Source organism: Electrophorus electricus, chromosome 20 (assembly GCF_041902795.1).
Source record: "Electrophorus electricus isolate QZ-2024a chromosome 20, ASM4190279v1, whole genome shotgun sequence".
Classification (NCBI taxonomy): Eukaryota; Metazoa; Chordata; class Actinopteri; order Gymnotiformes; family Gymnotidae; genus Electrophorus; species Electrophorus electricus.
The window spans coordinates 970,249-1,232,709 of NC_137516.1; the positions used below are offsets into that span (position 1 = coordinate 970,249).

The following is a 262,461-nucleotide window of genomic DNA, read 5'->3' on the forward strand; positions in this document are numbered from 1 at the left end:
CACTACACTAACACACATGAATGCTACACTAACACACTAACACTAAACTAACACACTAACAAACACTAACACACTAACACTAAACTAACGCTACATTAACACACACTAACACTACATTAACACACTAACACACATGAACACATTAACAGTACACTAACACACACTAACACACTAACACTACACTAACATTACACTAACACTAAACTAACACTAACACACACTAACGCTACAATAGCACACACTAACACACTAACACTACACTAGCACATAACTGACACTACGCCAACACACACTAACACACTGACACACACTAACACACACTAATGCTACACTAACACACTAAGACTAAACTAACACACTAACACACACTAACGCTACACCAACACACTAACACTACACCAACACATATTAACACTAAACTAACACTACATTAACGCACACTAACACACATGAACACATTAACACTACACTAACACACACTAACACTACACTAACACTACACCAACATTACACTAACACTAAACTAACACACTAGCACTAACGATACACTAGCACACACTAACACTACACTAACACTAAACTAACATTACACTAACACACAAACACACATTAACACACTAACACACACTAATACACTAACACTACACCAACACACTAACACTACACTAACACCGCACTAACATTTCACTAACATTACACTAACACCACACCAACACATACTAACACATAATTGACACCACACTAACACTACACTAACACTACACTAAACTAAACTAACACCACACTAACACATACTAATACAACATTAACAGTACACTAACACCCCATAGCACTAAACTCACATACACTAACAACACACTAACACAGCAGCACTACAATAACACATACTAACACACCATTAACACTACACCATTAACTACAGTACACTTTTATGTCATTATATACAGTGTGGAAAATCAGTACCAAGAAAATTGGAGCCCCTCTGTGTTGGCAGACTATTGCTGGACACTGAAGAGGGACGTTCCTGAGGACAAATATAAGCAAAACTCATACACTGTAGAAGTATGTTTGTACACATTTAAGTGTAATAATAACTACATTTCAAGCACCTTGTTCCTTAATACAAAAAAAATCTAAAAACACATTGAAATTCATCATAAAACTACACGGGCGACCGGTTTCATATTTGGAAGCTAAAAAAAAATATTTATTATTGGTTAGGAACGGATTTCTCCGGTCAACAGGATGCACTGGCTAGAGGTGTCCAGTAGAGGGGGCTATACAAACAGCTAAGGCAACGTGAGTATATTGTACATATGCGTTTACGTCCTCATTTCAGCATAAGGCTAAACCTGTTTTGCTTTCTTAGGAAAGACAGAAGTTACAGGGACCATGAACCAGGTTACAAAAAACAAGTGGAAACAGATTTCATTCACACAGATCAACAATAAAGACGACAAGGAGAAAACAGGGACTGTAGATCCTACACTTGATGTTGAACACAGCCTCAGCCAGCTCTTTAACCAGGTTTAGTAAAGCATTTGGATTTAAAGAAAATCTTTGATTCATTTATCTATTTGAAACATGTTATCTGGGGTGTGTTGATATGAGCTGGACTCTGATATAGGTCACTTTTACATGCCATCATGCCGTATCCGCTTCAGGGTGTTGCTTTGCTTCTCTGATTGGAAAAGACTAGAACTGAAGGCTCTTTTGATCTCAGTGGGAAATTCCAACAATCAACAACTACACAAGTCATATTGCTCATAGCTAAAAAAAAGATGAGAGCACATGAGGGCATGTTCCATTTACACCATTTCCTGTTTTTTAATCAATCACAAACTGGAATTGTTTGTCCATGGAACCAAAAGACTATAATGTCAACAGCTATGCAGTGCTATGAATTAAATCATTAGTCAAACAATTTAATAAATATTTATTCTAGAAATTAGTCATATACATTTATTCATGAGTAAGACTATTATGCAAAGTAGATTAAAGTAAAACAAATCAGAATTTAAGATTAAAGTGAAAAATGACTTCAATAGAATTTGTGATGTTAATGAAAACCCATACAGCATGTGTGCACTTACAGTGACCACCCACAGAGAGCAATGTGTATATCTGTAATTTAATCACTCATTCAAGTTGATGCAGATATTAAATGTATTTAAGAACGTAATTCTCTTGTTTGGAGATCAGAACAGTAAGTTGATCTGTTTGTTCATGTGAAGTTTGACTGACAAAATCACTACAGAGGAACCCACCGACTAAATACACTTTACATACACCTTAAACTGAACACCATTTAGGTAAACATGATTCAGTTTTAAACAACCCTCAATTCAGAATGGAGAATTCCTTGCAGTTGCCAATGCATTTTGCAGTTCCCATTTCAAATACAGTCTTACAAAGGTTCATTTGAAAATGGGAACTGAAAACAGTTAGTGAGTGCTGCTGAATATGTTCACACTAAACCCACACAGCTTTAGACTGCTAGTCAAGCAGTGTGAACATCCTCATTTTAACTAGTATAGTTGTGGCATACAAGTCATGGGAAGAATCTCACTCAGCTTGAAGATACTCCTCACTGCAAAGTCTTTTGTTCAGCTAGCATTCCCTTCACATTTTACACACCATTGTTTAACAGAAACCAAGCAGAGACAGCAGTGTTGGCAACACATTTTATTTAAGAAAGCAGGATTATTTTTGAGAAGAACCAAGAACAGTTTCAGCATCATTTTGCTGAACAGCATTAGCCTGAGTCCTAGTGCTTGACCATCCTACTGAACTGGGTAGGAAGCAATTGGGGTTTACTGTGATGGTAGTAGGAGTGACCAGGCAAGTCCTGAGTGAAGCTGTAGCTGGTTGAGCCACTGGACACACTTGATGGGCAACCAGTGTAGGATAAGTGCACGTCAGAGGATTGCTGGTCCACATTAAAACCCACAGCAAATGCTGGTTGGCTTACACCTGCCTGCATCACAGCATTCTGTCCCCAGCCACTAGAGCAAGTGCCAAGATGCCCTTTGGACAACCCATACATGCTGGATGGGGTCTGACTTGCTGGGTTGTATTGGTTGAAGGTTACAATGTGGGATCCAGTTTGGGGAGGATTTGGGACCCCTTTCTGGGACTGGTCAATGTGCAGTGCAGTCCGGTGGCTCAATGTCTAGCCTGTGTGCCCAACCTTTGAAGGAGAGGTCCCACAAGAGTTGCTGCTGCTGCTGCTTTGAGCAGCATCATTAGATGACTGCTGGCTGGTGGAGGTCGTGGCAGAACCTGTACCGGAACCCTGCAACTGGGCAGACTGGTGGCTTCCTGTCTGCCATGTACTCCCAATCTGAGAATGAGGGGACCCATGGGGGCTGCCTTGTTGTGCAACATCAATGGCAGACTGTTGGCTAGTAAAGACATTCGAACTCACACCGGAGCTGCCATGTTGCGCTGAATCCTTGACAGGCTGTTGGCTAGTAGAGGTCACACAAGACCTCAACCTGGAACCCTCCAGCTGAGTCTGGGCAGTCTGTACTGAAGGCTGGTCATGGCTAGATGTCTGCCAAGCACTTCCAACCCGAGGAGGAAGGGCCCCATAAGAGCCACTGCTTTGTGCAGTATTCCTGGAAGACTGTTGGCTAGTAGAGGTCAAGCCAGAACCCACACTGGAGCCCTGCATTCGGAATTGACAGGTTGCATTGCAGACTGCCAGCCAGTGGTCTGCCCTGTGCCCATACCCTGGGCTGGCAGAGGACCATAGTAGCTGCTTTTTTGTGGAACATCACCGCCAGGCTGTTGGCTTGTAGAGGCAATAGAAGAACCAGGACTGGAGCCCTGCATCTGCGACTGGCCAGTCTGCAGTCTCCATGTCTGCCATCCATTTGCAAACTCTGAAGGAGCAGCCCCATGAGAGCTGCCATGTTGTTCCGTATCCTTGACAGGCTGTCGGCTAATAGAGGTTACACCAGAACTCCAACTGGCGCTTTGGCTAGCTAAGAGTCTGGACGTCAGCTGTGTGTAGCTTTGAGATTGAGGGAAGGGAACATGAGAAGGTTGGAGCTTCTTTGAAGGATGGTATGTTGAGTGGCCTGAGGATGGAGCCCTGTAATCTCCCTGATGGGTAGGAGCAGATTGAACAGACACAGTGTGCATCATGGAACCAGTATACTGAACTGGGAACCCTTGAGTACTAGATACAGAGTCCAAGCTGCCAGAAGATGCCAGACACCTTGTTGAAGTCTGGGGGGTGCCAAGGATACGGTTAGCACTCTACCCCTGAAGCTGAGTTTCACCACTACCAGAAGAATCCTGCAGTTGGGGTTGGGTTACAAGTCCAGGAAATTGCTGGCCACCTTGGAACACAGACTGGTAATACTCAGCAGAGCCGCTTGCAGTCTGTGCACCTGAATCCATTTGACTTCTGGAAGCACTCCTTGACCATCCAAGTCTGACTGGGTTCCAGGCCTTGCTGAGGGAACACAGAGCTAATTTGCTTTGATGCAACACTGGAAGGCGAGCCCTCCATCTTGGTCAGATAAGGTAGGTAGTCTACTTCTTGTGGCTGAGCCACAGAAGCTGATATTGCTACACCATACCAGTGTGGTGCTGAAACTGAAAACAGTTTGTGTGTGGAACATTTTTATTCCATCAAATATTTATTTTCCACATATTTTTTAATTTTATTTTTGAGAATATGATCCACTGAATTAGATCCACTGATATTTCTTTTGTACATCTAGTTTTGATAAAGTTTAGATGTAGGCTGAAGTTGTGGGGAATACAAAATTATCTTTCAGACACAGAATTATGATTAAAACAATATGGAGGATGATTCTCAAAACCTCCTAATATCCTTTTCAGATAAAACTTTTGTCTCACGCTGACCTTATCAATGTATTACACTGACCTTATCAATGTCAGATGGACAGGTCTACTCACTTTAAACAGAGATAAGCATGTAGAAGTGCTCTGTATATTTTAAAGGACCAGGGACCTGATAGAGATCTGGTGGGGGGGGGGCATACCATACAGTTCTGGGTTTGTGGTGGTTCCGCTGAATTATGAACCTTTATAAATCTGTTAACCCTTCATATATCCCTATGATGTACAGTCTACATGGGATTTTTCGCTAGCAGCACACACTATGCCATGTCCCTTTAAAAAGCTGAACAAAGATGGCAGACATCATTGCTGTCACCAAACCGTCTCCCCACTGACTGTGTACATGACACTTCTTATCACACTCTGTGTACATTCCTGTTATTGACACCATTACCCATATACCCCACTGCAAAACCAAATCCAGCGTATGAGAAATGGCACTGTAGAGATGGATGGATGGATGGATGGATGGATGGATAGATAGATAGATAGATAGATAGATAGATAGATAGATAGATAGATAGATAGATAGATGTGGTGTGGTTTACACATTAGATCAGTAGTAAACAATGGTGTAAAAGTAGAAAACGTGAATGCAACATAAACAAAATAAACAATTAGTAATCATAGTTTATAAAATAAATATAAAATAGAATAATTATGCAAATTATGCACAGAATCATATGAAAATGAAGAATGTGAGTAATTGTGCAGTGTGGTGTTCTGTCATCGACCACAGAATAATCTTAGGACTCAAAGTCAGAGCGTTTATTTATTTTGTCATCAGTGTGTAGAGAAAGGGTTAGCAAAATTTTAACTTGACATAAAATTTTAAATCACTTGTTTTTTAAATTTTTCAAAAACTTTTGTTTCTGTATAACTAAGGAAGGAAAATGGCATGTAAACTCTCTGAGACATTAAAGAGGAAATATCAGTACTACAGGACCTGATGTCTCATGTAGCATTGTTGAGCTAATCCAGGCTCTATAAATGCTAAACTAATGCTGTGAACAGCCAAACTCAGGAGTTTCAGAGTTTCTTCAGCACATCCCACCAAACAAAACAAAGTTAATGGCATAAAGTTTAGTCAGCCGTTGTTCCAGGATATTTACAGTCACATTGGTGGGCATCTGGTTGCTGTTGGGGGCAAGATAGCCTCCAGAACTGATGCTCTGGTTGTTGTTGTCAAGGCAACAGTAAGCGCTCCAGAAGTGGCTGGGTACGTTCACTCTGTTCTTAACGAGGATCTTTGTGTTGCCAGTGCTTGGTACCACACCAGTGACCACATAGGCTCTATTCTGAGAGCACTTGGATCTGAAGATTTCCACTACATCACTCTCCATCTTTCTCCACTGGCCCCGGTTAAAAGGGGGGTTTTGGGGGGCGGCGTTGGTGAGGGTGAAGGTGGAGTCAGCACAGCTCTGTTTGTTTGTGTGGAAGACCGGGTACAGATGACCCTTATCATAGCCACTGTTCACGTAATCTTCATTCAGGGCTTGGTTGTTTCCTCTAGGAGGTTTGGGGAGTGTGCTGCTGGTGTCAGATTGCATGTCAGGACCCTTGTTCTGATCGTCAAGCTGGGGGAACAAAGAGAAAATGAAAAATGACAAAGAAAGAAAGAAACAAAGAAGGAAGGATGGAAGGATGGAACCTTGGGTTGATATTTTGGGGTGTTTTATGTGATCTGTTCCCTTGTTATAATTAAACACCTTTTCTTAGTTATTACAAAGAGAAAGGAAACCACATTATGTTTGAAACATTATTGCGTAAATGTAATTGCATTTCCATGTGTTTATTACCTATGTTACAAAGAAAACATCACATAAGTAACACCTAATTATTAAAACACATACTGTGTACATATCTTAACACATGAATTTTAGGCAAACTTACCTGAGGTTCAATGTACCACACATCCATTCTGTTACATGGAGCACGACCTACGTACTCATACGCCGAGTACACTGGAATTCTGTTCGCTGTGTCATAAAGTGTTGCAAATTCAGACATCTTCTGATTAGCTTGTCTCTGACAAATCTGCCTGTACTGATTCCCTGGAAATACAGTCGGAGGAGAAACTTGTCCATTTGGCTTGGCAAAAAACTGTGGGCAGTCTTTGGAAAAATCCAGCACAACCTCACCTACAACTACTGAACTGTCTACAAAAAGCAACAGCACTAGACCGATTTTCATGATTAAAAATCAACCAAGACAGAAGTGAGAAACGCTGTTTGTGGTTGTGAGCCCACCAGTCTGTCACTCCTGACTGAGTGGACTTGGATGGTATTTATTTACATCTGCAGAAGGGGAAGTGTGCTGTGGGAGGGGCTTGATGGACTATCCAGACATACATAGAAATAGTTGGTGATATTAAGCATAACTAATGTTGCTGAAGTCCCAGAGACTACATTAATTGTACAGGCCTTAATGTTCATTTCTGGTTTGTTTGTTTCCTTCTCACATGGATGGAATTGAGTTTGGCTGTTTGTCAAACATTCAAATCCAGCAAATATCCATTTCACACTTTATTTTTGTTTGGAGCCATTGCTATTCCTTTTATACATGTAGTCTTGAAGTTTAGATGTAGGCTAGAGTTGTGAGGAATACAAAAGCATCTTTCAGACTCAATTATGATTAAAATTCTAACATGGAGGTTGATTCTCAAAATGTCCTGACATCCTTTTCAGATAAAATTGTATTTTGCCTTTCCATGAAAATGTATTACACTGACCTTATCAATGTCAAATGAACATGTTTACTCCCTTTAAACAGACACAGCGTGGACGCGTCTCCTCACTTTAAAGAGAGATAAACACGTAGAAGTGCACTGTGTATTTTACAGGACCTGATAGAGATCTGGTGGGGGGGGGGGGGGATGATGTACTGTACAGTTCCGAGTTTGTGGTGGTCCATGCAGAATCCAACAATGTTAGTTGGATATGATGGTGAACATTGTTTTGATATTTAGTTACATTAGAAATCCCACATGAAGTCTAATGCGTCAGTCAGTCATTGTAGTGATGCATGTGAACATGTAGAGTAGCAGCAGGTTTAATTTATTGTATATTCATATATCCTGTGTAGCTGTACCTGTATGATAAATGGCTTTAGTGTCAACTAAACCACTGAGAAGGAGATTAGTAGATGGAACAGGACAGAAGTGGAGGTCCTTGATGCACACCCAAGTGTACCTGGTCACAATATCTGGACTCGTCTTCTTACAAATCCATAGATTTCTGAGCATTAGTATACTTTGTCCCTCAATTCTCTCCTCATGAGAGAGTGAATTCCCTGTGACCCTCCCCACCAATGTTCAATTTATGACTAGTCTTGCTCTGAATGGCAAGTTATGCTGAGCAGTGATCCAGTAACAAGAGCGCTCAGGCAGATGAGGGAACACTGGTGAAGACCACAAAAACCCCCCACCAAGGCATTTGTACACTGCACAAGAGAATTTATTTCAATACAACCGAGTAATTACACAACAGTCACCCAGTAGCATTAGAGCCGATTTACACTTCAGGTAAAGGGACAGATTCTCCTGGTACAATGCAGTACAACATGGCCAACATTAGTGCAGGCAGCAGGGCACGTGGTCTACCGTTCGTTACATGGAGACGTGTATTGTGTAACGGCCACATCACCTACAGGAGAGAAAGGAAAACCGGTTCTTATTCATACTACACAGGCGGACATTCGAATTCAGTTCATATGATCCTTGTCCTTAATTGCATATTGGTCATTTCTATCCAACCCTCTCCCTCATCTTCCATGACGGTTTCGGAAGATAACAGGACTGGTTCTTACTGGGCTGGTAGTAGTCGTAGATCTTCACCACAGCTGGCTTCAGGTTCTGCACTGCTATGTTCTGCTGGATAACCAGAGTGTAGGTCTTGGTCTCTCCCTTCTTCAGCTGGGGAAAAGGGAGACCGATGCAGTCACCATACAAAATGATGGGACAAACACCATGGTAACGGTGGCCTCCGACACACACTGTTCATCTTACAAGCAAGTTGATCTGGCGAAAGCCTGTTCTTACCCCGTTCAGGTAGATGACTACGTTTCTCTCCGTTGGATCCACGCGTTTTACAGTGCCTTTCACCTGTAGACACAGGTTCTTTGTGAGCAGACCAGCTAATGCATGATGGGTATTTTCAGTGAGGTCAAAGTTACCTCTGTAGAGCCAGCTACTGGCATCAGTGACCCCTCAACCAGACTGAAGCCAGACAGCAGCTTGACCTCGATGACCACCATGTCCGTCTCAGTCCTGTTACCGTTATACCTGAAAGGTGAATTAAAGCAAAGTCACAGGGTTACATGGACAGACTTTATACATCCAAAGCCATCCTTTCCTCTTGTGCTCTAGTAGAGCTCACCTGACAGTCACAGTGACCCCCACAGACAGGTTTGGGGCACTGCAGTTTGAGCTTGTGTTGACCGCGATACTGAAGGAGGAGAAGTCATTGGGAGGCGGGATGTTGTAGTGCTGGGTGAACTGGAGGAGAAATACAAGTACCCCAGAGTCATTTTTACACCCAAGAAGCTCTTCAAGCATCTCTACACCAAGGGGCACCAGACTGACCTGCACAAACACACAGCCTTGGCCTGATGCCCTGACGTTGTACACCCCAGTCACTTCCTGCAGCTGGATCTGCTGGTACAGCAGTCTGTTGCTCTGGTTCACCGTGAACTGGGTCTTCGAGCCGAGGGGTGACGTCACAGTCACCGCAATGGTGCCTGTTGTACTGTAGGTGGCAGTGCTGTATTTTGCCAGAGCCTGAAGAGCCACTACAGTGTCCTGGGCAGAGAAAAGGGATTCAAAACAGGAGGCATTTCTTCTAGGGTATGGTTTTACACTGATGTCATCCAACAAACAAGAAGGACTAGAGTTCAAGCCCTTTTGTACTGCTAGGCATCAGCATTGACCCCAGTATTCGCGTTCATTGGTATCTTGCTCCAACCTACTGTACTGGCTAGGATGCATCCCATGAGGAAATGAAAGCACATTTAGCCAATTACAAGTCAAGTACCTTACACACGTGCTCAGGGCAGCGGTGGCTATGGCGCTCTGGATAAGAGCATCCGCAAGAATTAAAAGGTGGCTGTTGAGGTGTAAACATCTCGAGAAACTGAATCAAGCGAGCCAACTATTAGCAGAGCCAAAGATCATACTCACGCCGGGCTACAAAGTGACAATATTTGAGCTGGCGGTGCGAAGGGGGGGCACTACCTGCGTAGACGCGAAACCGCCAAAGGCGTTCTGCTGCTGGCCCAGCCAGCGGACGATGCTGGCACTGTAGCCCAGCTCAAACTGGGGCAGCAGGGGTCCAGAGAGCACAGCCAAGAGCACGTAGGAGGTCGTCTCCACGTCCAGAGAGTCCGTCACCGTCCCAACACGTCCACTGCCCCAGTGCCGCCCATCCACTGAAGGAGACAGAAAAGCACCGAGCCCACTCGGCCAAGATTCTCCGGTAAATACCAGCCAACCATCACCATAATTGCTCTGTATTTATGGACACATGCAGCCTCCAAAACACGCCAGTTCTCAGCCAGATACCAACATCCAGTGAAGGTCAAATTGGGCAAGTCTGACCTGTCACTACGGCTCGCTGGTTCAGGCGGGAGAGCAGGGTTCCTCTCATCACCTGGTCTCCAGCTAGTGTGAAGGTGTAGGAGAGGAGGGCGATGGCATAGGTGGAGTTCACCTGTGCAGAGATGTTCCTCAGGCAGTCCAAACCCTTGGAAACCATGGGGTCCTACCATGGCAAACACAGTAAGGCATGTTCACACAGACTACTAGAGGGAACCGTTTGAGGAAGGGGAGCACTCACTGTCCTCTGGGTGCCCAACTCCAGTAGAGCAGCTGTGACGTACGCCGAGAGGGTCACCTCATCGTTCACTCCACCCTGGGTAAGAGCGCAAAGTCAGCCAGCCGGCTCACAGGAGTGCTGCACCACACATCTGCTGCACTGCAGAGTCCTGACCTGCATGTCCACATGGATGAGGTTGCCCACTGAGGCAAAACAGCCGTTTAGCTGCTGCTTGTTGCCCAGCCAAGTCTTGGCCTGATCGATGACCGTCTGATCGATAAAGATGTATTGCTTTGCGCTTTCGAAAGACTTCATCACGAACGCAGTGAGCCTGAGTACACAGACACCAGGGAGCTTCTGATTTTTATATTCATTCATTTCAATAAGAGCCATCCATAACACGGCCAGGGGTCTGGTGTCATTTGAGAGCTGTACAGGAACCATCTGGTTTGTGCGAGACTGACCAGGTGTTGCCCGAGTTGTCGGAGGTCCCAAAGGCACTGTACGATCCATCCTCATGCTTGTAGGTCAGCTCTCTCTGGTAGCCTGCATCAGTCATGGGGAGAAACAGGCTGCTCGGCTCATGCTGCCAAAAGGTCCAGAATAAACTGCAGAAAATCAAACCACCCCCCCAGGTATCCTGCACACAGTCTGGGAGCCACTGGTGTGTGCCCTCACCACTCAGCAGGAAGGAGGTGGCTTTGCTCCTGATGGCGGGCGTCAGCTGGCCGCTGCTCTCCAAGTACCCCAGGATGAAGATGTCGGGGGCAAAGAGCAGCATGTTCTGTTCACCGCAGCCGTACGGCATGGCCAGCAGGTTGTCCAGGTTCTGCAGCGCATGGCCCATCAGATCTCCTGCAGAGAGAGTCACCAGAATTGTGCGTGTCCATACGCAAGACCTTGTTCAATTCCAAATGAATGGGTGTGTAGCTGCAAGTGTCCTCACCCAGCACAGAGACAAAGGCAGTGGGGGAACCCTGCACAATCACTTTAGGCAACTTCAGTGTAACATTTCTCTCCACAACACCTAGAGGATGGGAAAAGGGCCATCAGAGAGACATCATCTCACTCACCAACCCAAGTGAGAACATTGTTGGACTACAGACCTGCAGGACAGAGGAGCTCATTGTAAGCGTTGGATTGTTTGGTGCCCTCTGCCTGTCAGAGGAAGAAGTAGTATGCAGTCAGAACCACCAGAACAAAACCCTTTAGTCTGCTCAGTATCCTTCTGTCAAGTTAACAGTGAACAACCCCACCCATCACAGTACAGACTACCTGGAACCACACAAAAAAAAGGGGGGTTTGGTGTGCAAGATATATACACACACACACCCATCCGACTGAGGAGAATAGCCACCCAACCAAGTTTGGTATTCATATCGTTCCAGCAGTGTTCAAATGCTCAGAAGCGTACAGCTACTGGCAGACTCCAGTAAGGGGAGTTGTGGTTACTGGGGCTCTTCAGGGTGGAGGAGACCCCAATGGAACTCACCTCCACCAGCAGGGTCTGAACCACCGTGTCCATACGTCCTTTCTCCGGCACACCGGTCACCCGATTCCCACACAGTGCAGATGTCTGTACTGCTTCTGCAGTCACTGTGAAGACCACCTCACCTACAATACACCCCCCCAAATTGGGCATTGGAAACGTCAAGAAACTTAATGAAATGCATAATTGTACATCCAGAAAGAGCAGTAACGCTACTCAACACATTTTTGCAAGTTGGAATGTGCCTTCTGAGAAGGCTGCAATAGTGGAACACAAATGAAGAGCATTACTGCTAGACAGCTGTTGCCGCCAACCTCAGCAATTCCACATTCCAATCCGCTTCTTAAATATGTGGATAAAAATACATGTCCAGTCTTCCAATTTCAGCTGACGTCAGACTTACCCAACACGGAGGGCGTGACGACCCACGTGAAGGTCCAGCCGTCGTCAGCACAGAGGCAGTGTGTGTAAATGCAGCTCTTGCAGGGTTGGACTGAGAACTGATTTGAGGATGCCAGCATCACTTGTACCTTTAAACACACATGCAGTGCGTCAGAGCCCAGCACTGTACAACTGCCCCTGCATTCCATGTGGCTCACAGGTACTTCCAGCACAAAACCTCCACACACGAGCCATAAGTGGGGACTCACTGCTCAGTGAACAGTCAAGTAGGAATTACCGTGGGGATAATCAGCTCCTCTGTCCCATAGGGGGATGGAGACACTGGGACCACTTACCATGATGCAGGAGGGGAGGTAGTTGAAGACTGTGGCCTTGAGCGTGAACACCTCTCCACGGACGATGGAGTAGGGCAGGGTCAGGCTCACGAAGAAAGGCTGGAAGGCCGTGAGGTCGACTTTTGGGGCCACGCCAAACCCGACCGGAGATGTACAAAATGCGCCTCCCTCCCACGTGGTGATGGTGTCTGGGACGGTCTCGTTGACCCTAGTAAACCCAGACGTCCTGGTGAGGAGAAGGAAAACTGGTCAGACGAGGCCACTGCATTTGGTGGCAACAGGTTTGAGCCACAGCCCAGGTGTACCCACCCCACATAAACAAGGTCCCAGATCCAAGTCTCTGGGAAGTATCTGCGGACCGTGGCGGCTGGTGGGTTTTGGTCTGAGGGAGTCTCACCAGAGCCTACAGGAAGTTCTTTGGCAAAGGCTACGTTTTCAACTGTTGAGAGAATATTTCTTCAATATCGGATACAATATGCATTTCTTCACTCAAAAGGACTTCATGCCACTTACAGCCAAATTTCCACAAAGTCCTGCAGTCAAAGGGCTTTCTTAGGTCAACATTGGTAATGGTCTTGATTCCAGCATCCTGAGAAAAGGGAACAGTGTTTCAAACAACAGCATATATCAACTACAAACCCTGGGTGCCAAAACTATTTCTTACTTTGAAGACATGGTACACATCAACGTTCCCATTGTATGGACCAGGGAAGGCGAGTCTTGCATTTAATAGAGGCTTTGGCAGGCGAGGTGGCATCTCAGAGCAAGGGTAGAAGTCTTCAGTGCCATCTGGGTATCCAGACAACTTGTAGACAGGGAGCAGCTTAAAGACCTAGGATGACATGAGATGCGAGAGTCAGCCATAGGACTCGATGAGCGTTTAACAGCTGCACAACTGTGCAAAATATGAGCCGAGCAAGAGAAAGCATTTGATCCAAGTATTGGTGGGCTGCTGCTGAATTGGAGTTCAACCCTGATCAGGTTAATGCGGGTTCTGGAGAACATCTGCACAAGTGTTGGATCAGAGCTCTGCAGGTGGGTGGCTCAGCTGGAACAGACCTGAGCACCCTGGAGCTTTAGGGCTTCGGTATGAACGTACAGATTCAACGCTGAGCTCCTTGTCCGGGCTGAGCAGCAACAGGCTCCGATCGATGGCCCTCACGGAGCACAGCGAGCCTGGGCGAGCCTTCAGCATCAACTCCACAGAACTCCCGGGCAGCTCCACAGGAGAAGAGAAATTCAGAGACACCTGGGAGACCATGAGAGACTAGTGAGAACCTCAAGCTACACTGTAAATGGATACAGCTTCTTATGAAGTGGAGACCAGCCACGGCAACATTTTACTTCACAAGACCACTAGAACATTGTGACATTCTGACCTCGTTAGCCAGACACAGCTCAACGGGGAAGTCCATGCTGTCGGCTACCACCTCCCCTCTCGGGAGCATGGCGTACACCACTACCTGGACGAGCGGAGACAGAGCACGCACATCCTGGAGGGGCACCACCACTCCTCCTCGGTTCTCTGTTACACACACACAGGACAGTTAGAACACAGCACCTAGAGCAGAAAGGGCATCAGTCCTGGAGCTTCAGAGCCCTCCAGAGTTTCCCAGGCCCAACTTGAGCCCTTTTGTTTCGTCATCTTTCAAATCAAAACGGAAGAATCAGGTGTGCACATCCAACAGTTACAATTGAGCTCTACATCCATTTCAACAGGATGAGGCCGTGTTGTGGCTACAGTGCAAGTGTGCATGGACCTCTCTCTGGTTGTACAGCCACAGAGATGCTTCCTGTCTGCACCATCCTGCCCCGGGACATCACCTGCACACCCAACGGAGATTGTGTTCACAAACGCCTTCCAAAACAGCATGTCCAACAGGACAAGAAATTGGGGGGCGGGAGTCCAAGTTAAAATCAGATTTCTGGAGACCAATATGCTGCAAGTTTGCAAATGGTGACCTGACAGTAGATCGTACCATGTAGAAGAAATCTAGGGAGAGTTGGGTTGGTTCCAGTGCATTGCCCTGTATGATGTACTGAACCAGTGCTGTAGCATGTCCATTACACCTGAACACCTCCAGCGGGCGCTGCAGTGCCAGGAAACTTCTGCTTTGGGAGTAGAAGGGCTGAACCAACAGGTAAGCAAAGAGGTAGTTTGGTGTTCTCATGTTGGCCATATTTCCAAGTGGTTTCTTTTCCTCAAGATATTGGGCCTATTATGAGGAGAAAGAAAAGGGACACATTTAGAAGGGTCAGACAAGGCAAGACATTGATTATGCTTGTAACACTTACAAGAACCCTTTCCAACAAAAGGCGGACTTCACAGACCTCAAGAGAGACGGATTGTGAACCCCATGAACGCGTGTCTAAGGAGAAGGGGGCGACACCGTTGCCATCGGTAACCAACTTCCAGCTTGCGTTTTTGTTCCCAGCATAATTCACAACCAGATACACCGATTCATTCTTCATAGGAGCGGAGTCTGGACCAGTGGCTTTAATCTAAGACGGATTTAAAAAACACCCCCCACCAAACCAACCGTCTGAAACTTGTGCTACATGTTGACCCCTAAACAGCACACAGTTCACGCCAGGTATTGCAAACCATTAAAAAAAAGGACCAGTAATTACCTTTCCTTTGTAGGTCAACCCAAGCCTGAACGTGTCCGGAGCGTCCACAAAGGTGAGAGTGACGATGTCACTTGTAACAGTAGAGCTTCCAGACCCCGACAGGACCACTCCTGTGGTTGAAACACACACCTCTTTCAAACAAATGTCTGCATTCACTTGGACCATTTTGCAAGTAAAGAAAACCTTTTCAAATATTCAGTCACTTATTTTTAAAGCCATTAAGGGGTCAGAGAGTGGGAAAACCTCACCTGTCCCATATTCCTCCAGTTCAGCATCAACATTAATAATGTCTTCATATCGTGTATCATTCAGTGCAAAGTCACTCAGGTCAACGATGTAGGACCCGCAGCCTGTCCTGTCAGTCTAGAGTAAATATGGACCAGACAGAGTTCAGAAACACTGTAGAACAATTACTGCCCAAGAAAATACCCAAACAGATCGTTCAGGTACCTTTTCCCTCATATGAAATTTCGCCAATGATTCTTCACATTATACCTAGAAGTCTCAGCTTCTGTACTAAACCCATTTTAACACATGGCCACCTCCATGGGGCATAAACTGCTTCACTTGAGGACTACAAAGCAATCTGAGGAAGTCTCAATACTTATGAAGGGAGCTTTCCTTTCTTTTGTACGATTTGCTACTTTTTGGTGGCAAAAGTCTCTTTAAAAACAATGAAGGTTAAATGACTAGACGTTTCTTAGAAGCTTCTCAATACCATCTGCAGGAACAGGTGACCAAGTGGACCAACCTTCATGGTAAAAGTTCTACAGATGTCTGGGAGCTGTGCAGGGCCTGGCGCAAACCACCAGTATCCGTAACTTCTGCGGCAGACCACGGCAGTCGCAGACCCCATCACTGGTTTCCCATAAGTATACCTACAGCCAGGGTGGAGGTTGTGGAGTAAGGAATACATAATGTTGCGCCAGGTGGTTCAGTCTCAAGGTTTAAATGGCTCTTACTTTGCACACACTTTGAGCGTGACCTTAGTGTCCAGAACGGTTATGACCGGAGGAAGCTCTATGGTTACTTCAAACTTTGGCAGCACTATGGGGGAGGGGTTTCAAAATATTAAACCCACATCAAACCTTTGCCTTACTTCATTAAAGAATTCTTAAGATGAGCCCCTCAAGACAAGTTAAACATACTGTCCCAAACACTGATCATTAAATCCCAACTGAAAACCGTGCTGCGCCTGACCATATTTCTTGATTTCAAAGTCTTGCGTGATTGGTTCATTCCCCTCATTCCAGGCAGTGATGACATAGAATCCCTCTGCAGCCTCGGGGCTTACGGGATACGACAGATCCAGGAAGCCGCTGGATGTGGACATGTTCAGCCACTGACCAATACGGTTGGAGTTGGGGTCCTACAGACAGCAGCAGCATGCAATGATCCTCAAATATACTATGAGCAAAGAACTTCCATAGCAACCAGGACACAGTTCCAGAATCAGTAAATACATACAGAGTGATGATGCATATTGCACACTTCATACCTGCAGCTCCACTGTTGAGAACTGAGAGAGAGAGAGAGACACACACTTCACATCAGTGGCATACACTGCTGCAACAGTCCTTTTATTTTATGGAACAACTTGAAAAACTGCACATTTCACTCCCTTACCATCCCATTGTAGGTGAGGAAGTTGGAATCCAGAGACACTATCCGGATTTTCACTGTAGAGAGAAAGACAGCATCAATACTGCTGACCCTCCAAACACTCAGAAAGAGACCGGTTTAGATCCATGGCTGTCGAGTTCCCCCTGCACCTCCTTTAGGAAACCCCAGTCCAAAACCACCAACAATACCTGTCTGTCCTGGTTTGTACAAGGGTTTGTCTGTTGCAATGATGGTCAGCTGAGCAGGAGGTTTTATGAGGATCTTTGTTGTCCCATTTAGGAATGTAGTTTTCCCTTTTACCTCAAAGACAATGGATGCTTCTGTATCTATGCTTACAGCAGGAACCTGTTTAATGAAGAAAGAAACTAGCAAAGTGAACCCAGAAAACCTCTTCTAATCTGATGTGCAGATACAGAGGGTCTCTGATATTCCTCAATCACCCACATGTGTGCTTGTACAAGCAACTTACACAGAGAACATGTTCAAAAAACAGACCAAAACTACAAAAGGAATGAGAGATGTAAACTGGGATAAAATTGGGACACAAGCCAAGTCAAAAGACCTTTCTAGTAAAGGCTCCATTTTCACATGGGGCTCTGCTTGATTAAAAACCAGTTTCTTTGTGGCTTTAATATGTTGTAGACAGTGAGGGTACGGACCTTAAAGGAAACACACTGGTAGTGGTCTTGGCTTACAACAGTCTGGCTCAGAAGAGTCTTGCTGGTTTGCCCGTGTTCCAGAGTCACATGTAACAATAAGCTTTTTTGGGCGGTGTGGACATGGACACACAGTGTCTCAGTACTGCCCCCTACAGGCTGGGAATTGGCAGTCAACAGGTAAATCCTGAAGGGGAACAGAGATAAAACCAGTTGACATACGGTTGATTAGAAAGACCTAAATCCACACTGCCCATCCATGGAAACCATTAAATAGGCCTCCAATTTTTGTATAGCAACTTGCATAATATCTGTATTATTGTCATCATCCAATTACTCATGAAACCTGGCACAAGTGAAAAATACAGCAAAACTGAGAATTGGGGGGGTTTTTTGTTTTGTTTTTGTGGCATGCATTTTAATCCATCATGTTGGCCCAAAGTAAACAAATAGGCAATCCTATAAATAATACAGACAAATTTAGAGACCTACAGCTTACTTTAAACCAACAAATACTACCACAAATGTAACAAACACAGATATGAGAGAAAGAATAAACACTCATACGTGTCATTAGAGAAAAAGGCAACAGCCCTGTGGAGGAGCAGAAGCACAGTGGCAAACACCACGGAGAGCTGCATCCTGACCGCAACTCCACCACCACCAGACAATCAGACCGCCTGGGAGCTCATGCTATAAATAATAAGCCCCTCCCCTTCACGGGGGAAAAGTCTTTGAGCCCTGCCCTAGCTACTGCGCCACTTATCAAATAACCTATCAGTTCGGTCAAAGTTTGAGTTAATTGGGTTGGAGCATTTAGCGTCACTCTCACAGCCTATCCACGACTGAATTTCTCCTCAATGTTGTCATTCAATGACAAAAAACCCAAATCTACTCAACGAGGTACTGATTAGGCTATCTACTAAACCAAATCTATTTAATGAGGTACTGATGAGGCGATCTCCTAAACCAAATCGGTTTAACGAGCAATGTGCGAGACGGGTGGAGCGCATACTAATATGCACGGAGGCTTCGATGAAACGAGTCGTTTCACCACATGTTGATTTCTGAACTATTTCTGAGTCAAAACAGTAGTATTGTGTTTTTTAAAAATGAATGAATTTGTTTTAGTCAAGGTCTGAAAACATTATCTTTTTTTGTTCTTTTGTTATAAATGTTCTATGTGATAATGTTTGATAGCAGTAGCTCAGTGGTCGAGGTTACTTGTAAATGGAACATTGCTGGTTCACTGCCAAATTGCCTCTGTTGGGCCCCTGAGCAAGGCCCTTAACTCGCCATTGCTCAAGCTGTACTCAGTCATAATTGTAAGTTGCTTTGGATAAAAGTGTCAGCTAAATGTATCTGTTGGCCGTTAGAATTGTTCTTTTTACTCAAACACATACAAAACTAGAGAAAGTGATTATTTTGCAGATTGTTTTGTCAGTTTGTGTGTGTTGTTCTTTTGTTATCCTTTTCAGTTCTTCACTTGTGTTAATAAGAATAACTAGGTAAGGCTCTCTCAGTAAGTGTTTAGAGAATATGGACTAATACAAAGTCGGTTGCTTTGTCATGTCGCTCCTGCGCTGTTACGATTCATTTGTCGAACTTGTTCGGAGTCATGTTTTAATGGTTATGTATTCATACTTAAAAACTCAGAGTAAATTGTTGGCTGATTATAGAAAGGAAATCTTATTCCTTTTTCAACATATTGCATTTCGAACAATTAGTTTGGGCTTTTTAATCCAAGATTGATGTCTAATTACTGTCCATGAGTCCCAGCGGTTCATATTTTAATTTTAAAATGGCCAAATTTTAGCGCTTTAGGACATTTTGTGTTATTCGCATATAAGCTATATCTAATTATTTTTATATATATATATATATATATATATATATATATATATATATTATAAATACACACACACACACACACACTAATATTTCATTGGACCATCTTTAGCTTTGATTACGGCACGCATTCGCTGTGGCATCATTTCCACAAGCTGCTGCAAAGTCACAATATTTATTTCTGTCCAAAGTTGCATTAATTTTTCCCCAAGATCTTGTATTGATGATGGGAGATTTGGAGCATTGCGCCAAGTCATCTTGGAATATGCCCGTGCCATCAGGGAAGAAAAAAAATGCATTGATGGAATAACCTGGTCATTCAGTATATTCGGGTAGTCAGCTGACCTCATTCTTTGGGCCCATAACGTTGATGAACCTAGACCTGACCAACTGCAGCAACCCCAGATCATAGCACTGCCCCCACAGGCTTGTACGGTAGGCACTAGGAGTGATGGGTGCATCACTTCAGCCGCCTCTCTTCTCACCGTGATGCTCCCATCACTCTGGAACAGGGTAAATCTGGACTCATCAGACCACATGACTTTCTTCCATTGCTCCAGGGTCCAATCTTTATGTTCCCTAGCAAACTGAAGCCGTTTTTGCCGGTCAGAATCACGGACAAGTGGTTTTCTTAAGGCTACGCAGCTGTTTAGTCCCAATGCCTTGAGTTCCCTTTGCATTGTGCATGTGGAAATGCTCTTACTTTCACTATTAAACATGTTTTGCTACGATTTGATTTCACCACACGTTTAAGTGATCGCCGATCACGATCATTCGAGATTTTATTCCGACCGCATTCCTTCATCGAAGATGATGTTTCCCCACTGTCCTTCCACTTTTTAACAATGCGTTGGACAGCTCTTAACCCGATTTGCTTAGTTTCAGCAATCTCCTTAGAGGTTTTCTCTGCTTGATGCATGCCATGAATTTGACCCTTCTGAAACAGATTAGCATCTTTTCCACGACCACAGGATGTGTCTTTTGACATGGTTGTTTAACAAATGAGAAGCTACTCACTGCATCAGTTAGGGTTAAATAGCTTGCTGCCAGCTGAAACATACTCACCCATGTAGTAATTATCCAATGGGAGACTCTTACCTATTTGGCCAGGCAGTGTGGGTGTGGGTGGGTGTATTGCACAATTTTGGTAAATATAGAATATGATGTAAGGTGACATGATGTTTTAATATTTGTTGATCTCCTTAATTTTAGTTGTGATGTGGGATAATATGTTTGTATTTTGTGGAGTCACGTTTTGTTCCCGCCATGAGAGTTTCCTGTTTCTATGAAATTGTGATGTAGAATTTTATGGCAGGGTTTAACTAGGTGTGGAAATTGTAGTTTATCACGAATTGTACTGCTGAAGTGGTTTATGCACATATGTGATGGTGTCCACGTTAAATGTCTGTGAAGCCCTTTGTGCTTGAAACTCACAACCAGACTTTCTGCTCATTATATTTAATCTTATGGTTCTTAAATTGTATTAATAAACCTGTAGTTTGTCCTGGCACTGGTGGTGTTGCTTTTTTAAAAGGCCTAAAGTGGTACCTGTTAAATGTATAAATAACCATACATCTCTGTGCTTTGCTCTAAAAACATTTCTGCTTTTGGTAAGTTGTCCTAATGTTGCCTCATTTCGTCCCTCCACAGCCGCTTTCTCTGCCAGTATTTCAGACCACTGTGCACAAGGACTTGCTAGCATTCATAAGCAAGATTCAAAATATGATGCAGTAAGTCTGACGCAGCTATCTACATACATGTCAATATTTCCAAACGTATCTGCAGACCTTTGGAAGGAATTTACCCGCAGTGTTAGTGTAGACCAACAGACCATATGCAAATCATTTCTGAAGTATTTTTAGGCTCCATTTCCACTGCAAGTGTTGGACAGACTGCTCTTAAAGGTACACGTCATTATGGAGCGACGACACACTACGTCAGAGATCTGCGGCGACAGGTTCAGAAGAGACGTCGCAGCGCGTGTATCCAGTGACGTCCTTGTTCTCCACGTGCTGTGTGGGACGTAAGCTGATTCCTTACTGTTTATTCTAGTGAAGAGTACATGTTAAGACATTGGCAAGGTTTGGTTCACTTATTACTGAGAACTGACTGTTGTAAACCCGTTACGGGAGCCTACTGAGTTGCTAATTCTACACTGTTATTATTCTGCACTAATCACGTCACTTCTCACTAGCAATGTTGTAAAGCCATACTAGTGTGGAGTGAAGTGCTAGTTGGGATGTGCGCGATATATATGACGTGTTAGTTGGCGTAGAAGTGTTCAGCTCTACGTCCAGCTCGTTCTAGAACCTCGCATGTAATAATAGAGGAGCACTAGTGCTTCCCCCCTAGAGAGCGCTGTTGGACCACCTCAGTACGGTATATTCATATTGTACAGGAAATGAACTGAATGTATTACTGTAGACGAGTGCCTAGTATTCATAAAGAGGCAATGATTATTGGAATGTTTTTCTGTTCCAGACCATACGTCACTCTTCATTCTCCATACCTCAAATGCACAGCTAGCTGCCTGTAATGTACAAGCCTGAGTCCGTATATTAATGTACCAGTGAAAATGCTGGTGTGTGAATGAGCCTGATGTGTTGCATTGTTCAATATCACCACTAACATTCCAGTGGTCTGACGGACACTTCAAAGGAGGACAAATCACGCCTTAGGACCTGCCTTGCTCTACAGTCCACTTACCTCTATTGAACAGTAAGGAAAGCCTATTTTAGTTTAGTGATTTGTACTCAAAACTAGCAGAGAACACAACATTAATGATAGTACACACACACACACACATGAATCTGAAGAAATATCAGATCAGGTTTGAGAGTTTTAATGACCACAGAACAGACAAAAGGTGAGGTCCGTCCCCCCCCCCCCCCCCCATAGGGAACAAGACTCTTGGGAGGAGAATTTGAAAACACAAAGGTGAACAGCTGATAGCAATTCCAGCCCCCTGCTACCACCAGTCTGTGCTGAACATTGGGAATAAGTGAGACCGTCGAGTCTAGGGGATCTGTAGACCAGAGTTGCAAGACAATAGATTGTGAACATGTGATGAACCAGTCTCAGTATAGAGGAGAAACAAACACACAAAGAACAACAAAAGCCTTCTACAGGTGTTGCCAACCACTACAGCGTTGTCCTAGTTCAACAAGTGCCACAACCACCACCTAAATGTATACATAGAGCAAAGGCCAAACGCACTGCAGAGTCTGTTTGGCTAGTGTTCCCTTCACATTTTACACACCATTGTTGAACAGAAACCAAGCAGAGACAGCAGTGTTGGCAACACATTTTATTTAAGAAAGCAGGATTATTTTGAAAAGAACCAAGAACAGGTTCAGCATCATTTTTGCTGAACAGCATTAGCCTGAGCCCTAGTGCTTGACCATCCCACTGAACTGGGTAGGAAGCAATTGGGGTTTACTGTGATGGTAGTAGGAGTGACCAGGCAAGTCCTGAGTGAAGCTGTAGCTGGTTGAACCACTGGACACACTTGATGGGGAACCAGTGTAGGATAAGTGCACGTCAGAGGATTGCTGGTCCACATTAAAATCCACAGCAGATGCTGGTTGCCTTACACCTGCCTGCATCACAGCATTCTGTCCCCAGCCACTAGAGCAAGTGCCAAGATGCCCTTTGGACAACCCATACATGCTGGATGGGGTCTGACTTGCTGGGTTGTATTGGTTGAAGGTTACAATGTGGGATCCAGTTTGGGGAGGATTTGGGACCCCCTTCTGGGACTGATCAGTGTGCAATGCAGTCTGCTGGCTCAATGTCTGCCCTGTGCTCCCAACCGGACAATGGGGGGGGGACCCATGGGGGCTGCCTTGTTGTGCAGCACCACTGGCAGACTGTTGGCTAGTAAAGACATTCGAACTCACACTGGAGCCTTGCATCTGGGACTGGCCAGTCTGGGATGCAAATTGTTGGCTTGATGTCTGCCATCTACTTGCAACCCGAGAAGGAACAGTCCCATGAGAGCTTCCGTGTGCTTCATCTTTGACTGGCTGTCCGCTAGTTGAGGTCACACAAGAACTCACACTCGAACCCTCCAGCTGGGTCTGGGCAGTCTGTACTGAAGGCTGGTCAGGGCTAGATGGCTGCCATGTGCCTGCACCCATGGAATACAAAAGGTCCATAGTAGGTGCTCGTTTGTGGAGCATGTCTGCCAGACTGCTGGCTAGAGGACTGCCACATGCTTGCACCCTGCACAGGCCCAAGTCCATAATAACTGCTGCTTTTTTGTGTAGCATAACCAGCTCCCTGTTGGCTGGTGGAGCCCAAGCCAGAACTTGCACTCTGGGCTGGCAGAAACGCATAGTAACTGCTTTTTTGTGGAACATCACTGCCAGTCTGCCGTCTCCACGTCTGCCATCTACTCGAAACCCGAGAAGGAACGGCCCCACGTTGTTGCGCATCCTTGACCGGCTGTCGGCCAGTAGTGGTTACACCTGAACTCCCGCTGGCGCTGTGGCTAGCCAAAGAAAAGTGTCTGGATTTCAGCTGTGTGTAGCTTTGAGATTGAGGGAAGGGAACATGAGGAGGTTGGAGCTTCTTCGAAGGATGGTATGTTGGGTGGCCTGAGGATGGGGCCCTGTAGTCTCCCTGATGGGTGGGAGCAGATTGAACAGACACAGCGTGCGTCCTTGAACCAGTATACTGACTCGGGAAACCTTGAGCACTGGATACAGAGTCCAAGCTGCCAGCAGACCCCTGATGCCAGACACCTTGTTGAAAAAGGCTACTGGAAGTCTGGGGGGTGCCAAGGGCACGATTAGCACTCTGCCCCTGAAACTGAGTTTCACCACTACCAGAAGAGTCCTGCAGTTGGGGTTGGGTTACAAGTCTAGGAAGTTGCTGGCCACCTTGGAACACAGACTGGTAATACCCAGCAGAGCCACTTGCAGTCTGAGCACTTGAATCCATTTGACTTCTGGAAGCACTCCTTGACCATCCACCCGGAGTCTGACCGGGTTCCGGGCCTTGCCGAGGAAACACAGAGCTACTTTGCTTGGATGCAACACTGGAAGGAGAGCCCTCCATCTTGGTCAGATAAGGTAGGTAGTCGACTTCTTGGGGCTGAGCCACAGAAGCTGATGTCGCTACACCATACCAGTGTGGTGCAGATCTTTTGTTCCACACTTCAAGGGGATGAACAGAGCAGAGAGATTGCTTAAATTCCTGAACATGGACACAAAGCATCACTAGCTGTAGCTTGATCTGAACACTTTCTTACCACCAAGCCCCTCTGCATCTCTCAGCAGAAATACAACAGGGAGGAGTAACCAAAGCCTACAAGACAAAAGGAAATTTAAACACGAAAATAATCTGCAGTCTTAAACATGCACAAGGTAACACCACACGACTACCTTCTGCGCCACCACATTGTGCCACTAGACAGGGGACACCCCAATACCCAGCTTCATACACCAACCCTTCTCCCTGAGAGAAGCAGACAGACACAAGCTCCCTTCCTGTCTGCATTCCTTTTAAGCCTCTCATTAAAGTTAGCTGATAAGAATCACCAGTTCAAACTCTTTACAGCTGTTACCTAACCAATTAAAGGAACCTACGAGCGAGTAACAAGAGCTAGAAATACTTGGAGATATAGTAAGCATATCAGTAATATTGCTGTAGTCCCAGAGGCTGCATTAATTGTACAGGCCTTAATGTTCATTTCTGGTTTGTTTGTTTCCTTCTCACATGGATGGAATTGAGTTTGGCTGTTTGTTTGTCAAACATTCAAATCCAGCAAATATCCATTTCACACTTTATTTTTGTTTGGAGCCATTGCTATTCCTTTTATACATGTAGTCTTGAAGTTTAGATGTAGGCTGGAGTTGTGAGGAATACAAAAGCATCTTTCAGACTCAATTAGGATTAAAATTCTAACATGGAGGTTGATTCTCAAAATGTCCTGACATCCTTTTCAGATAAAATTGTATTTTGCCTTTCCATGAAAATGTATTACACTGACCTTATCAATGTCAAATGAACATGTTTACTCCCTTTAAACAGACACAGCGTGGACGCGTCTCCTCACTTTAAAGAGAGATAAACACGTAGAAGTGCACTGTGTATTTTACAGGACCTGATAGAGATCTGGTGGGGGGGGGGGGGATGATGTACTGTACAGTTCCGAGTTTGTGGTGGTCCATGCAGAATCCAACAATGTTAGTTGGATATGATGGTGAACATTGTTTTGATATTTAGTTACATTAGAAATCCCACATGAAGTCTAATGCGTCAGTCAGTCATTGTAGTGATGCATGTGAACATGTAGAGTAGCAGCAGGTTTAATTTATTGTATATTCATATATCCTGTGTAGCTGTACCTGTATGATAAATGGCTTTAGTGTCAACTAAACCACTGAGAAGGAGATTAGTAGATGGAACAGGACAGAAGTGGAGGTCCTTGATGCACACCCAAGTGTACCTGGTCACAATATCTGGACTCGTCTTCTTACAAATCCATAGATTTCTGAGCATTAGTATACTTTGTCCCTCAATTCTCTCCTCATGAGAGAGTGAATTCCCTGTGACCCTCCCCACCAATGTTCAATTTATGACTAGTCTTGCTCTGAATGGCAAGTTATGCTGAGCAGTGATCCAGTAACAAGAGCGCTCAGGCAGATGAGGGAACACTGGTGAAGACCACAAAAACCCCCCACCAAGGCATTTGTACACTGCACAAGAGAATTTATTTCAATACAACCGAGTAATTACACAACAGTCACCCAGTAGCATTAGAGCCGATTTACACTTCAGGTAAAGGGACAGATTCTCCTGGTACAATGCAGTACAACATGGCCAACATTAGTGCAGGCAGCAGGGCACGTGGTCTACCGTTCGTTACATGGAGACGTGTATTGTGTAACGGCCACATCACCTACAGGAGAGAAAGGAAAACCGGTTCTTATTCATACTACACAGGCGGACATTCGAATTCAGTTCATATGATCCTTGTCCTTAATTGCATATTGGTCATTTCTATCCAACCCTCTCCCTCATCTTCCATGACGGTTTCGGAAGATAACAGGACTGGTTCTTACTGGGCTGGTAGTAGTCGTAGATCTTCACCACAGCTGGCTTCAGGTTCTGCACTGCTATGTTCTGCTGGATAACCAGAGTGTAGGTCTTGGTCTCTCCCTTCTTCAGCTGGGGAAAAGGGAGACCGATGCAGTCACCATACAAAATGATGGGACAAACACCATGGTAACGGTGGCCTCCGACACACACTGTTCATCTTACAAGCAAGTTGATCTGGCGAAAGCCTGTTCTTACCCCGTTCAGGTAGATGACTACGTTTCTCTCCGTTGGATCCACGCGTTTTACAGTGCCTTTCACCTGTAGACACAGGTTCTTTGTGAGCAGACCAGCTAATGCATGATGGGTATTTTCAGTGAGGTCAAAGTTACCTCTGTAGAGCCAGCTACTGGCATCAGTGACCCCTCAACCAGACTGAAGCCAGACAGCAGCTTGACCTCGATGACCACCATGTCCGTCTCAGTCCTGTTACCGTTATACCTGAAAGGTGAATTAAAGCAAAGTCACAGGGTTACATGGACAGACTTTATACATCCAAAGCCATCCTTTCCTCTTGTGCTCTAGTAGAGCTCACCTGACAGTCACAGTGACCCCCACAGACAGGTTTGGGGCACTGCAGTTTGAGCTTGTGTTGACCGCGATACTGAAGGAGGAGAAGTCATTGGGAGGCGGGATGTTGTAGTGCTGGGTGAACTGGAGGAGAAATACAAGTACCCCAGAGTCATTTTTACACCCAAGAAGCTCTTCAAGCATCTCTACACCAAGGGGCACCAGACTGACCTGCACAAACACACAGCCTTGGCCTGATGCCCTGACGTTGTACACCCCAGTCACTTCCTGCAGCTGGATCTGCTGGTACAGCAGTCTGTTGCTCTGGTTCACCGTGAACTGGGTCTTCGAGCCGAGGGGTGACGTCACAGTCACCGCAATGGTGCCTGTTGTACTGTAGGTGGCAGTGCTGTATTTTGCCAGAGCCTGAAGAGCCACTACAGTGTCCTGGGCAGAGAAAAGGGATTCAAAACAGGAGGCATTTCTTCTAGGGTATGGTTTTACACTGATGTCATCCAACAAACAAGAAGGACTAGAGTTCAAGCCCTTTTGTACTGCTAGGCATCAGCATTGACCCCAGTATTCGCGTTCATTGGTATCTTGCTCCAACCTACTGTACTGGCTAGGATGCATCCCATGAGGAAATGAAAGCACATTTAGCCAATTACAAGTCAAGTACCTTACACACGTGCTCAGGGCAGCGGTGGCTATGGCGCTCTGGATAAGAGCATCCGCAAGAATTAAAAGGTGGCTGTTGAGGTGTAAACATCTCGAGAAACTGAATCAAGCGAGCCAACTATTAGCAGAGCCAAAGATCATACTCACGCCGGGCTACAAAGTGACAATATTTGAGCTGGCGGTGCGAAGGGGGGGCACTACCTGCGTAGACGCGAAACCGCCAAAGGCGTTCTGCTGCTGGCCCAGCCAGCGGACGATGCTGGCACTGTAGCCCAGCTCAAACTGGGGCAGCAGGGGTCCAGAGAGCACAGCCAAGAGCACGTAGGAGGTCGTCTCCACGTCCAGAGAGTCCGTCACCGTCCCAACACGTCCACTGCCCCAGTGCCGCCCATCCACTGAAGGAGACAGAAAAGCACCGAGCCCACTCGGCCAAGATTCTCCGGTAAATACCAGCCAACCATCACCATAATTGCTCTGTATTTATGGACACATGCAGCCTCCAAAACACGCCAGTTCTCAGCCAGATACCAACATCCAGTGAAGGTCAAATTGGGCAAGTCTGACCTGTCACTACGGCTCGCTGGTTCAGGCGGGAGAGCAGGGTTCCTCTCATCACCTGGTCTCCAGCTAGTGTGAAGGTGTAGGAGAGGAGGGCGATGGCATAGGTGGAGTTCACCTGTGCAGAGATGTTCCTCAGGCAGTCCAAACCCTTGGAAACCATGGGGTCCTACCATGGCAAACACAGTAAGGCATGTTCACACAGACTACTAGAGGGAACCGTTTGAGGAAGGGGAGCACTCACTGTCCTCTGGGTGCCCAACTCCAGTAGAGCAGCTGTGACGTACGCCGAGAGGGTCACCTCATCGTTCACTCCACCCTGGGTAAGAGCGCAAAGTCAGCCAGCCGGCTCACAGGAGTGCTGCACCACACATCTGCTGCACTGCAGAGTCCTGACCTGCATGTCCACATGGATGAGGTTGCCCACTGAGGCAAAACAGCCGTTTAGCTGCTGCTTGTTGCCCAGCCAAGTCTTGGCCTGATCGATGACCGTCTGATCGATAAAGATGTATTGCTTTGCGCTTTCGAAAGACTTCATCACGAACGCAGTGAGCCTGAGTACACAGACACCAGGGAGCTTCTGATTTTTATATTCATTCATTTCAATAAGAGCCATCCATAACACGGCCAGGGGTCTGGTGTCATTTGAGAGCTGTACAGGAACCATCTGGTTTGTGCGAGACTGACCAGGTGTTGCCCGAGTTGTCGGAGGTCCCAAAGGCACTGTACGATCCATCCTCATGCTTGTAGGTCAGCTCTCTCTGGTAGCCTGCATCAGTCATGGGGAGAAACAGGCTGCTCGGCTCATGCTGCCAAAAGGTCCAGAATAAACTGCAGAAAATCAAACCACCCCCCCAGGTATCCTGCACACAGTCTGGGAGCCACTGGTGTGTGCCCTCACCACTCAGCAGGAAGGAGGTGGCTTTGCTCCTGATGGCGGGCGTCAGCTGGCCGCTGCTCTCCAAGTACCCCAGGATGAAGATGTCGGGGGCAAAGAGCAGCATGTTCTGTTCACCGCAGCCGTACGGCATGGCCAGCAGGTTGTCCAGGTTCTGCAGCGCATGGCCCATCAGATCTCCTGCAGAGAGAGTCACCAGAATTGTGCGTGTCCATACGCAAGACCTTGTTCAATTCCAAATGAATGGGTGTGTAGCTGCAAGTGTCCTCACCCAGCACAGAGACAAAGGCAGTGGGGGAACCCTGCACAATCACTTTAGGCAACTTCAGTGTAACATTTCTCTCCACAACACCTAGAGGATGGGAAAAGGGCCATCAGAGAGACATCATCTCACTCACCAACCCAAGTGAGAACATTGTTGGACTACAGACCTGCAGGACAGAGGAGCTCATTGTAAGCGTTGGATTGTTTGGTGCCCTCTGCCTGTCAGAGGAAGAAGTAGTATGCAGTCAGAACCACCAGAACAAAACCCTTTAGTCTGCTCAGTATCCTTCTGTCAAGTTAACAGTGAACAACCCCACCCATCACAGTACAGACTACCTGGAACCACACAAAAAAAAGGGGGGTTTGGTGTGCAAGATATATACACACACACACACACACCCATCCGACTGAGGAGAATAGCCACCCAACCAAGTTTGGTATTCATATCGTTCCAGCAGTGTTCAAATGCTCAGAAGCGTACAGCTACTGGCAGACTCCAGTAAGGGGAGTTGTGGTTACTGGGGCTCTTCAGGGTGGAGGAGACCCCAATGGAACTCACCTCCACCAGCAGGGTCTGAACCACCGTGTCCATACGTCCTTTCTCCGGCACACCGGTCACCCGATTCCCACACAGTGCAGATGTCTGTACTGCTTCTGCAGTCACTGTGAAGACCACCTCACCTACAATACACCCCCCCAAATTGGGCATTGGAAACGTCAAGCTACTTAATGAAATGCATAATTGTACATCCAGAAAGAGCAGTAACGCTACTCAACACATTTTTGCAAGTTGGAATGTGCCTTCTGAGAAGGCTGCAATAGTGGAACACAAATGAAGAGCATTACTGCTAGACAGCTGTTGCCGCCAACCTCAGCAATTCCACATTCCAATCCGCTTCTTAAATATGTGGATAAAAATACATGTCCAGTCTTCCAATTTCAGCTGACGTCAGACTTACCCAACACGGAGGGCGTGACGACCCACGTGAAGGTCCAGCCGTCGTCAGCACAGAGGCAGTGTGTGTAAATGCAGCTCTTGCAGGGTTGGACTGAGAACTGATTTGAGGATGCCAGCATCACTTGTACCTTTAAACACGCATGCAGTGCGTCAGAGCCCAGCACTGTACAACTGCCCCTGCATTCCATGTGGCTCACAGGTACTTCCAGCACAAAACCTCCACACACGAGCCATAAGTGGGGACTCACTGCTCAGTGAACAGTCAAGTAGGAATTACCGTGGGGATAATCAGCTCCTCTGTCCCATAGGGGGATGGAGACACTGGGACCACTTACCATGATGCAGGAGGGGAGGTAGTTGAAGACTGTGGCCTTGAGCGTGAACACCTCTCCACGGACGATGGAGTAGGGCAGGGTCAGGCTCACGAAGAAAGGCTGGAAGGCCGTGAGGTCGACTTTTGGGGCCACGCCAAACCCGACCGGAGATGTACAAAATGCGCCTCCCTCCCACGTGGTGATGGTGTCTGGGACGGTCTCGTTGACCCTAGTAAACCCAGACGTCCTGGTGAGGAGAAGGAAAACTGGTCAGACGAGGCCACTGCATTTGGTGGCAACAGGTTTGAGCCACAGCCCAGGTGTACCCACCCCACATAAACAAGGTCCCAGATCCAAGTCTCTGGGAAGTATCTGCGGACCGTGGCGGCTGGTGGGTTTTGGTCTGAGGGAGTCTCACCAGAGCCTACAGGAAGTTCTTTGGCAAAGGCTACGTTTTCAACTGTTGAGAGAATATTTCTTCAATATCGGATACAATATGCATTTCTTCACTCAAAAGGACTTCATGCCACTTACAGCCAAATTGCCACAAAGTCCTGCAGTCAAAGGGCTTTCTTAGGTCAACATTGGTAATGGTCTTGATTCCAGCATCCTGAGAAAAGGGAACAGTGTTTCAAACAACAGCATATATCAACTACAAACCCTGGGTGCCAAAACTATTTCTTACTTTGAAGACATGGTACACATCAACGTTCCCATTGTATGGACCAGGGAAGGCGAGTCTTGCATTTAATAGAGGCTTTGGCAGGCGAGGTGGCATCTCAGAGCAAGGGTAGAAGTCTTCAGTGCCATCTGGGTATCCAGACAACTTGTAGACAGGGAGCAGCTTAAAGACCTAGGATGACATGAGATGCGAGAGTCAGCCATAGGACTCGATGAGCGTTTAACAGCTGCACAACTGTGCAAAATATGAGCCGAGCAAGAGAAAGCATTTGATCCAAGTATTGGTGGGCTGCTGCTGAATTGGAGTTCAACCCTGATCAGGTTAATGCGGGTTCTGGAGAACATCTGCACAAGTGTTGGATCAGAGCTCTGCAGGTGGGTGGCTCAGCTGGAACAGACCTGAGCACCCTGGAGCTTTAGGGCTTCGGTATGAACGTACAGATTCAACGCTGAGCTCCTTGTCCGGGCTGAGCAGCAACAGGCTCCGATCGATGGCCCTCACGGAGCACAGCGAGCCTGGGCGAGCCTTCAGCATCAACTCCACAGAACTCCCGGGCAGCTCCACAGGAGAAGAGAAATTCAGAGACACCTGGGAGACCATGAGAGACTAGTGAGAACCTCAAGCTACACTGTAAATGGATACAGCTTCTTATGAAGTGGAGACCAGCCACGGCAACATTTTACTTCACAAGACCACTAGAACATTGTGACATTCTGACCTCGTTAGCCAGACACAGCTCAACGGGGAAGTCCATGCTGTCGGCTACCACCTCCCCTCTCGGGAGCATGGCGTACACCACTACCTGGACGAGCGGAGACAGAGCACGCACATCCTGGAGGGGCACCACCACTCCTCCTCGGTTCTCTGTTACACACACACAGGACAGTTAGAACACAGCACCTAGAGCAGAAAGGGCATCAGTCCTGGAGCTTCAGAGCCCTCCAGAGTTTCCCAGGCCCAACTTGAGCCCTTTTGTTTCGTCATCTTTCAAATCAAAACGGAAGAATCAGGTGTGCACATCCAACAGTTACAATTGAGCTCTACATCCATTTCAACAGGATGAGGCCGTGTTGTGGCTACAGTGCAAGTGTGCATGGACCTCTCTCTGGTTGTACAGCCACAGAGATGCTTCCTGTCTGCACCATCCTGCCCCGGGACATCACCTGCACACCCAACGGAGATTGTGTTCACAAACGCCTTCCAAAACAGCATGTCCAACAGGACAAGAAATTGGGGGGGCGGGAGTCCAAGTTAAAATCAGATTTCTGGAGACCAATATGCTGCAAGTTTGCAAATGGTGACCTGACAGTAGATCGTACCATGTAGAAGAAATCTAGGGAGAGTTGGGTTGGTTCCAGTGCATTGCCCTGTATGATGTACTGAACCAGTGCTGTAGCATGTCCATTACACCTGAACACCTCCAGCGGGCGCTGCAGTGCCAGGAAACTTCTGCTTTGGGAGTAGAAGGGCTGAACCAACAGGTAAGCAAAGAGGTAGTTTGGTGTTCTCATGTTGGCCATATTTCCAAGTGGTTTCTTTTCCTCAAGATATTGGGCCTATTATGAGGAGAAAGAAAAGGGACACATTTAGAAGGGTCAGACAAGGCAAGACATTGATTATGCTTGTAACACTTACAAGAACCCTTTCCAACAAAAGGCGGACTTCACAGACCTCAAGAGAGACGGATTGTGAACCCCATGAACGCGTGTCTAAGGAGAAGGGGGCGACACCGTTGCCATCGGTAACCAACTTCCAGCTTGCGTTTTTGTTCCCAGCATAATTCACAACCAGATACACCGATTCATTCTTCATAGGAGCGGAGTCTGGACCAGTGGCTTTAATCTAAGACGGATTTAAAAAACACCCCCCACCAAACCAACCGTCTGAAACTTGTGCTACATGTTGACCCCTAAACAGCACACAGTTCACGCCAGGTATTGCAAACCATTAAAAAAAAGGACCAGTAATTACCTTTCCTTTGTAGGTCAACCCAAGCCTGAACGTGTCCGGAGCGTCCACAAAGGTGAGAGTGACGATGTCACTTGTAACAGTAGAGCTTCCAGACCCCGACAGGACCACTCCTGTGGTTGAAACACACACCTCTTTCAAACAAATGTCTGCATTCACTTGGACCATTTTGCAAGTAAAGAAAACCTTTTCAAATATTCAGTCACTTATTTTTAAAGCCATTAAGGGGTCAGAGAGTGGGAAAACCTCACCTGTCCCATATTCCTCCAGTTCAGCATCAACATTAATAATGTCTTCATATCGTGTATCATTCAGTGCAAAGTCACTCAGGTCAACGATGTAGGACCCGCAGCCTGTCCTGTCAGTCTAGAGTAAATATGGACCAGACAGAGTTCAGAAACACTGTAGAACAATTACTGCCCAAGAAAATACCCAAACAGATCGTTCAGGTACCTTTTCCCTCATATGAAATTTCGCCAATGATTCTTCACATTATACCTAGAAGTCTCAGCTTCTGTACTAAACCCATTTTAACACATGGCCACCTCCATGGGGCATAAACTGCTTCACTTGAGGACTACAAAGCAATCTGAGGAAGTCTCAATACTTATGAAGGGAGCTTTCCTTTCTTTTGTACGATTTGCTACTTTTTGGTGGCAAAAGTCTCTTTAAAAACAATGAAGGTTAAATGACTAGACGTTTCTTAGAAGCTTCTCAATACCATCTGCAGGAACAGGTGACCAAGTGGACCAACCTTCATGGTAAAAGTTCTACAGATGTCTGGGAGCTGTGCAGGGCCTGGCGCAAACCACCAGTATCCGTAACTTCTGCGGCAGACCACGGCAGTCGCAGACCCCATCACTGGTTTCCCATAAGTATACCTACAGCCAGGGTGGAGGTTGTGGAGTAAGGAATACATAATGTTGCGCCAGGTGGTTCAGTCTCAAGGTTTAAATGGCTCTTACTTTGCACACACTTTGAGCGTGACCTTAGTGTCCAGAACGGTTATGACCGGAGGAAGCTCTATGGTTACTTCAAACTTTGGCAGCACTATGGGGGAGGGGTTTCAAAATATTAAACCCACATCAAACCTTTGCCTTACTTCATTAAAGAATTCTTAAGATGAGCCCCTCAAGACAAGTTAAACATACTGTCCCAAACACTGATCATTAAATCCCAACTGAAAACCGTGCTGCGCCTGACCATATTTCTTGATTTCAAAGTCTTGCGTGATTGGTTCATTCCCCTCATTCCAGGCAGTGATGACATAGAATCCCTCTGCAGCCTCGGGGCTTACGGGATACGACAGATCCAGGAAGCCGCTGGATGTGGACATGTTCAGCCACTGACCAATACGGTTGGAGTTGGGGTCCTACAGACAGCAGCAGCATGCAATGATCCTCAAATATACTATGAGCAAAGAACTTCCATAGCAACCAGGACACAGTTCCAGAATCAGTAAATACATACAGAGTGATGATGCATATTGCACACTTCATACCTGCAGCTCCACTGTTGAGAACTGAGAGAGAGAGAGAGACACACACTTCACATCAGTGGCATACACTGCTGCAACAGTCCTTTTATTTTATGGAACAACTTGAAAAACTGCACATTTCACTCCCTTACCATCCCATTGTAGGTGAGGAAGTTGGAATCCAGAGACACTATCCGGATTTTCACTGTAGAGAGAAAGACAGCATCAATACTGCTGACCCTCCAAACACTCAGAAAGAGACCGGTTTAGATCCATGGCTGTCGAGTTCCCCCTGCACCTCCTTTAGGAAACCCCAGTCCAAAACCACCAACAATACCTGTCTGTCCTGGTTTGTACAAGGGTTTGTCTGTTGCAATGATGGTCAGCTGAGCAGGAGGTTTTATGAGGATCTTTGTTGTCCCATTTAGGAATGTAGTTTTCCCTTTTACCTCAAAGACAATGGATGCTTCTGTATCTATGCTTACAGCAGGAACCTGTTTAATGAAGAAAGAAACTAGCAAAGTGAACCCAGAAAACCTCTTCTAATCTGATGTGCAGATACAGAGGGTCTCTGATATTCCTCAATCACCCACATGTGTGCTTGTACAAGCAACTTACACAGAGAACATGTTCAAAAAACAGACCAAAACTACAAAAGGAATGAGAGATGTAAACTGGGATAAAATTGGGACACAAGCCAAGTCAAAAGACCTTTCTAGTAAAGGCTCCATTTTCACATGGGGCTCTGCTTGATTAAAAACCAGTTTCTTTGTGGCTTTAATATGTTGTAGACAGTGAGGGTACGGACCTTAAAGGAAACACACTGGTAGTGGTCTTGGCTTACAACAGTCTGGCTCAGAAGAGTCTTGCTGGTTTGCCCGTGTTCCAGAGTCACATGTAACAATAAGCTTTTTTGGGCGGTGTGGACATGGACACACAGTGTCTCAGTACTGCCCCCTACAGGCTGGGAATTGGCAGTCAACAGGTAAATCCTGAAGGGGAACAGAGATAAAACCAGTTGACATACGGTTGATTAGAAAGACCTAAATCCACACTGCCCATCCATGGAAACCATTAAATAGGCCTCCAATTTTTGTATAGCAACTTGCATAATATCTGTATTATTGTCATCATCCAATTACTCATGAAACCTGGCACAAGTGAAAAATACAGCAAAACTGAGAATTGGGGGGGTTTTTTGTTTTGTTTTTGTGGCATGCATTTTAATCCATCATGTTGGCCCAAAGTAAACAAATAGGCAATCCTATAAATAATACAGACAAATTTAGAGACCTACAGCTTACTTTAAACCAACAAATACTACCACAAATGTAACAAACACAGATATGGGAGAAAGAATAAACACTCATACGTGTCATTAGAGAAAAAGGCAACAGCCCTGTGGAGGAGCAGAAGCACAGTGGCAAACACCACGGAGCGCTGCATCCTGACCGCAACTCCACCACCACCAGACAATCAGACCGCCTGGGAGCTCATGCTATAAATAATAAGCCCCTCCCCTTCACGGGGGAAAAGTCTTTGAGCCCTGCCCTAGCTACTGCGCCACTTATCAAATAACCTATCAGTTCGGTCAAAGTTTGAGTTAATTGGGTTGGAGCATTTAGCGTCACTCTCACAGCCTATCCACGACTGAATTTCTCCTCAATGTTGTCATTCAATGACAAAAAACCCAAATCTACTCAACGAGGTACTGATTAGGCTATCTACTAAACCAAATCTATTTAATGAGGTACTGATGAGGCGATCTCCTAAACCAAATCGGTTTAACGAGCAATGTGCGAGACGGGTGGAGCGCATACTAATATGCACGAAGGCTTCGATGAAACGAGTCGTTTCACCACATGTTGATTTCTGAACTATTTCTGAGTCAAAACAGTAGTATTGTGTTTTTTAAAAATGAATGAATTTGTTTTAGTCAAGGTCTGAAAACATTATCTTTTTTTGTTCTTTTGTTATAAATGTTCTATGTGATAATGTTTGATAGCAGTAGCTCAGTGGTCGAGGTTACTTGTAAATGGAACATTGCTGGTTCACTGCCAAATTGCCTCTGTTGGGCCCCTGAGCAAGGCCCTTAACTCGCCATTGCTCAAGCTGTACTCAGTCATAATTGTAAGTTGCTTTGGATAAAAGTGTCAGCTAAATGTATCTGTTGGCCGTTAGAATTGTTCTTTTTACTCAAACACATACAAAACTAGAGAAAGTGATTATTTTGCAGATTGTTTTGTCAGTTTGTGTGTGTTGTTCTTTTGTTATCCTTTTCAGTTCTTCACTTGTGTTAATAAGAATAACTAGGTAAGGCTCTCTCAGTAAGTGTTTAGAGAATATGGACTAATACAAAGTCGGTTGCTTTGTCATGTCGCTCCTGCGCTGTTACGATTCATTTGTCGAACTTGTTCGGAGTCATGTTTTAATGGTTATGTATTCATACTTAAAAACTCAGAGTAAATTGTTGGCTGATTATAGAAAGGAAATCTTATTCCTTTTTCAACATATTGCATTTCGAACAATTAGTTTGGGCTTTTTAATCCAAGATTGATGTCTAATTACTGTCCATGAGTCCCAGCGGTTCATATTTTAATTTTAAAATGGCCAAATTTTAGCGCTTTAGGACATTTTGTGTTATTCGCATATAAGCTATATCTAATTATTTATATATATATATATATATATATATATATATATATATATATTATAAATACACACACACACACACACACACACACACACTAATATTTCATTGGACCATCTTTAGCTTTGATTACGGCACGCATTCGCTGTGGCATCATTTCCACAAGCTGCTGCAAAGTCACAATATTTATTTCTGTCCAAAGTTGCATTAATTTTTCCCCAAGATCTTGTATTGATGATGGGAGATTTGGAGCATTGCGCCAAGTCATCTTGGAATATGCCCGTGCCATCAGGGAAGAAAAAAAATGCATTGATGGAATAACCTGGTCATTCAGTATATTCGGGTAGTCAGCTGACCTCATTCTTTGGGCCCATAACGTTGATGAACCTAGACCTGACCAACTGCAGCAACCCCAGATCATAGCACTGCCCCCACAGGCTTGTACGGTAGGCACTAGGAGTGATGGTGCATCACTTCAGCCGCCTCTCTTCTCACCGTGATGCTCCCATCACTCTGGAACAGGGTAAATCTGGACTCATCAGACCACATGACTTTCTTCCATTGCTCCAGGGTCCAATCTTTATGTTCCCTAGCAAACTGAAGCCGTTTTTGCCGGTCAGAATCACGGACAAGTGGTTTTCTTAAGGCTACGCAGCTGTTTAGTCCCAATGCCTTGAGTTCCCTTTGCATTGTGCATGTGGAAATGCTCTTACTTTCACTATTAAACATGTTGTTTTGCTACGATTTGATTTCACCACACGTTTAAGTGATCGCCGATCACGATCATTCGAGATTTTATTTCGACCGCATTCCTTCCTCGAAGATAATGTTTCCCCACTGTCCTTCCACTTTTTAACAATGCGTTGGACAGCTCTTAACCCGATTTGCTTAGTTTCAGCAATCTCCTTAGAGGTTTTCTCTGCTTGATGCATGCCATGAATTTGACCCTTCTGAAACAGATTAGCATCTTTTCCACGACCACAGGATGTGTCTTTTGACATGGTTGTTTAACAAATGAGAAGCTACTCACTGCATCAGTTAGGGTTAAATAGCTTGCTGCCAGCTGAAACATACTCACCCATGTAGTAATTATCCAATGGGAGACTCTTACCTATTTGGCCAGGCAGTGTGGGTGTGGGTGGGTGTATTGCACAATTTTGGTAAATATAGAATATGATGTAAGGTGACATGATGTTTTAATATTTGTTGATCTCCTTAATTTTAGTTGTGATGTGGGATAATATGTTTGTATTTTGTGGAGTCACGTTTTGTTCCCGCCATGAGAGTTTCCTGTTTCTATGAAATTGTGATGTAGAATTTTATGGCAGGGTTTAACTAGGTGTGGAAATTGTAGTTTATCACGAATTGTACTGCTGAAGTGGTTTATGCACATATGTGATGGTGTCCACGTTAAATGTCTGTGAAGCCCTTTGTGCTTGAAACTCACAACCAGACTTTCTGCTCATTATATTTAATCTTATGGTTCTTAAATTGTATTAATAAACCTGTAGTTTGTCCTGGCACTGGTGGTGTTGCTTTTTTAAAAGGCCTAAAGTGGTACCTGTTAAATGTATAAATAACCATACATCTCTGTGCTTTGCTCTAAAAACATTTCTGCTTTTGGTAAGTTGTCCTAATGTTGCCTCATTTCGTCCCTCCACAGCCGCTTTCTCTGCCAGTATTTCAGACCACTGTGCACAAGGACTTGCTAGCATTCATAAGCAAGATTCAAAATATGATGCAGTAAGTCTGACGCAGCTATCTACATACATGTCAATATTTCCAAACGTATCTGCAGACCTTTGGAAGGAATTTACCCGCAGTGTTAGTGTAGACCAACAGACCATATGCAAATCATTTCTGAAGTATTTTTAGGCTCCATTTCCACTGCAAGTGTTGGACAGACTGCTCTTAAAGGTACACGTCATTATGGAGCGACGACACACTACGTCAGAGATCTGCGGCGACAGGTTCAGAAGAGACGTCGCAGCGCGTGTATCCAGTGACGTCCTTGTTCTCCACGTGCTGTGTGGGACGTAAGCTGATTCCTTACTGTTTATTCTAGTGAAGAGTACATGTTAAGACATTGGCAAGGTTTGGTTCACTTATTACTGAGAACTGACTGTTGTAAACCCGTTACGGGAGCCTACTGAGTTGCTAATTCTACACTGTTATTATTCTGCACTAATCACGTCACTTCTCACTAGCAATGTTGTAAAGCCATACTAGTGTGGAGTGAAGTGCTAGTTGGGATGTGCGCGATATATATGACGTGTTAGTTGGCGTAGAAGTGTTCAGCTCTACGTCCAGCTCGTTCTAGAACCTCGCATGTAATAATAGAGGAGCACTAGTGCTTCCCCCCTAGAGAGCGCTGTTGGACCACCTCAGTACGGTATATTCATATTGTACAGGAAATGAACTGAATGTATTACTGTAGACGAGTGCCTAGTATTCATAAAGAGGCAATGATTATTGGAATGTTTTTCTGTTCCAGACCATACGTCACTCTTCATTCTCCATACCTCAAATGCACAGCCAGCTGCCTGTAATGTACAAGCCTGAGTCCGTATATTAATGTACCAGTGAACATGCTGGTGTGTGAATGAGCCTGATGTGTTGCATTGTTCAATATCACCACTAACATTCCAGTGGTCTGACGGACACTTCAAAGGAGGACAAATCACGCCTTAGGACCTGCCTTGCTCTACAGTCCACTTACCTCTATTGAACAGTAAGGAAAGCCTATTTTAGTTTAGTGATTTGTACTCAAAACTAGCAGAGAACACAACATTAATGATAGTACACACACACACACACACACATGAATCTGAAGAAATATCAGATCAGGTTTGAGAGTTTTAATGACCACAGAACAGACAAAAGGTGAGGTACGTCCCCCCCCCCCCCCCCCCATAGGGAACAAGGCTCTTGGGAGGAGAATTTGAAAACACAAAGGTGAACAGCTGATAGCAATTCCAGCCCCCTGCTACCACCAGTCTGTGCTGAACATTGGGAATAAGTGAGACCGTCGAGTCTAGGGGATCTGTAGACCAGAGTTGCAAGACAATAGATTGTGAACATGTGATGAACCAGTCTCAGTATAGAGGAGAAACAAACACACAAAGAACAACAAAAGCCTTCTACAGGTGTTGCCAACCACTACAGCGTTGTCCTAGTTCAACAAGTGCCACAACCACCACCTAAATGTATACATAGAGCAAAGGCCAAACGCACTGCAGAGTCTGTTTGGCTAGTGTTCCCTTCACATTTTACACACCATTGTTGAACAGAAACCAAGCAGAGACAGCAGTGTTGGCAACACATTTTATTTAAGAAAGCAGGATTATTTTGAAAAGAACCAAGAACAGGTTCAGCATCATTTTTGCTGAACAGCATTAGCCTGAGCCCTAGTGCTTGACCATCCCACTGAACTGGGTAGGAAGCAATTGGGGTTTACTGTGATGGTAGTAGGAGTGACCAGGCAAGTCCTGAGTGAAGCTGTAGCTGGTTGAACCACTGGACACACTTGATGGGGAACCAGTGTAGGATAAGTGCACGTCAGAGGATTGCTGGTCCACATTAAAATCCACAGCAGATGCTGGTTGCCTTACACCTGCCTGCATCACAGCATTCTGTCCCCAGCCACTAGAGCAAGTGCCAAGATGCCCTTTGGACAACCCATACATGCTGGATGGGGTCTGACTTGCTGGGTTGTATTGGTTGAAGGTTACAATGTGGGATCCAGTTTGGGGAGGATTTGGGACCCCCTTCTGGGACTGATCAGTGTGCAATGCAGTCTGCTGGCTCAATGTCTGCCCTGTGCTCCCAACCGGACAATGGGGGGGGACCCATGGGGGCTGCCTTGTTGTGCAGCACCACTGGCAGACTGTTGGCTAGTAAAGACATTCGAACTCACACTGGAGCCTTGCATCTGGGACTGGCCAGTCTGGGATGCAAATTGTTGGCTTGATGTCTGCCATCTACTTGCAACCCGAGAAGGAACAGTCCCATGAGAGCTTCCGTGTGCTTCATCTTTGACTGGCTGTCCGCTAGTTGAGGTCACACAAGAACTCACACTCGAACCCTCCAGCTGGGTCTGGGCAGTCTGTACTGAAGGCTGGTCAGGGCTAGATGGCTGCCATGTGCCTGCACCCATGGAATACAAAAGGTCCATAGTAGGTGCTCGTTTGTGGAGCATGTCTGCCAGACTGCTGGCTAGAGGACTGCCACATGCTTGCACCCTGCACAGGCCCAAGTCCATAATAACTGCTGCTTTTTTGTGTAGCATAACCAGCTCCCTGTTGGCTGGTGGAGCCCAAGCCAGAACTTGCACTCTGGGCTGGCAGAAACGCATAGTAACTGCTTTTTTGTGGAACATCACTGCCAGTCTGCCGTCTCCACGTCTGCCATCTACTCGAAACCCGAGAAGGAACGGCCCCACGTTGTTGCGCATCCTTGACCGGCTGTCGGCCAGTAGTGGTTACACCTGAACTCCCGCTGGCGCTGTGGCTAGCCAAAGAAAAGAGTCTGGATTTCAGCTGTGTGTAGCTTTGAGATTGAGGGAAGGGAACATGAGGAGGTTGGAGCTTCTTCGAAGGATGGTATGTTGGGTGGCCTGAGGATGGGGCCCTGTAGTCTCCCTGATGGGTGGGAGCAGATTGAACAGACACAGCGTGCGTCCTTGAACCAGTATACTGACTCGGGAAACCTTGAGCACTGGATACAGAGTCCAAGCTGCCAGCAGACCCCTGATGCCAGACACCTTGTTGAAAAAGGCTACTGGAAGTCTGGGGGGTGCCAAGGGCACGATTAGCACTCTGCCCCTGAAACTGAGTTTCACCACTACCAGAAGAGTCCTGCAGTTGGGGTTGGGTTACAAGTCTAGGAAGTTGCTGGCCACCTTGGAACACAGACTGGTAATACCCAGCAGAGCCACTTGCAGTCTGAGCACTTGAATCCATTTGACTTCTGGAAGCACTCCTTGACCATCCACCCGGAGTCTGACCGGGTTCCGGGCCTTGCCGAGGAAACACAGAGCTACTTTGCTTGGATGCAACACTGGAAGGAGAGCCCTCCATCTTGGTCAGATAAGGTAGGTAGTCGACTTCTTGGGGCTGAGCCACAGAAGCTGATGTCGCTACACCATACCAGTGTGGTGCAGATCTTTTGTTCCACACTTCAAGGGGATGAACAGAGCAGAGAGATTGCTTAAATTCCTGAACATGGACACAAAGCATCACTAGCTGTAGCTTGATCTGAACACTTTCTTACCACCAAGCCCCTCTGCATCTCTCAGCAGAAATACAACAGGGAGGAGTAACCAAAGCCTACAAGACAAAAGGAAATTTAAACACGAAAATAATCTGCAGTCTTAAACATGCACAAGGTAACACCACACGACTACCTTCTGCGCCACCACATTGTGCCACTAGACAGGGGACACCCCAATACCCAGCTTCATACACCAACCCTTCTCCCTGAGAGAAGCAGACAGACACAAGCTCCCTTCCTGTCTGCATTCCTTTTAAGCCTCTCATTAAAGTTAGCTGATAAGAATCACCAGTTCAAACTCTTTACAGCTGTTACCTAACCAATTAAAGGAACCTACGAGCGAGTAACAAGAGCTAGAAATACTTGGAGATATAGTAAGCATATCAGTAATATTGCTGTAGTCCCAGAGGCTGCATTAATTGTACAGGCCTTAATGTTCATTTCTGGTTTGTTTGTTTCCTTCTCACATGGATGGAATTGAGTTTGGCTGTTTGTTTGTCAAACATTCAAATCCAGCAAATATCCATTTCACACTTTATTTTTGTTTGGAGCCATTGCTATTCCTTTTATACATGTAGTCTTGAAGTTTAGATGTAGGCTGGAGTTGTGAGGAATACAAAAGCATCTTTCAGACTCAATTATGATTAAAATTCTAACATGGAGGTTGATTCTCAAAATGTCCTGACATCCTTTTCAGATAAAATTGTATTTTGCCTTTCCATGAAAATGTATTACACTGACCTTATCAATGTCAAATGAACATGTTTACTCCCTTTAAACAGACACAGCGTGGACGCGTCTCCTCACTTTAAAGAGAGATAAACACGTAGAAGTGCACTGTGTATTTTACAGGACCTGATAGAGATCTGGTGGGGGGGGGGGATGATGTACTGTACAGTTCCGAGTTTGTGGTGGTCCATGCAGAATCCAACAATGTTAGTTGGATATGATGGTGAACATTGTTTTGATATTTAGTTACATTAGAAATCCCACATGAAGTCTAATGCGTCAGTCAGTCATTGTAGTGATGCATGTGAACATGTAGAGTAGCAGCAGGTTTAATTTATTGTATATTCATATATCCTGTGTAGCTGTACCTGTATGATAAATGGCTTTAGTGTCAACTAAACCACTGAGAAGGAGATTAGTAGATGGAACAGGACAGAAGTGGAGGTCCTTGATGCACACCCAAGTGTACCTGGTCACAATATCTGGACTCGTCTTCTTACAAATCCATAGATTTCTGAGCATTAGTATACTTTGTCCCTCAATTCTCTCCTCATGAGAGAGTGAATTCCCTGTGACCCTCCCCACCAATGTTCAATTTATGACTAGTCTTGCTCTGAATGGCAAGTTATGCTGAGCAGTGATCCAGTAACAAGAGCGCTCAGGCAGATGAGGGAACACTGGTGAAGACCACAAAAACCCCCCACCAAGGCATTTGTACACTGCACAAGAGAATTTATTTCAATACAACCGAGTAATTACACAACAGTCACCCAGTAGCATTAGAGCCGATTTACACTTCAGGTAAAGGGACAGATTCTCCTGGTACAATGCAGTACAACATGGCCAACATTAGTGCAGGCAGCAGGGCACGTGGTCTACCGTTCGTTACATGGAGACGTGTATTGTGTAACGGCCACATCACCTACAGGAGAGAAAGGAAAACCGGTTCTTATTCATACTACACAGGCGGACATTCGAATTCAGTTCATATGATCCTTGTCCTTAATTGCATATTGGTCATTTCTATCCAACCCTCTCCCTCATCTTCCATGACGGTTTCGGAAGATAACAGGACTGGTTCTTACTGGGCTGGTAGTAGTCGTAGATCTTCACCACAGCTGGCTTCAGGTTCTGCACTGCTATGTCCTGCTGGATAACCAGAGTGTAGGTCTTGGTCTCTCCCTTCTTCAGCTGGGGAAAAGGGAGACCGATGCAGTCACCATACAAAATGATGGGACAAACACCATGGTAACGGTGGCCTCCGACACACACTGTTCATCTTACAAGCAAGTTGATCTGGCGAAAGCCTGTTCTTACCCCGTTCAGGTAGATGACTACGTTTCTCTCCGTTGGATCCACGCGTTTTACAGTGCCTTTCACCTGTAGACACAGGTTCTTTGTGAGCAGACCAGCTAATGCATGATGGGTATTTTCAGTGAGGTCAAAGTTACCTCTGTAGAGCCAGCTACTGGCATCAGTGACCCCTCAACCAGACTGAAGCCAGACAGCAGCTTGACCTCGATGACCACCATGTCCGTCTCAGTCCTGTTACCGTTATACCTGAAAGGTGAATTAAAGCAAAGTCACAGGGTTACATGGACAGACTTTATACATCCAAAGCCATCCTTTCCTCTTGTGCTCTAGTAGAGCTCACCTGACAGTCACAGTGACCCCCACAGACAGGTTTGGGGCACTGCAGTTTGAGCTTGTGTTGACCGCGATACTGAAGGAGGAGAAGTCATTGGGAGGCGGGATGTTGTAGTGCTGGGTGAACTGGAGGAGAAATACAAGTACCCCAGAGTCATTTTTACACCCAAGAAGCTCTTCAAGCATCTCTACACCAAGGGGCACCAGACTGACCTGCACAAACACACAGCCTTGGCCTGATGCCCTGACGTTGTACACCCCAGTCACTTCCTGCAGCTGGATCTGCTGGTACAGCAGTCTGTTGCTCTGGTTCACCGTGAACTGGGTCTTCGAGCCGAGGGGTGACGTCACAGTCACCGCAATGGTGCCTGTTGTACTGTAGGTGGCAGTGCTGTATTTTGCCAGAGCCTGAAGAGCCACTACAGTGTCCTGGGCAGAGAAAAGGGATTCAAAACAGGAGGCATTTCTTCTAGGGTATGGTTTTACACTGATGTCATCCAACAAACAAGAAGGACTAGAGTTCAAGCCCTTTTGTACTGCTAGGCATCAGCATTGACCCCAGTATTCGCGTTCATTGGTATCTTGCTCCAACCTACTGTACTGGCTAGGATGCATCCCATGAGGAAATGAAAGCACATTTAGCCAATTACAAGTCAAGTACCTTACACACGTGCTCAGGGCAGCGGTGGCTATGGCGCTCTGGATAAGAGCATCCGCAAGAATTAAAAGGTGGCTGTTGAGGTGTAAACATCTCGAGAAACTGAATCAAGCGAGCCAACTATTAGCAGAGCCAAAGATCATACTCACGCCGGGCTACAAAGTGACAATATTTGAGCTGGCGGTGCGAAGGGGGGGCACTACCTGCGTAGACGCGAAACCGCCAAAGGCGTTCTGCTGCTGGCCCAGCCAGCGGACGATGCTGGCACTGTAGCCCAGCTCAAACTGGGGCAGCAGGGGTCCAGAGAGCACAGCCAAGAGCACGTAGGAGGTCGTCTCCACGTCCAGAGAGTCCGTCACCGTCCCAACACGTCCACTGCCCCAGTGCCGCCCATCCACTGAAGGAGACAGAAAAGCACCGAGCCCACTCGGCCAAGATTCTCCGGTAAATACCAGCCAACCATCACCATAATTGCTCTGTATTTATGGACACATGCAGCCTCCAAAACACGCCAGTTCTCAGCCAGATACCAACATCCAGTGAAGGTCAAATTGGGCAAGTCTGACCTGTCACTACGGCTCGCTGGTTCAGGCGGGAGAGCAGGGTTCCTCTCATCACCTGGTCTCCAGCTAGTGTGAAGGTGTAGGAGAGGAGGGCGATGGCATAGGTGGAGTTCACCTGTGCAGAGATGTTCCTCAGGCAGTCCAAACCCTTGGAAACCATGGGGTCCTACCATGGCAAACACAGTAAGGCATGTTCACACAGACTACTAGAGGGAACCGTTTGAGGAAGGGGAGCACTCACTGTCCTCTGGGTGCCCAACTCCAGTAGAGCAGCTGTGACGTACGCCGAGAGGGTCACCTCATCGTTCACTCCACCCTGGGTAAGAGCGCAAAGTCAGCCAGCCGGCTCACAGGAGTGCTGCACCACACATCTGCTGCACTGCAGAGTCCTGACCTGCATGTCCACATGGATGAGGTTGCCCACTGAGGCAAAACAGCCGTTTAGCTGCTGCTTGTTGCCCAGCCAAGTCTTGGCCTGATCGATGACCGTCTGATCGATAAAGATGTATTGCTTTGCGCTTTCGAAAGACTTCATCACGAACGCAGTGAGCCTGAGTACACAGACACCAGGGAGCTTCTGATTTTTATATTCATTCATTTCAATAAGAGCCATCCATAACACGGCCAGGGGTCTGGTGTCATTTGAGAGCTGTACAGGAACCATCTGGTTTGTGCGAGACTGACCAGGTGTTGCCCGAGTTGTCGGAGGTCCCAAAGGCACTGTACGATCCATCCTCATGCTTGTAGGTCAGCTCTCTCTGGTAGCCTGCATCAGTCATGGGGAGAAACAGGCTGCTCGGCTCATGCTGCCAAAAGGTCCAGAATAAACTGCAGAAAATCAAACCACCCCCCCAGGTATCCTGCACACAGTCTGGGAGCCACTGGTGTGTGCCCTCACCACTCAGCAGGAAGGAGGTGGCTTTGCTCCTGATGGCGGGCGTCAGCTGGCCGCTGCTCTCCAAGTACCCCAGGATGAAGATGTCGGGGGCAAAGAGCAGCATGTTCTGTTCACCGCAGCCGTACGGCATGGCCAGCAGGTTGTCCAGGTTCTGCAGCGCATGGCCCATCAGATCTCCTGCAGAGAGAGTCACCAGAATTGTGCGTGTCCATACGCAAGACCTTGTTCAATTCCAAATGAATGGGTGTGTAGCTGCAAGTGTCCTCACCCAGCACAGAGACAAAGGCAGTGGGGGAACCCTGCACAATCACTTTAGGCAACTTCAGTGTAACATTTCTCTCCACAACACCTAGAGGATGGGAAAAGGGCCATCAGAGAGACATCATCTCACTCACCAACCCAAGTGAGAACATTGTTGGACTACAGACCTGCAGGACAGAGGAGCTCATTGTAAGCGTTGGATTGTTTGGTGCCCTCTGCCTGTCAGAGGAAGAAGTAGTATGCAGTCAGAACCACCAGAACAAAACCCTTTAGTCTGCTCAGTATCCTTCTGTCAAGTTAACAGTGAACAACCCCACCCATCACAGTACAGACTACCTGGAACCACACAAAAAAAAAAAGGGGGGTTTGGTGTGCAAGATATACACACACACACACACCCATCCGACTGAGGAGAATAGCCACCCAACCAAGTTTGGTATTCATATCGTTCCAGCAGTGTTCAAATGCTCAGAAGCGTACAGCTACTGGCAGACTCCAGTAAGGGGAGTTGTGGTTACTGGGGCTCTTCAGGGTGGAGGAGACCCCAATGGAACTCACCTCCACCAGCAGGGTCTGAACCACCGTGTCCATACGTCCTTTCTCCGGCACACCGGTCACCCGATTCCCACACAGTGCAGATGTCTGTACTGCTTCTGCAGTCACTGTGAAGACCACCTCACCTACAATACACCCCCCCAAATTGGGCATTGGAAACGTCAAGCTACTTAATGAAATGCATAATTGTACATCCAGAAAGAGCAGTAACGCTACTCAACACATTTTTGCAAGTTGGAATGTGCCTTCTGAGAAGGCTGCAATAGTGGAACACAAATGAAGAGCATTACTGCTAGACAGCTGTTGCCGCCAACCTCAGCAATTCCACATTCCAATCCGCTTCTTAAATATGTGGATAAAAATACATGTCCAGTCTTCCAATTTCAGCTGACGTCAGACTTACCCAACACGGAGGGCGTGACGACCCACGTGAAGGTCCAGCCGTCGTCAGCACAGAGGCAGTGTGTGTAAATGCAGCTCTTGCAGGGTTGGACTGAGAACTGATTTGAGGATGCCAGCATCACTTGTACCTTTAAACACACATGCAGTGCGTCAGAGCCCAGCACTGTACAACTGCCCCTGCATTCCATGTGGCTCACAGGTACTTCCAGCACAAAACCTCCACACACGAGCCATAAGTGGGGACTCACTGCTCAGTGAACAGTCAAGTAGGAATTACCGTGGGGATAATCAGCTCCTCTGTCCCATAGGGGGATGGAGACACTGGGACCACTTACCATGATGCAGGAGGGGAGGTAGTTGAAGACTGTGGCCTTGAGCGTGAACACCTCTCCACGGACGATGGAGTAGGGCAGGGTCAGGCTCACGAAGAAAGGCTGGAAGGCCGTGAGGTCGACTTTTGGGGCCACGCCAAACCCGACCGGAGATGTACAAAATGCGCCTCCCTCCCACGTGGTGATGGTGTCTGGGACGGTCTCGTTGACCCTAGTAAACCCAGACGTCCTGGTGAGGAGAAGGAAAACTGGTCAGACGAGGCCACTGCATTTGGTGGCAACAGGTTTGAGCCACAGCCCAGGTGTACCCACCCCACATAAACAAGGTCCCAGATCCAAGTCTCTGGGAAGTATCTGCGGACCGTGGCGGCTGGTGGGTTTTGGTCTGAGGGAGTCTCACCAGAGCCTACAGGAAGTTCTTTGGCAAAGGCTACGTTTTCAACTGTTGAGAGAATATTTCTTCAATATCGGATACAATATGCATTTCTTCACTCAAAAGGACTTCATGCCACTTACAGCCAAATTGCCACAAAGTCCTGCAGTCAAAGGGCTTTCTTAGGTCAACATTGGTAATGGTCTTGATTCCAGCATCCTGAGAAAAGGGAACAGTGTTTCAAACAACAGCATATATCAACTACAAACCCTGGGTGCCAAAACTATTTCTTACTTTGAAGACATGGTACACATCAACGTTCCCATTGTATGGACCAGGGAAGGCGAGTCTTGCATTTAATAGAGGCTTTGGCAGGCGAGGTGGCATCTCAGAGCAAGGGTAGAAGTCTTCAGTGCCATCTGGGTATCCAGACAACTTGTAGACAGGGAGCAGCTTAAAGACCTAGGATGACATGAGATGCGAGAGTCAGCCATAGGACTCGATGAGCGTTTAACAGCTGCACAACTGTGCAAAATATGAGCCGAGCAAGAGAAAGCATTTGATCCAAGTATTGGTGGGCTGCTGCTGAATTGGAGTTCAACCCTGATCAGGTTAATGCGGGTTCTGGAGAACATCTGCACAAGTGTTGGATCAGAGCTCTGCAGGTGGGTGGCTCAGCTGGAACAGACCTGAGCACCCTGGAGCTTTAGGGCTTCGGTATGAACGTACAGATTCAACGCTGAGCTCCTTGTCCGGGCTGAGCAGCAACAGGCTCCGATCGATGGCCCTCACGGAGCACAGCGAGCCTGGGCGAGCCTTCAGCATCAACTCCACAGAACTCCCGGGCAGCTCCACAGGAGAAGAGAAATTCAGAGACACCTGGGAGACCATGAGAGACTAGTGAGAACCTCAAGCTACACTGTAAATGGATACAGCTTCTTATGAAGTGGAGACCAGCCACGGCAACATTTTACTTCACAAGACCACTAGAACATTGTGACATTCTGACCTCGTTAGCCAGACACAGCTCAACGGGGAAGTCCATGCTGTCGGCTACCACCTCCCCTCTCGGGAGCATGGCGTACACCACTACCTGGACGAGCGGAGACAGAGCACGCACATCCTGGAGGGGCACCACCACTCCTCCTCGGTTCTCTGTTACACACACACAGGACAGTTAGAACACAGCACCTAGAGCAGAAAGGGCATCAGTCCTGGAGCTTCAGAGCCCTCCAGAGTTTCCCAGGCCCAACTTGAGCCCTTTTGTTTCGTCATCTTTCAAATCAAAACGGAAGAATCAGGTGTGCACATCCAACAGTTACAATTGAGCTCTACATCCATTTCAACAGGATGAGGCCGTGTTGTGGCTACAGTGCAAGTGTGCATGGACCTCTCTCTGGTTGTACAGCCACAGAGATGCTTCCTGTCTGCACCATCCTGCCCCGGGACATCACCTGCACACCCAACGGAGATTGTGTTCACAAACGCCTTCCAAAACAGCATGTCCAACAGGACAAGAAATTGGGGGGGCGGGAGTCCAAGTTAAAATCAGATTTCTGGAGACCAATATGCTGCAAGTTTGCAAATGGTGACCTGACAGTAGATCGTACCATGTAGAAGAAATCTAGGGAGAGTTGGGTTGGTTCCAGTGCATTGCCCTGTATGATGTACTGAACCAGTGCTGTAGCATGTCCATTACACCTGAACACCTCCAGCGGGCGCTGCAGTGCCAGGAAACTTCTGCTTTGGGAGTAGAAGGGCTGAACCAACAGGTAAGCAAAGAGGTAGTTTGGTGTTCTCATGTTGGCCATATTTCCAAGTGGTTTCTTTTCCTCAAGATATTGGGCCTATTATGAGGAGAAAGAAAAGGGACACATTTAGAAGGGTCAGACAAGGCAAGACATTGATTATGCTTGTAACACTTACAAGAACCCTTTCCAACAAAAGGCGGACTTCACAGACCTCAAGAGAGACGGATTGTGAACCCCATGAACGCGTGTCTAAGGAGAAGGGGGCGACACCGTTGCCATCGGTAACCAACTTCCAGCTTGCGTTTTTGTTCCCAGCATAATTCACAACCAGATACACCGATTCATTCTTCATAGGAGCGGAGTCTGGACCAGTGGCTTTAATCTAAGACGGATTTAAAAAACACCCCCCACCAAACCAACCGTCTGAAACTTGTGCTACATGTTGACCCCTAAACAGCACACAGTTCACGCCAGGTATTGCAAACCATTAAAAAAAAGGACCAGTAATTACCTTTCCTTTGTAGGTCAACCCAAGCCTGAACGTGTCCGGAGCGTCCACAAAGGTGAGAGTGACGATGTCACTTGTAACAGTAGAGCTTCCAGACCCCGACAGGACCACTCCTGTGGTTGAAACACACACCTCTTTCAAACAAATGTCTGCATTCACTTGGACCATTTTGCAAGTAAAGAAAACCTTTTCAAATATTCAGTCACTTATTTTTAAAGCCATTAAGGGGTCAGAGAGTGGGAAAACCTCACCTGTCCCATATTCCTCCAGTTCAGCATCAACATTAATAATGTCTTCATATCGTGTATCATTCAGTGCAAAGTCACTCAGGTCAACGATGTAGGACCCGCAGCCTGTCCTGTCAGTCTAGAGTAAATATGGACCAGACAGAGTTCAGAAACACTGTAGAACAATTACTGCCCAAGAAAATACCCAAACAGATCGTTCAGGTACCTTTTCCCTCATATGAAATTTCACCAATGATTCTTCACATTATACCTAGAAGTCTCAGCTTCTGTACTAAACCCATTTTAACACATGGCCACCTCCATGGGGCATAAACTGCTTCACTTGAGGACTACAAAGCAATCTGAGGAAGTCTCAATACTTATGAAGGGAGCTTTCCTTTCTTTTGTACGATTTGCTACTTTTTGGTGGCAAAAGTCTCTTTAAAAACAATGAAGGTTAAATGACTAGACGTTTCTTAGAAGCTTCTCAATACCATCTGCAGGAACAGGTGACCAAGTGGACCAACCTTCATGGTAAAAGTTCTACAGATGTCTGGGAGCTGTGCAGGGCCTGGCGCAAACCACCAGTATCCGTAACTTCTGCGGCAGACCACGGCAGTCGCAGACCCCATCACTGGTTTCCCATAAGTATACCTACAGCCAGGGTGGAGGTTGTGGAGTAAGGAATACATAATGTTGCGCCAGGTGGTTCAGTCTCAAGGTTTAAATGGCTCTTACTTTGCACACACTTTGAGCGTGACCTTAGTGTCCAGAACGGTTATGACCGGAGGAAGCTCTATGGTTACTTCAAACTTTGGCAGCACTATGGGGGAGGGGTTTCAAAATATTAAACCCACATCAAACCTTTGCCTTACTTCATTAAAGAATTCTTAAGATGAGCCCCTCAAGACAAGTTAAACATACTGTCCCAAACACTGATCATTAAATCCCAACTGAAAACCGTGCTGCGCCTGACCATATTTCTTGATTTCAAAGTCTTGCGTGATTGGTTCATTCCCCTCATTCCAGGCAGTGATGACATAGAATCCCTCTGCAGCCTCGGGGCTTACGGGATACGACAGATCCAGGAAGCCGCTGGATGTGGACATGTTCAGCCACTGACCAATACGGTTGGAGTTGGGGTCCTACAGACAGCAGCAGCATGCAATGATCCTCAAATATACTATGAGCAAAGAATTTCCATAGCAACCAGGACACAGTTCCAGAATCAGTAAATACATACAGAGTGATGATGCATATTGCACACTTCATACCTGCAGCTCCACTGTTGAGAACTGAGAGAGAGAGAGAGACACACACACACTTCACATCAGTGGCATACACTGCTGCAACAGTCCTTTTATTTTATGGAACAACTTGAAAAACTGCACATTTCACTCCCTTACCATCCCATTGTAGGTGAGGAAGTTGGAATCCAGAGACACTATCCGGATTTTCACTGTAGAGAGAAAGACAGCATCAATACTGCTGACCCTCCAAACACTCAGAAAGAGACCGGTTTAGATCCATGGCTGTCGAGTTCCCCCTGCACCTCCTTTAGGAAACCCCAGTCCAAAACCACCAACAATACCTGTCTGTCCTGGTTTGTACAAGGGTTTGTCTGTTGCAATGATGGTCAGCTGAGCAGGAGGTTTTATGAGGATCTTTGTTGTCCCATTTAGGAATGTAGTTTTCCCTTTTACCTCAAAGACAATGGATGCTTCTGTATCTATGCTTACAGCAGGAACCTGTTTAATGAAGAAAGAAACTAGCAAAGTGAACCCAGAAAACCTCTTCTAATCTGATGTGCAGATACAGAGGGTCTCTGATATTCCTCAATCACCCACATGTGTGCTTGTACAAGCAACTTACACAGAGAACATGTTCAAAAAACAGACCAAAACTACAAAAGGAATGAGAGATGTAAACTGGGATAAAATTGGGACACAAGCCAAGTCAAAAGACCTTTCTAGTAAAGGCTCCATTTTCACATGGGGCTCTGCTTGATTAAAAACCAGTTTCTTTGTGGCTTTAATATGTTGTAGACAGTGAGGGTACGGACCTTAAAGGAAACACACTGGTAGTGGTCTTGGCTTACAACAGTCTGGCTCAGAAGAGTCTTGCTGGTTTGCCCGTGTTCCAGAGTCACATGTAACAATAAGCTTTTTTGGGCGGTGTGGACATGGACACACAGTGTCTCAGTACTGCCCCCTACAGGCTGGGAATTGGCAGTCAACAGGTAAATCCTGAAGGGGAACAGAGATAAAACCAGTTGACATACGGTTGATTAGAAAGACCTAAATCCACACTGCCCATCCATGGAAACCATTAAATAGGCCTCCAATTTTTGTATAGCAACTTGCATAATATCTGTATTATTGTCATCATCCAATTACTCATGAAACCTGGCACAAGTGAAAAATACAGCAAAACTGAGAATTGGGGGGGTTTTTTGTTTTGTTTTTGTGGCATGCATTTTAATCCATCATGTTGGCCCAAAGTAAACAAATAGGCAATCCTATAAATAATACAGACAAATTTAGAGACCTACAGCTTACTTTAAACCAACAAATACTACCACAAATGTAACAAACACAGATATGAGAGAAAGAATAAACACTCATACGTGTCATTAGAGAAAAAGGCAACAGCCCTGTGGAGGAGCAGAAGCACAGTGGCAAACACCACGGAGAGCTGCATCCTGACCGCAACTCCACCACCACCAGACAATCAGACCGCCTGGGAGCTCATGCTATAAATAATAAGCCCCTCCCCTTCACAGGGGAAAAGTCTTTGAGCCCTGCCCTAGCTACTGCGCCACTTATCAAATAACCTATCAGTTCGGTCAAAGTTTGAGTTAATTGGGTTGGAGCATTTAGCGTCACTCTCACAGCCTATCCACGACTGAATTTCTCCTCAATGTTGTCATTCAATGACAAAAAACCCAAATCTACTCAACGAGGTACTGATTAGGCTATCTACTAAACCAAATCTATTTAATGAGGTACTGATGAGGCGATCTCCTAAACCAAATCGGTTTAACGAGCAATGTGCGAGACGGGTGGAGCGCATACTAATATGCACGAAGGCTTCGATGAAACGAGTCGTTTCACCACATGTTGATTTCTGAACTATTTCTGAGTCAAAACAGTAGTATTGTGTTTTTTAAAAATGAATTTGTTTTAGTCAAGGTCTGAAAACATTATCTTTTTTTGTTCTTTTGTTATAAATGTTCTATGTGATAATGTTTGATAGCAGTAGCTCAGTGGTCGAGGTTACTTGTAAATGGAACATTGCTGGTTCACTGCCAAATTGCCTCTGTTGGGCCCCTGAGCAAGGCCCTTAACTCGCCATTGCTCAAGCTGTACTCAGTCATAATTGTAAGTTGCTTTGGATAAAAGTGTCAGCTAAATGTATCTGTTGGCCGTTAGAATTGTTCTTTTTACTCAAACACATACAAAACTAGAGAAAGTGATTATTTTGCAGATTGTTTTGTCAGTTTGTGTGTGTTGTTCTTTTGTTATCCTTTTCAGTTCTTCACTTGTGTTAATAAGAATAACTAGGTAAGGCTCTCTCAGTAAGTGTTTAGAGAATATGGACTAATACAAAGTCGGTTGCTTTGTCATGTCGCTCCTGCGCTGTTACGATTCATTTGTCGAACTTGTTCGGAGTCATATTTTAATGGTTATGTATTCATACTTAAAAACTCAGAGTAAATTGTTGGCTGATTATAGAAAGGAAATCTTATTCCTTTTTCAACATATTGCATTTCGAACAATTAGTTTGGGCTTTTTAATCCAAGATTGATGTCTAATTACTGTCCATGAGTCCCAGCAGTTCATATTTTAATTTTAAAATGGCCAAATTTTAGCGCTTTAGGACATTTTGTGTTATTCGCATATAAGCTATATCTAATTATTTATATATATATATATATATATATATTATAAATACACACACACACACACACACACTAATATTTCATTGGACCATCTTTAGCTTTGATTACGGCACGCATTCGCTGTGGCATCATTTCCACAAGCTGCTGCAAAGTCACCATATTTATTTCTGTCCAAAGTTGCATTAATTTTTCCCCAAGATCTTGTATTGATGATGGGAGATTTGGAGCATTGCGCCAAGTCATCTTGGAATATGCCCGTGCCATCAGGGAAGAAAAAAAATGCATTGATGGAATAACCTGGTCATTCAGTATATTCGGGTAGTCAGCTGACCTCATTCTTTGGGCCCATAACGTTGATGAACCTAGACCTGACCAACTGCAGCAACCCCAGATCATAGCACTGCCCCCACAGGCTTGTACGGTAGGCACTAGGAGTGATGGGTGCATCACTTCAGCCGCCTCTCTTCTCACCGTGATGCTCCCATCACTCTGGAACAGGGTAAATCTGGACTCATCAGACCACATGACTTTCTTCCATTGCTCCAGGGTCCAATCTTTATGTTCCCTAGCAAACTGAAGCCGTTTTTGCCGGTCAGAATCACGGACAAGTGGTTTTCTTAAGGCTACGCAGCTGTTTAGTCCCAATGCCTTGAGTTCCCTTTGCATTGTGCATGTGGAAATGCTCTTACTTTCACTATTAAACATGTTTTGCTACGATTTGATTTCACCACACGTTTAAGTGATCGCCGATCACGATCATTCGAGATTTTATTCCGACCGCATTCCTTCATCGAAGATGATGTTTCCCCACTGTCCTTCCACTTTTTAACAATGCGTTGGACAGCTCTTAACCCGATTTGCTTAGTTTCAGCAATCTCCTTAGAGGTTTTCTCTGCTTGATGCATGCCATGAATTTGACCCTTCTGAAACAGATTAGCATCTTTTCCACGACCACAGGATGTGTCTTTTGACATGGTTGTTTAACAAATGAGAAGCTACTCACTGCATCAGTTAGGGTTAAATAGCTTGCTGCCAGCTGAAACATACTCACCCATGTAGTAATTATCCAATGGGAGACTCTTACCTATTTGGCCAGGCAGTGTGGGTGTGGGTGGGTGTATTGCACAATTTTGGTAAATATAGAATATGATGTAAGGTGACATGATGTTTTAATATTTGTTGATCTCCTTAATTTTAGTTGTGATGTGGGATAATATGTTTGTATTTTGTGGAGTCACGTTTTGTTCCCGCCATGAGAGTTTCCTGTTTCTATGAAATTGTGATGTAGAATTTTATGGCAGGGTTTAACTAGGTGTGGAAATTGTAGTTTATCACGAATTGTACTGCTGAAGTGGTTTATGCACATATGTGATGGTGTCCACGTTAAATGTCTGTGAAGCCCTTTGTGCTTGAAACTCACAACCAGACTTTCTGCTCATTATATTTAATCTTATGGTTCTTAAATTGTATTAATAAACCTGTAGTTTGTCCTGGCACTGGTGGTGTTGCTTTTTTAAAAGGCCTAAAGTGGTACCTGTTAAATGTATAAATAACCATACATCTCTGTGCTTTGCTCTAAAAACATTTCTGCTTTTGGTAAGTTGTCCTAATGTTGCCTCATTTCGTCCCTCCACAGCCGCTTTCTCTGCCAGTATTTCAGACCACTGTGCACAAGGACTTGCTAGCATTCATAAGCAAGATTCAAAATATGATGCAGTAAGTCTGACGCAGCTATCTACATACATGTCAATATTTCCAAACGTATCTGCAGACCTTTGGAAGGAATTTACCCGCAGTGTTAGTGTAGACCAACAGACCATATGCAAATCATTTCTGAAGTATTTTTAGGCTCCATTTCCACTGCAAGTGTTGGACAGACTGCTCTTAAAGGTACACGTCATTATGGAGCGACGACACACTACGTCAGAGATCTGCGGCGACAGGTTCAGAAGAGACGTCGCAGCGCGTGTATCCAGTGACGTCCTTGTTCTCCACGTGCTGTGTGGGACGTAAGCTGATTCCTTACTGTTTATTCTAGTGAAGAGTACATGTTAAGACATTGGCAAGGTTTGGTTCACTTATTACTGAGAACTGACTGTTGTAAACCCGTTACGGGAGCCTACTGAGTTGCTAATTCTACACTGTTATTATTCTGCACTAATCACGTCACTTCTCACTAGCAATGTTGTAAAGCCATACTAGTGTGGAGTGAAGTGCTAGTTGGGATGTGCGCGATATATATGACGTGTTAGTTGGCGTAGAAGTGTTCAGCTCTACGTCCAGCTCGTTCTAGAACCTCGCATGTAATAATAGAGGAGCACTAGTGCTTCCCCCCTAGAGAGCGCTGTTGGACCACCTCAGTACGGTATATTCATATTGTACAGGAAATGAACTGAATGTATTACTGTAGACGAGTGCCTAGTATTCATAAAGAGGCAATGATTATTGGAATGTTTTTCTGTTCCAGACCATACGTCACTCTTCATTCTCCATACCTCAAATGCACAGCTAGCTGCCTGTAATGTACAAGCCTGAGTCCGTATATTAATGTACCAGTGAAAATGCTGGTGTGTGAATGAGCCTGATGTGTTGCATTGTTCAATATCACCACTAACATTCCAGTGGTCTGACGGACACTTCAAAGGAGGACAAATCACGCCTTAGGACCTGCCTTGCTCTACAGTCCACTTACCTCTATTGAACAGTAAGGAAAGCCTATTTTAGTTTAGTGATTTGTACTCAAAACTAGCAGAGAACACAACATTAATGATAGTACACACACACACACACACATGAATCTGAAGAAATATCAGATCAGGTTTGAGAGTTTTAATGACCACAGAACAGACAAAAGGTGAGGTCCGTCCCCCCCCCCCCCCCCATAGGGAACAAGACTCTTGGGAGGAGAATTTGAAAACACAAAGGTGAACAGCTGATAGCAATTCCAGCCCCCTGCTACCACCAGTCTGTGCTGAACATTGGGAATAAGTGAGACCGTCGAGTCTAGGGGATCTGTAGACCAGAGTTGCAAGACAATAGATTGTGAACATGTGATGAACCAGTCTCAGTATAGAGGAGAAACAAACACACAAAGAACAACAAAAGCCTTCTACAGGTGTTGCCAGCCACTACAGCGTTGTCCTAGTTCAACAAGTGCCACAACCACCACCTAAATGTATACATAGAGCAAAGGCCAAACGCACTGCAGAGTCTGTTTGGCTAGTGTTCCCTTCACATTTTACACACCATTGTTGAACAGAAACCAAGCAGAGACAGCAGTGTTGGCAACACATTTTATTTAAGAAAGCAGGATTATTTTGAAAAGAACCAAGAACAGGTTCAGCATCATTTTTGCTGAACAGCATTAGCCTGAGCCCTAGTGCTTGACCATCCCACTGAACTGGGTAGGAAGCAATTGGGGTTTACTGTGATGGTAGTAGGAGTGACCAGGCAAGTCCTGAGTGAAGCTGTAGCTGGTTGAACCACTGGACACACTTGATGGGGAACCAGTGTAGGATAAGTGCACGTCAGAGGATTGCTGGTCCACATTAAAATCCACAGCAGATGCTGGTTGGCTTACACCTGCCTGCATCACAGCATTCTGTCCCCAGCCACTAGAGCAAGTGCCAAGATGCCCTTTGGACAACCCATACATGCTGGATGGGGTCTGACTTGCTGGGTTGTATTGGTTGAAGGTTACAATGTGGGATCCAGTTTGGGGAGGATTTGGGACCCCCTTCTGGGACTGATCAGTGTGCAATGCAGTCTGCTGGCTCAATGTCTGCCCTGTGCTCCCAACCGGAGAATGGGGGGGGACCCATGGGGGCTGCCTTGTTGTGCAGCACCACTGGCAGACTGTTGGCTAGTAAAGACATTCGAACTCACACTGGAGCCTTGCATCTGGGACTGGCCAGTCTGGGATGCAAATTGTTGGCTTGATGTCTGCCATCTACTTGCAACCCGAGAAGGAACAGTCCCATGAGAGCTTCCGTGTGCTTCATCTTTGACTGGCTGTCCGCTAGTTGAGGTCACACAAGAACTCACACTCGAACCCTCCAGCTGGGTCTGGGCAGTCTGTACTGAAGGCTGGTCAGGGCTAGATGGCTGCCATGTGCCTGCACCCATGGAATACAAAAGGTCCATAGTAGGTGCTCGTTTGTGGAGCATGTCTGCCAGACTGCTGGCTAGAGGACTGCCACATGCTTGCACCCTGCACAGGCCCAAGTCCATAATAACTGCTGCTTTTTTGTGTAGCATAACCAGCTCCCTGTTGGCTGGTGGAGCCCAAGCCAGAACTTGCACTCTGGGCTGGCAGAAACGCATAGTAACTGCTTTTTTGTGGAACATCACTGCCAGTCTGCCGTCTCCACGTCTGCCATCTACTCGAAACCCGAGAAGGAACGGCCCCACGTTGTTGCGCATCCTTGACCGGCTGTCGGCCAGTAGTGGTTACACCTGAACTCCCGCTGGCGCTGTGGCTAGCCAAAGAAAAGTGTCTGGATTTCAGCTGTGTGTAGCTTTGAGATTGAGGGAAGGGAACATGAGGAGGTTGGAGCTTCTTCGAAGGATGGTATGTTGGGTGGCCTGAGGATGGGGCCCTGTAGTCTCCCTGATGGGTGGGAGCAGATTGAACAGACACAGCGTGCGTCCTTGAACCAGTATACTGACTCGGGAAACCTTGAGCACTGGATACAGAGTCCAAGCTGCCAGCAGACCCCTGATGCCAGACACCTTGTTGAAAAAGGCTACTGGAAGTCTGGGGGGTGCCAAGGGCACGATTAGCACTCTGCCCCTGAAACTGAGTTTCACCACTACCAGAAGAGTCCTGCAGTTGGGGTTGGGTTACAAGTCTAGGAAGTTGCTGGCCACCTTGGAACACAGACTGGTAATACCCAGCAGAGCCACTTGCAGTCTGAGCACTTGAATCCATTTGACTTCTGGAAGCACTCCTTGACCATCCACCCGGAGTCTGACCGGGTTCCGGGCCTTGCCGAGGAAACACAGAGCTACTTTGCTTGGATGCAACACTGGAAGGAGAGCCCTCCATCTTGGTCAGATAAGGTAGGTAGTCGACTTCTTGGGGCTGAGCCACAGAAGCTGATGTCGCTACACCATACCAGTGTGGTGCAGATCTTTTGTTCCACACTTCAAGGGGATGAACAGAGCAGAGAGATTGCTTAAATTCCTGAACATGGACACAAAGCATCACTAGCTGTAGCTTGATCTGAACACTTTCTTACCACCAAGCCCCTCTGCATCTCTCAGCAGAAATACAACAGGGAGGAGTAACCAAAGCCTACAAGACAAAAGGAAATTTAAACACGAAAATAATCTGCAGTCTTAAACATGCACAAGGTAACACCACACGACTACCTTCTGCGCCACCACATTGTGCCACTAGACAGGGGACACCCCAATACCCAGCTTCATACACCAACCCTTCTCCCTGAGAGAAGCAGACAGACACAAGCTCCCTTCCTGTCTGCATTCCTTTTAAGCCTCTCATTAAAGTTAGCTGATAAGAATCACCAGTTCAAACTCTTTACAGCTGTTACCTAACCAATTAAAGGAACCTACGAGCGAGTAACAAGAGCTAGAAATACTTGGAGATATAGTAAGCATATCAGTAATATTGCTGTAGTCCCAGAGGCTGCATTAATTGTACAGGCCTTAATGTTCATTTCTGGTTTGTTTGTTTCCTTCTCACATGGATGGAATTGAGTTTGGCTGTTTGTTTGTCAAACATTCAAATCCAGCAAATATCCATTTCACACTTTATTTTTGTTTGGAGCCATTGCTATTCCTTTTATACATGTAGTCTTGAAGTTTAGATGTAGGCTGGAGTTGTGAGGAATACAAAAGCATCTTTCAGACTCAATTATGATTAAAATTCTAACATGGAGGTTGATTCTCAAAATGTCCTGACATCCTTTTCAGATAAAATTGTATTTTGCCTTTCCATGAAAATGTATTACACTGACCTTATCAATGTCAAATGAACATGTTTACTCCCTTTAAACAGACACAGCGTGGACGCGTCTCCTCACTTTAAAGAGAGATAAACACGTAGAAGTGCACTGTGTATTTTACAGGACCTGATAGAGATCTGGTGGGGGGGGGGGGGATGATGTACTGTACAGTTCCGAGTTTGTGGTGGTCCATGCAGAATCCAACAATGTTAGTTGGATATGATGGTGAACATTGTTTTGATATTTAGTTACATTAGAAATCCCACATGAAGTCTAATGCGTCAGTCAGTCATTGTAGTGATGCATGTGAACATGTAGAGTAGCAGCAGGTTTAATTTATTGTATATTCATATATCCTGTGTAGCTGTACCTGTATGATAAATGGCTTTAGTGTCAACTAAACCACTGAGAAGGAGATTAGTAGATGGAACAGGACAGAAGTGGAGGTCCTTGATGCACACCCAAGTGTACCTGGTCACAATATCTGGACTCGTCTTCTTACAAATCCATAGATTTCTGAGCATTAGTATACTTTGTCCCTCAATTCTCTCCTCATGAGAGAGTGAATTCCCTGTGACCCTCCCCACCAATGTTCAATTTATGACTAGTCTTGCTCTGAATGGCAAGTTATGCTGAGCAGTGATCCAGTAACAAGAGCGCTCAGGCAGATGAGGGAACACTGGTGAAGACCACAAAAACCCCCCACCAAGGCATTTGTACACTGCACAAGAGAATTTATTTCAATACAACCGAGTAATTACACAACAGTCACCCAGTAGCATTAGAGCCGATTTACACTTCAGGTAAAGGGACAGATTCTCCTGGTACAATGCAGTACAACATGGCCAACATTAGTGCAGGCAGCAGGGCACGTGGTCTACCGTTCGTTACATGGAGACGTGTATTGTGTAACGGCCACATCACCTACAGGAGAGAAAGGAAAACCGGTTCTTATTCATACTACACAGGCGGACATTCGAATTCAGTTCATATGATCCTTGTCCTTAATTGCATATTGGTCATTTCTATCCAACCCTCTCCCTCATCTTCCATGACGGTTTCGGAAGATAACAGGACTGGTTCTTACTGGGCTGGTAGTAGTCGTAGATCTTCACCACAGCTGGCTTCAGGTTCTGCACTGCTATGTCCTGCTGGATAACCAGAGTGTAGGTCTTGGTCTCTCCCTTCTTCAGCTGGGGAAAAGGGAGACCGATGCAGTCACCATACAAAATGATGGGACAAACACCATGGTAACGGTGGCCTCCGACACACACTGTTCATCTTACAAGCAAGTTGATCTGGCGAAAGCCTGTTCTTACCCCGTTCAGGTAGATGACTACGTTTCTCTCCGTTGGATCCACGCGTTTTACAGTGCCTTTCACCTGTAGACACAGGTTCTTTGTGAGCAGACCAGCTAATGCATGATGGGTATTTTCAGTGAGGTCAAAGTTACCTCTGTAGAGCCAGCTACTGGCATCAGTGACCCCTCAACCAGACTGAAGCCAGACAGCAGCTTGACCTCGATGACCACCATGTCCGTCTCAGTCCTGTTACCGTTATACCTGAAAGGTGAATTAAAGCAAAGTCACAGGGTTACATGGACAGACTTTATACATCCAAAGCCATCCTTTCCTCTTGTGCTCTAGTAGAGCTCACCTGACAGTCACAGTGACCCCCACAGACAGGTTTGGGGCACTGCAGTTTGAGCTTGTGTTGACCGCGATACTGAAGGAGGAGAAGTCATTGGGAGGCGGGATGTTGTAGTGCTGGGTGAACTGGAGGAGAAATACAAGTACCCCAGAGTCATTTTTACACCCAAGAAGCTCTTCAAGCATCTCTACACCAAGGGGCACCAGACTGACCTGCACAAACACACAGCCTTGGCCTGATGCCCTGACGTTGTACACCCCAGTCACTTCCTGCAGCTGGATCTGCTGGTACAGCAGTCTGTTGCTCTGGTTCACCGTGAACTGGGTCTTCGAGCCGAGGGGTGACGTCACAGTCACCGCAATGGTGCCTGTTGTACTGTAGGTGGCAGTGCTGTATTTTGCCAGAGCCTGAAGAGCCACTACAGTGTCCTGGGCAGAGAAAAGGGATTCAAAACAGGAGGCATTTCTTCTAGGGTATGGTTTTACACTGATGTCATCCAACAAACAAGAAGGACTAGAGTATTCGCGTTCATTGGTATCTTGCTCCAACCTACTGTACTGGCTAGGATGCATCCCATGAGGAAATGAAAGCACATTTAGCCAATTACAAGTCAAGTACCTTACACACGTGCTCAGGGCAGCGGTGGCTATGGCGCTCTGGATAAGAGCATCCGCAAGAATTAAAAGGTGGCTGTTGAGGTGTAAACATCTCGAGAAACTGAATCAAGCGAGCCAACTATTAGCAGAGCCAAAGATCATACTCACGCCGGGCTACAAAGTGACAATATTTGAGCTGGCGGTGCGAAGGGGGGGCACTACCTGCGTAGACGCGAAACCGCCAAAGGCGTTCTGCTGCTGGCCCAGCCAGCGGACGATGCTGGCACTGTAGCCCAGCTCAAACTGGGGCAGCAGGGGTCCAGAGAGCACAGCCAAGAGCACGTAGGAGGTCGTCTCCACGTCCAGAGAGTCCGTCACCGTCCCAACACGTCCACTGCCCCAGTGCCGCCCATCCACTGAAGGAGACAGAAAAGCACCGAGCCCACTCGGCCAAGATTCTCCGGTAAATACCAGCCAACCATCACCATAATTGCTCTGTATTTATGGACACATGCAGCCTCCAAAACACGCCAGTTCTCAGCCAGATACCAACATCCAGTGAAGGTCAAATTGGGCAAGTCTGACCTGTCACTACGGCTCGCTGGTTCAGGCGGGAGAGCAGGGTTCCTCTCATCACCTGGTCTCCAGCTAGTGTGAAGGTGTAGGAGAGGAGGGCGATGGCATAGGTGGAGTTCACCTGTGCAGAGATGTTCCTCAGGCAGTCCAAACCCTTGGAAACCATGGGGTCCTACCATGGCAAACACAGTAAGGCATGTTCACACAGACTACTAGAGGGAACCGTTTGAGGAAGGGGAGCACTCACTGTCCTCTGGGTGCCCAACTCCAGTAGAGCAGCTGTGACGTACGCCGAGAGGGTCACCTCATCGTTCACTCCACCCTGGGTAAGAGCGCAAAGTCAGCCAGCCGGCTCACAGGAGTGCTGCACCACACATCTGCTGCACTGCAGAGTCCTGACCTGCATGTCCACATGGATGAGGTTGCCCACTGAGGCAAAACAGCCGTTTAGCTGCTGCTTGTTGCCCAGCCAAGTCTTGGCCTGATCGATGACCGTCTGATCGATAAAGATGTATTGCTTTGCGCTTTCGAAAGACTTCATCACGAACGCAGTGAGCCTGAGTACACAGACACCAGGGAGCTTCTGATTTTTATATTCATTCATTTCAATAAGAGCCATCCATAACACGGCCAGGGGTCTGGTGTCATTTGAGAGCTGTACAGGAACCATCTGGTTTGTGCGAGACTGACCAGGTGTTGCCCGAGTTGTCGGAGGTCCCAAAGGCACTGTACGATCCATCCTCATGCTTGTAGGTCAGCTCTCTCTGGTAGCCTGCATCAGTCATGGGGAGAAACAGGCTGCTCGGCTCATGCTGCCAAAAGGTCCAGAATAAACTGCAGAAAATCAAACCACCCCCCCAGGTATCCTGCACACAGTCTGGGAGCCACTGGTGTGTGCCCTCACCACTCAGCAGGAAGGAGGTGGCTTTGCTCCTGATGGCGGGCGTCAGCTGGCCGCTGCTCTCCAAGTACCCCAGGATGAAGATGTCGGGGGCAAAGAGCAGCATGTTCTGTTCACCGCAGCCGTACGGCATGGCCAGCAGGTTGTCCAGGTTCTGCAGCGCATGGCCCATCAGATCTCCTGCAGAGAGAGTCACCAGAATTGTGCGTGTCCATACGCAAGACCTTGTTCAATTCCAAATGAATGGGTGTGTAGCTGCAAGTGTCCTCACCCAGCACAGAGACAAAGGCAGTGGGGGAACCCTGCACAATCACTTTAGGCAACTTCAGTGTAACATTTCTCTCCACAACACCTAGAGGATGGGAAAAGGGCCATCAGAGAGACATCATCTCACTCACCAACCCAAGTGAGAACATTGTTGGACTACAGACCTGCAGGACAGAGGAGCTCATTGTAAGCGTTGGATTGTTTGGTGCCCTCTGCCTGTCAGAGGAAGAAGTAGTATGCAGTCAGAACCACCAGAACAAAACCCTTTAGTCTGCTCAGTATCCTTCTGTCAAGTTAACAGTGAACAACCCCACCCATCACAGTACAGACTACCTGGAACCACACAAAAAAAAAAAGGGGGGTTTGGTGTGCAAGATATACACACACACACACACACACACCCATCCGACTGAGGAGAATAGCCACCCAACCAAGTTTGGTATTCATATCGTTCCAGCAGTGTTCAAATGCTCAGAAGCGTACAGCTACTGGCAGACTCCAGTAAGGGGAGTTGTGGTTACTGGGGCTCTTCAGGGTGGAGGAGACCCCAATGGAACTCACCTCCACCAGCAGGGTCTGAACCACCGTGTCCATACGTCCTTTCTCCGGCACACCGGTCACCCGATTCCCACACAGTGCAGATGTCTGTACTGCTTCTGCAGTCACTGTGAAGACCACCTCACCTACAATACACCCCCCCAAATTGGGCATTGGAAACGTCAAGCTACTTAATGAAATGCATAATTGTACATCCAGAAAGAGCAGTAACGCTACTCAACACATTTTTGCAAGTTGGAATGTGCCTTCTGAGAAGGCTGCAATAGTGGAACACAAATGAAGAGCATTACTGCTAGACAGCTGTTGCCGCCAACCTCAGCAATTCCACATTCCAATCCGCTTCTTAAATATGTGGATAAAAATACATGTCCAGTCTTCCAATTTCAGCTGACGTCAGACTTACCCAACACGGAGGGCGTGACGACCCACGTGAAGGTCCAGCCGTCGTCAGCACAGAGGCAGTGTGTGTAAATGCAGCTCTTGCAGGGTTGGACTGAGAACTGATTTGAGGATGCCAGCATCACTTGTACCTTTAAACACACATGCAGTGCGTCAGAGCCCAGCACTGTACAACTGCCCCTGCATTCCATGTGGCTCACAGGTACTTCCAGCACAAAACCTCCACACACGAGCCATAAGTGGGGACTCACTGCTCAGTGAACAGTCAAGTAGGAATTACCGTGGGGATAATCAGCTCCTCTGTCCCATAGGGGGATGGAGACACTGGGACCACTTACCATGATGCAGGAGGGGAGGTAGTTGAAGACTGTGGCCTTGAGCGTGAACACCTCTCCACGGACGATGGAGTAGGGCAGGGTCAGGCTCACGAAGAAAGGCTGGAAGGCCGTGAGGTCGACTTTTGGGGCCACGCCAAACCCGACCGGAGATGTACAAAATGCGCCTCCCTCCCACGTGGTGATGGTGTCTGGGACGGTCTCGTTGACCCTAGTAAACCCAGACGTCCTGGTGAGGAGAAGGAAAACTGGTCAGACGAGGCCACTGCATTTGGTGGCAACAGGTTTGAGCCACAGCCCAGGTGTACCCACCCCACATAAACAAGGTCCCAGATCCAAGTCTCTGGGAAGTATCTGCGGACCGTGGCGGCTGGTGGGTTTTGGTCTGAGGGAGTCTCACCAGAGCCTACAGGAAGTTCTTTGGCAAAGGCTACGTTTTCAACTGTTGAGAGAATATTTCTTCAATATCGGATACAATATGCATTTCTTCACTCAAAAGGACTTCATGCCACTTACAGCCAAATTGCCACAAAGTCCTGCAGTCAAAGGGCTTTCTTAGGTCAACATTGGTAATGGTCTTGATTCCAGCATCCTGAGAAAAGGGAACAGTGTTTCAAACAACAGCATATATCAACTACAAACCCTGGGTGCCAAAACTATTTCTTACTTTGAAGACATGGTACACATCAACGTTCCCATTGTATGGACCAGGGAAGGCGAGTCTTGCATTTAATAGAGGCTTTGGCAGGCGAGGTGGCATCTCAGAGCAAGGGTAGAAGTCTTCAGTGCCATCTGGGTATCCAGACAACTTGTAGACAGGGAGCAGCTTAAAGACCTAGGATGACATGAGATGCGAGAGTCAGCCATAGGACTCGATGAGCGTTTAACAGCTGCACAACTGTGCAAAATATGAGCCGAGCAAGAGAAAGCATTTGATCCAAGTATTGGTGGGCTGCTGCTGAATTGGAGTTCAACCCTGATCAGGTTAATGCGGGTTCTGGAGAACATCTGCACAAGTGTTGGATCAGAGCTCTGCAGGTGGGTGGCTCAGCTGGAACAGACCTGAGCACCCTGGAGCTTTAGGGCTTCGGTATGAACGTACAGATTCAACGCTGAGCTCCTTGTCCGGGCTGAGCAGCAACAGGCTCCGATCGATGGCCCTCACGGAGCACAGCGAGCCTGGGCGAGCCTTCAGCATCAACTCCACAGAACTCCCGGGCAGCTCCACAGGAGAAGAGAAATTCAGAGACACCTGGGAGACCATGAGAGACTAGTGAGAACCTCAAGCTACACTGTAAATGGATACAGCTTCTTATGAAGTGGAGACCAGCCACGGCAACATTTTACTTCACAAGACCACTAGAACATTGTGACATTCTGACCTCGTTAGCCAGACACAGCTCAACGGGGAAGTCCATGCTGTCGGCTACCACCTCCCCTCTCGGGAGCATGGCGTACACCACTACCTGGACGAGCGGAGACAGAGCACGCACATCCTGGAGGGGCACCACCACTCCTCCTCGGTTCTCTGTTACACACACACAGGACAGTTAGAACACAGCACCTAGAGCAGAAAGGGCATCAGTCCTGGAGCTTCAGAGCCCTCCAGAGTTTCCCAGGCCCAACTTGAGCCCTTTTGTTTCGTCATCTTTCAAATCAAAACGGAAGAATCAGGTGTGCACATCCAACAGTTACAATTGAGCTCTACATCCATTTCAACAGGATGAGGCCGTGTTGTGGCTACAGTGCAAGTGTGCATGGACCTCTCTCTGGTTGTACAGCCACAGAGATGCTTCCTGTCTGCACCATCCTGCCCCGGGACATCACCTGCACACCCAACGGAGATTGTGTTCACAAACGCCTTCCAAAACAGCATGTCCAACAGGACAAGAAATTGGGGGGGCGGGAGTCCAAGTTAAAATCAGATTTCTGGAGACCAATATGCTGCAAGTTTGCAAATGGTGACCTGACAGTAGATCGTACCATGTAGAAGAAATCTAGGGAGAGTTGGGTTGGTTCCAGTGCATTGCCCTGTATGATGTACTGAACCAGTGCTGTAGCATGTCCATTACACCTGAACACCTCCAGCGGGCGCTGCAGTGCCAGGAAACTTCTGCTTTGGGAGTAGAAGGGCTGAACCAACAGGTAAGCAAAGAGGTAGTTTGGTGTTCTCATGTTGGCCATATTTCCAAGTGGTTTCTTTTCCTCAAGATATTGGGCCTATTATGAGGAGAAAGAAAAGGGACACATTTAGAAGGGTCAGACAAGGCAAGACATTGATTATGCTTGTAACACTTACAAGAACCCTTTCCAACAAAAGGCGGACTTCACAGACCTCAAGAGAGACGGATTGTGAACCCCATGAACGCGTGTCTAAGGAGAAGGGGGCGACACCGTTGCCATCGGTAACCAACTTCCAGCTTGCGTTTTTGTTCCCAGCATAATTCACAACCAGATACACCGATTCATTCTTCATAGGAGCGGAGTCTGGACCAGTGGCTTTAATCTAAGACGGATTTAAAAAACACCCCCCACCAAACCAACCGTCTGAAACTTGTGCTACATGTTGACCCCTAAACAGCACACAGTTCACGCCAGGTATTGCAAACCATTAAAAAAAAGGACCAGTAATTACCTTTCCTTTGTAGGTCAACCCAAGCCTGAACGTGTCCGGAGCGTCCACAAAGGTGAGTGACGATGTCACTTGTAACAGTAGAGCTTCCAGACCCCGACAGGACCACTCCTGTGGTTGAAACACACACCTCTTTCAAACAAATGTCTGCATTCACTTGGACCATTTTGCAAGTAAAGAAAACCTTTTCAAATATTCAGTCACTTATTTTTAAAGCCATTAAGGGGTCAGAGAGTGGGAAAACCTCACCTGTCCCATATTCCTCCAGTTCAGCATCAACATTAATAATGTCTTCATATCGTGTATCATTCAGTGCAAAGTCACTCAGGTCAACGATGTAGGACCCGCAGCCTGTCCTGTCAGTCTAGAGTAAATATGGACCAGACAGAGTTCAGAAACACTGTAGAACAATTACTGCCCAAGAAAATACCCAAACAGATCGTTCAGGTACCTTTTCCCTCATATGAAATTTCGCCAATGATTCTTCACATTATACCTAGAAGTCTCAGCTTCTGTACTAAACCCATTTTAACACATGGCCACCTCCATGGGGCATAAACTGCTTCACTTGAGGACTACAAAGCAATCTGAGGAAGTCTCAATACTTATGAAGGGAGCTTTCCTTTCTTTTGTACGATTTGCTACTTTTTGGTGGCAAAAGTCTCTTTAAAAACAATGAAGGTTAAATGACTAGACGTTTCTTAGAAGCTTCTCAATACCATCTGCAGGAACAGGTGACCAAGTGGACCAACCTTCATGGTAAAAGTTCTACAGATGTCTGGGAGCTGTGCAGGGCCTGGCGCAAACCACCAGTATCCGTAACTTCTGCGGCAGACCACGGCAGTCGCAGACCCCATCACTGGTTTCCCATAAGTATACCTACAGCCAGGGTGGAGGTTGTGGAGTAAGGAATACATAATGTTGCGCCAGGTGGTTCAGTCTCAAGGTTTAAATGGCTCTTACTTTGCACACACTTTGAGCGTGACCTTAGTGTCCAGAACGGTTATGACTGGAGGAAGCTCTATGGTTACTTCAAACTTTGGCAGCACTATGGGGGAGGGGTTTCAAAATATTAAACCCACATCAAACCTTTGCCTTACTTCATTAAAGAATTCTTAAGATGAGCCCCTCAAGACAAGTTAAACATACTGTCCCAAACACTGATCATTAAATCCCAACTGAAAACCGTGCTGCGCCTGACCATATTTCTTGATTTCAAAGTCTTGCGTGATTGGTTCATTCCCCTCATTCCAGGCAGTGATGACATAGAATCCCTCTGCAGCCTCGGGGCTTACGGGATACGACAGATCCAGGAAGCCGCTGGATGTGGACATGTTCAGCCACTGACCAATACGGTTGGAGTTGGGGTCCTACAGACAGCAGCAGCATGCAATGATCCTCAAATATACTATGAGCAAAGAATTTCCATAGCAACCAGGACACAGTTCCAGAATCAGTAAATACATACAGAGTGATGATGCATATTGCACACTTCATACCTGCAGCTCCACTGTTGAGAACTGAGAGAGAGAGAGAGAGAGAGAAAGAGAGAGATAGACACACACTTCACATCAGTGGCATACACTGCTGCAACAGTCCTTTTATTTTATGGAACAACTTGAAAAACTGCACATTTCACTCCCTTACCATCCCATTGTAGGTGAGGAAGTTGGAATCCAGAGACACTATCCGGATTTTCACTGTAGAGAGAAAGACAGCATCAATACTGCTGACCCTCCAAACACTCAGAAAGAGACCGGTTTAGATCCATGGCTGTCGAGTTCCCCCTGCACCTCCTTTAGGAAACCCCAGTCCAAAACCACCAACAATACCTGTCTGTCCTGGTTTGTACAAGGGTTTGTCTGTTGCAATGATGGTCAGCTGAGCAGGAGGTTTTATGAGGATCTTTGTTGTCCCATTTAGGAATGTAGTTTTCCCTTTTACCTCAAAGACAATGGATGCTTCTGTATCTATGCTTACAGCAGGAACCTGTTTAATGAAGAAAGAAACTAGCAAAGTGAACCCAGAAAACCTCTTCTAATCTGATGTGCAGATACAGAGGGTCTCTGATATTCCTCAATCACCCACATGTGTGCTTGTACAAGCAACTTACACAGAGAACATGTTCAAAAAACAGACCAAAACTACAAAAGGAATGAGAGATGTAAACTGGGATAAAATTGGGACACAAGCCAAGTCAAAAGACCTTTCTAGTAAAGGCTCCATTTTCACATGGGGCTCTGCTTGATAAAAACCAGTTTCTTTGTGGCTTTAATATGTTGTAGACAGTGAGGGTACGGACCTTAAAGGAAACACACTGGTAGTGGTCTTGGCTTACAACAGTCTGGCTCAGAAGAGTCTTGCTGGTTTGCCCGTGTTCCAGAGTCACATGTAACAATAAGCTTTTTTGGGCGGTGTGGACATGGACACACAGTGTCTCAGTACTGCCCCCTACAGGCTGGGAATTGGCAGTCAACAGGTAAATCCTGAAGGGGAACAGAGATAAAACCAGTTGACATACGGTTGATTAGAAAGACCTAAATCCACACTGCCCGTCCATGGAAACCATTAAATAGGCCTCCAATTTTTGTATAGCAACTTGCATAATATCTGTATTATTGTCATCATCCAATTACTCATGAAACCTGGCACAAGTGAAAAATACAGCAAAACTGAGAATTGGGGGGGGTTTTTGTTTTGTTTTTGTGGCATGCATTTTAATCCATCATGTTGGCCCAAAGTAAACAAATAGGCAATCCTATAAATAATACAGACAAATTTAGAGACCTACAGCTTACTTTAAACCAACAAATACTACCACAAATGTAACAAACACAGATATGAGAGAAAGAATAAACACTCATACGTGTCATTAGAGAAAAAGGCAACAGCCCTGTGGAGGAGCAGAAGCACAGTGGCAAACACCACAGAGAGCTGCATCCTGACCGCAACTCCACCACCACCAGACAATCAGACCGCCTGGGAGCTCATGCTATAAATAATAAGCCCCTCCCCTTCACGGGGGAAAAGTCTTTGAGCCCTGCCCTAGCTACTGCGCCACTTATCAAATAACCTATCAGTTCGGTCAAAGTTTGAGTTAATTGGGTTGGAGCATTTAGCGTCACTCTCACAGCCTATCCACGACTGAATTTCTCCTCAATGTTGTCATTCAATGACAAAAAACCCAAATCTACTCAACGAGGTACTGATTAGGCTATCTACTAAACCAAATCTATTTAATGAGGTACTGATGAGGCGATCTCCTAAACCAAATCGGTTTAACGAGCAATGTGCGAGACGGGTGGAGCGCATACTAATATGCACGAAGGCTTCGATGAAACGAGTCGTTTCACCACATGTTGATTTCTGAACTATTTCTGAGTCAAAACAGTAGTATTGTGTTTTTTAAAAATGAATGAATTTGTTTTAGTCAAGGTCTGAAAACATTATCTTTTTTTGTTCTTTTGTTATAAATGTTCTATGTGATAATGTTTGATAGCAGTAGCTCAGTGGTCGAGGTTACTTGTAAATGGAACATTGCTGGTTCACTGCCAAATTGCCTCTGTTGGGCCCCTGAGCAAGGCCCTTAACTCGCCATTGCTCAAGCTGTACTCAGTCATAATTGTAAGTTGCTTTGGATAAAAGTGTCAGCTAAATGTATCTGTTGGCCGTTAGAATTGTTCTTTTTACTCAAACACATACAAAACTAGAGAAAGTGATTATTTTGCAGATTGTTTTGTCAGTTTGTGTGTGTTGTTCTTTTGTTATCCTTTTCAGTTCTTCACTTGTGTTAATAAGAATAACTAGGTAAGGCTCTCTCAGTAAGTGTTTAGAGAATATGGACTAATACAAAGTCGGTTGCTTTGTCATGTCGCTCCTGCGCTGTTACGATTCATTTGTCGAACTTGTTCGGAGTCATGTTTTAATGGTTATGTATTCATACTTAAAAACTCAGAGTAAATTGTTGGCTGATTATAGAAAGGAACTCTTATTCCTTTTTCAACATATTGCATTTCGAACAATTAGTTTGGGCTTTTTAATCCAAGATTGATGTCTAATTACTGTCCATGAGTCCCAGCGGTTCATATTTTAATTTTAAAATGGCCAAATTTTAGCGCTTTAGGACATTTTGTGTTATTCGCATATAAGCTATATCGAATTATTTATATATATATTATAAATACATACACACACACACACACACTAATATTTCATTGGACCATCTTTAGCTTTGATTACGGCACGCATTCGCTGTGGCATCATTTCCACAAGCTGCTGCAAAGTCACAATATTTATTTCTGTCCAAAGTTGCATTAATTTTTCCCCAAGATCTTGTATTGATGATGGGAGATTTGGAGCATTGCGCCAAGTCATCTTGGAATATGCCCGTGCCATCAGGGAAGAAAAAAAATGCATTGATGGAATAACCTGGTCATTCAGTATATTCGGGTAGTCAGCTGACCTCATTCTTTGGGCCCATAACGTTGCTGAACCTAGACCTGACCAACTGCAGCAACCCCAGATCATAGCACTGCCCCCACAGGCTTGTACGGTAGGCACTAGGAGTGATGGGTGCATCACTTCAGCCGCCTCTCTTCTCACCGTGATGCTCCCATCACTCTGGAACAGGGTAAATCTGGACTCATCAGACCACATGACTTTCTTCCATTGCTCCAGGGTCCAATCTTTATGTTCCCTAGCAAACTGAAGCCGTTTTTGCCGGTCAGAATCACGGACAAGTGGTTTTCTTAAGGCTACGCAGCTGTTTAGTCCCAATGCCTTGAGTTCCCTTTGCATTGTGCATGTGGAAATGCTCTTACTTTCACTATTAAACATGTTGTTTTGCTACGATTTGATTTCACCACACATTTAAGTGATCGCCGATCACGATCATTCGAGATTTTATTTCGACCGCATTCCTTCCTCGAAGATGATGTTTCCCCACTGTCCTTCCACTTTTTAACAATGCGTTGGACAGCTCTTAACCCGATTTGCTTAGTTTCAGCAATCTCCTTAGAGGTTTTCTCTGCTTGATGCATGCCATGAATTTGACCCTTCTGAAACAGATTAGCATCTTTTCCACGACCACAGGATGTGTCTTTTGACATGGTTGTTTAACAAATGAGAAGCTACTCACTGCATCAGTTAGGGTTAAATAGCTTGCTGCCAGCTGAAACATACTCACCCATGTAGTAATTATCCAATGGGAGACTCTTACCTATTTGGCCAGGCAGTGTGGGTGTGGGTGGGTGTATTGCACAATTTTGGTAAATATAGAATATGATGTAAGGTGACATGATGTTTTAATATTTGTTGATCTCCTTAATTTTAGTTGTGATGTGTGATAATATGTTTGTATTTTGTGGAGTCACGTTTTGTTCCCGCCATGAGAGTTTCCTGTTTCTATGAAATTGTGATGTAGAATTTTATGGCAGGGTTTAACTAGGTGTGGAAATTGTAGTTTATCACGAATTGTACTGCTGAAGTGGTTTATGCACATATGTGATGGTGTCCACGTTAAATGTCTGTGAAGCCCTTTGTGCTTGAAACTCACAACCAGACTTTCTGCTCATTATATTTAATCTTATGGTTCTTAAATTGTATTAATAAACCTGTAGTTTGTCCTGGCACTGGTGGTGTTGCTTTTTTAAAAGGCCTAAAGTGGTACCTGTTAAATGTATAAATAACCATACATCTCTGTGCTTTGCTCTAAAAACATTTCTGCTTTTGGTAAGTTGTCCTAATGTTGCCTCATTTCGTCCCTCCACAGCCGCTTTCTCTGCCAGTATTTCAGACCACTGTGCACAAGGACTTGCTAGCATTCATAAGCAAGATTCAAAATATGATGCAGTAAGTCTGACGCAGCTATCTACATACATGTCAATATTTCCAAACGTATCTGCAGACCTTTGGAAGGAATTTACCCGCAGTGTTAGTGTAGACCAACAGACCATATGCAAATCATTTCTGAAGTATTTTTAGGCTCCATTTCCACTGCAAGTGTTGGACAGACTGCTCTTAAAGGTACACGTCATTATGGAGCGACGACACACTACGTCAGAGATCTGCGGCGACAGGTTCAGAAGAGACGTCGCAGCGCGTGTATCCAGTGACGTCCTTGTTCTCCACGTGCTGTGTGGGACGTAAGCTGATTCCTTACTGTTTATTCTAGTGAAGAGTACATGTTAAGACATTGGCAAGGTTTGGTTCACTTATTACTGAGAACTGACTGTTGTAAACCCGTTACGGGAGCCTACTGAGTTGCTAATTCTACACTGTTATTATTCTGCACTAATCACGTCACTTCTCACTAGCAATGTTGTAAAGCCATACTAGTGTGGAGTGAAGTGCTAGTTGGGATGTGCGCGATATATATGACGTGTTAGTTGGCGTAGAAGTGTTCAGCTCTACGTCCAGCTCGTTCTAGAACCTCGCATGTAATAATAGAGGAGCACTAGTGCTTCCCCCCTAGAGAGCGCTGTTGGACCACCTCAGTACGGTATATTCATATTGTACAGGAAATGAACTGAATGTATTACTGTAGACGAGTGCCTAGTATTCATAAAGAGGCAATGATTATTGGAATGTTTTTCTGTTCCAGACCATACGTCACTCTTCATTCTCCATACCTCAAATGCACAGCCAGCTGCCTGTAATGTACAAGCCTGAGTCCGTATATTAATGTACCAGTGAAAATGCTGGTGTGTGAATGAGCCTGATGTGTTGCATTGTTCAATATCACCACTAACATTCCAGTGGTCTGACGGACACTTCAAAGGAGGACAAATCACGCCTTAGGACCTGCCTTGCTCTACAGTCCACTTACCTCTATTGAACAGTAAGGAAAGCCTATTTTAGTTTAGTGATTTGTACTCAAAACTAGCAGAGAACACAACATTAATGATAGTACACACACACACACACACAAATGAATCTGAAGAAATATCAGATCAGGTTTGAGAGTTTTAATGACCACAGAACAGACAAAAGGTGAGGTCCGTCCCCCCCCCCCCATAGGGAACAAGGCTCTTGGGAGGAGAATTTGAAAACACAAAGGTGAACAGCTGATAGCAATTCCAGCCCCCTGCTACCACCAGTCTGTGCTGAACATTGGGAATAAGTGAGACCGTCGAGTCTAGGGGATCTGTAGACCAGAGTTGCAAGACAATAGATTGTGAACATGTGATGAACCAGTCTCAGTATAGAGGAGAAACAAACACACAAAGAACAACAAAAGCCTTCTACAGGTGTTGCCAACCACTACAGCGTTGTCCTAGTTCAACAAGTGCCACAACCACCACCTAAATGTATACATAGAGCAAAGGCCAAACGCACTGCAGAGTCTGTTTGGCTAGTGTTCCCTTCACATTTTACACACCATTGTTGAACAGAAACCAAGCAGAGACAGCAGTGTTGGCAACACATTTTATTTAAGAAAGCAGGATTATTTTGAAAAGAACCAAGAACAGGTTCAGCATCATTTTTGCTGAACAGCATTAGCCTGAGCCCTAGTGCTTGACCATCCCACTGAACTGGGTAGGAAGCAATTGGGGTTTACTGTGATGGTAGTAGGAGTGACCAGGCAAGTCCTGAGTGAAGCTGTAGCTGGTTGAACCACTGGACACACTTGATGGGGAACCAGTGTAGGATACAGAGGATTGCTGGTCCACATTAAAATCCACAGCAGATGCTGGTTGGCTTACACCTGCCTGCATCACAGCATTCTGTCCCCAGCCACTAGAGCAAGTGCCAAGATGCCCTTTGGACAACCCATACATGCTGGATGGGGTCTGACTTGCTGGGTTGTACTGGTTGAAGGTTACAATGTGGGATCCAGTTTGGGGAGGATTTGGGACCCCCTTCTGGGACTGATCAGTGTGCAATGCAGTCTGCTGGCTCAATGTCTGCCCTGTGCTCCCAACCGGAGAATGGGGGGGGACCCATGGGGGCTGCCTTGTTGTGCAGCACCACTGGCAGACTGTTGGCTAGTAAAGACATTCGAACTCACACTGGAGCCTTGCATCTGGGACTGGCCAGTCTGGGATGCAAATTGTTGGCTTGATGTCTGCCATCTACTTGCAACCCGAGAAGGAACAGTCCCATGAGAGCTTCCGTGTGCTTCATCTTTGACTGGCTGTCCGCTAGTTGAGGTCACACAAGAACTCACACTCGAACCCTCCAGCTGGGTCTGGGCAGTCTGTACTGAAGGCTGGTCAGGGCTAGATGGCTGCCATGTGCCTGCACCCATGGAATACAAAAGGTCCATAGTAGGTGCTCGTTTGTGGAGCATGTCTGCCAGACTGCTGGCTAGAGGACTGCCACATGCTTGCACCCTGCACAGGCCCAAGTCCATAATAACTGCTGCTTTTTTGTGTAGCATAACCAGCTCCCTGTTGGCTGGTGGAGCCCAAGCCAGAACTTGCACTCTGGGCTGGCAGAAACGCATAGTAACTGCTTTTTTGTGGAACATCACTGCCAGTCTGCCGTCTCCACGTCTGCCATCTACTCGAAACCCGAGAAGGAACGGCCCCACGTTGTTGCGCATCCTTGACCGGCTGTCGGCCAGTAGTGGTTACACCTGAACTCCCGCTGGCGCTGTGGCTAGCCAAAGAAAAGAGTCTGGATTTCAGCTGTGTGTAGCTTTGAGATTGAGGGAAGGGAACATGAGGAGGTTGGAGCTTCTTCGAAGGATGGTATGTTGGGTGGCCTGAGGATGGGGCCCTGTAGTCTCCCTGATGGGTGGGAGCAGATTGAACAGACACAGCGTGCGTCCTTGAACCAGTATACTGACTCGGGAAACCTTGAGCACTGGATACAGAGTCCAAGCTGCCAGCAGACCCCTGATGCCAGACACCTTGTTGAAAAAGGCTACTGGAAGTCTGGGGGGTGCCAAGGGCACGATTAGCACTCTGCCCCTGAAACTGAGTTTCACCACTACCAGAAGAGTCCTGCAGTTGGGGTTGGGTTACAAGTCTAGGAAGTTGCTGGCCACCTTGGAACACAGACTGGTAATACCCAGCAGAGCCACTTGCAGTCTGAGCACTTGAATCCATTTGACTTCTGGAAGCACTCCTTGACCATCCACCCGGAGTCTGACCGGGTTCCGGGCCTTGCCGAGGAAACACAGAGCTACTTTGCTTGGATGCAACACTGGAAGGAGAGCCCTCCATCTTGGTCAGATAAGGTAGGTAGTCGACTTCTTGGGGCTGAGCCACAGAAGCTGATGTCGCTACACCATACCAGTGTGGTGCAGATCTTTTGTTCCACACTTCAAGGGGATGAACAGAGCAGAGAGATTGCTTAAATTCCTGAACATGGACACAAAGCATCACTAGCTGTAGCTTGATCTGAACACTTTCTTACCACCAAGCCCCTCTGCATCTCTCAGCAGAAATACAACAGGGAGGAGTAACCAAAGCCTACAAGACAAAAGGAAATTTAAACACGAAAATAATCTGCAGTCTTAAACATGCACAAGGTAACACCACACGACTACCTTCTGCGCCACCACATTGTGCCACTAGACAGGGGACACCCCAATACCCAGCTTCATACACCAACCCTTCTCCCTGAGAGAAGCAGACAGACACAAGCTCCCTTCCTGTCTGCATTCCTTTTAAGCCTCTCATTAAAGTTAGCTGATAAGAATCACCAGTTCAAACTCTTTACAGCTGTTACCTAACCAATTAAAGGAACCTACGAGCGAGTAACAAGAGCTAGAAATACTTGGAGATATAGTAAGCATATCAGTAATATTGCTGTAGTCCCAGAGGCTGCATTAATTGTACAGGCCTTAATGTTCATTTCTGGTTTGTTTGTTTCCTTCTCACATGGATGGAATTGAGTTTGGCTGTTTGTTTGTCAAACATTCAAATCCAGCAAATATCCATTTCACACTTTATTTTTGTTTGGAGCCATTGCTATTCCTTTTATACATGTAGTCTTGAAGTTTAGATGTAGGCTGGAGTTGTGAGGAATACAAAAGCATCTTTCAGACTCAATTAGGATTAAAATTCTAACATGGAGGTTGATTCTCAAAATGTCCTGACATCCTTTTCAGATAAAATTGTATTTTGCCTTTCCATGAAAATGTATTACACTGACCTTATCAATGTCAAATGAACATGTTTACTCCCTTTAAACAGACACAGCGTGGACGCGTCTCCTCACTTTAAAGAGAGATAAACACGTAGAAGTGCACTGTGTATTTTACAGGACCTGATAGAGATCTGGTGGGGGGGGGGGATGATGTACTGTACAGTTCCGAGTTTGTGGTGGTCCATGCAGAATCCAACAATGTTAGTTGGATATGATGGTGAACATTGTTTTGATATTTAGTTACATTAGAAATCCCACATGAAGTCTAATGCGTCAGTCAGTCATTGTAGTGATGCATGTGAACATGTAGAGTAGCAGCAGGTTTAATTTATTGTATATTCATATATCCTGTGTAGCTGTACCTGTATGATAAATGGCTTTAGTGTCAACTAAACCACTGAGAAGGAGATTAGTAGATGGAACAGGACAGAAGTGGAGGTCCTTGATGCACACCCAAGTGTACCTGGTCACAATATCTGGACTCGTCTTCTTACAAATCCATAGATTTCTGAGCATTAGTATACTTTGTCCCTCAATTCTCTCCTCATGAGAGAGTGAATTCCCTGTGACCCTCCCCACCAATGTTCAATTTATGACTAGTCTTGCTCTGAATGGCAAGTTATGCTGAGCAGTGATCCAGTAACAAGAGCGCTCAGGCAGATGAGGGAACACTGGTGAAGACCACAAAAACCCCCCACCAAGGCATTTGTACACTGCACAAGAGAATTTATTTCAATACAACCGAGTAATTACACAACAGTCACCCAGTAGCATTAGAGCCGATTTACACTTCAGGTAAAGGGACAGATTCTCCTGGTACAATGCAGTACAACATGGCCAACATTAGTGCAGGCAGCAGGGCACGTGGTCTACCGTTCGTTACATGGAGACGTGTATTGTGTAACGGCCACATCACCTACAGGAGAGAAAGGAAAACCGGTTCTTATTCATACTACACAGGCGGACATTCGAATTCAGTTCATATGATCCTTGTCCTTAATTGCATATTGGTCATTTCTATCCAACCCTCTCCCTCATCTTCCATGACGGTTTCGGAAGATAACAGGACTGGTTCTTACTGGGCTGGTAGTAGTCGTAGATCTTCACCACAGCTGGCTTCAGGTTCTGCACTGCTATGTCCTGCTGGATAACCAGAGTGTAGGTCTTGGTCTCTCCCTTCTTCAGCTGGGGAAAAGGGAGACCGATGCAGTCACCATACAAAATGATGGGACAAACACCATGGTAACGGTGGCCTCCGACACACACTGTTCATCTTACAAGCAAGTTGATCTGGCGAAAGCCTGTTCTTACCCCGTTCAGGTAGATGACTACGTTTCTCTCCGTTGGATCCACGCGTTTTACAGTGCCTTTCACCTGTAGACACAGGTTCTTTGTGAGCAGACCAGCTAATGCATGATGGGTATTTTCAGTGAGGTCAAAGTTACCTCTGTAGAGCCAGCTACTGGCATCAGTGACCCCTCAACCAGACTGAAGCCAGACAGCAGCTTGACCTCGATGACCACCATGTCCGTCTCAGTCCTGTTACCGTTATACCTGAAAGGTGAATTAAAGCAAAGTCACAGGGTTACATGGACAGACTTTATACATCCAAAGCCATCCTTTCCTCTTGTGCTCTAGTAGAGCTCACCTGACAGTCACAGTGACCCCCACAGACAGGTTTGGGGCACTGCAGTTTGAGCTTGTGTTGACCGCGATACTGAAGGAGGAGAAGTCATTGGGAGGCGGGATGTTGTAGTGCTGGGTGAACTGGAGGAGAAATACAAGTACCCCAGAGTCATTTTTACACCCAAGAAGCTCTTCAAGCATCTCTACACCAAGGGGCACCAGACTGACCTGCACAAACACACAGCCTTGGCCTGATGCCCTGACGTTGTACACCCCAGTCACTTCCTGCAGCTGGATCTGCTGGTACAGCAGTCTGTTGCTCTGGTTCACCGTGAACTGGGTCTTCGAGCCGAGGGGTGACGTCACAGTCACCGCAATGGTGCCTGTTGTACTGTAGGTGGCAGTGCTGTATTTTGCCAGAGCCTGAAGAGCCACTACAGTGTCCTGGGCAGAGAAAAGGGATTCAAAACAGGAGGCATTTCTTCTAGGGTATGGTTTTACACTGATGTCATCCAACAAACAAGAAGGACTAGAGTTCAAGCCCTTTTGTACTGCTAGGCATCAGCATTGACCCCAGTATTCGCGTTCATTGGTATCTTGCTCCAACCTACTGTACTGGCTAGGATGCATCCCATGAGGAAATGAAAGCACATTTAGCCAATTACAAGTCAAGTACCTTACACACGTGCTCAGGGCAGCGGTGGCTATGGCGCTCTGGATAAGAGCATCCGCAAGAATTAAAAGGTGGCTGTTGAGGTGTAAACATCTCGAGAAACTGAATCAAGCGAGCCAACTATTAGCAGAGCCAAAGATCATACTCACGCCGGGCTACAAAGTGACAATATTTGAGCTGGCGGTGCGAAGGGGGGGCACTACCTGCGTAGACGCGAAACCGCCAAAGGCGTTCTGCTGCTGGCCCAGCCAGCGGACGATGCTGGCACTGTAGCCCAGCTCAAACTGGGGCAGCAGGGGTCCAGAGAGCACAGCCAAGAGCACGTAGGAGGTCGTCTCCACGTCCAGAGAGTCCGTCACCGTCCCAACACGTCCACTGCCCCAGTGCCGCCCATCCACTGAAGGAGACAGAAAAGCACCGAGCCCACTCGGCCAAGATTCTCCGGTAAATACCAGCCAACCATCACCATAATTGCTCTGTATTTATGGACACATGCAGCCTCCAAAACACGCCAGTTCTCAGCCAGATACCAACATCCAGTGAAGGTCAAATTGGGCAAGTCTGACCTGTCACTACGGCTCGCTGGTTCAGGCGGGAGAGCAGGGTTCCTCTCATCACCTGGTCTCCAGCTAGTGTGAAGGTGTAGGAGAGGAGGGCGATGGCATAGGTGGAGTTCACCTGTGCAGAGATGTTCCTCAGGCAGTCCAAACCCTTGGAAACCATGGGGTCCTACCATGGCAAACACAGTAAGGCATGTTCACACAGACTACTAGAGGGAACCGTTTGAGGAAGGGGAGCACTCACTGTCCTCTGGGTGCCCAACTCCAGTAGAGCAGCTGTGACGTACGCCGAGAGGGTCACCTCATCGTTCACTCCACCCTGGGTAAGAGCGCAAAGTCAGCCAGCCGGCTCACAGGAGTGCTGCACCACACATCTGCTGCACTGCAGAGTCCTGACCTGCATGTCCACATGGATGAGGTTGCCCACTGAGGCAAAACAGCCGTTTAGCTGCTGCTTGTTGCCCAGCCAAGTCTTGGCCTGATCGATGACCGTCTGATCGATAAAGATGTATTGCTTTGCGCTTTCGAAAGACTTCATCACGAACGCAGTGAGCCTGAGTACACAGACACCAGGGAGCTTCTGATTTTTATATTCATTCATTTCAATAAGAGCCATCCATAACACGGCCAGGGGTCTGGTGTCATTTGAGAGCTGTACAGGAACCATCTGGTTTGTGCGAGACTGACCAGGTGTTGCCCGAGTTGTCGGAGGTCCCAAAGGCACTGTACGATCCATCCTCATGCTTGTAGGTCAGCTCTCTCTGGTAGCCTGCATCAGTCATGGGGAGAAACAGGCTGCTCGGCTCATGCTGCCAAAAGGTCCAGAATAAACTGCAGAAAATCAAACCACCCCAGCAGGTATCCTGCACACAGTCTGGGAGCCACTGGTGTGTGCCCTCACCACTCAGCAGGAAGGAGGTGGCTTTGCTCCTGATGGCGGGCGTCAGCTGGCCGCTGCTCTCCAAGTACCCCAGGATGAAGATGTCGGGGGCAAAGAGCAGCATGTTCTGTTCACCGCAGCCGTACGGCATGGCCAGCAGGTTGTCCAGGTTCTGCAGCGCATGGCCCATCAGATCTCCTGCAGAGAGAGTCACCAGAATTGTGCGTGTCCATACGCAAGACCTTGTTCAATTCCAAATGAATGGGTGTGTAGCTGCAAGTGTCCTCACCCAGCACAGAGACAAAGGCAGTGGGGGAACCCTGCACAATCACTTTAGGCAACTTCAGTGTAACATTTCTCTCCACAACACCTAGAGGATGGGAAAAGGGCCATCAGAGAGACATCATCTCACTCACCAACCCAAGTGAGAACATTGTTGGACTACAGACCTGCAGGACAGAGGAGCTCATTGTAAGCGTTGGATTGTTTGGTGCCCTCTGCCTGTCAGAGGAAGAAGTAGTATGCAGTCAGAACCACCAGAACAAAAACCCTTTAGTCTGCTCAGTATCCTTCTGTCAAGTTAACAGTGAACAACCCCACCCATCACAGTACAGACTACCTGGAACCACACAAAAAAAAGGGGGGTTTGGTGTGCAAGATATATACACACACACACACCCATCCGACTGAGGAGAATAGCCACCCAACCAAGTTTGGTATTCATATCGTTCCAGCAGTGTTCAAATGCTCAGAAGCGTACAGCTACTGGCAGACTCCAGTAAGGGGAGTTGTGGTTACTGGGGCTCTTCAGGGTGGAGGAGACCCCAATGGAACTCACCTCCACCAGCAGGGTCTGAACCACCGTGTCCATACGTCCTTTCTCCGGCACACCGGTCACCCGATTCCCACACAGTGCAGATGTCTGTACTGCTTCTGCAGTCACTGTGAAGACCACCTCACCTACAATACACCCCCCCAAATTGGGCATTGGAAACGTCAAGCTACTTAATGAAATGCATAATTGTACATCCAGAAAGAGCAGTAACGCTACTCAACACATTTTTGCAAGTTGGAATGTGCCTTCTGAGAAGGCTGCAATAGTGGAACACAAATGAAGAGCATTACTGCTAGACAGCTGTTGCCGCCAACCTCAGCAATTCCACATTCCAATCCGCTTCTTAAATATGTGGATAAAAATACATGTCCAGTCTTCCAATTTCAGCTGACGTCAGACTTACCCAACACGGAGGGCGTGACGACCCACGTGAAGGTCCAGCCGTCGTCAGCACAGAGGCAGTGTGTGTAAATGCAGCTCTTGCAGGGTTGGACTGAGAACTGATTTGAGGATGCCAGCATCACTTGTACCTTTAAACACACATGCAGTGCGTCAGAGCCCAGCACTGTACAACTGCCCCTGCATTCCATGTGGCTCACAGGTACTTCCAGCACAAAACCTCCACACACGAGCCATAAGTGGGGACTCACTGCTCAGTGAACAGTCAAGTAGGAATTACCGTGGGGATAATCAGCTCCTCTGTCCCATAGGGGGATGGAGACACTGGGACCACTTACCATGATGCAGGAGGGGAGGTAGTTGAAGACTGTGGCCTTGAGCGTGAACACCTCTCCACGGACGATGGAGTAGGGCAGGGTCAGGCTCACGAAGAAAGGCTGGAAGGCCGTGAGGTCGACTTTTGGGGCCACGCCAAACCCGACCGGAGATGTACAAAATGCGCCTCCCTCCCACGTGGTGATGGTGTCTGGGACGGTCTCGTTGACCCTAGTAAACCCAGACGTCCTGGTGAGGAGAAGGAAAACTGGTCAGACGAGGCCACTGCATTTGGTGGCAACAGGTTTGAGCCACAGCCCAGGTGTACCCACCCCACATAAACAAGGTCCCAGATCCAAGTCTCTGGGAAGTATCTGCGGACCGTGGCGGCTGGTGGGTTTTGGTCTGAGGGAGTCTCACCAGAGCCTACAGGAAGTTCTTTGGCAAAGGCTACGTTTTCAACTGTTGAGAGAATATTTCTTCAATATCGGATACAATATGCATTTCTTCACTCAAAAGGACTTCATGCCACTTACAGCCAAATTTCCACAAAGTCCTGCAGTCAAAGGGCTTTCTTAGGTCAACATTGGTAATGGTCTTGATTCCAGCATCCTGAGAAAAGGGAACAGTGTTTCAAACAACAGCATATATCAACTACAAACCCTGGGTGCCAAAACTATTTCTTACTTTGAAGACATGGTACACATCAACGTTCCCATTGTATGGACCAGGGAAGGCGAGTCTTGCATTTAATAGAGGCTTTGGCAGGCGAGGTGGCATCTCAGAGCAAGGGTAGAAGTCTTCAGTGCCATCTGGGTATCCAGACAACTTGTAGACAGGGAGCAGCTTAAAGACCTAGGATGACATGAGATGCGAGAGTCAGCCATAGGACTCGATGAGCGTTTAACAGCTGCACAACTGTGCAAAATATGAGCCGAGCAAGAGAAAGCATTTGATCCAAGTATTGGTGGGCTGCTGCTGAATTGGAGTTCAACCCTGATCAGGTTAATGCGGGTTCTGGAGAACATCTGCACAAGTGTTGGATCAGAGCTCTGCAGGTGGGTGGCTCAGCTGGAACAGACCTGAGCACCCTGGAGCTTTAGGGCTTCGGTATGAACGTACAGATTCAACGCTGAGCTCCTTGTCCGGGCTGAGCAGCAACAGGCTCCGATCGATGGCCCTCACGGAGCACAGCGAGCCTGGGCGAGCCTTCAGCATCAACTCCACAGAACTCCCGGGCAGCTCCACAGGAGAAGAGAAATTCAGAGACACCTGGGAGACCATGAGAGACTAGTGAGAACCTCAAGCTACACTGTAAATGGATACAGCTTCTTATGAAGTGGAGACCAGCCACGGCAACATTTTACTTCACAAGACCACTAGAACATTGTGACATTCTGACCTCGTTAGCCAGACACAGCTCAACGGGGAAGTCCATGCTGTCGGCTACCACCTCCCCTCTCGGGAGCATGGCGTACACCACTACCTGGACGAGCGGAGACAGAGCACGCACATCCTGGAGGGGCACCACCACTCCTCCTCGGTTCTCTGTTACACACACACAGGACAGTTAGAACACAGCACCTAGAGCAGAAAGGGCATCAGTCCTGGAGCTTCAGAGCCCTCCAGAGTTTCCCAGGCCCAACTTGAGCCCTTTTGTTTCGTCATCTTTCAAATCAAAACGGAAGAATCAGGTGTGCACATCCAACAGTTACAATTGAGCTCTACATCCATTTCAACAGGATGAGGCCGTGTTGTGGCTACAGTGCAAGTGTGCATGGACCTCTCTCTGGTTGTACAGCCACAGAGATGCTTCCTGTCTGCACCATCCTGCCCCGGGACATCACCTGCACACCCAACGGAGATTGTGTTCACAAACGCCTTCCAAAACAGCATGTCCAACAGGACAAGAAATTGGGGGGCGGGAGTCCAAGTTAAAATCAGATTTCTGGAGACCAATATGCTGCAAGTTTGCAAATGGTGACCTGACAGTAGATCGTACCATGTAGAAGAAATCTAGGGAGAGTTGGGTTGGTTCCAGTGCATTGCCCTGTATGATGTACTGAACCAGTGCTGTAGCATGTCCATTACACCTGAACACCTCCAGCGGGCGCTGCAGTGCCAGGAAACTTCTGCTTTGGGAGTAGAAGGGCTGAACCAACAGGTAAGCAAAGAGGTAGTTTGGTGTTCTCATGTTGGCCATATTTCCAAGTGGTTTCTTTTCCTCAAGATATTGGGCCTATTATGAGGAGAAAGAAAAGGGACACATTTAGAAGGGTCAGACAAGGCAAGACATTGATTATGCTTGTAACACTTACAAGAACCCTTTCCAACAAAAGGCGGACTTCACAGACCTCAAGAGAGACGGATTGTGAACCCCATGAACGCGTGTCTAAGGAGAAGGGGGCGACACCGTTGCCATCGGTAACCAACTTCCAGCTTGCGTTTTTGTTCCCAGCATAATTCACAACCAGATACACCGATTCATTCTTCATAGGAGCGGAGTCTGGACCAGTGGCTTTAATCTAAGACGGATTTAAAAAACACCCCCCACCAAACCAACCGTCTGAAACTTGTGCTACATGTTGACCCCTAAACAGCACACAGTTCACGCCAGGTATTGCAAACCATTAAAAAAAAGGACCAGTAATTACCTTTCCTTTGTAGGTCAACCCAAGCCTGAACGTGTCCGGAGCGTCCACAAAGGTGAGAGTGACGATGTCACTTGTAACAGTAGAGCTTCCAGACCCCGACAGGACCACTCCTGTGGTTGAAACACACACCTCTTTCAAACAAATGTCTGCATTCACTTGGACCATTTTGCAAGTAAAGAAAACCTTTTCAAATATTCAGTCACTTATTTTTAAAGCCATTAAGGGGTCAGAGAGTGGGAAAACCTCACCTGTCCCATATTCCTCCAGTTCAGCATCAACATTAATAATGTCTTCATATCGTGTATCATTCAGTGCAAAGTCACTCAGGTCAACGATGTAGGACCCGCAGCCTGTCCTGTCAGTCTAGAGTAAATATGGACCAGACAGAGTTCAGAAACACTGTAGAACAATTACTGCCCAAGAAAATACCCAAACAGATCGTTCAGGTACCTTTTCCCTCATATGAAATTTCGCCAATGATTCTTCACATTATACCTAGAAGTCTCAGCTTCTGTACTAAACCCATTTTAACACATGGCCACCTCCATGGGGCATAAACTGCTTCACTTGAGGACTACAAAGCAATCTGAGGAAGTCTCAATACTTATGAAGGGAGCTTTCCTTTCTTTTGTACGATTTGCTACTTTTTGGTGGCAAAAGTCTCTTTAAAAACAATGAAGGTTAAATGACTAGACGTTTCTTAGAAGCTTCTCAATACCATCTGCAGGAACAGGTGACCAAGTGGACCAACCTTCATGGTAAAAGTTCTACAGATGTCTGGGAGCTGTGCAGGGCCTGGCGCAAACCACCAGTATCCGTAACTTCTGCGGCAGACCACGGCAGTCGCAGACCCCATCACTGGTTTCCCATAAGTATACCTACAGCCAGGGTGGAGGTTGTGGAGTAAGGAATACATAATGTTGCGCCAGGTGGTTCAGTCTCAAGGTTTAAATGGCTCTTACTTTGCACACACTTTGAGCGTGACCTTAGTGTCCAGAACGGTTATGACCGGAGGAAGCTCTATGGTTACTTCAAACTTTGGCAGCACTATGGGGGAGGGGTTTCAAAATATTAAACCCACATCAAACCTTTGCCTTACTTCATTAAAGAATTCTTAAGATGAGCCCCTCAAGACAAGTTAAACATACTGTCCCAAACACTGATCATTAAATCCCAACTGAAAACCGTGCTGCGCCTGACCATATTTCTTGATTTCAAAGTCTTGCGTGATTGGTTCATTCCCCTCATTCCAGGCAGTGATGACATAGAATCCCTCTGCAGCCTCGGGGCTTACGGGATACGACAGATCCAGGAAGCCGCTGGATGTGGACATGTTCAGCCACTGACCAATACGGTTGGAGTTGGGGTCCTACAGACAGCAGCAGCATGCAATGATCCTCAAATATACTATGAGCAAAGAACTTCCATAGCAACCAGGACACAGTTCCAGAATCAGTAAATACATACAGAGTGATGATGCATATTGCACACTTCATACCTGCAGCTCCACTGTTGAGAACTGAGAGAGAGAGAGAGACACACACACTTCACATCAGTGGCATACACTGCTGCAACAGTCCTTTTATTTTATGGAACAACTTGAAAAACTGCACATTTCACTCCCTTACCATCCCATTGTAGGTGAGGAAGTTGGAATCCAGAGACACTATCCGGATTTTCACTGTAGAGAGAAAGACAGCATCAATACTGCTGACCCTCCAAACACTCAGAAAGAGACCGGTTTAGATCCATGGCTGTCGAGTTCCCCCTGCACCTCCTTTAGGAAACCCCAGTCCAAAACCACCAACAATACCTGTCTGTCCTGGTTTGTACAAGGGTTTGTCTGTTGCAATGATGGTCAGCTGAGCAGGAGGTTTTATGAGGATCTTTGTTGTCCCATTTAGGAATGTAGTTTTCCCTTTTACCTCAAAGACAATGGATGCTTCTGTATCTATGCTTACAGCAGGAACCTGTTTAATGAAGAAAGAAACTAGCAAAGTGAACCCAGAAAACCTCTTCTAATCTGATGTGCAGATACAGAGGGTCTCTGATATTCCTCAATCACCCACATGTGTGCTTGTACAAGCAACTTACACAGAGAACATGTTCAAAAAACAGACCAAAACTACAAAAGGAATGAGAGATGTAAACTGGGATAAAATTGGGACACAAGCCAAGTCAAAAGACCTTTCTAGTAAAGGCTCCATTTTCACATGGGGCTCTGCTTGATTAAAAACCAGTTTCTTTGTGGCTTTAATATGTTGTAGACAGTGAGGGTACGGACCTTAAAGGAAACACACTGGTAGTGGTCTTGGCTTACAACAGTCTGGCTCAGAAGAGTCTTGCTGGTTTGCCCGTGTTCCAGAGTCACATGTAACAATAAGCTTTTTTGGGCGGTGTGGACATGGACACACAGTGTCTCAGTACTGCCCCCTACAGGCTGGGAATTGGCAGTCAACAGGTAAATCCTGAAGGGGAACAGAGATAAAACCAGTTGACATACGGTTGATTAGAAAGACCTAAATCCACACTGCCCATCCATGGAAACCATTAAATAGGCCTCCAATTTTTGTATAGCAACTTGCATAATATCTGTATTATTGTCATCATCCAATTACTCATGAAACCTGGCACAAGTGAAAAATACAGCAAAACTGAGAATTGGGGGGGTTTTTTGTTTTGTTTTTGTGGCATGCATTTTAATCCATCATGTTGGCCCAAAGTAAACAAATAGGCAATCCTATAAATAATACAGACAAATTTAGAGACCTACAGCTTACTTTAAACCAACAAATACTACCACAAATGTAACAAACACAGATATGAGAGAAAGAATAAACACTCATACGTGTCATTAGAGAAAAAGGCAACAGCCCTGTGGAGGAGCAGAAGCACAGTGGCAAACACCACGGAGAGCTGCATCCTGACCGCAACTCCACCACCACCAGACAATCAGACCGCCTGGGAGCTCATGCTATAAATAATAAGCCCCTCCCCTTCACGGGGGAAAAGTCTTTGAGCCCTGCCCTAGCTACTGCGCCACTTATCAAATAACCTATCAGTTCGGTCAAAGTTTGAGTTAATTGGGTTGGAGCATTTAGCGTCACTCTCACAGCCTATCCACGACTGAATTTCTCCTCAATGTTGTCATTCAATGACAAAAAACCCAAATCTACTCAACGAGGTACTGATTAGGCTATCTACTAAACCAAATCTATTTAATGAGGTACTGATGAGGCGATCTCCTAAACCAAATCGGTTTAACGAGCAATGTGCGAGACGGGTGGAGCGCATACTAATATGCACGGAGGCTTCGATGAAACGAGTCGTTTCACCACATGTTGATTTCTGAACTATTTCTGAGTCAAAACAGTAGTATTGTGTTTTTTAAAAATGAATGAATTTGTTTTAGTCAAGGTCTGAAAACATTATCTTTTTTTGTTCTTTTGTTATAAATGTTCTATGTGATAATGTTTGATAGCAGTAGCTCAGTGGTCGAGGTTACTTGTAAATGGAACATTGCTGGTTCACTGCCAAATTGCCTCTGTTGGGCCCCTGAGCAAGGCCCTTAACTCGCCATTGCTCAAGCTGTACTCAGTCATAATTGTAAGTTGCTTTGGATAAAAGTGTCAGCTAAATGTATCTGTTGGCCGTTAGAATTGTTCTTTTTACTCAAACACATACAAAACTAGAGAAAGTGATTATTTTGCAGATTGTTTTGTCAGTTTGTGTGTGTTGTTCTTTTGTTATCCTTTTCAGTTCTTCACTTGTGTTAATAAGAATAACTAGGTAAGGCTCTCTCAGTAAGTGTTTAGAGAATATGGACTAATACAAAGTCGGTTGCTTTGTCATGTCGCTCCTGCACTGTTACGATTCATTTGTCGAACTTGTTCGGAGTCATGTTTTAATGGTTATGTATTCATACTTAAAAACTCAGAGTAAATTGTTGGCTGATTATAGAAAGGAAATCTTATTCCTTTTTCAACATATTGCATTTCGAACAATTAGTTTGGGCTTTTTAATCCAAGATTGATGTCTAATTACTGTCCATGAGTCCCAGCGGTTCATATTTTAATTTTAAAATGGCCAAATTTTAGCGCTTTAGGACATTTTGTGTTATTCGCATATAAGCTATATCTAATTATTTTTATATATATATATATATATATATATATATATATTATAAATACACACACACACACACACACTAATATTTCATTGGACCATCTTTAGCTTTGATTACGGCACGCATTCGCTGTGGCATCATTTCCACAAGCTGCTGCAAAGTCACAATATTTATTTCTGTCCAAAGTTGCATTAATTTTTCCCCAAGATCTTGTATTGATGATGGGAGATTTGGAGCATTGCGCCAAGTCATCTTGGAATATGCCCGTGCCATCAGGGAAGAAAAAAAATGCATTGATGGAATAACCTGGTCATTCAGTATATTTGGGTAGTCAGCTGACCTCATTCTTTGGGCCCATAACGTTGATGAACCTAGACCTGACCAACTGCAGCAACCCCAGATCATAGCACTGCCCCCACAGGCTTGTACGGTAGGCACTAGGAGTGATGGGTGCATCACTTCAGCCGCCTCTCTTCTCACCGTGATGCTCCCATCACTCTGGAACAGGGTAAATCTGGACTCATCAGACCACATGACTTTCTTCCATTGCTCCAGGGTCCAATCTTTATGTTCCCTAGCAAACTGAAGCCGTTTTTGCCGGTCAGAATCACGGACAAGTGGTTTTCTTAAGGCTACGCAGCTGTTTAGTCCCAATGCCTTGAGTTCCCTTTGCATTGTGCATGTGGAAATGCTCTTACTTTCACTATTAAACATGTTGTTTTGCTACGATTTGATTTCACCACACGTTTAAGTGATCGCCGATCACGATCATTCGAGATTTTATTTCGACCGCATTCCTTCCTCGAAGATGATGTTTCCCCACTGTCCTTCCACTTTTTAACAATGCGTTGGACAGCTCTTAACCCGATTTGCTTAGTTTCAGCAATCTCCTTAGAGGTTTTCTCTGCTTGATGCATGCCATGAATTTGACCCTTCTGAAACAGATTAGCATCTTTTCCACGACCACAGGATGTGTCTTTTGACATGGTTGTTTAACAAATGAGAAGCTACTCACTGCATCAGTTAGGGTTAAATAGCTTGCTGCCAGCTGAAACATACTCACCCATGTAGTAATTATCCAATGGGAGACTCTTACCTATTTGGCCAGGCAGTGTGGGTGTGGGTGGGTGTATTGCACAATTTTGGTAAATATAGAATATGATGTAAGGTGACATGATGTTTTAATATTTGTTGATCTCCTTAATTTTAGTTGTGATGTGTGATAATATGTTTGTATTTTGTGGAGTCACGTTTTGTTCCCGCCATGAGAGTTTCCTGTTTCTATGAAATTGTGATGTAGAATTTTATGGCAGGGTTTAACTAGGTGTGGAAATTGTAGTTTATCACGAATTGTACTGCTGAAGTGGTTTATGCACATATGTGATGGTGTCCACGTTAAATGTCTGTGAAGCCCTTTGTGCTTGAAACTCACAACCAGACTTTCTGCTCATTATATTTAATCTTATGGTTCTTAAATTGTATTAATAAACCTGTAGTTTGTCCTGGCACTGGTGGTGTTGCTTTTTTAAAAGGCCTAAAGTGGTACCTGTTAAATGTATAAATAACCATACATCTCTGTGCTTTGCTCTAAAAACATTTCTGCTTTTGGTAAGTTGTCCTAATGTTGCCTCATTTCGTCCCTCCACAGCCGCTTTCTCTGCCAGTATTTCAGACCACTGTGCACAAGGACTTGCTAGCATTCATAAGCAAGATTCAAAATATGATGCAGTAAGTCTGACGCAGCTATCTACATACATGTCAATATTTCCAAACGTATCTGCAGACCTTTGGAAGGAATTTACCCGCAGTGTTAGTGTAGACCAACAGACCATATGCAAATCATTTCTGAAGTATTTTTAGGCTCCATTTCCACTGCAAGTGTTGGACAGACTGCTCTTAAAGGTACACGTCATTATGGAGCGACGACACACTACGTCAGAGATCTGCGGCGACAGGTTCAGAAGAGACGTCGCAGCGCGTGTATCCAGTGACGTCCTTGTTCTCCACGTGCTGTGTGGGATGTAAGCTGATTCCTTACTGTTTATTCTAGTGAAGAGTACATGTTAAGACATTGGCAAGGTTTGGTTCACTTATTACTGAGAACTGACTGTTGTAAACCCGTTACGGGAGCCTACTGAGTTGCTAATTCTACACTGTTATTATTCTGCACTAATCACGTCACTTCTCACTAGCAATGTTGTAAAGCCATACTAGTGTGGAGTGAAGTGCTAGTTGGGATGTGCGCGATATATATGACGTGTTAGTTGGCGTAGAAGTGTTCAGCTCTACGTCCAGCTCGTTCTAGAACCTCGCATGTAATAATAGAGGAGCACTAGTGCTTCCCCCCTAGAGAGCGCTGTTGGACCACCTCAGTACGGTATATTCATATTGTACAGGAAATGAACTGAATGTATTACTGTAGACGAGTGCCTAGTATTCATAAAGAGGCAATGATTATTGGAATGTTTTTCTGTTCCAGACCATACGTCACTCTTCATTCTCCATACCTCAAATGCACAGCCAGCTGCCTGTAATGTACAAGCCTGAGTCCGTATATTAATGTACCAGTGAAAATGCTGGTGTGTGAATGAGCCTGATGTGTTGCATTGTTCAATATCACCACTAACATTCCAGTGGTCTGACGGACACTTCAAAGGAGGACAAATCACGCCTTAGGACCTGCCTTGCTCTACAGTCCACTTACCTCTATTGAACAGTAAGGAAAGCCTATTTTAGTTTAGTGATTTGTACTCAAAACTAGCAGAGAACACAACATTAATGATAGTACACACACACACGCACACACATGAATCTGAAGAAATATCAGATCAGGTTTGAGAGTTTTAATGACCACAGAACAGACAAAAGGTGAGGTCCGTCCCCCCCCCCCCCCATAGGGAACAAGGCTCTTGGGAGGAGAATTTGAAAACACAAAGGTGAACAGCTGATAGCAATTCCAGCCCCCTGCTACCACCAGTCTGTGCTGAACATTGGGAATAAGTGAGACCGTCGAGTCTAGGGGATCTGTAGACCAGAGTTGCAAGACAATAGATTGTGAACATGTGATGAACCAGTCTCAGTATAGAGGAGAAACAAACACACAAAGAACAACAAAAGCCTTCTACAGGTGTTGCCAACCACTACAGCGTTGTCCTAGTTCAACAAGTGCCACAACCACCACCTAAATGTATACATAGAGCAAAGGCCAAACGCACTGCAGAGTCTGTTTGGCTAGTGTTCCCTTCACATTTTACACACCATTGTTGAACAGAAACCAAGCAGAGACAGCAGTGTTGGCAACACATTTTATTTAAGAAAGCAGGATTATTTTGAAAAGAACCAAGAACAGGTTCAGCATCATTTTTGCTGAACAGCATTAGCCTGAGCCCTAGTGCTTGACCATCCCACTGAACTGGGTAGGAAGCAATTGGGGTTTACTGTGATGGTAGTAGGAGTGACCAGGCAAGTCCTGAGTGAAGCTGTAGCTGGTTGAACCACTGGACACACTTGATGGGGAACCAGTGTAGGATAAGTGCACGTCAGAGGATTGCTGGTCCACATTAAAATCCACAGCAGATGCTGGTTGGCTTACACCTGCCTGCATCACAGCATTCTGTCCCCAGCCACTAGAGCAAGTGCCAAGATGCCCTTTGGACAACCCATACATGCTGGATGGGGTCTGACTTGCTGGGTTGTATTGGTTGAAGGTTACAATGTGGGATCCAGTTTGGGGAGGATTTGGGACCCCCTTCTGGGACTGATCAGTGTGCAATGCAGTCTGCTGGCTCAATGTCTGCCCTGTGCTCCCAACCGGACAATGGGGGGGGGACCCATGGGGGCTGCCTTGTTGTGCAGCACCACTGGCAGACTGTTGGCTAGTAAAGACATTCGAACTCACACTGGAGCCTTGCATCTGGGACTGGCCAGTCTGGGATGCAAATTGTTGGCTTGATGTCTGCCATCTACTTGCAACCCGAGAAGGAACAGTCCCATGAGAGCTTCCGTGTGCTTCATCTTTGACTGGCTGTCCGCTAGTTGAGGTCACACAAGAACTCACACTCGAACCCTCCAGCTGGGTCTGGGCAGTCTGTACTGAAGGCTGGTCAGGGCTAGATGGCTGCCATGTGCCTGCACCCATGGAATACAAAAGGTCCATAGTAGGTGCTCGTTTGTGGAGCATGTCTGCCAGACTGCTGGCTAGAGGACTGCCACATGCTTGCACCCTGCACAGGCCCAAGTCCATAATAACTGCTGCTTTTTTGTGTAGCATAACCAGCTCCCTGTTGGCTGGTGGAGCCCAAGCCAGAACTTGCACTCTGGGCTGGCAGAAACGCATAGTAACTGCTTTTTTGTGGAACATCACTGCCAGTCTGCCGTCTCCACGTCTGCCATCTACTCGAAACCCGAGAAGGAACGGCCCCACGTTGTTGCGCATCCTTGACCGGCTGTCGGCCAGTAGTGGTTACACCTGAACTCCCGCTGGCGCTGTGGCTAGCCAAAGAAAAGAGTCTGGATTTCAGCTGTGTGTAGCTTTGAGATTGAGGGAAGGGAACATGAGGAGGTTGGAGCTTCTTCGAAGGATGGCATGTTGGGTGGCCTGAGGATGGGGCCCTGTAGTCTCCCTGATGGGTGGGAGCAGATTGAACAGACACAGCGTGCGTCCTTGAACCAGTATACTGACTCGGGAAACCTTGAGCACTGGATACAGAGTCCAAGCTGCCAGCAGACCCCTGATGCCAGACACCTTGTTGAAAAAGGCTACTGGAAGTCTGGGGGGTGCCAAGGGCACGATTAGCACTCTGCCCCTGAAACTGAGTTTCACCACTACCAGAAGAGTCCTGCAGTTGGGGTTGGGTTACAAGTCTAGGAAGTTGCTGGCCACCTTGGAACACAGACTGGTAATACCCAGCAGAGCCACTTGCAGTCTGAGCACTTGAATCCATTTGACTTCTGGAAGCACTCCTTGACCATCCACCCGGAGTCTGACCGGGTTCCGGGCCTTGCCGAGGAAACACAGAGCTACTTTGCTTGGATGCAACACTGGAAGGAGAGCCCTCCATCTTGGTCAGATAAGGTAGGTAGTCGACTTCTTGGGGCTGAGCCACAGAAGCTGATGTCGCTACACCATACCAGTGTGGTGCAGATCTTTTGTTCCACACTTCAAGGGGATGAACAGAGCAGAGAGATTGCTTAAATTCCTGAACATGGACACAAAGCATCACTAGCTGTAGCTTGATCTGAACACTTTCTTACCACCAAGCCCCTCTGCATCTCTCAGCAGAAATACAACAGGGAGGAGTAACCAAAGCCTACAAGACAAAAGGAAATTTAAACACGAAAATAATCTGCAGTCTTAAACATGCACAAGGTAACACCACACGACTACCTTCTGCGCCACCACATTGTGCCACTAGACAGGGGACACCCCAATACCCAGCTTCATACACCAACCCTTCTCCCTGAGAGAAGCAGACAGACACAAGCTCCCTTCCTGTCTGCATTCCTTTTAAGCCTCTCATTAAAGTTAGCTGATAAGAATCACCAGTTCAAACTCTTTACAGCTGTTACCTAACCAATTAAAGGAACCTACGAGCGAGTAACAAGAGCTAGAAATACTTGGAGATATAGTAAGCATATCAGTAATATTGCTGTAGTCCCAGAGGCTGCATTAATTGTACAGGCCTTAATGTTCATTTCTGGTTTGTTTGTTTCCTTCTCACATGGATGGAATTGAGTTTGGCTGTTTGTTTGTCAAACATTCAAATCCAGCAAATATCCATTTCACACTTTATTTTTGTTTGGAGCCATTGCTATTCCTTTTATACCTTGAAGTTTAGATGTAGGCTGGAGTTGTGAGGAATACAAAAGCATCTTTCAGACTCAATTAGGATTAAAATTCTAACATGGAGGTTGATTCTCAAAATGTCCTGACATCCTTTTCAGATAAAATTGTATTTTGCCTTTCCATGAAAATGTATTACACTGACCTTATCAATGTCAAATGAACATGTTTACTCCCTTTAAACAGACACAGCGTGGACGCGTCTCCTCACTTTAAAGAGAGATAAACACGTAGAAGTGCACTGTGTATTTTACAGGACCTGATAGAGATCTGGTGGGGGGGGGGGGGGGGGATGATGTACTGTACAGTTCCGAGTTTGTGGTGGTCCATGCAGAATCCAACAATGTTAGTTGGATATGATGGTGAACATTGTTTTGATATTTAGTTACATTAGAAATCCCACATGAAGTCTAATGCGTCAGTCAGTCATTGTAGTGATGCATGTGAACATGTAGAGTAGCAGCAGGTTTAATTTATTGTATATTCATATATCCTGTGTAGCTGTACCTGTATGATAAATGGCTTTAGTGTCAACTAAACCACTGAGAAGGAGATTAGTAGATGGAACAGGACAGAAGTGGAGGTCCTTGATGCACACCCAAGTGTACCTGGTCACAATATCTGGACTCGTCTTCTTACAAATCCATAGATTTCTGAGCATTAGTATACTTTGTCCCTCAATTCTCTCCTCATGAGAGAGTGAATTCCCTGTGACCCTCCCCACCAATGTTCAATTTATGACTAGTCTTGCTCTGAATGGCAAGTTATGCTGAGCAGTGATCCAGTAACAAGAGCGCTCAGGCAGATGAGGGAACACTGGTGAAGACCACAAAAACCCCCCACCAAGGCATTTGTACACTGCACAAGAGAATTTATTTCAATACAACCGAGTAATTACACAACAGTCACCCAGTAGCATTAGAGCCGATTTACACTTCAGGTAAAGGGACAGATTCTCCTGGTACAATGCAGTACAACATGGCCAACATTAGTGCAGGCAGCAGGGCACGTGGTCTACCGTTCGTTACATGGAGACGTGTATTGTGTAACGGCCACATCACCTACAGGAGAGAAAGGAAAACCGGTTCTTATTCATACTACACAGGCGGACATTCGAATTCAGTTCATATGATCCTTGTCCTTAATTGCATATTGGTCATTTCTATCCAACCCTCTCCCTCATCTTCCATGACGGTTTCGGAAGATAACAGGACTGGTTCTTACTGGGCTGGTAGTAGTCGTAGATCTTCACCACAGCTGGCTTCAGGTTCTGCACTGCTATGTCCTGCTGGATAACCAGAGTGTAGGTCTTGGTCTCTCCCTTCTTCAGCTGGGGAAAAGGGAGACCGATGCAGTCACCATACAAAATGATGGGACAAACACCATGGTAACAGTGGCCTCCGACACACACTGTTCATCTTACAAGCAAGTTGATCTGGCGAAAGCCTGTTCTTACCCCGTTCAGGTAGATGACTACGTTTCTCTCCGTTGGATCCACGCGTTTTACAGTGCCTTTCACCTGTAGACACAGGTTCTTTGTGAGCAGACCAGCTAATGCATGATGGGTATTTTCAGTGAGGTCAAAGTTACCTCTGTAGAGCCAGCTACTGGCATCAGTGACCCCTCAACCAGACTGAAGCCAGACAGCAGCTTGACCTCGATGACCACCATGTCCGTCTCAGTCCTGTTACCGTTATACCTGAAAGGTGAATTAAAGCAAAGTCACAGGGTTACATGGACAGACTTTATACATCCAAAGCCATCCTTTCCTCTTGTGCTCTAGTAGAGCTCACCTGACAGTCACAGTGACCCCCACAGACAGGTTTGGGGCACTGCAGTTTGAGCTTGTGTTGACCGCGATACTGAAGGAGGAGAAGTCATTGGGAGGCGGGATGTTGTAGTGCTGGGTGAACTGGAGGAGAAATACAAGTACCCCAGAGTCATTTTTACACCCAAGAAGCTCTTCAAGCATCTCTACACCAAGGGGCACCAGACTGACCTGCACAAACACACAGCCTTGGCCTGATGCCCTGACGTTGTACACCCCAGTCACTTCCTGCAGCTGGATCTGCTGGTACAGCAGTCTGTTGCTCTGGTTCACCGTGAACTGGGTCTTCGAGCCGAGGGGTGACGTCACAGTCACCGCAATGGTGCCTGTTGTACTGTAGGTGGCAGTGCTGTATTTTGCCAGAGCCTGAAGAGCCACTACAGTGTCCTGGGCAGAGAAAAGGGATTCAAAACAGGAGGCATTTCTTCTAGGGTATGGTTTTACACTGATGTCATCCAACAAACAAGAAGGACTAGAGTATTCGCGTTCATTGGTATCTTGCTCCAACCTACTGTACTGGCTAGGATGCATCCCATGAGGAAATGAAAGCACATTTAGCCAATTACAAGTCAAGTACCTTACACACGTGCTCAGGGCAGCGGTGGCTATGGCGCTCTGGATAAGAGCATCCGCAAGAATTAAAAGGTGGCTGTTGAGGTGTAAACATCTCGAGAAACTGAATCAAGCGAGCCAACTATTAGCAGAGCCAAAGATCATACTCACGCCGGGCTACAAAGTGACAATATTTGAGCTGGCGGTGCGAAGGGGGGGCACTACCTGCGTAGACGCGAAACCGCCAAAGGCGTTCTGCTGCTGGCCCAGCCAGCGGACGATGCTGGCACTGTAGCCCAGCTCAAACTGGGGCAGCAGGGGTCCAGAGAGCACAGCCAAGAGCACGTAGGAGGTCGTCTCCACGTCCAGAGAGTCCGTCACCGTCCCAACACGTCCACTGCCCCAGTGCCGCCCATCCACTGAAGGAGACAGAAAAGCACCGAGCCCACTCGGCCAAGATTCTCCGGTAAATACCAGCCAACCATCACCATAATTGCTCTGTATTTATGGACACATGCAGCCTCCAAAACACGCCAGTTCTCAGCCAGATACCAACATCCAGTGAAGGTCAAATTGGGCAAGTCTGACCTGTCACTACGGCTCGCTGGTTCAGGCGGGAGAGCAGGGTTCCTCTCATCACCTGGTCTCCAGCTAGTGTGAAGGTGTAGGAGAGGAGGGCGATGGCATAGGTGGAGTTCACCTGTGCAGAGATGTTCCTCAGGCAGTCCAAACCCTTGGAAACCATGGGGTCCTACCATGGCAAACACAGTAAGGCATGTTCACACAGACTACTAGAGGGAACCGTTTGAGGAAGGGGAGCACTCACTGTCCTCTGGGTGCCCAACTCCAGTAGAGCAGCTGTGACGTACGCCGAGAGGGTCACCTCATCGTTCACTCCACCCTGGGTAAGAGCGCAAAGTCAGCCAGCCGGCTCACAGGAGTGCTGCACCACACATCTGCTGCACTGCAGAGTCCTGACCTGCATGTCCACATGGATGAGGTTGCCCACTGAGGCAAAACAGCCGTTTAGCTGCTGCTTGTTGCCCAGCCAAGTCTTGGCCTGATCGATGACCGTCTGATCGATAAAGATGTATTGCTTTGCGCTTTCGAAAGACTTCATCACGAACGCAGTGAGCCTGAGTACACAGACACCAGGGAGCTTCTGATTTTTATATTCATTCATTTCAATAAGAGCCATCCATAACACGGCCAGGGGTCTGGTGTCATTTGAGAGCTGTACAGGAACCATCTGGTTTGTGCGAGACTGACCAGGTGTTGCCCGAGTTGTCGGAGGTCCCAAAGGCACTGTACGATCCATCCTCATGCTTGTAGGTCAGCTCTCTCTGGTAGCCTGCATCAGTCATGGGGAGAAACAGGCTGCTCGGCTCATGCTGCCAAAAGGTCCAGAATAAACTGCAGAAAATCAAACCACCCCCCCAGGTATCCTGCACACAGTCTGGGAGCCACTGGTGTGTGCCCTCACCACTCAGCAGGAAGGAGGTGGCTTTGCTCCTGATGGCGGGCGTCAGCTGGCCGCTGCTCTCCAAGTACCCCAGGATGAAGATGTCGGGGGCAAAGAGCAGCATGTTCTGTTCACCGCAGCCGTACGGCATGGCCAGCAGGTTGTCCAGGTTCTGCAGCGCATGGCCCATCAGATCTCCTGCAGAGAGAGTCACCAGAATTGTGCGTGTCCATACGCAAGACCTTGTTCAATTCCAAATGAATGGGTGTGTAGCTGCAAGTGTCCTCACCCAGCACAGAGACAAAGGCAGTGGGGGAACCCTGCACAATCACTTTAGGCAACTTCAGTGTAACATTTCTCTCCACAACACCTAGAGGATGGGAAAAGGGCCATCAGAGAGACATCATCTCACTCACCAACCCAAGTGAGAACATTGTTGGACTACAGACCTGCAGGACAGAGGAGCTCATTGTAAGCGTTGGATTGTTTGGTGCCCTCTGCCTGTCAGAGGAAGAAGTAGTATGCAGTCAGAACCACCAGAACAAAACCCTTTAGTCTGCTCAGTATCCTTCTGTCAAGTTAACAGTGAACAACCCCACCCATCACAGTACAGACTACCTGGAACCACACAAAAAAAAAAAGGGGGGTTTGGTGTGCAAGATATACACACACACACACACACACACCCATCCGACTGAGGAGAATAGCCACCCAACCAAGTTTGGTATTCATATCGTTCCAGCAGTGTTCAAATGCTCAGAAGCGTACAGCTACTGGCAGACTCCAGTAAGGGGAGTTGTGGTTACTGGGGCTCTTCAGGGTGGAGGAGACCCCAATGGAACTCACCTCCACCAGCAGGGTCTGAACCACCGTGTCCATACGTCCTTTCTCCGGCACACCGGTCACCCGATTCCCACACAGTGCAGATGTCTGTACTGCTTCTGCAGTCACTGTGAAGACCACCTCACCTACAATACACCCCCCCAAATTGGGCATTGGAAACGTCAAGCTACTTAATGAAATGCATAATTGTACATCCAGAAAGAGCAGTAACGCTACTCAACACATTTTTGCAAGTTGGAATGTGCCTTCTGAGAAGGCTGCAATAGTGGAACACAAATGAAGAGCATTACTGCTAGACAGCTGTTGCCGCCAACCTCAGCAATTCCACATTCCAATCCGCTTCTTAAATATGTGGATAAAAATACATGTCCAGTCTTCCAATTTCAGCTGACGTCAGACTTACCCAACACGGAGGGCGTGACGACCCACGTGAAGGTCCAGCCGTCGTCAGCACAGAGGCAGTGTGTGTAAATGCAGCTCTTGCAGGGTTGGACTGAGAACTGATTTGAGGATGCCAGCATCACTTGTACCTTTAAACACACATGCAGTGCGTCAGAGCCCAGCACTGTACAACTGCCCCTGCATTCCATGTGGCTCACAGGTACTTCCAGCACAAAACCTCCACACACGAGCCATAAGTGGGGACTCACTGCTCAGTGAACAGTCAAGTAGGAATTACCGTGGGGATAATCAGCTCCTCTGTCCCATAGGGGGATGGAGACACTGGGACCACTTACCATGATGCAGGAGGGGAGGTAGTTGAAGACTGTGGCCTTGAGCGTGAACACCTCTCCACGGACGATGGAGTAGGGCAGGGTCAGGCTCACGAAGAAAGGCTGGAAGGCCGTGAGGTCGACTTTTGGGGCCACGCCAAACCCGACCGGAGATGTACAAAATGCGCCTCCCTCCCACGTGGTGATGGTGTCTGGGACGGTCTCGTTGACCCTAGTAAACCCAGACGTCCTGGTGAGGAGAAGGAAAACTGGTCAGACGAGGCCACTGCATTTGGTGGCAACAGGTTTGAGCCACAGCCCAGTGTACCCACCCCACATAAACAAGGTCCCAGATCCAAGTCTCTGGGAAGTATCTGCGGACCGTGGCGGCTGGTGGGTTTTGGTCTGAGGGAGTCTCACCAGAGCCTACAGGAAGTTCTTTGGCAAAGGCTACGTTTTCAACTGTTGAGAGAATATTTCTTCAATATCGGATACAATATGCATTTCTTCACTCAAAAGGACTTCATGCCACTTACAGCCAAATTTCCACAAAGTCCTGCAGTCAAAGGGCTTTCTTAGGTCAACATTGGTAATGGTCTTGATTCCAGCATCCTGAGAAAAGGGAACAGTGTTTCAAACAACAGCATATATCAACTACAAACCCTGGGTGCCAAAACTATTTCTTACTTTGAAGACATGGTACACATCAACGTTCCCATTGTATGGACCAGGGAAGGCGAGTCTTGCATTTAATAGAGGCTTTGGCAGGCGAGGTGGCATCTCAGAGCAAGGGTAGAAGTCTTCAGTGCCATCTGGGTATCCAGACAACTTGTAGACAGGGAGCAGCTTAAAGACCTAGGATGACATGAGATGCGAGAGTCAGCCATAGGACTCGATGAGCGTTTAACAGCTGCACAACTGTGCAAAATATGAGCCGAGCAAGAGAAAGCATTTGATCCAAGTATTGGTGGGCTGCTGCTGAATTGGAGTTCAACCCTGATCAGGTTAATGCGGGTTCTGGAGAACATCTGCACAAGTGTTGGATCAGAGCTCTGCAGGTGGGTGGCTCAGCTGGAACAGACCTGAGCACCCTGGAGCTTTAGGGCTTCGGTATGAACGTACAGATTCAACGCTGAGCTCCTTGTCCGGGCTGAGCAGCGACAGGCTCCGATCGATGGCCCTCACGGAGCACAGCGAGCCTGGGCGAGCCTTCAGCATCAACTCCACAGAACTCCCGGGCAGCTCCACAGGAGAAGAGAAATTCAGAGACACCTGGGAGACCATGAGAGACTAGTGAGAACCTCAAGCTACACTGTAAATGGATACAGCTTCTTATGAAGTGGAGACCAGCCACGGCAACATTTTACTTCACAAGACCACTAGAACATTGTGACATTCTGACCTCGTTAGCCAGACACAGTTCAACGGGGAAGTCCATGCTGTCGGCTACCACCTCCCCTCTCGGGAGCATGGCGTACACCACTACCTGGACGAGCGGAGACAGAGCACGCACATCCTGGAGGGGCACCACCACTCCTCCTCGGTTCTCTGTTACACACACACAGGACAGTTAGAACACAGCACCTAGAGCAGAAAGGGCATCAGTCCTGGAGCTTCAGAGCCCTCCAGAGTTTCCCAGGCCCAACTTGAGCCCTTTTGTTTCGTCATCTTTCAAATCAAAACGGAAGAATCAGGTGTGCACATCCAACAGTTACAATTGAGCTCTACATCCATTTCAACAGGATGAGGCCGTGTTGTGGCTACAGTGCAAGTGTGCATGGACCTCTCTCTGGTTGTACAGCCACAGAGATGCTTCCTGTCTGCACCATCCTGCCCCGGGACATCACCTGCACACCCAACGGAGATTGTGTTCACAAACGCCTTCCAAAACAGCATGTCCAACAGGACAAGAAATTGGGGGGCGGGAGTCCAAGTTAAAATCAGATTTCTGGAGACCAATATGCTGCAAGTTTGCAAATGGTGACCTGACAGTAGATCGTACCATGTAGAAGAAATCTAGGGAGAGTTGGGTTGGTTCCAGTGCATTGCCCTGTATGATGTACTGAACCAGTGCTGTAGCATGTCCATTACACCTGAACACCTCCAGCGGGCGCTGCAGTGCCAGGAAACTTCTGCTTTGGGAGTAGAAGGGCTGAACCAACAGGTAAGCAAAGAGGTAGTTTGGTGTTCTCATGTTGGCCATATTTCCAAGTGGTTTCTTTTCCTCAAGATATTGGGCCTATTATGAGGAGAAAGAAAAGGGACACATTTAGAAGGGTCAGACAAGGCAAGACATTGATTATGCTTGTAACACTTACAAGAACCCTTTCCAACAAAAGGCGGACTTCACAGACCTCAAGAGAGACGGATTGTGAACCCCATGAACGCGTGTCTAAGGAGAAGGGGGCGACACCGTTGCCATCGGTAACCAACTTCCAGCTTGCGTTTTTGTTCCCAGCATAATTCACAACCAGATACACCGATTCATTCTTCATAGGAGCGGAGTCTGGACCAGTGGCTTTAATCTAAGACGGATTTAAAAAACACCCCCCACCAAACCAACTGTCTGAAACTTGTGCTACATGTTGACCCCTAAACAGCACACAGTTCACGCCAGGTATTGCAAACCATTAAAAAAAAGGACCAGTAATTACCTTTCCTTTGTAGGTCAACCCAAGCCTGAACGTGTCCGGAGCGTCCACAAAGGTGAGAGTGACGATGTCACTTGTAACAGTAGAGCTTCCAGACCCCGACAGGACCACTCCTGTGGTTGAAACACACACCTCTTTCAAACAAATGTCTGCATTCACTTGGACCATTTTGCAAGTAAAGAAAACCTTTTCAAATATTCAGTCACTTATTTTTAAAGCCATTAAGGGGTCAGAGAGTGGGAAAACCTCACCTGTCCCATATTCCTCCAGTTCAGCATCAACATTAATAATGTCTTCATATCGTGTATCATTCAGTGCAAAGTCACTCAGGTCAACGATGTAGGACCCGCAGCCTGTCCTGTCAGTCTAGAGTAAATATGGACCAGACAGAGTTCAGAAACACTGTAGAACAATTACTGCCCAAGAAAATACCCAAACAGATCGTTCAGGTACCTTTTCCCTCATATGAAATTTCGCCAATGATTCTTCACATTATACCTAGAAGTCTCAGCTTCTGTACTAAACCCATTTTAACACATGGCCACCTCCATGGGGCATAAACTGCTTCACTTGAGGACTACAAAGCAATCTGAGGAAGTCTCAATACTTATGAAGGGAGCTTTCCTTTCTTTTGTACGATTTGCTACTTTTTGGTGGCAAAAGTCTCTTTAAAAACAATGAAGGTTAAATGACTAGACGTTTCTTAGAAGCTTCTCAATACCATCTGCAGGAACAGGTGACCAAGTGGACCAACCTTCATGGTAAAAGTTCTACAGATGTCTGGGAGCTGTGCAGGGCCTGGCGCAAACCACCAGTATCCGTAACTTCTGCGGCAGACCACGGCAGTCGCAGACCCCATCACTGGTTTCCCATAAGTATACCTACAGCCAGGGTGGAGGTTGTGGAGTAAGGAATACATAATGTTGCGCCAGGTGGTTCAGTCTCAAGGTTTAAATGGCTCTTACTTTGCACACACTTTGAGCGTGACCTTAGTGTCCAGAACGGTTATGACTGGAGGAAGCTCTATGGTTACTTCAAACTTTGGCAGCACTATGGGGGAGGGGTTTCAAAATATTAAACCCACATCAAACCTTTGCCTTACTTCATTAAAGAATTCTTAAGATGAGCCCCTCAAGACAAGTTAAACATACTGTCCCAAACACTGATCATTAAATCCCAACTGAAAACCGTGCTGCGCCTGACCATATTTCTTGATTTCAAAGTCTTGCGTGATTGGTTCATTCCCCTCATTCCAGGCAGTGATGACATAGAATCCCTCTGCAGCCTCGGGGCTTACGGGATACGACAGATCCAGGAAGCCGCTGGATGTGGACATGTTCAGCCACTGACCAATACGGTTGGAGTTGGGGTCCTACAGACAGCAGCAGCATGCAATGATCCTCAAATATACTATGAGCAAAGAATTTCCATAGCAACCAGGACACAGTTCCAGAATCAGTAAATACATACAGAGTGATGATGCATATTGCACACTTCATACCTGCAGCTCCACTGTTGAGAACTGAGAGAGAGAGAGAGAGAGAGAAAGAGAGAGATAGACACACACTTCACATCAGTGGCATACACTGCTGCAACAGTCCTTTTATTTTATGGAACAACTTGAAAAACTGCACATTTCACTCCCTTACCATCCCATTGTAGGTGAGGAAGTTGGAATCCAGAGACACTATCCGGATTTTCACTGTAGAGAGAAAGACAGCATCAATACTGCTGACCCTCCAAACACTCAGAAAGAGACCGGTTTAGATCCATGGCTGTCGAGTTCCCCCTGCACCTCCTTTAGGAAACCCCAGTCCAAAACCACCAACAATACCTGTCTGTCCTGGTTTGTACAAGGGTTTGTCTGTTGCAATGATGGTCAGCTGAGCAGGAGGTTTTATGAGGATCTTTGTTGTCCCATTTAGGAATGTAGTTTTCCCTTTTACCTCAAAGACAATGGATGCTTCTGTATCTATGCTTACAGCAGGAACCTGTTTAATGAAGAAAGAAACTAGCAAAGTGAACCCAGAAAACCTCTTCTAATCTGATGTGCAGATACAGAGGGTCTCTGATATTCCTCAATCACCCACATGTGTGCTTGTACAAGCAACTTACACAGAGAACATGTTCAAAAAACAGACCAAAACTACAAAAGGAATGAGAGATGTAAACTGGGATAAAATTGGGACACAAGCCAAGTCAAAAGACCTTTCTAGTAAAGGCTCCATTTTCACATGGGGCTCTGCTTGATAAAAACCAGTTTCTTTGTGGCTTTAATATGTTGTAGACAGTGAGGGTACGGACCTTAAAGGAAACACACTGGTAGTGGTCTTGGCTTACAACAGTCTGGCTCAGAAGAGTCTTGCTGGTTTGCCCGTGTTCCAGAGTCACATGTAACAATAAGCTTTTTTGGGCGGTGTGGACATGGACACACAGTGTCTCAGTACTGCCCCCTACAGGCTGGGAATTGGCAGTCAACAGGTAAATCCTGAAGGGGAACAGAGATAAAACCAGTTGACATACGGTTGATTAGAAAGACCTAAATCCACACTGCCCGTCCATGGAAACCATTAAATAGGCCTCCAATTTTTGTATAGCAACTTGCATAATATCTGTATTATTGTCATCATCCAATTACTCATGAAACCTGGCACAAGTGAAAAATACAGCAAAACTGAGAATTGGGGGGGGTTTTTGTTTTGTTTTTGTGGCATGCATTTTAATCCATCATGTTGGCCCAAAGTAAACAAATAGGCAATCCTATAAATAATACAGACAAATTTAGAGACCTACAGCTTACTTTAAACCAACAAATACTACCACAAATGTAACAAACACAGATATGAGAGAAAGAATAAACACTCATACGTGTCATTAGAGAAAAAGGCAACAGCCCTGTGGAGGAGCAGAAGCACAGTGGCAAACACCACAGAGAGCTGCATCCTGACCGCAACTCCACCACCACCAGACAATCAGACCGCCTGGGAGCTCATGCTATAAATAATAAGCCCCTCCCCTTCACGGGGGAAAAGTCTTTGAGCCCTGCCCTAGCTACTGCGCCACTTATCAAATAACCTATCAGTTCGGTCAAAGTTTGAGTTAATTGGGTTGGAGCATTTAGCGTCACTCTCACAGCCTATCCACGACTGAATTTCTCCTCAATGTTGTCATTCAATGACAAAAAACCCAAATCTACTCAACGAGGTACTGATTAGGCTATCTACTAAACCAAATCTATTTAATGAGGTACTGATGAGGCGATCTCCTAAACCAAATCGGTTTAACGAGCAATGTGCGAGACGGGTGGAGCGCATACTAATATGCACGAAGGCTTCGATGAAACGAGTCGTTTCACCACATGTTGATTTCTGAACTATTTCTGAGTCAAAACAGTAGTATTGTGTTTTTTAAAAATGAATGAATTTGTTTTAGTCAAGGTCTGAAAACATTATCTTTTTTTGTTCTTTTGTTATAAATGTTCTATGTGATAATGTTTGATAGCAGTAGCTCAGTGGTCGAGGTTACTTGTAAATGGAACATTGCTGGTTCACTGCCAAATTGCCTCTGTTGGGCCCCTGAGCAAGGCCCTTAACTCGCCATTGCTCAAGCTGTACTCAGTCATAATTGTAAGTTGCTTTGGATAAAAGTGTCAGCTAAATGTATCTGTTGGCCGTTAGAATTGTTCTTTTTACTCAAACACATACAAAACTAGAGAAAGTGATTATTTTGCAGATTGTTTTGTCAGTTTGTGTGTGTTGTTCTTTTGTTATCCTTTTCAGTTCTTCACTTGTGTTAATAAGAATAACTAGGTAAGGCTCTCTCAGTAAGTGTTTAGAGAATATGGACTAATACAAAGTCGGTTGCTTTGTCATGTCGCTCCTGCGCTGTTACGATTCATTTGTCGAACTTGTTCGGAGTCATGTTTTAATGGTTATGTATTCATACTTAAAAACTCAGAGTAAATTGTTGGCTGATTATAGAAAGGAACTCTTATTCCTTTTTCAACATATTGCATTTCGAACAATTAGTTTGGGCTTTTTAATCCAAGATTGATGTCTAATTACTGTCCATGAGTCCCAGCGGTTCATATTTTAATTTTAAAATGGCCAAATTTTAGCGCTTTAGGACATTTTGTGTTATTCGCATATAAGCTATATCGAATTATTTATATATATATTATAAATACACACACACACACACACACACTAATATTTCATTGGACCATCTTTAGCTTTGATTACGGCACGCATTCGCTGTGGCATCATTTCCACAAGCTGCTGCAAAGTCACAATATTTATTTCTGTCCAAAGTTGCATTAATTTTTCCCCAAGATCTTGTATTGATGATGGGAGATTTGGAGCATTGCGCCAAGTCATCTTGGAATATGCCCGTGCCATCAGGGAAGAAAAAAAATGCATTGATGGAATAACCTGGTCATTCAGTATATTCGGGTAGTCAGCTGACCTCATTCTTTGGGCCCATAACGTTGCTGAACCTAGACCTGACCAACTGCAGCAACCCCAGATCATAGCACTGCCCCCACAGGCTTGTACGGTAGGCACTAGGAGTGATGGGTGCATCACTTCAGCCGCCTCTCTTCTCACCGTGATGCTCCCATCACTCTGGAACAGGGTAAATCTGGACTCATCAGACCACATGACTTTCTTCCATTGCTCCAGGGTCCAATCTTTATGTTCCCTAGCAAACTGAAGCCGTTTTTGCCGGTCAGAATCACGGACAAGTGGTTTTCTTAAGGCTACGCAGCTGTTTAGTCCCAATGCCTTGAGTTCCCTTTGCATTGTGCATGTGGAAATGCTCTTACTTTCACTATTAAACATGTTGTTTTGCTACGATTTGATTTCACCACACATTTAAGTGATCGCCGATCACGATCATTCGAGATTTTATTTCGACCGCATTCCTTCCTCGAAGATGATGTTTCCCCACTGTCCTTCCACTTTTTAACAATGCGTTGGACAGCTCTTAACCCGATTTGCTTAGTTTCAGCAATCTCCTTAGAGGTTTTCTCTGCTTGATGCATGCCATGAATTTGACCCTTCTGAAACAGATTAGCATCTTTTCCACGACCACAGGATGTGTCTTTTGACATGGTTGTTTAACAAATGAGAAGCTACTCACTGCATCAGTTAGGGTTAAATAGCTTGCTGCCAGCTGAAACATACTCACCCATGTAGTAATTATCCAATGGGAGACTCTTACCTATTTGGCCAGGCAGTGTGGGTGTGGGTGGGTGTATTGCACAATTTTGGTAAATATAGAATATGATGTAAGGTGACATGATGTTTTAATATTTGTTGATCTCCTTAATTTTAGTTGTGATGTGTGATAATATGTTTGTATTTTGTGGAGTCACGTTTTGTTCCCGCCATGAGAGTTTCCTGTTTCTATGAAATTGTGATGTAGAATTTTATGGCAGGGTTTAACTAGGTGTGGAAATTGTAGTTTATCACGAATTGTACTGCTGAAGTGGTTTATGCACATATGTGATGGTGTCCACGTTAAATGTCTGTGAAGCCCTTTGTGCTTGAAACTCACAACCAGACTTTCTGCTCATTATATTTAATCTTATGGTTCTTAAATTGTATTAATAAACCTGTAGTTTGTCCTGGCACTGGTGGTGTTGCTTTTTTAAAAGGCCTAAAGTGGTACCTGTTAAATGTATAAATAACCATACATCTCTGTGCTTTGCTCTAAAAACATTTCTGCTTTTGGTAAGTTGTCCTAATGTTGCCTCATTTCGTCCCTCCACAGCCGCTTTCTCTGCCAGTATTTCAGACCACTGTGCACAAGGACTTGCTAGCATTCATAAGCAAGATTCAAAATATGATGCAGTAAGTCTGACGCAGCTATCTACATACATGTCAATATTTCCAAACGTATCTGCAGACCTTTGGAAGGAATTTACCCGCAGTGTTAGTGTAGACCAACAGACCATATGCAAATCATTTCTGAAGTATTTTTAGGCTCCATTTCCACTGCAAGTGTTGGACAGACTGCTCTTAAAGGTACACGTCATTATGGAGCGACGACACACTACGTCAGAGATCTGCGGCGACAGGTTCAGAAGAGACGTCGCAGCGCGTGTATCCAGTGACGTCCTTGTTCTCCACGTGCTGTGTGGGACGTAAGCTGATTCCTTACTGTTTATTCTAGTGAAGAGTACATGTTAAGACATTGGCAAGGTTTGGTTCACTTATTACTGAGAACTGACTGTTGTAAACCCGTTACGGGAGCCTACTGAGTTGCTAATTCTACACTGTTATTATTCTGCACTAATCACGTCACTTCTCACTAGCAATGTTGTAAAGCCATACTAGTGTGGAGTGAAGTGCTAGTTGGGATGTGCGCGATATATATGACGTGTTAGTTGGCGTAGAAGTGTTCAGCTCTACGTCCAGCTCGTTCTAGAACCTCGCATGTAATAATAGAGGAGCACTAGTGCTTCCCCCCTAGAGAGCGCTGTTGGACCACCTCAGTACGGTATATTCATATTGTACAGGAAATGAACTGAATGTATTACTGTAGACGAGTGCCTAGTATTCATAAAGAGGCAATGATTATTGGAATGTTTTTCTGTTCCAGACCATACGTCACTCTTCATTCTCCATACCTCAAATGCACAGCCAGCTGCCTGTAATGTACAAGCCTGAGTCCGTATATTAATGTACCAGTGAAAATGCTGGTGTGTGAATGAGCCTGATGTGTTGCATTGTTCAATATCACCACTAACATTCCAGTGGTCTGACGGACACTTCAAAGGAGGACAAATCACGCCTTAGGACCTGCCTTGCTCTACAGTCCACTTACCTCTATTGAACAGTAAGGAAAGCCTATTTTAGTTTAGTGATTTGTACTCAAAACTAGCAGAGAACACAACATTAATGATAGTACACACACACACACACACAAATGAATCTGAAGAAATATCAGATCAGGTTTGAGAGTTTTAATGACCACAGAACAGACAAAAGGTGAGGTCCGTCCCCCCCCCCCCATAGGGAACAAGGCTCTTGGGAGGAGAATTTGAAAACACAAAGGTGAACAGCTGATAGCAATTCCAGCCCCCTGCTACCACCAGTCTGTGCTGAACATTGGGAATAAGTGAGACCGTCGAGTCTAGGGGATCTGTAGACCAGAGTTGCAAGACAATAGATTGTGAACATGTGATGAACCAGTCTCAGTATAGAGGAGAAACAAACACACAAAGAACAACAAAAGCCTTCTACAGGTGTTGCCAACCACTACAGCGTTGTCCTAGTTCAACAAGTGCCACAACCACCACCTAAATGTATACATAGAGCAAAGGCCAAACGCACTGCAGAGTCTGTTTGGCTAGTGTTCCCTTCACATTTTACACACCATTGTTGAACAGAAACCAAGCAGAGACAGCAGTGTTGGCAACACATTTTATTTAAGAAAGCAGGATTATTTTGAAAAGAACCAAGAACAGGTTCAGCATCATTTTTGCTGAACAGCATTAGCCTGAGCCCTAGTGCTTGACCATCCCACTGAACTGGGTAGGAAGCAATTGGGGTTTACTGTGATGGTAGTAGGAGTGACCAGGCAAGTCCTGAGTGAAGCTGTAGCTGGTTGAACCACTGGACACACTTGATGGGGAACCAGTGTAGGATACAGAGGATTGCTGGTCCACATTAAAATCCACAGCAGATGCTGGTTGGCTTACACCTGCCTGCATCACAGCATTCTGTCCCCAGCCACTAGAGCAAGTGCCAAGATGCCCTTTGGACAACCCATACATGCTGGATGGGGTCTGACTTGCTGGGTTGTATTGGTTGAAGGTTACAATGTGGGATCCAGTTTGGGGAGGATTTGGGACCCCCTTCTGGGACTGATCAGTGTGCAATGCAGTCTGCTGGCTCAATGTCTGCCCTGTGCTCCCAACCGGACAATGGGGGGGGACCCATGGGGGCTGCCTTGTTGTGCAGCACCACTGGCAGACTGTTGGCTAGTAAAGACATTCGAACTCACACTGGAGCCTTGCATCTGGGACTGGCCAGTCTGGGATGCAAATTGTTGGCTTGATGTCTGCCATCTACTTGCAACCCGAGAAGGAACAGTCCCATGAGAGCTTCCGTGTGCTTCATCTTTGACTGGCTGTCCGCTAGTTGAGGTCACACAAGAACTCACACTCGAACCCTCCAGCTGGGTCTGGGCAGTCTGTACTGAAGGCTGGTCAGGGCTAGATGGCTGCCATGTGCCTGCACCCATGGAATACAAAAGGTCCATAGTAGGTGCTCGTTTGTGGAGCATGTCTGCCAGACTGCTGGCTAGAGGACTGCCACATGCTTGCACCCTGCACAGGCCCAAGTCCATAATAACTGCTGCTTTTTTGTGTAGCATAACCAGCTCCCTGTTGGCTGGTGGAGCCCAAGCCAGAACTTGCACTCTGGGCTGGCAGAAACGCATAGTAACTGCTTTTTTGTGGAACATCACTGCCAGTCTGCCGTCTCCACGTCTGCCATCTACTCGAAACCCGAGAAGGAACGGCCCCACGTTGTTGCGCATCCTTGACCGGCTGTCGGCCAGTAGTGGTTACACCTGAACTCCCGCTGGCGCTGTGGCTAGCCAAAGAAAAGTGTCTGGATTTCAGCTGTGTGTAGCTTTGAGATTGAGGGAAGGGAACATGAGGAGGTTGGAGCTTCTTCGAAGGATGGTATGTTGGGTGGCCTGAGGATGGGGCCCTGTAGTCTCCCTGATGGGTGGGAGCAGATTGAACAGACACAGCGTGCGTCCTTGAACCAGTATACTGACTCGGGAAACCTTGAGCACTGGATACAGAGTCCAAGCTGCCAGCAGACCCCTGATGCCAGACACCTTGTTGAAAAAGGCTACTGGAAGTCTGGGGGGTGCCAAGGGCACGATTAGCACTCTGCCCCTGAAACTGAGTTTCACCACTACCAGAAGAGTCCTGCAGTTGGGGTTGGGTTACAAGTCTAGGAAGTTGCTGGCCACCTTGGAACACAGACTGGTAATACCCAGCAGAGCCACTTGCAGTCTGAGCACTTGAATCCATTTGACTTCTGGAAGCACTCCTTGACCATCCACCCGGAGTCTGACCGGGTTCCGGGCCTTGCCGAGGAAACACAGAGCTACTTTGCTTGGATGCAACACTGGAAGGAGAGCCCTCCATCTTGGTCAGATAAGGTAGGTAGTCGACTTCTTGGGGCTGAGCCACAGAAGCTGATGTCGCTACACCATACCAGTGTGGTGCAGATCTTTTGTTCCACACTTCAAGGGGATGAACAGAGCAGAGAGATTGCTTAAATTCCTGAACATGGACACAAAGCATCACTAGCTGTAGCTTGATCTGAACACTTTCTTACCACCAAGCCCCTCTGCATCTCTCAGCAGAAATACAACAGGGAGGAGTAACCAAAGCCTACAAGACAAAAGGAAATTTAAACACGAAAATAATCTGCAGTCTTAAACATGCACAAGGTAACACCACACGACTACCTTCTGCGCCACCACATTGTGCCACTAGACAGGGGACACCCCAATACCCAGCTTCATACACCAACCCTTCTCCCTGAGAGAAGCAGACAGACACAAGCTCCCTTCCTGTCTGCATTCCTTTTAAGCCTCTCATTAAAGTTAGCTGATAAGAATCACCAGTTCAAACTCTTTACAGCTGTTACCTAACCAATTAAAGGAACCTACGAGCGAGTAACAAGAGCTAGAAATACTTGGAGATATAGTAAGCATATCAGTAATATTGCTGTAGTCCCAGAGGCTGCATTAATTGTACAGGCCTTAATGTTCATTTCTGGTTTGTTTGTTTCCTTCTCACATGGATGGAATTGAGTTTGGCTGTTTGTTTGTCAAACATTCAAATCCAGCAAATATCCATTTCACACTTTATTTTTGTTTGGAGCCATTGCTATTCCTTTTATACCTTGAAGTTTAGATGTAGGCTGGAGTTGTGAGGAATACAAAAGCATCTTTCAGACTCAATTAGGATTAAAATTCTAACATGGAGGTTGATTCTCAAAATGTCCTGACATCCTTTTCAGATAAAATTGTATTTTGCCTTTCCATGAAAATGTATTACACTGACCTTATCAATGTCAAATGAACATGTTTACTCCCTTTAAACAGACACAGCGTGGACGCGTCTCCTCACTTTAAAGAGAGATAAACACGTAGAAGTGCACTGTGTATTTTACAGGACCTGATAGAGATCTGGTGGGGGGGGGGATGATGTACTGTACAGTTCCGAGTTTGTGGTGGTCCATGCAGAATCCAACAATGTTAGTTGGATATGATGGTGAACATTGTTTTGATATTTAGTTACATTAGAAATCCCACATGAAGTCTAATGCGTCAGTCAGTCATTGTAGTGATGCATGTGAACATGTAGAGTAGCAGCAGGTTTAATTTATTGTATATTCATATATCCTGTGTAGCTGTACCTGTATGATAAATGGCTTTAGTGTCAACTAAACCACTGAGAAGGAGATTAGTAGATGGAACAGGACAGAAGTGGAGGTCCTTGATGCACACCCAAGTGTACCTGGTCACAATATCTGGACTCGTCTTCTTACAAATCCATAGATTTCTGAGCATTAGTATACTTTGTCCCTCAATTCTCTCCTCATGAGAGAGTGAATTCCCTGTGACCCTCCCCACCAATGTTCAATTTATGACTAGTCTTGCTCTGAATGGCAAGTTATGCTGAGCAGTGATCCAGTAACAAGAGCGCTCAGGCAGATGAGGGAACACTGGTGAAGACCACAAAAACCCCCCACCAAGGCATTTGTACACTGCACAAGAGAATTTATTTCAATACAACCGAGTAATTACACAACAGTCACCCAGTAGCATTAGAGCCGATTTACACTTCAGGTAAAGGGACAGATTCTCCTGGTACAATGCAGTACAACATGGCCAACATTAGTGCAGGCAGCAGGGCACGTGGTCTACCGTTCGTTACATGGAGACGTGTATTGTGTAACGGCCACATCACCTACAGGAGAGAAAGGAAAACCGGTTCTTATTCATACTACACAGGCGGACATTCGAATTCAGTTCATATGATCCTTGTCCTTAATTGCATATTGGTCATTTCTATCCAACCCTCTCCCTCATCTTCCATGACGGTTTCGGAAGATAACAGGACTGGTTCTTACTGGGCTGGTAGTAGTCGTAGATCTTCACCACAGCTGGCTTCAGGTTCTGCACTGCTATGTCCTGCTGGATAACCAGAGTGTAGGTCTTGGTCTCTCCCTTCTTCAGCTGGGGAAAAGGGAGACCGATGCAGTCACCATACAAAATGATGGGACAAACACCATGGTAACGGTGGCCTCCGACACACACTGTTCATCTTACAAGCAAGTTGATCTGGCGAAAGCCTGTTCTTACCCCGTTCAGGTAGATGACTACGTTTCTCTCCGTTGGATCCACGCGTTTTACAGTGCCTTTCACCTGTAGACACAGGTTCTTTGTGAGCAGACCAGCTAATGCATGATGGGTATTTTCAGTGAGGTCAAAGTTACCTCTGTAGAGCCAGCTACTGGCATCAGTGACCCCTCAACCAGACTGAAGCCAGACAGCAGCTTGACCTCGATGACCACCATGTCCGTCTCAGTCCTGTTACCGTTATACCTGAAAGGTGAATTAAAGCAAAGTCACAGGGTTACATGGACAGACTTTATACATCCAAAGCCATCCTTTCCTCTTGTGCTCTAGTAGAGCTCACCTGACAGTCACAGTGACCCCCACAGACAGGTTTGGGGCACTGCAGTTTGAGCTTGTGTTGACCGCGATACTGAAGGAGGAGAAGTCATTGGGAGGCGGGATGTTGTAGTGCTGGGTGAACTGGAGGAGAAATACAAGTACCCCAGAGTCATTTTTACACCCAAGAAGCTCTTCAAGCATCTCTACACCAAGGGGCACCAGACTGACCTGCACAAACACACAGCCTTGGCCTGATGCCCTGACGTTGTACACCCCAGTCACTTCCTGCAGCTGGATCTGCTGGTACAGCAGTCTGTTGCTCTGGTTCACCGTGAACTGGGTCTTCGAGCCGAGGGGTGACGTCACAGTCACCGCAATGGTGCCTGTTGTACTGTAGGTGGCAGTGCTGTATTTTGCCAGAGCCTGAAGAGCCACTACAGTGTCCTGGGCAGAGAAAAGGGATTCAAAACAGGAGGCATTTCTTCTAGGGTATGGTTTTACACTGATGTCATCCAACAAACAAGAAGGACTAGAGTTCAAGCCCTTTTGTACTGCTAGGCATCAGCATTGACCCCAGTATTCGCGTTCATTGGTATCTTGCTCCAACCTACTGTACTGGCTAGGATGCATCCCATGAGGAAATGAAAGCACATTTAGCCAATTACAAGTCAAGTACCTTACACACATGCTCAGGGCAGCGGTGGCTATGGCGCTCTGGATAAGAGCATCCGCAAGAATTAAAAGGTGGCTGTTGAGGTGTAAACATCTCGAGAAACTGAATCAAGCGAGCCAACTATTAGCAGAGCCAAAGATCATACTCACGCCGGGCTACAAAGTGACAATATTTGAGCTGGCGGTGCGAAGGGGGGGCACTACCTGCGTAGACGCGAAACCGCCAAAGGCGTTCTGCTGCTGGCCCAGCCAGCGGACGATGCTGGCACTGTAGCCCAGCTCAAACTGGGGCAGCAGGGGTCCAGAGAGCACAGCCAAGAGCACGTAGGAGGTCGTCTCCACGTCCAGAGAGTCCGTCACCGTCCCAACACGTCCACTGCCCCAGTGCCGCCCATCCACTGAAGGAGACAGAAAAGCACCGAGCCCACTCGGCCAAGATTCTCCGGTAAATACCAGCCAACCATCACCATAATTGCTCTGTATTTATGGACACATGCAGCCTCCAAAACACGCCAGTTCTCAGCCAGATACCAACATCCAGTGAAGGTCAAATTGGGCAAGTCTGACCTGTCACTACGGCTCGCTGGTTCAGGCGGGAGAGCAGGGTTCCTCTCATCACCTGGTCTCCAGCTAGTGTGAAGGTGTAGGAGAGGAGGGCGATGGCATAGGTGGAGTTCACCTGTGCAGAGATGTTCCTCAGGCAGTCCAAACCCTTGGAAACCATGGGGTCCTACCATGGCAAACACAGTAAGGCATGTTCACACAGACTACTAGAGGGAACCGTTTGAGGAAGGGGAGCACTCACTGTCCTCTGGGTGCCCAACTCCAGTAGAGCAGCTGTGACGTACGCCGAGAGGGTCACCTCATCGTTCACTCCACCCTGGGTAAGAGCGCAAAGTCAGCCAGCCGGCTCACAGGAGTGCTGCACCACACATCTGCTGCACTGCAGAGTCCTGACCTGCATGTCCACATGGATGAGGTTGCCCACTGAGGCAAAACAGCCGTTTAGCTGCTGCTTGTTGCCCAGCCAAGTCTTGGCCTGATCGATGACCGTCTGATCGATAAAGATGTATTGCTTTGCGCTTTCGAAAGACTTCATCACGAACGCAGTGAGCCTGAGTACACAGACACCAGGGAGCTTCTGATTTTTATATTCATTCATTTCAATAAGAGCCATCCATAACACGGCCAGGGGTCTGGTGTCATTTGAGAGCTGTACAGGAACCATCTGGTTTGTGCGAGACTGACCAGGTGTTGCCCGAGTTGTCGGAGGTCCCAAAGGCACTGTACGATCCATCCTCATGCTTGTAGGTCAGCTCTCTCTGGTAGCCTGCATCAGTCATGGGGAGAAACAGGCTGCTCGGCTCATGCTGCCAAAAGGTCCAGAATAAACTGCAGAAAATCAAACCACCCCAGCAGGTATCCTGCACACAGTCTGGGAGCCACTGGTGTGTGCCCTCACCACTCAGCAGGAAGGAGGTGGCTTTGCTCCTGATGGCGGGCGTCAGCTGGCCGCTGCTCTCCAAGTACCCCAGGATGAAGATGTCGGGGGCAAAGAGCAGCATGTTCTGTTCACCGCAGCCGTACGGCATGGCCAGCAGGTTGTCCAGGTTCTGCAGCGCATGGCCCATCAGATCTCCTGCAGAGAGAGTCACCAGAATTGTGCGTGTCCATACGCAAGACCTTGTTCAATTCCAAATGAATGGGTGTGTAGCTGCAAGTGTCCTCACCCAGCACAGAGACAAAGGCAGTGGGGGAACCCTGCACAATCACTTTAGGCAACTTCAGTGTAACATTTCTCTCCACAACACCTAGAGGATGGGAAAAGGGCCATCAGAGAGACATCATCTCACTCACCAACCCAAGTGAGAACATTGTTGGACTACAGACCTGCAGGACAGAGGAGCTCATTGTAAGCGTTGGATTGTTTGGTGCCCTCTGCCTGTCAGAGGAAGAAGTAGTATGCAGTCAGAACCACCAGAACAAAACCCTTTAGTCTGCTCAGTATCCTTCTGTCAAGTTAACAGTGAACAACCCCACCCATCACAGTACAGACTACCTGGAACCACACAAAAAAAAAAAGGGGGGTTTGGTGTGCAAGATATACACACACACACACACCCATCCGACTGAGGAGAATAGCCACCCAACCAAGTTTGGTATTCATATCGTTCCAGCAGTGTTCAAATGCTCAGAAGCGTACAGCTACTGGCAGACTCCAGTAAGGGGAGTTGTGGTTACTGGGGCTCTTCAGGGTGGAGGAGACCCCAATGGAACTCACCTCCACCAGCAGGGTCTGAACCACCGTGTCCATACGTCCTTTCTCCGGCACACCGGTCACCCGATTCCCACACAGTGCAGATGTCTGTACTGCTTCTGCAGTCACTGTGAAGACCACCTCACCTACAATACACCCCCCCAAATTGGGCATTGGAAACGTCAAGCTACTTAATGAAATGCATAATTGTACATCCAGAAAGAGCAGTAACGCTACTCAACACATTTTTGCAAGTTGGAATGTGCCTTCTGAGAAGGCTGCAATAGTGGAACACAAATGAAGAGCATTACTGCTAGACAGCTGTTGCCGCCAACCTCAGCAATTCCACATTCCAATCCGCTTCTTAAATATGTGGATAAAAATACATGTCCAGTCTTCCAATTTCAGCTGACGTCAGACTTACCCAACACGGAGGGCGTGACGACCCACGTGAAGGTCCAGCCGTCGTCAGCACAGAGGCAGTGTGTGTAAATGCAGCTCTTGCAGGGTTGGACTGAGAACTGATTTGAGGATGCCAGCATCACTTGTACCTTTAAACACACATGCAGTGCGTCAGAGCCCAGCACTGTACAACTGCCCCTGCATTCCATGTGGCTCACAGGTACTTCCAGCACAAAACCTCCACACACGAGCCATAAGTGGGGACTCACTGCTCAGTGAACAGTCAAGTAGGAATTACCGTGGGGATAATCAGCTCCTCTGTCCCATAGGGGGATGGAGACACTGGGACCACTTACCATGATGCAGGAGGGGAGGTAGTTGAAGACTGTGGCCTTGAGCGTGAACACCTCTCCACGGACGATGGAGTAGGGCAGGGTCAGGCTCACGAAGAAAGGCTGGAAGGCCGTGAGGTCGACTTTTGGGGCCACGCCAAACCCGACCGGAGATGTACAAAATGCGCCTCCCTCCCACGTGGTGATGGTGTCTGGGACGGTCTCGTTGACCCTAGTAAACCCAGACGTCCTGGTGAGGAGAAGGAAAACTGGTCAGACGAGGCCACTGCATTTGGTGGCAACAGGTTTGAGCCACAGCCCAGGTGTACCCACCCCACATAAACAAGGTCCCAGATCCAAGTCTCTGGGAAGTATCTGCGGACCGTGGCGGCTGGTGGGTTTTGGTCTGAGGGAGTCTCACCAGAGCCTACAGGAAGTTCTTTGGCAAAGGCTACGTTTTCAACTGTTGAGAGAATATTTCTTCAATATCGGATACAATATGCATTTCTTCACTCAAAAGGACTTCATGCCACTTACAGCCAAATTTCCACAAAGTCCTGCAGTCAAAGGGCTTTCTTAGGTCAACATTGGTAATGGTCTTGATTCCAGCATCCTGAGAAAAGGGAACAGTGTTTCAAACAACAGCATATATCAACTACAAACCCTGGGTGCCAAAACTATTTCTTACTTTGAAGACATGGTACACATCAACGTTCCCATTGTATGGACCAGGGAAGGCGAGTCTTGCATTTAATAGAGGCTTTGGCAGGCGAGGTGGCATCTCAGAGCAAGGGTAGAAGTCTTCAGTGCCATCTGGGTATCCAGACAACTTGTAGACAGGGAGCAGCTTAAAGACCTAGGATGACATGAGATGCGAGAGTCAGCCATAGGACTCGATGAGCGTTTAACAGCTGCACAACTGTGCAAAATATGAGCCGAGCAAGAGAAAGCATTTGATCCAAGTATTGGTGGGCTGCTGCTGAATTGGAGTTCAACCCTGATCAGGTTAATGCGGGTTCTGGAGAACATCTGCACAAGTGTTGGATCAGAGCTCTGCAGGTGGGTGGCTCAGCTGGAACAGACCTGAGCACCCTGGAGCTTTAGGGCTTCGGTATGAACGTACAGATTCAACGCTGAGCTCCTTGTCCGGGCTGAGCAGCAACAGGCTCCGATCGATGGCCCTCACGGAGCACAGCGAGCCTGGGCGAGCCTTCAGCATCAACTCCACAGAACTCCCGGGCAGCTCCACAGGAGAAGAGAAATTCAGAGACACCTGGGAGACCATGAGAGACTAGTGAGAACCTCAAGCTACACTGTAAATGGATACAGCTTCTTATGAAGTGGAGACCAGCCACGGCAACATTTTACTTCACAAGACCACTAGAACATTGTGACATTCTGACCTCGTTAGCCAGACACAGCTCAACGGGGAAGTCCATGCTGTCGGCTACCACCTCCCCTCTCGGGAGCATGGCGTACACCACTACCTGGACGAGCGGAGACAGAGCACGCACATCCTGGAGGGGCACCACCACTCCTCCTCGGTTCTCTGTTACACACACACAGGACAGTTAGAACACAGCACCTAGAGCAGAAAGGGCATCAGTCCTGGAGCTTCAGAGCCCTCCAGAGTTTCCCAGGCCCAACTTGAGCCCTTTTGTTTCGTCATCTTTCAAATCAAAATGGAAGAATCAGGTGTGCACATCCAACAGTTACAATTGAGCTCTACATCCATTTCAACAGGATGAGGCCGTGTTGTGGCTACAGTGCAAGTGTGCATGGACCTCTCTCTGGTTGTACAGCCACAGAGATGCTTCCTGTCTGCACCATCCTGCCCCGGGACATCACCTGCACACCCAACGGAGATTGTGTTCACAAACGCCTTCCAAAACAGCATGTCCAACAGGACAAGAAATTGGGGGGCGGGAGTCCAAGTTAAAATCAGATTTCTGGAGACCAATATGCTGCAAGTTTGCAAATGGTGACCTGACAGTAGATCGTACCATGTAGAAGAAATCTAGGGAGAGTTGGGTTGGTTCCAGTGCATTGCCCTGTATGATGTACTGAACCAGTGCTGTAGCATGTCCATTACACCTGAACACCTCCAGCGGGCGCTGCAGTGCCAGGAAACTTCTGCTTTGGGAGTAGAAGGGCTGAACCAACAGGTAAGCAAAGAGGTAGTTTGGTGTTCTCATGTTGGCCATATTTCCAAGTGGTTTCTTTTCCTCAAGATATTGGGCCTATTATGAGGAGAAAGAAAAGGGACACATTTAGAAGGGTCAGACAAGGCAAGACATTGATTATGCTTGTAACACTTACAAGAACCCTTTCCAACAAAAGGCGGACTTCACAGACCTCAAGAGAGACGGATTGTGAACCCCATGAACGCGTGTCTAAGGAGAAGGGGGCGACACCGTTGCCATCGGTAACCAACTTCCAGCTTGCGTTTTTGTTCCCAGCATAATTCACAACCAGATACACCGATTCATTCTTCATAGGAGCGGAGTCTGGACCAGTGGCTTTAATCTAAGACGGATTTAAAAAACACCCCCCACCAAACCAACCGTCTGAAACTTGTGCTACATGTTGACCCCTAAACAGCACACAGTTCACGCCAGGTATTGCAAACCATTAAAAAAAAGGACCAGTAATTACCTTTCCTTTGTAGGTCAACCCAAGCCTGAACGTGTCCGGAGCGTCCACAAAGGTGAGAGTGACGATGTCACTTGTAACAGTAGAGCTTCCAGACCCCGACAGGACCACTCCTGTGGTTGAAACACACACCTCTTTCAAACAAATGTCTGCATTCACTTGGACCATTTTGCAAGTAAAGAAAACCTTTTCAAATATTCAGTCACTTATTTTTAAAGCCATTAAGGGGTCAGAGAGTGGGAAAACCTCACCTGTCCCATATTCCTCCAGTTCAGCATCAACATTAATAATGTCTTCATATCGTGTATCATTCAGTGCAAAGTCACTCAGGTCAACGATGTAGGACCCGCAGCCTGTCCTGTCAGTCTAGAGTAAATATGGACCAGACAGAGTTCAGAAACACTGTAGAACAATTACTGCCCAAGAAAATACCCAAACAGATCGTTCAGGTACCTTTTCCCTCATATGAAATTTCGCCAATGATTCTTCACATTATACCTAGAAGTCTCAGCTTCTGTACTAAACCCATTTTAACACATGGCCACCTCCATGGGGCATAAACTGCTTCACTTGAGGACTACAAAGCAATCTGAGGAAGTCTCAATACTTATGAAGGGAGCTTTCCTTTCTTTTGTACGATTTGCTACTTTTTGGTGGCAAAAGTCTCTTTAAAAACAATGAAGGTTAAATGACTAGACGTTTCTTAGAAGCTTCTCAATACCATCTGCAGGAACAGGTGACCAAGTGGACCAACCTTCATGGTAAAAGTTCTACAGATGTCTGGGAGCTGTGCAGGGCCTGGCGCAAACCACCAGTATCCGTAACTTCTGCGGCAGACCACGGCAGTCGCAGACCCCATCACTGGTTTCCCATAAGTATACCTACAGCCAGGGTGGAGGTTGTGGAGTAAGGAATACATAATGTTGCGCCAGGTGGTTCAGTCTCAAGGTTTAAATGGCTCTTACTTTGCACACACTTTGAGCGTGACCTTAGTGTCCAGAACGGTTATGACCGGAGGAAGCTCTATGGTTACTTCAAACTTTGGCAGCACTATGGGGGAGGGGTTTCAAAATATTAAACCCACATCAAACCTTTGCCTTACTTCATTAAAGAATTCTTAAGATGAGCCCCTCAAGACAAGTTAAACATACTGTCCCAAACACTGATCATTAAATCCCAACTGAAAACCGTGCTGCGCCTGACCATATTTCTTGATTTCAAAGTCTTGCGTGATTGGTTCATTCCCCTCATTCCAGGCAGTGATGACATAGAATCCCTCTGCAGCCTCGGGGCTTACGGGATACGACAGATCCAGGAAGCCGCTGGATGTGGACATGTTCAGCCACTGACCAATACGGTTGGAGTTGGGGTCCTACAGACAGCAGCAGCATGCAATGATCCTCAAATATACTATGAGCAAAGAACTTCCATAGCAACCAGGACACAGTTCCAGAATCAGTAAATACATACAGAGTGATGATGCATATTGCACACTTCATACCTGCAGCTCCACTGTTGAGAACTGAGAGAGAGAGAGAGACACACACACACTTCACATCAGTGGCATACACTGCTGCAACAGTCCTTTTATTTTATGGAACAACTTGAAAAACTGCACATTTCACTCCCTTACCATCCCATTGTAGGTGAGGAAGTTGGAATCCAGAGACACTATCCGGATTTTCACTGTAGAGAGAAAGACAGCATCAATACTGCTGACCCTCCAAACACTCAGAAAGAGACCGGTTTAGATCCATGGCTGTCGAGTTCCCCCTGCACCTCCTTTAGGAAACCCCAGTCCAAAACCACCAACAATACCTGTCTGTCCTGGTTTGTACAAGGGTTTGTCTGTTGCAATGATGGTCAGCTGAGCAGGAGGTTTTATGAGGATCTTTGTTGTCCCATTTAGGAATGTAGTTTTCCCTTTTACCTCAAAGACAATGGATGCTTCTGTATCTATGCTTACAGCAGGAACCTGTTTAATGAAGAAAGAAACTAGCAAAGTGAACCCAGAAAACCTCTTCTAATCTGATGTGCAGATACAGAGGGTCTCTGATATTCCTCAATCACCCACATGTGTGCTTGTACAAGCAACTTACACAGAGAACATGTTCAAAAAACAGACCAAAACTACAAAAGGAATGAGAGATGTAAACTGGGATAAAATTGGGACACAAGCCAAGTCAAAAGACCTTTCTAGTAAAGGCTCCATTTTCACATGGGGCTCTGCTTGATTAAAAACCAGTTTCTTTGTGGCTTTAATATGTTGTAGACAGTGAGGGTACGGACCTTAAAGGAAACACACTGGTAGTGGTCTTGGCTTACAACAGTCTGGCTCAGAAGAGTCTTGCTGGTTTGCCCGTGTTCCAGAGTCACATGTAACAATAAGCTTTTTTGGGCGGTGTGGACATGGACACACAGTGTCTCAGTACTGCCCCCTACAGGCTGGGAATTGGCAGTCAACAGGTAAATCCTGAAGGGGAACAGAGATAAAACCAGTTGACATACGGTTGATTAGAAAGACCTAAATCCACACTGCCCATCCATGGAAACCATTAAATAGGCCTCCAATTTTTGTATAGCAACTTGCATAATATCTGTATTATTGTCATCATCCAATTACTCATGAAACCTGGCACAAGTGAAAAATACAGCAAAACTGAGAATTGGGGGGGTTTTTTGTTTTGTTTTTGTGGCATGCATTTTAATCCATCATGTTGGCCCAAAGTAAACAAATAGGCAATCCTATAAATAATACAGACAAATTTAGAGACCTACAGCTTACTTTAAACCAACAAATACTACCACAAATGTAACAAACACAGATATGAGAGAAAGAATAAACACTCATACGTGTCATTAGAGAAAAAGGCAACAGCCCTGTGGAGGAGCAGAAGCACAGTGGCAAACACCACGGAGAGCTGCATCCTGACCGCAACTCCACCACCACCAGACAATCAGACCGCCTGGGAGCTCATGCTATAAATAATAAGCCCCTCCCCTTCACGGGGGAAAAGTCTTTGAGCCCTGCCCTAGCTACTGCGCCACTTATCAAATAACCTATCAGTTCGGTCAAAGTTTGAGTTAATTGGGTTGGAGCATTTAGCGTCACTCTCACAGCCTATCCACGACTGAATTTCTCCTCAATGTTGTCATTCAATGACAAAAAACCCAAATCTACTCAACGAGGTACTGATTAGGCTATCTACTAAACCAAATCTATTTAATGAGGTACTGATGAGGCGATCTCCTAAACCAAATCGGTTTAACGAGCAATGTGCGAGACGGGTGGAGCGCATACTAATATGCACGGAGGCTTCGATGAAACGAGTCGTTTCACCACATGTTGATTTCTGAACTATTTCTGAGTCAAAACAGTAGTATTGTGTTTTTTAAAAATGAATGAATTTGTTTTAGTCAAGGTCTGAAAACATTATCTTTTTTTGTTCTTTTGTTATAAATGTTCTATGTGATAATGTTTGATAGCAGTAGCTCAGTGGTCGAGGTTACTTGTAAATGGAACATTGCTGGTTCACTGCCAAATTGCCTCTGTTGGGCCCCTGAGCAAGGCCCTTAACTCGCCATTGCTCAAGCTGTACTCAGTCATAATTGTAAGTTGCTTTGGATAAAAGTGTCAGCTAAATGTATCTGTTGGCCGTTAGAATTGTTCTTTTTACTCAAACACATACAAAACTAGAGAAAGTGATTATTTTGCAGATTGTTTTGTCAGTTTGTGTGTGTTGTTCTTTTGTTATCCTTTTCAGTTCTTCACTTGTGTTAATAAGAATAACTAGGTAAGGCTCTCTCAGTAAGTGTTTAGAGAATATGGACTAATACAAAGTCGGTTGCTTTGTCATGTCGCTCCTGCACTGTTACGATTCATTTGTCGAACTTGTTCGGAGTCATGTTTTAATGGTTATGTATTCATACTTAAAAACTCAGAGTAAATTGTTGGCTGATTATAGAAAGGAAATCTTATTCCTTTTTCAACATATTGCATTTCGAACAATTAGTTTGGGCTTTTTAATCCAAGATTGATGTCTAATTACTGTCCATGAGTCCCAGCGGTTCATATTTTAATTTTAAAATGGCCAAATTTTAGCGCTTTAGGACATTTTGTGTTATTCGCATATAAGCTATATCTAATTATTTTTATATATATATATATATATATATATATATATATATATATATATATATATATTATAAATACACACACACACACACACACTAATATTTCATTGGACCATCTTTAGCTTTGATTACGGCACGCATTCGCTGTGGCATCATTTCCACAAGCTGCTGCAAAGTCACAATATTTATTTCTGTCCAAAGTTGCATTAATTTTTCCCCAAGATCTTGTATTGATGATGGGAGATTTGGAGCATTGCGCCAAGTCATCTTGGAATATGCCCGTGCCATCAGGGAAGAAAAAAAATGCATTGATGGAATAACCTGGTCATTCAGTATATTCGGGTAGTCAGCTGACCTCATTCTTTGGGCCCATAACGTTGATGAACCTAGACCTGACCAACTGCAGCAACCCCAGATCATAGCACTGCCCCCACAGGCTTGTACGGTAGGCACTAGGAGTGATGGGTGCATCACTTCAGCCGCCTCTCTTCTCACCGTGATGCTCCCATCACTCTGGAACAGGGTAAATCTGGACTCATCAGACCACATGACTTTCTTCCATTGCTCCAGGGTCCAATCTTTATGTTCCCTAGCAAACTGAAGCCGTTTTTGCCGGTCAGAATCACGGACAAGTGGTTTTCTTAAGGCTACGCAGCTGTTTAGTCCCAATGCCTTGAGTTCCCTTTGCATTGTGCATGTGGAAATGCTCTTACTTTCACTATTAAACATGTTGTTTTGCTACGATTTGATTTCACCACACGTTTAAGTGATCGCCGATCACGATCATTCGAGATTTTATTTCGACCGCATTCCTTCCTCGAAGATGATGTTTCCCCACTGTCCTTCCACTTTTTAACAATGCGTTGGACAGCTCTTAACCCGATTTGCTTAGTTTCAGCAATCTCCTTAGAGGTTTTCTCTGCTTGATGCATGCCATGAATTTGACCCTTCTGAAACAGATTAGCATCTTTTCCATGACCACAGGATGTGTCTTTTGACATGGTTGTTTAACAAATGAGAAGCTACTCACTGCATCAGTTAGGGTTAAATAGCTTGCTGCCAGCTGAAACATACTCACCCATGTAGTAATTATCCAATGGGAGACTCTTACCTATTTGGCCAGGCAGTGTGGGTGTGGGTGGGTGTATTGCACAATTTTGGTAAATATAGAATATGATGTAAGGTGACATGATGTTTTAATATTTGTTGATCTCCTTAATTTTAGTTGTGATGTGTGATAATATGTTTGTATTTTGTGGAGTCACGTTTTGTTCCCGCCATGAGAGTTTCCTGTTTCTATGAAATTGTGATGTAGAATTTTATGGCAGGGTTTAACTAGGTGTGGAAATTGTAGTTTATCACGAATTGTACTGCTGAAGTGGTTTATGCACATATGTGATGGTGTCCACGTTAAATGTCTGTGAAGCCCTTTGTGCTTGAAACTCACAACCAGACTTTCTGCTCATTATATTTAATCTTATGGTTCTTAAATTGTATTAATAAACCTGTAGTTTGTCCTGGCACTGGTGGTGTTGCTTTTTTAAAAGGCCTAAAGTGGTACCTGTTAAATGTATAAATAACCATACATCTCTGTGCTTTGCTCTAAAAACATTTCTGCTTTTGGTAAGTTGTCCTAATGTTGCCTCATTTCGTCCCTCCACAGCCGCTTTCTCTGCCAGTATTTCAGACCACTGTGCACAAGGACTTGCTAGCATTCATAAGCAAGATTCAAAATATGATGCAGTAAGTCTGACGCAGCTATCTACATACATGTCAATATTTCCAAACGTATCTGCAGACCTTTGGAAGGAATTTACCCGCAGTGTTAGTGTAGACCAACAGACCATATGCAAATCATTTCTGAAGTATTTTTAGGCTCCATTTCCACTGCAAGTGTTGGACAGACTGCTCTTAAAGGTACACGTCATTATGGAGCGACGACACACTACGTCAGAGATCTGCGGCGACAGGTTCAGAAGAGACGTCGCAGCGCGTGTATCCAGTGACGTCCTTGTTCTCCACGTGCTGTGTGGGATGTAAGCTGATTCCTTACTGTTTATTCTAGTGAAGAGTACATGTTAAGACATTGGCAAGGTTTGGTTCACTTATTACTGAGAACTGACTGTTGTAAACCCGTTACGGGAGCCTACTGAGTTGCTAATTCTACACTGTTATTATTCTGCACTAATCACGTCACTTCTCACTAGCAATGTTGTAAAGCCATACTAGTGTGGAGTGAAGTGCTAGTTGGGATGTGCGCGATATATATGACGTGTTAGTTGGCGTAGAAGTGTTCAGCTCTACGTCCAGCTCGTTCTAGAACCTCGCATGTAATAATAGAGGAGCACTAGTGCTTCCCCCCTAGAGAGCGCTGTTGGACCACCTCAGTACGGTATATTCATATTGTACAGGAAATGAACTGAATGTATTACTGTAGACGAGTGCCTAGTATTCATAAAGAGGCAATGATTATTGGAATGTTTTTCTGTTCCAGACCATACGTCACTCTTCATTCTCCATACCTCAAATGCACAGCCAGCTGCCTGTAATGTACAAGCCTGAGTCCGTATATTAATGTACCAGTGAAAATGCTGGTGTGTGAATGAGCCTGATGTGTTGCATTGTTCAATATCACCACTAACATTCCAGTGGTCTGACGGACACTTCAAAGGAGGACAAATCACGCCTTAGGACCTGCCTTGCTCTACAGTCCACTTACCTCTATTGAACAGTAAGGAAAGCCTATTTTAGTTTAGTGATTTGTACTCAAAACTAGCAGAGAACACAACATTAATGATAGTACACACACACACACACACACACGAATCTGAAGAAATATCAGATCAGGTTTGAGAGTTTTAATGACCACAGAACAGACAAAAGGTGAGGTCCGTCCCCCCCCCCCCCATAGGGAACAAGGCTCTTGGGAGGAGAATTTGAAAACACAAAGGTGAACAGCTGATAGCAATTCCAGCCCCCTGCTACCACCAGTCTGTGCTGAACATTGGGAATAAGTGAGACCGTCGAGTCTAGGGGATCTGTAGACCAGAGTTGCAAGACAATAGATTGTGAACATGTGATGAACCAGTCTCAGTATAGAGGAGAAACAAACACACAAAGAACAACAAAAGCCTTCTACAGGTGTTGCCAACCACTACAGCGTTGTCCTAGTTCAACAAGTGCCACAACCACCACCTAAATGTATACATAGAGCAAAGGCCAAACGCACTGCAGAGTCTGTTTGGCTAGTGTTCCCTTCACATTTTACACACCATTGTTGAACAGAAACCAAGCAGAGACAGCAGTGTTGGCAACACATTTTATTTAAGAAAGCAGGATTATTTTGAAAAGAACCAAGAACAGGTTCAGCATCATTTTTGCTGAACAGCATTAGCCTGAGCCCTAGTGCTTGACCATCCCACTGAACTGGGTAGGAAGCAATTGGGGTTTACTGTGATGGTAGTAGGAGTGACCAGGCAAGTCCTGAGTGAAGCTGTAGCTGGTTGAACCACTGGACACACTTGATGGGGAACCAGTGTAGGATAAGTGCACGTCAGAGGATTGCTGGTCCACATTAAAATCCACAGCAGATGCTGGTTGGCTTACACCTGCCTGCATCACAGCATTCTGTCCCCAGCCACTAGAGCAAGTGCCAAGATGCCCTTTGGACAACCCATACATGCTGGATGGGGTCTGACTTGCTGGGTTGTATTGGTTGAAGGTTACAATGTGGGATCCAGTTTGGGGAGGATTTGGGACCCCCTTCTGGGACTGATCAGTGTGCAATGCAGTCTGCTGGCTCAATGTCTGCCCTGTGCTCCCAACCGGACAATGGGGGGGGGACCCATGGGGGCTGCCTTGTTGTGCAGCACCACTGGCAGACTGTTGGCTAGTAAAGACATTCGAACTCACACTGGAGCCTTGCATCTGGGACTGGCCAGTCTGGGATGCAAATTGTTGGCTTGATGTCTGCCATCTACTTGCAACCCGAGAAGGAACAGTCCCATGAGAGCTTCCGTGTGCTTCATCTTTGACTGGCTGTCCGCTAGTTGAGGTCACACAAGAACTCACACTCGAACCCTCCAGCTGGGTCTGGGCAGTCTGTACTGAAGGCTGGTCAGGGCTAGATGGCTGCCATGTGCCTGCACCCATGGAATACAAAAGGTCCATAGTAGGTGCTCGTTTGTGGAGCATGTCTGCCAGACTGCTGGCTAGAGGACTGCCACATGCTTGCACCCTGCACAGGCCCAAGTCCATAATAACTGCTGCTTTTTTGTGTAGCATAACCAGCTCCCTGTTGGCTGGTGGAGCCCAAGCCAGAACTTGCACTCTGGGCTGGCAGAAACGCATAGTAACTGCTTTTTTGTGGAACATCACTGCCAGTCTGCCGTCTCCACGTCTGCCATCTACTCGAAACCCGAGAAGGAACGGCCCCACGTTGTTGCGCATCCTTGACCGGCTGTCGGCCAGTAGTGGTTACACCTGAACTCCCGCTGGCGCTGTGGCTAGCCAAAGAAAAGAGTCTGGATTTCAGCTGTGTGTAGCTTTGAGATTGAGGGAAGGGAACATGAGGAGGTTGGAGCTTCTTCGAAGGATGGTATGTTGGGTGGCCTGAGGATGGGGCCCTGTAGTCTCCCTGATGGGTGGGAGCAGATTGAACAGACACAGCGTGCGTCCTTGAACCAGTATACTGACTCGGGAAACCTTGAGCACTGGATACAGAGTCCAAGCTGCCAGCAGACCCCTGATGCCAGACACCTTGTTGAAAAAGGCTACTGGAAGTCTGGGGGGTGCCAAGGGCACGATTAGCACTCTGCCCCTGAAACTGAGTTTCACCACTACCAGAAGAGTCCTGCAGTTGGGGTTGGGTTACAAGTCTAGGAAGTTGCTGGCCACCTTGGAACACAGACTGGTAATACCCAGCAGAGCCACTTGCAGTCTGAGCACTTGAATCCATTTGACTTCTGGAAGCACTCCTTGACCATCCACCCGGAGTCTGACCGGGTTCCGGGCCTTGCCGAGGAAACACAGAGCTACTTTGCTTGGATGCAACACTGGAAGGAGAGCCCTCCATCTTGGTCAGATAAGGTAGGTAGTCGACTTCTTGGGGCTGAGCCACAGAAGCTGATGTCGCTACACCATACCAGTGTGGTGCAGATCTTTTGTTCCACACTTCAAGGGGATGAACAGAGCAGAGAGATTGCTTAAATTCCTGAACATGGACACAAAGCATCACTAGCTGTAGCTTGATCTGAACACTTTCTTACCACCAAGCCCCTCTGCATCTCTCAGCAGAAATACAACAGGGAGGAGTAACCAAAGCCTACAAGACAAAAGGAAATTTAAACACGAAAATAATCTGCAGTCTTAAACATGCACAAGGTAACACCACACGACTACCTTCTGCGCCACCACATTGTGCCACTAGACAGGGGACACCCCAATACCCAGCTTCATACACCAACCCTTCTCCCTGAGAGAAGCAGACAGACACAAGCTCCCTTCCTGTCTGCATTCCTTTTAAGCCTCTCATTAAAGTTAGCTGATAAGAATCACCAGTTCAAACTCTTTACAGCTGTTACCTAACCAATTAAAGGAACCTACGAGCGAGTAACAAGAGCTAGAAATACTTGGAGATATAGTAAGCATATCAGTAATATTGCTGTAGTCCCAGAGGCTGCATTAATTGTACAGGCCTTAATGTTCATTTCTGGTTTGTTTGTTTCCTTCTCACATGGATGGAATTGAGTTTGGCTGTTTGTTTGTCAAACATTCAAATCCAGCAAATATCCATTTCACACTTTATTTTTGTTTGGAGCCATTGCTATTCCTTTTATACATGTAGTCTTGAAGTTTAGATGTAGGCTGGAGTTGTGAGGAATACAAAAGCATCTTTCAGACTCAATTATGATTAAAATTCTAACATGGAGGTTGATTCTCAAAATGTCCTGACATCCTTTTCAGATAAAATTGTATTTTGCCTTTCCATGAAAATGTATTACACTGACCTTATCAATGTCAAATGAACATGTTTACTCCCTTTAAACAGACACAGCGTGGACGCTTCTCCGTGTTTATCTCTCTTTAAAGTGAGAAGTGCACTGTGTATTTTACAGGACCTGATAGAGATCTGGTGGGGGGGGGGGGGATGATGTACTGTACAGTTCCGAGTTTGTGGTGGTCCATGCAGAATCCAACAATGTTAGTTGGATATGATGGTGAACATTGTTTTGATATTTAGTTACATTAGAAATCCCACATGAAGTCTAATGCGTCAGTCAGTCATTGTAGTGATGCATGTGAACATGTAGAGTAGCAGCAGGTTTAATTTATTGTATATTCATATATCCTGTGTAGCTGTACCTGTATGATAAATGGCTTTAGTGTCAACTAAACCACTGAGAAGGAGATTAGTAGATGGAACAGGACAGAAGTGGAGGTCCTTGATGCACACCCAAGTGTACCTGGTCACAATATCTGGACTCGTCTTCTTACAAATCCATAGATTTCTGAGCATTAGTATACTTTGTCCCTCAATTCTCTCCTCATGAGAGAGTGAATTCCCTGTGACCCTCCCCACCAATGTTCAATTTATGACTAGTCTTGCTCTGAATGGCAAGTTATGCTGAGCAGTGATCCAGTAACAAGAGCGCTCAGGCAGATGAGGGAACACTGGTGAAGACCACAAAAACCCCCCACCAAGGCATTTGTACACTGCACAAGAGAATTTATTTCAATACAACCGAGTAATTACACAACAGTCACCCAGTAGCATTAGAGCCGATTTACACTTCAGGTAAAGGGACAGATTCTCCTGGTACAATGCAGTACAACATGGCCAACATTAGTGCAGGCAGCAGGGCACGTGGTCTACCGTTCGTTACATGGAGACGTGTATTGTGTAACGGCCACATCACCTACAGGAGAGAAAGGAAAACCGGTTCTTATTCATACTACACAGGCGGACATTCGAATTCAGTTCATATGATCCTTGTCCTTAATTGCATATTGGTCATTTCTATCCAACCCTCTCCCTCATCTTCCATGACGGTTTCGGAAGATAACAGGACTGGTTCTTACTGGGCTGGTAGTAGTCGTAGATCTTCACCACAGCTGGCTTCAGGTTCTGCACTGCTATGTCCTGCTGGATAACCAGAGTGTAGGTCTTGGTCTCTCCCTTCTTCAGCTGGGGAAAAGGGAGACCGATGCAGTCACCATACAAAATGATGGGACAAACACCATGGTAACGGTGGCCTCCGACACACACTGTTCATCTTACAAGCAAGTTGATCTGGCGAAAGCCTGTTCTTACCCCGTTCAGGTAGATGACTACGTTTCTCTCCGTTGGATCCACGCGTTTTACAGTGCCTTTCACCTGTAGACACAGGTTCTTTGTGAGCAGACCAGCTAATGCATGATGGGTATTTTCAGTGAGGTCAAAGTTACCTCTGTAGAGCCAGCTACTGGCATCAGTGACCCCTCAACCAGACTGAAGCCAGACAGCAGCTTGACCTCGATGACCACCATGTCCGTCTCAGTCCTGTTACCGTTATACCTGAAAGGTGAATTAAAGCAAAGTCACAGGGTTACATGGACAGACTTTATACATCCAAAGCCATCCTTTCCTCTTGTGCTCTAGTAGAGCTCACCTGACAGTCACAGTGACCCCCACAGACAGGTTTGGGGCACTGCAGTTTGAGCTTGTGTTGACCGCGATACTGAAGGAGGAGAAGTCATTGGGAGGCGGGATGTTGTAGTGCTGGGTGAACTGGAGGAGAAATACAAGTACCCCAGAGTCATTTTTACACCCAAGAAGCTCTTCAAGCATCTCTACACCAAGGGGCACCAGACTGACCTGCACAAACACACAGCCTTGGCCTGATGCCCTGACGTTGTACACCCCAGTCACTTCCTGCAGCTGGATCTGCTGGTACAGCAGTCTGTTGCTCTGGTTCACCGTGAACTGGGTCTTCGAGCCGAGGGGTGACGTCACAGTCACCGCAATGGTGCCTGTTGTACTGTAGGTGGCAGTGCTGTATTTTGCCAGAGCCTGAAGAGCCACTACAGTGTCCTGGGCAGAGAAAAGGGATTCAAAACAGGAGGCATTTCTTCTAGGGTATGGTTTTACACTGATGTCATCCAACAAACAAGAAGGACTAGAGTTCAAGCCCTTTTGTACTGCTAGGCATCAGCATTGACCCCAGTATTCGCGTTCATTGGTATCTTGCTCCAACCTACTGTACTGGCTAGGATGCATCCCATGAGGAAATGAAAGCACATTTAGCCAATTACAAGTCAAGTACCTTACACACGTGCTCAGGGCAGCGGTGGCTATGGCGCTCTGGATAAGAGCATCCGCAAGAATTAAAAGGTGGCTGTTGAGGTGTAAACATCTCGAGAAACTGAATCAAGCGAGCCAACTATTAGCAGAGCCAAAGATCATACTCACGCCGGGCTACAAAGTGACAATATTTGAGCTGGCGGTGCGAAGGGGGGGCACTACCTGCGTAGACGCGAAACCGCCAAAGGCGTTCTGCTGCTGGCCCAGCCAGCGGACGATGCTGGCACTGTAGCCCAGCTCAAACTGGGGCAGCAGGGGTCCAGAGAGCACAGCCAAGAGCACGTAGGAGGTCGTCTCCACGTCCAGAGAGTCCGTCACCGTCCCAACACGTCCACTGCCCCAGTGCCGCCCATCCACTGAAGGAGACAGAAAAGCACCGAGCCCACTCGGCCAAGATTCTCCGGTAAATACCAGCCAACCATCACCATAATTGCTCTGTATTTATGGACACATGCAGCCTCCAAAACACGCCAGTTCTCAGCCAGATACCAACATCCAGTGAAGGTCAAATTGGGCAAGTCTGACCTGTCACTACGGCTCGCTGGTTCAGGCGGGAGAGCAGGGTTCCTCTCATCACCTGGTCTCCAGCTAGTGTGAAGGTGTAGGAGAGGAGGGCGATGGCATAGGTGGAGTTCACCTGTGCAGAGATGTTCCTCAGGCAGTCCAAACCCTTGGAAACCATGGGGTCCTACCATGGCAAACACAGTAAGGCATGTTCACACAGACTACTAGAGGGAACCGTTTGAGGAAGGGGAGCACTCACTGTCCTCTGGGTGCCCAACTCCAGTAGAGCAGCTGTGACGTACGCCGAGAGGGTCACCTCATCGTTCACTCCACCCTGGGTAAGAGCGCAAAGTCAGCCAGCCGGCTCACAGGAGTGCTGCACCACACATCTGCTGCACTGCAGAGTCCTGACCTGCATGTCCACATGGATGAGGTTGCCCACTGAGGCAAAACAGCCGTTTAGCTGCTGCTTGTTGCCCAGCCAAGTCTTGGCCTGATCGATGACCGTCTGATCGATAAAGATGTATTGCTTTGCGCTTTCGAAAGACTTCATCACGAACGCAGTGAGCCTGAGTACACAGACACCAGGGAGCTTCTGATTTTTATATTCATTCATTTCAATAAGAGCCATCCATAACACGGCCAGGGGTCTGGTGTCATTTGAGAGCTGTACAGGAACCATCTGGTTTGTGCGAGACTGACCAGGTGTTGCCCGAGTTGTCGGAGGTCCCAAAGGCACTGTACGATCCATCCTCATGCTTGTAGGTCAGCTCTCTCTGGTAGCCTGCATCAGTCATGGGGAGAAACAGGCTGCTCGGCTCATGCTGCCAAAAGGTCCAGAATAAACTGCAGAAAATCAAACCACCCCCCCAGGTATCCTGCACACAGTCTGGGAGCCACTGGTGTGTGCCCTCACCACTCAGCAGGAAGGAGGTGGCTTTGCTCCTGATGGCGGGCGTCAGCTGGCCGCTGCTCTCCAAGTACCCCAGGATGAAGATGTCGGGGGCAAAGAGCAGCATGTTCTGTTCACCGCAGCCGTACGGCATGGCCAGCAGGTTGTCCAGGTTCTGCAGCGCATGGCCCATCAGATCTCCTGCAGAGAGAGTCACCAGAATTGTGCGTGTCCATACGCAAGACCTTGTTCAATTCCAAATGAATGGGTGTGTAGCTGCAAGTGTCCTCACCCAGCACAGAGACAAAGGCAGTGGGGGAACCCTGCACAATCACTTTAGGCAACTTCAGTGTAACATTTCTCTCCACAACACCTAGAGGATGGGAAAAGGGCCATCAGAGAGACATCATCTCACTCACCAACCCAAGTGAGAACATTGTTGGACTACAGACCTGCAGGACAGAGGAGCTCATTGTAAGCGTTGGATTGTTTGGTGCCCTCTGCCTGTCAGAGGAAGAAGTAGTATGCAGTCAGAACCACCAGAACAAAACCCTTTAGTCTGCTCAGTATCCTTCTGTCAAGTTAACAGTGAACAACCCCACCCATCACAGTACAGACTACCTGGAACCACACAAAAAAAAGGGGGGTTTGGTGTGCAAGATATATACACACACACACACCCATCCGACTGAGGAGAATAGCCACCCAACCAAGTTTGGTATTCATATCGTTCCAGCAGTGTTCAAATGCTCAGAAGCGTACAGCTACTGGCAGACTCCAGTAAGGGGAGTTGTGGTTACTGGGGCTCTTCAGGGTGGAGGAGACCCCAATGGAACTCACCTCCACCAGCAGGGTCTGAACCACCGTGTCCATACGTCCTTTCTCCGGCACACCGGTCACCCGATTCCCACACAGTGCAGATGTCTGTACTGCTTCTGCAGTCACTGTGAAGACCACCTCACCTACAATACACCCCCCCAAATTGGGCATTGGAAACGTCAAGCTACTTAATGAAATGCATAATTGTACATCCAGAAAGAGCAGTAACGCTACTCAACACATTTTTGCAAGTTGGAATGTGCCTTCTGAGAAGGCTGCAATAGTGGAACACAAATGAAGAGCATTACTGCTAGACAGCTGTTGCCGCCAACCTCAGCAATTCCACATTCCAATCCGCTTCTTAAATATGTGGATAAAAATACATGTCCAGTCTTCCAATTTCAGCTGACGTCAGACTTACCCAACACGGAGGGCGTGACGACCCACGTGAAGGTCCAGCCGTCGTCAGCACAGAGGCAGTGTGTGTAAATGCAGCTCTTGCAGGGTTGGACTGAGAACTGATTTGAGGATGCCAGCATCACTTGTACCTTTAAACACACATGCAGTGCGTCAGAGCCCAGCACTGTACAACTGCCCCTGCATTCCATGTGGCTCACAGGTACTTCCAGCACAAAACCTCCACACACGAGCCATAAGTGGGGACTCACTGCTCAGTGAACAGTCAAGTAGGAATTACCGTGGGGATAATCAGCTCCTCTGTCCCATAGGGGGATGGAGACACTGGGACCACTTACCATGATGCAGGAGGGGAGGTAGTTGAAGACTGTGGCCTTGAGCGTGAACACCTCTCCACGGACGATGGAGTAGGGCAGGGTCAGGCTCACGAAGAAAGGCTGGAAGGCCGTGAGGTCGACTTTTGGGGCCACGCCAAACCCGACCGGAGATGTACAAAATGCGCCTCCCTCCCACGTGGTGATGGTGTCTGGGACGGTCTCGTTGACCCTAGTAAACCCAGACGTCCTGGTGAGGAGAAGGAAAACTGGTCAGACGAGGCCACTGCATTTGGTGGCAACAGGTTTGAGCCACAGCCCAGGTGTACCCACCCCACATAAACAAGGTCCCAGATCCAAGTCTCTGGGAAGTATCTGCGGACCGTGGCGGCTGGTGGGTTTTGGTCTGAGGGAGTCTCACCAGAGCCTACAGGAAGTTCTTTGGCAAAGGCTACGTTTTCAACTGTTGAGAGAATATTTCTTCAATATCGGATACAATATGCATTTCTTCACTCAAAAGGACTTCATGCCACTTACAGCCAAATTGCCACAAAGTCCTGCAGTCAAAGGGCTTTCTTAGGTCAACATTGGTAATGGTCTTGATTCCAGCATCCTGAGAAAAGGGAACAGTGTTTCAAACAACAGCATATATCAACTACAAACCCTGGGTGCCAAAACTATTTCTTACTTTGAAGACATGGTACACATCAACGTTCCCATTGTATGGACCAGGGAAGGCGAGTCTTGCATTTAATAGAGGCTTTGGCAGGCGAGGTGGCATCTCAGAGCAAGGGTAGAAGTCTTCAGTGCCATCTGGGTATCCAGACAACTTGTAGACAGGGAGCAGCTTAAAGACCTAGGATGACATGAGATGCGAGAGTCAGCCATAGGACTCGATGAGCGTTTAACAGCTGCACAACTGTGCAAAATATGAGCCGAGCAAGAGAAAGCATTTGATCCAAGTATTGGTGGGCTGCTGCTGAATTGGAGTTCAACCCTGATCAGGTTAATGCGGGTTCTGGAGAACATCTGCACAAGTGTTGGATCAGAGCTCTGCAGGTGGGTGGCTCAGCTGGAACAGACCTGAGCACCCTGGAGCTTTAGGGCTTCGGTATGAACGTACAGATTCAACGCTGAGCTCCTTGTCCGGGCTGAGCAGCAACAGGCTCCGATCGATGGCCCTCACGGAGCACAGCGAGCCTGGGCGAGCCTTCAGCATCAACTCCACAGAACTCCCGGGCAGCTCCACAGGAGAAGAGAAATTCAGAGACACCTGGGAGACCATGAGAGACTAGTGAGAACCTCAAGCTACACTGTAAATGGATACAGCTTCTTATGAAGTGGAGACCAGCCACGGCAACATTTTACTTCACAAGACCACTAGAACATTGTGACATTCTGACCTCGTTAGCCAGACACAGCTCAACGGGGAAGTCCATGCTGTCGGCTACCACCTCCCCTCTCGGGAGCATGGCGTACACCACTACCTGGACGAGCGGAGACAGAGCACGCACATCCTGGAGGGGCACCACCACTCCTCCTCGGTTCTCTGTTACACACACACAGGACAGTTAGAACACAGCACCTAGAGCAGAAAGGGCATCAGTCCTGGAGCTTCAGAGCCCTCCAGAGTTTCCCAGGCCCAACTTGAGCCCTTTTGTTTCGTCATCTTTCAAATCAAAACGGAAGAATCAGGTGTGCACATCCAACAGTTACAATTGAGCTCTACATCCATTTCAACAGGATGAGGCCGTGTTGTGGCTACAGTGCAAGTGTGCATGGACCTCTCTCTGGTTGTACAGCCACAGAGATGCTTCCTGTCTGCACCATCCTGCCCCGGGACATCACCTGCACACCCAACGGAGATTGTGTTCACAAACGCCTTCCAAAACAGCATGTCCAACAGGACAAGAAATTGGGGGGGCGGGAGTCCAAGTTAAAATCAGATTTCTGGAGACCAATATGCTGCAAGTTTGCAAATGGTGACCTGACAGTAGATCGTACCATGTAGAAGAAATCTAGGGAGAGTTGGGTTGGTTCCAGTGCATTGCCCTGTATGATGTACTGAACCAGTGCTGTAGCATGTCCATTACACCTGAACACCTCCAGCGGGCGCTGCAGTGCCAGGAAACTTCTGCTTTGGGAGTAGAAGGGCTGAACCAACAGGTAAGCAAAGAGGTAGTTTGGTGTTCTCATGTTGGCCATATTTCCAAGTGGTTTCTTTTCCTCAAGATATTGGGCCTATTATGAGGAGAAAGAAAAGGGACACATTTAGAAGGGTCAGACAAGGCAAGACATTGATTATGCTTGTAACACTTACAAGAACCCTTTCCAACAAAAGGCGGACTTCACAGACCTCAAGAGAGACGGATTGTGAACCCCATGAACGCGTGTCTAAGGAGAAGGGGGCGACACCGTTGCCATCGGTAACCAACTTCCAGCTTGCGTTTTTGTTCCCAGCATAATTCACAACCAGATACACCGATTCATTCTTCATAGGAGCGGAGTCTGGACCAGTGGCTTTAATCTAAGACGGATTTAAAAAACACCCCCCACCAAACCAACCGTCTGAAACTTGTGCTACATGTTGACCCCTAAACAGCACACAGTTCACGCCAGGTATTGCAAACCATTAAAAAAAAGGACCAGTAATTACCTTTCCTTTGTAGGTCAACCCAAGCCTGAACGTGTCCGGAGCGTCCACAAAGGTGAGAGTGACGATGTCACTTGTAACAGTAGAGCTTCCAGACCCCGACAGGACCACTCCTGTGGTTGAAACACACACCTCTTTCAAACAAATGTCTGCATTCACTTGGACCATTTTGCAAGTAAAGAAAACCTTTTCAAATATTCAGTCACTTATTTTTAAAGCCATTAAGGGGTCAGAGAGTGGGAAAACCTCACCTGTCCCATATTCCTCCAGTTCAGCATCAACATTAATAATGTCTTCATATCGTGTATCATTCAGTGCAAAGTCACTCAGGTCAACGATGTAGGACCCGCAGCCTGTCCTGTCAGTCTAGAGTAAATATGGACCAGACAGAGTTCAGAAACACTGTAGAACAATTACTGCCCAAGAAAATACCCAAACAGATCGTTCAGGTACCTTTTCCCTCATATGAAATTTCGCCAATGATTCTTCACATTATACCTAGAAGTCTCAGCTTCTGTACTAAACCCATTTTAACACATGGCCACCTCCATGGGGCATAAACTGCTTCACTTGAGGACTACAAAGCAATCTGAGGAAGTCTCAATACTTATGAAGGGAGCTTTCCTTTCTTTTGTACGATTTGCTACTTTTTGGTGGCAAAAGTCTCTTTAAAAACAATGAAGGTTAAATGACTAGACGTTTCTTAGAAGCTTCTCAATACCATCTGCAGGAACAGGTGACCAAGTGGACCAACCTTCATGGTAAAAGTTCTACAGATGTCTGGGAGCTGTGCAGGGCCTGGCACAAACCACCAGTATCCGTAACTTCTGCGGCAGACCACGGCAGTCGCAGACCCCATCACTGGTTTCCCATAAGTATACCTACAGCCAGGGTGGAGGTTGTGGAGTAAGGAATACATAATGTTGCGCCAGGTGGTTCAGTCTCAAGGTTTAAATGGCTCTTACTTTGCACACACTTTGAGCGTGACCTTAGTGTCCAGAACGGTTATGACCGGAGGAAGCTCTATGGTTACTTCAAACTTTGGCAGCACTATGGGGGAGGGGTTTCAAAATATTAAACCCACATCAAACCTTTGCCTTACTTCATTAAAGAATTCTTAAGATGAGCCCCTCAAGACAAGTTAAACATACTGTCCCAAACACTGATCATTAAATCCCAACTGAAAACCGTGCTGCGCCTGACCATATTTCTTGATTTCAAAGTCTTGCGTGATTGGTTCATTCCCCTCATTCCAGGCAGTGATGACATAGAATCCCTCTGCAGCCTCGGGGCTTACGGGATACGACAGATCCAGGAAGCCGCTGGATGTGGACATGTTCAGCCACTGACCAATACGGTTGGAGTTGGGGTCCTACAGACAGCAGCAGCATGCAATGATCCTCAAATATACTATGAGCAAAGAATTTCCATAGCAACCAGGACACAGTTCCAGAATCAGTAAATACATACAGAGTGATGATGCATATTGCACACTTCATACCTGCAGCTCCACTGTTGAGAACTGAGAGAGAGAGAGACACACACACTTCACATCAGTGGCATACACTGCTGCAACAGTCCTTTTATTTTATGGAACAACTTGAAAAACTGCACATTTCACTCCCTTACCATCCCATTGTAGGTGAGGAAGTTGGAATCCAGAGACACTATCCGGATTTTCACTGTAGAGAGAAAGACAGCATCAATACTGCTGACCCTCCAAACACTCAGAAAGAGACCGGTTTAGATCCATGGCTGTCGAGTTCCCCCTGCACCTCCTTTAGGAAACCCCAGTCCAAAACCACCAACAATACCTGTCTGTCCTGGTTTGTACAAGGGTTTGTCTGTTGCAATGATGGTCAGCTGAGCAGGAGGTTTTATGAGGATCTTTGTTGTCCCATTTAGGAATGTAGTTTTCCCTTTTACCTCAAAGACAATGGATGCTTCTGTATCTATGCTTACAGCAGGAACCTGTTTAATGAAGAAAGAAACTAGCAAAGTGAACCCAGAAAACCTCTTCTAATCTGATGTGCAGATACAGAGGGTCTCTGATATTCCTCAATCACCCACATGTGTGCTTGTACAAGCAACTTACACAGAGAACATGTTCAAAAAACAGACCAAAACTACAAAAGGAATGAGAGATGTAAACTGGGATAAAATTGGGACACAAGCCAAGTCAAAAGACCTTTCTAGTAAAGGCTCCATTTTCACATGGGGCTCTGCTTGATTAAAAACCAGTTTCTTTGTGGCTTTAATATGTTGTAGACAGTGAGGGTACGGACCTTAAAGGAAACACACTGGTAGTGGTCTTGGCTTACAACAGTCTGGCTCAGAAGAGTCTTGCTGGTTTGCCCGTGTTCCAGAGTCACATGTAACAATAAGCTTTTTTGGGCGGTGTGGACATGGACACACAGTGTCTCAGTACTGCCCCCTACAGGCTGGGAATTGGCAGTCAACAGGTAAATCCTGAAGGGGAACAGAGATAAAACCAGTTGACATACGGTTGATTAGAAAGACCTAAATCCACACTGCCCATCCATGGAAACCATTAAATAGGCCTCCAATTTTTGTATAGCAACTTGCATAATATCTGTATTATTGTCATCATCCAATTACTCATGAAACCTGGCACAAGTGAAAAATACAGCAAAACTGAGAATTGGGGGGGTTTTTTGTTTTGTTTTTGTGGCATGCATTTTAATCCATCATGTTGGCCCAAAGTAAACAAATAGGCAATCCTATAAATAATACAGACAAATTTAGAGACCTACAGCTTACTTTAAACCAACAAATACTACCACAAATGTAACAAACACAGATATGAGAGAAAGAATAAACACTCATACGTGTCATTAGAGAAAAAGGCAACAGCCCTGTGGAGGAGCAGAAGCACAGTGGCAAACACCACGGAGAGCTGCATCCTGACCGCAACTCCACCACCACCAGACAATCAGACCGCCTGGGAGCTCATGCTATAAATAATAAGCCCCTCCCCTTCACGGGGGAAAAGTCTTTGAGCCCTGCCCTAGCTACTGCGCCACTTATCAAATAACCTATCAGTTCGGTCAAAGTTTGAGTTAATTGGGTTGGAGCATTTAGCGTCACTCTCACAGCCTATCCACGACTGAATTTCTCCTCAATGTTGTCATTCAATGACAAAAAACCCAAATCTACTCAACGAGGTACTGATTAGGCTATCTACTAAACCAAATCTATTTAATGAGGTACTGATGAGGCGATCTCCTAAACCAAATCGGTTTAACGAGCAATGTGCGAGACGGGTGGAGCGCATACTAATATGCACGGAGGCTTCGATGAAACGAGTCGTTTCACCACATGTTGATTTCTGAACTATTTCTGAGTCAAAACAGTAGTATTGTGTTTTTTAAAAATGAATGAATTTGTTTTAGTCAAGGTCTGAAAACATTATCTTTTTTTGTTCTTTTGTTATAAATGTTCTATGTGATAATGTTTGATAGCAGTAGCTCAGTGGTCGAGGTTACTTGTAAATGGAACATTGCTGGTTCACTGCCAAATTGCCTCTGTTGGGCCCCTGAGCAAGGCCCTTAACTCGCCATTGCTCAAGCTGTACTCAGTCATAATTGTAAGTTGCTTTGGATAAAAGTGTCAGCTAAATGTATCTGTTGGCCGTTAGAATTGTTCTTTTTACTCAAACACATACAAAACTAGAGAAAGTGATTATTTTGCAGATTGTTTTGTCAGTTTGTGTGTGTTGTTCTTTTGTTATCCTTTTCAGTTCTTCACTTGTGTTAATAAGAATAACTAGGTAAGGCTCTCTCAGTAAGTGTTTAGAGAATATGGACTAATACAAAGTCGGTTGCTTTGTCATGTCGCTCCTGCGCTGTTACGATTCATTTGTCGAACTTGTTCGGAGTCATGTTTTAATGGTTATGTATTCATACTTAAAAACTCAGAGTAAATTGTTGGCTGATTATAGAAAGGAAATCTTATTCCTTTTTCAACATATTGCATTTCGAACAATTAGTTTGGGCTTTTTAATCCAAGATTGATGTCTAATTACTGTCCATGAGTCCCAGCGGTTCATATTTTAATTTTAAAATGGCCAAATTTTAGCGCTTTAGGACATTTTGTGTTATTCGCATATAAGCTATATCTAATTATTTATATATATATATATATATTATAAATACACACACACACACACACACACACACTAATATTTCATTGGACCATCTTTAGCTTTGATTACGGCACGCATTCGCTGTGGCATCATTTCCACAAGCTGCTGCAAAGTCACAATATTTATTTCTGTCCAAAGTTGCATTAATTTTTCCCCAAGATCTTGTATTGATGATGGGAGATTTGGAGCATTGCGCCAAGTCATCTTGGAATATGCCCGTGCCATCAGGGAAGAAAAAAAATGCATTGATGGAATAACCTGGTCATTCAGTATATTCGGGTAGTCAGCTGACCTCATTCTTTGGGCCCATAACGTTGATGAACCTAGACCTGACCAACTGCAGCAACCCCAGATCATAGCACTGCCCCCACAGGCTTGTACGGTAGGCACTAGGAGTGATGGTGCATCACTTCAGCCGCCTCTCTTCTCACCGTGATGCTCCCATCACTCTGGAACAGGGTAAATCTGGACTCATCAGACCACATGACTTTCTTCCATTGCTCCAGGGTCCAATCTTTATGTTCCCTAGCAAACTGAAGCCGTTTTTGCCGGTCAGAATCACGGACAAGTGGTTTTCTTAAGGCTACGCAGCTGTTTAGTCCCAATGCCTTGAGTTCCCTTTGCATTGTGCATGTGGAAATGCTCTTACTTTCACTATTAAACATGTTTTGCTACGATTTGATTTCACCACACGTTTAAGTGATCGCCGATCACGATCATTCGAGATTTTATTTCGACCGCATTCCTTCCTCGAAGATGATGTTTCCCCACTGTCCTTCCACTTTTTAACAATGCGTTGGACAGCTCTTAACCCGATTTGCTTAGTTTCAGCAATCTCCTTAGAGGTTTTCTCTGCTTGATGCATGCCATGAATTTGACCCTTCTGAAACAGATTAGCATCTTTTCCACGACCACAGGATGTGTCTTTTGACATGGTTGTTTAACAAATGAGAAGCTACTCACTGCATCAGTTAGGGTTAAATAGCTTGCTGCCAGCTGAAACATACTCACCCATGTAGTAATTATCCAATGGGAGACTCTTACCTATTTGGCCAGGCAGTGTGGGTGTGGGTGGGTGTATTGCACAATTTTGGTAAATATAGAATATGATGTAAGGTGACATGATGTTTTAATATTTGTTGATCTCCTTAATTTTAGTTGTGATGTGGGATAATATGTTTGTATTTTGTGGAGTCACGTTTTGTTCCCGCCATGAGAGTTTCCTGTTTCTATGAAATTGTGATGTAGAATTTTATGGCAGGGTTTAACTAGGTGTGGAAATTGTAGTTTATCACGAATTGTACTGCTGAAGTGGTTTATGCACATATGTGATGGTGTCCACGTTAAATGTCTGTGAAGCCCTTTGTGCTTGAAACTCACAACCAGACTTTCTGCTCATTATATTTAATCTTATGGTTCTTAAATTGTATTAATAAACCTGTAGTTTGTCCTGGCACTGGTGGTGTTGCTTTTTTAAAAGGCCTAAAGTGGTACCTGTTAAATGTATAAATAACCATACATCTCTGTGCTTTGCTCTAAAAACATTTCTGCTTTTGGTAAGTTGTCCTAATGTTGCCTCATTTCGTCCCTCCACAGCCGCTTTCTCTGCCAGTATTTCAGACCACTGTGCACAAGGACTTGCTAGCATTCATAAGCAAGATTCAAAATATGATGCAGTAAGTCTGACGCAGCTATCTACATACATGTCAATATTTCCAAACGTATCTGCAGACCTTTGGAAGGAATTTACCCGCAGTGTTAGTGTAGACCAACAGACCATATGCAAATCATTTCTGAAGTATTTTTAGGCTCCATTTCCACTGCAAGTGTTGGACAGACTGCTCTTAAAGGTACACGTCATTATGGAGCGACGACACACTACGTCAGAGATCTGCGGCGACAGGTTCAGAAGAGACGTCGCAGCGCGTGTATCCAGTGACGTCCTTGTTCTCCACGTGCTGTGTGGGACGTAAGCTGATTCCTTACTGTTTATTCTAGTGAAGAGTACATGTTAAGACATTGGCAAGGTTTGGTTCACTTATTACTGAGAACTGACTGTTGTAAACCCGTTACGGGAGCCTACTGAGTTGCTAATTCTACACTGTTATTATTCTGCACTAATCACGTCACTTCTCACTAGCAATGTTGTAAAGCCATACTAGTGTGGAGTGAAGTGCTAGTTGGGATGTGCGCGATATATATGACGTGTTAGTTGGCGTAGAAGTGTTCAGCTCTACGTCCAGCTCGTTCTAGAACCTCGCATGTAATAATAGAGGAGCACTAGTGCTTCCCCCCTAGAGAGCGCTGTTGGACCACCTCAGTACGGTATATTCATATTGTACAGGAAATGAACTGAATGTATTACTGTAGACGAGTGCCTAGTATTCATAAAGAGGCAATGATTATTGGAATGTTTTTCTGTTCCAGACCATACGTCACTCTTCATTCTCCATACCTCAAATGCACAGCCAGCTGCCTGTAATGTACAAGCCTGAGTCCGTATATTAATGTACCAGTGAACATGCTGGTGTGTGAATGAGCCTGAGGTGTTGCATTGTTCAATATCACCACTAACATTCCAGTGGTCTGACGGACACTTCAAAGGAGGACAAATCACGCCTTAGGACCTGCCTTGCTCTACAGTCCACTTACCTCTATTGAACAGTAAGGAAAGCCTATTTTAGTTTAGTGATTTGTACTCAAAACTAGCAGAGAACACAACATTAATGATAGTACACACACACACACACACGAATCTGAAGAAATATCAGATCAGGTTTGAGAGTTTTAATGACCACAGAACAGACAAAAGGTGAGGTCCGTCCCCCCCCCTCCATAGCGAACAAGGCTCTTGGGAGGAGAATTTGAAAACACAAAGGTGAACAGCTGATAGCAATTCCAGCCCCCTGCTACCACCAGTCTGTGCTGAACATTGGGAATAAGTGAGACCGTCGAGTCTAGGGGATCTGTAGACCAGAGTTGCAAGACAATAGATTGTGAACATGTGATGAACCAGTCTCAGTATAGAGGAGAAACAAACACACAAAGAACAACAAAAGCCTTCTACAGGTGTTGCCAACCACTACAGCGTTGTCCTAGTTCAACAAGTGCCACAACCACCACCTAAATGTATACATAGAGCAAAGGCCAAACGCACTGCAGAGTCTGTTTGGCTAGTGTTCCCTTCACATTTTACACACCATTGTTGAACAGAAACCAAGCAGAGACAGCAGTGTTGGCAACACATTTTATTTAAGAAAGCAGGATTATTTTGAAAAGAACCAAGAACAGGTTCAGCATCATTTTTGCTGAACAGCATTAGCCTGAGCCCTAGTGCTTGACCATCCCACTGAACTGGGTAGGAAGCAATTGGGGTTTACTGTGATGGTAGTAGGAGTGACCAGGCAAGTCCTGAGTGAAGCTGTAGCTGGTTGAACCACTGGACACACTTGATGGGGAACCAGTGTAGGATAAGTGCACGTCAGAGGATTGCTGGTCCACATTAAAATCCACAGCAGATGCTGGTTGGCTTACACCTGCCTGCATCACAGCATTCTGTCCCCAGCCACTAGAGCAAGTGCCAAGATGCCCTTTGGACAACCCATACATGCTGGATGGGGTCTGACTTGCTGGGTTGTACTGGTTGAAGGTTACAATGTGGGATCCAGTTTGGGGAGGATTTGGGACCCCCTTCTGGGACTGATCAGTGTGCAATGCAGTCTGCTGGCTCAATGTCTGCCCTGTGCTCCCAACCGGAGAATGGGGGGGGACCCATGGGGGCTGCCTTGTTGTGCAGCACCACTGGCAGACTGTTGGCTAGTAAAGACATTCGAACTCACACTGGAGCCTTGCATCTGGGACTGGCCAGTCTGGGATGCAAATTGTTGGCTTGATGTCTGCCATCTACTTGCAACCCGAGAAGGAACAGTCCCATGAGAGCTTCCGTGTGCTTCATCTTTGACTGGCTGTCCGCTAGTTGAGGTCACACAAGAACTCACACTCGAACCCTCCAGCTGGGTCTGGGCAGTCTGTACTGAAGGCTGGTCAGGGCTAGATGGCTGCCATGTGCCTGCACCCATGGAATACAAAAGGTCCATAGTAGGTGCTCGTTTGTGGAGCATGTCTGCCAGACTGCTGGCTAGAGGACTGCCACATGCTTGCACCCTGCACAGGCCCAAGTCCATAATAACTGCTGCTTTTTTGTGTAGCATAACCAGCTCCCTGTTGGCTGGTGGAGCCCAAGCCAGAACTTGCACTCTGGGCTGGCAGAAACGCATAGTAACTGCTTTTTTGTGGAACATCACTGCCAGTCTGCCGTCTCCACGTCTGCCATCTACTCGAAACCCGAGAAGGAACGGCCCCACGTTGTTGCGCATCCTTGACCGGCTGTCGGCCAGTAGTGGTTACACCTGAACTCCCGCTGGCGCTGTGGCTAGCCAAAGAAAAGAGTCTGGATTTCAGCTGTGTGTAGCTTTGAGATTGAGGGAAGGGAACATGAGGAGGTTGGAGCTTCTTCGAAGGATGGTATGTTGGGTGGCCTGAGGATGGGGCCCTGTAGTCTCCCTGATGGGTGGGAGCAGATTGAACAGACACAGCGTGCGTCCTTGAACCAGTATACTGACTCGGGAAACCTTGAGCACTGGATACAGAGTCCAAGCTGCCAGCAGACCCCTGATGCCAGACACCTTGTTGAAAAAGGCTACTGGAAGTCTGGGGGGTGCCAAGGGCACGATTAGCACTCTGCCCCTGAAACTGAGTTTCACCACTACCAGAAGAGTCCTGCAGTTGGGGTTGGGTTACAAGTCTAGGAAGTTGCTGGCCACCTTGGAACACAGACTGGTAATACCCAGCAGAGCCACTTGCAGTCTGAGCACTTGAATCCATTTGACTTCTGGAAGCACTCCTTGACCATCCACCCGGAGTCTGACCGGGTTCCGGGCCTTGCCGAGGAAACACAGAGCTACTTTGCTTGGATGCAACACTGGAAGGAGAGCCCTCCATCTTGGTCAGATAAGGTAGGTAGTCGACTTCTTGGGGCTGAGCCACAGAAGCTGATGTCGCTACACCATACCAGTGTGGTGCAGATCTTTTGTTCCACACTTCAAGGGGATGAACAGAGCAGAGAGATTGCTTAAATTCCTGAACATGGACACAAAGCATCACTAGCTGTAGCTTGATCTGAACACTTTCTTACCACCAAGCCCCTCTGCATCTCTCAGCAGAAATACAACAGGGAGGAGTAACCAAAGCCTACAAGACAAAAGGAAATTTAAACACGAAAATAATCTGCAGTCTTAAACATGCACAAGGTAACACCACACGACTACCTTCTGCGCCACCACATTGTGCCACTAGACAGGGGACACCCCAATACCCAGCTTCATACACCAACCCTTCTCCCTGAGAGAAGCAGACAGACACAAGCTCCCTTCCTGTCTGCATTCCTTTTAAGCCTCTCATTAAAGTTAGCTGATAAGAATCACCAGTTCAAACTCTTTACAGCTGTTACCTAACCAATTAAAGGAACCTACGAGCGAGTAACAAGAGCTAGAAATACTTGGAGATATAGTAAGCATATCAGTAATATTGCTGTAGTCCCAGAGGCTGCATTAATTGTACAGGCCTTAATGTTCATTTCTGGTTTGTTTGTTTCCTTCTCACATGGATGGAATTGAGTTTGGCTGTTTGTTTGTCAAACATTCAAATCCAGCAAATATCCATTTCACACTTTATTTTTGTTTGGAGCCATTGCTATTCCTTTTATACATGTAGTCTTGAAGTTTAGATGTAGGCTGGAGTTGTGAGGAATACAAAAGCATCTTTCAGACTCAATTATGATTAAAATTCTAACATGGAGGTTGATTCTCAAAATGTCCTGACATCCTTTTCAGATAAAATTGTATTTTGCCTTTCCATGAAAATGTATTACACTGACCTTATCAATGTCAAATGAACATGTTTACTCCCTTTAAACAGACACAGCGTGGACGCTTCTCCGTGTTTATCTCTCTTTAAAGTGAGAAGTGCACTGTGTATTTTACAGGACCTGATAGAGATCTGGTGGGGGGGGGGGGGGATGATGTACTGTACAGTTCCGAGTTTGTGGTGGTCCATGCAGAATCCAACAATGTTAGTTGGATATGATGGTGAACATTGTTTTGATATTTAGTTACATTAGAAATCCCACATGAAGTCTAATGCGTCAGTCAGTCATTGTAGTGATGCATGTGAACATGTAGAGTAGCAGCAGGTTTAATTTATTGTATATTCATATATCCTGTGTAGCTGTACCTGTATGATAAATGGCTTTAGTGTCAACTAAACCACTGAGAAGGAGATTAGTAGATGGAACAGGACAGAAGTGGAGGTCCTTGATGCACACCCAAGTGTACCTGGTCACAATATCTGGACTCGTCTTCTTACAAATCCATAGATTTCTGAGCATTAGTATACTTTGTCCCTCAATTCTCTCCTCATGAGAGAGTGAATTCCCTGTGACCCTCCCCACCAATGTTCAATTTATGACTAGTCTTGCTCTGAATGGCAAGTTATGCTGAGCAGTGATCCAGTAACAAGAGCGCTCAGGCAGATGAGGGAACACTGGTGAAGACCACAAAAACCCCCCACCAAGGCATTTGTACACTGCACAAGAGAATTTATTTCAATACAACCGAGTAATTACACAACAGTCACCCAGTAGCATTAGAGCCGATTTACACTTCAGGTAAAGGGACAGATTCTCCTGGTACAATGCAGTACAACATGGCCAACATTAGTGCAGGCAGCAGGGCACGTGGTCTACCGTTCGTTACATGGAGACGTGTATTGTGTAACGGCCACATCACCTACAGGAGAGAAAGGAAAACCGGTTCTTATTCATACTACACAGGCGGACATTCGAATTCAGTTCATATGATCCTTGTCCTTAATTGCATATTGGTCATTTCTATCCAACCCTCTCCCTCATCTTCCATGACGGTTTCGGAAGATAACAGGACTGGTTCTTACTGGGCTGGTAGTAGTCGTAGATCTTCACCACAGCTGGCTTCAGGTTCTGCACTGCTATGTCCTGCTGGATAACCAGAGTGTAGGTCTTGGTCTCTCCCTTCTTCAGCTGGGGAAAAGGGAGACCGATGCAGTCACCATACAAAATGATGGGACAAACACCATGGTAACGGTGGCCTCCGACACACACTGTTCATCTTACAAGCAAGTTGATCTGGCGAAAGCCTGTTCTTACCCCGTTCAGGTAGATGACTACGTTTCTCTCCGTTGGATCCACGCGTTTTACAGTGCCTTTCACCTGTAGACACAGGTTCTTTGTGAGCAGACCAGCTAATGCATGATGGGTATTTTCAGTGAGGTCAAAGTTACCTCTGTAGAGCCAGCTACTGGCATCAGTGACCCCTCAACCAGACTGAAGCCAGACAGCAGCTTGACCTCGATGACCACCATGTCCGTCTCAGTCCTGTTACCGTTATACCTGAAAGGTGAATTAAAGCAAAGTCACAGGGTTACATGGACAGACTTTATACATCCAAAGCCATCCTTTCCTCTTGTGCTCTAGTAGAGCTCACCTGACAGTCACAGTGACCCCCACAGACAGGTTTGGGGCACTGCAGTTTGAGCTTGTGTTGACCGCGATACTGAAGGAGGAGAAGTCATTGGGAGGCGGGATGTTGTAGTGCTGGGTGAACTGGAGGAGAAATACAAGTACCCCAGAGTCATTTTTACACCCAAGAAGCTCTTCAAGCATCTCTACACCAAGGGGCACCAGACTGACCTGCACAAACACACAGCCTTGGCCTGATGCCCTGACGTTGTACACCCCAGTCACTTCCTGCAGCTGGATCTGCTGGTACAGCAGTCTGTTGCTCTGGTTCACCGTGAACTGGGTCTTCGAGCCGAGGGGTGACGTCACAGTCACCGCAATGGTGCCTGTTGTACTGTAGGTGGCAGTGCTGTATTTTGCCAGAGCCTGAAGAGCCACTACAGTGTCCTGGGCAGAGAAAAGGGATTCAAAACAGGAGGCATTTCTTCTAGGGTATGGTTTTACACTGATGTCATCCAACAAACAAGAAGGACTAGAGTATTCGCGTTCATTGGTATCTTGCTCCAACCTACTGTACTGGCTAGGATGCATCCCATGAGGAAATGAAAGCACATTTAGCCAATTACAAGTCAAGTACCTTACACACGTGCTCAGGGCAGCGGTGGCTATGGCGCTCTGGATAAGAGCATCCGCAAGAATTAAAAGGTGGCTGTTGAGGTGTAAACATCTCGAGAAACTGAATCAAGCGAGCCAACTATTAGCAGAGCCAAAGATCATACTCACGCCGGGCTACAAAGTGACAATATTTGAGCTGGCGGTGCGAAGGGGGGGCACTACCTGCGTAGACGCGAAACCGCCAAAGGCGTTCTGCTGCTGGCCCAGCCAGCGGACGATGCTGGCACTGTAGCCCAGCTCAAACTGGGGCAGCAGGGGTCCAGAGAGCACAGCCAAGAGCACGTAGGAGGTCGTCTCCACGTCCAGAGAGTCCGTCACCGTCCCAACACGTCCACTGCCCCAGTGCCGCCCATCCACTGAAGGAGACAGAAAAGCACCGAGCCCACTCGGCCAAGATTCTCCGGTAAATACCAGCCAACCATCACCATAATTGCTCTGTATTTATGGACACATGCAGCCTCCAAAACACGCCAGTTCTCAGCCAGATACCAACATCCAGTGAAGGTCAAATTGGGCAAGTCTGACCTGTCACTACGGCTCGCTGGTTCAGGCGGGAGAGCAGGGTTCCTCTCATCACCTGGTCTCCAGCTAGTGTGAAGGTGTAGGAGAGGAGGGCGATGGCATAGGTGGAGTTCACCTGTGCAGAGATGTTCCTCAGGCAGTCCAAACCCTTGGAAACCATGGGGTCCTACCATGGCAAACACAGTAAGGCATGTTCACACAGACTACTAGAGGGAACCGTTTGAGGAAGGGGAGCACTCACTGTCCTCTGGGTGCCCAACTCCAGTAGAGCAGCTGTGACGTACGCCGAGAGGGTCACCTCATCGTTCACTCCACCCTGGGTAAGAGCGCAAAGTCAGCCAGCCGGCTCACAGGAGTGCTGCACCACACATCTGCTGCACTGCAGAGTCCTGACCTGCATGTCCACATGGATGAGGTTGCCCACTGAGGCAAAACAGCCGTTTAGCTGCTGCTTGTTGCCCAGCCAAGTCTTGGCCTGATCGATGACCGTCTGATCGATAAAGATGTATTGCTTTGCGCTTTCGAAAGACTTCATCACGAACGCAGTGAGCCTGAGTACACAGACACCAGGGAGCTTCTGATTTTTATATTCATTCATTTCAATAAGAGCCATCCATAACACGGCCAGGGGTCTGGTGTCATTTGAGAGCTGTACAGGAACCATCTGGTTTGTGCGAGACTGACCAGGTGTTGCCCGAGTTGTCGGAGGTCCCAAAGGCACTGTACGATCCATCCTCATGCTTGTAGGTCAGCTCTCTCTGGTAGCCTGCATCAGTCATGGGGAGAAACAGGCTGCTCGGCTCATGCTGCCAAAAGGTCCAGAATAAACTGCAGAAAATCAAACCACCCCCCCAGGTATCCTGCACACAGTCTGGGAGCCACTGGTGTGTGCCCTCACCACTCAGCAGGAAGGAGGTGGCTTTGCTCCTGATGGCGGGCGTCAGCTGGCCGCTGCTCTCCAAGTACCCCAGGATGAAGATGTCGGGGGCAAAGAGCAGCATGTTCTGTTCACCGCAGCCGTACGGCATGGCCAGCAGGTTGTCCAGGTTCTGCAGCGCATGGCCCATCAGATCTCCTGCAGAGAGAGTCACCAGAATTGTGCGTGTCCATACGCAAGACCTTGTTCAATTCCAAATGAATGGGTGTGTAGCTGCAAGTGTCCTCACCCAGCACAGAGACAAAGGCAGTGGGGGAACCCTGCACAATCACTTTAGGCAACTTCAGTGTAACATTTCTCTCCACAACACCTAGAGGATGGGAAAAGGGCCATCAGAGAGACATCATCTCACTCACCAACCCAAGTGAGAACATTGTTGGACTACAGACCTGCAGGACAGAGGAGCTCATTGTAAGCGTTGGATTGTTTGGTGCCCTCTGCCTGTCAGAGGAAGAAGTAGTATGCAGTCAGAACCACCAGAACAAAACCCTTTAGTCTGCTCAGTATCCTTCTGTCAAGTTAACAGTGAACAACCCCACCCATCACAGTACAGACTACCTGGAACCACACAAAAAAAAAAAGGGGGGTTTGGTGTGCAAGATATACACACACACACACACACACACACCCATCCGACTGAGGAGAATAGCCACCCAACCAAGTTTGGTATTCATATCGTTCCAGCAGTGTTCAAATGCTCAGAAGCGTACAGCTACTGGCAGACTCCAGTAAGGGGAGTTGTGGTTACTGGGGCTCTTCAGGGTGGAGGAGACCCCAATGGAACTCACCTCCACCAGCAGGGTCTGAACCACCGTGTCCATACGTCCTTTCTCCGGCACACCGGTCACCCGATTCCCACACAGTGCAGATGTCTGTACTGCTTCTGCAGTCACTGTGAAGACCACCTCACCTACAATACACCCCCCCAAATTGGGCATTGGAAACGTCAAGCTACTTAATGAAATGCATAATTGTACATCCAGAAAGAGCAGTAACGCTACTCAACACATTTTTGCAAGTTGGAATGTGCCTTCTGAGAAGGCTGCAATAGTGGAACACAAATGAAGAGCATTACTGCTAGACAGCTGTTGCCGCCAACCTCAGCAATTCCACATTCCAATCCGCTTCTTAAATATGTGGATAAAAATACATGTCCAGTCTTCCAATTTCAGCTGACGTCAGACTTACCCAACACGGAGGGCGTGACGACCCACGTGAAGGTCCAGCCGTCGTCAGCACAGAGGCAGTGTGTGTAAATGCAGCTCTTGCAGGGTTGGACTGAGAACTGATTTGAGGATGCCAGCATCACTTGTACCTTTAAACACACATGCAGTGCGTCAGAGCCCAGCACTGTACAACTGCCCCTGCATTCCATGTGGCTCACAGGTACTTCCAGCACAAAACCTCCACACACGAGCCATAAGTGGGGACTCACTGCTCAGTGAACAGTCAAGTAGGAATTACCGTGGGGATAATCAGCTCCTCTGTCCCATAGGGGGATGGAGACACTGGGACCACTTACCATGATGCAGGAGGGGAGGTAGTTGAAGACTGTGGCCTTGAGCGTGAACACCTCTCCACGGACGATGGAGTAGGGCAGGGTCAGGCTCACGAAGAAAGGCTGGAAGGCCGTGAGGTCGACTTTTGGGGCCACGCCAAACCCGACCGGAGATGTACAAAATGCGCCTCCCTCCCACGTGGTGATGGTGTCTGGGACGGTCTCGTTGACCCTAGTAAACCCAGACGTCCTGGTGAGGAGAAGGAAAACTGGTCAGACGAGGCCACTGCATTTGGTGGCAACAGGTTTGAGCCACAGCCCAGGTGTACCCACCCCACATAAACAAGGTCCCAGATCCAAGTCTCTGGGAAGTATCTGCGGACCGTGGCGGCTGGTGGGTTTTGGTCTGAGGGAGTCTCACCAGAGCCTACAGGAAGTTCTTTGGCAAAGGCTACGTTTTCAACTGTTGAGAGAATATTTCTTCAATATCGGATACAATATGCATTTCTTCACTCAAAAGGACTTCATGCCACTTACAGCCAAATTGCCACAAAGTCCTGCAGTCAAAGGGCTTTCTTAGGTCAACATTGGTAATGGTCTTGATTCCAGCATCCTGAGAAAAGGGAACAGTGTTTCAAACAACAGCATATATCAACTACAAACCCTGGGTGCCAAAACTATTTCTTACTTTGAAGACATGGTACACATCAACGTTCCCATTGTATGGACCAGGGAAGGCGAGTCTTGCATTTAATAGAGGCTTTGGCAGGCGAGGTGGCATCTCAGAGCAAGGGTAGAAGTCTTCAGTGCCATCTGGGTATCCAGACAACTTGTAGACAGGGAGCAGCTTAAAGACCTAGGATGACATGAGATGCGAGAGTCAGCCATAGGACTCGATGAGCGTTTAACAGCTGCACAACTGTGCAAAATATGAGCCGAGCAAGAGAAAGCATTTGATCCAAGTATTGGTGGGCTGCTGCTGAATTGGAGTTCAACCCTGATCAGGTTAATGCGGGTTCTGGAGAACATCTGCACAAGTGTTGGATCAGAGCTCTGCAGGTGGGTGGCTCAGCTGGAACAGACCTGAGCACCCTGGAGCTTTAGGGCTTCGGTATGAACGTACAGATTCAATGCTGAGCTCCTTGTCCGGGCTGAGCAGCAACAGGCTCCGATCGATGGCCCTCACGGAGCACAGCGAGCCTGGGCGAGCCTTCAGCATCAACTCCACAGAACTCCCGGGCAGCTCCACAGGAGAAGAGAAATTCAGAGACACCTGGGAGACCATGAGAGACTAGTGAGAACCTCAAGCTACACTGTAAATGGATACAGCTTCTTATGAAGTGGAGACCAGCCACGGCAACATTTTACTTCACAAGACCACTAGAACATTGTGACATTCTGACCTCGTTAGCCAGACACAGCTCAACGGGGAAGTCCATGCTGTCGGCTACCACCTCCCCTCTCGGGAGCATGGCGTACACCACTACCTGGACGAGCGGAGACAGAGCACGCACATCCTGGAGGGGCACCACCACTCCTCCTCGGTTCTCTGTTACACACACACAGGACAGTTAGAACACAGCACCTAGAGCAGAAAGGGCATCAGTCCTGGAGCTTCAGAGCCCTCCAGAGTTTCCCAGGCCCAACTTGAGCCCTTTTGTTTCGTCATCTTTCAAATCAAAACGGAAGAATCAGGTGTGCACATCCAACAGTTACAATTGAGCTCTACATCCATTTCAACAGGATGAGGCCGTGTTGTGGCTACAGTGCAAGTGTGCATGGACCTCTCTCTGGTTGTACAGCCACAGAGATGCTTCCTGTCTGCACCATCCTGCCCCGGGACATCACCTGCACACCCAACGGAGATTGTGTTCACAAACGCCTTCCAAAACAGCATGTCCAACAGGACAAGAAATTGGGGGGCGGGAGTCCAAGTTAAAATCAGATTTCTGGAGACCAATATGCTGCAAGTTTGCAAATGGTGACCTGACAGTAGATCGTACCATGTAGAAGAAATCTAGGGAGAGTTGGGTTGGTTCCAGTGCATTGCCCTGTATGATGTACTGAACCAGTGCTGTAGCATGTCCATTACACCTGAACACCTCCAGCGGGCGCTGCAGTGCCAGGAAACTTCTGCTTTGGGAGTAGAAGGGCTGAACCAACAGGTAAGCAAAGAGGTAGTTTGGTGTTCTCATGTTGGCCATATTTCCAAGTGGTTTCTTTTCCTCAAGATATTGGGCCTATTATGAGGAGAAAGAAAAGGGACACATTTAGAAGGGTCAGACAAGGCAAGACATTGATTATGCTTGTAACACTTACAAGAACCCTTTCCAACAAAAGGCGGACTTCACAGACCTCAAGAGAGACGGATTGTGAACCCCATGAACGCGTGTCTAAGGAGAAGGGGGCGACACCGTTGCCATCGGTAACCAACTTCCAGCTTGCGTTTTTGTTCCCAGCATAATTCACAACCAGATACACCGATTCATTCTTCATAGGAGCGGAGTCTGGACCAGTGGCTTTAATCTAAGACGGATTTAAAAAACACCCCCCACCAAACCAACCGTCTGAAACTTGTGCTACATGTTGACCCCTAAACAGCACACAGTTCACGCCAGGTATTGCAAACCATTAAAAAAAAGGACCAGTAATTACCTTTCCTTTGTAGGTCAACCCAAGCCTGAACGTGTCCGGAGCGTCCACAAAGGTGAGAGTGACGATGTCACTTGTAACAGTAGAGCTTCCAGACCCCGACAGGACCACTCCTGTGGTTGAAACACACACCTCTTTCAAACAAATGTCTGCATTCACTTGGACCATTTTGCAAGTAAAGAAAACCTTTTCAAATATTCAGTCACTTATTTTTAAAGCCATTAAGGGGTCAGAGAGTGGGAAAACCTCACCTGTCCCATATTCCTCCAGTTCAGCATCAACATTAATAATGTCTTCATATCGTGTATCATTCAGTGCAAAGTCACTCAGGTCAACGATGTAGGACCCGCAGCCTGTCCTGTCAGTCTAGAGTAAATATGGACCAGACAGAGTTCAGAAACACTGTAGAACAATTACTGCCCAAGAAAATACCCAAACAGATCGTTCAGGTACCTTTTCCCTCATATGAAATTTCGCCAATGATTCTTCACATTATACCTAGAAGTCTCAGCTTCTGTACTAAACCCATTTTAACACATGGCCACCTCCATGGGGCATAAACTGCTTCACTTGAGGACTACAAAGCAATCTGAGGAAGTCTCAATACTTATGAAGGGAGCTTTCCTTTCTTTTGTACGATTTGCTACTTTTTGGTGGCAAAAGTCTCTTTAAAAACAATGAAGGTTAAATGACTAGACGTTTCTTAGAAGCTTCTCAATACCATCTGCAGGAACAGGTGACCAAGTGGACCAACCTTCATGGTAAAAGTTCTACAGATGTCTGGGAGCTGTGCAGGGCCTGGCGCAAACCACCAGTATCCGTAACTTCTGCGGCAGACCACGGCAGTCGCAGACCCCATCACTGGTTTCCCATAAGTATACCTACAGCCAGGGTGGAGGTTGTGGAGTAAGGAATACATAATGTTGCGCCAGGTGGTTCAGTCTCAAGGTTTAAATGGCTCTTACTTTGCACACACTTTGAGCGTGACCTTAGTGTCCAGAACGGTTATGACTGGAGGAAGCTCTATGGTTACTTCAAACTTTGGCAGCACTATGGGGGAGGGGTTTCAAAATATTAAACCCACATCAAACCTTTGCCTTACTTCATTAAAGAATTCTTAAGATGAGCCCCTCAAGACAAGTTAAACATACTGTCCCAAACACTGATCATTAAATCCCAACTGAAAACCGTGCTGCGCCTGACCATATTTCTTGATTTCAAAGTCTTGCGTGATTGGTTCATTCCCCTCATTCCAGGCAGTGATGACATAGAATCCCTCTGCAGCCTCGGGGCTTACGGGATACGACAGATCCAGGAAGCCGCTGGATGTGGACATGTTCAGCCACTGACCAATACGGTTGGAGTTGGGGTCCTACAGACAGCAGCAGCATGCAATGATCCTCAAATATACTATGAGCAAAGAATTTCCATAGCAACCAGGACACAGTTCCAGAATCAGTAAATACATACAGAGTGATGATGCATATTGCACACTTCATACCTGCAGCTCCACTGTTGAGAACTGAGAGAGAGAGAGAGACACACACACACTTCACATCAGTGGCATACACTGCTGCAACAGTCCTTTTATTTTATGGAACAACTTGAAAAACTGCACATTTCACTCCCTTACCATCCCATTGTAGGTGAGGAAGTTGGAATCCAGAGACACTATCCGGATTTTCACTGTAGAGAGAAAGACAGCATCAATACTGCTGACCCTCCAAACACTCAGAAAGAGACCGGTTTAGATCCATGGCTGTCGAGTTCCCCCTGCACCTCCTTTAGGAAACCCCAGTCCAAAACCACCAACAATACCTGTCTGTCCTGGTTTGTACAAGGGTTTGTCTGTTGCAATGATGGTCAGCTGAGCAGGAGGTTTTATGAGGATCTTTGTTGTCCCATTTAGGAATGTAGTTTTCCCTTTTACCTCAAAGACAATGGATGCTTCTGTATCTATGCTTACAGCAGGAACCTGTTTAATGAAGAAAGAAACTAGCAAAGTGAACCCAGAAAACCTCTTCTAATCTGATGTGCAGATACAGAGGGTCTCTGATATTCCTCAATCACCCACATGTGTGCTTGTACAAGCAACTTACACAGAGAACATGTTCAAAAAACAGACCAAAACTACAAAAGGAATGAGAGATGTAAACTGGGATAAAATTGGGACACAAGCCAAGTCAAAAGACCTTTCTAGTAAAGGCTCCATTTTCACATGGGGCTCTGCTTGATTAAAAACCAGTTTCTTTGTGGCTTTAATATGTTGTAGACAGTGAGGGTACGGACCTTAAAGGAAACACACTGGTAGTGGTCTTGGCTTACAACAGTCTGGCTCAGAAGAGTCTTGCTGGTTTGCCCGTGTTCCAGAGTCACATGTAACAATAAGCTTTTTTGGGCGGTGTGGACATGGACACACAGTGTCTCAGTACTGCCCCCTACAGGCTGGGAATTGGCAGTCAACAGGTAAATCCTGAAGGGGAACAGAGATAAAACCAGTTGACATACGGTTGATTAGAAAGACCTAAATCCACACTGCCCATCCATGGAAACCATTAAATAGGCCTCCAATTTTTGTATAGCAACTTGCATAATATCTGTATTATTGTCATCATCCAATTACTCATGAAACCTGGCACAAGTGAAAAATACAGCAAAACTGAGAATTGGGGGGGTTTTTTGTTTTGTTTTTGTGGCATGCATTTTAATCCATCATGTTGGCCCAAAGTAAACAAATAGGCAATCCTATAAATAATACAGACAAATTTAGAGACCTACAGCTTACTTTAAACCAACAAATACTACCACAAATGTAACAAACACAGATATGAGAGAAAGAATAAACACTCATACGTGTCATTAGAGAAAAAGGCAACAGCCCTGTGGAGGAGCAGAAGCACAGTGGCAAACACCACGGAGCGCTGCATCCTGACCGCAACTCCACCACCACCAGACAATCAGACCGCCTGGGAGCTCATGCTATAAATAATAAGCCCCTCCCCTTCACAGGGGAAAAGTCTTTGAGCCCTGCCCTAGCTACTGCGCCACTTATCAAATAACCTATCAGTTCGGTCAAAGTTTGAGTTAATTGGGTTGGAGCATTTAGCGTCACTCTCACAGCCTATCCACGACTGAATTTCTCCTCAATGTTGTCATTCAATGACAAAAAACCCAAATCTACTCAACGAGGTACTGATTAGGCTATCTACTAAACCAAATCTATTTAATGAGGTACTGATGAGGCGATCTCCTAAACCAAATCGGTTTAACGAGCAATGTGCGAGACGGGTGGAGCGCATACTAATATGCACGAAGGCTTCGATGAAACGAGTCGTTTCACCACATGTTGATTTCTGAACTATTTCTGAGTCAAAACAGTAGTATTGTGTTTTTTAAAAATGAATTTGTTTTAGTCAAGGTCTGAAAACATTATCTTTTTTTGTTCTTTTGTTATAAATGTTCTATGTGATAATGTTTGATAGCAGTAGCTCAGTGGTCGAGGTTACTTGTAAATGGAACATTGCTGGTTCACTGCCAAATTGCCTCTGTTGGGCCCCTGAGCAAGGCCCTTAACTCGCCATTGCTCAAGCTGTACTCAGTCATAATTGTAAGTTGCTTTGGATAAAAGTGTCAGCTAAATGTATCTGTTGGCCGTTAGAATTGTTCTTTTTACTCAAACACATACAAAACTAGAGAAAGTGATTATTTTGCAGATTGTTTTGTCAGTTTGTGTGTGTTGTTCTTTTGTTATCCTTTTCAGTTCTTCACTTGTGTTAATAAGAATAACTAGGTAAGGCTCTCTCAGTAAGTGTTTAGAGAATATGGACTAATACAAAGTCGGTTGCTTTGTCATGTCGCTCCTGCGCTGTTACGATTCATTTGTCGAACTTGTTCGGAGTCATGTTTTAATGGTTATGTATTCATACTTAAAAACTCAGAGTAAATTGTTGGCTGATTATAGAAAGGAAATCTTATTCCTTTTTCAACATATTGCATTTCGAACAATTAGTTTGGGCTTTTTAATCCAAGATTGATGTCTAATTACTGTCCATGAGTCCCAGCGGTTCATATTTTAATTTTAAAATGGCCAAATTTTAGCGCTTTAGGACATTTTGTGTTATTCGCATATAAGCTATATCTAATTATTTATATATATATATATATATTATAAATACACACACACACACACACACACTAATATTTCATTGGACCATCTTTAGCTTTGATTACGGCACGCATTCGCTGTGGCATCATTTCCACAAGCTGCTGCAAAGTCACCATATTTATTTCTGTCCAAAGTTGCATTAATTTTTCCCCAAGATCTTGTATTGATGATGGGAGATTTGGAGCATTGCGCCAAGTCATCTTGGAATATGCCCGTGCCATCAGGGAAGAAAAAAAATGCATTGATGGAATAACCTGGTCATTCAGTATATTCGGGTAGTCAGCTGACCTCATTCTTTGGGCCCATAACGTTGATGAACCTAGACCTGACCAACTGCAGCAACCCCAGATCATAGCACTGCCCCCACAGGCTTGTACGGTAGGCACTAGGAGTGATGGGTGCATCACTTCAGCCGCCTCTCTTCTCACCGTGATGCTCCCATCACTCTGGAACAGGGTAAATCTGGACTCATCAGACCACATGACTTTCTTCCATTGCTCCAGGGTCCAATCTTTATGTTCCCTAGCAAACTGAAGCCGTTTTTGCCGGTCAGAATCACGGACAAGTGGTTTTCTTAAGGCTACGCAGCTGTTTAGTCCCAATGCCTTGAGTTCCCTTTGCATTGTGCATGTGGAAATGCTCTTACTTTCACTATTAAACATGTTTTGCTACGATTTGATTTCACCACACGTTTAAGTGATCGCCGATCACGATCATTCGAGATTTTATTCCGACCGCATTCCTTCATCGAAGATGATGTTTCCCCACTGTCCTTCCACTTTTTAACAATGCGTTGGACAGCTCTTAACCCGATTTGCTTAGTTTCAGCAATCTCCTTAGAGGTTTTCTCTGCTTGATGCATGCCATGAATTTGACCCTTCTGAAACAGATTAGCATCTTTTCCACGACCACAGGATGTGTCTTTTGACATGGTTGTTTAACAAATGAGAAGCTACTCACTGCATCAGTTAGGGTTAAATAGCTTGCTGCCAGCTGAAACATACTCACCCATGTAGTAATTATCCAATGGGAGACTCTTACCTATTTGGCCAGGCAGTGTGGGTGTGGGTGGGTGTATTGCACAATTTTGGTAAATATAGAATATGATGTAAGGTGACATGATGTTTTAATATTTGTTGATCTCCTTAATTTTAGTTGTGATGTGGGATAATATGTTTGTATTTTGTGGAGTCACGTTTTGTTCCCGCCATGAGAGTTTCCTGTTTCTATGAAATTGTGATGTAGAATTTTATGGCAGGGTTTAACTAGGTGTGGAAATTGTAGTTTATCACGAATTGTACTGCTGAAGTGGTTTATGCACATATGTGATGGTGTCCACGTTAAATGTCTGTGAAGCCCTTTGTGCTTGAAACTCACAACCAGACTTTCTGCTCATTATATTTAATCTTATGGTTCTTAAATTGTATTAATAAACCTGTAGTTTGTCCTGGCACTGGTGGTGTTGCTTTTTTAAAAGGCCTAAAGTGGTACCTGTTAAATGTATAAATAACCATACATCTCTGTGCTTTGCTCTAAAAACATTTCTGCTTTTGGTAAGTTGTCCTAATGTTGCCTCATTTCGTCCCTCCACAGCCGCTTTCTCTGCCAGTATTTCAGACCACTGTGCACAAGGACTTGCTAGCATTCATAAGCAAGATTCAAAATATGATGCAGTAAGTCTGACGCAGCTATCTACATACATGTCAATATTTCCAAACGTATCTGCAGACCTTTGGAAGGAATTTACCCGCAGTGTTAGTGTAGACCAACAGACCATATGCAAATCATTTCTGAAGTATTTTTAGGCTCCATTTCCACTGCAAGTGTTGGACAGACTGCTCTTAAAGGTACACGTCATTATGGAGCGACGACACACTACGTCAGAGATCTGCGGCGACAGGTTCAGAAGAGACGTCGCAGCGCGTGTATCCAGTGACGTCCTTGTTCTCCACGTGCTGTGTGGGACGTAAGCTGATTCCTTACTGTTTATTCTAGTGAAGAGTACATGTTAAGACATTGGCAAGGTTTGGTTCACTTATTACTGAGAACTGACTGTTGTAAACCCGTTACGGGAGCCTACTGAGTTGCTAATTCTACACTGTTATTATTCTGCACTAATCACGTCACTTCTCACTAGCAATGTTGTAAAGCCATACTAGTGTGGAGTGAAGTGCTAGTTGGGATGTGCGCGATATATATGACGTGTTAGTTGGCGTAGAAGTGTTCAGCTCTACGTCCAGCTCGTTCTAGAACCTCGCATGTAATAATAGAGGAGCACTAGTGCTTCCCCCCTAGAGAGCGCTGTTGGACCACCTCAGTACGGTATATTCATATTGTACAGGAAATGAACTGAATGTATTACTGTAGACGAGTGCCTAGTATTCATAAAGAGGCAATGATTATTGGAATGTTTTTCTGTTCCAGACCATACGTCACTCTTCATTCTCCATACCTCAAATGCACAGCTAGCTGCCTGTAATGTACAAGCCTGAGTCCGTATATTAATGTACCAGTGAAAATGCTGGTGTGTGAATGAGCCTGATGTGTTGCATTGTTCAATATCACCACTAACATTCCAGTGGTCTGACGGACACTTCAAAGGAGGACAAATCACGCCTTAGGACCTGCCTTGCTCTACAGTCCACTTACCTCTATTGAACAGTAAGGAAAGCCTATTTTAGTTTAGTGATTTGTACTCAAAACTAGCAGAGAACACAACATTAATGATAGTACACACACACACACACATGAATCTGAAGAAATATCAGATCAGGTTTGAGAGTTTTAATGACCACAGAACAGACAAAAGGTGAGGTCCGTCCCCCCCCCCCCCCCCATAGGGAACAAGACTCTTGGGAGGAGAATTTGAAAACACAAAGGTGAACAGCTGATAGCAATTCCAGCCCCCTGCTACCACCAGTCTGTGCTGAACATTGGGAATAAGTGAGACCGTCGAGTCTAGGGGATCTGTAGACCAGAGTTGCAAGACAATAGATTGTGAACATGTGATGAACCAGTCTCAGTATAGAGGAGAAACAAACACACAAAGAACAACAAAAGCCTTCTACAGGTGTTGCCAGCCACTACAGCGTTGTCCTAGTTCAACAAGTGCCACAACCACCACCTAAATGTATACATAGAGCAAAGGCCAAACGCACTGCAGAGTCTGTTTGGCTAGTGTTCCCTTCACATTTTACACACCATTGTTGAACAGAAACCAAGCAGAGACAGCAGTGTTGGCAACACATTTTATTTAAGAAAGCAGGATTATTTTGAAAAGAACCAAGAACAGGTTCAGCATCATTTTTGCTGAACAGCATTAGCCTGAGCCCTAGTGCTTGACCATCCCACTGAACTGGGTAGGAAGCAATTGGGGTTTACTGTGATGGTAGTAGGAGTGACCAGGCAAGTCCTGAGTGAAGCTGTAGCTGGTTGAACCACTGGACACACTTGATGGGGAACCAGTGTAGGATAAGTGCACGTCAGAGGATTGCTGGTCCACATTAAAATCCACAGCAGATGCTGGTTGGCTTACACCTGCCTGCATCACAGCATTCTGTCCCCAGCCACTAGAGCAAGTGCCAAGATGCCCTTTGGACAACCCATACATGCTGGATGGGGTCTGACTTGCTGGGTTGTATTGGTTGAAGGTTACAATGTGGGATCCAGTTTGGGGAGGATTTGGGACCCCCTTCTGGGACTGATCAGTGTGCAATGCAGTCTGCTGGCTCAATGTCTGCCCTGTGCTCCCAACCGGACAATGGGGGGGGGACCCATGGGGGCTGCCTTGTTGTGCAGCACCACTGGCAGACTGTTGGCTAGTAAAGACATTCGAACTCACACTGGAGCCTTGCATCTGGGACTGGCCAGTCTGGGATGCAAATTGTTGGCTTGATGTCTGCCATCTACTTGCAACCCGAGAAGGAACAGTCCCATGAGAGCTTCCGTGTGCTTCATCTTTGACTGGCTGTCCGCTAGTTGAGGTCACACAAGAACTCACACTCGAACCCTCCAGCTGGGTCTGGGCAGTCTGTACTGAAGGCTGGTCAGGGCTAGATGGCTGCCATGTGCCTGCACCCATGGAATACAAAAGGTCCATAGTAGGTGCTCGTTTGTGGAGCATGTCTGCCAGACTGCTGGCTAGAGGACTGCCACATGCTTGCACCCTGCACAGGCCCAAGTCCATAATAACTGCTGCTTTTTTGTGTAGCATAACCAGCTCCCTGTTGGCTGGTGGAGCCCAAGCCAGAACTTGCACTCTGGGCTGGCAGAAACGCATAGTAACTGCTTTTTTGTGGAACATCACTGCCAGTCTGCCGTCTCCACGTCTGCCATCTACTCGAAACCCGAGAAGGAACGGCCCCACGTTGTTGCGCATCCTTGACCGGCTGTCGGCCAGTAGTGGTTACACCTGAACTCCCGCTGGCGCTGTGGCTAGCCAAAGAAAAGTGTCTGGATTTCAGCTGTGTGTAGCTTTGAGATTGAGGGAAGGGAACATGAGGAGGTTGGAGCTTCTTCGAAGGATGGTATGTTGGGTGGCCTGAGGATGGGGCCCTGTAGTCTCCCTGATGGGTGGGAGCAGATTGAACAGACACAGCGTGCGTCCTTGAACCAGTATACTGACTCGGGAAACCTTGAGCACTGGATACAGAGTCCAAGCTGCCAGCAGACCCCTGATGCCAGACACCTTGTTGAAAAAGGCTACTGGAAGTCTGGGGGGTGCCAAGGGCACGATTAGCACTCTGCCCCTGAAACTGAGTTTCACCACTACCAGAAGAGTCCTGCAGTTGGGGTTGGGTTACAAGTCTAGGAAGTTGCTGGCCACCTTGGAACACAGACTGGTAATACCCAGCAGAGCCACTTGCAGTCTGAGCACTTGAATCCATTTGACTTCTGGAAGCACTCCTTGACCATCCACCCGGAGTCTGACCGGGTTCCGGGCCTTGCCGAGGAAACACAGAGCTACTTTGCTTGGATGCAACACTGGAAGGAGAGCCCTCCATCTTGGTCAGATAAGGTAGGTAGTCGACTTCTTGGGGCTGAGCCACAGAAGCTGATGTCGCTACACCATACCAGTGTGGTGCAGATCTTTTGTTCCACACTTCAAGGGGATGAACAGAGCAGAGAGATTGCTTAAATTCCTGAACATGGACACAAAGCATCACTAGCTGTAGCTTGATCTGAACACTTTCTTACCACCAAGCCCCTCTGCATCTCTCAGCAGAAATACAACAGGGAGGAGTAACCAAAGCCTACAAGACAAAAGGAAATTTAAACACGAAAATAATCTGCAGTCTTAAACATGCACAAGGTAACACCACACGACTACCTTCTGCGCCACCACATTGTGCCACTAGACAGGGGACACCCCAATACCCAGCTTCATACACCAACCCTTCTCCCTGAGAGAAGCAGACAGACACAAGCTCCCTTCCTGTCTGCATTCCTTTTAAGCCTCTCATTAAAGTTAGCTGATAAGAATCACCAGTTCAAACTCTTTACAGCTGTTACCTAACCAATTAAAGGAACCTACGAGCGAGTAACAAGAGCTAGAAATACTTGGAGATATAGTAAGCATATCAGTAATATTGCTGTAGTCCCAGAGGCTGCATTAATTGTACAGGCCTTAATGTTCATTTCTGGTTTGTTTGTTTCCTTCTCACATGGATGGAATTGAGTTTGGCTGTTTGTTTGTCAAACATTCAAATCCAGCAAATATCCATTTCACACTTTATTTTTGTTTGGAGCCATTGCTATTCCTTTTATACATGTAGTCTTGAAGTTTAGATGTAGGCTGGAGTTGTGAGGAATACAAAAGCATCTTTCAGACTCAATTATGATTAAAATTCTAACATGGAGGTTGATTCTCAAAATGTCCTGACATCCTTTTCAGATAAAATTGTATTTTGCCTTTCCATGAAAATGTATTACACTGACCTTATCAATGTCAAATGAACATGTTTACTCCCTTTAAACAGACACAGCGTGGACGCGTCTCCTCACTTTAAAGAGAGATAAACACGTAGAAGTGCACTGTGTATTTTACAGGACCTGATAGAGATCTGGTGGGGGGGGGGGGGGATGATGTACTGTACAGTTCCGAGTTTGTGGTGGTCCATGCAGAATCCAACAATGTTAGTTGGATATGATGGTGAACATTGTTTTGATATTTAGTTACATTAGAAATCCCACATGAAGTCTAATGCGTCAGTCAGTCATTGTAGTGATGCATGTGAACATGTAGAGTAGCAGCAGGTTTAATTTATTGTATATTCATATATCCTGTGTAGCTGTACCTGTATGATAAATGGCTTTAGTGTCAACTAAACCACTGAGAAGGAGATTAGTAGATGGAACAGGACAGAAGTGGAGGTCCTTGATGCACACCCAAGTGTACCTGGTCACAATATCTGGACTCGTCTTCTTACAAATCCATAGATTTCTGAGCATTAGTATACTTTGTCCCTCAATTCTCTCCTCATGAGAGAGTGAATTCCCTGTGACCCTCCCCACCAATGTTCAATTTATGACTAGTCTTGCTCTGAATGGCAAGTTATGCTGAGCAGTGATCCAGTAACAAGAGCGCTCAGGCAGATGAGGGAACACTGGTGAAGACCACAAAAACCCCCCACCAAGGCATTTGTACACTGCACAAGAGAATTTATTTCAATACAACCGAGTAATTACACAACAGTCACCCAGTAGCATTAGAGCCGATTTACACTTCAGGTAAAGGGACAGATTCTCCTGGTACAATGCAGTACAACATGGCCAACATTAGTGCAGGCAGCAGGGCACGTGGTCTACCGTTCGTTACATGGAGACGTGTATTGTGTAACGGCCACATCACCTACAGGAGAGAAAGGAAAACCGGTTCTTATTCATACTACACAGGCGGACATTCGAATTCAGTTCATATGATCCTTGTCCTTAATTGCATATTGGTCATTTCTATCCAACCCTCTCCCTCATCTTCCATGACGGTTTCGGAAGATAACAGGACTGGTTCTTACTGGGCTGGTAGTAGTCGTAGATCTTCACCACAGCTGGCTTCAGGTTCTGCACTGCTATGTCCTGCTGGATAACCAGAGTGTAGGTCTTGGTCTCTCCCTTCTTCAGCTGGGGAAAAGGGAGACCGATGCAGTCACCATACAAAATGATGGGACAAACACCATGGTAACGGTGGCCTCCGACACACACTGTTCATCTTACAAGCAAGTTGATCTGGCGAAAGCCTGTTCTTACCCCGTTCAGGTAGATGACTACGTTTCTCTCCGTTGGATCCACGCGTTTTACAGTGCCTTTCACCTGTAGACACAGGTTCTTTGTGAGCAGACCAGCTAATGCATGATGGGTATTTTCAGTGAGGTCAAAGTTACCTCTGTAGAGCCAGCTACTGGCATCAGTGACCCCTCAACCAGACTGAAGCCAGACAGCAGCTTGACCTCGATGACCACCATGTCCGTCTCAGTCCTGTTACCGTTATACCTGAAAGGTGAATTAAAGCAAAGTCACAGGGTTACATGGACAGACTTTATACATCCAAAGCCATCCTTTCCTCTTGTGCTCTAGTAGAGCTCACCTGACAGTCACAGTGACCCCCACAGACAGGTTTGGGGCACTGCAGTTTGAGCTTGTGTTGACCGCGATACTGAAGGAGGAGAAGTCATTGGGAGGCGGGATGTTGTAGTGCTGGGTGAACTGGAGGAGAAATACAAGTACCCCAGAGTCATTTTTACACCCAAGAAGCTCTTCAAGCATCTCTACACCAAGGGGCACCAGACTGACCTGCACAAACACACAGCCTTGGCCTGATGCCCTGACGTTGTACACCCCAGTCACTTCCTGCAGCTGGATCTGCTGGTACAGCAGTCTGTTGCTCTGGTTCACCGTGAACTGGGTCTTCGAGCCGAGGGGTGACGTCACAGTCACCGCAATGGTGCCTGTTGTACTGTAGGTGGCAGTGCTGTATTTTGCCAGAGCCTGAAGAGCCACTACAGTGTCCTGGGCAGAGAAAAGGGATTCAAAACAGGAGGCATTTCTTCTAGGGTATGGTTTTACACTGATGTCATCCAACAAACAAGAAGGACTAGAGTATTCGCGTTCATTGGTATCTTGCTCCAACCTACTGTACTGGCTAGGATGCATCCCATGAGGAAATGAAAGCACATTTAGCCAATTACAAGTCAAGTACCTTACACACGTGCTCAGGGCAGCGGTGGCTATGGCGCTCTGGATAAGAGCATCCGCAAGAATTAAAAGGTGGCTGTTGAGGTGTAAACATCTCGAGAAACTGAATCAAGCGAGCCAACTATTAGCAGAGCCAAAGATCATACTCACGCCGGGCTACAAAGTGACAATATTTGAGCTGGCGGTGCGAAGGGGGGGCACTACCTGCGTAGACGCGAAACCGCCAAAGGCGTTCTGCTGCTGGCCCAGCCAGCGGACGATGCTGGCACTGTAGCCCAGCTCAAACTGGGGCAGCAGGGGTCCAGAGAGCACAGCCAAGAGCACGTAGGAGGTCGTCTCCACGTCCAGAGAGTCCGTCACCGTCCCAACACGTCCACTGCCCCAGTGCCGCCCATCCACTGAAGGAGACAGAAAAGCACCGAGCCCACTCGGCCAAGATTCTCCGGTAAATACCAGCCAACCATCACCATAATTGCTCTGTATTTATGGACACATGCAGCCTCCAAAACACGCCAGTTCTCAGCCAGATACCAACATCCAGTGAAGGTCAAATTGGGCAAGTCTGACCTGTCACTACGGCTCGCTGGTTCAGGCGGGAGAGCAGGGTTCCTCTCATCACCTGGTCTCCAGCTAGTGTGAAGGTGTAGGAGAGGAGGGCGATGGCATAGGTGGAGTTCACCTGTGCAGAGATGTTCCTCAGGCAGTCCAAACCCTTGGAAACCATGGGGTCCTACCATGGCAAACACAGTAAGGCATGTTCACACAGACTACTAGAGGGAACCGTTTGAGGAAGGGGAGCACTCACTGTCCTCTGGGTGCCCAACTCCAGTAGAGCAGCTGTGACGTACGCCGAGAGGGTCACCTCATCGTTCACTCCACCCTGGGTAAGAGCGCAAAGTCAGCCAGCCGGCTCACAGGAGTGCTGCACCACACATCTGCTGCACTGCAGAGTCCTGACCTGCATGTCCACATGGATGAGGTTGCCCACTGAGGCAAAACAGCCGTTTAGCTGCTGCTTGTTGCCCAGCCAAGTCTTGGCCTGATCGATGACCGTCTGATCGATAAAGATGTATTGCTTTGCGCTTTCGAAAGACTTCATCACGAACGCAGTGAGCCTGAGTACACAGACACCAGGGAGCTTCTGATTTTTATATTCATTCATTTCAATAAGAGCCATCCATAACACGGCCAGGGGTCTGGTGTCATTTGAGAGCTGTACAGGAACCATCTGGTTTGTGCGAGACTGACCAGGTGTTGCCCGAGTTGTCGGAGGTCCCAAAGGCACTGTACGATCCATCCTCATGCTTGTAGGTCAGCTCTCTCTGGTAGCCTGCATCAGTCATGGGGAGAAACAGGCTGCTCGGCTCATGCTGCCAAAAGGTCCAGAATAAACTGCAGAAAATCAAACCACCCCCCCAGGTATCCTGCACACAGTCTGGGAGCCACTGGTGTGTGCCCTCACCACTCAGCAGGAAGGAGGTGGCTTTGCTCCTGATGGCGGGCGTCAGCTGGCCGCTGCTCTCCAAGTACCCCAGGATGAAGATGTCGGGGGCAAAGAGCAGCATGTTCTGTTCACCGCAGCCGTACGGCATGGCCAGCAGGTTGTCCAGGTTCTGCAGCGCATGGCCCATCAGATCTCCTGCAGAGAGAGTCACCAGAATTGTGCGTGTCCATACGCAAGACCTTGTTCAATTCCAAATGAATGGGTGTGTAGCTGCAAGTGTCCTCACCCAGCACAGAGACAAAGGCAGTGGGGGAACCCTGCACAATCACTTTAGGCAACTTCAGTGTAACATTTCTCTCCACAACACCTAGAGGATGGGAAAAGGGCCATCAGAGAGACATCATCTCACTCACCAACCCAAGTGAGAACATTGTTGGACTACAGACCTGCAGGACAGAGGAGCTCATTGTAAGCGTTGGATTGTTTGGTGCCCTCTGCCTGTCAGAGGAAGAAGTAGTATGCAGTCAGAACCACCAGAACAAAACCCTTTAGTCTGCTCAGTATCCTTCTGTCAAGTTAACAGTGAACAACCCCACCCATCACAGTACAGACTACCTGGAACCACACAAAAAAAAGGGGGGTTTGGTGTGCAAGATATATACACACACACACCCATCCGACTGAGGAGAATAGCCACCCAACCAAGTTTGGTATTCATATCGTTCCAGCAGTGTTCAAATGCTCAGAAGCGTACAGCTACTGGCAGACTCCAGTAAGGGGAGTTGTGGTTACTGGGGCTCTTCAGGGTGGAGGAGACCCCAATGGAACTCACCTCCACCAGCAGGGTCTGAACCACCGTGTCCATACGTCCTTTCTCCGGCACACCGGTCACCCGATTCCCACACAGTGCAGATGTCTGTACTGCTTCTGCAGTCACTGTGAAGACCACCTCACCTACAATACACCCCCCCAAATTGGGCATTGGAAACGTCAAGCTACTTAATGAAATGCATAATTGTACATCCAGAAAGAGCAGTAACGCTACTCAACACATTTTTGCAAGTTGGAATGTGCCTTCTGAGAAGGCTGCAATAGTGGAACACAAATGAAGAGCATTACTGCTAGACAGCTGTTGCCGCCAACCTCAGCAATTCCACATTCCAATCCGCTTCTTAAATATGTGGATAAAAATACATGTCCAGTCTTCCAATTTCAGCTGACGTCAGACTTACCCAACACGGAGGGCGTGACGACCCACGTGAAGGTCCAGCCGTCGTCAGCACAGAGGCAGTGTGTGTAAATGCAGCTCTTGCAGGGTTGGACTGAGAACTGATTTGAGGATGCCAGCATCACTTGTACCTTTAAACACACATGCAGTGCGTCAGAGCCCAGCACTGTACAACTGCCCCTGCATTCCATGTGGCTCACAGGTACTTCCAGCACAAAACCTCCACACACGAGCCATAAGTGGGGACTCACTGCTCAGTGAACAGTCAAGTAGGAATTACCGTGGGGATAATCAGCTCCTCTGTCCCATAGGGGGATGGAGACACTGGGACCACTTACCATGATGCAGGAGGGGAGGTAGTTGAAGACTGTGGCCTTGAGCGTGAACACCTCTCCACGGACGATGGAGTAGGGCAGGGTCAGGCTCACGAAGAAAGGCTGGAAGGCCGTGAGGTCGACTTTTGGGGCCACGCCAAACCCGACCGGAGATGTACAAAATGCGCCTCCCTCCCACGTGGTGATGGTGTCTGGGACGGTCTCGTTGACCCTAGTAAACCCAGACGTCCTGGTGAGGAGAAGGAAAACTGGTCAGACGAGGCCACTGCATTTGGTGGCAACAGGTTTGAGCCACAGCCCAGGTGTACCCACCCCACATAAACAAGGTCCCAGATCCAAGTCTCTGGGAAGTATCTGCGGACCGTGGCGGCTGGTGGGTTTTGGTCTGAGGGAGTCTCACCAGAGCCTACAGGAAGTTCTTTGGCAAAGGCTACGTTTTCAACTGTTGAGAGAATATTTCTTCAATATCGGATACAATATGCATTTCTTCACTCAAAAGGACTTCATGCCACTTACAGCCAAATTGCCACAAAGTCCTGCAGTCAAAGGGCTTTCTTAGGTCAACATTGGTAATGGTCTTGATTCCAGCATCCTGAGAAAAGGGAACAGTGTTTCAAACAACAGCATATATCAACTACAAACCCTGGGTGCCAAAACTATTTCTTACTTTGAAGACATGGTACACATCAACGTTCCCATTGTATGGACCAGGGAAGGCGAGTCTTGCATTTAATAGAGGCTTTGGCAGGCGAGGTGGCATCTCAGAGCAAGGGTAGAAGTCTTCAGTGCCATCTGGGTATCCAGACAACTTGTAGACAGGGAGCAGCTTAAAGACCTAGGATGACATGAGATGCGAGAGTCAGCCATAGGACTCGATGAGCGTTTAACAGCTGCACAACTGTGCAAAATATGAGCCGAGCAAGAGAAAGCATTTGATCCAAGTATTGGTGGGCTGCTGCTGAATTGGAGTTCAACCCTGATCAGGTTAATGCGGGTTCTGGAGAACATCTGCACAAGTGTTGGATCAGAGCTCTGCAGGTGGGTGGCTCAGCTGGAACAGACCTGAGCACCCTGGAGCTTTAGGGCTTCGGTATGAACGTACAGATTCAACGCTGAGCTCCTTGTCCGGGCTGAGCAGCAACAGGCTCCGATCGATGGCCCTCACGGAGCACAGCGAGCCTGGGCGAGCCTTCAGCATCAACTCCACAGAACTCCCGGGCAGCTCCACAGGAGAAGAGAAATTCAGAGACACCTGGGAGACCATGAGAGACTAGTGAGAACCTCAAGCTACACTGTAAATGGATACAGCTTCTTATGAAGTGGAGACCAGCCACGGCAACATTTTACTTCACAAGACCACTAGAACATTGTGACATTCTGACCTCGTTAGCCAGACACAGCTCAACGGGGAAGTCCATGCTGTCGGCTACCACCTCCCCTCTCGGGAGCATGGCGTACACCACTACCTGGACGAGCGGAGACAGAGCACGCACATCCTGGAGGGGCACCACCACTCCTCCTCGGTTCTCTGTTACACACACACAGGACAGTTAGAACACAGCACCTAGAGCAGAAAGGGCATCAGTCCTGGAGCTTCAGAGCCCTCCAGAGTTTCCCAGGCCCAACTTGAGCCCTTTTGTTTCGTCATCTTTCAAATCAAAACGGAAGAATCAGGTGTGCACATCCAACAGTTACAATTGAGCTCTACATCCATTTCAACAGGATGAGGCCGTGTTGTGGCTACAGTGCAAGTGTGCATGGACCTCTCTCTGGTTGTACAGCCACAGAGATGCTTCCTGTCTGCACCATCCTGCCCCGGGACATCACCTGCACACCCAACGGAGATTGTGTTCACAAACGCCTTCCAAAACAGCATGTCCAACAGGACAAGAAATTGGGGGGGCGGGAGTCCAAGTTAAAATCAGATTTCTGGAGACCAATATGCTGCAAGTTTGCAAATGGTGACCTGACAGTAGATCGTACCATGTAGAAGAAATCTAGGGAGAGTTGGGTTGGTTCCAGTGCATTGCCCTGTATGATGTACTGAACCAGTGCTGTAGCATGTCCATTACACCTGAACACCTCCAGCGGGCGCTGCAGTGCCAGGAAACTTCTGCTTTGGGAGTAGAAGGGCTGAACCAACAGGTAAGCAAAGAGGTAGTTTGGTGTTCTCATGTTGGCCATATTTCCAAGTGGTTTCTTTTCCTCAAGATATTGGGCCTATTATGAGGAGAAAGAAAAGGGACACATTTAGAAGGGTCAGACAAGGCAAGACATTGATTATGCTTGTAACACTTACAAGAACCCTTTCCAACAAAAGGCGGACTTCACAGACCTCAAGAGAGACGGATTGTGAACCCCATGAACGCGTGTCTAAGGAGAAGGGGGCGACACCGTTGCCATCGGTAACCAACTTCCAGCTTGCGTTTTTGTTCCCAGCATAATTCACAACCAGATACACCGATTCATTCTTCATAGGAGCGGAGTCTGGACCAGTGGCTTTAATCTAAGACGGATTTAAAAAACACCCCCCACCAAACCAACCGTCTGAAACTTGTGCTACATGTTGACCCCTAAACAGCACACAGTTCACGCCAGGTATTGCAAACCATTAAAAAAAAGGACCAGTAATTACCTTTCCTTTGTAGGTCAACCCAAGCCTGAACGTGTCCGGAGCGTCCACAAAGGTGAGAGTGACGATGTCACTTGTAACAGTAGAGCTTCCAGACCCCGACAGGACCACTCCTGTGGTTGAAACACACACCTCTTTCAAACAAATGTCTGCATTCACTTGGACCATTTTGCAAGTAAAGAAAACCTTTTCAAATATTCAGTCACTTATTTTTAAAGCCATTAAGGGGTCAGAGAGTGGGAAAACCTCACCTGTCCCATATTCCTCCAGTTCAGCATCAACATTAATAATGTCTTCATATCGTGTATCATTCAGTGCAAAGTCACTCAGGTCAACGATGTAGGACCCGCAGCCTGTCCTGTCAGTCTAGAGTAAATATGGACCAGACAGAGTTCAGAAACACTGTAGAACAATTACTGCCCAAGAAAATACCCAAACAGATCGTTCAGGTACCTTTTCCCTCATATGAAATTTCGCCAATGATTCTTCACATTATACCTAGAAGTCTCAGCTTCTGTACTAAACCCATTTTAACACATGGCCACCTCCATGGGGCATAAACTGCTTCACTTGAGGACTACAAAGCAATCTGAGGAAGTCTCAATACTTATGAAGGGAGCTTTCCTTTCTTTTGTACGATTTGCTACTTTTTGGTGGCAAAAGTCTCTTTAAAAACAATGAAGGTTAAATGACTAGACGTTTCTTAGAAGCTTCTCAATACCATCTGCAGGAACAGGTGACCAAGTGGACCAACCTTCATGGTAAAAGTTCTACAGATGTCTGGGAGCTGTGCAGGGCCTGGCGCAAACCACCAGTATCCGTAACTTCTGCGGCAGACCACGGCAGTCGCAGACCCCATCACTGGTTTCCCATAAGTATACCTACAGCCAGGGTGGAGGTTGTGGAGTAAGGAATACATAATGTTGCGCCAGGTGGTTCAGTCTCAAGGTTTAAATGGCTCTTACTTTGCACACACTTTGAGCGTGACCTTAGTGTCCAGAACGGTTATGACCGGAGGAAGCTCTATGGTTACTTCAAACTTTGGCAGCACTATGGGGGAGGGGTTTCAAAATATTAAACCCACATCAAACCTTTGCCTTACTTCATTAAAGAATTCTTAAGATGAGCCCCTCAAGACAAGTTAAACATACTGTCCCAAACACTGATCATTAAATCCCAACTGAAAACCGTGCTGCGCCTGACCATATTTCTTGATTTCAAAGTCTTGCGTGATTGGTTCATTCCCCTCATTCCAGGCAGTGATGACATAGAATCCCTCTGCAGCCTCGGGGCTTACGGGATACGACAGATCCAGGAAGCCGCTGGATGTGGACATGTTCAGCCACTGACCAATACGGTTGGAGTTGGGGTCCTACAGACAGCAGCAGCATGCAATGATCCTCAAATATACTATGAGCAAAGAATTTCCATAGCAACCAGGACACAGTTCCAGAATCAGTAAATACATACAGAGTGATGATGCATATTGCACACTTCATACCTGCAGCTCCACTGTTGAGAACTGAGAGAGAGAGAGAGACACACACACACTTCACATCAGTGGCATACACTGCTGCAACAGTCCTTTTATTTTATGGAACAACTTGAAAAACTGCACATTTCACTCCCTTACCATCCCATTGTAGGTGAGGAAGTTGGAATCCAGAGACACTATCCGGATTTTCACTGTAGAGAGAAAGACAGCATCAATACTGCTGACCCTCCAAACACTCAGAAAGAGACCGGTTTAGATCCATGGCTGTCGAGTTCCCCCTGCACCTCCTTTAGGAAACCCCAGTCCAAAACCACCAACAATACCTGTCTGTCCTGGTTTGTACAAGGGTTTGTCTGTTGCAATGATGGTCAGCTGAGCAGGAGGTTTTATGAGGATCTTTGTTGTCCCATTTAGGAATGTAGTTTTCCCTTTTACCTCAAAGACAATGGATGCTTCTGTATCTATGCTTACAGCAGGAACCTGTTTAATGAAGAAAGAAACTAGCAAAGTGAACCCAGAAAACCTCTTCTAATCTGATGTGCAGATACAGAGGGTCTCTGATATTCCTCAATCACCCACATGTGTGCTTGTACAAGCAACTTACACAGAGAACATGTTCAAAAAACAGACCAAAACTACAAAAGGAATGAGAGATGTAAACTGGGATAAAATTGGGACACAAGCCAAGTCAAAAGACCTTTCTAGTAAAGGCTCCATTTTCACATGGGGCTCTGCTTGATAAAAACCAGTTTCTTTGTGGCTTTAATATGTTGTAGACAGTGAGGGTACGGACCTTAAAGGAAACACACTGGTAGTGGTCTTGGCTTACAACAGTCTGGCTCAGAAGAGTCTTGCTGGTTTGCCCGTGTTCCAGAGTCACATGTAACAATAAGCTTTTTTGGGCGGTGTGGACATGGACACACAGTGTCTCAGTACTGCCCCCTACAGGCTGGGAATTGGCAGTCAACAGGTAAATCCTGAAGGGGAACAGAGATAAAACCAGTTGACATACGGTTGATTAGAAAGACCTAAATCCACACTGCCCGTCCATGGAAACCATTAAATAGGCCTCCAATTTTTGTATAGCAACTTGCATAATATCTGTATTATTGTCATCATCCAATTACTCATGAAACCTGGCACAAGTGAAAAATACAGCAAAACTGAGAATTGGGGGGGGTTTTTGTTTTGTTTTTGTGGCATGCATTTTAATCCATCATGTTGGCCCAAAGTAAACAAATAGGCAATCCTATAAATAATACAGACAAATTTAGAGACCTACAGCTTACTTTAAACCAACAAATACTACCACAAATGTAACAAACACAGATATGAGAGAAAGAATAAACACTCATACGTGTCATTAGAGAAAAAGGCAACAGCCCTGTGGAGGAGCAGAAGCACAGTGGCAAACACCACAGAGAGCTGCATCCTGACCGCAACTCCACCACCACCAGACAATCAGACCGCCTGGGAGCTCATGCTATAAATAATAAGCCCCTCCCCTTCACGGGGGAAAAGTCTTTGAGCCCTGCCCTAGCTACTGCGCCACTTATCAAATAACCTATCAGTTCGGTCAAAGTTTGAGTTAATTGGGTTGGAGCATTTAGCGTCACTCTCACAGCCTATCCACGACTGAATTTCTCCTCAATGTTGTCATTCAATGACAAAAAACCCAAATCTACTCAACGAGGTACTGATTAGGCTATCTACTAAACCAAATCTATTTAATGAGGTACTGATGAGGCGATCTCCTAAACCAAATCGGTTTAACGAGCAATGTGCGAGACGGGTGGAGCGCATACTAATATGCACGAAGGCTTCGATGAAACGAGTCGTTTCACCACATGTTGATTTCTGAACTATTTCTGAGTCAAAACAGTAGTATTGTGTTTTTTAAAAATGAATGAATTTGTTTTAGTCAAGGTCTGAAAACATTATCTTTTTTTGTTCTTTTGTTATAAATGTTCTATGTGATAATGTTTGATAGCAGTAGCTCAGTGGTCGAGGTTACTTGTAAATGGAACATTGCTGGTTCACTGCCAAATTGCCTCTGTTGGGCCCCTGAGCAAGGCCCTTAACTCGCCATTGCTCAAGCTGTACTCAGTCATAATTGTAAGTTGCTTTGGATAAAAGTGTCAGCTAAATGTATCTGTTGGCCGTTAGAATTGTTCTTTTTACTCAAACACATACAAAACTAGAGAAAGTGATTATTTTGCAGATTGTTTTGTCAGTTTGTGTGTGTTGTTCTTTTGTTATCCTTTTCAGTTCTTCACTTGTGTTAATAAGAATAACTAGGTAAGGCTCTCTCAGTAAGTGTTTAGAGAATATGGACTAATACAAAGTCGGTTGCTTTGTCATGTCGCTCCTGCGCTGTTACGATTCATTTGTCGAACTTGTTCGGAGTCATGTTTTAATGGTTATGTATTCATACTTAAAAACTCAGAGTAAATTGTTGGCTGATTATAGAAAGGAACTCTTATTCCTTTTTCAACATATTGCATTTCGAACAATTAGTTTGGGCTTTTTAATCCAAGATTGATGTCTAATTACTGTCCATGAGTCCCAGCGGTTCATATTTTAATTTTAAAATGGCCAAATTTTAGCGCTTTAGGACATTTTGTGTTATTCGCATATAAGCTATATCGAATTATTTATATATATATTATAAATACACACACACACACACACACACTAATATTTCATTGGACCATCTTTAGCTTTGATTACGGCACGCATTCGCTGTGGCATCATTTCCACAAGCTGCTGCAAAGTCACAATATTTATTTCTGTCCAAAGTTGCATTAATTTTTCCCCAAGATCTTGTATTGATGATGGGAGATTTGGAGCATTGCGCCAAGTCATCTTGGAATATGCCCGTGCCATCAGGGAAGAAAAAAAATGCATTGATGGAATAACCTGGTCATTCAGTATATTCGGGTAGTCAGCTGACCTCATTCTTTGGGCCCATAACGTTGCTGAACCTAGACCTGACCAACTGCAGCAACCCCAGATCATAGCACTGCCCCCACAGGCTTGTACGGTAGGCACTAGGAGTGATGGGTGCATCACTTCAGCCGCCTCTCTTCTCACCGTGATGCTCCCATCACTCTGGAACAGGGTAAATCTGGACTCATCAGACCACATGACTTTCTTCCATTGCTCCAGGGTCCAATCTTTATGTTCCCTAGCAAACTGAAGCCGTTTTTGCCGGTCAGAATCACGGACAAGTGGTTTTCTTAAGGCTACGCAGCTGTTTAGTCCCAATGCCTTGAGTTCCCTTTGCATTGTGCATGTGGAAATGCTCTTACTTTCACTATTAAACATGTTGTTTTGCTACGATTTGATTTCACCACACATTTAAGTGATCGCCGATCACGATCATTCGAGATTTTATTTCGACCGCATTCCTTCCTCGAAGATGATGTTTCCCCACTGTCCTTCCACTTTTTAACAATGCGTTGGACAGCTCTTAACCCGATTTGCTTAGTTTCAGCAATCTCCTTAGAGGTTTTCTCTGCTTGATGCATGCCATGAATTTGACCCTTCTGAAACAGATTAGCATCTTTTCCACGACCACAGGATGTGTCTTTTGACATGGTTGTTTAACAAATGAGAAGCTACTCACTGCATCAGTTAGGGTTAAATAGCTTGCTGCCAGCTGAAACATACTCACCCATGTAGTAATTATCCAATGGGAGACTCTTACCTATTTGGCCAGGCAGTGTGGGTGTGGGTGGGTGTATTGCACAATTTTGGTAAATATAGAATATGATGTAAGGTGACATGATGTTTTAATATTTGTTGATCTCCTTAATTTTAGTTGTGATGTGTGATAATATGTTTGTATTTTGTGGAGTCACGTTTTGTTCCCGCCATGAGAGTTTCCTGTTTCTATGAAATTGTGATGTAGAATTTTATGGCAGGGTTTAACTAGGTGTGGAAATTGTAGTTTATCACGAATTGTACTGCTGAAGTGGTTTATGCACATATGTGATGGTGTCCACGTTAAATGTCTGTGAAGCCCTTTGTGCTTGAAACTCACAACCAGACTTTCTGCTCATTATATTTAATCTTATGGTTCTTAAATTGTATTAATAAACCTGTAGTTTGTCCTGGCACTGGTGGTGTTGCTTTTTTAAAAGGCCTAAAGTGGTACCTGTTAAATGTATAAATAACCATACATCTCTGTGCTTTGCTCTAAAAACATTTCTGCTTTTGGTAAGTTGTCCTAATGTTGCCTCATTTCGTCCCTCCACAGCCGCTTTCTCTGCCAGTATTTCAGACCACTGTGCACAAGGACTTGCTAGCATTCATAAGCAAGATTCAAAATATGATGCAGTAAGTCTGACGCAGCTATCTACATACATGTCAATATTTCCAAACGTATCTGCAGACCTTTGGAAGGAATTTACCCGCAGTGTTAGTGTAGACCAACAGACCATATGCAAATCATTTCTGAAGTATTTTTAGGCTCCATTTCCACTGCAAGTGTTGGACAGACTGCTCTTAAAGGTACACGTCATTATGGAGCGACGACACACTACGTCAGAGATCTGCGGCGACAGGTTCAGAAGAGACGTCGCAGCGCGTGTATCCAGTGACGTCCTTGTTCTCCACGTGCTGTGTGGGACGTAAGCTGATTCCTTACTGTTTATTCTAGTGAAGAGTACATGTTAAGACATTGGCAAGGTTTGGTTCACTTATTACTGAGAACTGACTGTTGTAAACCCGTTACGGGAGCCTACTGAGTTGCTAATTCTACACTGTTATTATTCTGCACTAATCACGTCACTTCTCACTAGCAATGTTGTAAAGCCATACTAGTGTGGAGTGAAGTGCTAGTTGGGATGTGCGCGATATATATGACGTGTTAGTTGGCGTAGAAGTGTTCAGCTCTACGTCCAGCTCGTTCTAGAACCTCGCATGTAATAATAGAGGAGCACTAGTGCTTCCCCCCTAGAGAGCGCTGTTGGACCACCTCAGTACGGTATATTCATATTGTACAGGAAATGAACTGAATGTATTACTGTAGACGAGTGCCTAGTATTCATAAAGAGGCAATGATTATTGGAATGTTTTTCTGTTCCAGACCATACGTCACTCTTCATTCTCCATACCTCAAATGCACAGCCAGCTGCCTGTAATGTACAAGCCTGAGTCCGTATATTAATGTACCAGTGAAAATGCTGGTGTGTGAATGAGCCTGATGTGTTGCATTGTTCAATATCACCACTAACATTCCAGTGGTCTGACGGACACTTCAAAGGAGGACAAATCACGCCTTAGGACCTGCCTTGCTCTACAGTCCACTTACCTCTATTGAACAGTAAGGAAAGCCTATTTTAGTTTAGTGATTTGTACTCAAAACTAGCAGAGAACACAACATTAATGATAGTACACACACACACACACACAAATGAATCTGAAGAAATATCAGATCAGGTTTGAGAGTTTTAATGACCACAGAACAGACAAAAGGTGAGGTCCGTCCCCCCCCCCCCATAGGGAACAAGGCTCTTGGGAGGAGAATTTGAAAACACAAAGGTGAACAGCTGATAGCAATTCCAGCCCCCTGCTACCACCAGTCTGTGCTGAACATTGGGAATAAGTGAGACCGTCGAGTCTAGGGGATCTGTAGACCAGAGTTGCAAGACAATAGATTGTGAACATGTGATGAACCAGTCTCAGTATAGAGGAGAAACAAACACACAAAGAACAACAAAAGCCTTCTACAGGTGTTGCCAACCACTACAGCGTTGTCCTAGTTCAACAAGTGCCACAACCACCACCTAAATGTATACATAGAGCAAAGGCCAAACGCACTGCAGAGTCTGTTTGGCTAGTGTTCCCTTCACATTTTACACACCATTGTTGAACAGAAACCAAGCAGAGACAGCAGTGTTGGCAACACATTTTATTTAAGAAAGCAGGATTATTTTGAAAAGAACCAAGAACAGGTTCAGCATCATTTTTGCTGAACAGCATTAGCCTGAGCCCTAGTGCTTGACCATCCCACTGAACTGGGTAGGAAGCAATTGGGGTTTACTGTGATGGTAGTAGGAGTGACCAGGCAAGTCCTGAGTGAAGCTGTAGCTGGTTGAACCACTGGACACACTTGATGGGGAACCAGTGTAGGATACAGAGGATTGCTGGTCCACATTAAAATCCACAGCAGATGCTGGTTGGCTTACACCTGCCTGCATCACAGCATTCTGTCCCCAGCCACTAGAGCAAGTGCCAAGATGCCCTTTGGACAACCCATACATGCTGGATGGGGTCTGACTTGCTGGGTTGTATTGGTTGAAGGTTACAATGTGGGATCCAGTTTGGGGAGGATTTGGGACCCCCTTCTGGGACTGATCAGTGTGCAATGCAGTCTGCTGGCTCAATGTCTGCCCTGTGCTCCCAACCGGACAATGGGGGGGGACCCATGGGGGCTGCCTTGTTGTGCAGCACCACTGGCAGACTGTTGGCTAGTAAAGACATTCGAACTCACACTGGAGCCTTGCATCTGGGACTGGCCAGTCTGGGATGCAAATTGTTGGCTTGATGTCTGCCATCTACTTGCAACCCGAGAAGGAACAGTCCCATGAGAGCTTCCGTGTGCTTCATCTTTGACTGGCTGTCCGCTAGTTGAGGTCACACAAGAACTCACACTCGAACCCTCCAGCTGGGTCTGGGCAGTCTGTACTGAAGGCTGGTCAGGGCTAGATGGCTGCCATGTGCCTGCACCCATGGAATACAAAAGGTCCATAGTAGGTGCTCGTTTGTGGAGCATGTCTGCCAGACTGCTGGCTAGAGGACTGCCACATGCTTGCACCCTGCACAGGCCCAAGTCCATAATAACTGCTGCTTTTTTGTGTAGCATAACCAGCTCCCTGTTGGCTGGTGGAGCCCAAGCCAGAACTTGCACTCTGGGCTGGCAGAAACGCATAGTAACTGCTTTTTTGTGGAACATCACTGCCAGTCTGCCGTCTCCACGTCTGCCATCTACTCGAAACCCGAGAAGGAACGGCCCCACGTTGTTGCGCATCCTTGACCGGCTGTCGGCCAGTAGTGGTTACACCTGAACTCCCGCTGGCGCTGTGGCTAGCCAAAGAAAAGAGTCTGGATTTCAGCTGTGTGTAGCTTTGAGATTGAGGGAAGGGAACATGAGGAGGTTGGAGCTTCTTCGAAGGATGGTATGTTGGGTGGCCTGAGGATGGGGCCCTGTAGTCTCCCTGATGGGTGGGAGCAGATTGAACAGACACAGCGTGCGTCCTTGAACCAGTATACTGACTCGGGAAACCTTGAGCACTGGATACAGAGTCCAAGCTGCCAGCAGACCCCTGATGCCAGACACCTTGTTGAAAAAGGCTACTGGAAGTCTGGGGGGTGCCAAGGGCACGATTAGCACTCTGCCCCTGAAACTGAGTTTCACCACTACCAGAAGAGTCCTGCAGTTGGGGTTGGGTTACAAGTCTAGGAAGTTGCTGGCCACCTTGGAACACAGACTGGTAATACCCAGCAGAGCCACTTGCAGTCTGAGCACTTGAATCCATTTGACTTCTGGAAGCACTCCTTGACCATCCACCCGGAGTCTGACCGGGTTCCGGGCCTTGCCGAGGAAACACAGAGCTACTTTGCTTGGATGCAACACTGGAAGGAGAGCCCTCCATCTTGGTCAGATAAGGTAGGTAGTCGACTTCTTGGGGCTGAGCCACAGAAGCTGATGTCGCTACACCATACCAGTGTGGTGCAGATCTTTTGTTCCACACTTCAAGGGGATGAACAGAGCAGAGAGATTGCTTAAATTCCTGAACATGGACACAAAGCATCACTAGCTGTAGCTTGATCTGAACACTTTCTTACCACCAAGCCCCTCTGCATCTCTCAGCAGAAATACAACAGGGAGGAGTAACCAAAGCCTACAAGACAAAAGGAAATTTAAACACGAAAATAATCTGCAGTCTTAAACATGCACAAGGTAACACCACACGACTACCTTCTGCGCCACCACATTGTGCCACTAGACAGGGGACACCCCAATACCCAGCTTCATACACCAACCCTTCTCCCTGAGAGAAGCAGACAGACACAAGCTCCCTTCCTGTCTGCATTCCTTTTAAGCCTCTCATTAAAGTTAGCTGATAAGAATCACCAGTTCAAACTCTTTACAGCTGTTACCTAACCAATTAAAGGAACCTACGAGCGAGTAACAAGAGCTAGAAATACTTGGAGATATAGTAAGCATATCAGTAATATTGCTGTAGTCCCAGAGGCTGCATTAATTGTACAGGCCTTAATGTTCATTTCTGGTTTGTTTGTTTCCTTCTCACATGGATGGAATTGAGTTTGGCTGTTTGTTTGTCAAACATTCAAATCCAGCAAATATCCATTTCACACTTTATTTTTGTTTGGAGCCATTGCTATTCCTTTTATACATGTAGTCTTGAAGTTTAGATGTAGGCTGGAGTTGTGAGGAATACAAAAGCATCTTTCAGACTCAATTATGATTAAAATTCTAACATGGAGGTTGATTCTCAAAATGTCCTGACATCCTTTTCAGATAAAATTGTATTTTGCCTTTCCATGAAAATGTATTACACTGACCTTATCAATGTCAAATGAACATGTTTACTCCCTTTAAACAGACACAGCGTGGACGCGTCTCCTCACTTTAAAGAGAGATAAACACGTAGAAGTGCACTGTGTATTTTACAGGACCTGATAGAGATCTGGTGGGGGGGGGGGGGATGATGTACTGTACAGTTCCGAGTTTGTGGTGGTCCATGCAGAATCCAACAATGTTAGTTGGATATGATGGTGAACATTGTTTTGATATTTAGTTACATTAGAAATCCCACATGAAGTCTAATGCGTCAGTCAGTCATTGTAGTGATGCATGTGAACATGTAGAGTAGCAGCAGGTTTAATTTATTGTATATTCATATATCCTGTGTAGCTGTACCTGTATGATAAATGGCTTTAGTGTCAACTAAACCACTGAGAAGGAGATTAGTAGATGGAACAGGACAGAAGTGGAGGTCCTTGATGCACACCCAAGTGTACCTGGTCACAATATCTGGACTCGTCTTCTTACAAATCCATAGATTTCTGAGCATTAGTATACTTTGTCCCTCAATTCTCTCCTCATGAGAGAGTGAATTCCCTGTGACCCTCCCCACCAATGTTCAATTTATGACTAGTCTTGCTCTGAATGGCAAGTTATGCTGAGCAGTGATCCAGTAACAAGAGCGCTCAGGCAGATGAGGGAACACTGGTGAAGACCACAAAAACCCCCCACCAAGGCATTTGTACACTGCACAAGAGAATTTATTTCAATACAACCGAGTAATTACACAACAGTCACCCAGTAGCATTAGAGCCGATTTACACTTCAGGTAAAGGGACAGATTCTCCTGGTACAATGCAGTACAACATGGCCAACATTAGTGCAGGCAGCAGGGCACGTGGTCTACCGTTCGTTACATGGAGACGTGTATTGTGTAACGGCCACATCACCTACAGGAGAGAAAGGAAAACCGGTTCTTATTCATACTACACAGGCGGACATTCGAATTCAGTTCATATGATCCTTGTCCTTAATTGCATATTGGTCATTTCTATCCAACCCTCTCCCTCATCTTCCATGACGGTTTCGGAAGATAACAGGACTGGTTCTTACTGGGCTGGTAGTAGTCGTAGATCTTCACCACAGCTGGCTTCAGGTTCTGCACTGCTATGTCCTGCTGGATAACCAGAGTGTAGGTCTTGGTCTCTCCCTTCTTCAGCTGGGGAAAAGGGAGACCGATGCAGTCACCATACAAAATGATGGGACAAACACCATGGTAACGGTGGCCTCCGACACACACTGTTCATCTTACAAGCAAGTTGATCTGGCGAAAGCCTGTTCTTACCCCGTTCAGGTAGATGACTACGTTTCTCTCCGTTGGATCCACGCGTTTTACAGTGCCTTTCACCTGTAGACACAGGTTCTTTGTGAGCAGACCAGCTAATGCATGATGGGTATTTTCAGTGAGGTCAAAGTTACCTCTGTAGAGCCAGCTACTGGCATCAGTGACCCCTCAACCAGACTGAAGCCAGACAGCAGCTTGACCTCGATGACCACCATGTCCGTCTCAGTCCTGTTACCGTTATACCTGAAAGGTGAATTAAAGCAAAGTCACAGGGTTACATGGACAGACTTTATACATCCAAAGCCATCCTTTCCTCTTGTGCTCTAGTAGAGCTCACCTGACAGTCACAGTGACCCCCACAGACAGGTTTGGGGCACTGCAGTTTGAGCTTGTGTTGACCGCGATACTGAAGGAGGAGAAGTCATTGGGAGGCGGGATGTTGTAGTGCTGGGTGAACTGGAGGAGAAATACAAGTACCCCAGAGTCATTTTTACACCCAAGAAGCTCTTCAAGCATCTCTACACCAAGGGGCACCAGACTGACCTGCACAAACACACAGCCTTGGCCTGATGCCCTGACGTTGTACACCCCAGTCACTTCCTGCAGCTGGATCTGCTGGTACAGCAGTCTGTTGCTCTGGTTCACCGTGAACTGGGTCTTCGAGCCGAGGGGTGACGTCACAGTCACCGCAATGGTGCCTGTTGTACTGTAGGTGGCAGTGCTGTATTTTGCCAGAGCCTGAAGAGCCACTACAGTGTCCTGGGCAGAGAAAAGGGATTCAAAACAGGAGGCATTTCTTCTAGGGTATGGTTTTACACTGATGTCATCCAACAAACAAGAAGGACTAGAGTTCAAGCCCTTTTGTACTGCTAGGCATCAGCATTGACCCCAGTATTCGCGTTCATTGGTATCTTGCTCCAACCTACTGTACTGGCTAGGATGCATCCCATGAGGAAATGAAAGCACATTTAGCCAATTACAAGTCAAGTACCTTACACACGTGCTCAGGGCAGCGGTGGCTATGGCGCTCTGGATAAGAGCATCCGCAAGAATTAAAAGGTGGCTGTTGAGGTGTAAACATCTCGAGAAACTGAATCAAGCGAGCCAACTATTAGCAGAGCCAAAGATCATACTCACGCCGGGCTACAAAGTGACAATATTTGAGCTGGCGGTGCGAAGGGGGGGCACTACCTGCGTAGACGCGAAACCGCCAAAGGCGTTCTGCTGCTGGCCCAGCCAGCGGACGATGCTGGCACTGTAGCCCAGCTCAAACTGGGGCAGCAGGGGTCCAGAGAGCACAGCCAAGAGCACGTAGGAGGTCGTCTCCACGTCCAGAGAGTCCGTCACCGTCCCAACACGTCCACTGCCCCAGTGCCGCCCATCCACTGAAGGAGACAGAAAAGCACCGAGCCCACTCGGCCAAGATTCTCCGGTAAATACCAGCCAACCATCACCATAATTGCTCTGTATTTATGGACACATGCAGCCTCCAAAACACGCCAGTTCTCAGCCAGATACCAACATCCAGTGAAGGTCAAATTGGGCAAGTCTGACCTGTCACTACGGCTCGCTGGTTCAGGCGGGAGAGCAGGGTTCCTCTCATCACCTGGTCTCCAGCTAGTGTGAAGGTGTAGGAGAGGAGGGCGATGGCATAGGTGGAGTTCACCTGTGCAGAGATGTTCCTCAGGCAGTCCAAACCCTTGGAAACCATGGGGTCCTACCATGGCAAACACAGTAAGGCATGTTCACACAGACTACTAGAGGGAACCGTTTGAGGAAGGGGAGCACTCACTGTCCTCTGGGTGCCCAACTCCAGTAGAGCAGCTGTGACGTACGCCGAGAGGGTCACCTCATCGTTCACTCCACCCTGGGTAAGAGCGCAAAGTCAGCCAGCCGGCTCACAGGAGTGCTGCACCACACATCTGCTGCACTGCAGAGTCCTGACCTGCATGTCCACATGGATGAGGTTGCCCACTGAGGCAAAACAGCCGTTTAGCTGCTGCTTGTTGCCCAGCCAAGTCTTGGCCTGATCGATGACCGTCTGATCGATAAAGATGTATTGCTTTGCGCTTTCGAAAGACTTCATCACGAACGCAGTGAGCCTGAGTACACAGACACCAGGGAGCTTCTGATTTTTATATTCATTCATTTCAATAAGAGCCATCCATAACACGGCCAGGGGTCTGGTGTCATTTGAGAGCTGTACAGGAACCATCTGGTTTGTGCGAGACTGACCAGGTGTTGCCCGAGTTGTCGGAGGTCCCAAAGGCACTGTACGATCCATCCTCATGCTTGTAGGTCAGCTCTCTCTGGTAGCCTGCATCAGTCATGGGGAGAAACAGGCTGCTCGGCTCATGCTGCCAAAAGGTCCAGAATAAACTGCAGAAAATCAAACCACCCCAGCAGGTATCCTGCACACAGTCTGGGAGCCACTGGTGTGTGCCCTCACCACTCAGCAGGAAGGAGGTGGCTTTGCTCCTGATGGCGGGCGTCAGCTGGCCGCTGCTCTCCAAGTACCCCAGGATGAAGATGTCGGGGGCAAAGAGCAGCATGTTCTGTTCACCGCAGCCGTACGGCATGGCCAGCAGGTTGTCCAGGTTCTGCAGCGCATGGCCCATCAGATCTCCTGCAGAGAGAGTCACCAGAATTGTGCGTGTCCATACGCAAGACCTTGTTCAATTCCAAATGAATGGGTGTGTAGCTGCAAGTGTCCTCACCCAGCACAGAGACAAAGGCAGTGGGGGAACCCTGCACAATCACTTTAGGCAACTTCAGTGTAACATTTCTCTCCACAACACCTAGAGGATGGGAAAAGGGCCATCAGAGAGACATCATCTCACTCACCAACCCAAGTGAGAACATTGTTGGACTACAGACCTGCAGGACAGAGGAGCTCATTGTAAGCGTTGGATTGTTTGGTGCCCTCTGCCTGTCAGAGGAAGAAGTAGTATGCAGTCAGAACCACCAGAACAAAACCCTTTAGTCTGCTCAGTATCCTTCTGTCAAGTTAACAGTGAACAACCCCACCCATCACAGTACAGACTACCTGGAACCACACAAAAAAAAGGGGGGTTTGGTGTGCAAGATATATACACACACACACACCCATCCGACTGAGGAGAATAGCCACCCAACCAAGTTTGGTATTCATATCGTTCCAGCAGTGTTCAAATGCTCAGAAGCGTACAGCTACTGGCAGACTCCAGTAAGGGGAGTTGTGGTTACTGGGGCTCTTCAGGGTGGAGGAGACCCCAATGGAACTCACCTCCACCAGCAGGGTCTGAACCACCGTGTCCATACGTCCTTTCTCCGGCACACCGGTCACCCGATTCCCACACAGTGCAGATGTCTGTACTGCTTCTGCAGTCACTGTGAAGACCACCTCACCTACAATACACCCCCCCAAATTGGGCATTGGAAACGTCAAGCTACTTAATGAAATGCATAATTGTACATCCAGAAAGAGCAGTAACGCTACTCAACACATTTTTGCAAGTTGGAATGTGCCTTCTGAGAAGGCTGCAATAGTGGAACACAAATGAAGAGCATTACTGCTAGACAGCTGTTGCCGCCAACCTCAGCAATTCCACATTCCAATCCGCTTCTTAAATATGTGGATAAAAATACATGTCCAGTCTTCCAATTTCAGCTGACGTCAGACTTACCCAACACGGAGGGCGTGACGACCCACGTGAAGGTCCAGCCGTCGTCAGCACAGAGGCAGTGTGTGTAAATGCAGCTCTTGCAGGGTTGGACTGAGAACTGATTTGAGGATGCCAGCATCACTTGTACCTTTAAACACACATGCAGTGCGTCAGAGCCCAGCACTGTACAACTGCCCCTGCATTCCATGTGGCTCACAGGTACTTCCAGCACAAAACCTCCACACACGAGCCATAAGTGGGGACTCACTGCTCAGTGAACAGTCAAGTAGGAATTACCGTGGGGATAATCAGCTCCTCTGTCCCATAGGGGGATGGAGACACTGGGACCACTTACCATGATGCAGGAGGGGAGGTAGTTGAAGACTGTGGCCTTGAGCGTGAACACCTCTCCACGGACGATGGAGTAGGGCAGGGTCAGGCTCACGAAGAAAGGCTGGAAGGCCGTGAGGTCGACTTTTGGGGCCACGCCAAACCCGACCGGAGATGTACAAAATGCGCCTCCCTCCCACGTGGTGATGGTGTCTGGGACGGTCTCGTTGACCCTAGTAAACCCAGACGTCCTGGTGAGGAGAAGGAAAACTGGTCAGACGAGGCCACTGCATTTGGTGGCAACAGGTTTGAGCCACAGCCCAGGTGTACCCACCCCACATAAACAAGGTCCCAGATCCAAGTCTCTGGGAAGTATCTGCGGACCGTGGCGGCTGGTGGGTTTTGGTCTGAGGGAGTCTCACCAGAGCCTACAGGAAGTTCTTTGGCAAAGGCTACGTTTTCAACTGTTGAGAGAATATTTCTTCAATATCGGATACAATATGCATTTCTTCACTCAAAAGGACTTCATGCCACTTACAGCCAAATTTCCACAAAGTCCTGCAGTCAAAGGGCTTTCTTAGGTCAACATTGGTAATGGTCTTGATTCCAGCATCCTGAGAAAAGGGAACAGTGTTTCAAACAACAGCATATATCAACTACAAACCCTGGGTGCCAAAACTATTTCTTACTTTGAAGACATGGTACACATCAACGTTCCCATTGTATGGACCAGGGAAGGCGAGTCTTGCATTTAATAGAGGCTTTGGCAGGCGAGGTGGCATCTCAGAGCAAGGGTAGAAGTCTTCAGTGCCATCTGGGTATCCAGACAACTTGTAGACAGGGAGCAGCTTAAAGACCTAGGATGACATGAGATGCGAGAGTCAGCCATAGGACTCGATGAGCGTTTAACAGCTGCACAACTGTGCAAAATATGAGCCGAGCAAGAGAAAGCATTTGATCCAAGTATTGGTGGGCTGCTGCTGAATTGGAGTTCAACCCTGATCAGGTTAATGCGGGTTCTGGAGAACATCTGCACAAGTGTTGGATCAGAGCTCTGCAGGTGGGTGGCTCAGCTGGAACAGACCTGAGCACCCTGGAGCTTTAGGGCTTCGGTATGAACGTACAGATTCAACGCTGAGCTCCTTGTCCGGGCTGAGCAGCAACAGGCTCCGATCGATGGCCCTCACGGAGCACAGCGAGCCTGGGCGAGCCTTCAGCATCAACTCCACAGAACTCCCGGGCAGCTCCACAGGAGAAGAGAAATTCAGAGACACCTGGGAGACCATGAGAGACTAGTGAGAACCTCAAGCTACACTGTAAATGGATACAGCTTCTTATGAAGTGGAGACCAGCCACGGCAACATTTTACTTCACAAGACCACTAGAACATTGTGACATTCTGACCTCGTTAGCCAGACACAGCTCAACGGGGAAGTCCATGCTGTCGGCTACCACCTCCCCTCTCGGGAGCATGGCGTACACCACTACCTGGACGAGCGGAGACAGAGCACGCACATCCTGGAGGGGCACCACCACTCCTCCTCGGTTCTCTGTTACACACACACAGGACAGTTAGAACACAGCACCTAGAGCAGAAAGGGCATCAGTCCTGGAGCTTCAGAGCCCTCCAGAGTTTCCCAGGCCCAACTTGAGCCCTTTTGTTTCGTCATCTTTCAAATCAAAACGGAAGAATCAGGTGTGCACATCCAACAGTTACAATTGAGCTCTACATCCATTTCAACAGGATGAGGCCGTGTTGTGGCTACAGTGCAAGTGTGCATGGACCTCTCTCTGGTTGTACAGCCACAGAGATGCTTCCTGTCTGCACCATCCTGCCCCGGGACATCACCTGCACACCCAACGGAGATTGTGTTCACAAACGCCTTCCAAAACAGCATGTCCAACAGGACAAGAAATTGGGGGGCGGGAGTCCAAGTTAAAATCAGATTTCTGGAGACCAATATGCTGCAAGTTTGCAAATGGTGACCTGACAGTAGATCGTACCATGTAGAAGAAATCTAGGGAGAGTTGGGTTGGTTCCAGTGCATTGCCCTGTATGATGTACTGAACCAGTGCTGTAGCATGTCCATTACACCTGAACACCTCCAGCGGGCGCTGCAGTGCCAGGAAACTTCTGCTTTGGGAGTAGAAGGGCTGAACCAACAGGTAAGCAAAGAGGTAGTTTGGTGTTCTCATGTTGGCCATATTTCCAAGTGGTTTCTTTTCCTCAAGATATTGGGCCTATTATGAGGAGAAAGAAAAGGGACACATTTAGAAGGGTCAGACAAGGCAAGACATTGATTATGCTTGTAACACTTACAAGAACCCTTTCCAACAAAAGGCGGACTTCACAGACCTCAAGAGAGACGGATTGTGAACCCCATGAACGCGTGTCTAAGGAGAAGGGGGCGACACCGTTGCCATCGGTAACCAACTTCCAGCTTGCGTTTTTGTTCCCAGCATAATTCACAACCAGATACACCGATTCATTCTTCATAGGAGCGGAGTCTGGACCAGTGGCTTTAATCTAAGACGGATTTAAAAAACACCCCCCACCAAACCAACCGTCTGAAACTTGTGCTACATGTTGACCCCTAAACAGCACACAGTTCACGCCAGGTATTGCAAACCATTAAAAAAAAGGACCAGTAATTACCTTTCCTTTGTAGGTCAACCCAAGCCTGAACGTGTCCGGAGCGTCCACAAAGGTGAGAGTGACGATGTCACTTGTAACAGTAGAGCTTCCAGACCCCGACAGGACCACTCCTGTGGTTGAAACACACACCTCTTTCAAACAAATGTCTGCATTCACTTGGACCATTTTGCAAGTAAAGAAAACCTTTTCAAATATTCAGTCACTTATTTTTAAAGCCATTAAGGGGTCAGAGAGTGGGAAAACCTCACCTGTCCCATATTCCTCCAGTTCAGCATCAACATTAATAATGTCTTCATATCGTGTATCATTCAGTGCAAAGTCACTCAGGTCAACGATGTAGGACCCGCAGCCTGTCCTGTCAGTCTAGAGTAAATATGGACCAGACAGAGTTCAGAAACACTGTAGAACAATTACTGCCCAAGAAAATACCCAAACAGATCGTTCAGGTACCTTTTCCCTCATATGAAATTTCGCCAATGATTCTTCACATTATACCTAGAAGTCTCAGCTTCTGTACTAAACCCATTTTAACACATGGCCACCTCCATGGGGCATAAACTGCTTCACTTGAGGACTACAAAGCAATCTGAGGAAGTCTCAATACTTATGAAGGGAGCTTTCCTTTCTTTTGTACGATTTGCTACTTTTTGGTGGCAAAAGTCTCTTTAAAAACAATGAAGGTTAAATGACTAGACGTTTCTTAGAAGCTTCTCAATACCATCTGCAGGAACAGGTGACCAAGTGGACCAACCTTCATGGTAAAAGTTCTACAGATGTCTGGGAGCTGTGCAGGGCCTGGCGCAAACCACCAGTATCCGTAACTTCTGCGGCAGACCACGGCAGTCGCAGACCCCATCACTGGTTTCCCATAAGTATACCTACAGCCAGGGTGGAGGTTGTGGAGTAAGGAATACATAATGTTGCGCCAGGTGGTTCAGTCTCAAGGTTTAAATGGCTCTTACTTTGCACACACTTTGAGCGTGACCTTAGTGTCCAGAACGGTTATGACCGGAGGAAGCTCTATGGTTACTTCAAACTTTGGCAGCACTATGGGGGAGGGGTTTCAAAATATTAAACCCACATCAAACCTTTGCCTTACTTCATTAAAGAATTCTTAAGATGAGCCCCTCAAGACAAGTTAAACATACTGTCCCAAACACTGATCATTAAATCCCAACTGAAAACCGTGCTGCGCCTGACCATATTTCTTGATTTCAAAGTCTTGCGTGATTGGTTCATTCCCCTCATTCCAGGCAGTGATGACATAGAATCCCTCTGCAGCCTCGGGGCTTACGGGATACGACAGATCCAGGAAGCCGCTGGATGTGGACATGTTCAGCCACTGACCAATACGGTTGGAGTTGGGGTCCTACAGACAGCAGCAGCATGCAATGATCCTCAAATATACTATGAGCAAAGAACTTCCATAGCAACCAGGACACAGTTCCAGAATCAGTAAATACATACAGAGTGATGATGCATATTGCACACTTCATACCTGCAGCTCCACTGTTGAGAACTGAGAGAGAGAGAGAGACACACACTTCACATCAGTGGCATACACTGCTGCAACAGTCCTTTTATTTTATGGAACAACTTGAAAAACTGCACATTTCACTCCCTTACCATCCCATTGTAGGTGAGGAAGTTGGAATCCAGAGACACTATCCGGATTTTCACTGTAGAGAGAAAGACAGCATCAATACTGCTGACCCTCCAAACACTCAGAAAGAGACCGGTTTAGATCCATGGCTGTCGAGTTCCCCCTGCACCTCCTTTAGGAAACCCCAGTCCAAAACCACCAACAATACCTGTCTGTCCTGGTTTGTACAAGGGTTTGTCTGTTGCAATGATGGTCAGCTGAGCAGGAGGTTTTATGAGGATCTTTGTTGTCCCATTTAGGAATGTAGTTTTCCCTTTTACCTCAAAGACAATGGATGCTTCTGTATCTATGCTTACAGCAGGAACCTGTTTAATGAAGAAAGAAACTAGCAAAGTGAACCCAGAAAACCTCTTCTAATCTGATGTGCAGATACAGAGGGTCTCTGATATTCCTCAATCACCCACATGTGTGCTTGTACAAGCAACTTACACAGAGAACATGTTCAAAAAACAGACCAAAACTACAAAAGGAATGAGAGATGTAAACTGGGATAAAATTGGGACACAAGCCAAGTCAAAAGACCTTTCTAGTAAAGGCTCCATTTTCACATGGGGCTCTGCTTGATTAAAAACCAGTTTCTTTGTGGCTTTAATATGTTGTAGACAGTGAGGGTACGGACCTTAAAGGAAACACACTGGTAGTGGTCTTGGCTTACAACAGTCTGGCTCAGAAGAGTCTTGCTGGTTTGCCCGTGTTCCAGAGTCACATGTAACAATAAGCTTTTTTGGGCGGTGTGGACATGGACACACAGTGTCTCAGTACTGCCCCCTACAGGCTGGGAATTGGCAGTCAACAGGTAAATCCTGAAGGGGAACAGAGATAAAACCAGTTGACATACGGTTGATTAGAAAGACCTAAATCCACACTGCCCATCCATGGAAACCATTAAATAGGCCTCCAATTTTTGTATAGCAACTTGCATAATATCTGTATTATTGTCATCATCCAATTACTCATGAAACCTGGCACAAGTGAAAAATACAGCAAAACTGAGAATTGGGGGGGTTTTTTGTTTTGTTTTTGTGGCATGCATTTTAATCCATCATGTTGGCCCAAAGTAAACAAATAGGCAATCCTATAAATAATACAGACAAATTTAGAGACCTACAGCTTACTTTAAACCAACAAATACTACCACAAATGTAACAAACACAGATATGAGAGAAAGAATAAACACTCATACGTGTCATTAGAGAAAAAGGCAACAGCCCTGTGGAGGAGCAGAAGCACAGTGGCAAACACCACGGAGAGCTGCATCCTGACCGCAACTCCACCACCACCAGACAATCAGACCGCCTGGGAGCTCATGCTATAAATAATAAGCCCCTCCCCTTCACGGGGGAAAAGTCTTTGAGCCCTGCCCTAGCTACTGCGCCACTTATCAAATAACCTATCAGTTCGGTCAAAGTTTGAGTTAATTGGGTTGGAGCATTTAGCGTCACTCTCACAGCCTATCCACGACTGAATTTCTCCTCAATGTTGTCATTCAATGACAAAAAACCCAAATCTACTCAACGAGGTACTGATTAGGCTATCTACTAAACCAAATCTATTTAATGAGGTACTGATGAGGCGATCTCCTAAACCAAATCGGTTTAACGAGCAATGTGCGAGACGGGTGGAGCGCATACTAATATGCACGGAGGCTTCGATGAAACGAGTCGTTTCACCACATGTTGATTTCTGAACTATTTCTGAGTCAAAACAGTAGTATTGTGTTTTTTAAAAATGAATGAATTTGTTTTAGTCAAGGTCTGAAAACATTATCTTTTTTTGTTCTTTTGTTATAAATGTTCTATGTGATAATGTTTGATAGCAGTAGCTCAGTGGTCGAGGTTACTTGTAAATGGAACATTGCTGGTTCACTGCCAAATTGCCTCTGTTGGGCCCCTGAGCAAGGCCCTTAACTCGCCATTGCTCAAGCTGTACTCAGTCATAATTGTAAGTTGCTTTGGATAAAAGTGTCAGCTAAATGTATCTGTTGGCCGTTAGAATTGTTCTTTTTACTCAAACACATACAAAACTAGAGAAAGTGATTATTTTGCAGATTGTTTTGTCAGTTTGTGTGTGTTGTTCTTTTGTTATCCTTTTCAGTTCTTCACTTGTGTTAATAAGAATAACTAGGTAAGGCTCTCTCAGTAAGTGTTTAGAGAATATGGACTAATACAAAGTCGGTTGCTTTGTCATGTCGCTCCTGCACTGTTACGATTCATTTGTCGAACTTGTTCGGAGTCATGTTTTAATGGTTATGTATTCATACTTAAAAACTCAGAGTAAATTGTTGGCTGATTATAGAAAGGAAATCTTATTCCTTTTTCAACATATTGCATTTCGAACAATTAGTTTGGGCTTTTTAATCCAAGATTGATGTCTAATTACTGTCCATGAGTCCCAGCGGTTCATATTTTAATTTTAAAATGGCCAAATTTTAGCGCTTTAGGACATTTTGTGTTATTCGCATATAAGCTATATCTAATTATTTTTATATATATATATATATATATATATATATATATATATATTATAAATACACACACACACACACTAATATTTCATTGGACCATCTTTAGCTTTGATTACGGCACGCATTCGCTGTGGCATCATTTCCACAAGCTGCTGCAAAGTCACAATATTTATTTCTGTCCAAAGTTGCATTAATTTTTCCCCAAGATCTTGTATTGATGATGGGAGATTTGGAGCATTGCGCCAAGTCATCTTGGAATATGCCCGTGCCATCAGGGAAGAAAAAAAATGCATTGATGGAATAACCTGGTCATTCAGTATATTTGGGTAGTCAGCTGACCTCATTCTTTGGGCCCATAACGTTGATGAACCTAGACCTGACCAACTGCAGCAACCCCAGATCATAGCACTGCCCCCACAGGCTTGTACGGTAGGCACTAGGAGTGATGGGTGCATCACTTCAGCCGCCTCTCTTCTCACCGTGATGCTCCCATCACTCTGGAACAGGGTAAATCTGGACTCATCAGACCACATGACTTTCTTCCATTGCTCCAGGGTCCAATCTTTATGTTCCCTAGCAAACTGAAGCCGTTTTTGCCGGTCAGAATCACGGACAAGTGGTTTTCTTAAGGCTACGCAGCTGTTTAGTCCCAATGCCTTGAGTTCCCTTTGCATTGTGCATGTGGAAATGCTCTTACTTTCACTATTAAACATGTTGTTTTGCTACGATTTGATTTCACCACACGTTTAAGTGATCGCCGATCACGATCATTCGAGATTTTATTTCGACCGCATTCCTTCCTCGAAGATGATGTTTCCCCACTGTCCTTCCACTTTTTAACAATGCGTTGGACAGCTCTTAACCCGATTTGCTTAGTTTCAGCAATCTCCTTAGAGGTTTTCTCTGCTTGATGCATGCCATGAATTTGACCCTTCTGAAACAGATTAGCATCTTTTCCACGACCACAGGATGTGTCTTTTGACATGGTTGTTTAACAAATGAGAAGCTACTCACTGCATCAGTTAGGGTTAAATAGCTTGCTGCCAGCTGAAACATACTCACCCATGTAGTAATTATCCAATGGGAGACTCTTACCTATTTGGCCAGGCAGTGTGGGTGTGGGTGGGTGTATTGCACAATTTTGGTAAATATAGAATATGATGTAAGGTGACATGATGTTTTAATATTTGTTGATCTCCTTAATTTTAGTTGTGATGTGTGATAATATGTTTGTATTTTGTGGAGTCACGTTTTGTTCCCGCCATGAGAGTTTCCTGTTTCTATGAAATTGTGATGTAGAATTTTATGGCAGGGTTTAACTAGGTGTGGAAATTGTAGTTTATCACGAATTGTACTGCTGAAGTGGTTTATGCACATATGTGATGGTGTCCACGTTAAATGTCTGTGAAGCCCTTTGTGCTTGAAACTCACAACCAGACTTTCTGCTCATTATATTTAATCTTATGGTTCTTAAATTGTATTAATAAACCTGTAGTTTGTCCTGGCACTGGTGGTGTTGCTTTTTTAAAAGGCCTAAAGTGGTACCTGTTAAATGTATAAATAACCATACATCTCTGTGCTTTGCTCTAAAAACATTTCTGCTTTTGGTAAGTTGTCCTAATGTTGCCTCATTTCGTCCCTCCACAGCCGCTTTCTCTGCCAGTATTTCAGACCACTGTGCACAAGGACTTGCTAGCATTCATAAGCAAGATTCAAAATATGATGCAGTAAGTCTGACGCAGCTATCTACATACATGTCAATATTTCCAAACGTATCTGCAGACCTTTGGAAGGAATTTACCCGCAGTGTTAGTGTAGACCAACAGACCATATGCAAATCATTTCTGAAGTATTTTTAGGCTCCATTTCCACTGCAAGTGTTGGACAGACTGCTCTTAAAGGTACACGTCATTATGGAGCGACGACACACTACGTCAGAGATCTGCGGCGACAGGTTCAGAAGAGACGTCGCAGCGCGTGTATCCAGTGACGTCCTTGTTCTCCACGTGCTGTGTGGGATGTAAGCTGATTCCTTACTGTTTATTCTAGTGAAGAGTACATGTTAAGACATTGGCAAGGTTTGGTTCACTTATTACTGAGAACTGACTGTTGTAAACCCGTTACGGGAGCCTACTGAGTTGCTAATTCTACACTGTTATTATTCTGCACTAATCACGTCACTTCTCACTAGCAATGTTGTAAAGCCATACTAGTGTGGAGTGAAGTGCTAGTTGGGATGTGCGCGATATATATGACGTGTTAGTTGGCGTAGAAGTGTTCAGCTCTACGTCCAGCTCGTTCTAGAACCTCGCATGTAATAATAGAGGAGCACTAGTGCTTCCCCCCTAGAGAGCGCTGTTGGACCACCTCAGTACGGTATATTCATATTGTACAGGAAATGAACTGAATGTATTACTGTAGACGAGTGCCTAGTATTCATAAAGAGGCAATGATTATTGGAATGTTTTTCTGTTCCAGACCATACGTCACTCTTCATTCTCCATACCTCAAATGCACAGCCAGCTGCCTGTAATGTACAAGCCTGAGTCCGTATATTAATGTACCAGTGAAAATGCTGGTGTGTGAATGAGCCTGATGTGTTGCATTGTTCAATATCACCACTAACATTCCAGTGGTCTGACGGACACTTCAAAGGAGGACAAATCACGCCTTAGGACCTGCCTTGCTCTACAGTCCACTTACCTCTATTGAACAGTAAGGAAAGCCTATTTTAGTTTAGTGATTTGTACTCAAAACTAGCAGAGAACACAACATTAATGATAGTACACACACACACGCACACACATGAATCTGAAGAAATATCAGATCAGGTTTGAGAGTTTTAATGACCACAGAACAGACAAAAGGTGAGGTCCGTCCCCCCCCCCCCATAGGGAACAAGGCTCTTGGGAGGAGAATTTGAAAACACAAAGGTGAACAGCTGATAGCAATTCCAGCCCCCTGCTACCACCAGTCTGTGCTGAACATTGGGAATAAGTGAGACCGTCGAGTCTAGGGGATCTGTAGACCAGAGTTGCAAGACAATAGATTGTGAACATGTGATGAACCAGTCTCAGTATAGAGGAGAAACAAACACACAAAGAACAACAAAAGCCTTCTACAGGTGTTGCCAACCACTACAGCGTTGTCCTAGTTCAACAAGTGCCACAACCACCACCTAAATGTATACATAGAGCAAAGGCCAAACGCACTGCAGAGTCTGTTTGGCTAGTGTTCCCTTCACATTTTACACACCATTGTTGAACAGAAACCAAGCAGAGACAGCAGTGTTGGCAACACATTTTATTTAAGAAAGCAGGATTATTTTGAAAAGAACCAAGAACAGGTTCAGCATCATTTTTGCTGAACAGCATTAGCCTGAGCCCTAGTGCTTGACCATCCCACTGAACTGGGTAGGAAGCAATTGGGGTTTACTGTGATGGTAGTAGGAGTGACCAGGCAAGTCCTGAGTGAAGCTGTAGCTGGTTGAACCACTGGACACACTTGATGGGGAACCAGTGTAGGATAAGTGCACGTCAGAGGATTGCTGGTCCACATTAAAATCCACAGCAGATGCTGGTTGGCTTACACCTGCCTGCATCACAGCATTCTGTCCCCAGCCACTAGAGCAAGTGCCAAGATGCCCTTTGGACAACCCATACATGCTGGATGGGGTCTGACTTGCTGGGTTGTATTGGTTGAAGGTTACAATGTGGGATCCAGTTTGGGGAGGATTTGGGACCCCCTTCTGGGACTGATCAGTGTGCAATGCAGTCTGCTGGCTCAATGTCTGCCCTGTGCTCCCAACCGGACAATGGGGGGGGGACCCATGGGGGCTGCCTTGTTGTGCAGCACCACTGGCAGACTGTTGGCTAGTAAAGACATTCGAACTCACACTGGAGCCTTGCATCTGGGACTGGCCAGTCTGGGATGCAAATTGTTGGCTTGATGTCTGCCATCTACTTGCAACCCGAGAAGGAACAGTCCCATGAGAGCTTCCGTGTGCTTCATCTTTGACTGGCTGTCCGCTAGTTGAGGTCACACAAGAACTCACACTCGAACCCTCCAGCTGGGTCTGGGCAGTCTGTACTGAAGGCTGGTCAGGGCTAGATGGCTGCCATGTGCCTGCACCCATGGAATACAAAAGGTCCATAGTAGGTGCTCGTTTGTGGAGCATGTCTGCCAGACTGCTGGCTAGAGGACTGCCACATGCTTGCACCCTGCACAGGCCCAAGTCCATAATAACTGCTGCTTTTTTGTGTAGCATAACCAGCTCCCTGTTGGCTGGTGGAGCCCAAGCCAGAACTTGCACTCTGGGCTGGCAGAAACGCATAGTAACTGCTTTTTTGTGGAACATCACTGCCAGTCTGCCGTCTCCACGTCTGCCATCTACTCGAAACCCGAGAAGGAACGGCCCCACGTTGTTGCGCATCCTTGACCGGCTGTCGGCCAGTAGTGGTTACACCTGAACTCCCGCTGGCGCTGTGGCTAGCCAAAGAAAAGAGTCTGGATTTCAGCTGTGTGTAGCTTTGAGATTGAGGGAAGGGAACATGAGGAGGTTGGAGCTTCTTCGAAGGATGGCATGTTGGGTGGCCTGAGGATGGGGCCCTGTAGTCTCCCTGATGGGTGGGAGCAGATTGAACAGACACAGCGTGCGTCCTTGAACCAGTATACTGACTCGGGAAACCTTGAGCACTGGATACAGAGTCCAAGCTGCCAGCAGACCCCTGATGCCAGACACCTTGTTGAAAAAGGCTACTGGAAGTCTGGGGGGTGCCAAGGGCACGATTAGCACTCTGCCCCTGAAACTGAGTTTCACCACTACCAGAAGAGTCCTGCAGTTGGGGTTGGGTTACAAGTCTAGGAAGTTGCTGGCCACCTTGGAACACAGACTGGTAATACCCAGCAGAGCCACTTGCAGTCTGAGCACTTGAATCCATTTGACTTCTGGAAGCACTCCTTGACCATCCACCCGGAGTCTGACCGGGTTCCGGGCCTTGCCGAGGAAACACAGAGCTACTTTGCTTGGATGCAACACTGGAAGGAGAGCCCTCCATCTTGGTCAGATAAGGTAGGTAGTCGACTTCTTGGGGCTGAGCCACAGAAGCTGATGTCGCTACACCATACCAGTGTGGTGCAGATCTTTTGTTCCACACTTCAAGGGGATGAACAGAGCAGAGAGATTGCTTAAATTCCTGAACATGGACACAAAGCATCACTAGCTGTAGCTTGATCTGAACACTTTCTTACCACCAAGCCCCTCTGCATCTCTCAGCAGAAATACAACAGGGAGGAGTAACCAAAGCCTACAAGACAAAAGGAAATTTAAACACGAAAATAATCTGCAGTCTTAAACATGCACAAGGTAACACCACACGACTACCTTCTGCACCACCACATTGTGCCACTAGACAGGGGACACCCCAATACCCAGCTTCATACACCAACCCTTCTCCCTGAGAGAAGCAGACAGACACAAGCTCCCTTCCTGTCTGCATTCCTTTTAAGCCTCTCATTAAAGTTAGCTGATAAGAATCACCAGTTCAAACTCTTTACAGCTGTTACCTAACCAATTAAAGGAACCTACGAGCGAGTAACAAGAGCTAGAAATACTTGGAGATATAGTAAGCATATCAGTAATATTGCTGTAGTCCCAGAGGCTGCATTAATTGTACAGGCCTTAATGTTCATTTCTGGTTTGTTTGTTTCCTTCTCACATGGATGGAATTGAGTTTGGCTGTTTGTTTGTCAAACATTCAAATCCAGCAAATATCCATTTCACACTTTATTTTTGTTTGGAGCCATTGCTATTCCTTTTATACATGTAGTCTTGAAGTTTAGATGTAGGCTGGAGTTGTGAGGAATACAAAAGCATCTTTCAGACTCAATTATGATTAAAATTCTAACATGGAGGTTGATTCTCAAAATGTCCTGACATCCTTTTCAGATAAAATTGTATTTTGCCTTTCCATGAAAATGTATTACACTGACCTTATCAATGTCAAATGAACATGTTTACTCCCTTTAAACAGACACAGCGTGGACGCTTCTCCGTGTTTATCTCTCTTTAAAGTGAGAAGTGCACTGTGTATTTTACAGGACCTGATAGAGATCTGGTGGGGGGGGGGGGGGGGGATGATGTACTGTACAGTTCCGAGTTTGTGGTGGTCCATGCAGAATCCAACAATGTTAGTTGGATATGATGGTGAACATTGTTTTGATATTTAGTTACATTAGAAATCCCACATGAAGTCTAATGCGTCAGTCAGTCATTGTAGTGATGCATGTGAACATGTAGAGTAGCAGCAGGTTTAATTTATTGTATATTCATATATCCTGTGTAGCTGTACCTGTATGATAAATGGCTTTAGTGTCAACTAAACCACTGAGAAGGAGATTAGTAGATGGAACAGGACAGAAGTGGAGGTCCTTGATGCACACCCAAGTGTACCTGGTCACAATATCTGGACTCGTCTTCTTACAAATCCATAGATTTCTGAGCATTAGTATACTTTGTCCCTCAATTCTCTCCTCATGAGAGAGTGAATTCCCTGTGACCCTCCCCACCAATGTTCAATTTATGACTAGTCTTGCTCTGAATGGCAAGTTATGCTGAGCAGTGATCCAGTAACAAGAGCGCTCAGGCAGATGAGGGAACACTGGTGAAGACCACAAAAACCCCCCACCAAGGCATTTGTACACTGCACAAGAGAATTTATTTCAATACAACCGAGTAATTACACAACAGTCACCCAGTAGCATTAGAGCCGATTTACACTTCAGGTAAAGGGACAGATTCTCCTGGTACAATGCAGTACAACATGGCCAACATTAGTGCAGGCAGCAGGGCACGTGGTCTACCGTTCGTTACATGGAGACGTGTATTGTGTAACGGCCACATCACCTACAGGAGAGAAAGGAAAACCGGTTCTTATTCATACTACACAGGCGGACATTCGAATTCAGTTCATATGATCCTTGTCCTTAATTGCATATTGGTCATTTCTATCCAACCCTCTCCCTCATCTTCCATGACGGTTTCGGAAGATAACAGGACTGGTTCTTACTGGGCTGGTAGTAGTCGTAGATCTTCACCACAGCTGGCTTCAGGTTCTGCACTGCTATGTCCTGCTGGATAACCAGAGTGTAGGTCTTGGTCTCTCCCTTCTTCAGCTGGGGAAAAGGGAGACCGATGCAGTCACCATACAAAATGATGGGACAAACACCATGGTAACAGTGGCCTCCGACACACACTGTTCATCTTACAAGCAAGTTGATCTGGCGAAAGCCTGTTCTTACCCCGTTCAGGTAGATGACTACGTTTCTCTCCGTTGGATCCACGCGTTTTACAGTGCCTTTCACCTGTAGACACAGGTTCTTTGTGAGCAGACCAGCTAATGCATGATGGGTATTTTCAGTGAGGTCAAAGTTACCTCTGTAGAGCCAGCTACTGGCATCAGTGACCCCTCAACCAGACTGAAGCCAGACAGCAGCTTGACCTCGATGACCACCATGTCCGTCTCAGTCCTGTTACCGTTATACCTGAAAGGTGAATTAAAGCAAAGTCACAGGGTTACATGGACAGACTTTATACATCCAAAGCCATCCTTTCCTCTTGTGCTCTAGTAGAGCTCACCTGACAGTCACAGTGACCCCCACAGACAGGTTTGGGGCACTGCAGTTTGAGCTTGTGTTGACCGCGATACTGAAGGAGGAGAAGTCATTGGGAGGCGGGATGTTGTAGTGCTGGGTGAACTGGAGGAGAAATACAAGTACCCCAGAGTCATTTTTACACCCAAGAAGCTCTTCAAGCATCTCTACACCAAGGGGCACCAGACTGACCTGCACAAACACACAGCCTTGGCCTGATGCCCTGACGTTGTACACCCCAGTCACTTCCTGCAGCTGGATCTGCTGGTACAGCAGTCTGTTGCTCTGGTTCACCGTGAACTGGGTCTTCGAGCCGAGGGGTGACGTCACAGTCACCGCAATGGTGCCTGTTGTACTGTAGGTGGCAGTGCTGTATTTTGCCAGAGCCTGAAGAGCCACTACAGTGTCCTGGGCAGAGAAAAGGGATTCAAAACAGGAGGCATTTCTTCTAGGGTATGGTTTTACACTGATGTCATCCAACAAACAAGAAGGACTAGAGTATTCGCGTTCATTGGTATCTTGCTCCAACCTACTGTACTGGCTAGGATGCATCCCATGAGGAAATGAAAGCACATTTAGCCAATTACAAGTCAAGTACCTTACACACGTGCTCAGGGCAGCGGTGGCTATGGCGCTCTGGATAAGAGCATCCGCAAGAATTAAAAGGTGGCTGTTGAGGTGTAAACATCTCGAGAAACTGAATCAAGCGAGCCAACTATTAGCAGAGCCAAAGATCATACTCACGCCGGGCTACAAAGTGACAATATTTGAGCTGGCGGTGCGAAGGGGGGGCACTACCTGCGTAGACGCGAAACCGCCAAAGGCGTTCTGCTGCTGGCCCAGCCAGCGGACGATGCTGGCACTGTAGCCCAGCTCAAACTGGGGCAGCAGGGGTCCAGAGAGCACAGCCAAGAGCACGTAGGAGGTCGTCTCCACGTCCAGAGAGTCCGTCACCGTCCCAACACGTCCACTGCCCCAGTGCCGCCCATCCACTGAAGGAGACAGAAAAGCACCGAGCCCACTCGGCCAAGATTCTCCGGTAAATACCAGCCAACCATCACCATAATTGCTCTGTATTTATGGACACATGCAGCCTCCAAAACACGCCAGTTCTCAGCCAGATACCAACATCCAGTGAAGGTCAAATTGGGCAAGTCTGACCTGTCACTACGGCTCGCTGGTTCAGGCGGGAGAGCAGGGTTCCTCTCATCACCTGGTCTCCAGCTAGTGTGAAGGTGTAGGAGAGGAGGGCGATGGCATAGGTGGAGTTCACCTGTGCAGAGATGTTCCTCAGGCAGTCCAAACCCTTGGAAACCATGGGGTCCTACCATGGCAAACACAGTAAGGCATGTTCACACAGACTACTAGAGGGAACCGTTTGAGGAAGGGGAGCACTCACTGTCCTCTGGGTGCCCAACTCCAGTAGAGCAGCTGTGACGTACGCCGAGAGGGTCACCTCATCGTTCACTCCACCCTGGGTAAGAGCGCAAAGTCAGCCAGCCGGCTCACAGGAGTGCTGCACCACACATCTGCTGCACTGCAGAGTCCTGACCTGCATGTCCACATGGATGAGGTTGCCCACTGAGGCAAAACAGCCGTTTAGCTGCTGCTTGTTGCCCAGCCAAGTCTTGGCCTGATCGATGACCGTCTGATCGATAAAGATGTATTGCTTTGCGCTTTCGAAAGACTTCATCACGAACGCAGTGAGCCTGAGTACACAGACACCAGGGAGCTTCTGATTTTTATATTCATTCATTTCAATAAGAGCCATCCATAACACGGCCAGGGGTCTGGTGTCATTTGAGAGCTGTACAGGAACCATCTGGTTTGTGCGAGACTGACCAGGTGTTGCCCGAGTTGTCGGAGGTCCCAAAGGCACTGTACGATCCATCCTCATGCTTGTAGGTCAGCTCTCTCTGGTAGCCTGCATCAGTCATGGGGAGAAACAGGCTGCTCGGCTCATGCTGCCAAAAGGTCCAGAATAAACTGCAGAAAATCAAACCACCCCCCCAGGTATCCTGCACACAGTCTGGGAGCCACTGGTGTGTGCCCTCACCACTCAGCAGGAAGGAGGTGGCTTTGCTCCTGATGGCGGGCGTCAGCTGGCCGCTGCTCTCCAAGTACCCCAGGATGAAGATGTCGGGGGCAAAGAGCAGCATGTTCTGTTCACCGCAGCCGTACGGCATGGCCAGCAGGTTGTCCAGGTTCTGCAGCGCATGGCCCATCAGATCTCCTGCAGAGAGAGTCACCAGAATTGTGCGTGTCCATACGCAAGACCTTGTTCAATTCCAAATGAATGGGTGTGTAGCTGCAAGTGTCCTCACCCAGCACAGAGACAAAGGCAGTGGGGGAACCCTGCACAATCACTTTAGGCAACTTCAGTGTAACATTTCTCTCCACAACACCTAGAGGATGGGAAAAGGGCCATCAGAGAGACATCATCTCACTCACCAACCCAAGTGAGAACATTGTTGGACTACAGACCTGCAGGACAGAGGAGCTCATTGTAAGCGTTGGATTGTTTGGTGCCCTCTGCCTGTCAGAGGAAGAAGTAGTATGCAGTCAGAACCACCAGAACAAAACCCTTTAGTCTGCTCAGTATCCTTCTGTCAAGTTAACAGTGAACAACCCCACCCATCACAGTACAGACTACCTGGAACCACACAAAAAAAAAGGGGGGTTTGGTGTGCAAGATATATACACACACACACACCCATCCGACTGAGGAGAATAGCCACCCAACCAAGTTTGGTATTCATATCGTTCCAGCAGTGTTCAAATGCTCAGAAGCGTACAGCTACTGGCAGACTCCAGTAAGGGGAGTTGTGGTTACTGGGGCTCTTCAGGGTGGAGGAGACCCCAATGGAACTCACCTCCACCAGCAGGGTCTGAACCACCGTGTCCATACGTCCTTTCTCCGGCACACCGGTCACCCGATTCCCACACAGTGCAGATGTCTGTACTGCTTCTGCAGTCACTGTGAAGACCACCTCACCTACAATACACCCCCCCAAATTGGGCATTGGAAACGTCAAGCTACTTAATGAAATGCATAATTGTACATCCAGAAAGAGCAGTAACGCTACTCAACACATTTTTGCAAGTTGGAATGTGCCTTCTGAGAAGGCTGCAATAGTGGAACACAAATGAAGAGCATTACTGCTAGACAGCTGTTGCCGCCAACCTCAGCAATTCCACATTCCAATCCGCTTCTTAAATATGTGGATAAAAATACATGTCCAGTCTTCCAATTTCAGCTGACGTCAGACTTACCCAACACGGAGGGCGTGACGACCCACGTGAAGGTCCAGCCGTCGTCAGCACAGAGGCAGTGTGTGTAAATGCAGCTCTTGCAGGGTTGGACTGAGAACTGATTTGAGGATGCCAGCATCACTTGTACCTTTAAACACACATGCAGTGCGTCAGAGCCCAGCACTGTACAACTGCCCCTGCATTCCATGTGGCTCACAGGTACTTCCAGCACAAAACCTCCACACACGAGCCATAAGTGGGGACTCACTGCTCAGTGAACAGTCAAGTAGGAATTACCGTGGGGATAATCAGCTCCTCTGTCCCATAGGGGGATGGAGACACTGGGACCACTTACCATGATGCAGGAGGGGAGGTAGTTGAAGACTGTGGCCTTGAGCGTGAACACCTCTCCACGGACGATGGAGTAGGGCAGGGTCAGGCTCACGAAGAAAGGCTGGAAGGCCGTGAGGTCGACTTTTGGGGCCACGCCAAACCCGACCGGAGATGTACAAAATGCGCCTCCCTCCCACGTGGTGATGGTGTCTGGGACGGTCTCGTTGACCCTAGTAAACCCAGACGTCCTGGTGAGGAGAAGGAAAACTGGTCAGACGAGGCCACTGCATTTGGTGGCAACAGGTTTGAGCCACAGCCCAGTGTACCCACCCCACATAAACAAGGTCCCAGATCCAAGTCTCTGGGAAGTATCTGCGGACCGTGGCGGCTGGTGGGTTTTGGTCTGAGGGAGTCTCACCAGAGCCTACAGGAAGTTCTTTGGCAAAGGCTACGTTTTCAACTGTTGAGAGAATATTTCTTCAATATCGGATACAATATGCATTTCTTCACTCAAAAGGACTTCATGCCACTTACAGCCAAATTTCCACAAAGTCCTGCAGTCAAAGGGCTTTCTTAGGTCAACATTGGTAATGGTCTTGATTCCAGCATCCTGAGAAAAGGGAACAGTGTTTCAAACAACAGCATATATCAACTACAAACCCTGGGTGCCAAAACTATTTCTTACTTTGAAGACATGGTACACATCAACGTTCCCATTGTATGGACCAGGGAAGGCGAGTCTTGCATTTAATAGAGGCTTTGGCAGGCGAGGTGGCATCTCAGAGCAAGGGTAGAAGTCTTCAGTGCCATCTGGGTATCCAGACAACTTGTAGACAGGGAGCAGCTTAAAGACCTAGGATGACATGAGATGCGAGAGTCAGCCATAGGACTCGATGAGCGTTTAACAGCTGCACAACTGTGCAAAATATGAGCCGAGCAAGAGAAAGCATTTGATCCAAGTATTGGTGGGCTGCTGCTGAATTGGAGTTCAACCCTGATCAGGTTAATGCGGGTTCTGGAGAACATCTGCACAAGTGTTGGATCAGAGCTCTGCAGGTGGGTGGCTCAGCTGGAACAGACCTGAGCACCCTGGAGCTTTAGGGCTTCGGTATGAACGTACAGATTCAACGCTGAGCTCCTTGTCCGGGCTGAGCAGCGACAGGCTCCGATCGATGGCCCTCACGGAGCACAGCGAGCCTGGGCGAGCCTTCAGCATCAACTCCACAGAACTCCCGGGCAGCTCCACAGGAGAAGAGAAATTCAGAGACACCTGGGAGACCATGAGAGACTAGTGAGAACCTCAAGCTACACTGTAAATGGATACAGCTTCTTATGAAGTGGAGACCAGCCACGGCAACATTTTACTTCACAAGACCACTAGAACATTGTGACATTCTGACCTCGTTAGCCAGACACAGTTCAACGGGGAAGTCCATGCTGTCGGCTACCACCTCCCCTCTCGGGAGCATGGCGTACACCACTACCTGGACGAGCGGAGACAGAGCACGCACATCCTGGAGGGGCACCACCACTCCTCCTCGGTTCTCTGTTACACACACACAGGACAGTTAGAACACAGCACCTAGAGCAGAAAGGGCATCAGTCCTGGAGCTTCAGAGCCCTCCAGAGTTTCCCAGGCCCAACTTGAGCCCTTTTGTTTCGTCATCTTTCAAATCAAAACGGAAGAATCAGGTGTGCACATCCAACAGTTACAATTGAGCTCTACATCCATTTCAACAGGATGAGGCCGTGTTGTGGCTACAGTGCAAGTGTGCATGGACCTCTCTCTGGTTGTACAGCCACAGAGATGCTTCCTGTCTGCACCATCCTGCCCCGGGACATCACCTGCACACCCAACGGAGATTGTGTTCACAAACGCCTTCCAAAACAGCATGTCCAACAGGACAAGAAATTGGGGGGCGGGAGTCCAAGTTAAAATCAGATTTCTGGAGACCAATATGCTGCAAGTTTGCAAATGGTGACCTGACAGTAGATCGTACCATGTAGAAGAAATCTAGGGAGAGTTGGGTTGGTTCCAGTGCATTGCCCTGTATGATGTACTGAACCAGTGCTGTAGCATGTCCATTACACCTGAACACCTCCAGCGGGCGCTGCAGTGCCAGGAAACTTCTGCTTTGGGAGTAGAAGGGCTGAACCAACAGGTAAGCAAAGAGGTAGTTTGGTGTTCTCATGTTGGCCATATTTCCAAGTGGTTTCTTTTCCTCAAGATATTGGGCCTATTATGAGGAGAAAGAAAAGGGACACATTTAGAAGGGTCAGACAAGGCAAGACATTGATTATGCTTGTAACACTTACAAGAACCCTTTCCAACAAAAGGCGGACTTCACAGACCTCAAGAGAGACGGATTGTGAACCCCATGAACGCGTGTCTAAGGAGAAGGGGGCGACACCGTTGCCATCGGTAACCAACTTCCAGCTTGCGTTTTTGTTCCCAGCATAATTCACAACCAGATACACCGATTCATTCTTCATAGGAGCGGAGTCTGGACCAGTGGCTTTAATCTAAGACGGATTTAAAAAACACCCCCCACCAAACCAACTGTCTGAAACTTGTGCTACATGTTGACCCCTAAACAGCACACAGTTCACGCCAGGTATTGCAAACCATTAAAAAAAAGGACCAGTAATTACCTTTCCTTTGTAGGTCAACCCAAGCCTGAACGTGTCCGGAGCGTCCACAAAGGTGAGAGTGACGATGTCACTTGTAACAGTAGAGCTTCCAGACCCCGACAGGACCACTCCTGTGGTTGAAACACACACCTCTTTCAAACAAATGTCTGCATTCACTTGGACCATTTTGCAAGTAAAGAAAACCTTTTCAAATATTCAGTCACTTATTTTTAAAGCCATTAAGGGGTCAGAGAGTGGGAAAACCTCACCTGTCCCATATTCCTCCAGTTCAGCATCAACATTAATAATGTCTTCATATCGTGTATCATTCAGTGCAAAGTCACTCAGGTCAACGATGTAGGACCCGCAGCCTGTCCTGTCAGTCTAGAGTAAATATGGACCAGACAGAGTTCAGAAACACTGTAGAACAATTACTGCCCAAGAAAATACCCAAACAGATCGTTCAGGTACCTTTTCCCTCATATGAAATTTCGCCAATGATTCTTCACATTATACCTAGAAGTCTCAGCTTCTGTACTAAACCCATTTTAACACATGGCCACCTCCATGGGGCATAAACTGCTTCACTTGAGGACTACAAAGCAATCTGAGGAAGTCTCAATACTTATGAAGGGAGCTTTCCTTTCTTTTGTACGATTTGCTACTTTTTGGTGGCAAAAGTCTCTTTAAAAACAATGAAGGTTAAATGACTAGACGTTTCTTAGAAGCTTCTCAATACCATCTGCAGGAACAGGTGACCAAGTGGACCAACCTTCATGGTAAAAGTTCTACAGATGTCTGGGAGCTGTGCAGGGCCTGGCGCAAACCACCAGTATCCGTAACTTCTGCGGCAGACCACGGCAGTCGCAGACCCCATCACTGGTTTCCCATAAGTATACCTACAGCCAGGGTGGAGGTTGTGGAGTAAGGAATACATAATGTTGCGCCAGGTGGTTCAGTCTCAAGGTTTAAATGGCTCTTACTTTGCACACACTTTGAGCGTGACCTTAGTGTCCAGAACGGTTATGACTGGAGGAAGCTCTATGGTTACTTCAAACTTTGGCAGCACTATGGGGGAGGGGTTTCAAAATATTAAACCCACATCAAACCTTTGCCTTACTTCATTAAAGAATTCTTAAGATGAGCCCCTCAAGACAAGTTAAACATACTGTCCCAAACACTGATCATTAAATCCCAACTGAAAACCGTGCTGCGCCTGACCATATTTCTTGATTTCAAAGTCTTGCGTGATTGGTTCATTCCCCTCATTCCAGGCAGTGATGACATAGAATCCCTCTGCAGCCTCGGGGCTTACGGGATACGACAGATCCAGGAAGCCGCTGGATGTGGACATGTTCAGCCACTGACCAATACGGTTGGAGTTGGGGTCCTACAGACAGCAGCAGCATGCAATGATCCTCAAATATACTATGAGCAAAGAATTTCCATAGCAACCAGGACACAGTTCCAGAATCAGTAAATACATACAGAGTGATGATGCATATTGCACACTTCATACCTGCAGCTCCACTGTTGAGAACTGAGAGAGAGAGAGAGAGAGAGAGAGAGAAAGAGAGAGATAGACACACACTTCACATCAGTGGCATACACTGCTGCAACAGTCCTTTTATTTTATGGAACAACTTGAAAAACTGCACATTTCACTCCCTTACCATCCCATTGTAGGTGAGGAAGTTGGAATCCAGAGACACTATCCGGATTTTCACTGTAGAGAGAAAGACAGCATCAATACTGCTGACCCTCCAAACACTCAGAAAGAGACCGGTTTAGATCCATGGCTGTCGAGTTCCCCCTGCACCTCCTTTAGGAAACCCCAGTCCAAAACCACCAACAATACCTGTCTGTCCTGGTTTGTACAAGGGTTTGTCTGTTGCAATGATGGTCAGCTGAGCAGGAGGTTTTATGAGGATCTTTGTTGTCCCATTTAGGAATGTAGTTTTCCCTTTTACCTCAAAGACAATGGATGCTTCTGTATCTATGCTTACAGCAGGAACCTGTTTAATGAAGAAAGAAACTAGCAAAGTGAACCCAGAAAACCTCTTCTAATCTGATGTGCAGATACAGAGGGTCTCTGATATTCCTCAATCACCCACATGTGTGCTTGTACAAGCAACTTACACAGAGAACATGTTCAAAAAACAGACCAAAACTACAAAAGGAATGAGAGATGTAAACTGGGATAAAATTGGGACACAAGCCAAGTCAAAAGACCTTTCTAGTAAAGGCTCCATTTTCACATGGGGCTCTGCTTGATAAAAACCAGTTTCTTTGTGGCTTTAATATGTTGTAGACAGTGAGGGTACGGACCTTAAAGGAAACACACTGGTAGTGGTCTTGGCTTACAACAGTCTGGCTCAGAAGAGTCTTGCTGGTTTGCCCGTGTTCCAGAGTCACATGTAACAATAAGCTTTTTTGGGCGGTGTGGACATGGACACACAGTGTCTCAGTACTGCCCCCTACAGGCTGGGAATTGGCAGTCAACAGGTAAATCCTGAAGGGGAACAGAGATAAAACCAGTTGACATACGGTTGATTAGAAAGACCTAAATCCACACTGCCCGTCCATGGAAACCATTAAATAGGCCTCCAATTTTTGTATAGCAACTTGCATAATATCTGTATTATTGTCATCATCCAATTACTCATGAAACCTGGCACAAGTGAAAAATACAGCAAAACTGAGAATTGGGGGGGGTTTTTGTTTTGTTTTTGTGGCATGCATTTTAATCCATCATGTTGGCCCAAAGTAAACAAATAGGCAATCCTATAAATAATACAGACAAATTTAGAGACCTACAGCTTACTTTAAACCAACAAATACTACCACAAATGTAACAAACACAGATATGAGAGAAAGAATAAACACTCATACGTGTCATTAGAGAAAAAGGCAACAGCCCTGTGGAGGAGCAGAAGCACAGTGGCAAACACCACAGAGAGCTGCATCCTGACCGCAACTCCACCACCACCAGACAATCAGACCGCCTGGGAGCTCATGCTATAAATAATAAGCCCCTCCCCTTCACGGGGGAAAAGTCTTTGAGCCCTGCCCTAGCTACTGCGCCACTTATCAAATAACCTATCAGTTCGGTCAAAGTTTGAGTTAATTGGGTTGGAGCATTTAGCGTCACTCTCACAGCCTATCCACGACTGAATTTCTCCTCAATGTTGTCATTCAATGACAAAAAACCCAAATCTACTCAACGAGGTACTGATTAGGCTATCTACTAAACCAAATCTATTTAATGAGGTACTGATGAGGCGATCTCCTAAACCAAATCGGTTTAACGAGCAATGTGCGAGACGGGTGGAGCGCATACTAATATGCACGAAGGCTTCGATGAAACGAGTCGTTTCACCACATGTTGATTTCTGAACTATTTCTGAGTCAAAACAGTAGTATTGTGTTTTTTAAAAATGAATGAATTTGTTTTAGTCAAGGTCTGAAAACATTATCTTTTTTTGTTCTTTTGTTATAAATGTTCTATGTGATAATGTTTGATAGCAGTAGCTCAGTGGTCGAGGTTACTTGTAAATGGAACATTGCTGGTTCACTGCCAAATTGCCTCTGTTGGGCCCCTGAGCAAGGCCCTTAACTCGCCATTGCTCAAGCTGTACTCAGTCATAATTGTAAGTTGCTTTGGATAAAAGTGTCAGCTAAATGTATCTGTTGGCCGTTAGAATTGTTCTTTTTACTCAAACACATACAAAACTAGAGAAAGTGATTATTTTGCAGATTGTTTTGTCAGTTTGTGTGTGTTGTTCTTTTGTTATCCTTTTCAGTTCTTCACTTGTGTTAATAAGAATAACTAGGTAAGGCTCTCTCAGTAAGTGTTTAGAGAATATGGACTAATACAAAGTCGGTTGCTTTGTCATGTCGCTCCTGCGCTGTTACGATTCATTTGTCGAACTTGTTCGGAGTCATGTTTTAATGGTTATGTATTCATACTTAAAAACTCAGAGTAAATTGTTGGCTGATTATAGAAAGGAACTCTTATTCCTTTTTCAACATATTGCATTTCGAACAATTAGTTTGGGCTTTTTAATCCAAGATTGATGTCTAATTACTGTCCATGAGTCCCAGCGGTTCATATTTTAATTTTAAAATGGCCAAATTTTAGCGCTTTAGGACATTTTGTGTTATTCGCATATAAGCTATATCGAATTATTTATATATATATTATAAATACACACACACACACACACACACTAATATTTCATTGGACCATCTTTAGCTTTGATTACGGCACGCATTCGCTGTGGCATCATTTCCACAAGCTGCTGCAAAGTCACAATATTTATTTCTGTCCAAAGTTGCATTAATTTTTCCCCAAGATCTTGTATTGATGATGGGAGATTTGGAGCATTGCGCCAAGTCATCTTGGAATATGCCCGTGCCATCAGGGAAGAAAAAAAATGCATTGATGGAATAACCTGGTCATTCAGTATATTCGGGTAGTCAGCTGACCTCATTCTTTGGGCCCATAACGTTGCTGAACCTAGACCTGACCAACTGCAGCAACCCCAGATCATAGCACTGCCCCCACAGGCTTGTACGGTAGGCACTAGGAGTGATGGGTGCATCACTTCAGCCGCCTCTCTTCTCACCGTGATGCTCCCATCACTCTGGAACAGGGTAAATCTGGACTCATCAGACCACATGACTTTCTTCCATTGCTCCAGGGTCCAATCTTTATGTTCCCTAGCAAACTGAAGCCGTTTTTGCCGGTCAGAATCACGGACAAGTGGTTTTCTTAAGGCTACGCAGCTGTTTAGTCCCAATGCCTTGAGTTCCCTTTGCATTGTGCATGTGGAAATGCTCTTACTTTCACTATTAAACATGTTGTTTTGCTACGATTTGATTTCACCACACATTTAAGTGATCGCCGATCACGATCATTCGAGATTTTATTTCGACCGCATTCCTTCCTCGAAGATGATGTTTCCCCACTGTCCTTCCACTTTTTAACAATGCGTTGGACAGCTCTTAACCCGATTTGCTTAGTTTCAGCAATCTCCTTAGAGGTTTTCTCTGCTTGATGCATGCCATGAATTTGACCCTTCTGAAACAGATTAGCATCTTTTCCACGACCACAGGATGTGTCTTTTGACATGGTTGTTTAACAAATGAGAAGCTACTCACTGCATCAGTTAGGGTTAAATAGCTTGCTGCCAGCTGAAACATACTCACCCATGTAGTAATTATCCAATGGGAGACTCTTACCTATTTGGCCAGGCAGTGTGGGTGTGGGTGGGTGTATTGCACAATTTTGGTAAATATAGAATATGATGTAAGGTGACATGATGTTTTAATATTTGTTGATCTCCTTAATTTTAGTTGTGATGTGTGATAATATGTTTGTATTTTGTGGAGTCACGTTTTGTTCCCGCCATGAGAGTTTCCTGTTTCTATGAAATTGTGATGTAGAATTTTATGGCAGGGTTTAACTAGGTGTGGAAATTGTAGTTTATCACGAATTGTACTGCTGAAGTGGTTTATGCACATATGTGATGGTGTCCACGTTAAATGTCTGTGAAGCCCTTTGTGCTTGAAACTCACAACCAGACTTTCTGCTCATTATATTTAATCTTATGGTTCTTAAATTGTATTAATAAACCTGTAGTTTGTCCTGGCACTGGTGGTGTTGCTTTTTTAAAAGGCCTAAAGTGGTACCTGTTAAATGTATAAATAACCATACATCTCTGTGCTTTGCTCTAAAAACATTTCTGCTTTTGGTAAGTTGTCCTAATGTTGCCTCATTTCGTCCCTCCACAGCCGCTTTCTCTGCCAGTATTTCAGACCACTGTGCACAAGGACTTGCTAGCATTCATAAGCAAGATTCAAAATATGATGCAGTAAGTCTGACGCAGCTATCTACATACATGTCAATATTTCCAAACGTATCTGCAGACCTTTGGAAGGAATTTACCCGCAGTGTTAGTGTAGACCAACAGACCATATGCAAATCATTTCTGAAGTATTTTTAGGCTCCATTTCCACTGCAAGTGTTGGACAGACTGCTCTTAAAGGTACACGTCATTATGGAGCGACGACACACTACGTCAGAGATCTGCGGCGACAGGTTCAGAAGAGACGTCGCAGCGCGTGTATCCAGTGACGTCCTTGTTCTCCACGTGCTGTGTGGGACGTAAGCTGATTCCTTACTGTTTATTCTAGTGAAGAGTACATGTTAAGACATTGGCAAGGTTTGGTTCACTTATTACTGAGAACTGACTGTTGTAAACCCGTTACGGGAGCCTACTGAGTTGCTAATTCTACACTGTTATTATTCTGCACTAATCACGTCACTTCTCACTAGCAATGTTGTAAAGCCATACTAGTGTGGAGTGAAGTGCTAGTTGGGATGTGCGCGATATATATGACGTGTTAGTTGGCGTAGAAGTGTTCAGCTCTACGTCCAGCTCGTTCTAGAACCTCGCATGTAATAATAGAGGAGCACTAGTGCTTCCCCCCTAGAGAGCGCTGTTGGACCACCTCAGTACGGTATATTCATATTGTACAGGAAATGAACTGAATGTATTACTGTAGACGAGTGCCTAGTATTCATAAAGAGGCAATGATTATTGGAATGTTTTTCTGTTCCAGACCATACGTCACTCTTCATTCTCCATACCTCAAATGCACAGCCAGCTGCCTGTAATGTACAAGCCTGAGTCCGTATATTAATGTACCAGTGAAAATGCTGGTGTGTGAATGAGCCTGATGTGTTGCATTGTTCAATATCACCACTAACATTCCAGTGGTCTGACGGACACTTCAAAGGAGGACAAATCACGCCTTAGGACCTGCCTTGCTCTACAGTCCACTTACCTCTATTGAACAGTAAGGAAAGCCTATTTTAGTTTAGTGATTTGTACTCAAAACTAGCAGAGAACACAACATTAATGATAGTACACACACACACACACACACAAATGAATCTGAAGAAATATCAGATCAGGTTTGAGAGTTTTAATGACCACAGAACAGACAAAAGGTGAGGTCCGTCCCCCCCCCCCCATAGGGAACAAGGCTCTTGGGAGGAGAATTTGAAAACACAAAGGTGAACAGCTGATAGCAATTCCAGCCCCCTGCTACCACCAGTCTGTGCTGAACATTGGGAATAAGTGAGACCGTCGAGTCTAGGGGATCTGTAGACCAGAGTTGCAAGACAATAGATTGTGAACATGTGATGAACCAGTCTCAGTATAGAGGAGAAACAAACACACAAAGAACAACAAAAGCCTTCTACAGGTGTTGCCAACCACTACAGCGTTGTCCTAGTTCAACAAGTGCCACAACCACCACCTAAATGTATACATAGAGCAAAGGCCAAACGCACTGCAGAGTCTGTTTGGCTAGTGTTCCCTTCACATTTTACACACCATTGTTGAACAGAAACCAAGCAGAGACAGCAGTGTTGGCAACACATTTTATTTAAGAAAGCAGGATTATTTTGAAAAGAACCAAGAACAGGTTCAGCATCATTTTTGCTGAACAGCATTAGCCTGAGCCCTAGTGCTTGACCATCCCACTGAACTGGTAGGAAGCAATTGGGGTTTACTGTGATGGTAGTAGGAGTGACCAGGCAAGTCCTGAGTGAAGCTGTAGCTGGTTGAACCACTGGACACACTTGATGGGGAACCAGTGTAGGATACAGAGGATTGCTGGTCCACATTAAAATCCACAGCAGATGCTGGTTGGCTTACACCTGCCTGCATCACAGCATTCTGTCCCCAGCCACTAGAGCAAGTGCCAAGATGCCCTTTGGACAACCCATACATGCTGGATGGGGTCTGACTTGCTGGGTTGTATTGGTTGAAGGTTACAATGTGGGATCCAGTTTGGGGAGGATTTGGGACCCCCTTCTGGGACTGATCAGTGTGCAATGCAGTCTGCTGGCTCAATGTCTGCCCTGTGCTCCCAACCGGACAATGGGGGGGGACCCATGGGGGCTGCCTTGTTGTGCAGCACCACTGGCAGACTGTTGGCTAGTAAAGACATTCGAACTCACACTGGAGCCTTGCATCTGGGACTGGCCAGTCTGGGATGCAAATTGTTGGCTTGATGTCTGCCATCTACTTGCAACCCGAGAAGGAACAGTCCCATGAGAGCTTCCGTGTGCTTCATCTTTGACTGGCTGTCCGCTAGTTGAGGTCACACAAGAACTCACACTCGAACCCTCCAGCTGGGTCTGGGCAGTCTGTACTGAAGGCTGGTCAGGGCTAGATGGCTGCCATGTGCCTGCACCCATGGAATACAAAAGGTCCATAGTAGGTGCTCGTTTGTGGAGCATGTCTGCCAGACTGCTGGCTAGAGGACTGCCACATGCTTGCACCCTGCACAGGCCCAAGTCCATAATAACTGCTGCTTTTTTGTGTAGCATAACCAGCTCCCTGTTGGCTGGTGGAGCCCAAGCCAGAACTTGCACTCTGGGCTGGCAGAAACGCATAGTAACTGCTTTTTTGTGGAACATCACTGCCAGTCTGCCGTCTCCACGTCTGCCATCTACTCGAAACCCGAGAAGGAACGGCCCCACGTTGTTGCGCATCCTTGACCGGCTGTCGGCCAGTAGTGGTTACACCTGAACTCCCGCTGGCGCTGTGGCTAGCCAAAGAAAAGTGTCTGGATTTCAGCTGTGTGTAGCTTTGAGATTGAGGGAAGGGAACATGAGGAGGTTGGAGCTTCTTCGAAGGATGGTATGTTGGGTGGCCTGAGGATGGGGCCCTGTAGTCTCCCTGATGGGTGGGAGCAGATTGAACAGACACAGCGTGCGTCCTTGAACCAGTATACTGACTCGGGAAACCTTGAGCACTGGATACAGAGTCCAAGCTGCCAGCAGACCCCTGATGCCAGACACCTTGTTGAAAAAGGCTACTGGAAGTCTGGGGGGTGCCAAGGGCACGATTAGCACTCTGCCCCTGAAACTGAGTTTCACCACTACCAGAAGAGTCCTGCAGTTGGGGTTGGGTTACAAGTCTAGGAAGTTGCTGGCCACCTTGGAACACAGACTGGTAATACCCAGCAGAGCCACTTGCAGTCTGAGCACTTGAATCCATTTGACTTCTGGAAGCACTCCTTGACCATCCACCCGGAGTCTGACCGGGTTCCGGGCCTTGCCGAGGAAACACAGAGCTACTTTGCTTGGATGCAACACTGGAAGGAGAGCCCTCCATCTTGGTCAGATAAGGTAGGTAGTCGACTTCTTGGGGCTGAGCCACAGAAGCTGATGTCGCTACACCATACCAGTGTGGTGCAGATCTTTTGTTCCACACTTCAAGGGGATGAACAGAGCAGAGAGATTGCTTAAATTCCTGAACATGGACACAAAGCATCACTAGCTGTAGCTTGATCTGAACACTTTCTTACCACCAAGCCCCTCTGCATCTCTCAGCAGAAATACAACAGGGAGGAGTAACCAAAGCCTACAAGACAAAAGGAAATTTAAACACGAAAATAATCTGCAGTCTTAAACATGCACAAGGTAACACCACACGACTACCTTCTGCACCACCACATTGTGCCACTAGACAGGGGACACCCCAATACCCAGCTTCATACACCAACCCTTCTCCCTGAGAGAAGCAGACAGACACAAGCTCCCTTCCTGTCTGCATTCCTTTTAAGCCTCTCATTAAAGTTAGCTGATAAGAATCACCAGTTCAAACTCTTTACAGCTGTTACCTAACCAATTAAAGGAACCTACGAGCGAGTAACAAGAGCTAGAAATACTTGGAGATATAGTAAGCATATCAGTAATATTGCTGTAGTCCCAGAGGCTGCATTAATTGTACAGGCCTTAATGTTCATTTCTGGTTTGTTTGTTTCCTTCTCACATGGATGGAATTGAGTTTGGCTGTTTGTTTGTCAAACATTCAAATCCAGCAAATATCCATTTCACACTTTATTTTTGTTTGGAGCCATTGCTATTCCTTTTATACATGTAGTCTTGAAGTTTAGATGTAGGCTGGAGTTGTGAGGAATACAAAAGCATCTTTCAGACTCAATTATGATTAAAATTCTAACATGGAGGTTGATTCTCAAAATGTCCTGACATCCTTTTCAGATAAAATTGTATTTTGCCTTTCCATGAAAATGTATTACACTGACCTTATCAATGTCAAATGAACATGTTTACTCCCTTTAAACAGACACAGCGTGGACGCTTCTCCGTGTTTATCTCTCTTTAAAGTGAGAAGTGCACTGTGTATTTTACAGGACCTGATAGAGATCTGGTGGGGGGGGGGGGGATGATGTACTGTACAGTTCCGAGTTTGTGGTGGTCCATGCAGAATCCAACAATGTTAGTTGGATATGATGGTGAACATTGTTTTGATATTTAGTTACATTAGAAATCCCACATGAAGTCTAATGCGTCAGTCAGTCATTGTAGTGATGCATGTGAACATGTAGAGTAGCAGCAGGTTTAATTTATTGTATATTCATATATCCTGTGTAGCTGTACCTGTATGATAAATGGCTTTAGTGTCAACTAAACCACTGAGAAGGAGATTAGTAGATGGAACAGGACAGAAGTGGAGGTCCTTGATGCACACCCAAGTGTACCTGGTCACAATATCTGGACTCGTCTTCTTACAAATCCATAGATTTCTGAGCATTAGTATACTTTGTCCCTCAATTCTCTCCTCATGAGAGAGTGAATTCCCTGTGACCCTCCCCACCAATGTTCAATTTATGACTAGTCTTGCTCTGAATGGCAAGTTATGCTGAGCAGTGATCCAGTAACAAGAGCGCTCAGGCAGATGAGGGAACACTGGTGAAGACCACAAAAACCCCCCACCAAGGCATTTGTACACTGCACAAGAGAATTTATTTCAATACAACCGAGTAATTACACAACAGTCACCCAGTAGCATTAGAGCCGATTTACACTTCAGGTAAAGGGACAGATTCTCCTGGTACAATGCAGTACAACATGGCCAACATTAGTGCAGGCAGCAGGGCACGTGGTCTACCGTTCGTTACATGGAGACGTGTATTGTGTAACGGCCACATCACCTACAGGAGAGAAAGGAAAACCGGTTCTTATTCATACTACACAGGCGGACATTCGAATTCAGTTCATATGATCCTTGTCCTTAATTGCATATTGGTCATTTCTATCCAACCCTCTCCCTCATCTTCCATGACGGTTTCGGAAGATAACAGGACTGGTTCTTACTGGGCTGGTAGTAGTCGTAGATCTTCACCACAGCTGGCTTCAGGTTCTGCACTGCTATGTCCTGCTGGATAACCAGAGTGTAGGTCTTGGTCTCTCCCTTCTTCAGCTGGGGAAAAGGGAGACCGATGCAGTCACCATACAAAATGATGGGACAAACACCATGGTAACGGTGGCCTCCGACACACACTGTTCATCTTACAAGCAAGTTGATCTGGCGAAAGCCTGTTCTTACCCCGTTCAGGTAGATGACTACGTTTCTCTCCGTTGGATCCACGCGTTTTACAGTGCCTTTCACCTGTAGACACAGGTTCTTTGTGAGCAGACCAGCTAATGCATGATGGGTATTTTCAGTGAGGTCAAAGTTACCTCTGTAGAGCCAGCTACTGGCATCAGTGACCCCTCAACCAGACTGAAGCCAGACAGCAGCTTGACCTCGATGACCACCATGTCCGTCTCAGTCCTGTTACCGTTATACCTGAAAGGTGAATTAAAGCAAAGTCACAGGGTTACATGGACAGACTTTATACATCCAAAGCCATCCTTTCCTCTTGTGCTCTAGTAGAGCTCACCTGACAGTCACAGTGACCCCCACAGACAGGTTTGGGGCACTGCAGTTTGAGCTTGTGTTGACCGCGATACTGAAGGAGGAGAAGTCATTGGGAGGCGGGATGTTGTAGTGCTGGGTGAACTGGAGGAGAAATACAAGTACCCCAGAGTCATTTTTACACCCAAGAAGCTCTTCAAGCATCTCTACACCAAGGGGCACCAGACTGACCTGCACAAACACACAGCCTTGGCCTGATGCCCTGACGTTGTACACCCCAGTCACTTCCTGCAGCTGGATCTGCTGGTACAGCAGTCTGTTGCTCTGGTTCACCGTGAACTGGGTCTTCGAGCCGAGGGGTGACGTCACAGTCACCGCAATGGTGCCTGTTGTACTGTAGGTGGCAGTGCTGTATTTTGCCAGAGCCTGAAGAGCCACTACAGTGTCCTGGGCAGAGAAAAGGGATTCAAAACAGGAGGCATTTCTTCTAGGGTATGGTTTTACACTGATGTCATCCAACAAACAAGAAGGACTAGAGTTCAAGCCCTTTTGTACTGCTAGGCATCAGCATTGACCCCAGTATTCGCGTTCATTGGTATCTTGCTCCAACCTACTGTACTGGCTAGGATGCATCCCATGAGGAAATGAAAGCACATTTAGCCAATTACAAGTCAAGTACCTTACACACGTGCTCAGGGCAGCGGTGGCTATGGCGCTCTGGATAAGAGCATCCGCAAGAATTAAAAGGTGGCTGTTGAGGTGTAAACATCTCGAGAAACTGAATCAAGCGAGCCAACTATTAGCAGAGCCAAAGATCATACTCACGCCGGGCTACAAAGTGACAATATTTGAGCTGGCGGTGCGAAGGGGGGGCACTACCTGCGTAGACGCGAAACCGCCAAAGGCGTTCTGCTGCTGGCCCAGCCAGCGGACGATGCTGGCACTGTAGCCCAGCTCAAACTGGGGCAGCAGGGGTCCAGAGAGCACAGCCAAGAGCACGTAGGAGGTCGTCTCCACGTCCAGAGAGTCCGTCACCGTCCCAACACGTCCACTGCCCCAGTGCCGCCCATCCACTGAAGGAGACAGAAAAGCACCGAGCCCACTCGGCCAAGATTCTCCGGTAAATACCAGCCAACCATCACCATAATTGCTCTGTATTTATGGACACATGCAGCCTCCAAAACACGCCAGTTCTCAGCCAGATACCAACATCCAGTGAAGGTCAAATTGGGCAAGTCTGACCTGTCACTACGGCTCGCTGGTTCAGGCGGGAGAGCAGGGTTCCTCTCATCACCTGGTCTCCAGCTAGTGTGAAGGTGTAGGAGAGGAGGGCGATGGCATAGGTGGAGTTCACCTGTGCAGAGATGTTCCTCAGGCAGTCCAAACCCTTGGAAACCATGGGGTCCTACCATGGCAAACACAGTAAGGCATGTTCACACAGACTACTAGAGGGAACCGTTTGAGGAAGGGGAGCACTCACTGTCCTCTGGGTGCCCAACTCCAGTAGAGCAGCTGTGACGTACGCCGAGAGGGTCACCTCATCGTTCACTCCACCCTGGGTAAGAGCGCAAAGTCAGCCAGCCGGCTCACAGGAGTGCTGCACCACACATCTGCTGCACTGCAGAGTCCTGACCTGCATGTCCACATGGATGAGGTTGCCCACTGAGGCAAAACAGCCGTTTAGCTGCTGCTTGTTGCCCAGCCAAGTCTTGGCCTGATCGATGACCGTCTGATCGATAAAGATGTATTGCTTTGCGCTTTCGAAAGACTTCATCACGAACGCAGTGAGCCTGAGTACACAGACACCAGGGAGCTTCTGATTTTTATATTCATTCATTTCAATAAGAGCCATCCATAACACGGCCAGGGGTCTGGTGTCATTTGAGAGCTGTACAGGAACCATCTGGTTTGTGCGAGACTGACCAGGTGTTGCCCGAGTTGTCGGAGGTCCCAAAGGCACTGTACGATCCATCCTCATGCTTGTAGGTCAGCTCTCTCTGGTAGCCTGCATCAGTCATGGGGAGAAACAGGCTGCTCGGCTCATGCTGCCAAAAGGTCCAGAATAAACTGCAGAAAATCAAACCACCCCCCCAGGTATCCTGCACACAGTCTGGGAGCCACTGGTGTGTGCCCTCACCACTCAGCAGGAAGGAGGTGGCTTTGCTCCTGATGGCGGGCGTCAGCTGGCCGCTGCTCTCCAAGTACCCCAGGATGAAGATGTCGGGGGCAAAGAGCAGCATGTTCTGTTCACCGCAGCCGTACGGCATGGCCAGCAGGTTGTCCAGGTTCTGCAGCGCATGGCCCATCAGATCTCCTGCAGAGAGAGTCACCAGAATTGTGCGTGTCCATACGCAAGACCTTGTTCAATTCCAAATGAATGGGTGTGTAGCTGCAAGTGTCCTCACCCAGCACAGAGACAAAGGCAGTGGGGGAACCCTGCACAATCACTTTAGGCAACTTCAGTGTAACATTTCTCTCCACAACACCTAGAGGATGGGAAAAGGGCCATCAGAGAGACATCATCTCACTCACCAACCCAAGTGAGAACATTGTTGGACTACAGACCTGCAGGACAGAGGAGCTCATTGTAAGCGTTGGATTGTTTGGTGCCCTCTGCCTGTCAGAGGAAGAAGTAGTATGCAGTCAGAACCACCAGAACAAAACCCTTTAGTCTGCTCAGTATCCTTCTGTCAAGTTAACAGTGAACAACCCCACCCATCACAGTACAGACTACCTGGAACCACACAAAAAAAAAAGGGGGGTTTGGTGTGCAAGATATACACACACACACACACACACACCCATCCGACTGAGGAGAATAGCCACCCAACCAAGTTTGGTATTCATATCGTTCCAGCAGTGTTCAAATGCTCAGAAGCGTACAGCTACTGGCAGACTCCAGTAAGGGGAGTTGTGGTTACTGGGGCTCTTCAGGGTGGAGGAGACCCCAATGGAACTCACCTCCACCAGCAGGGTCTGAACCACCGTGTCCATACGTCCTTTCTCCGGCACACCGGTCACCCGATTCCCACACAGTGCAGATGTCTGTACTGCTTCTGCAGTCACTGTGAAGACCACCTCACCTACAATACACCCCCCCAAATTGGGCATTGGAAACGTCAAGCTACTTAATGAAATGCATAATTGTACATCCAGAAAGAGCAGTAACGCTACTCAACACATTTTTGCAAGTTGGAATGTGCCTTCTGAGAAGGCTGCAATAGTGGAACACAAATGAAGAGCATTACTGCTAGACAGCTGTTGCCGCCAACCTCAGCAATTCCACATTCCAATCCGCTTCTTAAATATGTGGATAAAAATACATGTCCAGTCTTCCAATTTCAGCTGACGTCAGACTTACCCAACACGGAGGGCGTGACGACCCACGTGAAGGTCCAGCCGTCGTCAGCACAGAGGCAGTGTGTGTAAATGCAGCTCTTGCAGGGTTGGACTGAGAACTGATTTGAGGATGCCAGCATCACTTGTACCTTTAAACACACATGCAGTGCGTCAGAGCCCAGCACTGTACAACTGCCCCTGCATTCCATGTGGCTCACAGGTACTTCCAGCACAAAACCTCCACACACGAGCCATAAGTGGGGACTCACTGCTCAGTGAACAGTCAAGTAGGAATTACCGTGGGGATAATCAGCTCCTCTGTCCCATAGGGGGATGGAGACACTGGGACCACTTACCATGATGCAGGAGGGGAGGTAGTTGAAGACTGTGGCCTTGAGCGTGAACACCTCTCCACGGACGATGGAGTAGGGCAGGGTCAGGCTCACGAAGAAAGGCTGGAAGGCCGTGAGGTCGACTTTTGGGGCCACGCCAAACCCGACCGGAGATGTACAAAATGCGCCTCCCTCCCACGTGGTGATGGTGTCTGGGACGGTCTCGTTGACCCTAGTAAACCCAGACGTCCTGGTGAGGAGAAGGAAAACTGGTCAGACGAGGCCACTGCATTTGGTGGCAACAGGTTTGAGCCACAGCCCAGGTGTACCCACCCCACATAAACAAGGTCCCAGATCCAAGTCTCTGGGAAGTATCTGCGGACCGTGGCGGCTGGTGGGTTTTGGTCTGAGGGAGTCTCACCAGAGCCTACAGGAAGTTCTTTGGCAAAGGCTACGTTTTCAACTGTTGAGAGAATATTTCTTCAATATCGGATACAATATGCATTTCTTCACTCAAAAGGACTTCATGCCACTTACAGCCAAATTTCCACAAAGTCCTGCAGTCAAAGGGCTTTCTTAGGTCAACATTGGTAATGGTCTTGATTCCAGCATCCTGAGAAAAGGGAACAGTGTTTCAAACAACAGCATATATCAACTACAAACCCTGGGTGCCAAAACTATTTCTTACTTTGAAGACATGGTACACATCAACGTTCCCATTGTATGGACCAGGGAAGGCGAGTCTTGCATTTAATAGAGGCTTTGGCAGGCGAGGTGGCATCTCAGAGCAAGGGTAGAAGTCTTCAGTGCCATCTGGGTATCCAGACAACTTGTAGACAGGGAGCAGCTTAAAGACCTAGGATGACATGAGATGCGAGAGTCAGCCATAGGACTCGATGAGCGTTTAACAGCTGCACAACTGTGCAAAATATGAGCCGAGCAAGAGAAAGCATTTGATCCAAGTATTGGTGGGCTGCTGCTGAATTGGAGTTCAACCCTGATCAGGTTAATGCGGGTTCTGGAGAACATCTGCACAAGTGTTGGATCAGAGCTCTGCAGGTGGGTGGCTCAGCTGGAACAGACCTGAGCACCCTGGAGCTTTAGGGCTTCGGTATGAACGTACAGATTCAACGCTGAGCTCCTTGTCCGGGCTGAGCAGCAACAGGCTCCGATCGATGGCCCTCACGGAGCACAGCGAGCCTGGGCGAGCCTTCAGCATCAACTCCACAGAACTCCCGGGCAGCTCCACAGGAGAAGAGAAATTCAGAGACACCTGGGAGACCATGAGAGACTAGTGAGAACCTCAAGCTACACTGTAAATGGATACAGCTTCTTATGAAGTGGAGACCAGCCACGGCAACATTTTACTTCACAAGACCACTAGAACATTGTGACATTCTGACCTCGTTAGCCAGACACAGCTCAACGGGGAAGTCCATGCTGTCGGCTACCACCTCCCCTCTCGGGAGCATGGCGTACACCACTACCTGGACGAGCGGAGACAGAGCACGCACATCCTGGAGGGGCACCACCACTCCTCCTCGGTTCTCTGTTACACACACACAGGACAGTTAGAACACAGCACCTAGAGCAGAAAGGGCATCAGTCCTGGAGCTTCAGAGCCCTCCAGAGTTTCCCAGGCCCAACTTGAGCCCTTTTGTTTCGTCATCTTTCAAATCAAAACGGAAGAATCAGGTGTGCACATCCAACAGTTACAATTGAGCTCTACATCCATTTCAACAGGATGAGGCCGTGTTGTGGCTACAGTGCAAGTGTGCATGGACCTCTCTCTGGTTGTACAGCCACAGAGATGCTTCCTGTCTGCACCATCCTGCCCCGGGACATCACCTGCACACCCAACGGAGATTGTGTTCACAAACGCCTTCCAAAACAGCATGTCCAACAGGACAAGAAATTGGGGGGCGGGAGTCCAAGTTAAAATCAGATTTCTGGAGACCAATATGCTGCAAGTTTGCAAATGGTGACCTGACAGTAGATCGTACCATGTAGAAGAAATCTAGGGAGAGTTGGGTTGGTTCCAGTGCATTGCCCTGTATGATGTACTGAACCAGTGCTGTAGCATGTCCATTACACCTGAACACCTCCAGCGGGCGCTGCAGTGCCAGGAAACTTCTGCTTTGGGAGTAGAAGGGCTGAACCAACAGGTAAGCAAAGAGGTAGTTTGGTGTTCTCATGTTGGCCATATTTCCAAGTGGTTTCTTTTCCTCAAGATATTGGGCCTATTATGAGGAGAAAGAAAAGGGACACATTTAGAAGGGTCAGACAAGGCAAGACATTGATTATGCTTGTAACACTTACAAGAACCCTTTCCAACAAAAGGCGGACTTCACAGACCTCAAGAGAGACGGATTGTGAACCCCATGAACGCGTGTCTAAGGAGAAGGGGGCGACACCGTTGCCATCGGTAACCAACTTCCAGCTTGCGTTTTTGTTCCCAGCATAATTCACAACCAGATACACCGATTCATTCTTCATAGGAGCGGAGTCTGGACCAGTGGCTTTAATCTAAGACGGATTTAAAAAACACCCCCCACCAAACCAACCGTCTGAAACTTGTGCTACATGTTGACCCCTAAACAGCACACAGTTCACGCCAGGTATTGCAAACCATTAAAAAAAAGGACCAGTAATTACCTTTCCTTTGTAGGTCAACCCAAGCCTGAACGTGTCCGGAGCGTCCACAAAGGTGAGAGTGACGATGTCACTTGTAACAGTAGAGCTTCCAGACCCCGACAGGACCACTCCTGTGGTTGAAACACACACCTCTTTCAAACAAATGTCTGCATTCACTTGGACCATTTTGCAAGTAAAGAAAACCTTTTCAAATATTCAGTCACTTATTTTTAAAGCCATTAAGGGGTCAGAGAGTGGGAAAACCTCACCTGTCCCATATTCCTCCAGTTCAGCATCAACATTAATAATGTCTTCATATCGTGTATCATTCAGTGCAAAGTCACTCAGGTCAACGATGTAGGACCCGCAGCCTGTCCTGTCAGTCTAGAGTAAATATGGACCAGACAGAGTTCAGAAACACTGTAGAACAATTACTGCCCAAGAAAATACCCAAACAGATCGTTCAGGTACCTTTTCCCTCATATGAAATTTCGCCAATGATTCTTCACATTATACCTAGAAGTCTCAGCTTCTGTACTAAACCCATTTTAACACATGGCCACCTCCATGGGGCATAAACTGCTTCACTTGAGGACTACAAAGCAATCTGAGGAAGTCTCAATACTTATGAAGGGAGCTTTCCTTTCTTTTGTACGATTTGCTACTTTTTGGTGGCAAAAGTCTCTTTAAAAACAATGAAGGTTAAATGACTAGACGTTTCTTAGAAGCTTCTCAATACCATCTGCAGGAACAGGTGACCAAGTGGACCAACCTTCATGGTAAAAGTTCTACAGATGTCTGGGAGCTGTGCAGGGCCTGGCGCAAACCACCAGTATCCGTAACTTCTGCGGCAGACCACGGCAGTCGCAGACCCCATCACTGGTTTCCCATAAGTATACCTACAGCCAGGGTGGAGGTTGTGGAGTAAGGAATACATAATGTTGCGCCAGGTGGTTCAGTCTCAAGGTTTAAATGGCTCTTACTTTGCACACACTTTGAGCGTGACCTTAGTGTCCAGAACGGTTATGACCGGAGGAAGCTCTATGGTTACTTCAAACTTTGGCAGCACTATGGGGGAGGGGTTTCAAAATATTAAACCCACATCAAACCTTTGCCTTACTTCATTAAAGAATTCTTAAGATGAGCCCCTCAAGACAAGTTAAACATACTGTCCCAAACACTGATCATTAAATCCCAACTGAAAACCGTGCTGCGCCTGACCATATTTCTTGATTTCAAAGTCTTGCGTGATTGGTTCATTCCCCTCATTCCAGGCAGTGATGACATAGAATCCCTCTGCAGCCTCGGGGCTTACGGGATACGACAGATCCAGGAAGCCGCTGGATGTGGACATGTTCAGCCACTGACCAATACGGTTGGAGTTGGGGTCCTACAGACAGCAGCAGCATGCAATGATCCTCAAATATACTATGAGCAAAGAACTTCCATAGCAACCAGGACACAGTTCCAGAATCAGTAAATACATACAGAGTGATGATGCATATTGCACACTTCATACCTGCAGCTCCACTGTTGAGAACTGAGAGAGAGAGAGAGAGACACACACACACTTCACATCAGTGGCATACACTGCTGCAACAGTCCTTTTATTTTATGGAACAACTTGAAAAACTGCACATTTCACTCCCTTACCATCCCATTGTAGGTGAGGAAGTTGGAATCCAGAGACACTATCCGGATTTTCACTGTGGAGAGAAAGACAGCATCAATACTGCTGACCCTCCAAACACTCAGAAAGAGACCGGTTTAGATCCATGGCTGTCGAGTTCCCCCTGCACCTCCTTTAGGAAACCCCAGTCCAAAACCACCAACAATACCTGTCTGTCCTGGTTTGTACAAGGGTTTGTCTGTTGCAATGATGGTCAGCTGAGCAGGAGGTTTTATGAGGATCTTTGTTGTCCCATTTAGGAATGTAGTTTTCCCTTTTACCTCAAAGACAATGGATGCTTCTGTATCTATGCTTACAGCAGGAACCTGTTTAATGAAGAAAGAAACTAGCAAAGTGAACCCAGAAAACCTCTTCTAATCTGATGTGCAGATACAGAGGGTCTCTGATATTCCTCAATCACCCACATGTGTGCTTGTACAAGCAACTTACACAGAGAACATGTTCAAAAAACAGACCAAAACTACAAAAGGAATGAGAGATGTAAACTGGGATAAAATTGGGACACAAGCCAAGTCAAAAGACCTTTCTAGTAAAGGCTCCATTTTCACATGGGGCTCTGCTTGATTAAAAACCAGTTTCTTTGTGGCTTTAATATGTTGTAGACAGTGAGGGTACGGACCTTAAAGGAAACACACTGGTAGTGGTCTTGGCTTACAACAGTCTGGCTCAGAAGAGTCTTGCTGGTTTGCCCGTGTTCCAGAGTCACATGTAACAATAAGCTTTTTTGGGCGGTGTGGACATGGACACACAGTGTCTCAGTACTGCCCCCTACAGGCTGGGAATTGGCAGTCAACAGGTAAATCCTGAAGGGGAACAGAGATAAAACCAGTTGACATACAGTTGATTAGAAAGACCTAAATCCACACTGCCCATCCATGGAAACCATTAAATAGGCCTCCAATTTTTGTATAGCAACTTGCATAACATCTGTATTATTGTCATCATCCAATTACTCATGAAACCTGGCACAAGTGAAAAATACAGCAAAACTGAGAATTGGGGGGGTTTTTTGTTTTGTTTTTGTGGCATGCATTTTAATCCATCATGTTGGCCCAAAGTAAACAAATAGGCAATCCTATAAATAATACAGACAAATTTAGAGACCTACAGCTTACTTTAAACCAACAAATACTACCACAAATGTAACAAACACAGATATGAGAGAAAGAATAAACACTCATACGTGTCATTAGAGAAAAAGGCAACAGCCCTGTGGAGGAGCAGAAGCACAGTGGCAAACACCACGGAGAGCTGCATCCTGACCGCAACTCCACCACCACCAGACAATCAGACCGCCTGGGAGCTCATGCTATAAATAATAAGCCCCTCCCCTTCACGGGGGAAAAGTCTTTGAGCCCTGCCCTAGCTACTGCGCCACTTATCAAATAACCTATCAGTTCGGTCAAAGTTTGAGTTAATTGGGTTGGAGCATTTAGCGTCACTCTCACAGCCTATCCACGACTGAATTTCTCCTCAATGTTGTCATTCAATGACAAAAAACCCAAATCTACTCAACGAGGTACTGATTAGGCTATCTACTAAACCAAATCTATTTAATGAGGTACTGATGAGGCGATCTCCTAAACCAAATCGGTTTAACGAGCAATGTGCGAGACGGGTGGAGCGCATACTAATATGCACGGAGGCTTCGATGAAACGAGTCGTTTCACCACATGTTGATTTCTGAACTATTTCTGAGTCAAAACAGTAGTATTGTGTTTTTTAAAAATGAATGAATTTGTTTTAGTCAAGGTCTGAAAACATTATCTTTTTTTGTTCTTTTGTTATAAATGTTCTATGTGATAATGTTTGATAGCAGTAGCTCAGTGGTCGAGGTTACTTGTAAATGGAACATTGCTGGTTCACTGCCAAATTGCCTCTGTTGGGCCCCTGAGCAAGGCCCTTAACTCGCCATTGCTCAAGCTGTACTCAGTCATAATTGTAAGTTGCTTTGGATAAAAGTGTCAGCTAAATGTATCTGTTGGCCGTTAGAATTGTTCTTTTTACTCAAACACATACAAAACTAGAGAAAGTGATTATTTTGCAGATTGTTTTGTCAGTTTGTGTGTGTTGTTCTTTTGTTATCCTTTTCAGTTCTTCACTTGTGTTAATAAGAATAACTAGGTAAGGCTCTCTCAGTAAGTGTTTAGAGAATATGGACTAATACAAAGTCGGTTGCTTTGTCATGTCGCTCCTGCACTGTTACGATTCATTTGTCGAACTTGTTCGGAGTCATGTTTTAATGGTTATGTATTCATACTTAAAAACTCAGAGTAAATTGTTGGCTGATTATAGAAAGGAAATCTTATTCCTTTTTCAACATATTGCATTTCGAACAATTAGTTTGGGCTTTTTAATCCAAGATTGATGTCTAATTACTGTCCATGAGTCCCAGCGGTTCATATTTTAATTTTAAAATGGCCAAATTTTAGCGCTTTAGGACATTTTGTGTTATTCGCATATAAGCTATATCTAATTATTTTTATATATATATATATATATATATATATATATATATATATATATATATATATATATTATAAATACACACACACACACACACACTAATATTTCATTGGACCATCTTTAGCTTTGATTACGGCACGCATTCGCTGTGGCATCATTTCCACAAGCTGCTGCAAAGTCACAATATTTATTTCTGTCCAAAGTTGCATTAATTTTTCCCCAAGATCTTGTATTGATGATGGGAGATTTGGAGCATTGCGCCAAGTCATCTTGGAATATGCCCGTGCCATCAGGGAAGAAAAAAAATGCATTGATGGAATAACCTGGTCATTCAGTATATTCGGGTAGTCAGCTGACCTCATTCTTTGGGCCCATAACGTTGATGAACCTAGACCTGACCAACTGCAGCAACCCCAGATCATAGCACTGCCCCCACAGGCTTGTACGGTAGGCACTAGGAGTGATGGGTGCATCACTTCAGCCGCCTCTCTTCTCACCGTGATGCTCCCATCACTCTGGAACAGGGTAAATCTGGACTCATCAGACCACATGACTTTCTTCCATTGCTCCAGGGTCCAATCTTTATGTTCCCTAGCAAACTGAAGCCGTTTTTGCCGGTCAGAATCACGGACAAGTGGTTTTCTTAAGGCTACGCAGCTGTTTAGTCCCAATGCCTTGAGTTCCCTTTGCATTGTGCATGTGGAAATGCTCTTACTTTCACTATTAAACATGTTGTTTTGCTACGATTTGATTTCACCACACGTTTAAGTGATCGCCGATCACGATCATTCGAGATTTTATTTCGACCGCATTCCTTCCTCGAAGATGATGTTTCCCCACTGTCCTTCCACTTTTTAACAATGCGTTGGACAGCTCTTAACCCGATTTGCTTAGTTTCAGCAATCTCCTTAGAGGTTTTCTCTGCTTGATGCATGCCATGAATTTGACCCTTCTGAAACAGATTAGCATCTTTTCCACGACCACAGGATGTGTCTTTTGACATGGTTGTTTAACAAATGAGAAGCTACTCACTGCATCAGTTAGGGTTAAATAGCTTGCTGCCAGCTGAAACATACTCACCCATGTAGTAATTATCCAATGGGAGACTCTTACCTATTTGGCCAGGCAGTGTGGGTGTGGGTGGGTGTATTGCACAATTTTGGTAAATATAGAATATGATGTAAGGTGACATGATGTTTTAATATTTGTTGATCTCCTTAATTTTAGTTGTGATGTGTGATAATATGTTTGTATTTTGTGGAGTCACGTTTTGTTCCCGCCATGAGAGTTTCCTGTTTCTATGAAATTGTGATGTAGAATTTTATGGCAGGGTTTAACTAGGTGTGGAAATTGTAGTTTATCACGAATTGTACTGCTGAAGTGGTTTATGCACATATGTGATGGTGTCCACGTTAAATGTCTGTGAAGCCCTTTGTGCTTGAAACTCACAACCAGACTTTCTGCTCATTATATTTAATCTTATGGTTCTTAAATTGTATTAATAAACCTGTAGTTTGTCCTGGCACTGGTGGTGTTGCTTTTTTAAAAGGCCTAAAGTGGTACCTGTTAAATGTATAAATAACCATACATCTCTGTGCTTTGCTCTAAAAACATTTCTGCTTTTGGTAAGTTGTCCTAATGTTGCCTCATTTCGTCCCTCCACAGCCGCTTTCTCTGCCAGTATTTCAGACCACTGTGCACAAGGACTTGCTAGCATTCATAAGCAAGATTCAAAATATGATGCAGTAAGTCTGACGCAGCTATCTACATACATGTCAATATTTCCAAACGTATCTGCAGACCTTTGGAAGGAATTTACCCGCAGTGTTAGTGTAGACCAACAGACCATATGCAAATCATTTCTGAAGTATTTTTAGGCTCCATTTCCACTGCAAGTGTTGGACAGACTGCTCTTAAAGGTACACGTCATTATGGAGCGACGACACACTACGTCAGAGATCTGCGGCGACAGGTTCAGAAGAGACGTCGCAGCGCGTGTATCCAGTGACGTCCTTGTTCTCCACGTGCTGTGTGGGATGTAAGCTGATTCCTTACTGTTTATTCTAGTGAAGAGTACATGTTAAGACATTGGCAAGGTTTGGTTCACTTATTACTGAGAACTGACTGTTGTAAACCCGTTACGGGAGCCTACTGAGTTGCTAATTCTACACTGTTATTATTCTGCACTAATCACGTCACTTCTCACTAGCAATGTTGTAAAGCCATACTAGTGTGGAGTGAAGTGCTAGTTGGGATGTGCGCGATATATATGACGTGTTAGTTGGCGTAGAAGTGTTCAGCTCTACGTCCAGCTCGTTCTAGAACCTCGCATGTAATAATAGAGGAGCACTAGTGCTTCCCCCCTAGAGAGCGCTGTTGGACCACCTCAGTACGGTATATTCATATTGTACAGGAAATGAACTGAATGTATTACTGTAGACGAGTGCCTAGTATTCATAAAGAGGCAATGATTATTGGAATGTTTTTCTGTTCCAGACCATACGTCACTCTTCATTCTCCATACCTCAAATGCACAGCCAGCTGCCTGTAATGTACAAGCCTGAGTCCGTATATTAATGTACCAGTGAAAATGCTGGTGTGTGAATGAGCCTGATGTGTTGCATTGTTCAATATCACCACTAACATTCCAGTGGTCTGACGGACACTTCAAAGGAGGACAAATCACGCCTTAGGACCTGCCTTGCTCTACAGTCCACTTACCTCTATTGAACAGTAAGGAAAGCCTATTTTAGTTTAGTGATTTGTACTCAAAACTAGCAGAGAACACAACATTAATGATAGTACACACACACACACACACACACGAATCTGAAGAAATATCAGATCAGGTTTGAGAGTTTTAATGACCACAGAACAGACAAAAGGTGAGGTCCGTCCCCCCCCCCCCCCCCCCCATAGGGAACAAGGCTCTTGGGAGGAGAATTTGAAAACACAAAGGTGAACAGCTGATAGCAATTCCAGCCCCCTGCTACCACCAGTCTGTGCTGAACATTGGGAATAAGTGAGACCGTCGAGTCTAGGGGATCTGTAGACCAGAGTTGCAAGACAATAGATTGTGAACATGTGATGAACCAGTCTCAGTATAGAGGAGAAACAAACACACAAAGAACAACAAAAGCCTTCTACAGGTGTTGCCAACCACTACAGCGTTGTCCTAGTTCAACAAGTGCCACAACCACCACCTAAATGTATACATAGAGCAAAGGCCAAACGCACTGCAGAGTCTGTTTGGCTAGTGTTCCCTTCACATTTTACACACCATTGTTGAACAGAAACCAAGCAGAGACAGCAGTGTTGGCAACACATTTTATTTAAGAAAGCAGGATTATTTTGAAAAGAACCAAGAACAGGTTCAGCATCATTTTTGCTGAACAGCATTAGCCTGAGCCCTAGTGCTTGACCATCCCACTGAACTGGGTAGGAAGCAATTGGGGTTTACTGTGATGGTAGTAGGAGTGACCAGGCAAGTCCTGAGTGAAGCTGTAGCTGGTTGAACCACTGGACACACTTGATGGGGAACCAGTGTAGGATAAGTGCACGTCAGAGGATTGCTGGTCCACATTAAAATCCACAGCAGATGCTGGTTGGCTTACACCTGCCTGCATCACAGCATTCTGTCCCCAGCCACTAGAGCAAGTGCCAAGATGCCCTTTGGACAACCCATACATGCTGGATGGGGTCTGACTTGCTGGGTTGTATTGGTTGAAGGTTACAATGTGGGATCCAGTTTGGGGAGGATTTGGGACCCCCTTCTGGGACTGATCAGTGTGCAATGCAGTCTGCTGGCTCAATGTCTGCCCTGTGCTCCCAACCGGACAATGGGGGGGGGACCCATGGGGGCTGCCTTGTTGTGCAGCACCACTGGCAGACTGTTGGCTAGTAAAGACATTCGAACTCACACTGGAGCCTTGCATCTGGGACTGGCCAGTCTGGGATGCAAATTGTTGGCTTGATGTCTGCCATCTACTTGCAACCCGAGAAGGAACAGTCCCATGAGAGCTTCCGTGTGCTTCATCTTTGACTGGCTGTCCGCTAGTTGAGGTCACACAAGAACTCACACTCGAACCCTCCAGCTGGGTCTGGGCAGTCTGTACTGAAGGCTGGTCAGGGCTAGATGGCTGCCATGTGCCTGCACCCATGGAATACAAAAGGTCCATAGTAGGTGCTCGTTTGTGGAGCATGTCTGCCAGACTGCTGGCTAGAGGACTGCCACATGCTTGCACCCTGCACAGGCCCAAGTCCATAATAACTGCTGCTTTTTTGTGTAGCATAACCAGCTCCCTGTTGGCTGGTGGAGCCCAAGCCAGAACTTGCACTCTGGGCTGGCAGAAACGCATAGTAACTGCTTTTTTGTGGAACATCACTGCCAGTCTGCCGTCTCCACGTCTGCCATCTACTCGAAACCCGAGAAGGAACGGCCCCACGTTGTTGCGCATCCTTGACCGGCTGTCGGCCAGTAGTGGTTACACCTGAACTCCCGCTGGCGCTGTGGCTAGCCAAAGAAAAGAGTCTGGATTTCAGCTGTGTGTAGCTTTGAGATTGAGGGAAGGGAACATGAGGAGGTTGGAGCTTCTTCGAAGGATGGTATGTTGGGTGGCCTGAGGATGGGGCCCTGTAGTCTCCCTGATGGGTGGGAGCAGATTGAACAGACACAGCGTGCGTCCTTGAACCAGTATACTGACTCGGGAAACCTTGAGCACTGGATACAGAGTCCAAGCTGCCAGCAGACCCCTGATGCCAGACACCTTGTTGAAAAAGGCTACTGGAAGTCTGGGGGGTGCCAAGGGCACGATTAGCACTCTGCCCCTGAAACTGAGTTTCACCACTACCAGAAGAGTCCTGCAGTTGGGGTTGGGTTACAAGTCTAGGAAGTTGCTGGCCACCTTGGAACACAGACTGGTAATACCCAGCAGAGCCACTTGCAGTCTGAGCACTTGAATCCATTTGACTTCTGGAAGCACTCCTTGACCATCCACCCGGAGTCTGACCGGGTTCCGGGCCTTGCCGAGGAAACACAGAGCTACTTTGCTTGGATGCAACACTGGAAGGAGAGCCCTCCATCTTGGTCAGATAAGGTAGGTAGTCGACTTCTTGGGGCTGAGCCACAGAAGCTGATGTCGCTACACCATACCAGTGTGGTGCAGATCTTTTGTTCCACACTTCAAGGGGATGAACAGAGCAGAGAGATTGCTTAAATTCCTGAACATGGACACAAAGCATCACTAGCTGTAGCTTGATCTGAACACTTTCTTACCACCAAGCCCCTCTGCATCTCTCAGCAGAAATACAACAGGGAGGAGTAACCAAAGCCTACAAGACAAAAGGAAATTTAAACACGAAAATAATCTGCAGTCTTAAACATGCACAAGGTAACACCACACGACTACCTTCTGCGCCACCACATTGTGCCACTAGACAGGGGACACCCCAATACCCAGCTTCATACACCAACCCTTCTCCCTGAGAGAAGCAGACAGACACAAGCTCCCTTCCTGTCTGCATTCCTTTTAAGCCTCTCATTAAAGTTAGCTGATAAGAATCACCAGTTCAAACTCTTTACAGCTGTTACCTAACCAATTAAAGGAACCTACGAGCGAGTAACAAGAGCTAGAAATACTTGGAGATATAGTAAGCATATCAGTAATATTGCTGTAGTCCCAGAGGCTGCATTAATTGTACAGGCCTTAATGTTCATTTCTGGTTTGTTTGTTTCCTTCTCACATGGATGGAATTGAGTTTGGCTGTTTGTTTGTCAAACATTCAAATCCAGCAAATATCCATTTCACACTTTATTTTTGTTTGGAGCCATTGCTATTCCTTTTATACCTTGAAGTTTAGATGTAGGCTGGAGTTGTGAGGAATACAAAAGCATCTTTCAGACTCAATTAGGATTAAAATTCTAACATGGAGGTTGATTCTCAAAATGTCCTGACATCCTTTTCAGATAAAATTGTATTTTGCCTTTCCATGAAAATGTATTACACTGACCTTATCAATGTCAAATGAACATGTTTACTCCCTTTAAACAGACACAGCGTGGACGCGTCTCCTCACTTTAAAGAGAGATAAACACGTAGAAGTGCACTGTGTATTTTACAGGACCTGATAGAGATCTGGTGGGGGGGGGGGGATGATGTACTGTACAGTTCCGAGTTTGTGGTGGTCCATGCAGAATCCAACAATGTTAGTTGGATATGATGGTGAACATTGTTTTGATATTTAGTTACATTAGAAATCCCACATGAAGTCTAATGCGTCAGTCAGTCATTGTAGTGATGCATGTGAACATGTAGAGTAGCAGCAGGTTTAATTTATTGTATATTCATATATCCTGTGTAGCTGTACCTGTATGATAAATGGCTTTAGTGTCAACTAAACCACTGAGAAGGAGATTAGTAGATGGAACAGGACAGAAGTGGAGGTCCTTGATGCACACCCAAGTGTACCTGGTCACAATATCTGGACTCGTCTTCTTACAAATCCATAGATTTCTGAGCATTAGTATACTTTGTCCCTCAATTCTCTCCTCATGAGAGAGTGAATTCCCTGTGACCCTCCCCACCAATGTTCAATTTATGACTAGTCTTGCTCTGAATGGCAAGTTATGCTGAGCAGTGATCCAGTAACAAGAGCGCTCAGGCAGATGAGGGAACACTGGTGAAGACCACAAAAACCCCCCACCAAGGCATTTGTACACTGCACAAGAGAATTTATTTCAATACAACCGAGTAATTACACAACAGTCACCCAGTAGCATTAGAGCCGATTTACACTTCAGGTAAAGGGACAGATTCTCCTGGTACAATGCAGTACAACATGGCCAACATTAGTGCAGGCAGCAGGGCACGTGGTCTACCGTTCGTTACATGGAGACGTGTATTGTGTAACGGCCACATCACCTACAGGAGAGAAAGGAAAACCGGTTCTTATTCATACTACACAGGCGGACATTCGAATTCAGTTCATATGATCCTTGTCCTTAATTGCATATTGGTCATTTCTATCCAACCCTCTCCCTCATCTTCCATGACGGTTTCGGAAGATAACAGGACTGGTTCTTACTGGGCTGGTAGTAGTCGTAGATCTTCACCACAGCTGGCTTCAGGTTCTGCACTGCTATGTCCTGCTGGATAACCAGAGTGTAGGTCTTGGTCTCTCCCTTCTTCAGCTGGGGAAAAGGGAGACCGATGCAGTCACCATACAAAATGATGGGACAAACACCATGGTAACGGTGGCCTCCGACACACACTGTTCATCTTACAAGCAAGTTGATCTGGCGAAAGCCTGTTCTTACCCCGTTCAGGTAGATGACTACGTTTCTCTCCGTTGGATCCACGCGTTTTACAGTGCCTTTCACCTGTAGACACAGGTTCTTTGTGAGCAGACCAGCTAATGCATGATGGGTATTTTCAGTGAGGTCAAAGTTACCTCTGTAGAGCCAGCTACTGGCATCAGTGACCCCTCAACCAGACTGAAGCCAGACAGCAGCTTGACCTCGATGACCACCATGTCCGTCTCAGTCCTGTTACCGTTATACCTGAAAGGTGAATTAAAGCAAAGTCACAGGGTTACATGGACAGACTTTATACATCCAAAGCCATCCTTTCCTCTTGTGCTCTAGTAGAGCTCACCTGACAGTCACAGTGACCCCCACAGACAGGTTTGGGGCACTGCAGTTTGAGCTTGTGTTGACCGCGATACTGAAGGAGGAGAAGTCATTGGGAGGCAGGATGTTGTAGTGCTGGGTGAACTGGAGGAGAAATACAAGTACCCCAGAGTCATTTTTACACCCAAGAAGCTCTTCAAGCATCTCTACACCAAGGGGCACCAGACTGACCTGCACAAACACACAGCCTTGGCCTGATGCCCTGACGTTGTACACCCCAGTCACTTCCTGCAGCTGGATCTGCTGGTACAGCAGTCTGTTGCTCTGGTTCACCGTGAACTGGGTCTTCGAGCCGAGGGGTGACGTCACAGTCACCGCAATGGTGCCTGTTGTACTGTAGGTGGCAGTGCTGTATTTTGCCAGAGCCTGAAGAGCCACTACAGTGTCCTGGGCAGAGAAAAGGGATTCAAAACAGGAGGCATTTCTTCTAGGGTATGGTTTTACACTGATGTCATCCAACAAACAAGAAGGACTAGAGTTCAAGCCCTTTTGTACTGCTAGGCATCAGCATTGACCCCAGTATTCGCGTTCATTGGTATCTTGCTCCAACCTACTGTACTGGCTAGGATGCATCCCATGAGGAAATGAAAGCACATTTAGCCAATTACAAGTCAAGTACCTTACACACGTGCTCAGGGCAGCGGTGGCTATGGCGCTCTGGATAAGAGCATCCGCAAGAATTAAAAGGTGGCTGTTGAGGTGTAAACATCTCGAGAAACTGAATCAAGCGAGCCAACTATTAGCAGAGCCAAAGATCATACTCACGCCGGGCTACAAAGTGACAATATTTGAGCTGGCGGTGCGAAGGGGGGGCACTACCTGCGTAGACGCGAAACCGCCAAAGGCGTTCTGCTGCTGGCCCAGCCAGCGGACGATGCTGGCACTGTAGCCCAGCTCAAACTGGGGCAGCAGGGGTCCAGAGAGCACAGCCAAGAGCACGTAGGAGGTCGTCTCCACGTCCAGAGAGTCCGTCACCGTCCCAACACGTCCACTGCCCCAGTGCCGCCCATCCACTGAAGGAGACAGAAAAGCACCGAGCCCACTCGGCCAAGATTCTCCGGTAAATACCAGCCAACCATCACCATAATTGCTCTGTATTTATGGACACATGCAGCCTCCAAAACACGCCAGTTCTCAGCCAGATACCAACATCCAGTGAAGGTCAAATTGGGCAAGTCTGACCTGTCACTACGGCTCGCTGGTTCAGGCGGGAGAGCAGGGTTCCTCTCATCACCTGGTCTCCAGCTAGTGTGAAGGTGTAGGAGAGGAGGGCGATGGCATAGGTGGAGTTCACCTGTGCAGAGATGTTCCTCAGGCAGTCCAAACCCTTGGAAACCATGGGGTCCTACCATGGCAAACACAGTAAGGCATGTTCACACAGACTACTAGAGGGAACCGTTTGAGGAAGGGGAGCACTCACTGTCCTCTGGGTGCCCAACTCCAGTAGAGCAGCTGTGACGTACGCCGAGAGGGTCACCTCATCGTTCACTCCACCCTGGGTAAGAGCGCAAAGTCAGCCAGCCGGCTCACAGGAGTGCTGCACCACACATCTGCTGCACTGCAGAGTCCTGACCTGCATGTCCACATGGATGAGGTTGCCCACTGAGGCAAAACAGCCGTTTAGCTGCTGCTTGTTGCCCAGCCAAGTCTTGGCCTGATCGATGACCGTCTGATCGATAAAGATGTATTGCTTTGCGCTTTCGAAAGACTTCATCACGAACGCAGTGAGCCTGAGTACACAGACACCAGGGAGCTTCTGATTTTTATATTCATTCATTTCAATAAGAGCCATCCATAACACGGCCAGGGGTCTGGTGTCATTTGAGAGCTGTACAGGAACCATCTGGTTTGTGCGAGACTGACCAGGTGTTGCCCGAGTTGTCGGAGGTCCCAAAGGCACTGTACGATCCATCCTCATGCTTGTAGGTCAGCTCTCTCTGGTAGCCTGCATCAGTCATGGGGAGAAACAGGCTGCTCGGCTCATGCTGCCAAAAGGTCCAGAATAAACTGCAGAAAATCAAACCACCCCAGCAGGTATCCTGCACACAGTCTGGGAGCCACTGGTGTGTGCCCTCACCACTCAGCAGGAAGGAGGTGGCTTTGCTCCTGATGGCGGGCGTCAGCTGGCCGCTGCTCTCCAAGTACCCCAGGATGAAGATGTCGGGGGCAAAGAGCAGCATGTTCTGTTCACCGCAGCCGTACGGCATGGCCAGCAGGTTGTCCAGGTTCTGCAGCGCATGGCCCATCAGATCTCCTGCAGAGAGAGTCACCAGAATTGTGCGTGTCCATACGCAAGACCTTGTTCAATTCCAAATGAATGGGTGTGTAGCTGCAAGTGTCCTCACCCAGCACAGAGACAAAGGCAGTGGGGGAACCCTGCACAATCACTTTAGGCAACTTCAGTGTAACATTTCTCTCCACAACACCTAGAGGATGGGAAAAGGGCCATCAGAGAGACATCATCTCACTCACCAACCCAAGTGAGAACATTGTTGGACTACAGACCTGCAGGACAGAGGAGCTCATTGTAAGCGTTGGATTGTTTGGTGCCCTCTGCCTGTCAGAGGAAGAAGTAGTATGCAGTCAGAACCACCAGAACAAAACCCTTTAGTCTGCTCAGTATCCTTCTGTCAAGTTAACAGTGAACAACCCCACCCATCACAGTACAGACTACCTGGAACCACACAAAAAAAAGGGGGGTTTGGTGTGCAAGATATATACACACACACACACCCATCCGACTGAGGAGAATAGCCACCCAACCAAGTTTGGTATTCATATCGTTCCAGCAGTGTTCAAATGCTCAGAAGCGTACAGCTACTGGCAGACTCCAGTAAGGGGAGTTGTGGTTACTGGGGCTCTTCAGGGTGGAGGAGACCCCAATGGAACTCACCTCCACCAGCAGGGTCTGAACCACCGTGTCCATACGTCCTTTCTCCGGCACACCGGTCACCCGATTCCCACACAGTGCAGATGTCTGTACTGCTTCTGCAGTCACTGTGAAGACCACCTCACCTACAATACACCCCCCCAAATTGGGCATTGGAAACGTCAAGCTACTTAATGAAATGCATAATTGTACATCCAGAAAGAGCAGTAACGCTACTCAACACATTTTTGCAAGTTGGAATGTGCCTTCTGAGAAGGCTGCAATAGTGGAACACAAATGAAGAGCATTACTGCTAGACAGCTGTTGCCGCCAACCTCAGCAATTCCACATTCCAATCCGCTTCTTAAATATGTGGATAAAAATACATGTCCAGTCTTCCAATTTCAGCTGACGTCAGACTTACCCAACACGGAGGGCGTGACGACCCACGTGAAGGTCCAGCCGTCGTCAGCACAGAGGCAGTGTGTGTAAATGCAGCTCTTGCAGGGTTGGACTGAGAACTGATTTGAGGATGCCAGCATCACTTGTACCTTTAAACACACATGCAGTGCGTCAGAGCCCAGCACTGTACAACTGCCCCTGCATTCCATGTGGCTCACAGGTACTTCCAGCACAAAACCTCCACACACGAGCCATAAGTGGGGACTCACTGCTCAGTGAACAGTCAAGTAGGAATTACCGTGGGGATAATCAGCTCCTCTGTCCCATAGGGGGATGGAGACACTGGGACCACTTACCATGATGCAGGAGGGGAGGTAGTTGAAGACTGTGGCCTTGAGCGTGAACACCTCTCCACGGACGATGGAGTAGGGCAGGGTCAGGCTCACGAAGAAAGGCTGGAAGGCCGTGAGGTCGACTTTTGGGGCCACGCCAAACCCGACCGGAGATGTACAAAATGCGCCTCCCTCCCACGTGGTGATGGTGTCTGGGACGGTCTCGTTGACCCTAGTAAACCCAGACGTCCTGGTGAGGAGAAGGAAAACTGGTCAGACGAGGCCACTGCATTTGGTGGCAACAGGTTTGAGCCACAGCCCAGGTGTACCCACCCCACATAAACAAGGTCCCAGATCCAAGTCTCTGGGAAGTATCTGCGGACCGTGGCGGCTGGTGGGTTTTGGTCTGAGGGAGTCTCACCAGAGCCTACAGGAAGTTCTTTGGCAAAGGCTACGTTTTCAACTGTTGAGAGAATATTTCTTCAATATCGGATACAATATGCATTTCTTCACTCAAAAGGACTTCATGCCACTTACAGCCAAATTGCCACAAAGTCCTGCAGTCAAAGGGCTTTCTTAGGTCAACATTGGTAATGGTCTTGATTCCAGCATCCTGAGAAAAGGGAACAGTGTTTCAAACAACAGCATATATCAACTACAAACCCTGGGTGCCAAAACTATTTCTTACTTTGAAGACATGGTACACATCAACGTTCCCATTGTATGGACCAGGGAAGGCGAGTCTTGCATTTAATAGAGGCTTTGGCAGGCGAGGTGGCATCTCAGAGCAAGGGTAGAAGTCTTCAGTGCCATCTGGGTATCCAGACAACTTGTAGACAGGGAGCAGCTTAAAGACCTAGGATGACATGAGATGCGAGAGTCAGCCATAGGACTCGATGAGCGTTTAACAGCTGCACAACTGTGCAAAATATGAGCCGAGCAAGAGAAAGCATTTGATCCAAGTATTGGTGGGCTGCTGCTGAATTGGAGTTCAACCCTGATCAGGTTAATGCGGGTTCTGGAGAACATCTGCACAAGTGTTGGATCAGAGCTCTGCAGGTGGGTGGCTCAGCTGGAACAGACCTGAGCACCCTGGAGCTTTAGGGCTTCGGTATGAACGTACAGATTCAACGCTGAGCTCCTTGTCCGGGCTGAGCAGCAACAGGCTCCGATCGATGGCCCTCACGGAGCACAGCGAGCCTGGGCGAGCCTTCAGCATCAACTCCACAGAACTCCCGGGCAGCTCCACAGGAGAAGAGAAATTCAGAGACACCTGGGAGACCATGAGAGACTAGTGAGAACCTCAAGCTACACTGTAAATGGATACAGCTTCTTATGAAGTGGAGACCAGCCACGGCAACATTTTACTTCACAAGACCACTAGAACATTGTGACATTCTGACCTCGTTAGCCAGACACAGCTCAACGGGGAAGTCCATGCTGTCGGCTACCACCTCCCCTCTCGGGAGCATGGCGTACACCACTACCTGGACGAGCGGAGACAGAGCACGCACATCCTGGAGGGGCACCACCACTCCTCCTCGGTTCTCTGTTACACACACACAGGACAGTTAGAACACAGCACCTAGAGCAGAAAGGGCATCAGTCCTGGAGCTTCAGAGCCCTCCAGAGTTTCCCAGGCCCAACTTGAGCCCTTTTGTTTCGTCATCTTTCAAATCAAAACGGAAGAATCAGGTGTGCACATCCAACAGTTACAATTGAGCTCTACATCCATTTCAACAGGATGAGGCCGTGTTGTGGCTACAGTGCAAGTGTGCATGGACCTCTCTCTGGTTGTACAGCCACAGAGATGCTTCCTGTCTGCACCATCCTGCCCCGGGACATCACCTGCACACCCAACGGAGATTGTGTTCACAAACGCCTTCCAAAACAGCATGTCCAACAGGACAAGAAATTGGGGGGGCGGGAGTCCAAGTTAAAATCAGATTTCTGGAGACCAATATGCTGCAAGTTTGCAAATGGTGACCTGACAGTAGATCGTACCATGTAGAAGAAATCTAGGGAGAGTTGGGTTGGTTCCAGTGCATTGCCCTGTATGATGTACTGAACCAGTGCTGTAGCATGTCCATTACACCTGAACACCTCCAGCGGGCGCTGCAGTGCCAGGAAACTTCTGCTTTGGGAGTAGAAGGGCTGAACCAACAGGTAAGCAAAGAGGTAGTTTGGTGTTCTCATGTTGGCCATATTTCCAAGTGGTTTCTTTTCCTCAAGATATTGGGCCTATTATGAGGAGAAAGAAAAGGGACACATTTAGAAGGGTCAGACAAGGCAAGACATTGATTATGCTTGTAACACTTACAAGAACCCTTTCCAACAAAAGGCGGACTTCACAGACCTCAAGAGAGACGGATTGTGAACCCCATGAACGCGTGTCTAAGGAGAAGGGGGCGACACCGTTGCCATCGGTAACCAACTTCCAGCTTGCGTTTTTGTTCCCAGCATAATTCACAACCAGATACACCGATTCATTCTTCATAGGAGCGGAGTCTGGACCAGTGGCTTTAATCTAAGACGGATTTAAAAAACACCCCCCACCAAACCAACTGTCTGAAACTTGTGCTACATGTTGACCCCTAAACAGCACACAGTTCACGCCAGGTATTGCAAACCATTAAAAAAAAGGACCAGTAATTACCTTTCCTTTGTAGGTCAACCCAAGCCTGAACGTGTCCGGAGCGTCCACAAAGGTGAGAGTGACGATGTCACTTGTAACAGTAGAGCTTCCAGACCCCGACAGGACCACTCCTGTGGTTGAAACACACACCTCTTTCAAACAAATGTCTGCATTCACTTGGACCATTTTGCAAGTAAAGAAAACCTTTTCAAATATTCAGTCACTTATTTTTAAAGCCATTAAGGGGTCAGAGAGTGGGAAAACCTCACCTGTCCCATATTCCTCCAGTTCAGCATCAACATTAATAATGTCTTCATATCGTGTATCATTCAGTGCAAAGTCACTCAGGTCAACGATGTAGGACCCGCAGCCTGTCCTGTCAGTCTAGAGTAAATATGGACCAGACAGAGTTCAGAAACACTGTAGAACAATTACTGCCCAAGAAAATACCCAAACAGATCGTTCAGGTACCTTTTCCCTCATATGAAATTTCGCCAATGATTCTTCACATTATACCTAGAAGTCTCAGCTTCTGTACTAAACCCATTTTAACACATGGCCACCTCCATGGGGCATAAACTGCTTCACTTGAGGACTACAAAGCAATCTGAGGAAGTCTCAATACTTATGAAGGGAGCTTTCCTTTCTTTTGTACGATTTGCTACTTTTTGGTGGCAAAAGTCTCTTTAAAAACAATGAAGGTTAAATGACTAGACGTTTCTTAGAAGCTTCTCAATACCATCTGCAGGAACAGGTGACCAAGTGGACCAACCTTCATGGTAAAAGTTCTACAGATGTCTGGGAGCTGTGCAGGGCCTGGCACAAACCACCAGTATCCGTAACTTCTGCGGCAGACCACGGCAGTCGCAGACCCCATCACTGGTTTCCCATAAGTATACCTACAGCCAGGGTGGAGGTTGTGGAGTAAGGAATACATAATGTTGCGCCAGGTGGTTCAGTCTCAAGGTTTAAATGGCTCTTACTTTGCACACACTTTGAGCGTGACCTTAGTGTCCAGAACGGTTATGACCGGAGGAAGCTCTATGGTTACTTCAAACTTTGGCAGCACTATGGGGGAGGGGTTTCAAAATATTAAACCCACATCAAACCTTTGCCTTACTTCATTAAAGAATTCTTAAGATGAGCCCCTCAAGACAAGTTAAACATACTGTCCCAAACACTGATCATTAAATCCCAACTGAAAACCGTGCTGCGCCTGACCATATTTCTTGATTTCAAAGTCTTGCGTGATTGGTTCATTCCCCTCATTCCAGGCAGTGATGACATAGAATCCCTCTGCAGCCTCGGGGCTTACGGGATACGACAGATCCAGGAAGCCGCTGGATGTGGACATGTTCAGCCACTGACCAATACGGTTGGAGTTGGGGTCCTACAGACAGCAGCAGCATGCAATGATCCTCAAATATACTATGAGCAAAGAATTTCCATAGCAACCAGGACACAGTTCCAGAATCAGTAAATACATACAGAGTGATGATGCATATTGCACACTTCATACCTGCAGCTCCACTGTTGAGAACTGAGAGAGAGAGAGACACACACACTTCACATCAGTGGCATACACTGCTGCAACAGTCCTTTTATTTTATGGAACAACTTGAAAAACTGCACATTTCACTCCCTTACCATCCCATTGTAGGTGAGGAAGTTGGAATCCAGAGACACTATCCGGATTTTCACTGTAGAGAGAAAGACAGCATCAATACTGCTGACCCTCCAAACACTCAGAAAGAGACCGGTTTAGATCCATGGCTGTCGAGTTCCCCCTGCACCTCCTTTAGGAAACCCCAGTCCAAAACCACCAACAATACCTGTCTGTCCTGGTTTGTACAAGGGTTTGTCTGTTGCAATGATGGTCAGCTGAGCAGGAGGTTTTATGAGGATCTTTGTTGTCCCATTTAGGAATGTAGTTTTCCCTTTTACCTCAAAGACAATGGATGCTTCTGTATCTATGCTTACAGCAGGAACCTGTTTAATGAAGAAAGAAACTAGCAAAGTGAACCCAGAAAACCTCTTCTAATCTGATGTGCAGATACAGAGGGTCTCTGATATTCCTCAATCACCCACATGTGTGCTTGTACAAGCAACTTACACAGAGAACATGTTCAAAAAACAGACCAAAACTACAAAAGGAATGAGAGATGTAAACTGGGATAAAATTGGGACACAAGCCAAGTCAAAAGACCTTTCTAGTAAAGGCTCCATTTTCACATGGGGCTCTGCTTGATTAAAAACCAGTTTCTTTGTGGCTTTAATATGTTGTAGACAGTGAGGGTACAGACCTTAAAGGAAACACACTGGTAGTGGTCTTGGCTTACAACAGTCTGGCTCAGAAGAGTCTTGCTGGTTTGCCCGTGTTCCAGAGTCACATGTAACAATAAGCTTTTTTGGGCGGTGTGGACATGGACACACAGTGTCTCAGTACTGCCCCCTACAGGCTGGGAATTGGCAGTCAACAGGTAAATCCTGAAGGGGAACAGAGATAAAACCAGTTGACATACGGTTGATTAGAAAGACCTAAATCCACACTGCCCATCCATGGAAACCATTAAATAGGCCTCCAATTTTTGTATAGCAACTTGCATAACATCTGTATTATTGTCATCATCCAATTACTCATGAAACCTGGCACAAGTGAAAAATACAGCAAAACTGAGAATTGGGGGGGTTTTTTGTTTTGTTTTTGTGGCATGCATTTTAATCCATCATGTTGGCCCAAAGTAAACAAATAGGCAATCCTATAAATAATACAGACAAATTTAGAGACCTACAGCTTACTTTAAACCAACAAATACTACCACAAATGTAACAAACACAGATATGAGAGAAAGAATAAACACTCATACGTGTCATTAGAGAAAAAGGCAACAGCCCTGTGGAGGAGCAGAAGCACAGTGGCAAACACCACGGAGAGCTGCATCCTGACCGCAACTCCACCACCACCAGACAATCAGACCGCCTGGGAGCTCATGCTATAAATAATAAGCCCCTCCCCTTCACGGGGGAAAAGTCTTTGAGCCCTGCCCTAGCTACTGCGCCACTTATCAAATAACCTATCAGTTCGGTCAAAGTTTGAGTTAATTGGGTTGGAGCATTTAGCGTCACTCTCACAGCCTATCCACGACTGAATTTCTCCTCAATGTTGTCATTCAATGACAAAAAACCCAAATCTACTCAACGAGGTACTGATTAGGCTATCTACTAAACCAAATCTATTTAATGAGGTACTGATGAGGCGATCTCCTAAACCAAATCGGTTTAACGAGCAATGTGCGAGACGGGTGGAGCGCATACTAATATGCACGGAGGCTTCGATGAAACGAGTCGTTTCACCACATGTTGATTTCTGAACTATTTCTGAGTCAAAACAGTAGTATTGTGTTTTTTAAAAATGAATGAATTTGTTTTAGTCAAGGTCTGAAAACATTATCTTTTTTTGTTCTTTTGTTATAAATGTTCTATGTGATAATGTTTGATAGCAGTAGCTCAGTGGTCGAGGTTACTTGTAAATGGAACATTGCTGGTTCACTGCCAAATTGCCTCTGTTGGGCCCCTGAGCAAGGCCCTTAACTCGCCATTGCTCAAGCTGTACTCAGTCATAATTGTAAGTTGCTTTGGATAAAAGTGTCAGCTAAATGTATCTGTTGGCCGTTAGAATTGTTCTTTTTACTCAAACACATACAAAACTAGAGAAAGTGATTATTTTGCAGATTGTTTTGTCAGTTTGTGTGTGTTGTTCTTTTGTTATCCTTTTCAGTTCTTCACTTGTGTTAATAAGAATAACTAGGTAAGGCTCTCTCAGTAAGTGTTTAGAGAATATGGACTAATACAAAGTCGGTTGCTTTGTCATGTCGCTCCTGCGCTGTTACGATTCATTTGTCGAACTTGTTCGGAGTCATGTTTTAATGGTTATGTATTCATACTTAAAAACTCAGAGTAAATTGTTGGCTGATTATAGAAAGGAAATCTTATTCCTTTTTCAACATATTGCATTTCGAACAATTAGTTTGGGCTTTTTAATCCAAGATTGATGTCTAATTACTGTCCATGAGTCCCAGCGGTTCATATTTTAATTTTAAAATGGCCAAATTTTAGCGCTTTAGGACATTTTGTGTTATTCGCATATAAGCTATATCGAATTATTTATATATATATATATATATTATAAATACACACACACACACACACACACACACTAATATTTCATTGGACCATCTTTAGCTTTGATTACGGCACGCATTCGCTGTGGCATCATTTCCACAAGCTGCTGCAAAGTCACAATATTTATTTCTGTCCAAAGTTGCATTAATTTTTCCCCAAGATCTTGTATTGATGATGGGAGATTTGGAGCATTGCGCCAAGTCATCTTGGAATATGCCCGTGCCATCAGGGAAGAAAAAAAATGCATTGATGGAATAACCTGGTCATTCAGTATATTCGGGTAGTCAGCTGACCTCATTCTTTGGGCCCATAACGTTGATGAACCTAGACCTGACCAACTGCAGCAACCCCAGATCATAGCACTGCCCCCACAGGCTTGTACGGTAGGCACTAGGAGTGATGGTGCATCACTTCAGCCGCCTCTCTTCTCACCGTGATGCTCCCATCACTCTGGAACAGGGTAAATCTGGACTCATCAGACCACATGACTTTCTTCCATTGCTCCAGGGTCCAATCTTTATGTTCCCTAGCAAACTGAAGCCGTTTTTGCCGGTCAGAATCACGGACAAGTGGTTTTCTTAAGGCTACGCAGCTGTTTAGTCCCAATGCCTTGAGTTCCCTTTGCATTGTGCATGTGGAAATGCTCTTACTTTCACTATTAAACATGTTTTGCTACGATTTGATTTCACCACACGTTTAAGTGATCGCCGATCACGATCATTCGAGATTTTATTTCGACCGCATTCCTTCCTCGAAGATGATGTTTCCCCACTGTCCTTCCACTTTTTAACAATGCGTTGGACAGCTCTTAACCCGATTTGCTTAGTTTCAGCAATCTCCTTAGAGGTTTTCTCTGCTTGATGCATGCCATGAATTTGACCCTTCTGAAACAGATTAGCATCTTTTCCACGACCACAGGATGTGTCTTTTGACATGGTTGTTTAACAAATGAGAAGCTACTCACTGCATCAGTTAGGGTTAAATAGCTTGCTGCCAGCTGAAACATACTCACCCATGTAGTAATTATCCAATGGGAGACTCTTACCTATTTGGCCAGGCAGTGTGGGTGTGGGTGGGTGTATTGCACAATTTTGGTAAATATAGAATATGATGTAAGGTGACATGATGTTTTAATATTTGTTGATCTCCTTAATTTTAGTTGTGATGTGGGATAATATGTTTGTATTTTGTGGAGTCACGTTTTGTTCCCGCCATGAGAGTTTCCTGTTTCTATGAAATTGTGATGTAGAATTTTATGGCAGGGTTTAACTAGGTGTGGAAATTGTAGTTTATCACGAATTGTACTGCTGAAGTGGTTTATGCACATATGTGATGGTGTCCACGTTAAATGTCTGTGAAGCCCTTTGTGCTTGAAACTCACAACCAGACTTTCTGCTCATTATATTTAATCTTATGGTTCTTAAATTGTATTAATAAACCTGTAGTTTGTCCTGGCACTGGTGGTGTTGCTTTTTTAAAAGGCCTAAAGTGGTACCTGTTAAATGTATAAATAACCATACATCTCTGTGCTTTGCTCTAAAAACATTTCTGCTTTTGGTAAGTTGTCCTAATGTTGCCTCATTTCGTCCCTCCACAGCCGCTTTCTCTGCCAGTATTTCAGACCACTGTGCACAAGGACTTGCTAGCATTCATAAGCAAGATTCAAAATATGATGCAGTAAGTCTGACGCAGCTATCTACATACATGTCAATATTTCCAAACGTATCTGCAGACCTTTGGAAGGAATTTACCCGCAGTGTTAGTGTAGACCAACAGACCATATGCAAATCATTTCTGAAGTATTTTTAGGCTCCATTTCCACTGCAAGTGTTGGACAGACTGCTCTTAAAGGTACACGTCATTATGGAGCGACGACACACTACGTCAGAGATCTGCGGCGACAGGTTCAGAAGAGACGTCGCAGCGCGTGTATCCAGTGACGTCCTTGTTCTCCACGTGCTGTGTGGGACGTAAGCTGATTCCTTACTGTTTATTCTAGTGAAGAGTACATGTTAAGACATTGGCAAGGTTTGGTTCACTTATTACTGAGAACTGACTGTTGTAAACCCGTTACGGGAGCCTACTGAGTTGCTAATTCTACACTGTTATTATTCTGCACTAATCACGTCACTTCTCACTAGCAATGTTGTAAAGCCATACTAGTGTGGAGTGAAGTGCTAGTTGGGATGTGCGCGATATATATGACGTGTTAGTTGGCGTAGAAGTGTTCAGCTCTACGTCCAGCTCGTTCTAGAACCTCGCATGTAATAATAGAGGAGCACTAGTGCTTCCCCCCTAGAGAGCGCTGTTGGACCACCTCAGTACGGTATATTCATATTGTACAGGAAATGAACTGAATGTATTACTGTAGACGAGTGCCTAGTATTCATAAAGAGGCAATGATTATTGGAATGTTTTTCTGTTCCAGACCATACGTCACTCTTCATTCTCCATACCTCAAATGCACAGCCAGCTGCCTGTAATGTACAAGCCTGAGTCCGTATATTAATGTACCAGTGAACATGCTGGTGTGTGAATGAGCCTGAGGTGTTGCATTGTTCAATATCACCACTAACATTCCAGTGGTCTGACGGACACTTCAAAGGAGGACAAATCACGCCTTAGGACCTGCCTTGCTCTACAGTCCACTTACCTCTATTGAACAGTAAGGAAAGCCTATTTTAGTTTAGTGATTTGTACTCAAAACTAGCAGAGAACACAACATTAATGATAGTACACACACACACACACACGAATCTGAAGAAATATCAGATCAGGTTTGAGAGTTTTAATGACCACAGAACAGACAAAAGGTGAGGTCCGTCCCCCCCCCTCCATAGCGAACAAGGCTCTTGGGAGGAGAATTTGAAAACACAAAGGTGAACAGCTGATAGCAATTCCAGCCCCCTGCTACCACCAGTCTGTGCTGAACATTGGGAATAAGTGAGACCGTCGAGTCTAGGGGATCTGTAGACCAGAGTTGCAAGACAATAGATTGTGAACATGTGATGAACCAGTCTCAGTATAGAGGAGAAACAAACACACAAAGAACAACAAAAGCCTTCTACAGGTGTTGCCAACCACTACAGCGTTGTCCTAGTTCAACAAGTGCCACAACCACCACCTAAATGTATACATAGAGCAAAGGCCAAACGCACTGCAGAGTCTGTTTGGCTAGTGTTCCCTTCACATTTTACACACCATTGTTGAACAGAAACCAAGCAGAGACAGCAGTGTTGGCAACACATTTTATTTAAGAAAGCAGGATTATTTTGAAAAGAACCAAGAACAGGTTCAGCATCATTTTTGCTGAACAGCATTAGCCTGAGCCCTAGTGCTTGACCATCCCACTGAACTGGGTAGGAAGCAATTGGGGTTTACTGTGATGGTAGTAGGAGTGACCAGGCAAGTCCTGAGTGAAGCTGTAGCTGGTTGAACCACTGGACACACTTGATGGGGAACCAGTGTAGGATAAGTGCACGTCAGAGGATTGCTGGTCCACATTAAAATCCACAGCAGATGCTGGTTGGCTTACACCTGCCTGCATCACAGCATTCTGTCCCCAGCCACTAGAGCAAGTGCCAAGATGCCCTTTGGACAACCCATACATGCTGGATGGGGTCTGACTTGCTGGGTTGTACTGGTTGAAGGTTACAATGTGGGATCCAGTTTGGGGAGGATTTGGGACCCCCTTCTGGGACTGATCAGTGTGCAATGCAGTCTGCTGGCTCAATGTCTGCCCTGTGCTCCCAACCGGAGAATGGGGGGGGACCCATGGGGGCTGCCTTGTTGTGCAGCACCACTGGCAGACTGTTGGCTAGTAAAGACATTCGAACTCACACTGGAGCCTTGCATCTGGGACTGGCCAGTCTGGGATGCAAATTGTTGGCTTGATGTCTGCCATCTACTTGCAACCCGAGAAGGAACAGTCCCATGAGAGCTTCCGTGTGCTTCATCTTTGACTGGCTGTCCGCTAGTTGAGGTCACACAAGAACTCACACTCGAACCCTCCAGCTGGGTCTGGGCAGTCTGTACTGAAGGCTGGTCAGGGCTAGATGGCTGCCATGTGCCTGCACCCATGGAATACAAAAGGTCCATAGTAGGTGCTCGTTTGTGGAGCATGTCTGCCAGACTGCTGGCTAGAGGACTGCCACATGCTTGCACCCTGCACAGGCCCAAGTCCATAATAACTGCTGCTTTTTTGTGTAGCATAACCAGCTCCCTGTTGGCTGGTGGAGCCCAAGCCAGAACTTGCACTCTGGGCTGGCAGAAACGCATAGTAACTGCTTTTTTGTGGAACATCACTGCCAGTCTGCCGTCTCCACGTCTGCCATCTACTCGAAACCCGAGAAGGAACGGCCCCACGTTGTTGCGCATCCTTGACCGGCTGTCGGCCAGTAGTGGTTACACCTGAACTCCCGCTGGCGCTGTGGCTAGCCAAAGAAAAGAGTCTGGATTTCAGCTGTGTGTAGCTTTGAGATTGAGGGAAGGGAACATGAGGAGGTTGGAGCTTCTTCGAAGGATGGTATGTTGGGTGGCCTGAGGATGGGGCCCTGTAGTCTCCCTGATGGGTGGGAGCAGATTGAACAGACACAGCGTGCGTCCTTGAACCAGTATACTGACTCGGGAAACCTTGAGCACTGGATACAGAGTCCAAGCTGCCAGCAGACCCCTGATGCCAGACACCTTGTTGAAAAAGGCTACTGGAAGTCTGGGGGGTGCCAAGGGCACGATTAGCACTCTGCCCCTGAAACTGAGTTTCACCACTACCAGAAGAGTCCTGCAGTTGGGGTTGGGTTACAAGTCTAGGAAGTTGCTGGCCACCTTGGAACACAGACTGGTAATACCCAGCAGAGCCACTTGCAGTCTGAGCACTTGAATCCATTTGACTTCTGGAAGCACTCCTTGACCATCCACCCGGAGTCTGACCGGGTTCCGGGCCTTGCCGAGGAAACACAGAGCTACTTTGCTTGGATGCAACACTGGAAGGAGAGCCCTCCATCTTGGTCAGATAAGGTAGGTAGTCGACTTCTTGGGGCTGAGCCACAGAAGCTGATGTCGCTACACCATACCAGTGTGGTGCAGATCTTTTGTTCCACACTTCAAGGGGATGAACAGAGCAGAGAGATTGCTTAAATTCCTGAACATGGACACAAAGCATCACTAGCTGTAGCTTGATCTGAACACTTTCTTACCACCAAGCCCCTCTGCATCTCTCAGCAGAAATACAACAGGGAGGAGTAACCAAAGCCTACAAGACAAAAGGAAATTTAAACACGAAAATAATCTGCAGTCTTAAACATGCACAAGGTAACACCACACGACTACCTTCTGCGCCACCACATTGTGCCACTAGACAGGGGACACCCCAATACCCAGCTTCATACACCAACCCTTCTCCCTGAGAGAAGCAGACAGACACAAGCTCCCTTCCTGTCTGCATTCCTTTTAAGCCTCTCATTAAAGTTAGCTGATAAGAATCACCAGTTCAAACTCTTTACAGCTGTTACCTAACCAATTAAAGGAACCTACGAGCGAGTAACAAGAGCTAGAAATACTTGGAGATATAGTAAGCATATCAGTAATATTGCTGTAGTCCCAGAGGCTGCATTAATTGTACAGGCCTTAATGTTCATTTCTGGTTTGTTTGTTTCCTTCTCACATGGATGGAATTGAGTTTGGCTGTTTGTTTGTCAAACATTCAAATCCAGCAAATATCCATTTCACACTTTATTTTTGTTTGGAGCCATTGCTATTCCTTTTATACATGTAGTCTTGAAGTTTAGATGTAGGCTGGAGTTGTGAGGAATACAAAAGCATCTTTCAGACTCAATTATGATTAAAATTCTAACATGGAGGTTGATTCTCAAAATGTCCTGACATCCTTTTCAGATAAAATTGTATTTTGCCTTTCCATGAAAATGTATTACACTGACCTTATCAATGTCAAATGAACATGTTTACTCCCTTTAAACAGACACAGCGTGGACGCTTCTCCGTGTTTATCTCTCTTTAAAGTGAGAAGTGCACTGTGTATTTTACAGGACCTGATAGAGATCTGGTGGGGGGGGGGGGGATGATGTACTGTACAGTTCCGAGTTTGTGGTGGTCCATGCAGAATCCAACAATGTTAGTTGGATATGATGGTGAACATTGTTTTGATATTTAGTTACATTAGAAATCCCACATGAAGTCTAATGCGTCAGTCAGTCATTGTAGTGATGCATGTGAACATGTAGAGTAGCAGCAGGTTTAATTTATTGTATATTCATATATCCTGTGTAGCTGTACCTGTATGATAAATGGCTTTAGTGTCAACTAAACCACTGAGAAGGAGATTAGTAGATGGAACAGGACAGAAGTGGAGGTCCTTGATGCACACCCAAGTGTACCTGGTCACAATATCTGGACTCGTCTTCTTACAAATCCATAGATTTCTGAGCATTAGTATACTTTGTCCCTCAATTCTCTCCTCATGAGAGAGTGAATTCCCTGTGACCCTCCCCACCAATGTTCAATTTATGACTAGTCTTGCTCTGAATGGCAAGTTATGCTGAGCAGTGATCCAGTAACAAGAGCGCTCAGGCAGATGAGGGAACACTGGTGAAGACCACAAAAACCCCCCACCAAGGCATTTGTACACTGCACAAGAGAATTTATTTCAATACAACCGAGTAATTACACAACAGTCACCCAGTAGCATTAGAGCCGATTTACACTTCAGGTAAAGGGACAGATTCTCCTGGTACAATGCAGTACAACATGGCCAACATTAGTGCAGGCAGCAGGGCACGTGGTCTACCGTTCGTTACATGGAGACGTGTATTGTGTAACGGCCACATCACCTACAGGAGAGAAAGGAAAACCGGTTCTTATTCATACTACACAGGCGGACATTCGAATTCAGTTCATATGATCCTTGTCCTTAATTGCATATTGGTCATTTCTATCCAACCCTCTCCCTCATCTTCCATGACGGTTTCGGAAGATAACAGGACTGGTTCTTACTGGGCTGGTAGTAGTCGTAGATCTTCACCACAGCTGGCTTCAGGTTCTGCACTGCTATGTCCTGCTGGATAACCAGAGTGTAGGTCTTGGTCTCTCCCTTCTTCAGCTGGGGAAAAGGGAGACCGATGCAGTCACCATACAAAATGATGGGACAAACACCATGGTAACGGTGGCCTCCGACACACACTGTTCATCTTACAAGCAAGTTGATCTGGCGAAAGCCTGTTCTTACCCCGTTCAGGTAGATGACTACGTTTCTCTCCGTTGGATCCACGCGTTTTACAGTGCCTTTCACCTGTAGACACAGGTTCTTTGTGAGCAGACCAGCTAATGCATGATGGGTATTTTCAGTGAGGTCAAAATTACCTCTGTAGAGCCAGCTACTGGCATCAGTGACCCCTCAACCAGACTGAAGCCAGACAGCAGCTTGACCTCGATGACCACCATGTCCGTCTCAGTCCTGTTACCGTTATACCTGAAAGGTGAATTAAAGCAAAGTCACAGGGTTACATGGACAGACTTTATACATCCAAAGCCATCCTTTCCTCTTGTGCTCTAGTAGAGCTCACCTGACAGTCACAGTGACCCCCACAGACAGGTTTGGGGCACTGCAGTTTGAGCTTGTGTTGACCGCGATACTGAAGGAGGAGAAGTCATTGGGAGGCGGGATGTTGTAGTGCTGGGTGAACTGGAGGAGAAATACAAGTACCCCAGAGTCATTTTTACACCCAAGAAGCTCTTCAAGCATCTCTACACCAAGGGGCACCAGACTGACCTGCACAAACACACAGCCTTGGCCTGATGCCCTGACGTTGTACACCCCAGTCACTTCCTGCAGCTGGATCTGCTGGTACAGCAGTCTGTTGCTCTGGTTCACCGTGAACTGGGTCTTCGAGCCGAGGGGTGACGTCACAGTCACCGCAATGGTGCCTGTTGTACTGTAGGTGGCAGTGCTGTATTTTGCCAGAGCCTGAAGAGCCACTACAGTGTCCTGGGCAGAGAAAAGGGATTCAAAACAGGAGGCATTTCTTCTAGGGTATGGTTTTACACTGATGTCATCCAACAAACAAGAAGGACTAGAGTTCAAGCCCTTTTGTACTGCTAGGCATCAGCATTGACCCCAGTATTCGCGTTCATTGGTATCTTGCTCCAACCTACTGTACTGGCTAGGATGCATCCCATGAGGAAATGAAAGCACATTTAGCCAATTACAAGTCAAGTACCTTACACACGTGCTCAGGGCAGCGGTGGCTATGGCGCTCTGGAT

The 262,461-nt window shown here is 46.4% G+C and overlaps 51 protein-coding genes and 7 long non-coding RNA genes across 58 annotated transcripts in view; 1 reads left to right on the top strand and 57 right to left on the bottom strand.

The window, feature by feature from the left end:
* Positions 1-587: 587 nt before the first annotated feature.
* LOC145652578 (uncharacterized) lies at positions 588-1,519 on the top strand. The gene is made up of 3 exons (XR_014118794.1): positions 588-1,062; positions 1,222-1,299; positions 1,370-1,519. It is a non-coding gene; the product is annotated as an uncharacterized LOC145652578 (long non-coding RNA).
* Positions 1,520-5,636: 4,117 nt separating this feature from the next.
* On the bottom strand, positions 5,637-7,122 carry LOC113569619 (endonuclease domain-containing 1 protein-like). Its single transcript, XM_035536192.2, has 2 exons — positions 6,772-7,122; positions 5,637-6,455 (listed from the first exon to the last, which is right to left on the bottom strand). The coding sequence occupies exons 1-2, from the start codon at positions 7,069-7,071 to the stop codon at positions 5,919-5,921; spliced, it is 837 nt and encodes a 278-aa protein (XP_035392085.2). The 5' UTR covers positions 7,072-7,122; the 3' UTR covers positions 5,637-5,918.
* A 1,202-nt stretch (positions 7,123-8,324) lies between these two features.
* LOC145652632 (alpha-2-macroglobulin-like protein 1) lies at positions 8,325-13,740 on the bottom strand. Its single transcript, XM_081703576.1, has 20 exons — positions 13,579-13,740; positions 13,428-13,503; positions 13,224-13,353; positions 12,915-13,140; positions 12,581-12,707; positions 12,181-12,302; positions 11,795-11,846; positions 11,635-11,715; positions 11,367-11,543; positions 11,153-11,234; positions 10,863-11,019; positions 10,710-10,784; positions 10,472-10,634; positions 10,109-10,302; positions 9,461-9,676; positions 9,255-9,373; positions 9,052-9,160; positions 8,918-8,980; positions 8,686-8,791; positions 8,325-8,522 (listed from the first exon to the last, which is right to left on the bottom strand). The coding sequence occupies exons 1-20, from the start codon at positions 13,669-13,671 to the stop codon at positions 8,476-8,478; spliced, it is 2,415 nt and encodes an 804-aa protein (XP_081559702.1). The 5' UTR covers positions 13,672-13,740; the 3' UTR covers positions 8,325-8,475.
* A 195-nt stretch (positions 13,741-13,935) lies between these two features.
* On the bottom strand, positions 13,936-14,559 carry LOC145652681 (alpha-2-macroglobulin-like protein 1). The gene is made up of 3 exons (XM_081703801.1): positions 14,538-14,559; positions 14,294-14,439; positions 13,936-14,163 (listed from the first exon to the last, which is right to left on the bottom strand). The coding sequence occupies exons 1-3, from the start codon at positions 14,557-14,559 to the stop codon at positions 13,936-13,938; spliced, it is 396 nt and encodes a 131-aa protein (XP_081559927.1).
* A 92-nt stretch (positions 14,560-14,651) lies between these two features.
* Positions 14,652-18,465, bottom strand: LOC145652682 (alpha-1-macroglobulin-like). Its single transcript, XM_081703802.1, has 12 exons — positions 18,392-18,465; positions 17,828-18,011; positions 17,357-17,513; positions 17,172-17,224; positions 17,044-17,064; positions 16,746-16,914; positions 16,508-16,592; positions 16,297-16,423; positions 15,794-15,908; positions 15,546-15,655; positions 14,894-15,130; positions 14,652-14,738 (listed from the first exon to the last, which is right to left on the bottom strand). Exons 1-12 carry the CDS (start codon positions 18,463-18,465, stop codon positions 14,652-14,654), a joined length of 1,419 nt encoding a protein of 472 aa, XP_081559928.1.
* A 4,163-nt stretch (positions 18,466-22,628) lies between these two features.
* LOC145652649 (uncharacterized) lies at positions 22,629-25,142 on the bottom strand. Its single transcript, XM_081703612.1, has 3 exons — positions 25,060-25,142; positions 24,927-24,982; positions 22,629-24,831 (listed from the first exon to the last, which is right to left on the bottom strand). The coding sequence occupies exons 1-3, from the start codon at positions 25,074-25,076 to the stop codon at positions 23,783-23,785; spliced, it is 1,122 nt and encodes a 373-aa protein (XP_081559738.1). The 5' UTR covers positions 25,077-25,142; the 3' UTR covers positions 22,629-23,782.
* Positions 25,143-26,381: 1,239 nt separating this feature from the next.
* Positions 26,382-31,048, bottom strand: LOC145652631 (alpha-2-macroglobulin-like protein 1). Its single transcript, XM_081703561.1, has 17 exons — positions 30,978-31,048; positions 30,644-30,770; positions 30,244-30,365; positions 29,852-29,903; positions 29,692-29,772; positions 29,424-29,600; positions 29,210-29,291; positions 28,920-29,076; positions 28,767-28,841; positions 28,529-28,691; positions 28,166-28,359; positions 27,518-27,733; positions 27,312-27,430; positions 27,109-27,217; positions 26,975-27,037; positions 26,743-26,848; positions 26,382-26,579 (listed from the first exon to the last, which is right to left on the bottom strand). The coding sequence occupies exons 1-17, from the start codon at positions 30,978-30,980 to the stop codon at positions 26,533-26,535; spliced, it is 1,893 nt and encodes a 630-aa protein (XP_081559687.1). The 5' UTR covers positions 30,981-31,048; the 3' UTR covers positions 26,382-26,532.
* A 560-nt stretch (positions 31,049-31,608) lies between these two features.
* Positions 31,609-32,622, bottom strand: LOC145652683 (alpha-2-macroglobulin-like protein 1). The gene is made up of 4 exons (XM_081703803.1): positions 32,601-32,622; positions 32,357-32,502; positions 32,077-32,226; positions 31,609-31,809 (listed from the first exon to the last, which is right to left on the bottom strand). Exons 1-4 carry the CDS (start codon positions 32,620-32,622, stop codon positions 31,609-31,611), a joined length of 519 nt encoding a protein of 172 aa, XP_081559929.1.
* Positions 32,623-32,714: 92 nt separating this feature from the next.
* Positions 32,715-36,529, bottom strand: LOC145652684 (alpha-1-macroglobulin-like). The gene is made up of 12 exons (XM_081703804.1): positions 36,456-36,529; positions 35,892-36,075; positions 35,421-35,577; positions 35,236-35,288; positions 35,108-35,128; positions 34,810-34,978; positions 34,572-34,656; positions 34,361-34,487; positions 33,858-33,972; positions 33,610-33,719; positions 32,958-33,194; positions 32,715-32,801 (listed from the first exon to the last, which is right to left on the bottom strand). The coding sequence occupies exons 1-12, from the start codon at positions 36,527-36,529 to the stop codon at positions 32,715-32,717; spliced, it is 1,419 nt and encodes a 472-aa protein (XP_081559930.1).
* Positions 36,530-40,694: 4,165 nt separating this feature from the next.
* On the bottom strand, positions 40,695-43,220 carry LOC145652643 (uncharacterized). The gene is made up of 3 exons (XM_081703602.1): positions 43,138-43,220; positions 43,005-43,060; positions 40,695-42,909 (listed from the first exon to the last, which is right to left on the bottom strand). The coding sequence occupies exons 1-3, from the start codon at positions 43,152-43,154 to the stop codon at positions 41,861-41,863; spliced, it is 1,122 nt and encodes a 373-aa protein (XP_081559728.1). The 5' UTR covers positions 43,155-43,220; the 3' UTR covers positions 40,695-41,860.
* Positions 43,221-44,457: 1,237 nt separating this feature from the next.
* Positions 44,458-49,123, bottom strand: LOC145652630 (alpha-2-macroglobulin-like protein 1). Its single transcript, XM_081703560.1, has 17 exons — positions 49,053-49,123; positions 48,719-48,845; positions 48,319-48,440; positions 47,928-47,979; positions 47,768-47,848; positions 47,500-47,676; positions 47,286-47,367; positions 46,996-47,152; positions 46,843-46,917; positions 46,605-46,767; positions 46,242-46,435; positions 45,594-45,809; positions 45,388-45,506; positions 45,185-45,293; positions 45,051-45,113; positions 44,819-44,924; positions 44,458-44,655 (listed from the first exon to the last, which is right to left on the bottom strand). Exons 1-17 carry the CDS (start codon positions 49,053-49,055, stop codon positions 44,609-44,611), a joined length of 1,893 nt encoding a protein of 630 aa, XP_081559686.1. The 5' UTR covers positions 49,056-49,123; the 3' UTR covers positions 44,458-44,608.
* A 560-nt stretch (positions 49,124-49,683) lies between these two features.
* On the bottom strand, positions 49,684-50,697 carry LOC145652685 (alpha-2-macroglobulin-like protein 1). The gene is made up of 4 exons (XM_081703805.1): positions 50,676-50,697; positions 50,432-50,577; positions 50,152-50,301; positions 49,684-49,884 (listed from the first exon to the last, which is right to left on the bottom strand). The coding sequence occupies exons 1-4, from the start codon at positions 50,695-50,697 to the stop codon at positions 49,684-49,686; spliced, it is 519 nt and encodes a 172-aa protein (XP_081559931.1).
* A 92-nt stretch (positions 50,698-50,789) lies between these two features.
* LOC145652686 (alpha-1-macroglobulin-like) lies at positions 50,790-54,608 on the bottom strand. Its single transcript, XM_081703806.1, has 12 exons — positions 54,535-54,608; positions 53,971-54,154; positions 53,500-53,656; positions 53,315-53,367; positions 53,183-53,203; positions 52,885-53,053; positions 52,647-52,731; positions 52,436-52,562; positions 51,933-52,047; positions 51,685-51,794; positions 51,033-51,269; positions 50,790-50,876 (listed from the first exon to the last, which is right to left on the bottom strand). The coding sequence occupies exons 1-12, from the start codon at positions 54,606-54,608 to the stop codon at positions 50,790-50,792; spliced, it is 1,419 nt and encodes a 472-aa protein (XP_081559932.1).
* A 4,370-nt stretch (positions 54,609-58,978) lies between these two features.
* Positions 58,979-61,265, bottom strand: LOC145652657 (uncharacterized). Its single transcript, XM_081703631.1, has 3 exons — positions 61,183-61,265; positions 61,050-61,105; positions 58,979-60,954 (listed from the first exon to the last, which is right to left on the bottom strand). Exons 1-3 carry the CDS (start codon positions 61,197-61,199, stop codon positions 59,906-59,908), a joined length of 1,122 nt encoding a protein of 373 aa, XP_081559757.1. The 5' UTR covers positions 61,200-61,265; the 3' UTR covers positions 58,979-59,905.
* A 1,239-nt stretch (positions 61,266-62,504) lies between these two features.
* LOC145652611 (alpha-2-macroglobulin-like protein 1) lies at positions 62,505-67,134 on the bottom strand. Its single transcript, XM_081703524.1, has 17 exons — positions 67,064-67,134; positions 66,730-66,856; positions 66,330-66,451; positions 65,933-65,984; positions 65,773-65,853; positions 65,505-65,681; positions 65,291-65,372; positions 65,001-65,157; positions 64,848-64,922; positions 64,610-64,772; positions 64,247-64,440; positions 63,641-63,856; positions 63,435-63,553; positions 63,232-63,340; positions 63,098-63,160; positions 62,866-62,971; positions 62,505-62,702 (listed from the first exon to the last, which is right to left on the bottom strand). The coding sequence occupies exons 1-17, from the start codon at positions 67,064-67,066 to the stop codon at positions 62,656-62,658; spliced, it is 1,893 nt and encodes a 630-aa protein (XP_081559650.1). The 5' UTR covers positions 67,067-67,134; the 3' UTR covers positions 62,505-62,655.
* A 2,615-nt stretch (positions 67,135-69,749) lies between these two features.
* Positions 69,750-70,565, bottom strand: LOC145652612 (uncharacterized). The gene is made up of 3 exons (XR_014118885.1): positions 70,445-70,565; positions 69,942-70,056; positions 69,750-69,803 (listed from the first exon to the last, which is right to left on the bottom strand). It is a non-coding gene; the product is annotated as an uncharacterized LOC145652612 (long non-coding RNA).
* An 86-nt stretch (positions 70,566-70,651) lies between these two features.
* Positions 70,652-72,632, bottom strand: LOC145652687 (alpha-2-macroglobulin-like). Its single transcript, XM_081703807.1, has 7 exons — positions 72,559-72,632; positions 71,995-72,178; positions 71,525-71,681; positions 71,340-71,392; positions 71,192-71,212; positions 70,894-71,062; positions 70,652-70,740 (listed from the first exon to the last, which is right to left on the bottom strand). The coding sequence occupies exons 1-7, from the start codon at positions 72,630-72,632 to the stop codon at positions 70,652-70,654; spliced, it is 747 nt and encodes a 248-aa protein (XP_081559933.1).
* A 4,122-nt stretch (positions 72,633-76,754) lies between these two features.
* Positions 76,755-79,271, bottom strand: LOC145652640 (uncharacterized). Its single transcript, XM_081703599.1, has 3 exons — positions 79,189-79,271; positions 79,056-79,111; positions 76,755-78,960 (listed from the first exon to the last, which is right to left on the bottom strand). The coding sequence occupies exons 1-3, from the start codon at positions 79,203-79,205 to the stop codon at positions 77,912-77,914; spliced, it is 1,122 nt and encodes a 373-aa protein (XP_081559725.1). The 5' UTR covers positions 79,206-79,271; the 3' UTR covers positions 76,755-77,911.
* A 1,237-nt stretch (positions 79,272-80,508) lies between these two features.
* Positions 80,509-85,927, bottom strand: LOC145652624 (alpha-2-macroglobulin-like protein 1). The gene is made up of 20 exons (XM_081703554.1): positions 85,766-85,927; positions 85,615-85,690; positions 85,411-85,540; positions 85,102-85,327; positions 84,768-84,894; positions 84,368-84,489; positions 83,979-84,030; positions 83,819-83,899; positions 83,551-83,727; positions 83,337-83,418; positions 83,047-83,203; positions 82,894-82,968; positions 82,656-82,818; positions 82,293-82,486; positions 81,645-81,860; positions 81,439-81,557; positions 81,236-81,344; positions 81,102-81,164; positions 80,870-80,975; positions 80,509-80,706 (listed from the first exon to the last, which is right to left on the bottom strand). The coding sequence occupies exons 1-20, from the start codon at positions 85,856-85,858 to the stop codon at positions 80,660-80,662; spliced, it is 2,415 nt and encodes an 804-aa protein (XP_081559680.1). The 5' UTR covers positions 85,859-85,927; the 3' UTR covers positions 80,509-80,659.
* Positions 85,928-86,122: 195 nt separating this feature from the next.
* LOC145652688 (alpha-2-macroglobulin-like protein 1) lies at positions 86,123-86,746 on the bottom strand. The gene is made up of 3 exons (XM_081703808.1): positions 86,725-86,746; positions 86,481-86,626; positions 86,123-86,350 (listed from the first exon to the last, which is right to left on the bottom strand). Exons 1-3 carry the CDS (start codon positions 86,744-86,746, stop codon positions 86,123-86,125), a joined length of 396 nt encoding a protein of 131 aa, XP_081559934.1.
* Positions 86,747-86,838: 92 nt separating this feature from the next.
* Positions 86,839-90,654, bottom strand: LOC145652689 (alpha-1-macroglobulin-like). Its single transcript, XM_081703809.1, has 12 exons — positions 90,581-90,654; positions 90,017-90,200; positions 89,546-89,702; positions 89,361-89,413; positions 89,231-89,251; positions 88,933-89,101; positions 88,695-88,779; positions 88,484-88,610; positions 87,981-88,095; positions 87,733-87,842; positions 87,081-87,317; positions 86,839-86,925 (listed from the first exon to the last, which is right to left on the bottom strand). Exons 1-12 carry the CDS (start codon positions 90,652-90,654, stop codon positions 86,839-86,841), a joined length of 1,419 nt encoding a protein of 472 aa, XP_081559935.1.
* A 4,146-nt stretch (positions 90,655-94,800) lies between these two features.
* Positions 94,801-97,327, bottom strand: LOC145652648 (uncharacterized). The gene is made up of 3 exons (XM_081703611.1): positions 97,245-97,327; positions 97,112-97,167; positions 94,801-97,016 (listed from the first exon to the last, which is right to left on the bottom strand). The coding sequence occupies exons 1-3, from the start codon at positions 97,259-97,261 to the stop codon at positions 95,968-95,970; spliced, it is 1,122 nt and encodes a 373-aa protein (XP_081559737.1). The 5' UTR covers positions 97,262-97,327; the 3' UTR covers positions 94,801-95,967.
* A 1,236-nt stretch (positions 97,328-98,563) lies between these two features.
* Positions 98,564-103,897, bottom strand: LOC145652618 (alpha-2-macroglobulin-like protein 1). Its single transcript, XM_081703551.1, has 20 exons — positions 103,786-103,897; positions 103,635-103,710; positions 103,431-103,560; positions 103,123-103,348; positions 102,789-102,915; positions 102,389-102,510; positions 101,992-102,043; positions 101,832-101,912; positions 101,564-101,740; positions 101,350-101,431; positions 101,060-101,216; positions 100,907-100,981; positions 100,669-100,831; positions 100,306-100,499; positions 99,700-99,915; positions 99,494-99,612; positions 99,291-99,399; positions 99,157-99,219; positions 98,925-99,030; positions 98,564-98,761 (listed from the first exon to the last, which is right to left on the bottom strand). Exons 1-20 carry the CDS (start codon positions 103,876-103,878, stop codon positions 98,715-98,717), a joined length of 2,415 nt encoding a protein of 804 aa, XP_081559677.1. The 5' UTR covers positions 103,879-103,897; the 3' UTR covers positions 98,564-98,714.
* A 1,900-nt stretch (positions 103,898-105,797) lies between these two features.
* On the bottom strand, positions 105,798-106,624 carry LOC145652619 (uncharacterized). Its single transcript, XR_014118893.1, has 3 exons — positions 106,504-106,624; positions 106,001-106,115; positions 105,798-105,862 (listed from the first exon to the last, which is right to left on the bottom strand). It is a non-coding gene; the product is annotated as an uncharacterized LOC145652619 (long non-coding RNA).
* An 86-nt stretch (positions 106,625-106,710) lies between these two features.
* Positions 106,711-108,691, bottom strand: LOC145652690 (alpha-2-macroglobulin-like). Its single transcript, XM_081703810.1, has 7 exons — positions 108,618-108,691; positions 108,054-108,237; positions 107,584-107,740; positions 107,399-107,451; positions 107,251-107,271; positions 106,953-107,121; positions 106,711-106,799 (listed from the first exon to the last, which is right to left on the bottom strand). The coding sequence occupies exons 1-7, from the start codon at positions 108,689-108,691 to the stop codon at positions 106,711-106,713; spliced, it is 747 nt and encodes a 248-aa protein (XP_081559936.1).
* Positions 108,692-112,813: 4,122 nt separating this feature from the next.
* On the bottom strand, positions 112,814-115,330 carry LOC145652644 (uncharacterized). The gene is made up of 3 exons (XM_081703605.1): positions 115,248-115,330; positions 115,115-115,170; positions 112,814-115,019 (listed from the first exon to the last, which is right to left on the bottom strand). The coding sequence occupies exons 1-3, from the start codon at positions 115,262-115,264 to the stop codon at positions 113,971-113,973; spliced, it is 1,122 nt and encodes a 373-aa protein (XP_081559731.1). The 5' UTR covers positions 115,265-115,330; the 3' UTR covers positions 112,814-113,970.
* Positions 115,331-116,559: 1,229 nt separating this feature from the next.
* LOC145652625 (alpha-2-macroglobulin-like protein 1) lies at positions 116,560-121,980 on the bottom strand. The gene is made up of 20 exons (XM_081703555.1): positions 121,819-121,980; positions 121,668-121,743; positions 121,464-121,593; positions 121,155-121,380; positions 120,821-120,947; positions 120,421-120,542; positions 120,030-120,081; positions 119,870-119,950; positions 119,602-119,778; positions 119,388-119,469; positions 119,098-119,254; positions 118,945-119,019; positions 118,707-118,869; positions 118,344-118,537; positions 117,696-117,911; positions 117,490-117,608; positions 117,287-117,395; positions 117,153-117,215; positions 116,921-117,026; positions 116,560-116,757 (listed from the first exon to the last, which is right to left on the bottom strand). Exons 1-20 carry the CDS (start codon positions 121,909-121,911, stop codon positions 116,711-116,713), a joined length of 2,415 nt encoding a protein of 804 aa, XP_081559681.1. The 5' UTR covers positions 121,912-121,980; the 3' UTR covers positions 116,560-116,710.
* A 195-nt stretch (positions 121,981-122,175) lies between these two features.
* On the bottom strand, positions 122,176-122,799 carry LOC145652691 (alpha-2-macroglobulin-like protein 1). Its single transcript, XM_081703811.1, has 3 exons — positions 122,778-122,799; positions 122,534-122,679; positions 122,176-122,403 (listed from the first exon to the last, which is right to left on the bottom strand). Exons 1-3 carry the CDS (start codon positions 122,797-122,799, stop codon positions 122,176-122,178), a joined length of 396 nt encoding a protein of 131 aa, XP_081559937.1.
* A 92-nt stretch (positions 122,800-122,891) lies between these two features.
* LOC145652693 (alpha-1-macroglobulin-like) lies at positions 122,892-126,709 on the bottom strand. The gene is made up of 12 exons (XM_081703814.1): positions 126,636-126,709; positions 126,072-126,255; positions 125,601-125,757; positions 125,416-125,468; positions 125,284-125,304; positions 124,986-125,154; positions 124,748-124,832; positions 124,537-124,663; positions 124,034-124,148; positions 123,786-123,895; positions 123,134-123,370; positions 122,892-122,978 (listed from the first exon to the last, which is right to left on the bottom strand). The coding sequence occupies exons 1-12, from the start codon at positions 126,707-126,709 to the stop codon at positions 122,892-122,894; spliced, it is 1,419 nt and encodes a 472-aa protein (XP_081559940.1).
* A 4,163-nt stretch (positions 126,710-130,872) lies between these two features.
* Positions 130,873-133,399, bottom strand: LOC145652638 (uncharacterized). The gene is made up of 3 exons (XM_081703597.1): positions 133,317-133,399; positions 133,184-133,239; positions 130,873-133,088 (listed from the first exon to the last, which is right to left on the bottom strand). The coding sequence occupies exons 1-3, from the start codon at positions 133,331-133,333 to the stop codon at positions 132,040-132,042; spliced, it is 1,122 nt and encodes a 373-aa protein (XP_081559723.1). The 5' UTR covers positions 133,334-133,399; the 3' UTR covers positions 130,873-132,039.
* Positions 133,400-134,635: 1,236 nt separating this feature from the next.
* LOC145652627 (alpha-2-macroglobulin-like protein 1) lies at positions 134,636-139,298 on the bottom strand. The gene is made up of 17 exons (XM_081703558.1): positions 139,228-139,298; positions 138,894-139,020; positions 138,494-138,615; positions 138,106-138,157; positions 137,946-138,026; positions 137,678-137,854; positions 137,464-137,545; positions 137,174-137,330; positions 137,021-137,095; positions 136,783-136,945; positions 136,420-136,613; positions 135,772-135,987; positions 135,566-135,684; positions 135,363-135,471; positions 135,229-135,291; positions 134,997-135,102; positions 134,636-134,833 (listed from the first exon to the last, which is right to left on the bottom strand). Exons 1-17 carry the CDS (start codon positions 139,228-139,230, stop codon positions 134,787-134,789), a joined length of 1,893 nt encoding a protein of 630 aa, XP_081559684.1. The 5' UTR covers positions 139,231-139,298; the 3' UTR covers positions 134,636-134,786.
* Positions 139,299-141,904: 2,606 nt separating this feature from the next.
* LOC145652628 (uncharacterized) lies at positions 141,905-142,649 on the bottom strand. The gene is made up of 3 exons (XR_014118896.1): positions 142,611-142,649; positions 142,108-142,222; positions 141,905-141,969 (listed from the first exon to the last, which is right to left on the bottom strand). It is a non-coding gene; the product is annotated as an uncharacterized LOC145652628 (long non-coding RNA).
* A 168-nt stretch (positions 142,650-142,817) lies between these two features.
* Positions 142,818-144,779, bottom strand: LOC145652694 (alpha-2-macroglobulin-like). Its single transcript, XM_081703815.1, has 7 exons — positions 144,706-144,779; positions 144,142-144,325; positions 143,671-143,827; positions 143,486-143,538; positions 143,358-143,378; positions 143,060-143,228; positions 142,818-142,906 (listed from the first exon to the last, which is right to left on the bottom strand). Exons 1-7 carry the CDS (start codon positions 144,777-144,779, stop codon positions 142,818-142,820), a joined length of 747 nt encoding a protein of 248 aa, XP_081559941.1.
* Positions 144,780-148,918: 4,139 nt separating this feature from the next.
* Positions 148,919-151,431, bottom strand: LOC145652639 (uncharacterized). The gene is made up of 3 exons (XM_081703598.1): positions 151,349-151,431; positions 151,216-151,271; positions 148,919-151,120 (listed from the first exon to the last, which is right to left on the bottom strand). The coding sequence occupies exons 1-3, from the start codon at positions 151,363-151,365 to the stop codon at positions 150,072-150,074; spliced, it is 1,122 nt and encodes a 373-aa protein (XP_081559724.1). The 5' UTR covers positions 151,366-151,431; the 3' UTR covers positions 148,919-150,071.
* Positions 151,432-152,668: 1,237 nt separating this feature from the next.
* On the bottom strand, positions 152,669-157,300 carry LOC145652621 (alpha-2-macroglobulin-like protein 1). Its single transcript, XM_081703552.1, has 17 exons — positions 157,230-157,300; positions 156,896-157,022; positions 156,496-156,617; positions 156,097-156,148; positions 155,937-156,017; positions 155,669-155,845; positions 155,455-155,536; positions 155,165-155,321; positions 155,012-155,086; positions 154,774-154,936; positions 154,411-154,604; positions 153,805-154,020; positions 153,599-153,717; positions 153,396-153,504; positions 153,262-153,324; positions 153,030-153,135; positions 152,669-152,866 (listed from the first exon to the last, which is right to left on the bottom strand). The coding sequence occupies exons 1-17, from the start codon at positions 157,230-157,232 to the stop codon at positions 152,820-152,822; spliced, it is 1,893 nt and encodes a 630-aa protein (XP_081559678.1). The 5' UTR covers positions 157,233-157,300; the 3' UTR covers positions 152,669-152,819.
* A 2,605-nt stretch (positions 157,301-159,905) lies between these two features.
* Positions 159,906-160,732, bottom strand: LOC145652622 (uncharacterized). Its single transcript, XR_014118895.1, has 3 exons — positions 160,612-160,732; positions 160,109-160,223; positions 159,906-159,970 (listed from the first exon to the last, which is right to left on the bottom strand). It is a non-coding gene; the product is annotated as an uncharacterized LOC145652622 (long non-coding RNA).
* An 86-nt stretch (positions 160,733-160,818) lies between these two features.
* Positions 160,819-162,784, bottom strand: LOC145652695 (alpha-2-macroglobulin-like). Its single transcript, XM_081703817.1, has 7 exons — positions 162,711-162,784; positions 162,147-162,330; positions 161,676-161,832; positions 161,491-161,543; positions 161,359-161,379; positions 161,061-161,229; positions 160,819-160,907 (listed from the first exon to the last, which is right to left on the bottom strand). Exons 1-7 carry the CDS (start codon positions 162,782-162,784, stop codon positions 160,819-160,821), a joined length of 747 nt encoding a protein of 248 aa, XP_081559943.1.
* Positions 162,785-167,146: 4,362 nt separating this feature from the next.
* On the bottom strand, positions 167,147-169,434 carry LOC145652656 (uncharacterized). Its single transcript, XM_081703630.1, has 3 exons — positions 169,352-169,434; positions 169,219-169,274; positions 167,147-169,123 (listed from the first exon to the last, which is right to left on the bottom strand). The coding sequence occupies exons 1-3, from the start codon at positions 169,366-169,368 to the stop codon at positions 168,075-168,077; spliced, it is 1,122 nt and encodes a 373-aa protein (XP_081559756.1). The 5' UTR covers positions 169,369-169,434; the 3' UTR covers positions 167,147-168,074.
* A 1,240-nt stretch (positions 169,435-170,674) lies between these two features.
* On the bottom strand, positions 170,675-175,293 carry LOC145652610 (alpha-2-macroglobulin-like protein 1). The gene is made up of 17 exons (XM_081703523.1): positions 175,223-175,293; positions 174,889-175,015; positions 174,489-174,610; positions 174,103-174,154; positions 173,943-174,023; positions 173,675-173,851; positions 173,461-173,542; positions 173,171-173,327; positions 173,018-173,092; positions 172,780-172,942; positions 172,417-172,610; positions 171,811-172,026; positions 171,605-171,723; positions 171,402-171,510; positions 171,268-171,330; positions 171,036-171,141; positions 170,675-170,872 (listed from the first exon to the last, which is right to left on the bottom strand). The coding sequence occupies exons 1-17, from the start codon at positions 175,223-175,225 to the stop codon at positions 170,826-170,828; spliced, it is 1,893 nt and encodes a 630-aa protein (XP_081559649.1). The 5' UTR covers positions 175,226-175,293; the 3' UTR covers positions 170,675-170,825.
* A 560-nt stretch (positions 175,294-175,853) lies between these two features.
* On the bottom strand, positions 175,854-176,867 carry LOC145652696 (alpha-2-macroglobulin-like protein 1). The gene is made up of 4 exons (XM_081703818.1): positions 176,846-176,867; positions 176,602-176,747; positions 176,322-176,471; positions 175,854-176,054 (listed from the first exon to the last, which is right to left on the bottom strand). The coding sequence occupies exons 1-4, from the start codon at positions 176,865-176,867 to the stop codon at positions 175,854-175,856; spliced, it is 519 nt and encodes a 172-aa protein (XP_081559944.1).
* A 92-nt stretch (positions 176,868-176,959) lies between these two features.
* On the bottom strand, positions 176,960-180,777 carry LOC145652697 (alpha-1-macroglobulin-like). Its single transcript, XM_081703819.1, has 12 exons — positions 180,704-180,777; positions 180,140-180,323; positions 179,670-179,826; positions 179,485-179,537; positions 179,353-179,373; positions 179,055-179,223; positions 178,817-178,901; positions 178,606-178,732; positions 178,103-178,217; positions 177,855-177,964; positions 177,203-177,439; positions 176,960-177,046 (listed from the first exon to the last, which is right to left on the bottom strand). The coding sequence occupies exons 1-12, from the start codon at positions 180,775-180,777 to the stop codon at positions 176,960-176,962; spliced, it is 1,419 nt and encodes a 472-aa protein (XP_081559945.1).
* Positions 180,778-184,899: 4,122 nt separating this feature from the next.
* LOC145652636 (uncharacterized) lies at positions 184,900-187,416 on the bottom strand. Its single transcript, XM_081703595.1, has 3 exons — positions 187,334-187,416; positions 187,201-187,256; positions 184,900-187,105 (listed from the first exon to the last, which is right to left on the bottom strand). Exons 1-3 carry the CDS (start codon positions 187,348-187,350, stop codon positions 186,057-186,059), a joined length of 1,122 nt encoding a protein of 373 aa, XP_081559721.1. The 5' UTR covers positions 187,351-187,416; the 3' UTR covers positions 184,900-186,056.
* A 1,239-nt stretch (positions 187,417-188,655) lies between these two features.
* Positions 188,656-194,073, bottom strand: LOC145652623 (alpha-2-macroglobulin-like protein 1). The gene is made up of 20 exons (XM_081703553.1): positions 193,912-194,073; positions 193,761-193,836; positions 193,557-193,686; positions 193,248-193,473; positions 192,914-193,040; positions 192,514-192,635; positions 192,126-192,177; positions 191,966-192,046; positions 191,698-191,874; positions 191,484-191,565; positions 191,194-191,350; positions 191,041-191,115; positions 190,803-190,965; positions 190,440-190,633; positions 189,792-190,007; positions 189,586-189,704; positions 189,383-189,491; positions 189,249-189,311; positions 189,017-189,122; positions 188,656-188,853 (listed from the first exon to the last, which is right to left on the bottom strand). Exons 1-20 carry the CDS (start codon positions 194,002-194,004, stop codon positions 188,807-188,809), a joined length of 2,415 nt encoding a protein of 804 aa, XP_081559679.1. The 5' UTR covers positions 194,005-194,073; the 3' UTR covers positions 188,656-188,806.
* Positions 194,074-194,268: 195 nt separating this feature from the next.
* Positions 194,269-194,892, bottom strand: LOC145652698 (alpha-2-macroglobulin-like protein 1). The gene is made up of 3 exons (XM_081703820.1): positions 194,871-194,892; positions 194,627-194,772; positions 194,269-194,496 (listed from the first exon to the last, which is right to left on the bottom strand). The coding sequence occupies exons 1-3, from the start codon at positions 194,890-194,892 to the stop codon at positions 194,269-194,271; spliced, it is 396 nt and encodes a 131-aa protein (XP_081559946.1).
* A 92-nt stretch (positions 194,893-194,984) lies between these two features.
* LOC145652699 (alpha-1-macroglobulin-like) lies at positions 194,985-198,798 on the bottom strand. Its single transcript, XM_081703822.1, has 12 exons — positions 198,725-198,798; positions 198,161-198,344; positions 197,690-197,846; positions 197,505-197,557; positions 197,377-197,397; positions 197,079-197,247; positions 196,841-196,925; positions 196,630-196,756; positions 196,127-196,241; positions 195,879-195,988; positions 195,227-195,463; positions 194,985-195,071 (listed from the first exon to the last, which is right to left on the bottom strand). The coding sequence occupies exons 1-12, from the start codon at positions 198,796-198,798 to the stop codon at positions 194,985-194,987; spliced, it is 1,419 nt and encodes a 472-aa protein (XP_081559948.1).
* Positions 198,799-202,944: 4,146 nt separating this feature from the next.
* LOC145652651 (uncharacterized) lies at positions 202,945-205,313 on the bottom strand. The gene is made up of 2 exons (XM_081703614.1): positions 205,256-205,313; positions 202,945-205,160 (listed from the first exon to the last, which is right to left on the bottom strand). The coding sequence occupies exon 2, from the start codon at positions 204,435-204,437 to the stop codon at positions 203,391-203,393; it is 1,047 nt and encodes a 348-aa protein (XP_081559740.1). The 5' UTR covers positions 204,438-205,160; positions 205,256-205,313; the 3' UTR covers positions 202,945-203,390.
* A 1,398-nt stretch (positions 205,314-206,711) lies between these two features.
* LOC145652608 (alpha-2-macroglobulin-like protein 1) lies at positions 206,712-212,037 on the bottom strand. The gene is made up of 20 exons (XM_081703522.1): positions 211,926-212,037; positions 211,775-211,850; positions 211,571-211,700; positions 211,263-211,488; positions 210,929-211,055; positions 210,529-210,650; positions 210,140-210,191; positions 209,980-210,060; positions 209,712-209,888; positions 209,498-209,579; positions 209,208-209,364; positions 209,055-209,129; positions 208,817-208,979; positions 208,454-208,647; positions 207,848-208,063; positions 207,642-207,760; positions 207,439-207,547; positions 207,305-207,367; positions 207,073-207,178; positions 206,712-206,909 (listed from the first exon to the last, which is right to left on the bottom strand). Exons 1-20 carry the CDS (start codon positions 212,016-212,018, stop codon positions 206,863-206,865), a joined length of 2,415 nt encoding a protein of 804 aa, XP_081559648.1. The 5' UTR covers positions 212,019-212,037; the 3' UTR covers positions 206,712-206,862.
* A 1,900-nt stretch (positions 212,038-213,937) lies between these two features.
* LOC145652609 (uncharacterized) lies at positions 213,938-214,764 on the bottom strand. The gene is made up of 3 exons (XR_014118884.1): positions 214,644-214,764; positions 214,141-214,255; positions 213,938-214,002 (listed from the first exon to the last, which is right to left on the bottom strand). It is a non-coding gene; the product is annotated as an uncharacterized LOC145652609 (long non-coding RNA).
* Positions 214,765-214,850: 86 nt separating this feature from the next.
* LOC145652700 (alpha-2-macroglobulin-like) lies at positions 214,851-216,837 on the bottom strand. Its single transcript, XM_081703823.1, has 7 exons — positions 216,764-216,837; positions 216,200-216,383; positions 215,730-215,886; positions 215,545-215,597; positions 215,391-215,411; positions 215,093-215,261; positions 214,851-214,939 (listed from the first exon to the last, which is right to left on the bottom strand). Exons 1-7 carry the CDS (start codon positions 216,835-216,837, stop codon positions 214,851-214,853), a joined length of 747 nt encoding a protein of 248 aa, XP_081559949.1.
* Positions 216,838-224,713: 7,876 nt separating this feature from the next.
* LOC145652629 (alpha-2-macroglobulin-like protein 1) lies at positions 224,714-230,139 on the bottom strand. The gene is made up of 20 exons (XM_081703559.1): positions 229,978-230,139; positions 229,827-229,902; positions 229,623-229,752; positions 229,314-229,539; positions 228,980-229,106; positions 228,580-228,701; positions 228,184-228,235; positions 228,024-228,104; positions 227,756-227,932; positions 227,542-227,623; positions 227,252-227,408; positions 227,099-227,173; positions 226,861-227,023; positions 226,498-226,691; positions 225,850-226,065; positions 225,644-225,762; positions 225,441-225,549; positions 225,307-225,369; positions 225,075-225,180; positions 224,714-224,911 (listed from the first exon to the last, which is right to left on the bottom strand). The coding sequence occupies exons 1-20, from the start codon at positions 230,068-230,070 to the stop codon at positions 224,865-224,867; spliced, it is 2,415 nt and encodes an 804-aa protein (XP_081559685.1). The 5' UTR covers positions 230,071-230,139; the 3' UTR covers positions 224,714-224,864.
* Positions 230,140-230,334: 195 nt separating this feature from the next.
* LOC145652701 (alpha-2-macroglobulin-like protein 1) lies at positions 230,335-230,958 on the bottom strand. Its single transcript, XM_081703824.1, has 3 exons — positions 230,937-230,958; positions 230,693-230,838; positions 230,335-230,562 (listed from the first exon to the last, which is right to left on the bottom strand). The coding sequence occupies exons 1-3, from the start codon at positions 230,956-230,958 to the stop codon at positions 230,335-230,337; spliced, it is 396 nt and encodes a 131-aa protein (XP_081559950.1).
* A 92-nt stretch (positions 230,959-231,050) lies between these two features.
* LOC145652702 (alpha-1-macroglobulin-like) lies at positions 231,051-234,870 on the bottom strand. The gene is made up of 12 exons (XM_081703825.1): positions 234,797-234,870; positions 234,233-234,416; positions 233,762-233,918; positions 233,577-233,629; positions 233,443-233,463; positions 233,145-233,313; positions 232,907-232,991; positions 232,696-232,822; positions 232,193-232,307; positions 231,945-232,054; positions 231,293-231,529; positions 231,051-231,137 (listed from the first exon to the last, which is right to left on the bottom strand). Exons 1-12 carry the CDS (start codon positions 234,868-234,870, stop codon positions 231,051-231,053), a joined length of 1,419 nt encoding a protein of 472 aa, XP_081559951.1.
* Positions 234,871-239,043: 4,173 nt separating this feature from the next.
* Positions 239,044-241,570, bottom strand: LOC145652637 (uncharacterized). The gene is made up of 3 exons (XM_081703596.1): positions 241,488-241,570; positions 241,355-241,410; positions 239,044-241,259 (listed from the first exon to the last, which is right to left on the bottom strand). The coding sequence occupies exons 1-3, from the start codon at positions 241,502-241,504 to the stop codon at positions 240,211-240,213; spliced, it is 1,122 nt and encodes a 373-aa protein (XP_081559722.1). The 5' UTR covers positions 241,505-241,570; the 3' UTR covers positions 239,044-240,210.
* A 1,231-nt stretch (positions 241,571-242,801) lies between these two features.
* On the bottom strand, positions 242,802-247,464 carry LOC145652616 (alpha-2-macroglobulin-like protein 1). Its single transcript, XM_081703545.1, has 17 exons — positions 247,394-247,464; positions 247,060-247,186; positions 246,660-246,781; positions 246,272-246,323; positions 246,112-246,192; positions 245,844-246,020; positions 245,630-245,711; positions 245,340-245,496; positions 245,187-245,261; positions 244,949-245,111; positions 244,586-244,779; positions 243,938-244,153; positions 243,732-243,850; positions 243,529-243,637; positions 243,395-243,457; positions 243,163-243,268; positions 242,802-242,999 (listed from the first exon to the last, which is right to left on the bottom strand). Exons 1-17 carry the CDS (start codon positions 247,394-247,396, stop codon positions 242,953-242,955), a joined length of 1,893 nt encoding a protein of 630 aa, XP_081559671.1. The 5' UTR covers positions 247,397-247,464; the 3' UTR covers positions 242,802-242,952.
* Positions 247,465-250,070: 2,606 nt separating this feature from the next.
* Positions 250,071-250,815, bottom strand: LOC145652617 (uncharacterized). The gene is made up of 3 exons (XR_014118890.1): positions 250,777-250,815; positions 250,274-250,388; positions 250,071-250,135 (listed from the first exon to the last, which is right to left on the bottom strand). It is a non-coding gene; the product is annotated as an uncharacterized LOC145652617 (long non-coding RNA).
* A 168-nt stretch (positions 250,816-250,983) lies between these two features.
* LOC145652703 (alpha-2-macroglobulin-like) lies at positions 250,984-252,945 on the bottom strand. The gene is made up of 7 exons (XM_081703826.1): positions 252,872-252,945; positions 252,308-252,491; positions 251,837-251,993; positions 251,652-251,704; positions 251,524-251,544; positions 251,226-251,394; positions 250,984-251,072 (listed from the first exon to the last, which is right to left on the bottom strand). Exons 1-7 carry the CDS (start codon positions 252,943-252,945, stop codon positions 250,984-250,986), a joined length of 747 nt encoding a protein of 248 aa, XP_081559952.1.
* Positions 252,946-257,084: 4,139 nt separating this feature from the next.
* LOC145652641 (uncharacterized) lies at positions 257,085-259,597 on the bottom strand. The gene is made up of 3 exons (XM_081703600.1): positions 259,515-259,597; positions 259,382-259,437; positions 257,085-259,286 (listed from the first exon to the last, which is right to left on the bottom strand). The coding sequence occupies exons 1-3, from the start codon at positions 259,529-259,531 to the stop codon at positions 258,238-258,240; spliced, it is 1,122 nt and encodes a 373-aa protein (XP_081559726.1). The 5' UTR covers positions 259,532-259,597; the 3' UTR covers positions 257,085-258,237.
* A 1,236-nt stretch (positions 259,598-260,833) lies between these two features.
* Positions 260,834-262,461, bottom strand: part of LOC145652614 (alpha-2-macroglobulin-like protein 1) — a 4,664-nt gene continuing 3,036 nt past the window's right edge. Inside the window, exons 12-17 of the mRNA XM_081703544.1 lie at positions 261,970-262,185; positions 261,764-261,882; positions 261,561-261,669; positions 261,427-261,489; positions 261,195-261,300; positions 260,834-261,031 (exon numbers count right to left, since the gene is read on the bottom strand). Coding sequence (XP_081559670.1) covers positions 260,985-261,031; positions 261,195-261,300; positions 261,427-261,489; positions 261,561-261,669; positions 261,764-261,882; positions 261,970-262,185 — 660 coding nt within the window. The 3' untranslated portion in view covers positions 260,834-260,984. The remainder of the gene's footprint in view (positions 261,032-261,194; positions 261,301-261,426; positions 261,490-261,560; positions 261,670-261,763; positions 261,883-261,969; positions 262,186-262,461) is intronic.

Excerpts from the sequence above, each read along its gene's own strand:
- LOC113569619 (XM_035536192.2), bottom strand. The coding sequence starts at position 7,071 with ATGAAAATCGGTCTAGTGCTGTTGCTTTTTGTAGACAGTTCAGTAGTT. Across the intron at positions 6,456-6,771 it reads TGTGGTACATTGAACCTCAG|CTTGACGATCAGAACAAGGG; the intron begins GTAAGTTTGCCT and ends TTGTTCCCCCAG.
- LOC145652632 (XM_081703576.1), bottom strand. The coding sequence starts at position 13,671 with ATGCCACCTCGCCTGCCAAAGCCTCTATTAAATGCAAGACTCGCCTTC. Across the intron at positions 11,847-12,180 it reads TTCAGACCCTGCTGGTGGAG|GCAGAGGGCACCAAACAATC; the intron begins GTGAGTTCCATT and ends TTCCTCTGACAG. Across the intron at positions 8,792-8,917 it reads TAGTCATCTACCTGAACGGG|CTGAAGAAGGGAGAGACCAA; the intron begins GTAAGAACAGGC and ends CCTTTTCCCCAG.
- LOC145652681 (XM_081703801.1), bottom strand. The coding sequence starts at position 14,559 with ATGACGAAACAAAAGGGCTCAA. Across the intron at positions 14,440-14,537 it reads GACGAAACAAAAGGGCTCAA|AGAACCGAGGAGGAGTGGTG; the intron begins GTTGGGCCTGGG and ends TGTGTGTAACAG. Across the intron at positions 14,164-14,293 it reads AGCTGTGTCTGGCTAACGAG|GTGTCTCTGAATTTCTCTTC; the intron begins GTCAGAATGTCA and ends ATGGTCTCCCAG.
- LOC145652682 (XM_081703802.1), bottom strand. The coding sequence starts at position 18,465 with ATGCAGCTCTCCGTGGTGTTTGCCACTGTGCTTCTGCTCCTCCACAGG. Across the intron at positions 16,593-16,745 it reads CTTTGAAATCAAGAAATATG|TGCTGCCAAAGTTTGAAGTA; the intron begins GTCAGGCGCAGC and ends CCTCCCCCATAG. Across the intron at positions 15,909-16,296 it reads GTAGAACTTTTACCATGAAG|ACTGACAGGACAGGCTGCGG; the intron begins GTTGGTCCACTT and ends TATTTACTCTAG.
- LOC145652649 (XM_081703612.1), bottom strand. Across the intron at positions 24,832-24,926 it reads AGATGCAGAGGGGCTTGGTG|TGTGGAACAAAAGATCTGCA; the intron begins GTAAGAAAGTGT and ends ATCCCCTTGAAG.
- LOC145652631 (XM_081703561.1), bottom strand. Across the intron at positions 28,842-28,919 it reads TCATCCATGTGGACATGCAG|GGTGGAGTGAACGATGAGGT; the intron begins GTCAGGACTCTG and ends GCTCTTACCCAG. Across the intron at positions 26,580-26,742 it reads CTACGACTACTACCAGCCCA|GTGATGTGGCCGTTACACAA; the intron begins GTAAGAACCAGT and ends TCTCTCCTGTAG.
- LOC145652683 (XM_081703803.1), bottom strand. The coding sequence starts at position 32,622 with ATGACGAAACAAAAGGGCTCAA. Across the intron at positions 32,503-32,600 it reads GACGAAACAAAAGGGCTCAA|AGAACCGAGGAGGAGTGGTG; the intron begins GTTGGGCCTGGG and ends TGTGTGTAACAG. Across the intron at positions 31,810-32,076 it reads AGGAGCTCAGCGTTGAATCT|GTCTTTAAGCTGCTCCCTGT; the intron begins GTACGTTCATAC and ends ATGTCATCCTAG.
- LOC145652684 (XM_081703804.1), bottom strand. The coding sequence starts at position 36,529 with ATGCAGCGCTCCGTGGTGTTTGCCACTGTGCTTCTGCTCCTCCACAGG. Across the intron at positions 34,657-34,809 it reads CTTTGAAATCAAGAAATATG|TGCTGCCAAAGTTTGAAGTA; the intron begins GTCAGGCGCAGC and ends CCTCCCCCATAG. Across the intron at positions 33,973-34,360 it reads GTAGAACTTTTACCATGAAG|ACTGACAGGACAGGCTGCGG; the intron begins GTTGGTCCACTT and ends TATTTACTCTAG.
- LOC145652643 (XM_081703602.1), bottom strand. Across the intron at positions 42,910-43,004 it reads AGATGCAGAGGGGCTTGGTG|TGTGGAACAAAAGATCTGCA; the intron begins GTAAGAAAGTGT and ends ATCCCCTTGAAG.
- LOC145652630 (XM_081703560.1), bottom strand. Across the intron at positions 46,918-46,995 it reads TCATCCATGTGGACATGCAG|GGTGGAGTGAACGATGAGGT; the intron begins GTCAGGACTCTG and ends GCTCTTACCCAG. Across the intron at positions 44,656-44,818 it reads CTACGACTACTACCAGCCCA|GTGATGTGGCCGTTACACAA; the intron begins GTAAGAACCAGT and ends TCTCTCCTGTAG.
- LOC145652685 (XM_081703805.1), bottom strand. The coding sequence starts at position 50,697 with ATGACGAAACAAAAGGGCTCAA. Across the intron at positions 50,578-50,675 it reads GACGAAACAAAAGGGCTCAA|AGAACCGAGGAGGAGTGGTG; the intron begins GTTGGGCCTGGG and ends TGTGTGTAACAG. Across the intron at positions 49,885-50,151 it reads AGGAGCTCAGCGTTGAATCT|GTCTTTAAGCTGCTCCCTGT; the intron begins GTACGTTCATAC and ends ATGTCATCCTAG.
- LOC145652686 (XM_081703806.1), bottom strand. The coding sequence starts at position 54,608 with ATGCAGCTCTCCGTGGTGTTTGCCACTGTGCTTCTGCTCCTCCACAGG. Across the intron at positions 52,563-52,646 it reads ACGCTCAAAGTGTGTGCAAA|GTATACTTATGGGAAACCAG; the intron begins GTAAGAGCCATT and ends CCCTGGCTGTAG. Across the intron at positions 50,877-51,032 it reads CCCTAGATTTCTTCTACATG|GTGATGTCCCGGGGCAGGAT; the intron begins GTACGATCTACT and ends TTGGGTGTGCAG.
- LOC145652657 (XM_081703631.1), bottom strand. Across the intron at positions 60,955-61,049 it reads AGATGCAGAGGGGCTTGGTG|TGTGGAACAAAAGATCTGCA; the intron begins GTAAGAAAGTGT and ends ATCCCCTTGAAG.
- LOC145652611 (XM_081703524.1), bottom strand. Across the intron at positions 64,773-64,847 it reads AGTTGGGCACCCAGAGGACA|GACCCCATGGTTTCCAAGGG; the intron begins GTGAGTGCTCCC and ends TTGCCATGGTAG. Across the intron at positions 62,703-62,865 it reads CTACGACTACTACCAGCCCA|GTGATGTGGCCGTTACACAA; the intron begins GTAAGAACCAGT and ends TCTCTCCTGTAG.
- LOC145652687 (XM_081703807.1), bottom strand. The coding sequence starts at position 72,632 with ATGCAGCTCTCTGTGGTGTTTGCCACTGTGCTTCTGCTCCTCCACAGG. Across the intron at positions 72,179-72,558 it reads GCCTTTTTCTCTAATGACAC|GATTTACCTGTTGACTGCCA; the intron begins GTATGAGTGTTT and ends GTTCCCCTTCAG. Across the intron at positions 71,393-71,524 it reads GTACAAACCAGGACAGACAG|TGAAAATCCGGATAGTGTCT; the intron begins GTATTGTTGGTG and ends TTCTCTCTACAG.
- LOC145652640 (XM_081703599.1), bottom strand. Across the intron at positions 78,961-79,055 it reads AGATGCAGAGGGGCTTGGTG|TGTGGAACAAAAGATCTGCA; the intron begins GTAAGAAAGTGT and ends ATCCCCTTGAAG.
- LOC145652624 (XM_081703554.1), bottom strand. The coding sequence starts at position 85,858 with ATGCCACCTCGCCTGCCAAAGCCTCTATTAAATGCAAGACTCGCCTTC. Across the intron at positions 84,895-85,101 it reads ACCTCCCCTCCTGCATCATG|GTACAAGTGATGCTGGCATC; the intron begins GTAAGTGGTCCC and ends GTGTGTTTAAAG. Across the intron at positions 81,861-82,292 it reads GCGGTTTCGCGTCTACGCAG|GACACTGTAGTGGCTCTTCA; the intron begins GTAGTGCCCCCC and ends TTCTCTGCCCAG.
- LOC145652688 (XM_081703808.1), bottom strand. The coding sequence starts at position 86,746 with ATGACGAAACAAAAGGGCTCAA. Across the intron at positions 86,627-86,724 it reads GACGAAACAAAAGGGCTCAA|AGAACCGAGGAGGAGTGGTG; the intron begins GTTGGGCCTGGG and ends TGTGTGTAACAG. Across the intron at positions 86,351-86,480 it reads AGCTGTGTCTGGCTAACGAG|GTGTCTCTGAATTTCTCTTC; the intron begins GTCAGAATGTCA and ends ATGGTCTCCCAG.
- LOC145652689 (XM_081703809.1), bottom strand. The coding sequence starts at position 90,654 with ATGCAGCTCTCCGTGGTGTTTGCCACTGTGCTTCTGCTCCTCCACAGG. Across the intron at positions 89,414-89,545 it reads GTACAAACCAGGACAGACAG|TGAAAATCCGGATAGTGTCT; the intron begins GTATTGTTGGTG and ends TTCTCTCTACAG. Across the intron at positions 89,252-89,360 it reads TCCTCACCTACAATGGGATG|TTCTCAACAGTGGAGCTGCA; the intron begins GTAAGGGAGTGA and ends TCTCTCTCTCAG.
- LOC145652648 (XM_081703611.1), bottom strand. Across the intron at positions 97,017-97,111 it reads AGATGCAGAGGGGCTTGGTG|TGTGGAACAAAAGATCTGCA; the intron begins GTAAGAAAGTGT and ends ATCCCCTTGAAG.
- LOC145652618 (XM_081703551.1), bottom strand. The coding sequence starts at position 103,878 with ATGCCACCTCGCCTGCCAAAGCCTCTATTAAATGCAAGACTCGCCTTC. Across the intron at positions 103,711-103,785 it reads ATGTGTACCATGTCTTCAAA|GATGCTGGAATCAAGACCAT; the intron begins GTAAGAAATAGT and ends CCCTTTTCTCAG. Across the intron at positions 99,400-99,493 it reads GGGGTCACTGTGACTGTCAG|GTATAACGGTAACAGGACTG; the intron begins GTGAGCTCTACT and ends TTCACCTTTCAG.
- LOC145652690 (XM_081703810.1), bottom strand. The coding sequence starts at position 108,691 with ATGCAGCTCTCTGTGGTGTTTGCCACTGTGCTTCTGCTCCTCCACAGG. Across the intron at positions 107,741-108,053 it reads ACCAGTGTGTTTCCTTTAAG|GTTCCTGCTGTAAGCATAGA; the intron begins GTCCGTACCCTC and ends TTCATTAAACAG. Across the intron at positions 107,122-107,250 it reads TCTCAACAGTGGAGCTGCAG|GACCCCAACTCCAACCGTAT; the intron begins GTATGAAGTGTG and ends TGCTGTCTGTAG.
- LOC145652644 (XM_081703605.1), bottom strand. Across the intron at positions 115,020-115,114 it reads AGATGCAGAGGGGCTTGGTG|TGTGGAACAAAAGATCTGCA; the intron begins GTAAGAAAGTGT and ends ATCCCCTTGAAG.
- LOC145652625 (XM_081703555.1), bottom strand. The coding sequence starts at position 121,911 with ATGCCACCTCGCCTGCCAAAGCCTCTATTAAATGCAAGACTCGCCTTC. Across the intron at positions 121,744-121,818 it reads ATGTGTACCATGTCTTCAAA|GATGCTGGAATCAAGACCAT; the intron begins GTAAGAAATAGT and ends CCCTTTTCTCAG. Across the intron at positions 117,027-117,152 it reads TAGTCATCTACCTGAACGGG|CTGAAGAAGGGAGAGACCAA; the intron begins GTAAGAACAGGC and ends CCTTTTCCCCAG.
- LOC145652691 (XM_081703811.1), bottom strand. The coding sequence starts at position 122,799 with ATGACGAAACAAAAGGGCTCAA. Across the intron at positions 122,680-122,777 it reads GACGAAACAAAAGGGCTCAA|AGAACCGAGGAGGAGTGGTG; the intron begins GTTGGGCCTGGG and ends TGTGTGTAACAG. Across the intron at positions 122,404-122,533 it reads AGCTGTGTCTGGCTAACGAG|GTGTCTCTGAATTTCTCTTC; the intron begins GTCAGAATGTCA and ends ATGGTCTCCCAG.
- LOC145652693 (XM_081703814.1), bottom strand. The coding sequence starts at position 126,709 with ATGCAGCTCTCCGTGGTGTTTGCCACTGTGCTTCTGCTCCTCCACAGG. Across the intron at positions 124,664-124,747 it reads ACGCTCAAAGTGTGTGCAAA|GTATACTTATGGGAAACCAG; the intron begins GTAAGAGCCATT and ends CCCTGGCTGTAG. Across the intron at positions 123,896-124,033 it reads ACTGGAGGAATATGGGACAG|GAGTGGTCCTGTCGGGGTCT; the intron begins GTGAGGTTTTCC and ends TTTCAACCACAG.
- LOC145652638 (XM_081703597.1), bottom strand. Across the intron at positions 133,089-133,183 it reads AGATGCAGAGGGGCTTGGTG|TGTGGAACAAAAGATCTGCA; the intron begins GTAAGAAAGTGT and ends ATCCCCTTGAAG.
- LOC145652627 (XM_081703558.1), bottom strand. Across the intron at positions 138,616-138,893 it reads CGTCACGCCCTCCGTGTTGG|GTGAGGTGGTCTTCACAGTG; the intron begins GTAAGTCTGACG and ends GGTGTATTGTAG. Across the intron at positions 135,472-135,565 it reads GGGGTCACTGTGACTGTCAG|GTATAACGGTAACAGGACTG; the intron begins GTGAGCTCTACT and ends TTCACCTTTCAG.
- LOC145652694 (XM_081703815.1), bottom strand. The coding sequence starts at position 144,779 with ATGCAGCTCTCCGTGGTGTTTGCCACTGTGCTTCTGCTCCTCCACAGG. Across the intron at positions 143,539-143,670 it reads GTACAAACCAGGACAGACAG|TGAAAATCCGGATAGTGTCT; the intron begins GTATTGTTGGTG and ends TTCTCTCTACAG. Across the intron at positions 143,229-143,357 it reads TCTCAACAGTGGAGCTGCAG|GACCCCAACTCCAACCGTAT; the intron begins GTATGAAGTGTG and ends TGCTGTCTGTAG.
- LOC145652639 (XM_081703598.1), bottom strand. Across the intron at positions 151,121-151,215 it reads AGATGCAGAGGGGCTTGGTG|TGTGGAACAAAAGATCTGCA; the intron begins GTAAGAAAGTGT and ends ATCCCCTTGAAG.
- LOC145652621 (XM_081703552.1), bottom strand. Across the intron at positions 154,937-155,011 it reads AGTTGGGCACCCAGAGGACA|GACCCCATGGTTTCCAAGGG; the intron begins GTGAGTGCTCCC and ends TTGCCATGGTAG. Across the intron at positions 152,867-153,029 it reads CTACGACTACTACCAGCCCA|GTGATGTGGCCGTTACACAA; the intron begins GTAAGAACCAGT and ends TCTCTCCTGTAG.
- LOC145652695 (XM_081703817.1), bottom strand. The coding sequence starts at position 162,784 with ATGCAGCGCTCCGTGGTGTTTGCCACTGTGCTTCTGCTCCTCCACAGG. Across the intron at positions 161,833-162,146 it reads ACCAGTGTGTTTCCTTTAAG|GTTCCTGCTGTAAGCATAGA; the intron begins GTCCGTACCCTC and ends TTCATTAAACAG. Across the intron at positions 160,908-161,060 it reads CTTTGAAATCAAGAAATATG|TGCTGCCAAAGTTTGAAGTA; the intron begins GTCAGGCGCAGC and ends CCTCCCCCATAG.
- LOC145652656 (XM_081703630.1), bottom strand. Across the intron at positions 169,124-169,218 it reads AGATGCAGAGGGGCTTGGTG|TGTGGAACAAAAGATCTGCA; the intron begins GTAAGAAAGTGT and ends ATCCCCTTGAAG.
- LOC145652610 (XM_081703523.1), bottom strand. Across the intron at positions 173,852-173,942 it reads TGCCTTTGTCTCTGTGCTGG|GAGATCTGATGGGCCATGCG; the intron begins GTGAGGACACTT and ends CTCTCTCTGCAG. Across the intron at positions 172,611-172,779 it reads CCAGCGAGCCGTAGTGACAG|TGGATGGGCGGCACTGGGGC; the intron begins GTCAGACTTGCC and ends TGTCTCCTTCAG.
- LOC145652696 (XM_081703818.1), bottom strand. The coding sequence starts at position 176,867 with ATGACGAAACAAAAGGGCTCAA. Across the intron at positions 176,748-176,845 it reads GACGAAACAAAAGGGCTCAA|AGAACCGAGGAGGAGTGGTG; the intron begins GTTGGGCCTGGG and ends TGTGTGTAACAG. Across the intron at positions 176,472-176,601 it reads AGCTGTGTCTGGCTAACGAG|GTGTCTCTGAATTTCTCTTC; the intron begins GTCAGAATGTCA and ends ATGGTCTCCCAG.
- LOC145652697 (XM_081703819.1), bottom strand. The coding sequence starts at position 180,777 with ATGCAGCTCTCTGTGGTGTTTGCCACTGTGCTTCTGCTCCTCCACAGG. Across the intron at positions 177,965-178,102 it reads ACTGGAGGAATATGGGACAG|GAGTGGTCCTGTCGGGGTCT; the intron begins GTGAGGTTTTCC and ends TTTCAACCACAG. Across the intron at positions 177,440-177,854 it reads GGTTGACCTACAAAGGAAAG|GCCCAATATCTTGAGGAAAA; the intron begins GTAATTACTGGT and ends TCCTCATAATAG.
- LOC145652636 (XM_081703595.1), bottom strand. Across the intron at positions 187,106-187,200 it reads AGATGCAGAGGGGCTTGGTG|TGTGGAACAAAAGATCTGCA; the intron begins GTAAGAAAGTGT and ends ATCCCCTTGAAG.
- LOC145652623 (XM_081703553.1), bottom strand. The coding sequence starts at position 194,004 with ATGCCACCTCGCCTGCCAAAGCCTCTATTAAATGCAAGACTCGCCTTC. Across the intron at positions 190,966-191,040 it reads AGTTGGGCACCCAGAGGACA|GACCCCATGGTTTCCAAGGG; the intron begins GTGAGTGCTCCC and ends TTGCCATGGTAG. Across the intron at positions 188,854-189,016 it reads CTACGACTACTACCAGCCCA|GTGATGTGGCCGTTACACAA; the intron begins GTAAGAACCAGT and ends TCTCTCCTGTAG.
- LOC145652698 (XM_081703820.1), bottom strand. The coding sequence starts at position 194,892 with ATGACGAAACAAAAGGGCTCAA. Across the intron at positions 194,773-194,870 it reads GACGAAACAAAAGGGCTCAA|AGAACCGAGGAGGAGTGGTG; the intron begins GTTGGGCCTGGG and ends TGTGTGTAACAG. Across the intron at positions 194,497-194,626 it reads AGCTGTGTCTGGCTAACGAG|GTGTCTCTGAATTTCTCTTC; the intron begins GTCAGAATGTCA and ends ATGGTCTCCCAG.
- LOC145652699 (XM_081703822.1), bottom strand. The coding sequence starts at position 198,798 with ATGCAGCTCTCCGTGGTGTTTGCCACTGTGCTTCTGCTCCTCCACAGG. Across the intron at positions 196,926-197,078 it reads CTTTGAAATCAAGAAATATG|TGCTGCCAAAGTTTGAAGTA; the intron begins GTCAGGCGCAGC and ends CCTCCCCCATAG. Across the intron at positions 195,072-195,226 it reads CCCTAGATTTCTTCTACATG|GTGATGTCCCGGGGCAGGAT; the intron begins GTACGATCTACT and ends TTGGGTGTGCAG.
- LOC145652651 (XM_081703614.1), bottom strand. The coding sequence starts at position 204,437 with ATGCGCAACAACGTGGGGCCGTTCCTTCTCGGGTTTCGAGTAGATGGC.
- LOC145652608 (XM_081703522.1), bottom strand. The coding sequence starts at position 212,018 with ATGCCACCTCGCCTGCCAAAGCCTCTATTAAATGCAAGACTCGCCTTC. Across the intron at positions 211,851-211,925 it reads ATGTGTACCATGTCTTCAAA|GATGCTGGAATCAAGACCAT; the intron begins GTAAGAAATAGT and ends CCCTTTTCTCAG. Across the intron at positions 208,064-208,453 it reads GCGGTTTCGCGTCTACGCAG|GACACTGTAGTGGCTCTTCA; the intron begins GTAGTGCCCCCC and ends TTCTCTGCCCAG.
- LOC145652700 (XM_081703823.1), bottom strand. The coding sequence starts at position 216,837 with ATGCAGCTCTCTGTGGTGTTTGCCACTGTGCTTCTGCTCCTCCACAGG. Across the intron at positions 215,887-216,199 it reads ACCAGTGTGTTTCCTTTAAG|GTTCCTGCTGTAAGCATAGA; the intron begins GTCCGTACCCTC and ends TTCATTAAACAG. Across the intron at positions 214,940-215,092 it reads CTTTGAAATCAAGAAATATG|TGCTGCCAAAGTTTGAAGTA; the intron begins GTCAGGCGCAGC and ends CCTCCCCCATAG.
- LOC145652629 (XM_081703559.1), bottom strand. The coding sequence starts at position 230,070 with ATGCCACCTCGCCTGCCAAAGCCTCTATTAAATGCAAGACTCGCCTTC. Across the intron at positions 227,624-227,755 it reads CACCTCCTTCCTGCTGAGTG|GCTACCAGAGAGAGCTGACC; the intron begins GTGAGGGCACAC and ends TGACTGATGCAG. Across the intron at positions 224,912-225,074 it reads CTACGACTACTACCAGCCCA|GTGATGTGGCCGTTACACAA; the intron begins GTAAGAACCAGT and ends TCTCTCCTGTAG.
- LOC145652701 (XM_081703824.1), bottom strand. The coding sequence starts at position 230,958 with ATGACGAAACAAAAGGGCTCAA. Across the intron at positions 230,839-230,936 it reads GACGAAACAAAAGGGCTCAA|AGAACCGAGGAGGAGTGGTG; the intron begins GTTGGGCCTGGG and ends TGTGTGTAACAG. Across the intron at positions 230,563-230,692 it reads AGCTGTGTCTGGCTAACGAG|GTGTCTCTGAATTTCTCTTC; the intron begins GTCAGAATGTCA and ends ATGGTCTCCCAG.
- LOC145652702 (XM_081703825.1), bottom strand. The coding sequence starts at position 234,870 with ATGCAGCTCTCCGTGGTGTTTGCCACTGTGCTTCTGCTCCTCCACAGG. Across the intron at positions 233,314-233,442 it reads TCTCAACAGTGGAGCTGCAG|GACCCCAACTCCAACCGTAT; the intron begins GTATGAAGTGTG and ends TGCTGTCTGTAG. Across the intron at positions 232,055-232,192 it reads ACTGGAGGAATATGGGACAG|GAGTGGTCCTGTCGGGGTCT; the intron begins GTGAGGTTTTCC and ends TTTCAACCACAG.
- LOC145652637 (XM_081703596.1), bottom strand. Across the intron at positions 241,260-241,354 it reads AGATGCAGAGGGGCTTGGTG|TGTGGAACAAAAGATCTGCA; the intron begins GTAAGAAAGTGT and ends ATCCCCTTGAAG.
- LOC145652616 (XM_081703545.1), bottom strand. Across the intron at positions 243,638-243,731 it reads GGGGTCACTGTGACTGTCAG|GTATAACGGTAACAGGACTG; the intron begins GTGAGCTCTACT and ends TTCACCTTTCAG. Across the intron at positions 243,000-243,162 it reads CTACGACTACTACCAGCCCA|GTGATGTGGCCGTTACACAA; the intron begins GTAAGAACCAGT and ends TCTCTCCTGTAG.
- LOC145652703 (XM_081703826.1), bottom strand. The coding sequence starts at position 252,945 with ATGCAGCTCTCCGTGGTGTTTGCCACTGTGCTTCTGCTCCTCCACAGG. Across the intron at positions 251,994-252,307 it reads ACCAGTGTGTTTCCTTTAAG|GTTCCTGCTGTAAGCATAGA; the intron begins GTCTGTACCCTC and ends TTCATTAAACAG. Across the intron at positions 251,545-251,651 it reads TCCTCACCTACAATGGGATG|TTCTCAACAGTGGAGCTGCA; the intron begins GTAAGGGAGTGA and ends TCTCTCTCTCAG.
- LOC145652641 (XM_081703600.1), bottom strand. Across the intron at positions 259,287-259,381 it reads AGATGCAGAGGGGCTTGGTG|TGTGGAACAAAAGATCTGCA; the intron begins GTAAGAAAGTGT and ends ATCCCCTTGAAG.